A 228329-nucleotide genomic window follows, 5' to 3' on the forward strand; every position below is an offset into this window, starting at 1 on the left:
GATTCCCAGCATCCCATATGGTCCCCCGAGCATCACCAGGAGCAATTCCTGAGTGCATGAGCCAGGAGTAACCCCAGTGCATCGCCGGGTGTGACCCAAAAAACAAACAAAAAAAAGAATAAATGAGGACAGATTAGGCACATTAGAAGGGATCTCATGTTCAGATACCAAAAGTTTGGGAAGCAAGGTACAACTTTGTATTTATACTTGAATGATTTCATGGAAGTCTATTTGAATCTCTTCACAACAATTTGAGAAAGCCTGGTCTAAAGTTCAGATTATATTTTCAATAGTATGATTAATAAGATATGATTTGAAAACTACAGGAGCTGGACAGTATAGCAGGAAGGGCCGTAGTGCCTTGCATGTAGCATACCTGGGTTCAGTCACCAGCAGCATATATGGTTCCCCCATGCCTGCCAGGAATGATCCCTGAGAGCAGAGCCAGGAGGAAGGCCTGAGCACTGCTGCTGTGGCAAAAACAAAACAAACAAAAAACAAAACAACAACAAAAAACCCAACCCCAAAAATATAATGGTATTAGTCTGAGGTGAAATTAAATAAATGACAGCCGAATAATGTAAAAGAAATGGGAAAGTGTTAACATGTAGAATGTTATTTTCAGTATTTTTGTTGATATTTGGGAGGGAATCTCCCAAACAGTGCTCAGAGGGCCACTCCCAGTAATACCCGGCTATCTGAAGGATGCACCGGTGCTAGCCGCCTTCCTGCACCTCATAATAGGAGGATCGTATGGTGCTGGGGATCAAACCTGGGGCCACGCAGAAGTAAGGCGATTGTTCCTGAGCCCTGAACTTTCCTAAGGCCACCTGCAATCCTGTCATCTCTGCTGTGGACCCCCCTGTGCTGCAAGTGACTCCTGTTGTGCCATAGCCAGGTGTGTGGGAACACTGACTTTATGATGCTTGTTTAGCTCTGCACCAGAAAAGACGCACAAGTGCCATGATCAGGGGTGAGATGCCCTGCAAGCATGCATGTGAGCACTATAATTAAAGGAGTCTGAACCCTGCTGAGCACCACAGCAGGTGCGGTGATGTGGGTTCTCTGATGAGCACAACAACCATATCAGAAGGAGGGGAAGTAGGGGAAAGGTAATTGCCTAAAATATAAATACGGTGGGCAATTTAATATTTTAATACTTTAATTCTACTTTGCACACCTCTGGCCTAAAAGCTTAATATAAGATTGTTTAGAAGGGCAATCTTAATTAGGCCAACATTTTTCTGTAAGATTTTTAACTCTGGGTGGGCCAGAGAGATGGTATAGTGGGTAAGGCACTTGAACCAGGATTTCCTGGAATGCCAATATGGTCCCCTAAGCATGTTGAGAAATGATCCCTGAGTGCAGAGTCAGGAGTAATCCCTGAGCACTGCTGGGTGCACCCCTCCCCCGCCCCCCCCCAAAAGACACATTTAACTCTAGGACCAGGGATGTAAATGGGCATTCAAGAAAACTGCCTTGCATTTGTGAAACCCTGGGTTTGATTCCTTCACAACGGGAAAAGACATAACACCTAGTAATGTAGAAAGTCATCTCAAAAAAATCTTACTAAGACAATGCAGTGTGGTGGAACACTGAACACAGAAACAAGATCAATGGTTTCTTTTTCATTCATCTATATATTTTTTTCCCACGTTTTAACCAAGGTTATGTTTTTGACTAGTGCTTTAAATCTTACTGCCTCTCCAGAAATAGGAATGTTCTCATTTTTCTCTTTTATATTTGATTGTTTAGGAGAGAGTTCACTACCTATTTCTATTTCAATTTCTGTTGAGGTGGTTCTGAAATGAATATAGGGATGTTCACTTTAATGAGCATTTACAGTTACGTGCTACTTCTGCAGAGAACAATCCAAGGAGGGAAAAACAACACATTCTATTTTTGCTAAGAAGGTCTTGGGTGTGACCTTCTTAGCAAAAATAGAATCCCCAGGTGTGACCCCAAGAGGGTCACACCCGGTGATGCACAGGGGTTACTCCTGACTCTGCACTGAGGAATTACTCCTGGCGGTGCTTGGGGGACCATATAGGATGCTGGGAATCGAACCCAGGTTGGCTGTGTGCAAGGCAAATGCCCTACCTACTATGCTATTGCTCCAGCCCCCTAAACACATTCTTAAGTACAGAATGATTAAATCAAAGGAAGCTCTAAGTCCAAATGTAGTTAGATTTCTGTGTGAATAGCCTCATTTTTCCTACATACTAAGAACAAAAGCTTAATGGAGAACTACTGTACAGTCAGAAAATACAACATAACCTTTTTTATTTGTTGAAAGTCAAATACGAATCAATGAAGTGATTTGCCCCCGTACATTCACTGATTGCGGCTCTTGCCATCTTGTGGCATCCAGGCTCCGGGCTGGAAGGTTTTTCCAGTGCTGGAGGGAGCTGCTGACGGCTCTTCCTTGCCAAAGAATGGAGCAGAGGCATGTCCTTTAATCTCAGTTTCCACCGGTGGGCCCAAAAGATTCCCGTCGCTCTCTTGACTGAGGAGTTTTTCTTTTGCATAAAATTCTTTGCTTTTGATTCCAATTTCTTCTCTGTATTTTTTATTCCTTAATATTTCCTGCATGATATACAAATGGAAGAAATTATTAAATTTTCAGTTCAAGAATACCCAAAATGCAGAAAATAAAACAGCCCACAAAGAACGTGTTGTACATGATCCTTGCATTTAAATAATATACGTGCAGCCTGGCAAGCTACCGAGAGTACTTCGCCCGCATGGCAAAGCCTGGCAAGCTACCCATGATGTATTTGATATGCTAAACACAGTAAAGTCTCACAACGGAGACTTTACTGGGTCTGCTTGAGAAAATCGGTGAACAACGGGAGGACAGTGACAGTGACGTGCAGGACGTATTTGAAAAGCTACATTCTAGTTATTGGAATTAAACAGCTATCTTTGTTATATCCAGTAAGTGAAACCAACTACTTAGTATGAAATAGTGCACAAGAGAATAACAGCCATTCTGTCAAGAGTTTCTAAGTTTAACAGCTATTATCTGCTTTGGAACGACTCAACAATTACACTTTCACTGGGGATGAAGCAGAGGTGAGATGGTCTCAGGACAATCCTATCCATTTTCTTTGTAGAGACTCAAGTATCTAAGATCAGCCATCCCGGGCCAACACTACATCCTGGCTGTCCTGCTTTCTCCCCTAAAGTTCACAATGGTGGTGAAGGGAAGACAAAAGAGGAATTGGGGTTCCACATGCCTTAGGAACCAGTTCCAGGGGGACACTTGACCATTGGATGTGCTCGCTCATATCAGTGCAAGCCAGTTGTACAATGCAGTCTGGCCCTCAGGTTTGTTGTGCTGCTAAGCTCTATACCCTGGACTACAAAGAATCCGTTGCTCGGTTTCATTGAATACAAGACTTTCAAATCAAAGAAGCATCACTGTTCAATGCATCACCAAAAAAAAAAAAAAGAAAAGGCAATTAGACTCACATAATCTGATTCCACAGAAGTTAGAATTTTAAAGATGTGCATTTTTAGATGAAAAATCGTTTTAGTGTCTGTATTACCTTTCTCGTCTATCTTAATGATAATTGGGTGACTTTAAAAAATGGAAGTAGCGTTGCATTTTTAATATCACATTAAATTTCAGGTGTGCATCGCTGAAAATGTAATATGTGTACATACATTAAGTTCACCTCAGAAAGTATAATTCTCTCTTTTTTTTGGCCATTCCCAACAGAGTTCAGGGCTAACATGGCTCTGCTGAGGATACCATAAGCTACCAGGGATTGAATTGAGAATTCTTGTATGCACAGTATGAGCTCTGGCTGGTTATCTCTCCAGCACACAATTCTGTTCTCAGGGAAAAAAAAAATTAATGTTCTTTTGCTTATTATTTTTTCCTCAACAAATTTATAATATAAAAATGTATGTCAATGTAAATACTATATGACTATTGAAAAAAGTTCATTTAAGTGATTTACAAATTTTCAGTATTGAAAAATGACACTTAAAAGCAATATCTAAAAATTCAAATGCATAATGTAGCTTTTCTATTTCAAAAGTGTATTTCAAGTAATAATAGTTCTTTAATCTGTGAAAACTGGTACTTAAAATCATATTTAAATAATTGTACTTGAAGGGAGAAATGGGTTTAAATAGCCAAAGTAATTAGGTTTAACTGGTGTAAATGAGGATGAGATTAAGCCAAACTTTGCCTTACATTACCCTGTACAATTCTCAGGTGAGATGTCCATGTTCACAGAGGAATCTCAGAATGATGTTGGAAATAATGGAAATAGATAGAAATCCTTTCTTCATGTTCCACATTTCTCAAGAACCTCCATGAACTGCTGGGTCTTCAGGAAAGTTCTCTTCAGCTGAATAAAGGGTTGTGTAGACTTTATATCAGTACCATCACAAGCTAGCAAAAGCTACTAGGAATTGGTTTGTAGCTTTGGATAAGAGAACCAGTCACATACTCTGAGCTGCCTAGACTGACTTTGCTTCAGTCCAACTCTGCAACCTTACAGCTGGTATAAGCCCACACTGTCTGCATTAAAGAAAATGAAGGCCAGAGAGCTATTCTTTTTAACTACCTGGACATTGTTCCTCTTTAACAAGAGAAAATTGCCAAGCCAGATTCTTCTTTATATCAACTATTTATGCAAATACAAAGCCAACTTGAATGCTAATAATTTTAACATACTAAGTGGGATTAAAGATTTCAGAGTTGAAAAACACAAAAACTATCAAAAGAACTCCCTTTAAGATACACACACACACACACACACACACACACACACACACACACACACACACACACAAACCACACGAGCGCGCGTGCACTCATGCACACACAGCCTAATTGTTACCAGACCCCTGTTAACAGCTTCTAGGAAAATTAAACAGAACATAAATCATTTATGAAAGGAAATCTTGTTTTGTAAATATTTAGGATAGATAAAATGAAAGTAGATAGGTGGGGAAAAATAGGAATTTGTAGACTTAAATCAGTTTTGGAAAGTATTTTATAGCAGAAATATTCAACAATTAAAAAATACACGTTGTATATTATTTTATCGGTAACATTGTGCCACAATTTAACACCTCTTATTGCTGTTTTCAATATTTTGTTTAAAGAAATTTTAAAAGCACTGTGTGGGCCTGAGAGTACAGTGGGTGAGGTATTTGCCTTGTACACGGCTGACCCAGCACCCCACATGGTCCCCAGACCCATCCAGGAGTGATTCCTGAGCACAGAGCTAGGAGTAAGTCTTCAGCACTACTGGATGTGCCCCCCCAAACCAACAAAACAAAACACCGATGACCATCCATATAAATAGTTCTTTGACTCAACACAGTTTCCATTCTTCCATTCCAAATCCGCCTCTACTAGTTCTGACACAAAGGAGCTTTTTTTTTCAAAAAAATAAAAGTCTGTTTTCTACAAATATCTAGACCTCAATACTAACGCATATGCTGCCAGGTCTTCTGAATGTTCCTTGATAGTGGTGAGTTCAAGGCTCTGTGGCAAGAGCACCCGCATACAACCCCAGCTTTGCCATTTACCAGCTATGTGACCCTGTCAATGCTGCCTAATCTCCTGCGTCTCAGTTTCCTTATGCTTCAAGGTGACACAATACAGTTTTCTTCAGTAGCTGTTGTAAAAACTGCGAAAGAACTGTTGGTAGCCAAACACAGCAGAAGATTAGCAGGTGGATTATAGTAGTATTGGTTATTACATTATAGTCTATTACATCATAGTATAGTATTGTTTATTACATAAAAAAACAAACATACCATGGAGTAGTATTGTTTATTACATTATAGTATAATATAGTATTGTTTATTATGTTAAAAAAACCAAAACAGGGGCTGGAGCAATAGCACAGCGGGTAGGGCGTTTGCCTTGCACACGGTCGACCTGAGTTCGATTCCCAGCATCGCATATGGTCCCCTGAGCGCCGCCAGGAGTAACTCCTGAGCGCAGAGCCAGGAGGAACCCCTGTGCATTGCCAGGTGTGACCCCAAAAGAAAAAACAAAAACAAAAAAACAAACCAAGCATACCATGGAGCTGGAGAATAATACAAGTGGGTAGGGTGCTTGCCCTCCATGCAGCTGACCTGGTTTGATCCCCACCACCCCACATGGCTCCCCAAACCCCACCAGCCGTGGGTGTGGCCTAAGCACTGCTGGGTGTGGCTCCAGACCAAAACAAAATAACACACCAAACTTAGGGCCCCCACCTCTTTCTCATCTTGGTAGAACTAAAGTCTCAAGTGATTATACTTTTGTTTCAGTCCTTAAAATTTTGACTAATTTGGGGTCAGAGAGAGAGTGTAGTGGGTAAGACAACTGCCTTGAATGCAGCTGACCAGGTTCGATTCCTGGCCTGCCACAGGCTCCCTTGAGCACCACCTCTAGAGTGCAGAGCCAGCTGAGCATTGTCAGGTGTGGCCCAAACACCAAAAAAAAAAAAAAAAAATTTTTTTTTAAAAACTAATGTGTGACATACAGTTAGGGAATGTTTGTTGGACATGTTTTGTAAATAGCAGAATCCCAGTGTTAATTATTTTTCTTGTAGAAAAACTGACAAAATGATTAAGTTTGATGTTGTGAAAAAAAAATATGCGGTATTTTCAGTATTTTCAGTGTGTAACAGCTTCCAACCAAAGCAGCAACTTTTCTCCCTGGATTGAGAACAGGGGTGTTTGACATAATGTACCGCAATGAGAACAAGCAGAGTAACTGATGCCAGACCAGTATTCCTGCCCTAATTGATTATAAAATAGGACAAAAAGTTTTGGTTACTAAACAAAATGCAGAGCAGTACACTAATTCCCTGAGACAGGAGAGAAATGAAACAAGCCCCCAACTTTTTGTCTGCAGGCATTTTTGGCTGCTTTGGAGTGGGGGGAGTGGGGGGGTTCCCAAGCAGAGGCTGGCTATCTTATTGAGCAAAGGAGAGACAGGTTAGGAGGTGGAGGAAAATGGAGTTTGCATATCAGAATACATGGAGAAAGTTGTGGACACGTGCACTGGGACCACAGATGAGTGTGAACTGAATATTCAGCTGCATGTGAGTAGGATGAGACTTTGCAAGGCCAGGAAGAACAATTTGTGGCTAAAAAAAGAATTACTGTGGGGCTGTAAACTAAACAACTCTAGGACCTTGCCGAGTCATTCAAGTTCTGAACAGCTGGGACATCCAGTGTAAAAACTTCAGAGTAAGAATGAACTAACATGAATGAAGAACTAACTCTAGATCTGCACTGTCCACTATGGGAGCCACAAGCCACGTAATACTCACATTTGAGTTAAGACCCTAAAATTCATTTTCTCAAAAAAAAATTGCACTAGATACCAGATGTGACTAATGACTATCATACTGTAAAGTGCAGATATAGAACATTTCTATTAAACTCCTGTAGGACAATACAGCTCTAGATCCACCTAAAAACACTTAAGTAGCATGTCTCCAAAAACTTGGATCGATTATTATGCAAGTTAATGAAGTTAATGTAGTCTTTTGGGTCCATACCCAGCAGTGCTCAGGGAACCATATGTGGTGTTGGGGATTGAACTGGACTGTCTTTTCAGCCCAGAAACTACATAGTTAAAAGGAGAAAACAAAACCCAGCCTATAAACATTGCAATATTATTTCAATATTCATCATTTTACCAAGAAAGTGACTGTGACCTAAAGCCAAGCAACAGAAACTGACCCAAATATGGCAGAAAGATAAATTCATAGAGTTTATTCTAGCTACCACAAATAAAAGCCTTAAAGAAAAAAAAAGAACATAAAGAGAAAAGAAATACTTTTTTTTTTTAAATTTAATCACCGTGTGGTTGCTACCCTCAATGCTTGGAGGCTGGGGCAGCAAGATGGAGCACAGAGAGACTAGCATGGGGTACAAGAGGGGACAGGAATGAGAGGCAGTGTGAGACCGGAATGGGGCGCTTAGTGAGACTGGAACAGGCACATGGGGAGAATGGAATTAACGGCAACTGATCACCAACCAGCCCAGCGACGACGCTGTTCCCTCCTTCATGTGTCTGTTGGTGGTGGCTGCGGGCCAAGGTGGGGAAGAAGCACACGGTCACTGAATGCACATGGTGGGACAGAGACCCACCACCTTTACCTTTACTTATTTATTTTTTGATTACACAAACATATAGGTGCAGATGTCATTTCTACAGTGCTTTTTTGCACCCTTGGGGTATATTCCCAGAAGTGATAATGCTGAGTCATATGGAAGCTCAATTTCTAGTTTCTGAAGGAACGCCCATATTGTTTTTGAAAAAAGGCTGGACCAGCCGGCATTCCCATCAACAATGAAAGAGAGTCCCTTTCTTCCCACATCTGTGCCAGCACTGGTTGTTCTTGTTCTTTTTGATGTATGCCAGTCTCTGTGGAGAGAAATGATATCTCAGTGTTGTTTTGATTTGCATCTCCCTGATGATTAGTGATGTAGAGCACTTTCTAATGTGACTTTTGGCTACATGTATTCTTTTTTGAGGAAGCTTCTGTTCATGTCTTCTCCCCATTTTTTGATGGGGTTGGAGGTTTTTTTCTTGTACAATTCTACTAGTATCTTGTATATCCTGGATATTAGCCCCTTAATCAGATGGGTAGCACTGTCTGTAGCACTGTCCTCCCGTTATTCGAGCGGGCCCAGTAACGTCTCCATTGTGAGACTTGTTGTTATTGTGTTTGGCATATAGAATATGCCAAGGGGAGCTTGCCAGGCTTTGCTGCGAGGGCAAGATATTCTCAGTAGCTTGCCGGGCTCTCCGAGAGGGGTGGAGCAATTGAACCCGGCTCTGGGTAAATATTCTTTCCCATTCCGTGGGCTCTCTCTGTATTTTGGCCACTGTTTCTTTTGAGCTGCAGAAGCTTCTTAGTTTAATGTTTGTTTATTTGTTTAAGTTTGTTTCCACTTGCTTGGTCAGTGGTGTTTCATTCTTAAAGATGGTTTTTGGTCTCAATGTCATGGAAGGTTCTGCCTACATTTTCCTCCTGTGGATTCAGGTCTGACACTGAGGTTTTTAATCCACTTTGATCTAACTTTTGTATCTGGCATTAGACAGAGGTGAGAATTCATTTTTTGGCAGGTAGTTGTCCAGTTTTCCCAGCACCACTTGTTGAAGAGGCTTTCTTTGTTCCACTTCACATTTCTTGCTCCTTTATCAAAGGTTAAGTGATCATATAATTAAAACTAATACTATGCGGTTTTAATTACTATTGCTTTGTAGTACAGTTTGAAGATGGGGCTGGTGATGCCATCCATCTTCTTTTCCCCAAGGATTGGTTTAGCTATTCCTGTGGGATTATTGTTCCATATGAATTTCAGTAGTGTTTTGTCTACTTCTTTGAAGAATGTCATGGGTATCCTGATAGGGACTACATTCAATCTGTCAGTGCTTTGGGGAGTACTGCCATTTTAATAATGCTAATCTTCCCTATCCATGAGCAGGGCATGTGTCTCTATTTCCTAGTGTCCTCTCTTATTTCTTAAAGTAGTGTTTTGTAATTTTCTTAGTATAGGTTCTTCACCTCTTTAGTTAAGCTGATTCACGATACTTGAATTTCTGAGGCACTATTTGAACAGGATTTTTTTTCTAATATTTTTTTCTTCTCTTTCATTATTTGTATATTGGAAAGCCAAGGACTTTTGGGTGTTGATTTTGTAGTTTGCCACTTTACTATACAAACCTATTGTTTCTAGGAGCTTTTTTGTAGAGACTTTAGGATTTTCTAAGTATAGTATCATATTATCCGCAAGTTGTGATAGCTTGATCTCTTCCTTTTCTATTTGTATGCCCTTGATATCTTTTCCTTGCCTAACTGCTATGGGAAGATCTTACAGTACTATATTGAATAGGAGTGGTGAGAGTGGGCATCCTTGTCTTGTCCCTGATCTTAGAGGGAAGGGTTTTAGTTTCTCTCCATTGAGAATGATGCTTGCTGTGGGCTTGCGGTAGATGGCTTTGACTATGTTGAGCAATGTTCCTTCAATGACTATTTTGCTAAGAGTTTTCATCATAAACGGGTGCTGAATCTTGTCAAATGCTTTCTCTGTGTCTATTGATATGATCATATGGAAGAAACACATTATTAAGAATCAAATAGAACTACCAGAGGTGAAAAAGATTTGAAATAGAAAATGTAATAAATATACTTAATTGCAGGTTACATTTTTGCCGGAAAAAAAAATCAGTAAGTCTGTAACCAAACTGAAGTGAAAAAAAAAACTTAAAAACTGATCCAGAGACTCAGGAATCATGGAACAATATCAAGCAGTCAACAGTCAACATAGATGGAATATCAACATAGATGGTATTGGACCAAAACGTAGATGGGATTGGAGCCAAAGAATGAGAAGAGAAGAGGAGGAAGAGAAATAATAAGTAAAAAAAAGTTTTGTATTTTTTATTTATTGCCATTTTTGAGATTGAACTCAGTGTCTCACGCATGCAAGTACTCTAACCATGATGCCACATCCTCTAGCCCTTAAAAAAAATATTTTAGGGCCTGAGTTAGTGGGCTTAGTGGGCTGAAATAAATGCTTTGCATGCAGGAGGCCTGGATTTGTCCCTAGTACTGAATGCTTTGCTGACACCACTGGTAGTGGCTCTTGAAAACGGAACCAGGGTAGCTTCTGAGCACTACCATGTATGGTCCCCAGACTAACTCTGTGTGTGTGTGTGTGTGTGTGTGTGCGTGCATGTATTTAAATCAGTATGCTTTAATTTGTGTCATGTGTATATAAATTAAAATGATACAGGTTCTCAAGATATAATTTATGTTTTTATTCCCCTCATCTTATTTGTCTCCTTAGAATCTCAATATAGTCAACTAGAAATTCTATATTCTAAATTCTATATCCTCTCTCTCTCTATGTATACACACAGAGAGACAAGCTATATACACACATATCTGTATATATGTATTTATATACATGATACAGTAGTATGACATGTTAGAGATAAAATTCCATATGACAGACTTCAAAATTATTTGATAAATGAAATGGAATAGAGCTAATGGCCAGCTTGATAGTCCATTAAATTCCTGCCCTAGTTTAACTATATATAACAATAAACTAATTTTATTTTAATATTTGAAATTAGAAAGTATGGATATACTGTATGTCAATCAAAGGAAAATAAAACATTTTGAAGAAATAGAGATTTAGGAAAAAGATTACAAGGAGTGAGAATCTGGCAAGTTCCAGTTCCCCAAACCAAACATTTGGTTACTATAAGATAACCTTATCCAGAAAGGAGCCTCCCAAAATATGCCACACACCCCCTCCCACTCCACAATCAACATAATTATAGTGGGAATTGGTGTACAACTGTTTCAAAATGTTCTAAGCTGAATATTCTTTTTTTCTCAGTGTCAATTTTGTAACATGCCAAGAAACAATTCAGGCCTAGCAAGTGTGATAGCAATGCTGCAGCTTGAAAATATTGCCAAACTGTTTAATTAAACTCCATTTTCTAGTTCTACAAGTTGGACTGCCAGGATGAAATAATAAGTTATTAGATCACCCTTTTTCAATCCATGAGAGAGAGAGAGAGAGAGAGAGAGAGAGAGAGAGAGAGAGAGAGAGAGAGACACACACACAGAGAGAGAGAGAGAGAGAGAGCAGAGGAGAGAGAGGGGAAGGAGAGGAGAGGTGCATAGGTCATCTGAAGGTGCTCTGTGTTCTGGGCGAAGGCGGCGCTTGCCAGTTTAGTGATCAAAAATGCATTTAATCTGGCCTGGACGGGAGTGGAAACAAAAGGGTAAATAAATGACACGGCTTAGGTCAGTGTGATAGCACTGGGTTGCTAAGAAATCTATTAGAATAAAACAACCACTGAGCAGCTTCTGCTTCGGCAGCAGAAGCTGCTCCTGCTATGTGCTCTTGCCAATCACTAGACTGCCTGTGCCAGATCCGTGTCACATTTAATTTATTCACATTCAAATCTATTGCAAACATCCTTTGATCAATTACAATAACGAAAACGTACCCTGAGTTTTGTTGTTTTGACATGTATTCTTGAACTTTTCTCCACATTTGGAAAGGAAAAAACCCAACAAAACCTTTCTAACTGCAAAAGTTGATGTCAGCTTGAGAATAGCTCAGTGGTAGACAATCTGCTCTGAAAGCGCAAGGATCTGGGTTGGATCCCCTGTGCCCAAAACAAAAGATTGATCTTAATGGTCCTGGTTAACTGAGGGGAGAACTGTAAGATCTGTTTAGATTCTTTGCTGGCTAAGGATTTCTGGCATTGAGTATTTTTTCCCTTTTCTTTAAACTTTAGCCAAATTAATCACTTAATCTCAAAATGCCACAAAAAAGAATAATTCATGGGCCAGAGCGGTAATACAGCGGGTAAGGCATTTGCCCTGCATGACCCTGGTTAGATCCCCGGCATCCCATACGGTCCACAGAGCACTGCCATGAGTGATTTTTGAGTGCAGAGCCAGGAGTAACCCCTGAGCATCACTGGGGTGACCCCCAAAACAAAAACAAACAAACAAAAACTAATCAGAGATCTCAAAGTCATTAATTTTATTTGTATTGTGGGGGGCAGTTTCTTTGATTAATGAACTTCTAGGGGCAGAAGAGGGAGTACAGGCGGTAATGAGCTGGCCTTGCATGCGGTCAAATCAGGCTTGATCCCCACCACCACATGCGGTTACCCAGGAGTGATCACTGAGCACTAAAGCTTAAGGACTAAGCCTTGAACAAGTGTGGCCTACAAAACAAAACAAAACAAAACAACAAGCAAAAAAGAGCTTGTATAGGAGACCTACAAAATAAAAAGAAAAAATTATTTAATGGAAAAGAAATCCAAGACGTGCTCTTCAAGTCCATGTTCTCCCTTGAATATGCATCTCATTTGCTTGTCTCAGTGATTTTTTGCTGGCCTACTTGCACTTTGGAGAAGCCTCTGTTCTCTCTCAAACATGTACTTCTTTCCCTTCACATTTTTTAAAAATACATTTCAGTAAAACTACCTTGCTTCACACACACACACACACACACACACACACACACACACACACACGATAGAAAGAAAGAAAGAAAGAAAGAAAGAAAGAAAGAAAGAAAGAAAAGAAAAAGGAAGCTAATAGTTAAATATCAAAAAAATCATTGTGGGGGCCAGAGAGACAGTACAATGGGTAGGGTGCTTTGGCTTCCATGTGGATGAACCATATTCGATCCCTGGTACCTCATATGTTGTCTAAGCCAGGATTAATCCCTGAGCACAGAGCCAGGAGTCAAACCTGGACACTGCTGGTGTGACTCCCAAACAAAATGTAGCAGTCACTTTATTCTGGTCCTGTTTAACTCACCTGCCCTGGTAGGAAGGAAATAAGCCCTGGGATCAGGAGAGAATGGCTGAGACAGCTCTAGAGGAAATAGGCTCCATCTATGATTGATCACTAACATTCACTCAACTGCTACATGCCAGCTGCTAGAGAGTTCTTCGATCCTAGGTTGAGAAGGGAAGAGTGGAGTGGGCAAAAAGAGGAGGAGAAAGAATTAAGATGCTGCTTCAGTCTGCCTGGGCAATGTTCTGGCTGGAGACTGCCCTTCCACAACCCAGAGGCAAGCAAACCGTCCCTCAATGTAAGAACGGGACTGATCTCCTTCGAAGATCTTTTCATTCATTTATGCTTTTTTACCCTTTCATTAGATATAAACACACTGATTATATTTTAAGATCCTAGGGATAGAGAGAACGAAAAATATCTCCTTTCTTGGGCATCAGAAGTCCATGGGACAGGTAAGCGAGGAAGCTTGCTGTCACACAGATTTAGCCAGAAGTCAAGGCAGGAAAGAGGTGGCCAGTGATGTGGCCAACTAATGGGTGTGGTTCTTTCCTGCTTTCTCACTCACTTGTTCACGGATCCATTCTTTATTATTAACCCCCATGTGCTAGGGATGCAGAGTGAAACAATACCATTGTTATCCGCTCCACAGGGAACTCACAATCTAAGGAAGAGATACGTAAAAAAATTAAATTCAACACAAAAAGGTTCTATCTTACTGTTAATCAATGAGTGCTATGCAACTGTAGAAGGAAACACTAGTGATGCTATTCTGATCCATAGGATGGGGACGGGTGAGGCGTAAGAAATGACTTCCTAGATGCCATGCCAAGTCTTAACAGTAGGAATCAGGGATCACTCCTGGTGGGTGGTGCTCAAGGGATCATAGCAGATATCAGGGATTGAACCCAGCTCAGCCACATGCAAGGCAAACAGCTGTCTGGCTATATTATCTCCCCCCACCGAATCCCCTACTGAATTTTAGGGTCAGTGTTAGAACATTTAGATTTTATACTGAAAATCATGGTGCAATAATTTGGATTTTGAAGCAAGAACAGAATTTCTGTATTAAAAAAGTAGGATGAAGTCAAATTTAAACTATAGAAAAGCAACAAAAAACTTTTAGTATAGTAAATCCTACATATTATACGGAGCATAAAATAATTATTGTTTGAAGCTTACATTTAATATTTTATTTTGGTTTTTGAGTCATACCCAGGGTTGTTCAGTGGCAACCCCTGCTAGTGTTTGGGGGACCGTCTGTGGTGCCAGGGATTAAACTGAAGTCAGCTGCATACAGGGTAAGTGCTTTGCCTCATGTACTATTTCTTTGGTCTCTGAAGCTTAAATTTAATTGGGTGCGCTGTGTTTTTATCTGTGAACTCCAACAACCGTGGTATGAAATGTACATGTTTAAAAATATGACTCTGGCGAGTGTGGAAGTAAACTGGAAGAGGCAAGACTGGAAAGAAATCTATTTAAGATAGTAAAGCAGAAATGCAAGTGAAAAGTCATCAGTGTAGGATCCATGACAATGGTATTGAGATGGACAGGAAAAGCAGATTAAGATAGTCAAAAGGAGCAATGTGTTGGTTACCAAGAATGTGGAGCTGAAAGAGACTGAGGAAACCCCCCAAGCTTCTGTTGAGAGATGACAGTAAGTGCCATGAACTTACATAAAAAAATGCAGGGGAAATTTTCTCTCTCAGACATCCTAAATCTGAGATTCTGGAAACTATTGAAATACTATGCTTTAAACTGCTAGTTTTTTTTTTTAAATGGACAAAGCTTTTAACATTAGACTGACTTAATTCTAAACCCTCTTCCCTCTTCCTTTTTGACTCTTGCCAAATTAATTTTTTTCTAGATGTCTTATAAGTGCTGAAGAATCTCAATTTTACGTATTTTCTGGTCTGACCACTCCACCAACTTCAGAATCACAGATCCAGGTATGTAATCAAAGTATCCACTTGATATCGAGTGGACATTTTAAATATCACTGAGGCTCAGAGGACATTCTTCGGGTAAATCAACTTCCCATGACCCCCTTAGCTCCTAAATTTACTCAGTACCAAATTCTAACTGTTGAGTCACCAAATAGACTTTAAGTTGTGCCATTCTCCCAATCTCCTTTGCCAACAATATTCCTCCTTCCTTGGATTGATTCTCTATGATCTAATGTTTAAACCACTGACCTCTCATGCCACTCCCCACTAACAGCCTGTTTACTTAGAACCAAATCCAAATCTGTCCAGGGCAGATGTGGAAACACCTACATGAGCAACTTCCCTTTCAGAAAAGAACTGACTTGCTTCCCAACTGCAGGGAATGTGGTGACCAGCAGCAAGCCACTGCGTGGTCATATCATAGCTTATTAATAGATATCAGCACTGTCTCCAGCTGGTCACTCTGCCGTATTTACTACTTATCCTACAGATTATCCTATGGGTAATGCCAATTGCCCTTTGTATCTAAACAACTTTGAGTAGATTTTTAGAAAGTCAGTAAGTGCATACATGTTTTGCTCACTGTAAAGGAGTGACTGACTAGTGGGTCTGGCGTGTGGCTTAGAGTACAGCACTTGCATGCGTGAAACCCTAATTTCAATCCCTTGAGTCAAAATAATGTAATAAAGAAGTGGGTTTTTTTTCTTGGTGGGGGACGGAGTCTCGCCCACACAGTGCTCAGGGAGTCCAGGGGAGCTATTCTTGGTGATATTTAGTCTAGTGCTGTGTTGGATGTGTTTCAAAGCCTGGGTGTTGCAGCTCCTTCAGCATCTCCCAAGCCCTGCGCGTGGCCCTGTCTTCTTCCTTCCTTGCCCCAGATTCAAAGGCCAGAACAACGCCTTCCACGTAATAGGCATAGAATATATGCCTATATTTGCTGAGCGAACGGACAAAGTTCTGTCCGTACACTCATTCCTAAGTAAGCAGATTAACTTTTTTTATTTTGTAATACAAAAGAAAAGTTTAGATTTGTGTTATAAATTCAGAGCAAAACTTAAATAACTAGTTATCAAAAATAAATTAGAAGGTTGCAGTAACAAATATATTCTTTTTGCTTGTTTTTGGGGCCACACTTGTTCAGGGCTTATTTCTCATGCTGTGCTCAGGAATCATTCCTGGGTGAGCTGGGGGAGACATTATGGGATGCCAGGGATTGAACCCAAGTCAGCAGCATGCAAGGGAAATGCGCTACTTACTGTACTCACTCTCTGGCTCCCTGAGAAACATATTCTAATTCTAAGCAACTTAACATTTTTTCTTCAAAATGTAAAGAAAGTCTTAACCAAGAATGTGAGAAAAGATAGACACTATTTAACTCCTGGGAACACAAACCAGTTATTGAAAATAATTATGGTAATGATGAGTTAGCTCTTTTGAAATTATATATATATATGTGTATATATATAGTTATATATATAGTTATATATAGATAGTTATATATATATATAGTTAAATCTCCATTTTTCTTTGTGTGCCTTTCCCCTGTCAACCAGTTAAGTATTTGGCTTAAAATATACAAACACTGAAATACAAAGTTCCTAATTTAGGAAGAATAATTTAATAAAGGAGAATAATTTAATAATAAGCAAATTATTTTGCACCCCAAACATCATTTTCAGATAAACTGCTACTGTGGTGGTTACAGTTCCATCCTAGTACACATAAAACAATTTGCCCACAGTGTGGCACTTTTGCAAGACAAAAAAACTTGCTCACAGTGTGACAAAAATCATAATCCATCATCCATAGCATCTCTGACTGAAACATGAAAACAGACTGTTGTCATCTCAGGGGGCGGCTGCTGCTGTCTTTTCTTTTCTCTCCCTCTCAAAATGACAAGAGTACTCTGGGAAGGCAGATGGGTAGGTAGAGTGCCCTCACTTAGTGCCGAGAACTCAGGACTTCACTCCTGTCACGCCAAAGGCAGTCCAAGTGCTTCCCTTCCTCTTCGGGGATTGGAGATGTAAGAGGCAGGAACAGGAAGGCTTGGGAAAAGTGGCAGGGACAGGGAGGTGACTCCACTGCCAAGGAGAAACTCTGGAGTCACATGAACGTGTGTGGGCACAGCAGCTGTACGTAGAGCCCATTTTGGGCAACAGGAGGAGCAGCGAGAGACAGGCACGGGCTGCCTGCAGCAATTACATTGGGAGGGGAGTGGAGTTCCCCCAGGAGCAGCCGCTGATGAAACCAACCGTAATGACACGGTGGGAAAGACAAAAGTTAAAAGTTCAAGGAGAAAAGTCACATCTCTTCTCAGAAAAAAAAAAAAGCCGAGAATATTAATTAGGGAGGGCACCAGGGGGCAGGCATTAAAATGAATTCAGTGGGGAATCAGTAAAAAAGATCAGGTGTCAGGTGTCCTCTAGGGTTGGTGCCAGGAGCAAGAGGGGTTCAGGGGCGTTCTTTCGGTGATGGAAACCAGAAAATGAAGATATAAGGTGGGGTAAAAATTGTCATGCCAGTGGGGGCTGGCAGAGGTTCAGCAATGTGGTCACTGAAGAATGACATGGGCAGAGAAACAATAAAGGGCCTCTTCCACGGCACTTACCAACGGAACTTAGGTCGCCTTTTCCCTCTTTAATCCGTACACTCATTTGCTATTACTGAGCACCTACTCTGAGCCGCACTGTTCCAGACACTTGAATTAGGACAAGACGCAAAACATAGTTCCTGCTCTTGTTAGGCAGGAGAAAGACCAGGACAAACTAACAAACAGCACAGAGGTGGACTGTCTGCTCCCACTGCATCCTTCCCATCATCAGCCTGCAAGGTTGGGTTGAGTAAGAAACTGGAAAGCTGAAAAAGTGTGGGAGGTTTTCCAAAAGACTTAGATCTTACAGATTCCCCCTCCCCCCAATAAATGAAAACCACTTATCTTTTTATCTCTGCAAAAGAAATATTATCTTGAAATGAACATGTTTAAACAGCACAAAAGTCCACAAGAAAAAACTGTAAATCTCTAAATATTTCATATCAAGGGTCGAAATGTCTAAGTATTTAGGTTTTTTCAAATGACACATACATTTATAATAGTACACATATACTAAGATTGCTTTTCACTTTATATTTTCCAGACATCTTTTGGGTCAATATATAGACGAGTATTATTTTTAGTGACTGCACAGTAGCTAGAATTGAAATGCATTGCACAGAGTTAAAAATGTATTCACCCAATCCCCTACAGACAAGTATTTAGGATGCTTCATATTTTACAATGCTACAAATAACATTCTTGTATAAAATTTTTTACACATTTGCCAAGCCATTTCTTAGTGTATCTTCTCAGAACTGAAACAACTACATCAAAAGGTTCCCATATATTTGAAAAAGTGCTCTCTAAAGAATCACCATCAACTCATACCTGAACCTATGGTATGGCAAACAGGAATACCTGTTTTCCTACAACTTGTGCGCGCGCGCGCGCACACACACACACACACACACACACACGCACGCACACCCCTTTATCTGTCCTGTATTTTAAGGCTTTCTCCTCAGTCTTTTGTTTGTCCTTGAACTTTCCGGTTTTCTTTTTAATAATATAAAAGGGTAGAAAGGGAAGAAAGTCCCTTTTCTCGTTTTGGGCCACCCCCAGCAATGCTCTCAGGTCATTCCAGGTACTCAGGGGGGACTACGTGGTTCCAACCTGGGGCTGTAACATGCGATCGAGTCATTTCCACGTCTCGAGCCCCCAAACAGAGATTTCTCAAGCTGCCAAATTGACCCACCTTTCCTGTGTCTCTACTTCGGAGTCGTGCCATTCACTCTGCATTGCAGGTTCCTTTTTATCCTTCTGTTCTCAGCCAATATTGCCTCCACAGAGGAGTTTTCCTGGAGGTCCCACTTAAAGAAGTGCTCCTATTAGGCTTTCTCAGAATCTTTGCTTTTGCCTTCAGTTCTTTTCCGGCTTGCAGTGGTCCCTGTCTGTTACGTGTGTATCATTCATTCCCAGACCTTAGGCACCGCAGGAACAAGCGTTCCTGCAGTAGTTCCCACCACACCTCCAACATTCAGCTTAGAAGAAACACCCTAAATTCTTTGGTGATCAAAGTTTTATTTTCTTCCTTCCTGGAGTCTACTGCTAGTTTTTCCTTGAACAATGTTTCTTCTAAGAGATCAACTGAATAATGAGCTGAAATAACCTTCATGGAAAAGTAAATTAGAAGGACAGAATGTAAATCTCTGTCTAAAAGAAATGCATCAAGGTCAGGCATATCAGGACTAAGCAGAGTCAGTGAACATTGGGCTGGACTAAGTGAATAACGTGAAATGGCCAGAGTCGGGTAACTTCTAGATGTTTTTAAGGACATTCTTCAGGTTACAGAATTTAAATGTACCTTTCAATACCCAAAGCTGCATCCAGATTTTACATCTCAAGATTTTTGATTGTTTAAAAATTGACATTCGTTCACTTTTGAAAATCTGACATTTGAAAATTCTTTAAAACTAGATAAATAAAGGCAACTGATGATGCTGAAAGACTCCATAAGTTAGGAACTTTCTAGACACCCTTCTCTGTGATAGCAATTACTTAAGTCATTCAAGGAAAGTGGTGTTTGTTTCAGGTACTTAGGCATAAGTTCAACAAAAGTGAGGGTGATTCCTTGAATACTTGAATATCAATTCACAGGGGCAACAACTGAAAGCCTGGAAGGCATGTAAATTTAAAAAGCTCACCTCAAGATCCTTCCTCATTTCCTTTTTTATTTTGGGAATGAAACTTAGATGGATTTTTAGGATAACTCATAAGGACACCTTTTTAGACCCAGACTTGTTTTATTTTATGCCCCATGATTTACAACACTGTTAATGATAGGGTTTCATGCCTACAACTTTCTAAACCCACACCCAGCACCTCTGTCTGCCTCAGGGTCCCACTTCCCCTCCCTGGGAAGCTCAATTGTGAGACCAGGTCTCAGATTCTTGTGACAGGAATTAGAAAAGCTATTATCTGGACATTTTCCTAAGAATACCAAGAGCTTTAAAATTCAAAAGTCCAATTTACATATGGAAGTTAAACAAAAGCTAAGTTCTGTTTTCAGTGTAGACTAGTAGTATTTACATTCTACTATTGTTACTTACTTGTAAAGATTTGTAAATTGAGAGACATTTCCTCCTGGAATCCCTTGCAATGTATTAACCTTCACAGAAAATCACAATACACTTATTTCATGCAAATATTTTCCCAATACTAAATGAGTTTTGTTAACAAGTATCACTCTAGTGTGATAATATACCATGGCTTTTTATAATTACTGCATTTAAATTACTATGCAATGTAATTTCTTGGCATATAAATATCCATCTGGTAATGAAAATTTGGAAATAGTTCAAAAGAAGACATTGTTATTGAGGTTATTTTCAACAAACACATGAATTAGATGTTTTTATGATAAACTGTCATGTAATTTAGTGACCACAAATAATGCAATTAGCCTAATTTTGTGGGGGAGACAATTAATGAACATTTATGCCTATCAGTCTTGCTGAAATATATCTTTCCCCCGCCTTAATAAGACTGTCAGAACAGATAATTATAGAACTAGTTTCTAGCTATCAGAGCTAGAAATAGTTTTTTTAAAGACAAGATCAGTCACAAAAACTTAATTTTACTCTAACATTTCAAATGTGTAATTAGACATCTAACTTTATTACTGGTATCCAGGAATTCACGTATAAATAAAAAACAGCTTTTTAAGCCAAATGTTTTTATATCTGAATACAAATAAAAACACATGATTTTTAAATATGGGATTATATTAAGCAAATATCTATATTTGTGCAGTTATTTTAAGTACAGAAGTACTTCAAACCTTCCCTCTGAATAGATCTTTCCTTTAGCACTACTATATCATAATTTTCTCAGGGTAATCATATTTCTAAGCTAATGATATGATAAGATACAGAAAACGTAGGTACACTTAGTGGTGCTTTTATAAGTAGGTTGTTTATAATTATTATCATTAAACTTTAATGTAATCTAAGATTACTGAAGTACTATAGGTTTTTACTTTGTGATTACCATGCAACATCTTAATGTTGAATGTTCTAAGAAGCAATATCTTATACTTATTAATGTGATTTAAGCTGTAACAATTTAACTGTATACATAAGCTCTACAGAAGAGCTGGACACTTCGTAATATCACATTTTACATTTTATACCATATATTCATTTAGCATATTATTATACTTATGTATTTTTTAAATACATATTTCAGGGCCAGTGTTAAGGTGCTTACCTTGCATGAACTGACTCCGGTTCGATCCCTGGGCATCCCATATGGGCCCCAGATCCCCACCAGGAGTGATTACTGAACACAGATCCAGTAGTGATCCCTGAACACAGCTGTGCTTGGTCCCCCAACCAAAATTTAAATATATACTTTTTCTCCTCTCATTCATTCTCTTTTGTTCCTGTTATTGTTGTGATTTTCTTTTTGGGGGGGCCTTGGAGGGTGACACTTTACTCCAAGCTCTGCTCTGCACTCAAGGATCACTCCTGGTTGTGCCCAGGGGACCACATATGGTGCTGGGGGTTGAACTAGAGCTGGCGACATGCAAAGCTGGTGAGTAATCTTCCTCTCTCTAGGGTTAATCTAACCATCTAACACTAGAGATCACTAGGGTTTGTTGTGATGACTTTGGGGGTCACACACCTGGTGTGAAGTGTGTGTTTAAAGCTGCTTGTTAGGGTCTGGACTCAAGCTGTGATGCTTGCCCATTTGCTATCTAGACACTGCATTTCTTTAGATGTAGTGCTTGCTTATATTCTGGTTGTAAGACTTGCCAGGGGCTGTTGCTGTACTCATACGTGTACTCACTGGTGAAACACTCTAGGCTGTAGTGTTTGCATTTCTTTAATTTCAGTGTCACACAGACCCGGCTAAGCACTGGAGACTGCACACACTGCTGTGATACTGCAGGACTGGATAGCAGAGCCGTTAGGTTTGCATTTGGAATAAGTGGGAGGCACTGGTGACTGAGACTCTGGCCTCATGCTCGCAAGCCACTGGAGCAATCCTCAGGACTCAAAAGTATTAACGATTAATTATAGAGACCTGAGGACTAACTCCAGTATGTAAACTAAAAGACAAGAGTATTATTAACTATAGTCTTTTAACTTCCATGCTAGTATTGTGATTTCCATTCACCATTATTAGTCTGAATTCAACTCTATATTTAAGCAGTGATTTTTATATTTCATACTACCAATTAATGTCCTTTTTATCTCAGCATCAAGAGCTCCATTTAACATTTGAGTGTGTGTGTGTGTGTGTGTGTGTGTGTGTGTGTGTGTGTGAGGAAAATCAGGAATGATAAATCTAATTGGCTTTCTAATGTACCTCTCAATTTAAAAAAAAAATTTGCTTCTTGGGGGCTGGAGCAATAGCACAGCGGGTAGGGCATTTGCCTTGCACTTAGCTGACCTGAGTTCGATTCCCATCATCCCATGATTCCCCAAGCACTGCCAGGAGTAACTCCTGAGTGCACAAGCCAGGAGTAACCCCAGTGTATCACCGGGTGTGACCCAAAAAACCCCCCACTTTTTTTTTGCTTTTTTTTTGCTTCTTGGGGTGTACATCTGGTGGTGCTTAGGCTTACTCCTGACTCTGTGATCATGAATCATTCTTGGGGGTGCTCAGGAGCCTGTATGTGATGGTGTGGGGGATGGGTACAGGGGCATGCAAAGTAAGTGTCCTACTTTGTATACTGTCTGGCCCCTCCTTTTGCATTTTAAAGAACAAGTACACTGGCTATAGTCTTCCTGGTCAGCATTTTATCATTCAGCATTCTGATTATATTGTGCCAAACCTTTCCGGCTTACAAAGTTTCATGCTGAAAAATCTACTGATAGTTTTCCTTGTACATTACAAGTTGTTTTTCTCTTGCTATTTTTAAGACTATCTCCTTGTCTTTGGTCTCTTTAGATTCATTTTCTGTGAAACCCTCTGAGCTTCCTGATTTTGAGTCTGTCTCTTTCCCCAGATCAGGGCATTATTTCTTTGGATAAACATTCTGCTCCTTTTTCTCTTCTCCTTCTGGGACTTCATTGTGTACACATTGGCTGGATGGTGATTCATTAAACCCTTATGTTATTCTCACTCTTTTTCTTTATGCTCTCTGATTACAAAGACTGAATTACCCTGTCTTTGAGTCCACTGATACTCTCCTCTGTTTGATCTGGTCTGTTATTAAACAAGGTTTTTTCTTCTTTTTCTTTTTTTTTTCAGTTCAGTTACTGTGTTCTACACTTCTGTGGTTTATTCAGCATTTCTTAGGATTTTATTTAAGCTTAAGGATTTATTATCTAAATCCTTGATAGGATCTTTACCAAGCTTAGGATTTTATTTAAGCTTAGTTTATTTACTCCTGGCTCTGGGCTCTGAGATCATTCCTGGTGGTGCTCTGGGGACCAAATGGGGTGCTAGGGTTTGAATTCAGTTCAGTCATATGGAAGGCAAGTGCCCTGCCTGCTGAACTATCCCTACAGTCACTTTGTCAGCATTTTCTGTTTTGTGGTTGTAAGTTTTTTCTACTGGCCCCAGTGAATATTATTATGACTCATTTTGAGTACTTATTCAAGAAACTAAATTTTAAATTCATTTAGGTAGATAAATTTTCATTATATCTTTCTGGTGATTTATCTTGTTCTATGATTTGGAACATATTCCAGTTCTTCCATTTCTCTTAACTCTCCACATTTTTTAATGGGACCATACTTGAGCAGCAGTACAAACAGGGTCACGTAGAAACAGTTATAAAATTATGGGTCCTGCACAGAAACAACCAGTTGAGCTATCTCTTTGTTCCCCAATGAAGGTTTTTTTTTAAAAAAATAACTTTCTGCTTATTCCTCTATGGAATGCCTAGGTACATAGCAGGATTGGGGTAGAGATTAGAGAAGGAGGAGAATGTTCCTAGCCCAATAAAAACTGATTTTTTTGTTTGATATAGTTTGTTAGTATATTCTTTATTCATCCATTGTTGGGCATTTAGATTATCTCTATATCCTGGCTATTGTAAAGCACTGCTATGAACATAAAAATGTCTATATCCTTCTGAACTAGTGTTTTTTATTTTTGGACCACATCCAGCATATTCATGGCTTATTCATGGCACTGCATAAAGGGGTCACTCTGACAGGGCTCAGGGAACCAAATAAGGTGCCAGGGATTGAACCTGGATAAGTTATATGCAAGGCAAGCATGTTACCCACTGCAGTATCTAGTGTGTCTCTGGCCCCTAAAATAATGTTTTTATAACTTTAGGTAGAAACCTGGGACTGGGATTGCAGCATCAGATAGTGAATCTATTCCGGGCATCCTGAGAAAACTCTTCCACATCAAGTTTCAAAGAGGATGAACCAGCCAAAACTTGATGTGAATATTCATGTAGCCTCCTAAGTGTAGAACCATACATCGATTTTCTGGAGACAAATACTTCATGTGAAACTGATATTCAGTGTCTCTGGGATAAGAATGGGGGTATCAGGAATAGAATGACATGATGCACTCGTAAGTGTGTCCTCTATTGCCATCTGATCTTTTACAATAAGCTTACCTTCCATTTGGGGGGTTGGGTCCAATAACTTAAAATTTTAGCAAAGCAAAATAGATTTTATTAAAAGAAATTTACTTAGAGTAGTATGAGAAGAGAAAAAAAGAGCAATATGTGTTCAAGAGAGAACACAGGCTATCCAAGTGGAAAATGCCTAATAACTAATCTTAAGGATATCCAATCTCTACTTCTGTAATTAAACCTTCTGCTCTATCTTATAAATTATACACTGTATTCTGTTTAATATTACTCTATAAAACCATCTACTAAATACAGAAGTATTAAATTTGTGTTAAATTCTATTTAAATATTGAGGCAAAATTATTGATGTGGGTCTTGAATCTAATGGGTTTGAAGAAGTTATATTTTTTAAATAAGAAAAAATGGTATCAAATTTGGCTTTTACAAAAAGATTGAGTTTAAAACCAGTACTTCCTCATACATGCCCAGCCACCTATTATTTTCTTTCCAGAGCTATTTCTGCTTTCTTTTAGAGATATAATTTCCAGTTTTCTTTGCTTTGATGAAACATGAGGAACTATACCTAGATTTAAACATGTGAAGCTCGTAGCTAAAGACTAGCCGGTTCTCTAAATAAAAACACTTTGTCCATCAAATATAAGGTATAACAAGAGACTTAAAAATAGTTTTCAGTGATGAAAACTATGAAGTATCAGGGTATTCAGGAGCATAAATGGTAATAATCATAGTTCAAAGTATATGTCAACAAAAATCTACCTACAACTTTCTGAAACTTGACCAGATACTTAGGACTTAATTCACTGATGAAAAACAGTAGGCTCAAAAATTCTAATATGAAAGTGAATATAGGAAAAACAAAAAGTTCTATGATGATGGAAATTTAATCTGTGATGCTGTGTGCAATGGACAGTCACTAGCCTTATGGAGCTACTGAACATTATAAATATGGTAATGTAACTGAGAAACTAGATTTTAATTTAACCTTAATTAATTCAAGCTTTTTCAGTTGTTAATGGCTATTGTATTGGAATAGGAAATCTATCTAGACTAGGCCTAGGTTATTTAGATCAAAGAAAGAGAATATTAATAATTATTAAGAGAAATTGAAAATGAAAGATTTGTAAGTTATTACATTATTGCTGTCCTCCTGTTGTTCATCGATTTGCTCAAGCAGGCCCAGTAACATCTCCATTGTAAGACTTGTTGTTACTGTGTTTGGCATATCGAATACGTCACGGATAGCTTGCCAGGCTTTGCTGTGCATGCAAGATACTCTTGGTAGCCTGCCAGGCTCTCCGAGAAGGGTGGAAGAATCAAACTCAGGTTGGCCAGGTTGGCCACATGCAAGGCAAATGCCCTACCTGCTGTGCTATTGCTCATGAAGTAATCAAGTAGACTTTGGGAACCATCATAAAGAAGTACATCTACACAATGGAATGCTATGCAGCTTTTAGGAAAAATTAGGTAATGACGTTTGCTTATAATTGGTGGACATGGAGAGGATCACGCTGAGTAGTCGCATCTGAGTGAAATGAGTCAGAAGGAAAGGACAGACATAGAAAGATTACATTCATTTGTGGGATATATATTAAAAAGAACCAACATAGTGTGAAATAATATTCAGGGACAGTAGAAACAAGGGCCAGGAGGATTGATCTACAGTTTGAAGTCTGCCACAAGTGCTGGAGGAGAAGGCAGTTGGGATAGAGAAGGGACCACTATGACAATGATGGTTGGAAATGATCACTCTGGATAAGAGCTGTGTGCTGAAAGTGGGTAAAGGACCAGATATGATGACCTCTCAGTACCTATAATGCAAACCATAATGCCCAAAAGGAGAAAAGGAGGGAGAGAGACAGAAAGAGAAAAAGTGCCCGCTATAGAGGGAAGCTAGAGGTGGGGGTGGTGGTGGGAGTGATACTGGAGACACTGGGAAATGTACACTGGTGGAGGGATGGGTGATAGAACATTGTATGGCTGAAACCTGATCATGAACAGCTTTGCAACTGCGTATCTCATGGTGATTCAATTAAAAAAAAATAAAGATATCCAAAATAAAAATTCTTTCACAATCTGACGTGTGAAATTTGATCTTAGAAATTAAAGCATTATCCACTTGAAGATTTGGGTACAGAAAGATAAGTATATAAGAGTATGATGTAAGAAAGTGCAGAAGTTAATTTTTATAGCCATTTTTAATTATCTGATAAATAGAATGCAGCTGCATTTTATAAACATTTGTTGAACTGTAATAATTTTTGTGGTGGTAATAAGGGATATTCATTCCTCTAAAGTTACAAGTAGAGTAATCTCAAGATTGTAGGTTTGTAGGTAAATTAATAATGCATGAGACAGGCATTAAAAAGTCAAGGCACAGTGCCAACGTGCAAGGTGGGTATTATGAGACTGTCCTCATCATGTCCTCTGGCACATATCAGAGTAGTTACGAAGAGGAGACCATTGTGTTGTCATTCATAATTTCCTTTCTAAAAGTTATCATTTTTTTCTGATTATGGGGAAATATTTTATTTATGTAGCAATTTTGAAAAATATGTAAAATCTTTTAAAGAAAATAAACTCATCATTCAAATAACATAATTTTTTAAATTTATAAGCCTTTTAGTCTTTCTTTCTATAAATACAGACTTCTTTTCAAAAGGAAGATTTCAGATCATATGGCAAATTTCCTTATTTTTAAACATAATTTTTGTACAATGTTTTATAAAGGCAATGCATATGACATTAACTGGGAGGCAGGATAAGCCAACTGACTAATTAGAATCACATTTACATCTTCATTGCTAATTGATGATAACTTGTTTGAACTAAGATCTCCAGAGGTTAATTAACCAGCAGCATTTATCAGTAAAAGATGATATACTCAGATTTTATAAATATGTGCAAATTTGTAAGTCTTTCATTTCTTAATAAGCAAACATTGTCAGGAACCTTGGGCTTGTTTGTGATATAGAGTATCTAAACCACTAAACCAAACACCACTGAATGCTTGGGACACAAACTACAATGATTGCACTGCAATGTTTTCCTATTGTTCATTGATTTGCACAAGCAGGCACCAGTAATGTCTCCATTGTGAGACTTGCTGTTGCTGTTTTTGCCATTTCAAATATGCCAGCTTGCCAGACTCTGCCATGTAGGTAGGATACTCTCTCGGTAGCTTGCGGGGCTCTCTGGGAGGGATGGTGAAATCGAACCCTGGTGGCCGTGTGCAAGGCAAACGCCCTACCTGCTGTGCTATTGCTCCAGCCCTACAATAATTAGTTAAAAATTTATTTTCAGGAGCAAGAGCAGTAATAGAGCAGATAGGGCATTTTGGCTTGCATGCAACAAACCCAGATTCGATCCTTTGCACGCCATGAGCACAAAGCCAGGAGTAAGCCCTGAACACAGCTGGGTGTGACCCCAAAACAAGCAAAAAAAAATGGTAAGAAATCACTTCATTGATGGAGGGAGAGGATCATGGGGTAGTGGACAGGTGATAGGAACATGTAAAACCATAATGTAAATAACTGTAGATCATGGAGTCTAAATGACTTTTTAAAAATTAAGTTTTACCCACATTGATAGTATTATTAAAGACACAGACTCTTACCTAAGAAATAGCTTCCAATGTTCAAAATTGTAAAATATGCTAACAACTAGGATATTGCAAAAGACTGATTCAAATGATCACATTCCAAATGCTAGTGTCTAAACAACGAATCATATTCTTGCAAGTAAAATTTTTGCACTAGATCATACTTTCCAGAAATCTGAATACTCAAAATTCCAGAGCAATTAAAGCCTATTGAACTTTAAAACAATAAATAAAACTAAAAACTGATGATCAAAATAGAAAAACAAATCACCTTCAATGGTTAGTCTTGTCACTTTGACTAGACTACTTAATGAAATACCAATTTAGGCATTGCCATAGTTTAAGGTTCTCCTTTATTCCTAACTAAAGGATATGTGTTTCATAATTTGAGTGAGCTTCAATCATAGATTGTAGTCTTAACAGCAAAACTAAGAGTTCCTTGAAGAAACTGCCTCAAGATTGCAGGATCAAGTATTAGCCAAAATTTTTCAGTTCGTGAGCCTTAGGAACTTCTGACTTGCCATTTCCCATAAATATGTAAGTTGCACTGCACTGTCGCACTGAGCTCCCGTTGGTCATCGATTTGCTCGAGCAGGCCCAGTAACGTCTCCATTGTGAGACTTGTTGTTACTGTGTTTGGCATATTGCATACGTCATGGGTAGCTTGTCAGGCTTTGCCGTGAGGGTGAGATTACCACCCTGAACGCGCCCGATCTCGTCAGCCAAATGAACATGTAAAAAATCAAAAGTAGGGGACCACAGAAATCATACAGTGGACAAGGCATTAGCCTGCAGATGACTGATCCAGGTCCAATCCTTGACACCCACATGGTCCTCCAAATTATTTTAGAAATGATTCTTGAGCACATAGCAAGGAACAAATCAGGAGCACTGATGGTCCAAAAACCGAAGCAAAAACTGGGTTTCTCTGCCAGTTCCTTCATGCGTGAGGCTTGTCCGTCTTAAGCATGGCTGTGGCTGGAACCGAAGGTCTTTGGCTGCGGGGGCTCTGCTCCGGGTGGGGAGGGAAACTCAACCCACTCTCCCCCAAGAGGCCCCCGTGAGGACAGCCAGAGAGGCAGGCAGGAGACTCTGCCCATTGTGACAGTAACAATTGTAACAATAGAGACGTTACTGGGCCCACTGGAGCAAATGTGTAAGTTGATTCTTTTAAATAAGTAAACGTCTTAATCATATTTATACCTATCCCTTGTTCATTCATCATTCCTTTCTCTGCCCTCCTCCAAATCAATCTGGGGAATCTTTTATATTGCCAAAGAGTTCGATGTGACTTACACACCTACCCACATGTGTAATGCACATATATACAATATAACTCTTGAAAGAGTCAAAGCAGAGGGAAAAGAAAAATAGCGGATAACTAAATCTACCCTTGAAAGCAGAGCCAGGAATGCTGGGTGCTGCCCCCACCGCCCACCTCCCCACCAAAAAAACAACAACAAAAAAGTTACTGTGCTTAAAGATTACATTTTCCTGTGAACGTTCCTATGAACAGGGGAAAAACAAATACCAAAATAAATTATCATTTTCCCCCCTAAATATGAAGAAACATTTATTTTTTGAGAGAGAAAGCTTCTCTGGCAAAGGCTTCTCTAAAGAATTTGTTTTTCATGGGACTGGAACAATACGGTAAGGTGCCTGCCTTGCCCACAGCCAATTCAAACTTTATCCCTGCATCCCATATGGTTCCCTGAGTACCAGTATGAGTAATTCCTGCGCACAGGGCCAGGAGTAAGCCCTGAGCATCACTGGGTCTGACCCCCCTAAAAACTGTTTTTCAAGAATCCTTAAGAGGTAAAAAACAAATTATTTGACATTCTCAACATTAGGTTTCAAGTGGATGTAGCAGTGATAGATTCTAGTCCTTTTAACTTATGATTCAAAAGCCTAGAAAACAAAAGCTAAAACTTCGTGATGGGGGAGCTGCATTTCTGATGTTCTCACTTCATACTTCATGTGAGTCCCTGAATCTCCATTGTTCACTGCTGGTCACTGGCCACACTAACAACTTGAAATATGGCTTGAGATGTTGTGAAAGTAAAGTATTGGGCATTAAAGATTAGTATTAACATATTTAAAATACTTTAATAATTTTTATTTTGCTGATGAATGATTTTTATATTGATGATAAATGATAATATGCTGACATATCAAATATGTCATTTAAATTAATTTTACCTATTCCTGTTGGATAACACAGGGTTGTCCTTGCTTCTCCCGCAGGGAGCTTAGGCTTATTGAGCCACTCCCACAACAGTGCCCCTGAAGCATACCCAATTCCATCAAGCACTAATAATCCTATATTGCTTTTCTCTTTCCTTTATATCATTTGCATGGTTTAGCAATGTCCTTTTTGTATAGGCACAGGAAGACAGTTGATGTTTTACACTTTTGTAACATGGGAGTTAATTGACTCCAAATAATATTTGCTCCTGTGAATCTATTATATTTAAACCTCAGTTTAAACCTCGACTTAAACCTCAGTTGCCCTTAAGTTCCTAGCACTCCAAGAGCAGGGTCCCGATGAAGGGACTGGATGGACCCAGGGCAAGCTCTAACCTACCCTGGCATTGAAAGGAGATGAGCTAAACATAAGTATAATAAATAAAGATCACGGTCATGGAACAAACTTTGTCATGACCCAAAAAGAAGTAATTGAATAAGGACCTGCTGGGGTTAGGGAAAACTAACCTGGTCTAAGGACTGTGGTCTGGAATATATAGCGAGATGTCCCAGGAAGAGCCACCCTTCAAGCTTAATATATCTCTTACTGTGTTCATACAAGATTACTAGAAATATTATAAGAAGGACATTTACTATGATAGTTTAAATGAATTACTAGCTGAGGAAAAGAGAAAGCAGTACACCCTGTATAGAATCCCGCCCTTGAGCAGATCTCCTAGTAATCTGGAGTGCTGAACCCTGAGATGAGATTTTGTCCTTGATTTAATCTTCTGAATTTACATCTGTTTGTTGTTGTGATAATGTTCAACCCCACCTTTGAGTATCCCTATCCTTCATGATTTCTATATAACTATGAGGTAAGGGGTAAGAGGGGACTAAAAAGTCGATGACTAGGAGGAGGATGAGAACTGAGACTTTGGGGCTTTGAGGACTTGAAGGAGGACTAGATGATGACAACGACTGGAAGTAGAGGACTATGAAACTATGACTATGACTACACTGAAAGGGGAGAGACTGGACTACATGGGGGAGAAGATATAAATGGACTACCGACCAGCTTGGGGCCCAGTTCCTGTTTCTTCGTTTCCCTGGTTCGATGCAGCTGTGGACCAGCCTGGAGAGTCACCGAATGCCCGAGACCCATGTGCCCATGCTTTTCCTCTTAGAAATTCACATGTTCCTACTTTCTTTAATGTGGTTCTTAGAAAATTTAACATTTAAATTTGGGGGTTTTGGGGATACCACAACCAGCTGTGCTCATTGATCATTCCTGGCAGTGCTTGGGGAACAAGATGTTGAGCTGGGAGTTCAAACCAGGAATCAGGTACATGCAAGATAAGCACCTTACCCCTATAGAATCTCTTCAGCCCTTAGAAAAATTTAAATTACACATGTTGCTAACATCATCTATCTGTTGGCCAGGACTGCCTTTGAGAGTCTTTCCCAACACGTTTCAAAGCAGGAAGACATGACACACTGAAGATGAAGAGCACTCACACTGTAGGCTTGACTTTAATGTTTGTCCCACTCACAAGTTGGACAGTTTAATCCCAGAAGACCCTCAGACATAATTTCTCTTGGCCAAACTTTAGAAACAATGAAGAATTTTGATAATCTAAGGTATCCTTCTGCAGATGGTCAGTAGCGTTCTGGATAGAGAGGATGTCTGCCTCTAATCTCTCCAGGACTCTACCAGAAAATTTAGTTGTTGATTTTTGAGGTGGTGCTGAGGGTGTGTTCTATTGCTGAGTTATGTCCCAGTCTCCTAGAGTGAAGCTGAAAAAGTACAATCAGCACTCTTTCTGGAAAAAAAGTCACTGAACAACTGTATGAGTTAAAGTACAGGTGTACTTGTAGGCCAAGTTGAGTTAGTCTAAAAGGCAAATTAACCTCAGGTTATTTTTCAAATATCTGTGCAAGTTTTGAAAGACATCCCATGATTTCATTTCAATGAAATGATTTTGGTCACAGAATTTTTAAGTACATTTGTTTTCCTCTAATTCCTCTTCTTTCATCATAATTACTCTTCTGTTTGATTGGCTTTGGGGCCACACCTGGTAATGCTCAGAGCTTACTCCTGGTTCTGTGCTCAGGCATCACACCTAGTGGTGGACAGGGTCATGATGGGACCCTGGGTGATCTGATGGAAGGCAAGCGCCTTGAAGCACCTCTGATCTCTGCTTCTCCAGCCCTGTCATATTTTGGAAGAAAGTGTTCTGTGCCAGCAGGACTAATACATACTCATGGCACAAAATTAGCTGCTCGAGTCAATTTAATAAAGTGGTATTAAACCATTTAACTCTGTCTGGCTAAAGACAGCAATTTTTTGTTTTGATAAAGCTAATATTGAGCAAGTGATCCCAGGAAGGAGAAGCAAAATACCAAGAACAGGGAAACAGGAAAAGAAAGCCAAAATAAAAATATGTCGTGGAAGGCCAAAACCAAAGTATGCTCAGGGCACTTGGCTTTCTGAGGAATTATGCTTAGTGTCTGAATTGTGTGCCTGAACTTTGCTTGACGGGCAGAAAGGGAGCATTTATCCATTAGTGCAAAAGTTATCTGGAATGTAACCCACTCACATTTCCAGTTTGGTGCTCCATAAGCATCCCATGCCCTGTGTCAAAGCAGAGGCCGAAGAAACTTAATGGAGCGGCAGCAAAGTTACCCCTATGCTGGAACTACTGCAACAGGCTGAAGTGAAAAATAAGATGAATGCAAAAGGCATCAATAAAAGGTTCTCATATGTTTTCTGGTATTTCTATTCCATAGTTTTTCTACTTCATTAAAAATAAAAGAAATACTTATAAGCCACAAAATTGATTTCACAACTCCCTAATGCATCACATAAATTAAAAAATTCTGCCCTAAATGACACAACCACTTACTCATGTTTTAGAATACTGGTAAAGAAATGCACCAGACTGATAACAAAATGTGATATTTGAGAAAGACATTAAGTATATTTGAACAGATAAAATACAATAAACACCTGTATTTCAGAAAAATCCCACACAAATGCTTAATTTACTATTACCATAGCAACACCATGTTTATCAAATGAATATAGTGCTTTATCAGTTATAATAAAAATTTGAGAATAATTTCTGACGTGTCTAAATACATAAAATCAGAAGCAATCAACCATGATTTCGGCATCCAAGGGGTTATATATCACCAAATCAACACAATTTTCCTAAATATTATTATTCCCTTTAAATAAATCAAATTACAGCTAATAAAGGTAACTAGGATCAATCTGCTATCTCAAACTTAGATTGTGAAGAAAAATTTTTAGTTCTCAATCTCTGGAAGAGGAAAGTAATGAGACATTGTTTTGGTAAGATAACTGCAAAAAAATATGGATGGGCCCCTCCTGCCCCCTAATCCTCCTTCCCCTCATAACCTCATTTTAACTCCCTTAACCCTTTTTTCACTCTGGAAGTAAGCCCATTTTCATTTTTAAGACTTAAATCGGATGTTTCCTGGTGACTGATGATATGACTCAGGAGGTTAAGTATTCAGAACTAATTCTGTGCACTTTTTAATATGCACCTAGGAAGTTATGATGAATCTCAGAAGAACTTGAGAAGTGTACCTAAAAATACTGAGTAATAGCAGTTTATTTATATACAACTTAAAAGAAAAACAAACCTTTTATATTCTGCTCCTTAAAAGTCAGATAAAGGTCAAAATACTGGGGGAAGTGTGCTAAGAATAAAATAAGCACAAATTCAGACTTCAGCTTCATAAAGGAAATTTTAAGAAAGCAACATTTTCACACCTAAAAACTAAAATTTGTGATAATACTTTTTAGCAGGACCTTCCAAAAGTCACACTGTCACACTGTTCTCACGTTGTTCATTGATTTGCTCACGTGGGCCCAGTAAAGTCTCCATTGTAAGACTTGTTGTTACTGTGTTTGGCATATTTTTGCTGTGCAGGCGAGATACTCTCGGTAGCTTGCTGGGCTCTCCGAGAGGGGAGGAGGAATTGAACCTGGCTCGGCCACAGCGGCTGCGCACAAGGCAAACACCTTACCGCTGTGCTATCGCTCCAGCCCACTTTCTGAAAATACGGAAGATTTTACCACATGCACTAACACTTTTTTAAAACAATGAATAAGCACCAATCGTCAGAGATACAGAATAGCTTATTGGTTAAGAGACAAAAAAGTTCAAAGGCTGGGGGGAGACGGCTCAAAGGTAGGGAGCCTGGGGTTGATCCCCAGCACCACAAGGTCTCCTGAGTACCACTGGAAATGACCCTTAAGCACTGAGCTTGGCACAATCCCTGTGCAGCTCCAGTGAGGGGGCGGGGTGGGGAAGAGGGAGAGAGGGGGACAGAGAAAGAAAAAAGAGGTGTACAAAATACTCAAATGATTCTTTTACAAAGCTTGAGGCCAATTCCAAAGAAAGCACATGGAAAATAGCTCTTCATGAATCCATATATTATGACAGTTAACTAAAAGCACCAAACTGCAAAATAATAAATACACCAGAACTACAATATATATCAAAGCAGACATGGACGGGGGCCAGAGAGATAGGAAAGGGGGTAAGGCGCTTACTTTGCATGTGGCTGCCTCGGGTTTAATCCCTGGTACCCCATATGGTTCCTGGAGCTCTGCCAGGACTGATCCCTGAGCACAGAGCCAGGAATAAACCCTGAGCACCATCCAGTGTGGCCCTCTCCACCCCCAAAAACTGTATGCATGGATAAGTCAATTTGTTAAAATTGAGAGTTAGTGGACATCATGTGGTAACATTGTAAGGAGATTGTACACTCTAGTAAACTAATGTTACATCAATAATTATGTGTGTAATGTTCAATATGGGCTCACTAACTGTGTGAATATGTTCTAAAAATTAAGTGTATTGAAAATTGAAAAACTGATCTGTATAGTCAGTTACAGAATTTAGGACAATGCATTAAATCTAGTTGTTAAGACTGGTTATAACAATTTTCAAGTAAAACAAAAGGAAATCATGGAAGGTCATCAAAGACCAAATCAGAGAGAAATAAAAGTGCTGGACAATCACACCGGCAGGTACAAATTACAGAGCACCAGGCACTTTGGAATGGCAGGATTCAGCTGCTTTGTCGTGTTAACTGCAAAAACAACAGGGGTCTGGACAAGCCCTATGTGGTCTTTGCACTGTGAATGGTGGTACTCCCATTCCATTACAGCGCCTTTGGGAAGGCAGAAAAGCCAGGAGCTTAGTAGAGAATGGGATGTTGATCAATCTTGATATGTTCTTTTTAGTCTTGGAAATGAAACATCCTAGAATGACAGTAGAACTAAAAAAAACAATGTTATTGTGCGAACTTGTTCCTGTACAAATTTGTAATAAGATGCAATTTCTTTTTTTTAATATATATTTTTTACATTTATTTTTGCGCCATTCCCAGTGGTGCTCAAGGGTTCCTCCTGGCTCTATACTCAGGAGTTACTCTGGGACCAAACAGGATGCCGGAGATCAAACTCTGGCTGGCCACATGGCAAGGCAAGCACCCTACCCTCTGTACTGTCTCCAGCCCCAATATGACACAATTTTTGAAGGGAAGATTTAAATGCTTTTCTCTTGCAACCTTAAAAGAAAAATAAGACCAACTCAGTTACATCGGAGGGGAAAAAAACCCTAAAAACAGAATAAAAACAATCTAAACATAATTTTACATTTATGAATTACAAGTTCATAAGTGCAGAAGAAGTCTATAAGAAATTTAGATTAGCTATTAAGCATATATCAGAGTTAAATCATCTTAACATAAATAATACAGTTGTAATCAGTATTAAAAAAGAATTCTAGGAGCCAGGGGGATAGCTTAAATGGCTGAAACACATGCTTGAGCCCCTGGGCTGGATTCCCAGTAACTCTCTGCTTACTTCTCTCCCTGACCCCAACACCACGTGACGGTAGGCCCGGTGGCTCTGGAGCACCACCAGGATGGTCCCGGGGGCTCCAGCAACACTGGGTGCAGCAGCAATACATTATTGGAACCCAGCACTGAACTACCTGGCAGTTGGGCCAAGGATAGGTGGAAGTGGCCCTGGGCCTCTAATATTGCCTTGGACTCCCCCACTAATCACTGTCACTGTCACTGTCCCTGTCCTCCCCATTGTTCATTGATTTGCTCGAGCAGGCCCAGAAACGTCTCCATCGTGAGACTTGTTGTTATTGTGTTTGGCATATCGAATACATCACGGGTAGCTTGCCAGGCTTTACCATGCGGGCGAGATACTCTTGTTAGCTTGCCAGGTTCTCAGAGGGGTGGAAGAATCAAACTCGGGTCGGCCAAGTCGGCCACATGCAAGGCAAACATACTACCCGCTGTGATATCGTTCCAGCACCCCCCAATACAATAAAAACATAATAATTAAAAGAATTTGCAAAAACTTAAGTCACACTGATTGTTTCTTATGCTCATTGCTATAATTTCTTGTCTTTGTTATTTTACAATTTCATATATTTCATTTTCAGTTTATCCTGAAACAATTACTAAGAATTAATATCTTACTTCTTCCAGGGAACCAAATTCTTGAAATATATTGAAAGGTTTCATTATGTTCCTTCTTCATAAAATACTGTGCATATAAGTAAATATAGATCACAATATAATATATATCCATTGCCCACCAGTTCCTTTAGGATATACAACACCATGAGCAGGACCAAAGCCCTTCTGTGGCCTGTTTCCCCATTCCCCTTCCCCAAAGGTGATAACTATCCTATACTTCATCCATTCTTTCAATATTTTATTAAATATACATATCTCCATAAACAAAATTATTATTTTTCTAATTTTTATACTCATAACCTTAGACTTTCACAAATTGTGTGTACCATCTTGCATATTCAAGTTGACACTTAAATAATGACAAAGGATATATATTTCCCAGTTTATTGTGCATTAGATGCATACTTTAAACATGTTTTTGTCAAAGCCTTGGAGCTGCAGTTTAGCTTATTCAATTTGCAGAAAATGTAACCATATAACTTAATTGGCCAAGCCAGTCCTCATTGTCAAACCCAATCAGCTAAATCTAACTTATTCTCTGTCAGAAAAAGTCTGACTTAATTTTTAAATTCAAATAAATGTGTTATTATGCATCCCCATGACAACTTTCTCAGTTGTGAATTTTAATTTCTAGACAGACAAATGGAGAGCTTACTAGGTAGACAAGGAAACTAAAAGGCACGAAACCTTGCCATGCATTTGTCTCCAGGATGAAATCATGGATTGCCCCTTTCAATCATTTTTGTTGAAGCTGTTCTGCTTGGTTCTCAAGGGACTATTCCCCTCAGGAGAAAATCTTTCTCCAAAAGACTCTTTGTTTTGTGCCCTGGAGATTTTTAAACCCCAAGGCAATGAGCCACTGTAAGACTTAGTATGGACATGGTATGAGCATTGTTTTATTTTAAGTGGGAAACAGAGGACTATGGGAAATGTCAGAAAAGAAAACAAAGGTCATGAGCTCTCATTTTTAGGAAAGACTACGTATAGAAAGAGAGGATATGGAAATTGTTCCCTAAAGTTATCCACATGTATATTTTCCAAAGGAAGGAATACAGGTATCCCTATTTGAAAACCACTTGTGATAAAAATTGTTTTGATTAAGATAGGGTTAGCCGCTCACTTTGTAAAGTATCATTGCGCACAGATGCAGTCGCCCATTATTCTGCCTATAGCCACTGTCTCATTATAATGGCAGAATTAAAAAGCTGACACAGAGATAAGTTCACAACATGAAAACACTATCTGGTGTTTTGAACAAACTGTTTGCTACTCTTTATACTACTGGTTATGGTTTTGGTGTTTGTGTTTGTTTTGCGGTCATACCCGGTGGTGCTCAGGGCTTACTCCTGGTTCTATGTTCAGTGATCAGTCCTGGAGGGGCTCTGGGGACCATATGTGGTACCAGGGATTGAACCCAAGTCAGCCATGTGTAAGCAAAGTCCAGTACTACTGCGCCAGTCTGGTTTTTGTTTTTCCTATTGAAACTATAATACACAAAATTCAAAGGGCTACAATGTACCCTTTTGAAAAATATTTTCCATTTCCAGACATAAATAAGCAACTACTTTAATATAAAAAAGAATATAGGGCACAACTAACATTCTCTTAGCTGATATTTATGGTTCTAGACCAAACTAGAAGCCACAAAAGATTTGACTCCTGGGACTGGAGAGGTAGTAGAGAGGGTAGGGTGCTTGGCTTGCATGTGGTTTAACAGGGTTTGATCCCTGGCATCCTAAACACCACCAGTAGTGATTCCTGAGTAGAGAGCCAGGAGTAACACCTGAGAATCACTGGGTATGGTCCCCAAACATACAAAAAGATTGATTCCTGAGAAAGGGTTGGTAGAAGATAATTCCATGAGACTCAGCATGTCTAAATACGTGTTTATTCCAGACTTAAACTAAAAAGTTTTTAAAATTAAAGAATTTTTAAACCTAAAGATAAATTTAAACGTAAGTTTCATTTAAAATCTATTTTAATTTAAAATTATTTAACTTTTTTGTGTATATATGTATATTTTACATTTGGGGGGCCACATGCTACTGTGCTGATGAATCACTCCTGATGGGCCTCAGGAAACCATACTAACCTATGTGGTGTTGGGATCAAACCAGGATTGGCTGTGCTCAAAGCAAGAGTCATACAATTGGTATTTTTTCCGGTCCAGATACCAGTTATTTTAAGTGTTTTAATAGTTAATTTTATCCAATCACCCTTTCATAGTTGGGTCTATTTGCTCAGGTAGTTAGTTAGTATTTCTTAATCAGGTTGAAAGAGAAGCTTGTTCACTCAGTTTTCACTCTAACTGAACTAAAATCTTAGGTCCCTGGATTAGAATCCCAGAGAAGTATCTCTACATATCCTGCCTGATACAGGAAAGCCTGTTGTCCTTGTTTTGAGATTTTATAGGGGAAAAAAAAACCTGGAGATCTTATTTTCAGTATATATTCATCCATTTAATCTTTACTTTCAGAGTAGAACCTTTTTTTCCTCTAGAAATCAGTACTGCAAAGAATAAGTTTTTACTTTCCCATAAATTAACTTCCAATTTTATAGCACTTCTCTGATAGTTTCCTATTAAAAAAAAACCTTAACAGCATTGTTTTATCACCATGACATAAGCATAGACATGACATTACTTTTCTTTTTTTTCCTTTTTGGGTCACACCCGGCAACACTCCTGCCTCTGCACTCAGGAATTACTCCTGGCAGTGCTCGGGTGACCATTTGGAATGCTGGGAATTGAACCCTGCCCACTGTGCTATCGCTCCAGCCCCAACATTACTATTTACTGCATCATGGTTTGTGTTCAAACTTCACCAATTGCCCTAATATTGTCTTTTATAACTAAGCTTTCCCCTATCCCAAGATTACTTCTAACATTTAGTAGTCATTTGCTTTATTGTTTGTGAGACTGCTATGACAGGTTTGATGTTTCATGAAATATGTCCTAATTTAGGTTTTCTAGTTGTTTCCTCTTGATTAGAGATGGCAAGAACATTACATTAATAATTTTTCATTTTTGGTGCATCATTAATGAAAGTACATATAATGGCAACTCTTATCAATTTGGTTTAACTTTGTCCACAAGGGCAAGAGAGGATTGGCAGTGGTCAGCAGAGCTAGTACAGGGCTTAAGGTGCTTGCCTTGTCCTTCAGTACTGCATATGGCCCCACTGCGCACTGTCAGTAGTGAGACCTCAGTGTAGCTGGATGTGGTGAGAAGGAGGAGGAGAAGGTGAAGGGGGAGGAAGAGGAGGAGGAGAAAGGTACCTTTCCTCTTCAGAAAGATATCCTGTTCTGGAGTTGGAGTGATAGCACAGTGGGTAGGGCATTTGCCTTGCATGTGGCAAAAGAAAAAAAAATATCCTATGCACCGACAAAACTGGATGCTTTTAATATCCACTGGTGATTTCTCAAATCAATCAGACTATTAGAGTTGGAGATAGTGATTTTTCAGTTCTATTATTTCTTCTATATTTATTCATTAGTATCTAATTGCTTATTAAACAGACTTTCAACCAGTTTTAAAATTTGTTAATTATGAATTAATTAATGGGTCTCCCAAGAAATATTCAGGTTCCCAGAAACCTTCAAGAGATACTCAGCCAAAGAGTCAATCAGTCTCAACTCTTTCAGAGTTTCTGAGCACTCACAATTACTTGTTGTTTGTTTGATTTGATATTGGGGCAAAACTCAGTGATGCTCTGGGCTTACTCCTGGTTCTGCGCTCAGGCACAGGAGACCATACAGAATGCCAGGCAATGAGCCGGACCAGCAAGTGCCGTACCCATTGTACTATCATGCTGGCCCCTGAGCATTCTGCATTTTTATGGATTAAACTGGGCTGCAAGTGAGTCTTTTCCTTTGCCAGGAGTTGAAATTTCCTTTCGGTTTTGCTCAATCTGTTAACACTTGTTCAGGTCTTTCAAGTTTCTAAAATAAGTCATTATTTTTAACTTCAATTTTCTTTGACCTTGTATATATATGGTCTTTAAAATAAATCCCTTCACTGCCATTTCCACCAGTCTAGAACAAAGAAAATAAACTCACTATTTGATTTGAAAGTCCATTGTCTTTCACTATAATTTATTATGAATGGAATTATATTGAATGAACTATTCTACAATTTGCCGTTTTTGCTCAAAATCATGTTTTTTAAGGCTTAACCATATTGGTACATGCAGTTTTAATCCATTCATTTAAATAAATAATGTTATAATCAAGTATTTTCTCAATTATTTCTTCTATCTTTTCAAAAATAATATTGTGAGGTTTGGGGTAGGGGGTCCATTTTTCCATAAGAACACTCCATCACTGTAATTTAAGTCAATAAGAAAGTAAGATTTTATATGCAAAATGTCAATTTTAAGCCATTTCAATCCCATAAATTATAAAATGAATTTAGTAATACTAGGCATAGAGAATTCAATAAATGTCAGTTACTTGGAGAACAGTGAAATTGGCTTGAGGAATTCAGAAGTAAGAGTCTTTTCTGAATCTTTCTCTGAAAGTTAAACTGCAAGATCAACACATTACATGTCAGAGCAGAGACATGAAAAGAGTAGAACAGAAGAATAGCTGCAGGGCCAGCAACACTTGACCATAAAATAACTATTGTAACAGGGAAAGGAATAATGTGTCAATCAGAATGAGGAAGCAAAAGAAAAAAAGGAGAACCATAGAGACAAATGCCAGCAATCCATAAAATCACTGTCCAGGGGCAGGAAAAGTATGAACCATCACATGGCAACTTCTTCTATTCTAAGTCATAAAGCTATTCTGAGGCTGGAAGAGCCACTGGGAATTGTGGGCCATCTTACTGAAATATTTTCATTCCTATAGGTCAGACTATTCTCTATGAAATGGATACAAAAGGATGGTATTAGGCCTAATACAATTAAACATTTATTTTACTTAACCTCCTTTATCCTAATGCCATAGTTTAGTAAATGATGTTTTTTCCCTTGTGCTGATATGATCTCATCATGTAAATTAATATACTGGAATTCTGGCCGATAATTTTTAAGAATCAAGTTTTCACCATTTTAGTGACTGTGATAATCTTCAGAGTAAAATCACCTAGCATGTGGACAAAAATGAGTCTCTTGATAGAGCCAAAGAGATAGTTACAAGGGGTAAGGCACTAGCCTTTCATGTCGCTGATGCAGGTTAGATGCTGGCATCCCATATGGTACCCGAGCACTGTCAGGAGTAATTCCTGAGTGCAGAACAAGGAGTAACCCCTGAGCATCACTGGGTGTGACCCCAAAACAAACAGACAAAAACGATTCTCTGGAGCTTCCAGTCCAGAACATGGATAAATCAACAAGGTACTATGGAATGTGGTTCTATAGAGCTGCACAGCTCTTCCTTAGACTACGTCTTTAACACCATTCTCCACTGGTTCTAAAATGTCACTTCATCTTTCAGAGAGCACACGTGAAGTAGGTAATGCTAGGGCACACTCAATCCCTGAACACTCTCCACCGAGTCCCACAAACAGGGTGCCCTGCCCAGGACACACTGTGGGCTAGGAGGTGGTAAACTCACGCAGTCCACAAAAACAGTACCCCCAGTCGCACAACTAAGAATGAGGGGCCTCCTTTCCCAGTGCCTGCAGGTCCTTCCCCAGAGGAAAAGAATAAAAATAAACTAGGTGAGCTTTAGTGTTACAGCCTTTCCCACTTCTGTAAACCTACCACATATTCCTTTATTGTCAATATTCACTTCTTCAATCAGAAACTTTATTCTGAAAGGAGAAGTAATATTTCAAGCAGTTTGTATAGGTGACTTCTAATGAAAGAGTCAGAACTAGGCAACATTAATTTTGTGCAACATTAATTCAACTTGTCCTGTAGAGATAAACAGGTGCTATGCTGTAATAGCATCCTGCAGTAAAATGTGAATTTCTATTTAAAAAAAAACAGTATAGGCAATGGCTTAACTTGGAAATATGTTCAATTTTACAGGGTTATTTTAGAATTGGTTACTGGAAATTGAAAGTCACGTCACAGAAGCCATATATATGCATGGCATTGAGATTTTCAAGTGTGTCAATAAAAGCCTATCTATATAATGATGAATCACATGCTGTGTATCCGGGCATTATGATATACAAATGAATCAGACACAATCCCTGAGCCATTCAGATCACCACGTGGACAGAAAGATGAACAAATAAAACAAATCATCCTAATGCAGAAATTGAAAGGTTACACAGCTATGCAGGGCAATGTGGTTGCACCAGGAAAAGAGTGATTAACTCTGCAACTGAAGAAGCTGCAGAAGGAACCAGGAAGGCAGCTGGGCAGCATAGTTGCCTGGGTCAAGCTTTGGCACCAGGGAATAAAAAAAGTTCAAGAGCGTGGGGAGATACTTCAAAGCCAGGAGCACATGCCTGGCATAAATGGGGCACGAATGAAGCTCAATGGGCTTGATTCCCAGAACCACATGTCCCCCAGACACCACTGAGGGTAGCCCCTGGTGGCCTCAGCATCTCTGGGCCCAACCAGCACCACCAGGCCCAATCTTTGAACAGTTCAATCTCCCACAGCCAGGGGCCTGACTATTGCAGGGGACAGTGGTCCCCCAACTCCCTGAAAAGACGGAGGAGAGTGCAAATAGAACAGGAGCTAGGGTCAGAGGCACTGTCATGATGGGTGTGATGCACGCAACACTCCATGCTGAAAGCATAAATATTAATACTATTGCAAACCATGGGAACTCTTTTTCTTAAGTTTAAGGAAAAGAAGTTGAGGAAAGCATAAAAGAAGTGTAAAAATTCTTTGTCAGCTGATGGGAGAGGAAGAACTTGAGAAAGAGCAAGTTTCCTTGAAGAGTACTGTGAGAATAACAAGTACAAGGAGGCCAACTGAGAAAAGTGAGTCTGGCAAATCAGGAGGTTTTTGTGGCTCGCCAAAGAATAAGACCTTCTTCTGCCTGGAACTTCCCAGTATATCTGAACGTGGTGACCAGAGAGGAAGTGTTGAGTCATGGGGTGGATGTGTGTTTGATTTTATTGGCTCAACAACTTTCACACCAACCAGCATGACTAAAGATATGGTTGTTCAGCTATGATTACTGTCAATCTTAGAAATTTGGGCTATTTTCATGGGGGTGTGGTGGTATCTCACCATGATGCCCTGATGACTAGTAATGTTGAATATCTTTTCAGATGTTCAGTGGTTATTCTTAAGTTTTTACCTAATTTTAATAAGCTTTGTGTTTCTTTTTTTAAGTCACTGGGTTGAGGTGCCGCTTATTTGGAGTTACAACTTAAGTTCTTTGTCAGATACATGTACTGTGATTACTTTCTCCCACTTCGTTACTTCATTGTTATTTTGTGTGGATGAGGAAAAGTTTTAAATTTAAAGTTCAATTCATCAATATTTGTTTTTTAAGAAAGTGTTTTCTGTCTCCTCTTCCTCTCAAGTTGTATATATATTTCATTTTGGCTTTCCCTCAAAGTACTATAATTTCAGTTATTTTATATTTAGTCTGTGATTAATCTTTAATGAATTATTTTTGTATGATGTCAGAAGGAATGAAGGATTTTTTTTTCTATATTGGAACATTGTTATCCTTATCCTAACATCATTTGTTGAAAAGACTTTCTACTTCTCTTTGTGTCATTGCTTTGATCTTAAAAAAACAAAACAAAACAAAATAAACAGTTGTAGTGTTTATTTGTGTCTATAGTTTATGCTATCTATCCATGAACTCTAATCTTTTTCATAAATTTATCTATCTGGTCTTATGCCAGTACAATAGTTTTAGAAAAAATTTTAAAATTCTCTAATGTTTCTCTCTCTCTTTTTTTATGATAGCTTGCAGATATTTGAGATCCTCTTCATTCCATATCCATTACAGAATCAGTATGTCAATTTCTACCAAAACATTTGATCTCCCCCTAGTTTGGGGGCCATACCTGGTGGTACTCATGTTTACTCCATGCTTAGTATTTTAGGTTTGCTCCCAGCAGTGCTTAGGAGAACATGTGATACAGAAACAGAATCTGGACCTCCTGCATGCGAAGCACTCACTCTACCTCCATGAACCAATGGGAATATTTCTGAATTCTGGGACACAACTGACTTTTTTTATTAATTCCAATTTTCACTGATGTTAGAAAGGCCTGTAAAGAGTAGGGCAATAGTGGAAACAACATAAAACGCTAGAAACAGGCTTAGAGATGGTTCATTCAGGTGGTGCACAGAGGATTAGAACTGGAGGAATGGCTCCAGGAGAGACAGCTATGTCAAGCGATGATCACTGAGTCTTCCCTGAAGCGACCCGCCTCTCAGATGTTGAAGCCTGTTTATATTATCATCAGTGTTTGTTGCAGTGAAGAAATAGAGAAAGAAAAGAGAAAGGTAGTTCTGTATAGTAGAAAAAAGGGAATATTTGTAGATAGCACACAAGGCAGTATACTTATAGACTTGCAAGTATTCCTTTAGTAAAATGCATTTACTTTGCACAATAATTTTAGAACACTTTGTCAATCATTTTAAAATAAAATTATAAAATGAACAATTAAAAAAGCATTTGCGGGGGGGGGGAGGGTTGGTTTGAGCTACAGCTGGTGGTACTCAGGGCTTAATCCTGGCTGTGTTCAGTGGTCACTATTGTAGGTGCTTGGAAGACCCTATGCAGTGCCAGGAATTGAACTGGAGTTGGCCACAGGGAAGGCACACACCTTAAGCCCTGTACCATCTCTCAAGATGCTAAAATAATTATGTTTTAAAGCATATATACCATAAGAATTAATGTGCTTTACATTCTTCAGGCTATCTGAGCTATTTTTAAAAGTTTTAAATAAAATTCAACTACTAATTCTGAGTGCTAGATATTTACAAATGTAATTTTATATTTTAAAGTTCTTTTAGATATTTGATAGCTAAGTAATAAAACTTAGGGCAAAATAAAACATGAAAACAAAACAATAATTAAACCATATAATTTCTTTTTATTTCTAATATCTGAATTTTAAATAAAGATTGTTTCTCAGTTGAAATTTTATATTCATATTTCCATTACATAATGGAGTACAGTTAAAAGAGGTATTTGCTTAACTCAACATTTGGCTCAAATCACAATTGATCTAAATAGTTTTTCTGTTCTTTGTCTCAGAATGGGTTATGTTTTTCTAATTCTGCTTTTGTCAAATAATTTTGAATTGCATACTTTAAATATTTTAACCTCATGGAGGAGGAATTGTTTGGGATGGGAGATGTGTACTGAAAGTAGATAAAGGACCAAATGTGATAACCTCTCAGTATCTGTATTGCAAGCCATAATTCCTCAAAATAGAGAGAGAGAGTATGGGGGAAATTGTCTGCCATGGAGGTAGAGGGAGGGTTGGAAATGGGGGGGGTTACTAGGGACATTGGTGCTGGAGAACATGCACTGGTAGAGGGATGGGTGTTTGATCATTGTAAGACTGAAACTCAAGCTTTGTAACTGTATCTCATGGTGATTTTATATATATATATATATATATACACACACACACACACACACACACACATATATATATATATCTTTGTCCAAAAACTGGCAGGTTACCGAATGTAGCCTGCCCACACGGCAGAGTCTGGCAAACTCCCCGTGGCGTACCCAGTATGCCAAATACCAGTAACAATGATGGGTCTCATTCTCCTAAAGAGCCGTGAATATAATCTCAGGGCTAGGATGAAGGAGACGTTACTGGGGCCTGCTCGAGGCAATCGACGAATAACAGGATGATTTGTGATTTGTGATATATATCTTTAAGTAAAAAAATGCAATAAATTATAAAATTAAAACATTAAAAAGAAATTTTAACCTGGATCTCTGAATTCTGGGCTGGAGCGATAGCACAGTGGGTAGGGCATTTGCCTCGCAAGCGGCCAATATGGCCGAACTTAGTTCGATTCCTCCGTCCCCCCTCCGAGAGCCCAGCAAGCTACCTAGAGTATCTTGCCCGCATGGCAAAGCCTGGCAAGCTACCCATGACGTATTTGATATGCCAAACACAGCAACAATTGTCACAATGGAGACGTTACTGGACCCGCTCTAGCAAATTGATGAACAACAGGAAGACAGTGACAGTGACTCTGAATTCTATTTTAACTCTGTGAAAAATATTGTTTATTTTTACACAAAACTTGCTATAAAACTCTCACCATTCTTGCTTCCTATTTATCTAATTACCAAAGTATTAGGTAGAGTACTTATCTTGCCTGTGACTGATCTGGATTCAATCCCTCGCACCTTATATGGTCCCATTAGTCCTGCCAGGATTGATTCCTGAGCATAGAGTTAGGAATAAGCCCTGAGCACAGCCAGGTATGGTCCCCAAACAAAACAAAATATTATCTTAGTAAATTAGAAATAAAATTAAGGGTGAAATCATAGAGTATGATTTGCACAGGTCCAAGAGATCTGTGTTTCCACACTCTTCTGCCAAGGCATTTGTATGAGAACAGAGATATCTCAGAATCAGGGAGAAATATCCTGATGAAGGCACTCTAAATCAAGCATTCTAAAATGTGTTTCTATTTTGTTTACAATTTTAAAATTGCATAGATTCTGCTGTACATATAATTTGTGCATTTATTTTATTATTAAAATGCTTTAAGCTATTTTATATGGATAAAAATGAAGACTTTATAAAGACGTGTCATGTTGACTCACTTTATGAAGATGTGTCATGTTTACTCACATGTATCCCTGTGAGTATAAAATCCTAATTGAGAAACACAGCATTTAAAAACATGCTATTTAAATATTTACCTTGTAAACACATGCTATTTGAGCATTTACCATGTGTATCTTACCTCAAGAGTAGGTGGACTCTTTCTGGTACCTCGAATCCAAGCTAGAGAGAAAAAATAATATTTAAATGTAAGTTCTGTAAATTGCTTAGTTTTTTTTAATTCATTCACACATAAAAAAAATATTTATCGAGCATTTGTTATATATTTATTGTTTTAGGTAGTGAAGATGTAACAAGAACCAAACATGAATTCCCTCATTTCCTATAACATAAATACTCAGTAATGAAGGGAGTACAGGAACTAAACACATAAACATATAATGTTAGGTAGGGATTTGCATTATTAAAAAATACAGCGGGGAAGGGAGGACAGAGAGGAGACTATTTCATATCTAAAATTGTTCAAATTCAATTTAGTTTATTTAGTGGCATAGAGGACAAATCACAATTCAGTAAGCTTCAAGGCAATACCAAAATCTTATTATCCCGAAAATTTGAATTATTTATTGTTCAATTTATAAAGGAAGAGACCCAGAAAAGTTCCCATTTATAGAGATGTCTCTTCTGATCTGCTCTAGCAAGAAGCCTGTCTCCTATGCTGGCATCATCGGGCCTTAGCACCAACACCTGTGACAACAGAGAAAGCTGCAGAACAGAAAAAGCCCAGGCCTATTAAGGTCCACTGGGCACGGGACTCTGTGCTAGGTGCTGACTTATAACAACAGGAAGCAAGTTCGGTGACTGCCTCTAAAGAAGTACATCAAAATCACCCGGAAGATATACAGTACTGAACTCTGGAAAGTAGAACTACATTTTCTAGGGTTATTAGCTGTATCACCTGGGTCAAGTTATTTAATTTTCTAACCATTCGATTTCCCCTCTGTAAAGCAGCTATTATGAAATTACCCACATTTTAGAGTTGTTGTAAAAGTTGCATGAAATTACATCTCTCTATATGCTACATCCAATGCATTTATAAATTCTTAACTCAGAGTCTGAATACAGTAAGCATGAAAGTCTGTTACTAATATTATTTAATATTTTGTTTTTACTTTTTTAAAAATTCTATTTTATTCTGGGCTCTGTGGTTCACACATTATTATTAGTAGGGTTTCCTATATGAAATATCTCATCACCGCACCCTCCACCAGAGTGTCAGCTTCCCTCCACCACTGTCCCCGTGTCCCTCTCCCAGGCCCCTGCGGTAAGCTTCCTACTGAAGGCAACTTCTCAGTTTCTATTGCCTTTAGGCATGTGTTATCCCCCTACAATTATTTTTCTTTCTTCGTGAAACAAGATAGTTTTTTCGGAAAGAAATTTACTTAGAAAAATGTGAAGGGAAAAAGAGGAACATGAATTCAAGAGAGAGCATGTGCACAAGTAACCATTAATTATAATTCAGTAAGCTTCAAGGCAATACCAAAATTGAACCACAGAATCTCAATAAAAAATGAGAAATATATTAAAAATAAAGTAAAAAAGGAGAGAGAACAGAATCCTAAAAGAGCACTCCACAATGATTCTCTATATCCCACATATAAGGGAGATTATTCTGTATTGGTACCACATGGTTTCCCCACCTCCCTCCAGCACCAAGTAGAAATAGCCCTTAAGGACTTTTTCATCACTTAGCTTATTCTTCATTACAAAATCATAAAATATTCAAAACTGGGGGGAGCAGCTGTGGTAGAGTACATACTTCACATAGGTTAGGCCCTGAGTTCTATCCCCCGTACTTAGTACGAAGGTGGATTCAAAATTGTGACATAACCTTATTTTATAGAAAAAAAGCCTCTCAAATTTATTATTATTTTTAATTTTATTATCTTATTAATTATATTATCTTATTATCTCATTCCTACTTTGGACAAACTGGCAGGCTACCGAATGTAGCCTGTCCACACGGCAGAGTCTGGAAACTCCCCGTGGCGTACCCAATATTGCCAAATACCAGTAACAATGATGGGTCTCATTCTCTTAACTCTGAAAGAGCCTTGAATGTCCTCAGGGCTTGGACGATATGTCTTGAACGAGACGTTACTGGGGCCTGCTCGAGGCAATCGATGAATAATAAATAATAATTTTATAAAGTAGTTCACAATATTTGGTTACATTTAATATTCAAACACCAACCCTACCACCATTATACCTTCCCACCACCATATTTTGGGTGTTTCCATCCTGAACCCCAATCCTTGCCCCAAAGCAAAACTGAAATAATACAATATTTCCCTCTAAAAGGTTGGTTGTCTCCTATTCTGAATACCATCAAATATAGTGCAGTACTCTTTTTTTTTTTTTTTCTTTTTGGGTCACACCTGGCGATGCACAGAGGTTACTCCTGGCTCTGCACTCAGGAATTACTCCTGGCGGTGCTCAGGGGACCATATGGGACGCTGGGAATTGAACCCGGGTTGGCCGCCTGCAAGGCAAACACCCTACCTGCTGCGCCATCTCTCCAGCCCCTAGTACAGTACTCTTGGACCATGGATAGGGTGTGTCCTATGAAGTGTCACGCAGCTGCAAATGCAGCCGTGCAGTCCAGGGAAAGGTTCAGTCATGGGTGAGGCTTGGCCCGAGCAAGGCAGTGGTTGGGTTCTGGAGGTTTTCAGCTGCTGGGGCTGGATCCCTTGGGGTGGGTAGGGGTCTCACCTGTCCCCCTCTGGGGCACCCCAAGTGAAACAGCCTGGCGTGGGGTCTGGCGGCATGGTTATGGTGAGCATGTTATATTGCTCCCTTCCAGGACAGAAGGATATGTGATCTGGATGGTGGCCGATGACGAGATTATCTGGACCAGCCAGGGATGGCTTATGGATGCGACTGCTGAGTCACTGGAGATGGGTGGGTGATGGGGTGGTGGGGAGGGGACAGATATGGAAAGAGGATCTCTGTTTCCAGTCCCATCAAACCCAGAGTTCTCAGTCATAAAATCCCGTATATCTGGGTTTTCTAGGGGTTCATTGATGATCTCCCAAATTTAAAGATTAAATAATAGTGGGGTTTAAGTTCAGATTCCACTGTCTCTAAAAATTGCTCTAAAAATTGCTAAACAGTCACTCAAATATTCCTAAGCAAAAAAAAAAAAAAAGCAAGGAAGACGGTTCTAGGTATAGTAAGGGTTTCAATGCTATCAACGTATCAAAAAAAGAACTGGTGACCCACTTTACAGATGGGGAAAGAAGGTTCAGAAAAACAAGCAGCTTGCCTAAGTTTACATACTTAGCAAGTAACAGGAATCAAATTGGTAGAACTGGCTCTAGAGAATGAGCTCTGTCAGTTCACCAGCCACCCTCGCTTCCCCCAGCAGCACCAGCCCAACAGTGTGTCCGCACAAAAAGTCCAGCACTGAATAACAGTAGTGGAGAAGGAAAGATTCATCTGTGGGTTGGGGTTACTTACCCTGCTCTTCTCTGACTTGCACCAATCCCATCTGGAATTTTCCTAATATACCTACTCACATCACTGTCTTCTGTACTCCCATGTTTTACTCTCCTCCCACCCCCCCACCCCCCATCATTCTTTTCTGCATTCTCTTTCCTGTCCGTTTCCACCCCTATTTGATCTATTCTAACCACAGGTTTTATATTCCTTGCTAGGCTCTAAGGTTGTCCAGGGCAGGATGCACACCTGGGAGATTTATTTTCTACCATCTTAAATGCCTCACAAGTGAAGGTACTTAATATAGCAGTTGAATGAGTACTTCCACGATGAAATACTTCCACTATAAAAAGTATTTGTTGTAATGGGATTTCGACCTCTTTTAGAAAACATAGCTTAACAATAACAAGATTCCTCTGTGCAACCACAAAAATAAGGGGCCTGTGGAATTTTTCAATTGCTTCTTTATGATCAACATGTCACGTAACTGTATTTATAGGTATTTTACCTATGGGTGGGGGAGATTTCTTATAAAATTCAAGGGGCCAAAGAGATAGTACAGTGGGTAGATACTTGTCTTGCACATGGTCAACCTGGGTTTGATTCTCTTACCATTGCACATATCCCACAAGCACTGCTGGGAGTTATCCCTTAGCACAGGAGTAAACACTGAGTACTTCCAGCTGTGTCCCCAACCCCAAATTCAAAATGAATAACTAAACATAACTCAAGATGAGCCATTAACCTCCAAAGGGTTTTAAACAGTAAATCTTCAGTTTTAAATTGGATTAGAAAGTCAATTGAGAAAAAACAACTGCTAGGTCAGGGGTTAGCAAACTATAGCCTGCAAGACAAATTCATTTTACTATTTGTTTTTATACTTATAAGTGGCTAGGGGAAACATTAAAAGAAGAACAGTATTTTATGACATATCAAAATCAAATTTTGGTGTCCATGCACAATTTTATTAGAGTATAGCCACACTTCACGATCACAATCATCCTGTTGTTCGTCGATTGCCTCGAGCAGGCAGGCCCCAGTAACGTCTTCCTCGTCCTAGCCCTGAGATTTTAAAGTGCCATTTTCAAGGCTCTTTCAGGGTTAGGAGAATGAGACCCATCATTGTTACTGGTATTTGGCATATTGTGTACGCCATGGGGAGTTTGCCAGACTCTCTCATGTGGGCAGGTTACATTCAGGAGCCTGCCGGGTTGTCCAAAGTAAGAATGAGATAATAAGATGTCATGTGGCCGGATTTGCGGCCACGTGCTTCCAGGAGCTGGGTTTTATAGTTTCTGGGCCTTGGCTGTTGATGGGATTACATGGCCGGGGGGGGGGGGGGGGGTGGTGGTGGTGGTGGAGGAGGGGGGAGGAGGTCAGTTGGTGGGTGTGACCCCTGCCTACTGGAAGATGGAGGATCTGGATGGAGGATGCTCAGCCCCGATCCAAGCAGGCTTGGAGATCTCAGCCCCGGGACCCGCATGCTTTTGTTCCTCTGCTGGTACCTTCACGAAAGTGGAGAGTGGTCTCAGCATGGTTGAAACAAACAGCCACACTTATTTGTTTCTATATTATTATTGGCTGTTTTTATAATAAACAGAAGAGCTGAGTTTTTAAAACCAAGACTGTACTGCCCATAAAACCTAAAACATGGTGGGGTGGGGGCAGAGCGATAGTATAGCAGCTAGGGTGCATGCCTTGCACATGGGTTTGATTCCTGGCATCCCATTTGGTACCCTAAGTGCAGAGCCAGGAGTAACCACTGAGCACCACCAATTGTGTAGACCCAAAACACAACCAAACCAAACTGCTTAACATCTTTCTCTGTAATGAAACAGTTAGTTAATCCATGTGCTAGAGCTACTATTAGCTATAATTTCTTTTGCAACATCTGTGTATCTTAACTCAAAATCAATTTTAATATTAATTAAAATAAAAAACATTACTATCTATTAAATTAGTTTTTGTTTCTGTTTTTAGGCCACACCTGGCTATGCTCTGTACTTACTCCTGGCTTTGTGCTCGGAAGGCAATAGTCACAGTGCTATGCAGTTTCAGGATCAAACCAGGGACAGCTGCATTCAAGGCAACTGCCTTACTTGCTGTACTGTCTCTCCAGTCCAACTATAACACCCTTTATTAAGACTGTCATGTACTCTCGAGTCCATGAACTTATACACAAGATCATGCTGAAAATCATGCACAGTGCATACTATCTGCATGAGAAGAACAGCTCAAAACAATGTGTCTTACTGATGAATCTAAAAACATTTCAGGATTTTTTTAAGGCAGGGGAAGAAAGAAAAACATTTTAATAGAACCCATTTAACCATTTTAATTTTAAAATTAAACACCGTCACTGTCCTCCTGTTGTTCATCGATTTGCTCAAGCGGGCCCAGTAACGTCTCCATTTTGAGACTTGTTACTGTGTTTGGCACATCGAATATGTAAGGGGTAGCTTGCCAGGCTTTGCTGTGCGGGCGAGATACTCTAAGTAGCTTGCCGGGCTCTCCAAGAGGGGCAGAGGAATCGAACCCGGCTCGGCCAGGCTGGCTGTATGCAAGGCAGACCCCCTACCACTGCTCTGTCGCTCCAGCCCCAATTTTAAAATTATTTTCATTTATTTGCTTTGTCTGAGAAACACCTGCATGTGTTCAGTGATTATCCCAGGCTTTGTGTTCAGGGATCATATATGGTGCCAGGGCATTGAACCAGAATCAGCCACATCCAAGGCAAGCACTTAAACGCATGTACTATCTCTTTAGCACCCCCCGCCCCAATATTTTATTCCTAATGTAGACTATTAGTTTGGGGAAACTTTGATATTTTCTAAAAATAAATTAGTAAAAATTCTTTCTAGGGTAACAGAGCCAGTACAGGGATTAAGGTGCTCTCTTGCAAACCACCTGCCCCAGTTTAATCCCAGCACCAAATCCTTGTGCACACATAGAAGTGACCCCTAAGCACTGAGCCAGGAGGAAGCCTTTAGTAATGCTGGGGAGGACCTGAATCCCCTATTGGCCACCCCCTCATTCATCCTGCCATATAAGAAAGGAACATGATTCAAGGAACATACTAAACATTACCTCCAGGGTTCCTAAAAGCGCTGACACCACCCACTGCGGGTGGGTGAGGCGGAGTGCTGGAATATACCAGGGAGGCAGCAGGAGCCTTTGGTGCAATTAGGGGTCCCTTTTTGTTGTTCGTTTCAAGAAAGGTACCAGGAGGGTTCTGAGTGATTTTTTTTGTTTGTTTGCTTTTCCATTGGAGGAGCAGGACAAACAAGTTTGGAGGTCTCTGATCCAAAATCTAATCCAGACTATTCACCCTAGAATTCTCTCTCTCTCTCTCTCTCTCTCTCTCTCTCTCTCTCTCTCGATAATGTAGGAGTACTGCTATTTGTTCAGTCATTGATTAAGCTGATTGAATTGGGCATGAACTGAAACAAAGTTGTATATTTATAACTCTTATAACTCTAGTTATTTATAATAACTAGATACTTAAAATATCTTCCTTGGATGATAGTTGGTGCCCACTCATTGTTTTGTAGCCAAAAAGGGCTACTGCTGAAAATTTTCAATATGATCACTTATTTATATAATCATATCTAACTTCCTAATCACAACATACAACAAAGGATTGTTCTAGTGATGACTGGCAGGGATTAGGGGGAGGAAGAAACAGAAATAATAAATAAGAAACAGAAATGTAATATCAAATAATTTCATTTCTTTTTTTTAGCCTCAGAATTATCTGGAACTGAACATTTATCCAATTTTAAATTATGCAGTGATTTTTGTCACTGCTAATTATATCTGTATGGTGGATTCTGTATCAGTCTTCATTATGTAACTATTGTTAGAAAAGAATTTAGCAAGATAATGGGACAGTTTATACCTTAAGATTCTCGTGTTCTTTCACCAATGCCCATTTGGATTCTCATCAGTATGCATGAGATTTTCATTGAACTTTAATACTCTCATTGGAAAATAACACACTATGAGTGTAAAAGTGAGCTTGCAAATTAAAGTACCCATTAACCATTCAAAATGAAGCAGGCAAAAAAAATTTTTTTTGTGTGTGTAAAACGTAAGTTCTTCAAATCTCCACAGGCACAAGAAAACAGTTAATATACTTTTAGGAGCATAGTTCACAAAGGTTAAACATCACCAGATGCTGGCAATCATTCAGAATCAAATCAATAGCAAACATCCAGATGATATTATAGTAGAAATGTGGTTTGTTTACTCTAAATAAAAGATACTGCAATGAAGTTTCATCTTGTAAAAACTGATGTTTGGGGCTATGGTGCTGCCAGCAGGTCAACCTGTACCTGTGGGGTGAGTGTTATCAGTAGCCTGATGGTGCCTTCAGGCTTCCTGATACCCAAAAATTGCCACTGTGCTTATGGCCAGACCCTAACAACTTGGGACCAAGCTTACCAAGAAATTAAATGACCAAAAGTTAGGTATGTGGGAGCCACACCCACAAACCACCTCCGGCTCAGCTATACAAGCTCATTTATTGACCTTTTTTCAGAGACCCATAAATAAATCTCAAAAGAGATAAAAAGCCCCAGAAAAGCTCAAACCCATGCCTGGCTGAACAGACCAGGGTAAAATGGAGGGGGCTGGGTTGGCCTGTGCTCACCCAAGAAGAGCCCCCCGGCAGCCACTTGCTTCCACAGTCCAAAATTGCTGCCACGCCCTCCGCCTGAACCCACCATCTCAGGATGGGCCTCACCAAGATATAACCTGCTGAAAATTTTGTAATGTGGATCTTAGTACACCAAGAGCCCCAACCCAGAGACACAGCAGCAAGTCCTGGAAGACACCATAGTGCCAGCGATCTCTCTGGGTCCCTTCCCGAACCAATTTCACCAGGGCACCCCAGATGGAGCAGGTGTGCTCTCCCCACCTATTCCAGATGGAATCCCGGTGACCAAGAGCTTCCACAAGTAAGGTCCAGGTATGCGGATTCCAGGACTAAACCTCTAGGCCGCATGGCAACAGAGGACCCGGGCTGCCCTTTCCTGGGTCTATGCCCACCAAGCAGACTGGCTGTCATGCCCACAATTTGCCTCAGGTGCCATTTAGCACGACAACAGTCCTGGCCCAGAGACTCCCAATTGAATCCCAAAATCGATTAGTGCCATACAGAGATGTCTCTGGAACCCAACCATTTACAATCTAGAAATTTACATTTATAGGTGCAGCTGTGCTAGCTCTCGTGATATTCAAAATGAGCAATGGAAAATACATTATCTAGCGTCTTCCCCTGATATGTAGGCTTGAATGGTGGTGGGAAATTTTGAGCAAAACATAATGCCCCAAATTAAAGAGAGAGTACTGGGGAAATTGTCTGCCGTAGAGGCAGGGTGAGGACTGGGATGTGGGTGGTGGAGAATGTGCACTGGTAAAAGGATGGGTGTTCCAGCATTGTATGGCTGAATCTCAAACATGAAAGCTTTGTAACTCTATTACATGGTGATACAATTAAAAAAAAAGTAAAAACCAAAATAACAAAAACTGATGTTTACTACTTCTATTATAAAGAACTATAAAAATAAGAAAGCAACTTTTTAAACTGTGAAAGTTCTGAAAATGAGCTATTAAATGTGTCACTTCCTGATTATTGACCCTGAAGTGTATCATAAGGATAATATCTAACTGGCTCATTTACATTACATACTTTGTGATGCTCTTGGTTATTACTGCTTTCCTCTTAATCAACTCTATTGAGAAATAATTTACACATAGTACAGAGAAACTATTTTGACTGTAATCCATGAGCTCTGAAAAATGTACACAACACTGTAACTTCCACCACCACTAGATATTAAGATATTTTCATCCCCCTTAAAAGTTCCCTGGTGTCTGATATAAACACCCACCCACAGATCCTGATGAGAGACATTTTCTCATTATAGTTTCACCTTATCTACAATTTCATACAAAAGGAAACTTGTAGTTCGTTGCAGCAAGCTTATTTTACTTAATGTAAAATTCTTTTATGTTGGTGGTTGTTTGCTTTTAGGTCACATCCAGCGATGCTTGGGGGGGGAGGGGGTGCTCCTGGCTCTACACTGAGGAATTACTCCTGGTGGTGCTCCAGAGACCATAGGGGGTGCCAGATTTTAAACCCAGGTCAGCTGTGTGCAAGGCAAATTGTACTATCCACTGTACTATCCTTCGAGCACCATCAATATAAAATCCTCAAGGGTCATCCAAGTTACTTTGCACACAGAACGGGCCTCACAATCCCTCCCCACAGGTGCTCATGACTTCATATGTTCTCTTGTCTTTAGATGAGTAAAACAGGACCCATGAGTACTTCTAACTATGATAACAAAAAAGGTGACAGGACATATGTGCCATCATATAAAACCATAGCATCTGCCTTCCTGGAATCTCTGTCTCTTCCTGACTATCAGGAAAAGGAATCGCCACAAGGAGGGATGTACACGGAAAGAAACAGCTGGTGACTTTGAAAAGCTTCAGAAGACCTCCAGTCAAAATGGAAGAACAAACTGAAATTTTCAGTCCTACTACTACAAGGACCCAATGCTGACAAAAAACATGCATCTAGGAGAGCAGATCGATCCACACTCAGATGAGATGCAGCCCTGGTTACAGCCTTTTACATGGTGAACAGCCAAACTAAGGCTGGACTCTTAACAGTTGGAACTGAGGGTCCGGGGTGGAGTGATGAATGTTACTTGTTTAGCTGCTAAAACCTGGTTATGTGGATATGTAGCATAAAAGACAAATATGTAGAAGTAAACATTTTATAACTTGTGTGGAAAATGACAATATGTTTACTCACTTTTATTAGATAATTGGGTGGTTTAAATCTGGGCACTAGTAGTGTCTTTATGTTTCTGTTTAAATACCCAGCAGAATTTCAAGGTCATATGGTAAGTGTATGTTAATCACTTAATCACTTAACTTCCCGTTAGTCGTCGATTTGCTCGAGCGAGCGCCAGTAACATCTCCATTTGACCCTGTCGCGTGCTAGTGTAGCCCAATGGCATCTGTTGGCTCTGGGAACATGAAGAGCCTCAAACCGATCATTCATGATCTTGATGAAGAAGTCTGACCATCCAGTAGGTGGGCGGCCACGCGGTCTTTTGACATCCCGTGGAATCCAATCAGTAACAGCTCTAGTCCAGCGGTCGTCTTTAAATCTCATTACGTGACCAGCCCATCTGATTTTCGACACCTTGGCAAATGAGACAGCGTCCCTGATTCTTGATCAACGGATGTCGGAACTCCGGATTCTTTCTCTCATTTGAGTGAAACGTGATATTCCAAGCATAGCTCTTTCTATTCTTCTTTGGGAGACCTGAATAGCGTTCTCATCTTGTTTGCGTAGGGCCCAGGTCTCTGAGGCATATGTTAATGCAGGAAGAACAGTGGAATCAAAGAGATGTGCCCGGAGCCGGAGGTTCTTCGTCCTCTTAGCTATTTCTTCGACGTTCTTGAAGGCGTTCCAAGCCGCTTTCTTCCTCCTGTGAAGCTCGGGTGCCAGGTCATTTGTCATGTTGACTTCTCGACCTAGGTACACATAGCTGTTGCATTCGGAGATGGTCGTTCCGTTGAGAGCGAATGGGGCATCAGGAACGAGGCTGTTTCTCATAAACATTGTCTTCGTAAGATTCAGCTGTAGTCCTACCTTTCCACACTCACGGTCAAAGTCGGCCAGCATTTGTGCCGCTTGGCTGATGTTTGGTGTTATTAAAACAATGTCATCAGCAAAGCGGAGGTGGTGTAGTTGCCGACCATCTATCTTCACTCCCATTCCTTCCCATTCCAGTCGTCGCATGATGTTCTCGAGGGTGGCACTGAAGAGTTTCGGTGAAATGGTATCACCCTGCCGAACCCCTCTCTTGACATCAACGATCACTTCTTTGTAGAATGGTGAGATCCTGGTAGTGAATCCGCAATACAGCTCACGGAGGATCTTCATGTATTGGGCTTGAATGCCCTGATTGGCTAGGGCTTCAATGACTACAACTGGTCTACAACCAGTAACTACAACTGGTCTCATTGAATCCCTAGCCAAGTGTATGTTAAAATTAATTATCTGAGACACAATTTCCTGAAGTAGCTATACCAAAATTAAACCTCAATCAGAAATTTACCGAGGATTCAGGTACTTTATATCCAATTAATACTTATAATGGTGAGCCTTTTATTTATTTATTTATTGCTTTTTGGGTCACACCCGGCAATGCATAGGGGTTACTCCTGGGTCCGAACTCAGGAATTACTCGTGGCGGTGCTCAGGGGACCATATGGGATGCTGGGAATTGAATCCGGGTCAGCCGTATGCAAAGCAAATGCCCTACCCGCTATGCTATCACTCCAGCCCCTGGTGAGGGTTTTAAATTCTAAACAGTATCACTGTACCTTATATTTCATTGTGGTTTTAATTTGTATCTCTTAAAGATTTCTGATTTTATTTAAATATTTTGCCCATGGCTAAAATTATATTATGATGTTGGAAAGATAGTACAATGGATTAAGTGACTGCTTTGTACATAGACAACTGGGATTTGATCTCCCAGTTGGGATATGGGATATGGTCTCCCAAGCCCCAGGACTAAGCCTTGAACACCGTCAGTTGTGCCAAAATCTCCACAAAACTCTGATATATAGTGTCAGGATTTCTGGGAATTGTGGAAGAAATGGTGGCCCCCACTAAAATACAACCAGGAATCAAATATGCCTTATAGATAAAACCTCAAGAGCTCACAGGCTGAGTTGCCTGAGAGATACATTAATCCGTATATAGAGAGGTAGATGGTCATGATATAGAACTAGAGTGTGGGCTTGAGTGGGGTGGGGGTCAGATTGATGGGAGATTTCTGTGCTGTGCTGTGGTGTGCATCCTTCACTATTACTGCTAGCTGACGTGAGCCACTGGGGATGGGACATAATACTCCGTAAGATCAGTTACCTGCCAGACAGGGCAGAGAGGCTGTACTTCTGGCAGAAACTGAGCTGTTGGGCAGAAAAAAAGAAAAAGACAAAGAATGGATTGCCAGAGTTTTAGACTAGTGACAGCTGCAAACAGTGCATGGGAATACATAAGCGGAAATATGAAATATAGACTTTGGGCACAAGTAGGAGTTGGAGTGATAGCAGAGGAGGTGGGGCCGCATTGCCTCTCCAGCTCTCCTCTGGGCCTTCCCCCTACACTCCCAGTGGCAAACTCTAACTGATTACTTCTTTTGATCTTCTCATCCTCATTGCCCTTCCCCTCCCTACAATGGCCATTAAAAAGAAAGGGTAAGTCCAGCATTAAAGTCACAGGTTCACTTGCAGAAAAACAGAGAAGTTAACCCAGATGTATAAGCAGGAAAATTTTACAGGCAACAATTGTAAAAATAGTATGGAATTTCTAAAAACAAAAAAAAGAGTCAAGGTTTTAGAGACAAACTTAGAGAAAGAGCTGGAGAACAAATAATGGGGAAGGGCATTCCAAATGAAACCCAATGAAGAAAGAGAATCTTAACACAGACAAGTCAGCCCAATATGGCGAAAAAGTTACAAAGGAACAAGGTGTTCTTGAAAGAGATTTTTTTAAAGATTCTAAATAAATCCAGGTATATAAACCACACTGAATGAAATTCAATGCAAATGAAAACTACAAGTGGACTCGATCTCATATAAGAAAGAATATCAGAAATTGAAAATAAAATCACAGTCAATGATCTAAATGTAAATGGAAAAGAAGCATTATTTAAAGAAAATACAGCAGACTCCAGCAGAGTGGTAAATATTACATTAATGTGAATTTTAGAAGGCAAAGGAATAATGGAAGAAAAGACCATTATAAAAAATATAAAACCTGTGAGCCTTGGGAATGTGGCTTAGTAGCAGAGCACCTGCCTTGAACACGCAGCTGTGAGTTTGAACCTGGCACTATCCCATGCTGCCACGTGCAATCAGAGGCACTGCTGAGTACAACCTCTGGTACATTAACAAGTGTGATCCCTGGCACTAACGAGCGAGTGCCACAACCAGTAACAGTGTAGAATTACTAGATTTAGATTTTACCTCTACCTTGGTTCCACCTAAAAATTTTTGAAAGCATGTCCCAAAAAGATTGAAACACTTCCAAGTAATTTAACTTTGACTGTCTCCTAACACAGAGTTGAGGCGATAAGACAAGAGTTATGGTGATTGGCTTGCATGTGACTGAGCCTGCTTCTAACTCCCGCACTGCATGTGGTCTCCTGAGCACCAGAAGTAACTCCTAAGCACAGGGACAGGAGTAGTGCCTGAGAACTGCTGGGTGTGGCCCAAAATAAACAAAATGTATATAGGTATATGAAATATGCAGTACAAGTAGGCAAAATTAATAATATTTGACATCCATTCAGAAATTGCCAAAGAGGTAGGGAAATAGAAAAGGGGAAAAAAAATCAACCTAAACCAACCTAAAATAGACACAGATGTCTAAGAATATTAAAACCGTTCTTGGTCCTAATCAACATGGCCAAGCACGTCTCTCTCCTTAACATCTGACATCCATCACCTGATTATTCTACTTTTCAAACTGCTCTGATTTTCATCTGCATTATCTCTAAACACTAACACAGTTTAAGACTCAGTCTTTAACCTTTCCATTTTATTTCTTATTTGTGCTTTTGAGGCCATACCTGGTAGTGTTCAGGCGATAGGGGGACCACATGTGGCACCAGGGATCAAATACCGGCCTTCCACATGCAGAGAATGTGCTCTGGACTATGAGCTATCTCCTGGGCCTTAAATTTCTCATTTTCTTTTTATTATTATTCTTTTGTTTCAGATTTGGGGCCACAGCCAGTGATATTTAGGGGCTACTCCTGGCTCCTGCCCTCATGAATTACTCATGACAGTGCTCAGGGGACCATATGGGACGCCAGGGATTAAACTGGGATTGTCCACATACTTTACTATCTATGGCTCCAGCCCCTAAATTTCTCATTTTCTATTTACACTTACTCCATCTGTGATCTCATCCAGTCTTCTTGCTTAAAAAAAAAAAATAGCATTTGTTTGCTGGCAATTGCCCAGTTGATTTTATCTATGCTCACACATTCTTTATTTTTAGCTTACATTCAATTTACTTAATAATTTACTGGCTGGAGCGATAGCACAGCGGAAGGGCGTTTGCCTTGCTTGCAGCCAACATGGCCGACCCGAGTTCAATTCCTCCGCCCCTCTCGGAGAGCCCGGCAAGCTACCGAGAGTATCTTACCCGCTCGGCAGAGCCTGGCAAGCTCCCCATGATGTATTCGATATGCCAAACACAGTAACAACAAAGTCTCCAATGGAGACGTTACGGGCCCGCTCGAGCAAATCGATGATCAACGGGAGGGCCTTTACTTTTACCTTTACTTTCAATTTACTATCCCTACTTGGATGTCTAATGGGACCTCAAACTTAACATTTGTTCAAACTGATCTTATTTTTCCTCTCAAATTTGCATCTCTAGTCTTGCCGCTCTCCTCAACAGCAAGTCCACGTTTAAATGTGGGACCCCAAAGCTTAAGGGTCATTAATAACTTCTCTATCCTTCTTACATTCCACATAGTTTTAATTTGGGAGTGTGTGGGGGGCGGCACTTGTCTCACACTACCTGAATCTGTCAGCAAATTCTATCCACTCTACTTTTATTCTGTGGTGCTGGGACTGACACATGCTAGACCAAGTAGTCTGCTCCTGGGCTACAACGCAAGGGCCCCAGCCCCTCTACTTTCACAAGTAGAATAAAAGTAAAAGCACAAGTACCGGTGCTTCTAAAGATCCGGAGCACAAGTACTTTGTTCCATTTCCATTGTCACTTTGCCAAGTCCCCATAAGTCCCTCACCTGAATTGCTATAAATAAAAAAGTTGTTTATCTCCATGTTTCTCAAGAGCCCAAGTCCTCCCTCCAGCACATCTATAATGGAACAGCCAGACTGTGTGTGATCCTGTTAAAGCCATGTTCTGCGAAACATGATTCATGTCACAAAATTTTGCAACGGCTTCTTCTCTCCCTCCAAGTCCAAGCTAAAGCTCTTTCAATGGAAGACATGACCCAAGAGATGGGGTATCTTGTAACTTTCTTACTCTCCTCTCCCCTTATCTTCCCTCAGGTGTAGCTGCAGTAATATAGGCTTCCTGCTGCTCCTTCACCCCTGAGCATGCGCCTGTGTCTGGGACTTGCATCTGCTCTTCCACTCCAGTGACCTGCACGGCCATCTCCTTCTGCCTTTGTTCAAGTCATCTTCTCAGCAAGGCCTTTTCTAAACATTATCCACGTAGGCAAGACCCTTCCCAGCATTCTTTCCTGCACCCCCCCCCCCCGTGGCTATAAGCATCTGATATAGTTATTTATCTTGTTTATTATCTTTCTCCCATCTATGCTTCCGCTCCACGATTTAAGCTCCATGAATGCAGAGGCCCTTAGTAGAGGTTTACTTATAAGTGAATGAAAAGGGCATAGTCCTTAATACATATAGTTTGTAAAGGACATACAGTTGGTAAATATTTACATTCTGTTACTGATAATTGACAAATATGATGTTCATTTGGAACTAAAATATTTTAGATTCATGAAGTTTTAGCATCATTTACTTGACAAGTTTTCCTTCTTTGCTTTTTTGTATATAATGTTTCATGTGTCTTTATTTAAATTTTAATTTACCTTTTATAGTATAGAGCTCTTATTTTTTACATTTAATTGATATATAACACTATAAAAATAATTTCAGTTTCAGGGTACGGTTGACATATTTGTTTTAAGGGTATGCCCCATGGAATACTTATGTTGAATTACTAGATCAGGAAAGAGCCATAAAACGCATTAGAACTTCATTCTAATTCTCTGAAAGTCTCAAAGGCTGAAAAATGAGTCATTACCTATTTGTTTATTTATAACAACTTATTTCTATAAACATTTTAATTCTATATTATCATTGAAAAATGATAAAATAGCTCATTACAAAAAGGCACAGACGTTATATGAGAATTGCAAATGCAGCTTATAAGACTGAGAAGCCTGTTAAAGTACAAAAGCTCAATTACTCCTCCTAGAAGTTATCCATTTTTAGTCTCTATTTCTTCAAAAAGTCTCTTGACTACCCATTTTTACATTCTTGCCGCATAGTTCTAGCATTTTCATAGCTAACACGAAGGAATGTAAAGTATTTTCAGGGAAATATTTACACCCACATACCAGTGTAAACCTAACGTAATGCAACAGCTACCATATGTAAGGAGTCTACTATTTCCACCAAAAGGCAAAAGGTCTACTGATTATAATATGTAGCTTTATCATCCTGGAAATTTATTTAACCTTTCTCAACCTTATATTCCCTATCAGTCTGTTGGATACGATTACATTCCTACCTCATAGGATTTCTTTGGTGACTAAGTACTATAATGACTAAAAAGCAATAACATATCAGACATACACATAAACATTTGACGAATAATACTGGTATATTAGATAAAGTTTCTCTGATTTCGAATAAGCCTGACTCAAGCTAGATTTCACAAACTCAATGTGTATTTGTTGAGAAAATTACAATGTGTGAGGCACAGGGTTGGTAAGATATAGGGTAAATTTGGTCCAGAGTGATAATACAGTGGGTAGGGTGACTTGCCTTGTAACATGGCTGACCTGGGTTTAATTCCTGGCATTGTACATGGTCCTCTGAATACTGCCAGGAGTAACCCTTGAGTGTGGCCCCACTGCTTAAATAAATAAATAAGGTAAATTTGTAAGAAGAAACTGAAAGGCAGACTTGCACATAACTTCATTCAGAAAGAAGGGGAATCGTGAAATAGAAAGAGGTTAGCAACAGGAATATGGGTCTCTGTCTTCCATGTACCTCTGATGCACACTGATTTCATTTTATTTCTTCAAAGATTATCTTTGGTTGTAATAAAGTTAATACAGTAAATTGAAGATGGCCACCCACATCACATTACTTCTCTGGCCATACCCCATAATTTCTCTTTGACCTTTTTTTTTTTTTAACTTTAATTCTACAATCTTTAAAATTGGGACCAAGGGTCCATCCTAAACAGAGGGTTCCTGTAAGTTTCACAAATAAGGTATCTCCAGCAAGTATTATCCACAATTTATAAAAGAGGAAGCTAAAATCGAGAAGTATAAATTACTTTCTCACGAGTTACTTTCCTAAGCTTCGTGGGTAGTGAGTACCAGAAGTAGGACTCAAACACTGAGCATGAACTGAAAATGAGCCTTCTTCAGTTTTGCATCTTAGGAGTTTCACTCACCTTCTCTACTCCAGGTCTGCTAGTGCTTAACAGTACCAGCTGAGATAAATTCACAATGCATGCACGCTAAACTAGGAGGTCTTCATAACCTCCGCCATCCACCCCTCCCACATACCAACACTTGAGCGACCATCATTTACAGTACTGTTAATGTCAGAGTTTTGTGCACATAATGATCCAAAACCATACCCAAAACCTAAGTGCCTGCTTCCCACCACCAAGGCACTAAGAACCCCACTTTTCTTGCCCTCCGTTAAGGTAAGCTCAATTTGGTATAACAACTTTTCAGTTTAGCTGCCTTTGGCCATTTGTTGCTCTATGACTTTCTTTTCATACCCCATGTAACAAGAAAGATCATTTTGTGTCTGTGCCTCTCTTTCTGACTGACTTAATTCAGCATGATACAATTTTCAAAGAAATTCAATGCTTTAAAAAAGATTCATGGATTCAGACTCTAATTTTTTTTACCAAACACCCCCCCCCCCCCACTCCAAAAGTACAATTTTATATGCCCTGGGCCCTGGTTGATTTCCTACAGTTAAGCCTTTTGGTTTCCAGAAGATACAACCGAAAGCAGAAACTTACCTTCCCACTCTGTTGGGATATTTCCCACTTCATAGTCTACTTCATTTTTATTTGCTGCTTCAATAATTCTTTTCGCTCTAATTGTTTGTCCTATAAGACAAAAGTAGTGACTGTATTTTTAAATGAACCCATGATGAAGTAGCTACTACATATCATATTTTCTCTTTGATATGGCACTTCCTCATATTGGAAAAGAATTAAAAGGAAAAGAAATAAATTCCATTTAGAGTCAGATGTTCCACAAAGCAATTTCTAAACTACTGCAAAAAAAAATTTAATTTATTTTCATAGTATGAAAAATTAAGATCAAACAATTAATCTGTGGATCATTAGTAACCTACACTAAATGAATAGAAATTAAATTAATTACTAAATTAAAAGCCCCCGATATTAAAATAAGCAACAGAATACTCTACTTCTTCAATCTCTGCAAGTATATATATTAGAGGTGTCAATGGCTGTTACTATTGCCCAAGGGAATAAACATTCAAGGTCACCAGAGATAATGAATCACAAGACACTAAGCTGCTCTGTTCCCATAGTACCTTGGCAAATCCAAGGAAAACAAATCATAGGTTGGATTCTGGCACTTCTATCTTTCAAGGGAACCTAAATAAAGAGGGAAAATAAGGGTATGGTGCTTTAGATACGAGACCAACCCTAAAACAGGAAGGCAGAATGTAAACATCTGGAAGCAGAGAAAGTAAAGAAAATGGCAGACAAGTGTCAAGGAAGAGATGAGAATGCCTGTTGGCTTAATAAAGCAGTTAATGCATATTTTAAGTTCATAGAAAAGACAGACTATATGGTATTGTCTTCTTCTTTTACAAGCCCTGATTATATTCTTCAAAGAAACTTTGAAAAACAGTCCTTCAAAACATGTTCAATTGTCATTGAAACTTTGGGTCTGGGGAAATCAGGTAAGGAATCCATTTCCCAATAATTAACAAGTGTTTCTCCTTACTCCAGGGAATGCAAGTTGAAACAAAGAACATATTACTGGTGAGGAATGGGTGGGGGATTAGCAGTGCCCAGCAACGCAAGAATCTGGATCTTAGAAAATTCTACTTTCTCGACCTGCTCCTGCGCCAACCTGACCTTATGTTGAACAGATGAAATGACATAATTAAAGACATTGATCTTGTTGCTAGCAAATCTCTCTTCCACACAATAGGAAATTCGATTAACTAAATAGCCCCTCAATTTCAGAGAAGCCAATACCTGGAAGTGACTGTACAAGAGAAAGGAAGCCACAAAATCGCAGCCTGAAAAGAGACAGTGCTTTTATTATCCTTAGTAAATGAAAGGCTGGGATTTCATAAACACGCCACTGTGGATAATAATTGAAATATAAAATCGTGGAATCTCTGTATCTCATTTTGTACTCATATAATTATTTTGAGATATTCTCAACACAAAAGTTCCCCAAGTTTTATAAAGAGGAGTTACCTTTTGTTTACCTTTTCAGTAAAATTACAGTAGGGGACAGGATTAGTAATCAAGTCCCTAGGTTACAGAGACAAGGTTCAGGATAAAAGGAGCCAACTCCAAGCCCAACCTCCTGCCCCCAATTCAAATGCTAACAAATAAGTTTTTGGAAGCATGTTTATATTCCAACAGACTATAAGAGTACATCAATAAAGTTAGTACATAGGCCCTAGCTATAGGCGGCTGCCTTGTACCTAGGCAAGGGTAACACTGCTGGGCGAACAGAAGGCCAAAGCTGGTTGACATTCTGGGCTTGGTTCATGCCCGCACTGTTGTTAAGTATACCAGGATGACAACATAGTTGGGGGAAAAAATTAGCGCGAAGGTAGAGGATAGAAAAATCTATCATTCCCAGTAGTACTACTAAATGCATATAAACAACAGATGGATTAATAGGTGTTTGACACAAAACATTTTATTTCTTCCTTTAGTCTGAAACACCTCACTTAAGGTTTCTCAAAAATTTTAAATATAAAAAAATCAGGGACCAGAGAGATAGTACAGAGGTTAAGAAACTTGTCTTACACACACGACCATCCTGTTATTCCTCGATTGCCTCGAGCAGGCCCCAGTAACGTCTCCTTCATCCTAGCCCTGAGATTATATTCAAGGCTCTTTAGGAGAATGAGACCCATCATTGTTACTGGTATTTGGCATATTGGGTATGCCACGGGGAGTTTGCCAGACTCTGCCGTGTGGGCAGGCTACATTCGGTAGCCTACCAGTTTGTCCAAAGTAGGAATGAGATAGTAGGAATGTCTTACACACAGTCAACTGCAATTTGATATTCAGCACTGCCAGGAGTGACCCCCCTGCACAGAGCCAGGAGTTAGCCTTGAGCACAATTGGGTGTAGCCTAAACTTACCCTTCAAATGAAAGAAAAATCATACATACTGTGTATATATGAGAAGACAAAAAATAAATCATTAACTGCTAGATAATCCCTTAAAAATTTTGTTTACTAAAAGATCACATACAAAATGTTAAAAAAAATTGCACACATGTATAAAAAGACATTAACTTGTTGAATAATTTTTCTGTAATCAGACAAGGCCCCTGCCACATATAAATAGTTTTAAGACTATTCCATTTGCGGGGGTGGGGGTGTGGGGGGTTATAAATCCTAATTGTATAGTTTTTAAGAACTGGAAATAAATTTATGCCTCCAACTGAGTAAGAAATTATGCACAAACTATATACTTAACCATACTAATATGTATTCCTATAATAGTTGTAAAGCAATCCTACTCAATATAATAAAAATTTTACATCTTTGGTAAATAGAATAAATTTGAGGGTGTTTGGGGGTTTGGGCCACACCTGTTGGTGTTCGAAGTTTACTCCTGGATCTGCACTCAGGGATCACTTCTGGTGGATAAAGGACGATATGGGGTATTGGGTATTGAACCAGGTTGGCCACATGTAAGGCAAAGTGCTCTACCCACTGTACTACCTCTCTGGTACCCAAATATAGTAAATTTAAGTACCAGATCATGTGTCAAATTATTATAGTCAAATTTACATTTAAAAATTAACAAAAGTTCTAGGGGCTGGAGTGATAGCACAGCAGGTAAGGCATTTGCCTTGCACGCGGCCGACCGGGGTTTGATTCCCAGCATCCCAGATGGTCCGAGCACCCTCAGGAGTAATTCCTGAGTGCAGAGCCAGGAATATCCCCTGTGCATTGCTGGGTGTGACCCAAAAAATAAAAACAGAGGCTGAAGCGACAGCATAGCGGGTAGGACATTTGCCTTGCACACGACCAACCCAGGTTCGATTCCCAGCATCCCATATGGTCCCCTGAGCACCGCCAGGAGTAATTCCTGAGTGCAGAGTCAGGAGTAACCTCTCTGCATTGCTATGTGTGAACCCCCCCCAAAAAGTAAAAACAAAAAAATTAACAAAAGTTCTTAATTTAATATATTTTGTTGCCAATATAACAAAAAGCAACTGACAGTGGGATAGCCAATAACTAAACATAACAAAAAGTAATTGACAGTGGTATAGTCAATAACTATAAACATTGCTTTATTCAATATTAAACAATGTTCAATTTAATTAAGTCATAAGGAATGCTTGAGGAACCAGAGAGATAGTAGAAGGGTGTACCTGACAGTTCCCAGCACCACATGTGTTCCCCTGAGCACCACCAGAAGTGATCCTCGAACACAGAATCAGGAGTAAATCTTAAGAGTGGCCAGGTGGGGCTGGAGTGATAGCACAGCAGGTAGGGTGTTTGCCTTGCAAGCGGCCAACCCGGGTTTGATTCCCAGAATCCCATATGGTCCCCTGAGCACTGCCAGGAGTGATTCCTGAGTGCGAGTCAGGAGTAAACCCTGAGCATCGCCAGGTGTGACCCAAAAAAGAGCAAAAAAAAAAAAGAAAAAAAAGAAAAAAGAAAACAATGAGATCCCTAGAGGGTGGGTAGATTGCAGCTTAGTCAAAAGATGGATTTCATTTATTTTCTTAAACTTTTAAGATAGAATATAAGAAACCTGGTGGGTTGGCCGTTTGCCTTGCAAGCAGCCATGTTGGCGGCTGACCCGAGTTCGATTCCTCCTCCCCTCTCAGAGAGCCCGGCAAGCTACCGAGAGTATTCGATATGCCAGACACAGTAACAACAAAGTCTCCAATGGAGACGTTACTGGGCCCGCTCGAGCAAATCGATGAACAATGGGAGGACGGTGACCGTGACCATGACATAAAATATTTTTATTCATACATAAAGTATATCTTTAAATTTTAACAGGGGACGCCAGTGAGACGGTATGGCGAGCGGGCAAGGTGCTTGTCTTGCATGCTGCTGACCTGAGTTCAGTATCTGACACACATGATTCTCAACCACCACCAGGAGTGATTCCTGGAATAAGCCCTGAGCTAGATGTGGCCAAATCCACTGTCAATCCCCAAAACATGTAAGAAGTTGTTTTTGTACCACCTGAAACCATCCTGCAGATAGTACCTGATTCAGCAGTTTATTAATAAAGGGATAGGAAACAACATACCTCATAAGAAATTCTTATTTATGTGGAATGATTAATGAACATAAAAATCTCGCTTTGGTTGTGTTCAGTCTACACTTTACAAAATTCGGTGCTATGTATGATAATATTAAGTGAAGTCTGAAGGAGAGCAAGGGTCCTGGAATTTCCAGAGGGAAAGAATTAAAATGCAGCACATACAGATGCAGAGAATTTTAACTTGAGTGGCTGATTTAATTTAAACTTGACTATTCTGTGAGCCATTATTAGATCTTTTTATAAACAAGGAAACAAGAGTAGGAGAATTTTAGACATTCATTTATTTGCGAGGAAGCAGGACCTGAAACAGACCCTAGATACTGATGCACTAAGCTATAATGCCAAACTTTGAGACAGCTATAAATGTTACATCTATAAACATACTATGCTGTTAGTAAAATACCAGGGTGAAATAAAAGCAAAATTAACTGCCATTTCCCAGAAGACTGAAAGTCAACCTTTTCTTCCAAAAAGTAAAATCACCGCCTTTCATTACAATGTATTTAGAATATCAAAACACATTTTAAAGTTATTTAATATAACAATCCTAATGATCAATTTTCAATAAACATTTGAATAGAATTAGAAAAATACAGAAAAATGGTGTTAGTTAGTTAGTAGGATGTTTGCCTGGCATGCAGCTAACCTGGGTTCGATGCCTGGCACCTCATATAGTCTCCTGAGTCCATTAGGAGTGATTTAAGAGCATAGAGCCTGGAATCATCCCTGAGCACTCCTGCGTGTGGCCCAAAGAATTAAACCAAAATTTCACTGTCACTGTCACTGTCTTCCAGTTGTTCACTGATTTTCTCGAGTGGGCACCAGTAACATCTCCATTGTGAGACTTGTTACTGTTTTTGGCATATTGAATACGCCACAGGGAACTTGCCAGGCTTTGCCATGGGTAGCTTGTTGGGCTCTCCAAGAGGGGCGAAGGAATCGAACCCAGATCGGCTACGTGCAAAGCAAACGCCCTACCCACTATGCTATCGCTCTGGCCCAACAAAAATTTAAAACAGAAAAAAAAATACAGAAAAGTGAAAGAAAACATAAATAACCTACAACCTCTCCACCTTAATAAAAAGTCATATAAACAACTCAGTCTTCAGACATAGACTAGGACAACTCCTATAAAAGTAAATTTAACAGTTTTTCTTCAGTTCTATTTTATATAGCACTGTAGCACTGTCCTCCCATTGTTCATCGATTTGCTCAAGTGGGCACCAGTAATGTCTCCATCGTGAGACTTGTTACTGTTTTTGACATATCGAATATGCCACGGGTTGCTTGCCAGGCTCTGTTGTGGGGGGCAGGATATTCTCGGTAACTTGCCCGGATCTCTGAGAGGGATGGAAGAATCGAACCCGGTTGGCCGCGTGCAAGGCAAACCTTGCTTGCTATCGCTCCAGCCCTGTTTTATATACAGAGAGAAAATAACAGCGGTAGAGGGATGCACATCAGTATAGAATACCTGTCTTGCATACACAAGGCCAGGAGTTTGACTCCCAGGACTATCTCTGATGTCCAAGGATGATTTCTGTAAGTTGTCAGCCCAGATTGTGATAATGTGACCCTCAGTACTGGAACCAAGCGAGTGGTCCTTGGCACATGATTATCAAGTGTGTGCGCACAACCATGATATGTGCAACCCTTGGCACACTGCAACTACAACAAACGGATGGGAAAACTTTATTTTTAATTAAAAAGAATGTACAGGACCTAGGAGGTAGCTCAAAGGAATGGAGAGCATATTTTGCACGTGGGAGCCCCAAATTTGAACCATAGCACTACATGGTCCTCCAAGTACTGTGGGAGTAGCCCAAAGCACAGTTGGATGTGTCCCCCAAACTAAATACAATACAATTTTTAAAAAGGCAATAAAGCAAGTCTAGAAAATACCAACAAGAAAATGTACAACTACTAAAAAATAGGTATTGGGTGATCAAGTCAAATGGGTTTTATAGATTAATGCAGATCAGAAGAGGGAGACGCAGGGCGGACTGATCTATTTTATGTCCTATTCACGAAAGGAGTTCTCTCTCGAAAGAAACAAAAATCCGTAGCAGGGAAAAAAATCTGCCAGTCATTCCCACCCCACTTTTTTTTTTTTTTAAATTTCTGTTCTAGGAGAAAATTCTTCACCATCTTTTGGGCCACTGTTTCATTTTTTAATGAATTAGTAAACATTGTAAGTAATTATAAGTGACTTTATCCTCGGATGTAGCTATGCAGTCTAGCATTTTATACACACACACACACACACACACACACACACACGGGTAAGAAGTTAGTGTAGTGATTAGATTTTGGGCATCACATAGTCCCCCAAGCATCGCAAAAAGTAGGCAAAATATATCATAAGGAAAATGATATATACCAGATGATCTCATTAATGTAGTATATGAAGAAACAAGCAAAGGAGCATACAATGTGTAAAAGCAAGTCCTTCAGTTGGTGACAGAAACTGAGGATAACCGAGGAAAGAACTGGGGCAGGAGGATGGAGAGATATTGGCACCTTGGTGGGGGACAGAGTACAGTAACATCTATATCTCCAAAACATAAACATTTATTCTCTTGTTATTTCAATAAAAATGGATAAATTCAGATATAAATTAAGAGTATTAAATTAAAAAATCTTAAAATAAAAAAGGTCATTTCTACATTACTTCGTCTCATGTAAGTTACTTGGATACAACATCTGCTTCTTCAGAACTACTGTTTAGGTGCCAATCGTATATTATTTCTTATTTTCAAAACAACCATTTACTGAAGGGAAGAAAGGCATAAACAGCTTCTCCAAACATACACAGCTAATTAAAAAGAGTATAAGCCAGCATTTAAACCTAAGCATTTTTTATTATCTACTATAAGCATTTTCTAGTGATGATTTAAAATTAGCATCTACAATGTTTGCTTATTATATTATTACAGATATCCAATTTAAAACAAGCACTTGATTAATAAATACCATAAGCTATTATCTTCTAATGGTGATCAAATTAAGGCCTTCCTGCTTCTATAATCTGACATATTCTACGTATATTTATATAATCATGGAAGAGTATCTCAGCAGGACTCAGTAGGTAATACTTTTTTTTTAAAGCAATTAAACAGGCCTTATAGATAATTTTTCAGAGTGCCAACTGCTTCAATGGGTTACCGAAAATCTTACTCGCATCCCCAGGTTTCCCATAAGGAATCTCAGCTTCTTCTATCTCAGGAAATCAAAATTATGTCAAAATGTTTGGTTATTCTGAGATGCCTTTTACAATATGGCTTAGTTTTTCAGGACCAAAAATGGAAAGGTCTTAAACTGTATCCAGAACGACAGCAGAAAAATTCCAAGGGAACTATTTCCTGTATTAGTGTAAACGTTTTGTGGCAAGTTTACAGCACACCAATTCTTTTGTTTAAACCTGACTGTATTACTTTTTTAAAAAGTCATAAATAACATTTGTAAAATTAAAACCTGGAAGTACACATGAAGGATATTATAATTTAAGGAAAAAGAATAAGCAAGTTTGTGTCTGTGCTTCTCACAAGGACAATAGACTCTTATTTACTGTTTTCTGTTTAGTTCCATAATTATATGTAAACAAAAATTAAAGCTCTAAAAATATGTTCTTCAACCAGCATATAAATAGACTAGACTATTAAACAAATATAATAGTTACAATAAAAAATTAGGTTTTCTGAGAGCCCAGCAAGCTACTGGGAATATCTCGCCCTCACGGCAAAGCCTGGTAAGCTCCTCATGACGTAGTCGATATGCCAAAAACAGTAACAAGTCGTCTCATAATTTGTTGCGAGACGTTACTGGTGCCCCCACTCAAGCAAACTGATGAACAACGGGAGAACAGTGGACAGTGGATTTCCAAACAAGATGTAGTATAAACATTTTGCTTAATTTACTTCTTTTACTATAAATAAAATATTAAAGATAGTTATGGGTTTTTTTTTTGTTTTTTTTGCTTTTTGGGTCACACCTGGCGATGCACAGGGGTTACTCCTGGTTCATGCACTCAGGAATTACTCCTGACAGTGCTCGGGGGACCATGTGGGATGCTGGGAATCGAACCTGGGTCGGCCGCGTGCAAGGCAAATGTCCTACCCGTTGTGCTATCTCTCCAGCCCAGTTATGTTTTTAAAATAAAGAAAAAAATACTTGTACAGTATACATGAGAAAAATAATTGATTTTCCAAACCGCCAGGAATTTCCCATCCTCTGTAAAAATACAGCTGCAATCACTCTTGCTAGTCCTCCTCCCTCTCCCTGCAGCCAGAAGGAGGTAACTATTAAAAAGAAAATTTCAAATGATGGATTCATGTCTCCAGCCCATTCAACTCTAAAGAAGTGAAATAAAAGCAGCGTTTTCAGGTTTTGATTGATTCATAGGAAATCAGTTTTTGAAAGAACTTTATTTATCTAATACATTCTACAATTCCTTACGGAGCTACATTATCTCTGAAGTATAGTGTATGTTTATAATTGTGAACTTAACTTTACAAAATTAATGCGAGAAACTAACATTAGGCGATTCTACCATGACTATATCAGAATCGTGACAAATGAGTTAATACATATTAAATACATATAAAAAGGGAAGTATTAAAGGTTTTCCTTTATTTATGTCACATGGGAATTCTAGGTTTCAAAGACTATTCTACAATAAGGGGAAATTTATGACTTACTGAATAAAAAATCTTCAATTTATAGTTTCTAAAACAACCAAATTCCAATCTGGTATTCCCCTAGCACAAAAAAAATAATATTTTTTCCAATCAAATTTAACACATACTATACATTATGAATCAATATAATTAGCTATTTGAATTTTACTTTGAGGGTCTATGATGAACACTGTCGATAGAATGATAAGAAGAGAACTGGAATGAATTAATAAGAAACATTGGCAAATATTACAAGAACTTAGAGAATTATTATGTAACTTGTAGAAGTTGGGCCAGGCCCAAACCTTATTTTCAGATTTAAAATGTCGAAGATATAGCAGGGTTTTTGATGGATTTCTAGACTCAAATAGCTTCATTAAAACCAACCGGTTCTAAGCCACTTAGAAAGATTACAAAAGAATCAAAGACTACACTGTTGGCTACGAATGAACTAACACACAATTTTAAATATGAATAATTTAAAGAAAATAGAGTAAATTTAGTGGTGAACTAGTTGTCCCTCTGCCCCATCCCCAATATCTGGTGCTCTTAGGGGTTGCTCCTGAGTAGGCTCAGGGGACCAGGTTGGAGATGAAACTTGGGCCTCCCACAGGTAAAAGCATATGGTTGGCCTATCAGCCTGTGTCTCCTGCCACTGTCCTGCTGTTCATAGTTTTGCTCGAGTGGGCCCAGTAACGTCTCCATTGTGAGACTTGTTACTGTGTTTGGCATACCCAATACCTCACGGGGAGCTCGCCAGGCTCTGCTGTGCGGGCAAGATATTCTTGGTTGTTTCCCGGGATACTCTTGATTGCTTGCCCAGCTCTCCAAGAGGGCCGGACAAATTGAACCCCGGAGGCCAGTAGGCCGCATGCAATGCCCTACCTGCTGTGCTATCACTCCAGCCCTATCCCCCAAATGCAGCCTCTTGCAAATGGCACCTCAAGAAATCCCCTGAAGAACACTGTCAAACACTGTCCTCCCGTTGTTCATCGATTTGCTCGAGTGGGCCCAGTAACATCTCCATTGTGAGACTTCTTGTTACTGTGTTTGGCATATTGAATACTCTCGGTAGCTTGCCAGGCTTGCTCATTATTTTTTAAGTTTTTAATTTTTATTTATCTTTTGGTTTTTGGGTCACACCCGTCAATGCACAGGAATTACTCCTAGCTCTGCACTCAGGAATTACTCCTGGCGGTGCTCGGGGAACCATATGGGATGCTGGGAATCGAACCCAGGTTGGTCGCATGCAAGGCAAACGCCCTACTTGCTATGCGAACTCACTCTTTAAAAAGGAAGAAAATAGAACTTAAGACCACTTGAAGACCAAAGGGTGTCTGGGTTCAAAATGTGGTTGAAAGACATCCAAGTTCAAAAGCTTCCCTGAGATCAGGTTGATGGCATACTGGGGTGTTTCAAGTACCCCACGCTGCTAAACGTCAGCTGAGAAATAAGCACTTGCTTTTTATTCTTGGATTGAAAGGAGAAATTCTCATCTTCCAGGAGTCCAGCGGAGGGGAAACTGAGGAAGAGGAAGGGTTCTAGCCCTCTCGGGCGGATGGCACCTTCTCAAACCAAAAGGAACTCCACCCAGCTCTGAAAGCCCATTGCCTAAGGCTCGGGGAACTGTACCCCAGATTCCGCCTGGCAGCGCGCGGGGGTCTGCGCCCTGGCACTGCGGGCACAGGACAGATTCTTCCAAGGCTTGGAAAACGCTTCTCTAGTCCTGCCAGGGGGTTCCCACACCCCGCGGAGAAGCCACGTCCCATGGGTCTGAGTGGCCTCAACCCCTCTTCCCGGCACATGCATGCAGACCCAGAGGCGAGCTGGCAGCTCTGTCCCCTAAGAGAATCGCAGCCGCGAAGGTTCAAGGTGCCGTGGAGTTCGCGGTGGCTTCTGAACAGGCTGGTACCCTTGATAGTGAGCGCGGGTGTGCACACTGATGCATGCGCTTGGGGGTCTGGAAAGCGGCTGCCCCCCGCCCATGATCCACCTTCACCCACATGCACCCTGTGGACAAGCCATCAGTTCCCTGTTCCATAGGCGTTTCCAGCCTCAGGCAGTGCCAGGGCTAAAAAGGAAACATCAGGTTGTCACCCACCTTTAGGGTTAGGGTTGAGCTAGGGTTGGCAACCCTAGGGTTGGGGGTGGGGGTTAGGTGAGGGTCTCCTGCCACAAATTGAAAATATTTATTTAGGACTAGAGGGGTTGACTGAAGTGGCTGGAGCATGTGCTTTGCATGGGGAAATCACTGGTTTAATCGCCGGTAGTGCATGATCCCCATGCACCACTGGGTGTGATCCCTAAATATCACAGCAAAAGTGGCCCAAGCCCTGCCGGGTATTGCTCCAAAACCTAAAAAATAAATTTAAAAAGTACTTATTCATCCGTAAATTGCTGACACTTGAATTGGTCTTAGTTTTGTTAACCATCAGACCCAACCTAAAGGTAAAGGCCCTCCCGTTGTTCATCGAGTTGCTCGAGCGGGCCCAGTAAGGTCTCCATTGGAGACTTTGTTGTTACTGTGTCTGGCATATCGAATACGTCACGGGGAGCTTGCCAGGCTCTGCCGTGCAGGCGAGATACTCTCGGTAGCTTGCCGGGCTCTCCGAGAGGGCGGAGGAATCGAACTCGGGTCGGCCATGTTGGCTGCGTGCAAGGCAAACGCCCTATCGCTGTGCTATAGCTCTAGCCCAACCTATTAATTGAAATTTATTCTGCCAGTGGCTTCATAAACTGCATAAATCTTTTGACATGTGATAGTCATCAGTTTAACAGAAACTACTAGTATTTGCAAATGAAATGTCTAAGTACAGAAATTGGGCTCACTTGGTAACAGGTTAAAAGGCCAGTAACTTTCATGCTCTTTTCTTCACAAATATCTTCAACAGTGGTTGACTTCATTGCGGTGAAACAGAGTTTCTCTGGCTGAGTGAGGAATCCAGAGTACTATTATTTAATTATCTACTTTTTCTCCCTTCCTTTTCCATGGAGCCCATTTCTTCCACTTAGGGCTTCCCCTGTGGGGGAAAAAATATCACTGATTTTCTTCCTCTCAAAAGTACTTCACCTTATGGGGCTGGAGCAATGGCACAGCGGGTAGGGCGTTTGCCTTGCACGCGGCCAACCCGGGTTCGATTCCCAGCATCCCATATGGTCCCCTGAGCACCGCCAGGGGTAATTCCTGAGCGCAGAGCCAGGAGGAACCCCTGTGCATTGCCGGGTGTGACCCAAAAAGCAAAAAAAGCAAAAAAAAAAAAGTACTTTACCTTAAGATATGAAGTGCATCCATGAACACGTATAAGTTCACTATACAAAAACAAGACTGTGTGAATAGCAAAAGGACCATCAAGTATTTTGCTTTTTCCCTTACCCTAGTTTTCATGTCAATCAAACAATCTATCACAAACTCTGAGCCATCAACTGTAAGACAATGTAGGACTTTTCCTGCAGGACCATACCCAAGAGGTTACCTAGTTTAGAATGAAAGCTGGAACCTGCCTTAAGACCTGCTCCCAGGACTCAGACAGGAAGAGTTCTGTGAGAAATCTTTCTCTCACTTTATAATATAACGAAGAGCCCCGAGGGAGAAACAAAGAAGGCTGAAGAGGAAAAGGGAAAAGCAACTCTTCCGTTTTGAGGCCATCCTGGAAGCAGGCCTTCATCGGATGTTTTCCATACTTCTGTCCTCCAGACCTAAAGACACAGGTGGAGGAAAGGAGAGTGACGTAGTCTGAGCAAAGAAAGGCCAGAAAGACAATTTCATCGTGAGCAACTCTGCTACAGCATCCCAAGATTTCTACTATCAACTGATGTATGACTGGATGACATGAATTTCATTCCTACTCCAATTGTAACCAGAAGGTAATTAGGAGCATGAAGGGAATGGTTGGTCCCATTTCACCTGTCAAAGCAGCAATAAAGACCATTCTCTTGTGGTTCTTATCTACTTATTCCTCATTGACCATTCTTATTGTTCAAAAAGAGAAGGACTATAGTCACAAAAAGCAAAGATCTGTATAGTAGTATTAGTTCTCGATGGATATCTCCAATCACACAGTGATGGAAAGTAGAGGCTGCCGCCACTGAAGGTGTCCTGTAATGTCTGCCATGATAGCTATCTACTAAAGAATCAAATATCGAACTTAAAATGCATTCACTCCCAGAGGCTAGAGATAGCTCAGGCTCTGCATGTAGGAGTCCCAGGATTAATCCACAGAAACTGTGGTCCCCTGATCACTGCTGGGAGAACCCTAAGCAAAGAGCTGGGAAGACCCCCAAAACTAAACACATCCAAAAAATAGAAACTACTTACTTTTAGCAATAAAAGATAAAAATTAACATTTTGCTACTTCTTACAAGCATCTGTGGACCATAAGTCTAATTTAGCAATATGTAATCTAATTTAGCAATATGTAAATAATTGGTCATATAGTTATTAATTGGTGTTGTCAACCCATTAAGATGATGAGTAGAATCATATTTAATGAGTATACTTATGTGTATAGTACCTATTAGACATTAAAATTTCTATTTTATTTATTTATTTTGCTTTTTGGGGTCACACCTGGTGATGCGCAGGGGTTACTCCTGGTTCTGCACTCAGGAATCACCCCTGGCGGTGCTCAGGGGACCATATGGGATGCTGGGAATCGAACTCGGGTCGGCCGCATACAAGGCAAACGCCCTACCCGCTGTGCTATTGCTCCAGCCCCCTCTATTTTGTTTAATTCTTCCCCCCTTTTAGTTGCGTGCAAGGCAAACGCCCTACCGCTGTGCTATTGCGCCAGGGCTGGAGCGACAGCACAGCAGGTAGGGCGTTCGACTTACAAGCGGCCAACATGGCCGACCCGAGTTCGATTCCTCCGCCCCTCTCGGAGAGCCCGGCAAGCTACCGAGAGTATTCGATATGCCAAACACAGTAACAACAAAGTCTCCAATGGAGACGTTACTGGGCCCGCTCGAGCAAATCGATGATCAACGGGAGGGCCTTTACTTTTACTTTTTTACTTACAACAGCTTCATTTTTATTACTAAAGCTCAAATGAAAATGTAATGGACGTGGATGCTTTAAATTGTATCTAATTACTCACATGTTAATTTAAGAATATGTAACTAATATGGTCCCTCCTATGCTACAGATATGTTATGTTAGCATTATTAACATAAAATCAGGTTTATGTTGCATTCTCCCAGCTTTTATTTTCGGCCTCTAATAATCCAGTTTAAAACCACATCGAATATACTCCCACATCCTTTCTTAGCTTTGTAGTTGAGTAACGGGACTATCATGTGCCAATAACACCATCTACTGGATAGCAGAGGGACTGATATATTCCGAGTGTACCTGTTTCTTTTCCCTTTGGAAAGACAAATGTATGATTTGGGTCTTTCTCTTATTCTAGTTTTTACTATTAAACCTAGTTGGAAAAAAATCCCATCCAAGATAAGTCCACAATTATACTCTTCCACAACAATTCAAACTTTTACAGAGAATACATATTAAGGGGCCTGAGTGATAGCACAGTAGGTAGGGAGTTTGCTTGGACATGGCCAACCATGGTTCCATCTTTGGCATCCCAAAAGATCCCCCAAGCACCACCAGGAGTAATTCCTGAGTACAGAGTCAGGAGTAACCCCTGAGTATCACTGGGTGTGATAGAAAGAAAGAAAGAAAGAAAGAAAGAAAGAAAGAATTTATTTCATATTTATGTGACCACCCCTGTCCTTTCTTTAGTGAACTATTCACTAGCCCATGCTTTGTTCTGGATTTGGGTAAAGGCAAAAATGTAAATTAAGTTTAGACACAGTATTATATCCTTTTAGTCACAAAAACTGTCTAAGGGATAAGCACATGATTGCAGCTCAATCAATGCTTTCTCAGAACTTTACTGAGGATTCCAGAAAAGGTTATTAACTTCTATTCCCTGAACTATAAAGACCATATGGACCAGAACTTCTGGAGACACTAGTCCATTTTGTGGTGGAACCCTATTTTGAATGAAACCAAATTGTAGGAAGGCACTATCATATAATAATATTGGGCACTTGGACCTAGCTTAATGCTTGCTATTACTCTGTCTAAAATACTGTAGAGTAAGTTAAGCTGTAATAACAAACAGTATAATAATTAGGAAGTTTGGACAGTAACAAGAATATTTCCTATGGAACAATCCCAACAGATGTTAGGTTATGTGGTTCTTTCTACAGAATCATTTCCTATAGAGTCATCTTCAACACATGACTGCCAAAGTTTTCCCATTACTGCCAGTTCCTTCAGCCAGAAGAAAACAGCACTGGGAAATACATATGGATGGAGATTTCCACTGGCCAGACCAGGAAGTAATTCAGATAACTTCCATTCACAGTGGAGAAAACTCAGTCATGTAGCTCATTTCAAAGGATTTCAAAGGAGTCTCATTGTTTAGGAAGGAAAATGTGGATCTTTTTGGAAAGCTTGTGGTTTCTATAGTCCTGGATATAGTCAAATCAAAGAAACTGAATACCATATGATGGCATACTAGCCCCTCGAAAAACTGTTATAATCGAAACTAAAATCTGATGAAACATCGTAAGCCATACTTCAGGGCTACTATAAGACGTCCTCCAACAAAGACTCCAAGAATTAAATTTATCAAGGGATGTTGCCAAAGATACTTTTTCATTACATTGTACAATGTTTACTTGTAAAAACAGTATTGAAAGTTATATCAGATAAAACTGTCTGTCTGTAGCACTGTCCTTGCATTGTTCATCGATTTGCTGGAGCGGGCACCAGTAACGTCTCCATTGTGAGACTTGTTGTTACTGTATTTGGCATATTGAATACGTCACGGGTAACTTCCCAGGCTTTGCCGTTTGGGCAGAATAGTCTTGGTAGCTTGCCAGGCTCTCCAAGAGGGGCGGAAGAATCAAACTTGGGTCGGCCGCGCGCAAGCAAATGCTATGCTATTGCTCCAGCCATATCAAATATAGTAAAGAAAATAGAAAAACAACTATTATTATCTTACCAGGACAAAGACAGATTAATGACCACTAATCTATTCTTGTACCAGTCACCTCTGGTCTGAGAACAGTTATATTCTTCACAATGTTTAAAGTACATACATAGAAAGGGGGTATGGTGCCGCCAGCAGGTCAATCTGTACCTGTGAGGCGAGAGCATCAGCAGCCTGATGGCGCCTTCAGACTTTCAGATACCCCCAAATTGCTGCTGTGCCTTTGGCCAGACCCCAAAAACTTGGGGCAAAGTTTACCAAGAAAATAAACGGCCAAAAGTTAGGTATGTGGGAAACACACCCACAAACCACCTCCAGCTCAGCTATATAATTGGAGGCATGGCCTCTCTGGTTCTTTATCGAACTGTTTGACCACCATGATCTCAGAGACTCAGAAACAAATCTCGAAACCCAACAGCTTTTGGCAGAAATGTGACCAGTCCCTGAAGTAAGTTACAGGCGCTGGGCCACCCCAGGTGGGAATAGGTTTTGTGCCTTGGCCTGTTCCCCCTGGTGGCCCTGTGGCCACTATCCTCCAGAGGAAACTGGACATTCAAGTTTGGGGCCGCAGTGAGACGTGGGGCCTCACAGAATGGGTGTGGAGCCGGCCCTTTCCTCCCCACCTCAATGAGACCCCGAGTCGCCGCCAACAAATGACCTCTCTGGCTCCTGATCAAGCCGTTTAATGGCCATGATCTCAGAGACTCAGAAACAAATCTGGAAACCCAGAGGCTCTTGGCAGAAATGCGTCCAGTCCCTGCAGTAGGTTACCGGCACTGGGCCACTCCAGGTGGGAATAGGTTTCGTGCCCGGGCCGGTTCCCCCTGGTGGCCCAGTGGCCGCCATCCTCATGTGGCCACTAGACAGACAGTCAGGTTTGGGCTCGCAGTGACAAGACATGCAGGGCCTCACGGGATGGGGGTGGAGCCGGCCCTTTTCTCCCTGTCCCAACAAGATCCCAAGTCGTCGCCCATGAACAGCCTCTCTGGCTCCTGATCAAGCTGCTTAACGACCATAATCCCAGAAACTCAGAAACAAATCTGGAAACCCAGAAGCTCTTGGCAGAAATGCATCCGGACCCCACAGTAGGTTACTGTTGCCAGGCCACCTCAGGGAGGAAAGGGTGCTATCCCTCCACCTGCTCCCCCCTGGCAGCTTGGTGGCCTCTGCCAGAGGCCATTGGACAGTCAAGTTTGGGCCCACAGTGACGAGACATGTGGGCCCTCATGGGATGGGGGAGGAGCCAGCCCTTGCCTCCTTGTCGCAACAAGACCCCGAGTTGCTGCCCACTAACGGCCTTTCTGGCTCCTGATCAAGCTGCTTAATGGCCATGATCCAAGAGACTCAGGAACAAATCTCAGAACCCAGCAGGTTTTGGCAGAAATCCCTCCAGATTTAATTGTTAAAATTTCGGAATTTCAAAATCGTGTGGCCACTACTGCAGCCAAGCGACATCATATGTTATTCATAACCAGCAATAGAAAACAAATTGTCCAATGATGCCTTTTCAGCAGATCTGAATGTTGGGGTAAAATCCCAAATAATAATGGTGGGTCTGGTGTCAAAATATTGAATGTAATCAAAGAGAGAGAGAGAGTAATGTGGAAATCATCTGCCCCACTGGTAGGGGGAGGGTGTGGGATGGGGGTATACTGGGGTTTTTGGGGGTGGAGAATGGGCACTGGTGAAGGTACGGGTGTTTCATCGTATGACCGAGACTTAGACCCGAAGGCTTTGTAACTGCTCTCATGGTGATTCAATAAATAAAAGTATAAAAAATGAAAAAAAAAGTAAGGTGGAGTTCATGCACAATTCAATCAGCTAATCAGTGGCTGAATAAATAGCAGTACTCCTACATAAAAAAAAAATACATACATAGATGGGCTGGAGCAATGGCATAGCGGGTAGGGTTTCTGCGTTGCATGCGGCTGACCTTGGTTCAATTTCTCCGTCCCTCTCCAGTAGCTTACCCAGCAAGTTACCGAGAGTATCCTGCCCACACGGCAGAGCCTAGAAAGCTCCACGTGGCATATTTGACATGTCAAAAACAGTAACAACAAGTCTCACAATGGAGACGTTACCGGTGCCCGCTCGAGCAAATCGATGAACAATGGGAGGACAGTGCCACAGTGCAGTGCTACCTAGTCTCCAAATGTGAGTGCATTACCCATTACATTTTATTTCTCTTCGGATTTGATTTAAAGTTGGTGTTCAGGCCCAGGGACAGTCCCACGATAAAACATGCGCTTTGCAGGCAGGAGATCACAAGCTCATTCTCTAGCATTTCCCCACATGCTGACCTATACTGGCGGTGATTCTGGAGAAACTGCAAATGGGATCCTTGACACCACGACCATATATGCAAAATCCAGGGCACCAACAACCAAGTGTGTGTGAGCACCGTAAGTGTGTGACTTTCCACGCAATCCTGCACTGTTGCAGTGTCCTCCCGTTGTTCATCTATTTGCTCGAGCGGGCATCAGTAACATCTCACAACAAATTGTGAAACTTGTTGTTACTGTTTTTGGCATATTGGATATGTCATGGGGAGCTTGCCAGGCTTTGCCTTGCGGGCAAGATACTCTTGGTAGCTTGCCGGGCTCTCGGAGAGGGGCAGAGGAATCAGACCTGGGTTGGCCGCATGCAAGGTAAACACCCTACCTGCTGTGCTATTGCTCCAGCCCGATGCAATCCTAGCCCATCATAAAAATAACAACAAAGTGAAGGGAAGAGAAGGGAAAGAATGAAACTCCATGGACTAGAGGGATGGTAGAGGGGTTGCCGCTTGCTTTGCATGTGACAGACCCTGGTTTAAGTTCCTAGCACCACACTCATGCCCCCTGAACACTGCCAGGAGTCACTCCTGAGCACGGAGTCAGAAATAACCCCTGATCACTATCAAGTATGGCCCGAATCACCACCCATGGAGTAATATACTAACAAAAATATATATTTCTCTATCCCCATGCCTATTAGGATAGCAACTATAAGGAGGGAAAGCCCAGAAAATAACAAGTATGACAAAGCTGTGAATAAACTAAAATCCTGATAGGTCTCCTTCCAGCAGTGCTCAGGACTTACTCCTGGCTCCGCACGTAGGCATCACTCCTGCAGGGCTCAAGAGACCATAGGAGAAGCCGGGGGAATGAATCTGGATCAGCTGGATGCAAGGCAAGCACCTACTCACTGTACTATAGCTCCAGCTCAACACCATTTTAAAGAAGATGTTATATGAATAAACTGACTCAATAATATAGAGGCTGTAACCTATAGGAATATACCTGATCTTTAAAACTGCCAAAGTTAAAATGGTGTGTGTATGTGTGTGTGTGTGTGTGTGTGCGTGTGTGTGTGTGTGTAAATGTGTGTGTGTTATATAAAACAATGAATGCAAAACCTGGATACAAGTTCAAAATACTTAATTTCGAACCTTAATATGTATGGTGGTGGGGGAGAGAGGTGGAGTGGCTATGTAGGGCTTAAATCTCTTTCCCCAGATGTCGTTGACCCCAGTTTGATTCCTGGGACCTCATAGTCCCCTGAACATCGCCAATAGCAAGGGGAAAAGGAGAAAAAGGAGGAGCGGGAGACAAGACCTTTGGCTCCCAGATAGATAAGATTAGTATTATATGGACTGTTTTGGTCTGCACTTTGTGTTAAAGAATGAAAGTGATTTGATTGGGAATGTTCTCTAAGCACTCCTCCCTCAAATAATCTGTCCTGATTTATTTTCTGGGAGGACTCCGAAGTGTTGCTGGGAGGGTGTGTGTGTGTGAGGGGGGAGGGGGGAGGGCTAGTCCAAGTGATTCTCATCCTACAAGGTCATTGTGTATGGCGCAAGGATTGCAGTGTTGGGCCTGGAGGTTCCCAACCTGTGCTATTTCCCTGGACCCCGTTTTAATTTTGATTGACCTGGCTCACCACCTTAGTGCTGTTGTGGTCAAAAGGACGTACTTTGCACTTTCTAATTGAAGGCAAAAGGATGATCACAAAGATAAAAGAATGACGATTTTCCCACAATAATGTCCTCAAAACAAAACAATAAAATAATCTGAAAAACACACAGTAAGAGTTTCTACTCAGGGGAGTATCTAGATCAATTTTGCTGAGACATAAATAAAGTAATTAGCCCAGGTATAATGGCATAAAAGAGTCTGGGAGTTCACTTTGACAAGCACTAACCTCTCAATGCAAATTATTAAATATTTCCTTTGCTTCTAACCTCACACAAATTTGCTTATTCAACAAGAACCTTAATTTTATAACACTAATACTTTATTCTGCATATAAAAACAAAAGCTGTCCTTGCCTCTGAAGTAATTGAAGGTGTTACTGAAGGTGAACCTGGCTGAAGAGCATGCACATTTTAAAAACTAAGTCTCATTTTCTAAAAGTTTCAGTAAGCACTAAGCCTAGGGTAGAAAAATAATTTGATGACTGAATTATTTGGCAAAAATTATAAAATAAGTGAAAAATTTACTCATCTAATTTTCTTTATTTAAAACAGATAAACCGCCACACATATATCCTCGTGGAAAGCTATCCAAGTACAATTTGAAAACTCTTCAAATTGTACAGGAAATGAATTTTTGAACTCAATCCTGATATGGTAGGGTAGAAGGATGGAGTGCCAAGTGAATGAGTCAATTTAACTGTGTCATTTTAAGTCTCACTGCCAAAAAGGAATCCAGCCAAAATAGGTAATGGGATGACTGGCGTGGGATATAGCAGTAGATAAAAGCAGCCAGACAATGCTTTCTCCTGGGCCCCCTCACCAACATCCGGAGGGATAGCAGGACGGCAGGGGTCTCATCCACATGCACATGGCAAAGCCTAGGAGACAAAATACCACCGGGTAACAGTCCCGGAGAAGGCCACCAGTAATAGGTTACAGATAAGCAAGCCCTAGCAAAGGAACACAAGTGATAGGGTTCCAGCTGCAGATTCTAGAACAGGAACATATGCACTGGAGAGAGAAGGGTGCAGGCACAAGACCAGCCATTGTACACTAGAGGTGAAAAGACAGAGAAGGACAGGACTTACATCACCGGACACTGTACCAGGCACCAAGGGAGAAGGTGACTGACATAAACAGGTAAAAGAAGTCTGAACATTGGGGAGAGGCATGGATTCATCACTTCAACTGTACAATAAACTCTTAGCTTCTTAAACATCAGAGTTGAACTCACAACCTTGTAAGCATTTTGTCTTACTGACCCTCCTTCTGGACCCCAAGAAGACATACTTAAAGACTTAGATTGGATAAAGTAATAGACAAAGAATGAAAAAAAAGGCATCATAATAAAATTTTATGACACTAGAAAATGTAAAATAAGCACTGAGAAGCAAGTCCAAGGTATCCAAAACTGTTATAAGAGCATAAGAAAGTTCTAATCGAAGACAAAAGATTTTTTAAATTCCAAACAGAGATCTTGAGTAGGAAGAATACAATAAACGAATTCAATATGATATATAAAGTATAGCATGTAGACTCAATCTCACAAAATAATGTCAAAAATTAAGGAAATAGAAACAATTAAAAAATATAATCATGCCAGCTGGGCATTCTAGGGGAAAGGGGAGCTCAGACAGAGAAGGGAGCACCAAATAAAGGGTGTTTGGAGGATCCTCCCAGGAGGGGAGATGCATGTCGAAAGTAGACTATGGACTGAACATGTTTGCCACTCAATGCATCTTTTGCAGACCACAACACCCAAAAGAAGAGAGAGAACACAAGGGATTGCCCTGCCACAGAGGCAGGGTGGAATGGGGGGGTAGGGGTGGGAGGGATATTATCCATGGTGGTGGAAAATGGGCACTGGTGGAGGGATGGGTATTTGATCATTGTATAATCAAAACTCAAGCACAAAAAACTGTAAATCTACAACTGTACCTCATGGTGTTTCACTAATAAAAAAAAATACAATCATGAGGTAACACCCATCTACACCAATAGCAGATCGAGGGAAAAATACAAATACCAGAAATATAACACTGTTAGTAGAGTAAACATTAGGATAGTGTAATTCCAGATAGTGAAAGCCAGAAAAGGAAATAGAGACCATATTAAAAGAAATAGTAACTTCTCAAAGAACTTATTATAAATGTATAAGAAGCCAAGAGAATATCTAAAGATTTTATTTCGAAGTAACATGCACTAATATGTATCCCTACTAAATGGTTACAAGTCAATTACCCCCTCTCTCCCCCCCCAAAAAAGATTTTCTTTGGTAAAGGAAATTTCTAAAGAAAAAGAAAGAAAATTAAAAAATAATAGGCTGGTCTTTCAGGCTTTCATCAAGTGCTTAGCAGTCAGAAGAGAGTGAAAAGATGTGTTCATACAACCAGAAGATGAAGACTACCAGTTATGAATACTTCACCCTGCAGAGCTATCATCTAAATATGATGGAAAAATAAGGACTTTGTCAGACAAATGAAAGCTAATAAAGTTTGCCACCACCAGACATCATCTACATACATATGTTAAAAGGAGTCCTAAGGGGCTGGAGTGATACCACAGCGGGTAGGGCGTTTGCCTTGCAAGCGGCTGACCTGGGTTCAACTCCCAGCATCCCACATGGTCCTCTGAGCACCGTCAGGAGCAATTCCTGAGTGCAGAGCCAGGAGTAACCCCTGACCATCGCCAGGTGTGACCCAAAAAGCAAAAATAAAATAAAATAAAATGAGTTCTAAATGAAAAGAAGAAATCTAAGACTACAACATTCTGAACAAGGGAATCAATAGTAATATGTTAACCAAAACAACAGTGATATGTAACAACAACAAAAGAAAAGGAAAGAAAAAGAACAGTATAGTCAAATGATGATAAGTTGATACCAGCAAAAAAGATATTTTATAGATGCAGAAAGTATGAAACAAACCTCACAGTAACCAGAAGACAATGATCTGAAATGTAGAAATTCAGGAGGAAAAATGGAAGAATATAATCACGAGGGGACACCATCTACCCCAATAAAGGAGGGGGAAAAATCAAAACTATAAAATGATCAGAAAACTAAAGACAGAATCTTAGCAAATAAACCCCGTACATTAGTCATCATCCTAAATGTGAACGGTAAAAACTCACCAGTTGAGTCACAGAGTGGCTGAACAGATTTTTTAAAGCAAGATCTACAGATATTCTGCATACAAGAGTCTCTATCAGATAAAAAGAAAAATAATAGCTCAGAGTGAAAGCCTGAAGCAATATGTCCCAAGGTAACAGTGCAAAGAAAAAGGTAGAAACTACTATTTCTATAACTGATAAAGTAAAAATTTTAATTTTAAAAGATAAAGAAACATGCATTATATATTGATCAAGGGATCCAGTCACTAAAAATGTTATGAAAAGTAAGTGCACCCAACATAAGAATACCCAACTACACAAAACAATTAACAAACTTCAAGGGATATAATTAAAGAATTACAATAATTGCAGAGTATCTCAACACATCATGCACAGAAATGGACAGATCATTCAGACAAAAAGATAATAAAGGGGACCAAGTATGTGATTAAATGGTAACAGTACCTTAAAAAAAATGAACACAGAACAACTGCATGATATGAAGCAATCAATGACATGGCCTTGTCTATATAGAAACTTCCAGCCCAGAATGAAGCTGATACACATTCTTCTAATTTCTTGGGAACTATGAAATATTCTCAAGAATAGATAGATCACAGATCACATGTTGGGAAATTTGAAGACTGAAATCATAAAAGCATTGTTTTATCTCATTGGCATGAAACAAGAAATAAACCACAAAAACAGGAAAAACAAAAACCCCAAACATGTGAAAACCATACAACATGCTCCTGAATAACTCTTGGATGAACAAAAAAGATCAAAGGAGAGATAAAAAATTAACTGAAGAAAAGTAAAAGCAAAGAGACACCTTATCAAAACCTATGGAATACAGCAAAACTAATAGTGAAAGGATATTTCTCACTATGTAGGCCCAGGTAAACAAACAAGAAAAGTCTCAAACTGACTTTAGACCCAAAAGAATGAGAAAGAAGAGGGAAAAAACAAAACACAGAACCAAAAGTCGGCAGAAAGAAGTAAACAAGAAAAATCAGAGTAGAAAAATCAGGGCGATGGGGCTGGTGGCTGACCTGGGTTCGATTCCAAGCATCCCATATGGTCCCCCAAGCACTGCCAGGAGTAATTCCTGAGTTCAGAGCCAGGAGTAACCCCTGTGCATTGCTGGATGTGATCCAAAAAGAAAAAAAAAGAAGAGAAAAATCAGGGCGATAGCCTGGGGGTCATGGGCACATGCTTTGCATGTGCAGTATCCCAATTCCATCCCTGGTACTACAGGTCTCTCTTGCAGCAGCACTGAGTGTGATTCTGGTGGCCCCAGTGGTCTACAGGGATGATCATGGTGGTTCCCAGCACTGCAGGGATTCAACAGCACTGCATTCTTGGGCCCTAACATTGTACTGGCATAGCCTGGCTGATGGAGTATTATTGTGAGTAATCCCATAATGCTGAGCGTTATTTAGGAAGTCCCCCTCCAAAAAACAAAGAAACATAAATAAGTAAATAAATAAATAAATACCAAAAAGGTACTCAAAATCGCTGAAAATAAGAGTGGATCTTTCAAAGAACCTATAAAATTGACAAGTCCCGTGGTAGACTTATCAAGGAAATTTTACTCTTATAAATGAATAAAGAGGCAAGCAATAGTCATACTACAGAAATGCAAAGGAACACTAAGAAACTACTATGAACGTGTATATGCAATCATACTGGATAACCTAGAAGAAAAATATCAAAAACAAAAACAGAGACAAAAACACCACTGTTTGGTAGAGTGCCCATCCAGGCAGTACTCTGTTCAGCAGTTCTGGTGAATTCACAAAAAACTAATATTTTTCTTGCTCAAACACATCTAAAAAATTTAAAAGCCCAGGGAAACACTCCACAAAACAATCTATGAAGCCAATAAAAATTATTCTAATTTCCAAACCAGGAAAAGACAGCACATAAAAAGGAAAACAACAGATCAATATCTGTAAATACAGCTGCAAAAATTCTGAACAAAATTTTGGTAAACTGAATCCAGTTTCACATTAACAGAATCATTTATCATGACCAGGTGAGATTTATCCCAGGGGTGCAACGATATTCAAATGCAAATCAATGTAATGAACCACATCAATAAAAAGTAAAATAAAAATCACGATCATTTTAAAATATGCTAAAAAAGCTTTTGACAAGATTTAACAGCCATCTATGACTGAATTAAGCAATAAATTATAGGGGCTGGAGCGATAGCACAGCGGGTAGGGCGTTTGCCTTGCACACAGCCAACATGGCTGACACAGGTTCGATTCCCAGCATCCCATATGGTCCCCTGAGCACCGCCAGGAGCAATTCCTGAGTGCATGAGCCAGGAGTAACCCCTGGGCATCGCCGGGTGTGACCCAAAAAGCAAAAAAAAACAAAAAAAACAAAAAAAACACAAAGCAATAAATTATAAAAGAAACATTTCAACACAATAAAACACATATATGACAGACTCACAGCTGTAACATACTCTATGATGAAATACTAATAGCTTTCCCCCAAAGTCGATTTGGTTTAGATAAGGAAGTCTAGTCTCATCATTACTTTTTCACAAAATATTGGAAGTCCAAGCAAAGGCAATTCGATAAGAAAAATAAATTAATGAAATCTAAATTGGAAAAGAAGTAAAACTATCCCCTACTTGTGGCTGGCATGATGATCACTGTATCACTGTCATCCCGCTGTTAATCGATTTACTCGAGTGGGCACCAGTAACTTCTCTATTCATCCCAGCCCTGAGATTTTAGTAGCCTCTCCTTACTCACCTTTCCCAATGCTGCTACACTGGAGGCTCGTTCAGGGTCAGGGGAATGAGAACTGTTACTGTTTTTGGCATATCAAATATGCCACAGAGAGCTTGCCAGGCTCTGCCGTGCAGAAGGAATACTCTCGGTAGCTTGCTAACTTCTCTGAGAGGCACATATATATATTTCCCTCTATGATTTGTTGCCTACTGTGTGAACGCCATCAAATATGGTGTCATAATTATGGAAAATGGGTAGGGAGCGTCTTATGATGTGTCCTGAGGAATATGTTCACTCATGTGAGGATTGGACTCAGCATGTGAAAAGTGGCCTGGAGCATGGCGGAAGTTGGGTAGTGGAGGTTGGCTGCTGGGGCTGGGTCCATTGGGGTAGGGAGGGCTCTCACCTGTCCCACTCTGGGGTGCCCCAAGTGAAAATAGCCTGGCACGGAGTCTGGCATGATTATGTATGTAGAAAATCTAAAGATGATACATATGTTAGAAATGAAAAATTTAGTAGGCAAGATACAATATCAATACATATAAGCCCATTGCATTTCTATCCAGAGTTGGAGTTGGAAAAGAAAGAAATTAAGAAAAATATCCTTTGGGGGCCTGAACCACAGTACAGCAGGCAGGGTGTTTGCATTGCATGCTACCAATATGGGCTCAATCACCACCATCCAATATGGTACCCTGAGCCTATCAGGAGTAATTCTAGAGGAGCCAGGAGTAACACCTGAGCACTGTTACATGTGGAACAAAAACCAAAAACTGAAAAAAAAAAATGAAAGAAAAAAATCCTGTTTATTGGACGGGGTGGTATGGTGAATGATGGAATGGAGGTGGGAGAATGACCTGGGAACACACACACACACACACACACACACACACACACGCACCATATAGTTGCCTAGTCTGTCTCAGACACCCATAGTATTTTCACAATGTGATGGGCCCATGATCTGTCACACGATGACTCTTAATCCCAGGATTTGATTTAAATACACACACATGCTGCCTGACATGCACCAGTGTCAGTAAGCAGTAATCATCAGCACCAAAACACCACTCCAGAGCATCCCATCACAGTCTTAGCACTATAGCTTCCCTTCTTCTCACACAGAGTCTCCCCAGGTCACTCGTCTGAAAAAGAAAAGAAAAAAAAAAGAGAAAAAAATCCCAGTTGCAATTAAAAAAAATGATAAAATATGGGGGTATAGTGCCGCGAGCAGGTCAATCTGTACCTGTGAGGTGAGTGCATCAGCAGCCTGGTGGCACCGTCAGGCTTTCAGATACCCCAAAATTGCTGCTGTGCCTTTGGCCAGACCCCAAAAACTTGGGGCAAAGTTTACCAAGAAAGTAAACGGCCAAAAGTTAGGTGTGTGGGAGACACACCCACAAATCACCTCCGGCTCAGCTATATAACTGGAGGCATGGCCTCTCTGGTTCCTGATCGAACTGCTTAACAACCATGATCCCAGAGGCTCAGAAACAAACCTTGGAACCCAAAAGCTTTTGGCAGAAATGCGTCCTGTTCCTGCAGTAGGTTACTGGGGCTGGGCCACTCCAGGTGGGAATAAGTTTCGTGCTTTGGCCTGTTTCCCCTGGTGGCCTGGTGACCGCCATCCTCCAGAGGCCACTGGACAGTCAGGTTTGGGCCTGCAGTGACGAGACACACAGGGCCTCACCAGATGAGGGTGGAACCGGCCCTTTCGCCCCATCCCAGGGAGACCTTGAGTCGCCGCCTACAAACGGCCTCAGCTCATGATCAAGCTGATTAATGGCCATGATCCCAGAGATTCAGAAACAAATCTTGAAACCCAGTGGCTTATGGCAGAAATGCATCTGGACCGCATATATGGCCATGGCTCCAGAGGCAAAAGGACTTAATCCAGAGTCCAGCAGCTTGTGGCAGAAAAGTAAATGGACCATGCGTTAAACTACAGCGCCATGCCTCCCTGGGAGGGAAAGGGTGTTGCTCCCTTCTGCCTTTCTCCCCACTGGCAGCAAGGTGGTCGCCTCCTCAGAGGTTATTGGAAAGCCAGGTATGAGCCAGCGGTGATGGGGCAACTGTAGTCTCATGGGAAGTGGGACGTTACTGCCTCATCCTTCACGCCCTACCAAGGTCACGAGTTGCCCCCCACAAGTGGCTCTCCTGCATGGCCATGGCTCCAGAGGCAAAAGGACTTAGTCCAGAGCCTAGCAGCTTGCGGCAGAAAAGTGAATGGACCATGCGTTAAACTATGGCGCCATGCCTCCCCAGGAGGGAAAGGGTGTTGCTCCTTTCTGCCTTTCTCTCCCCGGGCAGCAAGGTGGCCACCACTTCAGAGCTTATAGGAAAACCAGGTATGAGCTGGCGGTGACAGGGTAACTGCAGTCTCATGGGAAGGGGGGCGTTTCCGGCTCATCCTTCACGCCCTACTGAGGTCCTGAGTTACCCCCCACAAGTGGCTCTCCGGCACAGCCATAACACCAGACACACAGAAACCAATCTAGTAATTATCTGGCTCTTTGCGGAAATCCAAAATTGTGGCTGCGTGACATTATATGATTCTCATAAGCAGCTATAGAAAACAAAGTATTTCACAATGCCTTTTCAGCAATTCTGATTGTTGGGGGGGGGGGGGGGAATTCTAAACAATAATGGTGCATCTTTTGTCAAAATGATGAATGTAATCAATGTAGAGAAGAGTTAAGTAGAAATCATCTGCCTCACAGACATTGGGTGGGGTGGTAGGGGGGTATTTTGGGGTTCTTGGTGGTGAAAAGTGAGTACTGGTGAAGGGAAAGGTGTTTGATCATTGTATGACCGAGACAAACCTGAAAGCTTAGTAACTTTTCCCACAGTGATTCAATAAATAAATACCAAAGAGGAAAAATAAATAAATAAATAAAACTATGAAAAAAAAAAGCAAAACTATGAAAAAAAAAAGCAAGGTGGAGTTCATGCCCAATTCAATCAGCTAATCAGTGGCTGAATAAACAGCAGTACTCCTACATTAAAAAAAATGATAAAATAATTGGGGTAAATGTAACAGAGAGGTAAAAGACCAGAACATTGAAAATTAAGGAGCCATGGTTGAACATTGGTGAGATTACTATATAAAAGAGTTATATATTAAATATATTTTATCAAGTCTCATGGTAATAGGCAGGTTTCTTTGTGGGACAATAACCCTTCAGAAAAAAAGTAGAAAAATCTTATGGAATAAAACTACTGGTTATTTTTTTTTAATGTTTTATAAGATGGGCTGGAGCGATAGCAAAGCAGTAGGGTGCTTGCCTTGTGTGCAACCAGGCTGGCCGAGCCAGGTTCGATTCCTTCACCCCTCTCGGAGAGCCCAGCAAGCTACTGAGAGTATCTCACCCGCGCGGCAAAGCCTGGCAAGCTACCCACGAAGTATTCAATATCCCAAAGACAGTAATGACAAGTTTCAAACAAATGGAGATGTTACTGGGCCCGCTCGAGCAAATCACTGAACAACGGGATGACAGTGACAGACAGTTTTATATGAAAAAGATCAATTTAGAACCGAAACTCCCTAATCCCAGATTACCAGATTTGATGACTGATCACTCAAGAGAGACTTATTTCAAAAGCTAAAACTAGTAACTAGAATTAGTCACACCAATCTGGTACACTTTGCTTATATTTCATCCAATGTTTTTTTATTTATTATTTTTTCATTCACATCTAGCAGTGCTCAGGGCTTACTCTTGGCTCTGTGCTCAGGGATCATTCCTGCAAGCCATAGGGGTACCATGTGTGGTGATGAGATTGAACCTAGTTGCCACATGCAAAGCAAAGTGCAGTATCTGCTACTCTGTCACTCTGGCCCTGGTGTTTTATTTTTTAAATTAAGATTTACTATTAGTGATGGTTTCTCACACCTAAGATTCCAACACCATACTCATTAACAGTGTATCCAGCTCCCTTCCCCCAAGGAACACTATGCTCTTCCCTTCCAAACCCCGCCCTCACTAACTCAGTTGTGTGGATCAGTTTTTTCACTGTGTTTCCCAAGATCTTTTTAGAAAATGCATGAAAATAGTAGAGAGTAACTGGAAGGGAAGTATAATAAGGATGGTATGAAATTTAGAAACCATATGTTCTGTTACAAAGCTGAAAGCAGCACACATTTACTAATTAGAAGACTCTAGGAGAAAGTTAGAGCCACACCGTGATCCTGAAAAAGAGAATATGGACTATGGAATCTCCTGCCCGTGAATTATTGGCCTTTTCTGGCTGAATATGACAGACTTTTGCCCTTCAGGGCTTCACGGTTCAGCAAATAGGACAGAAATACATAATAAGCAGTAAAATACTGAATGCCTTGACTTCCTGGGTTATAATAACGAAGAACTATAAACTGAGCAATCTATAACAATAATTTATGCTCACACAGTTCTGGTTGTTTGTTCGCTTTGGGTGTCACACCTAGAAAAGCTCAGGATTTTCTCCTGGCTCTGTGCTCAGGGATCAGTCCTGGCAGGCTCGGGGAGACCTTTTAGCATGGAGCGGATCAAACCCGGCTCAGCCTTGTGCAAGTCAAGCACCCTGTGAACCATACCATTGCTCCAGCCCCAATTCTCACATAGTTCTGTGGGCTAGAAATCTGAAATCACGGAATAGGCAGGACCACGGTTCCTCTAAAGATTCCAAGGAGAAGCCCTCTTTCCTGTTTTAGAGATAATGGAATTCTGTGGTGATTCCTGGGTTACAGTAATACAAAGCATGCCTCCGCTTCCATTTTCACAAGGCTTCTCCCCTTGTGTATCTCTTTGCATGTTCTCTCCTCCTAGGAAGATTTCACCCTGTATTTAGGGTGCGTTGAAATACAGTAAGACACCATTTTAACTGATGACGATATACAAAGTTCCCATTTCCAAGTAAGGTCACATCCTAAGATTTTGGGTATGTTCTCTATCGGACATTTTATGAAGCATACGAAATGGATAACAGTTTCAAAAAGAACTGGGAACTATTCATGAATACAGTGAGATGACACCTTTGTGGTGAGGGTGGGGACATCAAAGTGGACCTAAGAGTTCCATTTACCAGGCCAACAATTCTCAACCAATCCAGTCAACAAGTCAGTGGCATTCCCTGAGTGGGGCTCTGTGATTGCTCTGTGATACCAGGAACACCTGGTGGTACCCAGAGAACTTTGAAGGGACCCTTTAATCCACAGATCACATATTGAAGTAAAAAGCTTAGAAGTAAATAAAACTTGCTAGACATTTTAAAACACAAGTTGCAGTTTTCTTGTGTTATGGTTAAGGACTGAGGCAGAGCCTGGCAATGTGCTACCCATGGCACGTTCAATATGCGAAAAACAGTAACAATAATGGTCTCATTCCACTGACCCTGAAAGAGCTTCCAATATAAGATGAGTAAGGAGAGGCTGCTAAAATCTCAGGGCTGGGATGAATGGAGATGTTACTGGCGCCCACTCGAGGAAATCGATGAACAACAAATTGACAGTGATACAGTGACACAGTGATGGTTAAGGCCTGAGAAAGAAGAAAATTTAGCAACTTCTTAAAATTCTTATTCAAGTAAGAGCTGAACAAATCTTTATTTCAACAATGCATCTAAAATGATTTCACAGAATATACTCAAATTCTGAGTTATTTCACCTTGAGTCATATATCAATGACTCTTAAAATTTAACCCATGAACTATTAGAAATTACAAAACAAAATATTTATGATTGTTTTATTCATTCCTACTTATCAGAATTAAGGGAAAGCTTGGTTGTATTTTGGGTGAGACATAAATGAACTGTTACTAACTGCCGTGTAACTCCAACAACGGCCAGGATCCAGAGATTATCACACTCAGCTCCTGGGAGAGAACAAGGCAGAGTCTCCTACCCTATGCCTGACTGTCTCCACCAGGGCCCAACAGCTGAAGACCACCGGGGCCCAGCCACGGCCATGCTGGGAGCACTCTCCACACACTTGGATGAGCCTCACGCATAAAAGAACTGGCAGAGGAACCCAGGTGTGTGGGACCCGGGGCTGAGATCTCCAAGCCTGCACGGTTTGGGACTGGACCTGTCAGTAACTAGACAGTTACACCCACCAACTGCCGTGTAACTCCAACAACGGCCAGGATCCAGAGATTATTACACTCAGCTCCCGGAAGCTTATCATCTTATCTCATTCCTAATTTGGTCAAACTGGCAGGCTACCAAATGTAACCTGCCCACACGGCAGAGTCAGGCAAACTCCCCGTGGTATGCCCAATATGCCAAATACCAGTAACAATGATGGGTCTCATTCTCCTAACCCTGAAAAAGCCTTGAATATGGCACTTTTAAAAAAAATCTCAGGGCTAGGACGAAGAAGACGTTACTGGCACCTGCTCGAGGCAATCGACGAACAACAGGGTGGTTGTGATCGTGATCAATGAAATACTTTTTGGCTTTAATTAAATGCAATTATTCATATTTTCCAGAATGAATAGAAATACCGTCATATTAAACTACAAGACCAACTATCTCATCAGCTGAGGAACTCAAAGACACCAGAAATTCCTCAATCAATCCACACACTGGTGATCAGGACCAGGATGTAGCAGGGATCGAACCTGGGGTCCTGCATGTAAAGCATAAAGTCCAGCCCTTTGAGCCATCTTCCTGGCCAAGTATACATTATATCTTTACTTAATCAGTTTGTCAAATTGTATCTGGTAGGAAATGATAAATTATTCACTAGTATTATTTTTTTTGGTGTGTGCTGATTTTAGGAGGTAGACATATGTGAGCTTGGGAACTTAAAGAGAGATTCAGGGACTAAGAAGATAGCATAGGGGTTAGGGTGCATGCCTTGGATGGGCCAACTCAGTTCCATCGCCAGCATCTCAGATACAGCTGAGCATCATCAGATATAGCTCTAGAGCCTCTCTGGGTACCACCAGGTGTTCCTGGTATCACAGAGCAATCACAGAGCCCCACTCAGGGAATGCCACTGACTTGTTGACTGGATTGGTTGAGAATTGTTGGCCTGGTAAAAGGAACTCTTTAGGTCCACTTTGATGTCCCCACCCTCACCACAAAGGTGTCATCTCACTGTATTCATGAATAGCTCCCAGTTCTTTCTGAAACTGTTATCCATTTCGTATGCTTCATAAAATGTCCGATAGAGAACATACCTTATTCAAAAGATAGATTTTTTAAAATTAAATTCTATAATATGCTTTGCTCTAAGTATGGTCTCGTCCAATATCTTTTTTTTCTTTAAAAAAACCCCACTAGTTTAAATAATGCAAGTACAAATGCCACTTCTTTAAATAAATAGCTAATGGGTACTCAGCATTATGGCATGTGGTAGCTTTGTCCCCAAGGTTTTTTTTGGCCTGTCAGCTGTGAGAAACAGTTTTCTACCAATTACTGTCACAATATGAATAAATTCAAAACTGAAAATATAAGCACTGAATATTTTCAGTAAATTTATCCCAAAAATACGTTAAAATAGAAATTTGGCACATAAACTAAGAATTTAGCATGTAATAAGAAAGAAGATTCACATTGTACTTTTTCTTCTATAAATAAAAACACAATATAAGATTTAAAAAAGAAAAAAACATTCATTCATAGAAGAGAAATGAGCAAATGACAACAAGCATATGAAATGAAAAGAAAAAGTTACAGCTGCAAAGAGCATCAATTAAGCACTATGAGGCTCAAAGTGATGTTATAGTGTTGCTGTGTTTTCTTTTTTGAAAGATTCACTTTACATGAGTGAACAATTACTTTGATAACAAATTTTTAAAGATTTATATACTGTTTATCTTCTTTCTCATAACAATTTTAGTGTGCTTCTTTTGGAAAAAAAAACACTGGAAGAGAAACTAGCTGCTAGCATGATTTTACTTTGAAAGATGATAAGAAACATGCCATAAAAGATAGCAATTTCTTACATTATCATTTTTGATGAAGCTTCAAATAAAAAGACATGCTGGGCTCTTACTCTAAACTGGTTCTTTAGCAAACTCCTTTCTTTGGAGGGGAGTATAATAATAAAAATTCTAGCCATACATATTTGACCAAAAATATAGTTTGATATGACTCTGAATATATGGTTGTCTGATTTATTAGTCTGGTTTCATCAGAACACTGCTAGGATAGCTATCAGTTTTAGACAACACAGTAATGCATCATTATTATTTTAACGACACATTCTTTTAGATTCATTTTCAGAACAGGTATTATGTTACCCTTTGTGTACTGTTAGTATCTCAAAAATATTTTTTATACATTTTCTTTTTTATGCACACTACTTTTTAAATTGAGAACTAATTTAGGTGTAACATTATTTTCAGGAGTTGAGTGACAATGGTATGTAATGCAAAATTATCAAATATATCTAGTTAGTATCTATTTTATACTTTTTTTGAGGCATTATGATTTACAATACTGTTAATAACAGAGTTTGGGGCATATAATGTTTCATTACCACACTCACCAACAGAGTGTTAGTGTCCCTTGAACAATGTCTCAAGGTCTCCTCCAGGTCACTACTTACCCCCTTAGCAAACTCAGTTCTGGAGGTCAACTCTCAGGGTATGCTACCACTGGCCAATTATTTCCTAATTACACTTTTTTATTTCTCACATATGAGAGACACCATTCTGTAACTGTCCCTCTCCTTCTGACTTCACTCAACGTGATACCCACTACTTCCATGCACATAATTGAATTGCTGAGTTAATCTTTTCTTATAACTAAACAGTATCCCACACAGTTGAACATGTATTTGTTTTTAAAAATTCTTTTTTTAATGGGAGAATTGTAGAAAAAGCAAGATGTTTCAGAGTTACTAATATGCTAAAAACATTATATAGAGAGAGACATATACACACATATATACATATATGTATATAGATACAGTCCCCACATTAATTTATTATAGATACTATTTCTAAACATAATTCTATTGTTGCATAAATTTCCCCCTTGAACAAGATTGTATTCTAAGCAAGTTAAATGTATAATTCTGTCTTCCTTCTCCACTATAAAAACTTTGTCAGCTGTTCATAAAAGCAAAGTGTAAGTTCTGCTTGCTTCACAATGCCTGCCCTAACAATTCAAAAGCATAAAATCTCTTCTTTTTCTGAGTAACACCATTTACACTTCCTCTAATGCTCCATGTGGCATTCAACTGCTGCGTGAACACAAATCTTGTGGAGACCTGCCTTTGAATTCAGTTATCGTTTGTGGTTTCTCCTCCCTTTCTGGAGAACAAGGTCCTTGAAGGATAAGGCATACCTTAGGTGTATGTCTATAGGATCTACGGCTTTACAATGAGTAGGTCTTCACAAATGTTTACAGAACAGATTTTAAATAAAGAACCTAATTATCATGTGCCACTCCAGGTCCCTCCACTTCTCTGCACGCTGCTCCAGAAAACTAACCGATATGGATTATCTCAACAGTCATTCCAGTGCCCTCTGGCTCTCCCTGGGATTCAGATCATAGGGAATACCAACAGAAGACCAGAGGGAAGAAGAAGAATCAAGTTAAAGTTTATTTTGCTGGTTCACTTCCTCTGAGGTCAAATGGGCTGGTTCTCTCCCCTAGCCCATAATCACAACTACTCAACTCTCAGGTTTTCCTCCCTTTTCATGCTTGAAAATAAATAGTCTACTGCTTACTGCTGATCCACCAGTATTGCTCTTGTAGTTTCCTACATCCTGTGGTTTCCTTCCCAGATCCTGCTCACACCTTTACAACTCCTCTTTTTACCTAATTTGAATGTGCCATCTGTTTCTTTCCTTAATCCTAACTAGTACAGATGGTAGATACAAATTGTCTGTTTTTAAAAATACTTATTAGACTCATAATACATAGGCAATGAATTTTGGAGAGTCTGCAACTAACTACAAGTTCCAGTCTACAATGAATCTTGCTTATAAGACACCCAAGGAAAGAAACCCCCCTTATTCATCTTTGTACCCACCCCTGTACCCAGAAAAGTTCCATGCGGAGCGTTTGCAATAAAAATTCATCAACCCAAATTTAATGTCTGTGACTGGAATAATCAGTGCTTACAAAATAGAGATGAGCTCATCCATATTTTTGGCCCCTCTTGTTAAATAGGGGGCGATGATTTGGTACAGACCAGTGGAATATGGAGAGAAATCTCCTTCAAGCCTAGCCCTTGAAACCATCCCGAGTCTTTAAGTTCTCTTCTTCCTTTATGAACCTTGAAGATTTTTTCAAGTGAAAATAAAATTAGTTTCCTTATAAATAATATTTGTCTTACGATGCTAAACCTTGGGGGCTGGAGCAATAGCACAGCAGGTAGGGCGTTTGCCTTGCACACAGCCGACCCGGGTTCGATTCCCAGCATCCCATATGGTTCCCCTGAGTACCGCCATGGGTGATTCTTGAGTGCAGAACCAGGAGTAACCCCTGTGCATTACCAGGTGTGACCCAAAAAGCAAAAAAAAAAAAAAAAAAAAAAATGCTAAACCGTATCATTTATTTACTAATACATAGTTCATATATCCCGTACTTAAAATATTTTTTTCATTTAAAATAATATTTTTAATTTCTAATATGTTATAACTTTCCTACAATTAATTTTTTTCTATTTAAGGATATATTAAGACTAATCATATGCTCTTAAAAATCAGAGATTCGGGGTTGGGGCAATGGCACAGCAGTTAGGGCGTTTGCCTTGCATGTGGCTGACCCAGGTTCGATTCCCAGCATCCCAGATAGTCTCCGAGCACTACCAGGAGTAATTCCTGAGTGCATGAGCCAGGAATAACCCCTCTGCATTGCTGGGTGTGACCCCCCAAAAAATCAGAGTTTCTTAAACTTTTTTTTAATTGTATTTCTTTTTTTAATTTTTAAAATTTTATGAAGTGGTTCACAATATTTGATTACAGTTAATATTCAAACACCAACTCCACCACCATTTCACCTTCCCACCACTATATTTCAGATGTTTCCTCCAGAATCCCAACCCCTGCCTGAAAGCAGAACCCAAAATAATACATTTTGTATTGTTTGTTATGAAAAACCATGAAGATGCTACAAAAAAGTTTTCTTACAGAAAAGAGTGTGAAGATTGTTGTGTTTTACCCAGGGGCCATTAAGGTGCTTGTATCTGTGTAATATATATATGTATATATATATATAATATAATACTATATGGGCTGGAGTGATAGCACAGCGGGTAGGGCGTTCGCCTTACACGCGGCCAACATGGCCGACCCGAGTTCGATTCCTCCGCCCCTCTCGGAGAGCCCGGCAAGCTACCGAGAGTATTCGATATGCCAGACACAGTAACAACAAAGTCTCCAATGGAGACGTTACTGGGCCCGCTCGAGCAAATCGACGATCAACGGGAGGGCCTTTACCTTTACCTATAATACTATATATATATTTCTGTGGGTGTGGTCTACTTTCCATCTTGCCTGTCTCAGGAATGAGAATGACTAAGGTCACAGTAGGTGACACTGGCTGTGCTGTAGCTTCTCCATGGGACTGATCACAATGCTGAACCTCTGCCTGGCCTCTGCCCATGGGCAACTGGGCTTCTCTGCCATTGGTTGCTGACTGTTCTTCAAGCCTCAGCTCTGTAATCACTTGCCCGGAATTCAGCTGGGAGCCACATATTTTTCTCGCTATCTCTAGAAAGAACTTTGATGCTTTCTCCTATGTAAGATGAGCTAGTAAGAAATCATACTTTGAAAGGAGCTGCACACATGGAGTTTTTAGTAAGAAATCATACTTTGAGAGGAGCTGCACACATGGAGTTTTGTTGGTTGGTTATTCTCTTAAACTTTATACACTTGCAAACCCTTCGTCAAGAAATGTTTTGTTTGTTCTTTTTGTTTTCGAGCCTCACCTGGTGGTGCTCAGGACTTATTCCTGGTTCCATACTCAGGAATTCCTCCTGGTGATGCTTGGGGGATCATAGGGGATGCTGAGGAACAGATCAAACAAAGGTCAGTCACATGCAAAACAAATACCCTACCCACTGTAGTACTGTTCCAGCTCCTCATTTAAGACATTTTTTGCAATCATATATGTATATAGATATGTATATATGTATATGTAATTGACATGTATATGTAGAGAGAGATAAGAAATCATGAAGAAAGTTATTTTAAATCAGATTTTTTAAAAGTTACATAACTCTTTATAGCGTTGTGAACCAAAGTATAGGAAGATATTCTCTAGAGTCTGTAACATGGGGTTACATAATGCAGACATGTAACAAGCACTTGCCTTGTATGCAGCTGACCCCAGTTTAATTCCTGATGCTACATATAGTCCCTGGGCACTGCCAGGAATGTTCCCTGAGCATAGAACCGGAATTAAGACCTAAGCATTGCCATACGTGGTCCCAAAACAAAGAAGGCGGGCTCTAGATTATACAATGACTAAAAATATACTCCTATGTTTTAATAATTTGAGTAAATGTAACTGACTTTGTGTTCCTTCAAATAGTTTGAACATAATATTTTGTTGAAGTTTGGTTTTTAGACAATACACATCAGATCTATCTCTCTGCTATCACATTTCTTACACTCACACTTAGTTCTGTGTACTTGCCTTTCTAAAATTCTACTTAAGTCATTCCCTTTAGGCAATTTTCCATCTTCTCTTCATTAGGATCATTAACAGAAGTTGACAGCAATTGTTTAAGAACGCTCTGCTCTTCTTACATAAGCACCTATTTTTTTCCTGTAAGTTTCTCAAGTCTCTTCTACTGAATAAGTACGCATCTAAACTCCCCAAATCCTACTTTCCTTAATGTCATAAACACTACAATCCTATACTAATTTTCTCAAACTTTTGCTGTACTGATTAATTTTCTCCTTGATGATCAAAATCAGGCCACAGATAGTAAATGTGTCACTCTCCTTTTGAGGTCACAAATGAGAACATTAGCTACATATTTATCACATGAAATAACTGTAAGCTTGCCTACTACTTAAAGGGGGGAAGGAAAGAGGGAGAGAGAGAGAGAGAGAGAGAGAGAGAGAGAGAGAGAGAGAGAGAGAGAGAGAGACGGGGGGGAATACCTATTATAAAAATCATAGAAGCAGGCTTGGGAGGGGGGAGGTGTGGCAGGAGGGATAAGGATGTGGATGGGAGTTGGAATACTGTATGACATGAAAGCTTTGTAACTGTATCTCACAGTAATTCAATTTTTAAAAAAGGGTAGAGAGAACAAGGGGAAAGAATCATGGTAAATTCTTGTGTTGGGGGTGTGGGGAGGAAAGGAATGCTGACCATACTAGGCGTGCTTGGAGATTACTCTGGCTCTATGCTGGGGAAGGGGATGAAGTTCAGGATACCATGCAGTGCTGAGGATCAAACTAAGGTCTGCCAGCATGCCAGGCAAGAACCTTGACCCCAATTCTGTCTCTTAGGCCAAAATGTTTCTCCTTTCAGTACAGAAGAGCTCACTAGTAAGCTAGAAAATCAGAAGTTATCCTCAAACATTTTCATACCAAAGAAGAGAGGGAACGTTTATTTATCTATTCATTCATTTATTTATTTTGGTTCTGTTGCCATACTTGATAGTGCTCAGGGATTACTCCTGGCTCTGCACTCAGTGATGGTGGGGCTCAGGGGACCTAAGGTGCTGGAGATCAAACCTGGGTGACTGCAAGGCACCCTACCTGTGTGTGGTACTATCTCTCCATTCCCAAATGGGACATTTAATAAAGTAAGGAAGAATGAGAACACAAAAGAAAATGGCTTGTTTTGGAGACACAACCGAAAAGCATTCAAATGCTCATGAATCACTCCTGGTTGTCTCGGGGGTCCACATGGGACACCAGAGATCGGACCAGGGTTTGCCACATGCAATATGCTGGCACCCTACTTGCTATACTATCACAATGGTCTCAGAAAATAATTGTGAAACTATGTAGTTATAATACATATCTTATGAGCTTAGATTTATCAGAATTAGTAAAATAGGTTGAAACGTTTCACATTTTTACTTCACATTTTTAAATACTAAGAAATAAAATGAGTAAAGGAAAAATACTGGAAACAGTGATTTTACACATAAAAAGTGAAAGAAGCTGGAATATGGGGGGGAGAAATGAGTCCACAATAAATAGCAAGAGATTCAATAAAAGATCTAAGAGCTCAAATTTATTACAGACAAGAGAGCTTGGAAGAATTTTATTCAAGATCTGATTCACCCCATGAATCTTTAACAAACAGTAGAGAGGATCCACATACTATGTGATTAAAGCAAGCAATGACAAGAGGGCCAGAGAGATAATATAGAGGATAAGGCACTGGAACACAGCTAATCTGGGTTCAAACCCAGGCACTCCATAATGTCTCTGGGATCTTGCCAGGAGTGATCTGAGTAGAGAGCCAGGAGGAAGCCCAAAGCACAGCTGGGTGTGGCCCCCAAATTTTTTAAAAACCAGAAAGATGGAGAGAAGGCAGGACCAAGATGGTGAAACATAGAGAACCTGTCTTTACCTGTTCCTGTAATCACAAAATATCTACACCAAAATCTGGTTTGATCTACATGGAAACTGATCTGAAACATGAGTAAACAGAGGTTCCACAACAGGAATAAAAAAAGCATAGCCTCCAGGAAAATTGGAGGCACTGAGACGTTCCTCACGGTGAAAGAAACCATACTGCAGGGAAACTAATTGCAATCGAAAGACATTTCTAAAGTAATTTATGCTGCCGAGTTTGGGATAGCAGGGTCTGTCCAATACCCAGAATCCCAGTCCTACAAGTTAGCAAAATGGAGCCTTTGAGGGGCACAGTAAAATGAGTTCAGAAAACTTGAAGGGAAAACAGAGATTAAAATCTACTTACAAGTCTGTAACTGGATTTACTTCATCCTGGGATTCAAAACAGTAACACTAATATGAAGTGACCAGTGCATAGAAGGAGAAATCCCAGATCCTGAACTCTACAGCGCTGGAATGAAGGTAAAAATGCTACATGAAGCAAGAAATATGAAATGGAGCAAGGAAAATATCTTCAACAAGTGGTGCAGGGAAAACTGGGCAGCTATAAACAAACAAGCAAACAAACAAAAACCCCAATTCAGACCTCTTTCTAAGGCCACACACAAAAGTCAGATCAAAATGGATTAAAGACTGCAATACCAGACCTGAACGCATAAGATACATGGATGAAAATGTGGGCAGAACCTTCCATGACATCAAAGCTAAAGGCATCTTCAAAGATGAAACATCACTAACCAAGCAAGTGGAAACAAACATGAACAAACGGGACTACATTAAGCTAAGAAGCTTCTGCAACTCAAAAGAAACAAGATACAAAGACAGCCCACAGGTTGGGAAAAATTATTTACTCGGTACCCATCTGATAAGAGGTTAATATCCAAGCACTGGCAGAACTTAGAAGCAAAAAACATCCAACCTCATCACAAAATGGGAGAAGAAATGAACAGAAACTTCCTCAAGGAAGAAACACAAATAGCCAAAAGACACATAAAAAATGCTTTATATCCGCTAATCATCAGGGAAATGGAAATGGAAACAATGAGATAACATCCCACACCACAGAGACAGGCACACACCAAAATGAACAAGAGCAACCAGCGCTGGTGTGGAAGCAGGGAGAAAGAAACTCTTTCATTGTTGGTGGGAACGCTGAAGGGTCCAGCCTTTTGGGAAAATATGGGTATTCCTCAGACTGCTAAAAAATTGAGCTTCCATCAAGACTCGGTAATATCACTTCTGGGAATATACTCTGGGGGTTCAAAAACACACAGCCGAAATGCCATCTGCACCTTTATGTTTACTGCAGCATAGAATTTGGAAACAACCAGAGTGCCCAAGAACATATGACTGGTTGAAGAAACTATAGTACTTCTACACAATGGAATACCAGCCAGCTGTTAGGAAAAGAGATGTCATGAAATTTGTTTATAAATGAATGGACACAGAAAGTATCATGCTGAGTGAAATGAGTCAGAAGAAGAGGAACAGATATAGAATGATGGTACTCATTTGTGGGATATTGTATAATAAATATATATAATGTATATAAGTCTCATATATATGTGACTACTACCTAAAACAGTAGAAGCAAGGGCCAGGAGGACTGGTCCACAGTTGAAAGTCTGCTGCATCAAGTGCTGCGGGAGAAGGCAGTCGGGATAGAGAAGGAACCACTATGACAATGATAGCTGGAAATGAACACTCTGGATAAGAACTGCATGCCGAAAGAAGGTAAAAGACCAGACAAGATAACCTCTCAAATCCTGTAATGCAAACCATAATGCCTAAAAGCATAATGCCGAGAGAGAGAGAGAGAGAGAGAGAGAGAGAGAGAGAGAGAGAGAGAGAGAGAGTTCCTGCCATAGAGGCAAGCTGGAGGCAGGGGACAGGGGAGGTGGTGAGATACTGGGGTCACTGGTGGTGGTGGGATATGTATAAAGCGGGGGGCCAGTTGCCGGTAGGTATCACTGTGGTGAATGATAGCAAGTTTGTTGATCCACAGTGCAGCAGGGGCCTTCTGAATCCCATTTTCCTTGTTGTTTGATCCAGGAGACAAGAGCAACATCCACCTAACTAACTAGAGGTTGAGAGACAGTTATCAGAGGTGCTCGTGCTGGGAAGATAAACAAAAGTGGTCCCTCCTAACCTCACCTGATTGCTTGCAAGAAAACCACATTCCTACAGTTATGGAGCAACTGATGGACCTCCCAAATCTCAGCCAGCTATTAAAGGGACTTAAGCATCCAGTATGCTCGCTGACCACAAAGACCCAATCAGTCAGACTTTCTGACAGTCCTGGAGTGACACTCGGTCAGCAGCTAGGCCTGTGTCTCCACTCTCCTTCCAAACCTGCCTGGGGAACTAGTTTCCCAGCTCCCACACAGGAATGCAGAGTCTCAGTGATTGCCAGGAACTTAAGACCATGGACCCAAGTTGCACACGTAATGTTGATACCATACATGCTGCCCTAAACTGTGCAACCTTGTCCCCATTTACACCGAGACCCAGGCCCCCTCAACTTTGACTCTGCAGGCACTTGTGATGGTCAATCCCCATCTGCTGACCAGTCCCCACTTGACTGTACCACAGTGAACACCAGGCATTTTTGACCACAGCTCTGCAGCTGTGCTGGCAGGCACTCAGCTCTGTAAATAATTGGTTGTCGCCAGGCCTACTCAACCTCAGAGTCACAGTCACTGCCAATCACTCATTACCAGAAAACCCTGGCTCTGTCCCAGGCCCTAGTGGCACAGCAGTCATAATGAGAAAAATTCACACTAATGGACCAAGACAAATTCCTGGGGAGGATTTCTACCACACAAGAGATCTATAAACAAATTGAAGAATTCACAGCAAAGCAACAGTCATTACTGATACTTACTGAAATGTTATCAGTGGAGGAAAACATCAACAAGGACAGAGACCATTCCAAGCATCAACCACAGAACTAAAGAATATAGTATCAACACAGAAAAACATAACACAGAGGCCCAAAAGTTGAATGAAAAAAATCTAAAAGTTGAATCAGTGCGCTTGAATAAATGTTGGAACCATCCAAAAAGTTTGGAATAAAGAAAAACTATTTTAAAAACTAAAGATCGCCCTAGAGACTTATGGAAAAACATTAAGAAGGAGAAAATTTGCAGGGTTCCAAAATAAAATTAAAGTAGGAAATATATTATCTGAAGGAAGAATCATCTAGATATCCCCCAAAGTGAAGAAGGAGACACAAGACACTTAGATCCAGCAAAACAAAAAGTTCCAAACAAAGTGAAGACAAACTGACCCACACTGGACGCAATATAATTAAATCAGCAAATGTGAAAGTTAAAAAGAATTTTTAAAGCACAAAAAGAATATCAGAGGGTCACAAGTAAGGAAGCCAAAGATTATCAGATTTTTCAACAGAAACTCCACAAATCAGAAGAAATTGGCATGATATAGTCACATACCACTAGGAATGAATCCTGTGCATAGAGCCAGGAGTAACCTCTGAACAATGCAAGTGTGTTCCCCTTCCCTGCAAAAAAAAAAAAAAAAGAAGAAGAAAAAAAGAAAAAGAAAGAGACCGAGAGAGGAGAAAGGAGAGAGGAGGAAGGATGGATGGAAGGAAGGAAGGAAGGAAGGAAGGAAGGAAGGAAGGAAGGAAGGATTAAATCTTGTCTTTTGTGACAATATAAATGAACTGGATGAGGGTCATGCAAAGAGAAAAAATATCAGAGGGAGAAAGACAAATACCAAGTGATTTCATTCATTTGTAGAACGTAAATTAAAAAGGGAAAGTACAAAACCAAATGGGCAGAAAGGCAATCCACTATGACGTTATTGGAAAGGGAAGAGAGAAGATTTAAAAGGATGAAGGGGGCCCAATGGGCAGTAGTAGAGAAAAACTGGTACTTTTTGATAAAATCATATAAATGAAATAAGAACAAATGAGAAAACTAGAACAGAAAAGCAAAACAAAATTAGCTTCTCTGAATAATAAAACTAAAGATGAATATGAAAAGTAGATGAGGTTCCCTACTTTGTCAGTCCCACTCTGCTTATAGTCTCAAAACCAGAAGTCTTTTGGATTAACCAACCAATATGTTCTCCCTTAAAAGGCATACAATTTAAGAAATGTATTGTTGTCATTACAAAAATAAACTGCAAAAATCCTCACGCCCAACAACAAAAATATGACATACCGTCTAATCTCTTCACATGTGTGAAGGCTGAATAGGAAGGTCTACCAATTAAAGGTAGGTCTCCATGACTATTCAAAAATGTGAATGTGACAGAAAATGTGAATTCTATCACATTTTCTCTTTCCTCTGGGGTCCAGCTGCTAATGCAGACCACTTCTTCGGTCACTCAGACTCATGCTGGGTGACCATACCCCTCAGTATGCATTAAGAATAAAGAATAAAGAATACACAGTAAGCATAATCTTGTAGAATCACTGATTGTGAAAACTCGGTTGGGCTAGCTGATAGCAAAGGGGCATTTAAAATGAAAAATCTGGTTGAAACTAGGCATGCACTTTGTTTACACTTTAAGTCTTAAAATAGGCGCACACTTTATCTGTTACTGTAACAAACAGCTTGGCAAATGACAAACAGCTTTGCACCTTCCTGACCTCTGCTCACTGGTGCACATTATAAACCATGGTGAGGACAGTTATCCAGGAAAGTGTCAACAATAGCACTTCAAATTTTTCAAGAAAATAGGTCTAGAATATGTATGTGATTTATTTCAGAGCCAAAAAATAAGTATATGGTTTCAGGCCACAATGTGATAATTTAAGAACTGTGTCCCGATCATAGTAATGTACAATACTAGAAAAACACTTACATAAATCCCAAAGGAAAGTCGTGTTTTTCTCTTTTTAACGAGTATGTTTGACCTTTGAGGCAACATCTTTTAAATGTAGCAAAGGCTCAATTTTGTATATTGATACAGAGAAATTAATAAACACAGAACACAGCATAGCTGGGCCATTAAAAATGCCTTGCATATCTGATTTGGAAGGTAAATATTTAAGTGCCATGTTTATACGTTGCTAGTGTATTGTGGGTCAGAGCGGGCAAAGGTATATACTTAAAGGTGGATTAAAGGGACTGGAGAGGGGATAGAGGGTAGAGCACTTGCCTTGTAAGCAGCTGACCCAGGTTCAATCCTGCACCCGATATGGTTCCCCACGATTTACTGGAAGTAATTCCTGTGTGCAGAGCCAGGAAGAGACCTGAGCACAACCAGGTGTTCCCCCTCTAAAAAAATAATGCTTTTTAATTAAAAAAAAAAAGGAATGGAAGCAACTCAGAAGTTCATCACTATATTAATCAAGTGTTAAATAATCTTTAGTTTACCCATATGATAAAATATAAGCAAATATATATGCAAATACAACCAATTTAGCAGTCTCTACCTTCTGACCTAAGCGATGATGTGATTTAATGTTGACGTGTCAGGGAAAGAAAAATAAATACGACTTCCAAAAAAAAGTCTGATTTGTGAGTAACTGCAACAGGGAAAAGCCGGGGAGCATGGAAACAAATTCGAAGCTATTACTATTCAGTGTGACTTAAGGCCTGGGATTGAGTGGGAAACAACCATGTATACAGCACAGCAAGATAGGGGAAAAATTCATGTCTATGCAAAATGGAAAATAAATAGGATGTCATGTCACTGTACATCTTCCATTATACGTTGTAGAGTAATATATAGTACATTATATAAGGTAGTTGGGAAATATGTAGAATTTCCATGGATTTCTTTGCAAATGGTATATCCTCAGATATACTTTTAGAATTTCTTATCCAGTCATCACATTTCAATCCTATCATACTGTAGTCCCCTACTTTGCTTTGTAGCTTCTTTCCAATATTTCCACATAAATTTATGTTACACACTCATTTAGATATTGTTTATCTCTCCCACTAAAATGCAAACACATGAAGTGGAAAGAGCAGTTTTTTGTTGTTGGTATTTTTTAACACTGTGTCCCAGCACTTGAAATTGTCTCCCCCACACAGATACCGTCCGATACATATTTGTTATCAGTCAATAACAATTTGAATAAAGGAAAGATGAATTACATCTAATATACAAAAACCAAGTATACACATGGGCAGGGAAAAGAATATAAAACAGCACACTGATCCTACTTATAAATGATCCTATTTATTATTTTTTTTTAATGGAATCACTGTGAGATACAGTTACAAAGCTTTCACGTTTGAGTTTCGGTCATACAATGATCGAACATCCATCCCTCCATCAGTGCACATTTCCCACCATCAATGTCCCCAGTATCCCCCTCTTCCCAATCCTCCCACTGCCTCTATGGCAGACAATTTCCCCCATACTCTCTCTCTACTTTTGGGCATTATGGTTTGCAATATAGATACTGAGAGGCTATAATGTTTGGTCCTTTATCTACTTTCAGCACACAGTGATCCTATTTATTGGGTGACAGATTTGACAGCAACTTTAAACAAAGAAAAGCATGAGTTTTAATAAGCAGTAAGTTAAATGTTAAAACTCACATATTAGGACTGTTATAAACAGTAAAAGGTAAAGGCCCTCCCGTTGATCGTCGATTTGCTCGAGCGGGCCCAGTAACGTCTCCGTTGGAGACTTTGTTGTTACTGTGTCTGGCATATCGAATACTCTCGGTAGCTTGCCGGGCTCTCCGAGAGGGGCGGAGGAATCGAACTCGGGTCGGCCATGTTGGCCGCTTGTAAGGCGAACGCCCTACCCGCTGTGCTATCGCTCCAGCCCTTATAACAGTAAATTCTCAAAATGGGTATGCAGAAAAAAATGAATGAAAGGCTATTTTGACTTTATGAGCAAAATATACATGTCTGAAAATGCCATGAAGAAAAAACATAAATGCTGGATCTCAAAATAGTTTGTTTTGGTTTGAAAACTAATGCATGCAAATGAAAACAGATTAAAATAGAATATTCTGATATTAATACAGAGAAAATAAAACATAGCAAATGATGTTCAAAGAAGCATTCATAGACTCCTAGCAGAATAAGAACACTCCTACCATTTAACCGGAAGGTGCTTATTTAACACCCAAAGTAAATTCTGAAACTGAGAAAACTTTCAGAGGTTAAAATGTGTATTTTACACACAAGTAAATGCCATCAATGTATACTGCTTTTCTCAAGTTAGAACAGTTTACAGTGTGGCTATCTTATGTGCTCTTAAATTAATTATATACAAGAAAACTAAGGGAGCGATCTCTAGTCTTCAAACTCTCTATAAAACATAGCATATTAAAAAAAATAAAGATCAATGATTTATATGTGTCTGTGTGATATGCTCCCTTCTTATGTTTAAGCAACATAACTTTAAATAATTTTTTTCTCAGTAAAGGTACTAGTTTTACAAATAGTTGGATGATGATTTTCAAGTAAAGCCAATTGGGGCATCCCACTATAAGCACACATTGTCTACAAAGACAAAGAACGCTGCAAAAACAATGAACACAATCTTTAAGTCCTCTGTCTCACCTAGGATTCATGATTATTTTTAAGCCCCTAAAAGACAATCATTAAACTAAAGAAAGCATTTTTGTTGATTTTTCTTAAAACACACACACACTTAAAATGAAAAATAATTTCCCTGAAAAGGCAGTTGTTTGCTGTGATTGTTACTTGGCTGATAATTATACACAAATATTTCTTATTATTTAAAATAATGAGTTGATTTTCTCAAAAAGTGAATTGTAGTCTACTTATAAGACCATGAAATAATTTTTCTTTCCATAGAAGAAACAAGGTTGTGTTGTTTTCCTATAAAACTCATCTCCTATCTTCACAGGCTTTTATGAAAATAACGTATATAATAATATCTCCTAGAACTTCAGGAACTACCTTAGTTTTCCTATTTAAATACATCATCTTTTAGATACATAGTATATTTTGCACATATGACTGAACACATATTTAGATATCAAATGTAGACACATTTAGTTAAAATCAATTAAACTGAGAAGTCCTTCCCTTCTGGCTGTCTCTATTTTTCTTTAATCCTGGTCAGTGTAAACCCTTATTACCAGTAATTTGCCACTATAAGGCTGAAGAAAAATGCTGGCCTCATGATTTTTGTCATTTCTCCCCTCTCCTCTTCCCTGCAGGCTGCTACTGTTGATGGCCTTTATGGAAATATAAATTCAATCAGCAGCTGCAAATTTCATGAGACGTCCATCTTCATGCTGAATTTCTAACTGAGTGTCAAAACAATCTGTGGATTTCTCCCTGATGAAACACACATTGAATTGTAAATTTCTGCAATTTCCTCATGTTTGAATTTCAGCTGCAGCAAAATAGTGCTAGCCCAGAGACTCTGTCTATCAGACTGAAACAAATAATTTTCTTATCCTTTCATACATCTAAGAGTTAATTTTTTTAAGTCACGACATAAAATACTTCCTCCCAAAATAGACTATATGATTCTTTAAAAATGTGTATATAAGTACTAGAAAATTAGGATATAAATTGATATATTTCATGTTTTTAAACTTGTCCCTCTAAAGACTTACTTATTTCCTTTTTTCTTCCTTTGCTTCCTCTTTCCTTCCTCCTCCTCCTTTTCTTCCTCCTTTCCTTCCCCATCCTTCCTTGATTCTTTCCTCCCTCCCTTCCCGCCTTCCTATCTTTAACTCTAAAATAAACCCTAAATAAAACAATCTAATTAAAATCACTTATAATGCATTCAAATTATTTTCATTTAGAAAAGATTTCCTGAATACTTATTCTTTACAGTCATATTTTTAAAGTGTTTGAACCACTGATGAAAATGTCAAAATCTCAAGAGATGATTTTTAAAATTATAAATTTAATAAACAGTATTAAACATTAGACAATTCATTTAACTAGGTAGATCAAGATGGTGTGTAACGTCTTTCTTCCTACTATAAATATATAAAAATTATAATGGAATACTTAAAAATATATTACTGGAGCCAGAGCAATAGTACAGCAGATAGGGTATTTGCATTTGCCTTGCATGCAGCAGACCTGGGATCTATTCCTGGCACTCCACTTGCTCCCTCAAGCCCTCCAAGAATAATCTGGAGTGCAATTCCAGAAGTAAGCCCTGAGTACCACCAGTTATTGCCCCCAAATGCAAAAAAAAAAATCACCAAATAAATAAAATAAAAATTTCTTTTGTGTTGAAACATGTCAACATCAGAGTCTTATGTTCGTATGAAATAAGAAAGTAACAGTCAGACCCAGCTTTTGGTCCTATGGGCTAAAGGCTTGGAAGTACAGTTGTTAAATCCCTTGTCTGATGGGCATTTGTGTGGTGTTCATAGCACCAAAGAGCAGTGCTACTCAGGAAAAGGTCTCTAGAAAAACGCTACCCCATACTCTGGAAGAGAAACAAAGAAACCAGTCATGAGTTTAAGACCTTGCTGAAGGTGGGGACAAAGGGATACAGAAATCACCAATAAAACTCCAGAAAACTCCAGAGGAGAATCACATGTATGTGAGATATTTAAACTTACACAACTGCATAGGCAAATATTATAAATTTTAAAATCATATAAAATCTGATTGGACTTTTAAAATACAAAATATAAGTGTAAATAGACCCATAGAGCTAGTTACCTATTACAAAGACTTCCATAGAAGAAATAATCCTTACTAAAGAGAAGGTTATAATTTAAAAATTACAATGTGAAGAAGTTATAATAAAGGGGAAATTTTTAGTTTATGAAATAAAAAATTAGTTTAAAAAACTACAAATACAGTTATCAGAAAGTGGCTAAAACAATGACACTATAGCACTGTCTTCCGGTTGTTCACTGATTTGCTCGAACGGCCAGTAATGCATCCATTGTGAGACTTGTTATTGTGTTTGGCATATTGAATACATCACGGGTAGCTTGCCAGGCTTTGCTGTGCAGGCGAGATACTCTTGGTAGCTTGTCAGGCTCTCCGAGAGGGGCAGGGGGAACCAAACCCGGTAGGCAAACACCCTACCTGCTGTGCTATTGCTAAGACAATAAAAAAAAGTTTTAAATGACTGCAATTTTTAATTAAAAAGCCCTTAGGGTGAAAATTAGCCATATAAGAGCTCTAAACTAGAAAAAGGAGAAGGTCAATAATAATTGAAAAAAAAAAACTCAGGGAGTAAAAAGATAGATGACACATATTTTACAAGATATTCTAGAAGGAAATGACAGAAGGGGAAACTCAATATTTGAAAAGACAATAGCTTGGGGCTGGAACAATAGCACAGCGGGTAGGGCGTTTGCCTTGCACGCAGCCAACATGGCCGACCCGGGTTCGATTCCCAGCATCCCATATGGTCCCCTGAGCCCCACCAGGAGCAATTCCTGAGTGCATGAGCCAGGAGTAACCCCTAAGCATCACTGGGTGTGACCCAAAAAGCAAAAAACAAACAAAAAAAAACAACAAAAAAAGAAAAGACAATAGCTTATAGTTTTCCAAATGAATCATATAAACACTTCCCACATCCAGGAAGTTTTGCCAAAATAAGGACTAAAATTTTATGCCCATAATAACAATTCAGAACTTAAAAGACAAAGAAGAACTTTATTTATTTATTTTTATGGAATCAACGTGAGATACCGCTACAAAGCTTTCATGATTGAATTTCAGTCATAAAATGATAAAACACTCATCCCTCCACCAGTATACATTTTCTACCACCAATGTCCCCAGTATCCCTCCCGCAAGCTCCCCCCAACCCCACTCCCTGCCTCTCTGGCAGACAGTTTTCTTCTTACTCTCTCTTTACTTTTGGGCATTATGGTTTGCATAAAGCTCCGTAGAGGCCATCATGTTTGATCCTTTATCTATTTTAGGCACACATCTACCATCCCAAGCAACCCCTCCAAACATCACTGACTTGTTGATCCCTTCTCTAACCCAGATGCCTCAAAGAAGGACTTTAACAATAACGGGGATGGGGTGGGGAGAAGTTAGCAAAGAAAAGGCAACCACATTGGAAGTAAATCTCTCATAAGCACAACAAATACAATAAAGGAGAAATACCTACAAAGAGCTGAGGAAAAAGAGAAATACCAAAGCACTGAGATATCCAAGAATTCTATACCCAGCTAAACCATCATTCACATTTGAAAAGCAAAATGAAGACATTTTAAGACAAGTTAAAACTGAGAACTCACTTCCTACTGATTCTCAAGAAATCCATGCATAAGAAAACTGAACATAGCAAGCAGAATGAAATACAAGTATAAAATATACAAAACACATTGGTAAACTTATCGGTAAAGCTAAATTAGCAGTCTTAACAAAACTGAAAAATATGAAAGATGCAATGGTTAATTTTATGTATCTGCCTCACTGGACCACAGAGTCAGATGTGATCAAATACCAAAATAAACATTTCTGTGAAGATGTTTTTGGATGAGATTGACACTTAAATCATCTATTTTGAGCAAAACAGAATACCATCCATAACACAGGTAGGGATATCTAATTAGTTGAAGTCTGTAATAGAAAATAAATGACTTCATCCTAGCAAGAAGGATTTCAGCCAACAGACTATTCCTGGAATAAATTGTAATTCTTTCCTGGGTCTTCAGTTTTCTAGCATCTCTCCAGATTTTAGACTTAGGAGGCCTCTACAAGTTTGTGAACCAATATCTTTTAAAAAATCTTTCCCTCCTGTTGTTTCTGCAGAACCCTGATTAATAGAGGAAATTTTATTTTAAAATTATTATTATTTTGACTTTTGGACTATACCCAGCCCCAAAGAGATCATACCTGGTGGGGTTTGGGAGACCATCCTGGGTACTGAGGATCAAACACAGGTTGACCAAGTGCAAATTAAGCACCCAATTCACTGTACCATCTATCCAACTTCTACTAAGCTATTTTTTAATGGAAATTAAAGTGCTAGAGAATACAATGAAAATACTAAACAAGATAATACTTTTGAACTTTTAGTATTTTTTTTCCTCTTTTAGGTAGTTCATTGGAAATATTTATTTCAGGTGTTGTTAGGTTAACCATACATGTCAGCTACCAAATACCAACACTTAGGAAGGAAAACGTTATCACATGGAAATAGAGATATAAATAAAAACTACAGAATACAAATATTAACCAGAATAAAATGAGATTATAAGTATTACTAAAGATGGAAAGCAAAAAATTTTGAAAGAGCCATTAATAACAAAAAGGAAACTAACTGGAATGTAGCACTGTAGCACTGTGTCCCACTGTTCATGGATTTTGCTCGAGTGGGCACCAGTAACGTCTCCATTGTGAGACTTGTTGTTACTGTGTTTTGCATATCGAATACGTCATGGGTAGCTTGCCAGGCTTTGCTGTGTCGGCGGAATACTCTAGGTAGCTTGCCAGGCTCTCCGTGAGGGGCGCAGGAATCGAACCCGGGTCAGCCATGTGCAAGGAAAATGCCCTACCTGCTGTGCTATCACTCCAGCCCAACTGGAATGTAAACACTCCTATATACATGTAGTCAAAAACTGATAGAGGGGATATGGTGCTGCCAGCAGGTCAATCTGTACCTGTGAGGTGAGTGCATCAGCAGCCTGAGGGCAACATCAGACTTTCAGATACTCCAAAATTGCTGCTGTGCCTTTGGTCAGACCCCAAAAAATTGGGGCAAAGTTTACCAAGAAAGTAAAAGGTCAAAAGTTAGGTATGTGGGAGACACACCCACAAACCATGTCCGGCTCAGCATGACCTCTCTGGTTCCTGATGGAACTGCTAAATGGCCATGATCCCAGACTCTCAGAAACGAATCTCAGAACCCAAAGGCTTTTGTCAGAAATGCGTACTGTTTCTGCAGTAGGTTACTGGCGCCGGGCCATTCCAGGTGGGAATAGGTTTTGTGCCTTGGCCTGTTCCCCCTGGCGGCCTGGTGACCGCCATCCTCCAGAGACCTCTGGACAGTCAGGTTTGGGCCTGCAGTGAGGAGACACACGGGGCCTCACCAGATGGAGGTGGAGCCGACTCTTTCTCCCCATCCCAATGAGACTCCGAGTCGCCGCCTACAAACAACCTCTCTGACTCCTGATCAAGCTGATTAATAGCCATGATCCCGGAGACTCAGAAACAAATCTTGAAACCCAGCGGCTTTTGGCAGAAATGCATCTGGATTGCATACACGGTGGCCCCCGGCTCAGAGATTATTGGAAAGCCAGGAATGAGCCGGCGATGACGGGGCAACTGCAGTCTCATGGGAAGGGGGGGGGGGCGGTACCGGCTCGTCCTTCACGGCCTACCGAGGTCACGAGTTACCCCCCACGAGCAGCTCTCCGGCATGGCCATAACACCAGACACACAGAAACCAGTCTCTTAATTATCTGGCTCTTTGCAGATATCCATAATTGTGGCCACGTGACATTATATGATTCTCATAACCAGCTATAGAAAACAAAATATTTCACAATGACTTTTCAGCAATTCTGATTGTTTGGGGGGAAATTCTAAACAATAATGGTGCATCTCTTGTCGAAATAATGAATGTAATCAACGTAGAGAAGAGTTAAGTGGAAATCATCTGCCTCATAGGCATTTGGAGGGGTGGGAGGGGGGCGGTATACTGGGGTTCTTGGTGAAAAATGAGTACTGGTGAACGGAAAGGTGTTTGATCATTGTATGACCGAGACTTAAACCTGAAAGCTCAGTAACTTTTCCCACAGTGATTTAATAAATAAATATAAAAAGAAAAAATAAATAAATAAAAAATTAAGGTGGAGTTCATGCCCAATTCAATCAGCTAATCAGTGGCTGGATAAATAGCAGTACTCCTACCAAAAAAAACTGATAGAATTGTAACTAGAAATGTACTAACACTGAGCAAAATTAAGAAACCTTAATATAGCTCTTGTAATCTATTAAAGAAATAAAGTCAGTTAAGATTTTTATGGTATGCACTCCTGGGAATATATCCCAGAGAAGCAAAAATGTATAGTCGAAGTGACATCTGCACTTGTTTGTTCATTGCAGCACTCTTTAAAATAGCCAGAATCTGGAAGAAACCTGAATGCCCATGAACAGATGACTGGTTAAAGAAACTTTGGTACGTCTACACAATGGAGTACTATGTAGCGATTAGAAAAGATGAAGTCATGAAATTTACATACAAGTGGTACAATATGGAAAGTATCATGCTAAGCGAAATGAGTCAGAAAGAGAGGGATAGACATAGAAAGATTGCATTCATCTGGGGGATATAAAGTAACAAAGTATGAGATTAATACCCAAGAATAGCTGAGATCAGCACCAGGAGGATTACTCCATAACTTAGAGGCCAGCCGGGTATCCTAGAGGAAAGGGCTGTTCAGATAGAGAAGGGAGCACCAAATAAAGGGTGTTGGGAGGATCCTCCCAAGATGGGAGAAGCATGCTGAAAGTAGACTATAGACCAAACATGATTGCCACTCAATGCCTCTTTTGCAAACCACAACACCCAAAAGGAGAGAGAGACTAGAGGGGAATGCCCTGCCACAGAGGCAAGGTGGGATGGAGGGGATAGGGGGTGGGAGGGATACTGGGATCCGTGGGGTTGGAAAATGGGCACTGGTGGAGGAATGTGTACTCAATATTGTATAACTGAAACCCAAGCACAAAAATTTGTAAGTCTACAACTGTACCTCATGGTGTCTCACTAATAAAAAAAAAAGATTTGTATGGTATAGGGGCCAGAGTGATAGTACAATGAGGAGGTGTATGCCTTGCACACAGCTCACAGGAGCGAAGCACTGGCACTACAATGCTCCCAGAAGCCTGCTGGAGAAATTCCTAACCGCAGAGTCAGGACTAACCCCTGAGCACTGCCAGGTGTGACCCAAAACCAAAACTGTCACTGTCACTGTCCTCCCGCTGTTCATCGATTTTCTTGAGCGGGCCCAGTAACATCTCCATTGTGAGACTTTGTTGTTACTGTGTTTGGCATATCGAATATGTCATGGGTTTGGTAACTGAACAAATATGATCATACATATTGGCTAGACTACATATCAACAACTAGAGAACTCTGTATCAACCACTAGATTACGCTCAAACACATTGGAATATTAGAATTAACCAGCTCCTAGACTAACCACAAAGACTATGACAGATAGAATGCCACCTACCCCTCAAAGATAACCCTGTGTTAATCCCTGTGCTCTCTTATCAGGCAGAAATGACTTCCTAGATGTCATTAAATTAAGGGCCTTGGCATGAGGTAGATTATCCCGGTTTAACTGGCAGATGATGGAGATGACTGCTGGACTAGAGCCATAATGAATGGATTCCATGGGAATCAAAAGATCACGTGAACGCCCACCTACGAGATAGTCAGACTTCTTCCTCAAGACTCTGTATGATCGGTTTGAGGCTCTTCGTGTTCCTAGAATGAGCAGATGCCATTGGGCTACACTAGCACGTGGGAGGGACGAATGGAGACATTACTGGCGCCTGCTCAAGCAACTTGATGAGTAACGGGATGTCAAGTGATCAACTGAACTGGCAGATTCAACTAATAACAAAAGTGATATATGGATGTGGGATGATCGGAGCAAAATAAGACAAAAACAGAAGCAGTGCTTTGACAACTGAGTGAGATATGAAGAGGGAGGAAAGGGCCACAAGTCAAGAAATGCAAATGATCTCAACAAAGTAGAAAACAACAGAAAGAGATGCTACCCCAGAGGTTCCAGAAGGAACATCTTTAGCCCTCAGAGACAGATTTGGATGTCCTACCTTAAGAGGTACAAATAAGTGTTTTTTTTTTGTTTTGTTTTAAGTTAGTAAACTTGTTGTAAGTTGTTATAGCAGCAATAGGAAAGAACAGCTTGAAATGAGAAATCAGTAATAAAATAAGCACCAAATCAAGTTTCCTAATGCATTTGGGAAATTCAAAATTCTTAAAAAGCAATTCACTGGTTAAGTAACTCACACAAAAAAAATAAGATAGTCAAAACTTTATCAGAAAACCACTGAGGATATGTTTAAATTATTGTTTATCATTAGCATACATTATATATTAAGTTTTATTAATAACTAATTATATTAATAACTGATAATTACATAATATAAAAATTATTATTCATTATAAAACAATAAAATATGTAAAATTAATCATCTAAAATTCAATTTAATGCATGGTAAAAATAACACTATCTCAGTGTGGTGTTGTGAGGTCAAAAAATAATATGTGAAATAATAATACATGAAGTAAATAACATTTAATCAAATAAAAGAAATTAATAATAATAAGAAACCATAAAATTGAAAGCTGGGTCTTTGAAAGGAATTAAAAATTTCTTATTAGTTGATCAAGTTTTATATATTAAAATCTATATTATATGAAAAGGAATAAGAAACTATTATATTCTAATAAACTTGAAAACGAGTTCCCTTCCAGACAGGCCTGGCAGCCTCCACACCCAAACTCCACCACTTCAGTGGGCTCAGCTTCACAGCTCCTGAAGCGTGTGGCCACATACAGCTCCGCAAAATTTCACATCACTCATAGCACAGCAGGAGCACAGCAAACCTGATGGGGAAGACCACAGAATTCTACCAAGCTTAACAAGCAAAAGCAGCAACACAGAAGCCTTGACCGGAACCAACCAACTTAGTAATTCCTCAGATACTGATTTTAGTGACACTGTGACACTGTGAGGATGTTTAATGATCTCAAACAATGGCACAAGTAGTCAGGAAACCCAGCAAAGCACAAAAAGTTATCAGTGCTGAAATGAGGAAACTATAAGCAGAAATGAAAAGTATGGTAAGTGATATTTAAAAACAACAACAACAACAACAAAACAACAACAACAAAATCACTTAACAGAACCTCCAAACAGAGCATTAACAAAGCTAAACAAAGGATCAAGGAGCTCCAAGACGAAATGAAGAAAACTGCTAGAATACAACAGAAGGTAGGAAATAGTCTGAGAAGAAATAAACAGCATACTATTAACTAAGGAATGATTTCAAGAGGAACAACAGAAGAATCACCAGAATCCCTGAAGAACAGGAAGGCAAATTTGGTGAAGAAACAACAGTTAAAGAAATGATCAATAAGAATTTCTCAGAAGTGAAATATGAGACTGACATCCAAAGGGCCCAAAGAGTTCCAGAGAAAGTAGAGTCAGCTAGGAAAGCTCCAAGACACGTGTACTCAAAATGACAAAATTCAAAGAATTTTGAATTTTGATGGAATACTGAAAGCAACAAGATAAAAAAATGGAATACTGAAAGCAACAAGATAAAAAAAATTACAAACTTACATACAAAGGAAAGCCTCTAAGATATACAGCAGATTTATCAAATGGAGACTCTATGAGACAGAAGAATATAAAAGGATAAAGTATAAAAACTCAATGAAATGAACACCTTACCCAGAATACTCCATCCAGTTCGATTTTTATCATTCAGATTTGAGGGAACAATAGAGAGGTCCATGGACAGGCAACAGCTTAGGGAATTCATAGCTTTTAAACCAATCTTTAAATATATATATATATATATATATATATATATATATAGACACATATAGAGAGAGATACAGATACAGGTAAATTTGTTTTGGGGTCACACCCAGGACTGGCTCTGCACTATGGAATCAGTCCTGGATGTACACCGGGGACCATATGAGATGTCAAGTTCAAACCAAGTTCTGTTGCATGCAGGGCAAGTGTCTTACTTGCTGTACTATAGCTCTGGCCCTCTTGAAACCAGTTTTATAAGAAGACTTAAAGGAGTTTCTTAAAAGTATAGGCTGAATCAGCACACAGCACTGAATATGGCACTTTCCCATGGTGTTCATGGTTTATTGGATTAATCTAATAATCTTTTATTAGACTGAAGAAAGATATATTTACTCCTAGCTAGCTAGGGGATTTTATATATTTTCAATAATGAGGAAACTATGTCATTTACATTAAATATTCTATGTCTTATCAGTTTGTTTTACATCCACAGAGATTTTTACCGCAATCTTTTACTTATTAATTGCAGGCACATAAGCAGCATTTACAATATTTTTCTAACATAAAACCAATATTCCCTTTCTTAGGAAGAACACTTTATACTTTTATAGACCTATTCAGGTGTTTCTCCTTTCAGCTTTCTTAATTCTCTTCACTCTTAATAAATTTTACGTTTGTAGGTTTTACCTCTTTTATGTAAACTCCAAACTATATTAGCAGATAATTTTTTTGGAGGAGTACTGTTATTTATTCAACCACTGATCAGCTGATTGAATTGGGCATGAACTCCACCTTAATTTTTTAAATTTATTTATTTTCTTTTTATATTTATTTATTTTCTTTTTATATTTATTTATTGAATCACTGTGGAAAAAGTCACTAAGCTTTCAGGTTTAGGTCTCGGTCATACAATAATCAAACACCTTTCCCTTCACCAGTACTCATTTGTCATCACCAAGAACCCCAGTATACCCCCCCTCCCAATCCTCCAAATTAGCAGATAATTTTTTAAAGTTTTTTAAAACTTCCCTTCATTAACAAAGAAGACATAATTGTTATCACTATTAGACCCAAGTACACAATAAAATTTAATGCAATATATTTTAGAGGCCAGAGTTGAAAACTTATTTATGTAAATGAAAATAGGCATATTGTATTAAACGATTTGAATTTCTTTATTTACATATGTTAAAATCATAAAGCAATCAATCATCACAAATTGACTTTTATTGACTTGTTTTCTGATAATTCCATTTGTCATTCCTTTAAGTTTTGTTGGAGCAAGCAACTGAAGTAAATTTGTTATGTGCCTGCTAAGACTGGGGGAGGTGGGAGGGTCATACTCTTGATGGGATTGGTGTTGAAACCTCGTAGGTCTGAAATAGTTGCATTAAGGAAAACTTTGTAAATCACAATATTTTAATAAAAATTTTTAAAAAATGAAAATGATTAAACTACCAAAATATGAAATTATTAAAAAAGGACCAAAGGAGGATTGGAAAAAGTGATAATAGCCTACAACATGGGCTGGAGCGATAGCACAGCGGTAGGGCATTTGCCTTGCGTGCATCCCACGTGGCTGGCCCGAGTTTGATTCCTCCTCCCCTCTCGGAGAGCCCGGCAAGCTACCGAGAGGATCTCGCCCACACAGCAGAGCCTGGCAAGCTCCCCGTGACGTATTCGATATGCCAGACACAGTAACAACAAGTTTCATGATGGAGTCGTTACTGGGCCTGCTCGAGAAAACTGATGAACAATGGGAGGACAGTGACAGTGACAGCCTACAATATTAAATAAGTTGAACTTGTAGTAAAAATCATTCACTCTTGTGCTACATTCCAGAGTCACAGGTTAAGGAATATGAGCTATGAGCAAATTTTAGTGAACTTTGAATCTTCTTATAAACAGAAGAACTAGATTCTTCCCATTACATGAATGAATTGGAAGTAGAATTTTCATCTGAAACCCTTGCTGTGAAAATAGCTCAGCTGATATTTTTATATTATCCAATATTTGAGACCTTGAGGGTCTAACTAAAATGTATTGAATACCTGACTCATAGTAATTCACATAATAAATCCATATTGTTTATTATCTTTAAAAAACAACAGCCAAGGGGGCTGGAGTGATAGCACAGTGGGTAGGGCGTTTGCCTTGCACACAGCCGACCTGGGTTTGATTCCCAGCAACCCATATGGTTCCCTGAGCACCAATAGGAGTAATTCCTGAGTGCAAAGCCAGGAGTGACCCCTGTACATCACCGGGTGTGACCCAAAAAGAAAAAAAAAAAGCAACAGCCCAAATCCAACAGGTTACTTTCTGTGATTACATAAGAATAGGTAAACCCTGTTCCAAGTACAATCTATTCTACAGGGCACTGGGAAGATAGTACAGAGGTAAGGCATTTGCCTTGCATATGAATAATCCCAGCTTCACCCCTCCCCCAAAATGGTCCCCCAAGCAACTCCAGGAGTGACTCTGAACAGAGTCAGTATTAAGAGTTCAGGTAGGTCTGGTCCATCAGCTCACCCCCAAACAAAACAGAGATAGTACTTCTTAATCTTCTACTTGTGAAGAAGGAAAGAGCTCATAGCTTAGTATAAACTGGGTGCACCTTCATAATTAACCTTTCAGGGACAGGAAAAGTACATAAAATCAAGAAGGATGTGAAAACAGAGGACGGTTGAAAAGGGAAGAAGAAAAAAATGAGGAAGATAGAGTAGCACCTATTATTTATATAGAATCTGATCTGTGGCAGAATTCTTTTAAATGTTAACATATTTACTGACTTAACTCCAAGACAACACCATGATTACAGATAACATTATTATGCCTATTATGCAGAAAAAGAAAGAAATTGCATAAATCTGATTTTTATTTATGAATAAGAAACTCATTGAGCTCAGAAGCAGCACTAAAACAAAAACAAAAGCCCTATGAATAAAAGGTAACATTTTAATCAAGCATTTCTTTTACATTAAATATTATCTAATGTAATTTCCTTATTTTACAGGTGAGGAAATGAAGGCATTTTTAAGAGAATGAGAACTATACAAGTAAGGTAACAGAAGCCCAAATGACGGAATAAGGGCAAGAGGTCAAGTCAAAGGATTTCAAATCTTTAAAAAGGTGTTATATTGTTTACAATAGCCAGAATCTGGAAAAAACCCTGAGTGCCTGAGAACAGATGACTGGTTAAAGAGATTCTGGTACATCTACACAATAGAGTACTATGTAGCTGTTAGAAAAGATGAAGTCATGAAATTTACATACAAGTGGTACTACATGGAAAGTATCATGCTAAGCAAATGAGCCAAAAAGAGAGGGACAGACATAGAAAAATTGCATTCATCTGGGGAACATAAAGTAAGAAAATAGGAGATTAACACCCAAGAATAGCCGAGATAAGTACCAGGAGGTTTACTCCATGGCTTGGAGGCCAGCTGCACATGTTGGGGGAAAAGGCAGCTCAGATAGAGAAGGGAGCACCAAGTAAAGGATATTGGGAGGATCTTCCCAGGATGAAAGATGCATGCTGAAAGTCGACTATAGACCGAACATGATTGCCACTCAATGCCTCTTTTGCAAACTACAGCACTCAAAAGTATTTGCTCGATTTGCTCGAGCGGGCCCAGTAACGTCTCCATTGGAGACTTTGTTGTTACTGTGTCTGGCATATCGAATACTCTCGGTAGCTTGCCGGGCTCTCCGAGAGGGGCGGAGGAATCGAACTCGGGTCGGCCATGTTGGCCGCTTGTAAGGCAAACGCCCTACCCGCTGTGCTATCGCTCCAGCCTCAAAAGTATAGAGAGAATAAAAGGGAATGCCCTGCCACAGAGGCAGGGTGGGATGGGGGGGCTAGGGGGTGGGAGGGATCCTGGGATCCGTGGGGTTGGAAAATGGGCACTGGTGGAGGAATGTGCACTCAATCATTGTATAACCGAAACCCAAGCACAAAAATTTGTAAGTCTACAACTGTACCTCATAGTGTTTCACTAATAAAAATTCTAAAAAATAAAATAAAAAGGTGTTAGAAAATATGACATGCAACCATTACCCAAACCTGTAAGAAAAGATTTCTGCAGCGTGGTTTCTGAGGCCATCCACATAGCTACGGGTTCAAATTCTCTGGGATCGATACACACTTTTGCTGTCAATGTTTTGCTTTCCATTTTGGGGTCATACCTGAGGCGCTCGGCACTTAATGCTGGCTCTGTGCTCAGAGATCACTCATGGGAGAGCTCGGGCAACCTCATGGAGCGCCTGGAATTCGGTCAGTTGTGTGTAACACAAGTGCCCTACACGCTGTACAACTGCTCTGGTCCCTTTAAAAAAGAAAACTTTTTTTTAAAGCTTTATGTTCATTGGTCATTAGAGTAAGCTTCTTGATAAAGATATTATTAACAACAAAAATTAAAAAAACTCAGGGATAATTTCATAACAAAGTACGTCCAAAGTCAGCTACATGCCAAACAAATAAACGCAGACCTCTTTCTAATGCCAGGCACAGAAGCCAGATCAAAATGGATTAAAGACCTCAATATCAGACCTGAATCCATAAGGTACATGGAGGAAAATGTAGCCGAACCCTCCATGACACTGAAGTTCAAAGAATCTTCAATGATGAAACACCACTGAACAAGCAAGTGGAAACAAACATAAACAAAGAGGACTATACTAAACTAAGAAGCTTCTTCACTTCAAAAAAATGGTGACCAAATATAAAGACAGCCCACAGATTGGGAAAAATTATTTACCCAATACCCATCTGAAGAGGCGTTAAATATCAAAGATACATATGGCACTGGTAGAACTTTACCAGAAAAAAAACTCAATCTCATCAAAAATGGGAAGAAGAAATGAACAGAAACTTCCTCAAAGAACAAATTACAAACAGCCAAAGACACATTTTCTTATGTTCTACATACTAATCACCATTGATATGTAAATCAAAACAACAGTGAGACATCATCTCACATCACACAGACTGGCACACATCAAAAATGACAAGAACCATCAGTTGTGTATGTGCTGAAGTGGATGCAGAGAGAAAGGGACTCATTCATTGCTGGTGGGAATGCCGACTGGTTAAGCCTTTTGGAAAACAATATGGACATTCCTCAAAAAACTAGAAATAGAACCTCAATATGATCAGCAACATCACTTCTGGGAATATACTCTGGAGGCCCAAAAACAGCAGAAACACCATGTTCATTGAAGCACTATTCACGATAGCCAGTATCTGGAAGCAACGTGAGTGCCCAAGCAAAGACATCTAATCAAAAAACTAATGGAATACTATGCAGCCATCAACAAAATTGAAGTAATAAAATTCCCTTATAATTGCATGGATATGGGGAATATCATGCTGAGTGAAATGAGTCAAAAGGAGAGAGACAGACATAGAATGACTGCGCTCATCTATGGGTGAGTTATGAAAAAAAAAAAGCTTAATGTGAGACTAGTAATACTAATGGACATTAGAAACACGGGCCAAGAGGACTAGTCCAGAGATGGAAGCTTGCCACAAGTGGAAGAGCAGGGGGAGCAGTTAGGATAGAGAAGAGACCACTACAACAATGATAGTTAAAAACCATCAGTTTGAACAAGAATGAGTGCTAAAAAAAATAGGCAAAAAGATATCCATGATAACCTCTCAGTACATATATTGCAAACCACAATGCCAAAAGAGGGAGAGAGGGAGAGAGGGAGAGAGGGGGAGAGAGAGAGAGAGAGAGAGAGAGAGAGAGAGAGAGAGAGAGAGAGAGAGAGAGAGAATAAAAGTGCCTGCCATAAAGGAAGGCTAGGGTCTAGGGTGGGGGGACAGGTGGGGAGGGTAGTAGGAGGGAAACTGGGGACATGTATATTGGTGAAGAAATAAGTATTGGAACATTCTATGACTGAAACACAATCATAAACAACTTTGTAACTGTGTATCTCATAGTGATTCACTACAAAATTTAAAAAAAGCCAAACAAATAATCTACTTGACTACATCTTGTTTTTGTTTTTGTTTTGCTTTTTGGGTCACACCGGCGATGCACAGGGGTTACTCCTGGCTCTGCACTCAGGAATTACCCCTGGCGGTGCTCAGGGGACCATATGGGATGCTGGGAATCGATCCCGGGTCTGCCGCGTGCAAGGCAAACACCCTACCTGCTGTGCTATTGCTTCAGCCCCAACTTGACCACATCTTAATTCAAAGTTTCTACAAAGATTTTTGTTGATCTTGGGCAGTGGTGATCAGGCCTTAGTCCTGGCTCTGAATTCAGGGGTCACTCCTGGAGTGATTCAGGAGACCATATGAAGTGCTGGGGATCAAGCCCAAATTGGCCACCTGCAAGAGCAAGTCCCCTCCTCTCTGTACTTCTCTCCATCTCTTCTACAAATATTTTCAATTTAGATTACAAATTTATATAAAGGTCTCCCATGTTTTAAGTCTTTAGGGTGAGATTAATACAGAGTCAATATAAAATTACTATGAATGTATAATGTTTCAAAATAATTTTATTAAAAATTATCAATCCTCATGGAATCTACTATTTATTGAAGGTTGTCTTGTGTCTAACCATACTTATAGAGGAGGAATAAAAGAGGAAAACTTAACATAGACAAGATACTTATAATGGAACGAATACTGAGTTCCTAAACTGGAAAAAAGGAGAGAGGTAAGTACTTTCTTTGGGATAGTCCTGATTCCTACCGAGAACAGCCAGACAGTGAGGAGGGCTGAATATCACAGACAGATATAATATGTAAGATAGATTACCCAGGTACGAGCAGCTTGCCATCCTTGAACAGAAAAGGAACGTGGGCACATCTCTATTCTGTGGCCAACCACATCTCAACTTGGGATGTGACCTCAGTTGGCTCCCCTCTGGAGATGTCTCTTGAATGGATGTCTCTCTTTCTCTCTCCTCCCCCTCCTCCTCCTCTTTTTCTCTCTCCCCTGATATTCACTAAATAAAACTATTTTACTTTTAAAAAATTAAGTAAAAGAAAAAAAGTTAGCTTATAGATAAAAGCCAGCACCACCCCACCTTTCCAATAAAGCACTGGTCCCCAACACTCAAACTCCCTTATTAGTATCTAGATCCATAAAGTGGGTACAAAATGGCAAAGCACCATTAGTTTGGGATCCTTTGACTTTGGAGAAAAAACTGTGCCAGAGACTCCTACCATGATATCAGAAGAAACTATGGTAACTGCTCGAGCATTTATATCCATCTCAAGAAATATACCACTTCAAGACAGAATATATTAGTGTGGCAGAATGCAAAATGAGTCAAAAAAGAACAAAGCTTCAAATTTCCTTCTGACAGTTAAGCCACAGTTCTCCTACCACACAGTGACTTGCTACCAGTTTTCATGCTACTTGTATGCCACCTACCAAAAATGTTATTGCCGTAATGTCAATATGCATACAACCCCAGCAATCAATAGGGCTTGGTAAAAATTAGTTCCATTTCCCAATATATAGAGTTACATAATTTCAGCCTTTTGAGACTCCTACTTACTGAGCATCCCACTCCTTACTGCAGCTGCCTTTTGTCTTTTCAACTTTTCTAGAAAAGAGCTCCTCAATAAATCTCAAAGGTAAATTATTTTACACCTCTATGAATCACTTAAAAATTACTGCCAGGGGAGAAAAAAACTGTTAACAATGTATCTACTATAATATACTATAATCCTTAATTATTACTGTTGTTTAGACTCTCCCTTCAGATTTTAAACTATCCTTTAAATAGAATCTTAAACTTTCACAGCATGGGTAGCTACTCTGACATAGAATTTTCTGTGCAGTAATATGGAGAGTACCTTGAGCACTGAATTAGGCTCAGAAATGTTTTTAAATCATATTTAGTGACTGTTTCTTAAATATAGAAATTAACAACCTAAATATTACTTTAGTAGCATTATAATTAAAATAGCACATCAGCAAGAATATTGGTTGCCAACCAATATATTTAGGTTTTCAACTAAAAGGTTTAGTTCTACAATAGTATAAAATAGACTATAGAGATGCTTGCTAATGATGTAACACATAAATTATACAACATCATAGAAATTTCTCACTATATTTTCTAATTTTTAGCTATTTTCTCTAGCTGCTGCTTTGAATGCTTGTTTTATTACCCTTATTAATGTCTTACTCTACAAAAGGAAGAAATAAACTCGAAAGTGATCAAAACCAAAAGATTTATTGACTGGGCCCAAGTCAATGCGCTAACAATGACCCACAAAATGCATGCTGGGTAAGCACGCTCAGTGTCACGATCCACAACAATGGATTTAAAAATGAACTTTTTTTCAAGAATCTTTAAACATTCAAACCGATGTCTAATATAAACTAAAAAAGAACTAGTTAGAAATAAATCTGTTAGCTTTAATATAATCCATGTACATAAAGTACAGTACAGAACATCAATCAATAGCATCAACAAAAACAAAGCTTAAAATACCTTATTATAAGAAAGTTGAAAAAGTATTATAGAGTGCAAATTTCATAAATTTTCTTTTTATGTATTGTTGAATGAAAGACATTAAACAAAATTAAAATCCAAAAAAAAAAGCTATTATTCTTCTGAATATTAGGTATCTGAAAAAAAAAACCTCTTAAGTTTCAGGGCTTTCCAATGAACAAAATTACACTAAGATTAAAAAAAACACACACACGGTTGTTTCCTAGGGATAACTAAGCACAACAATCTTTCCTGAAATTTTCAGTAGTTCTCAACTTGTCTGTTTAAATTTTTGCAACATTAACAGCCAATTTTTGTTTATGTGGGCTTTATCATTTCACAAATACAAAAATGTTTTCTTACAAGGTAGCCAATTTACTGGGGAGGGAGGTTTGTAACTGAAATAACCTTGTCATACTATCTAAGTGACTGCAATCGGGAGAGAGTTCAGGAAAGATACAAATTGAGTTTAGAAAAATTATGGTTAAATTTTTCAAAACACTTAATTGAAAATGTCAAAGTAAATGAGGTTATAGGTGAAATTTTTATGTAAGGAATTAATGTGACTCAGCTTGACTAATTTCTTTATTATGTCCAATTTTTTGGTATGTTTTATATTTTTCTGAAAGCTAACATGTTCATTCTCCTTTGAAGAAATTTAAAATCCAATTAAATAAAAGTAGCAAATTAGAATTGTTTGAAATGTAATTTAAATGATTTATCAAACTAGATAAAAAAGATGCAAATGTATTCTACAATTTAGGTCTATTCAACACGTAATGCTAATGTATTATTATTCATGTCTACACTCAATAGTAAACTCCTGGTATTAAGCAGAATTTTGAAATTTATAAATAGTCTAAATTATACAATAATAGAAAAAACAAAGTATTAAATAAAAGTTCTGAGAATAAATTTTACTGGGAGCACACACATGCATATTAACTTAATTTTAGCTAATCAGCTAGAATTAGTTAAGCAAATGATTTAGAATAGAAACATGTCTACAGTATCTGTCTATGGAAGAACAGAACAAAATTTGTTTAATTTTAGATTTGTAGAACATATTGATGTTGAGAGGTTTCTAAGATATCCAGACAGCAATATTGAGTAGACTTTTGAATACAGTGATCTGAAGCTCAAGAAAGAAATCTAGGTAGAAAACTAGTTTCAAAGTCATCAATTTGTATAGCAACTCTTGCCACTGGAGTGGTAAGCTGACAGTAAGAGCTGGTAGATAGAGGAACAGTATCAGAAGCTCAAAAGAGAACTGTTCAGTGGCAAAATGAGAACCACAAAGGAACAGTATGATCAAAGCTTCAGCCAAGTTAGAGTGTAAAGTACCCACTGCATTTGGAAAGTGAATACCAGCATTGATCTCATCAAGAGCAACTTCAGTAGATAAATAAAGCTAAAGTGAAATCACTGGGATATGTCAGAAGGTTGAGACCAGAGGCATATATCCCTTATTTACTTTTTAAAATGGAATACCTATGTAATGTACCAGACATTGAGTTAGAAGTTATTGAGAACCTAGACACTGTGGGGATATCCTGATGAGACAACTGCCTTTATACATTTACAATCTTCTAGGGAAGAACAAATTATGACTATTTCAGGACACGTGTACCTTGCACGTGGCTGACCCGGCTGACCAGGGTTTGATTCCTCCACCCCTCTCCGAGACCCCGGCAAGCTACCGAGAGTATCTTGCCTGCAGAGCAGAGCCTGGCAAGCTACCCACGATGTATTCGATATGCCAAACACAGTAACAACAAGTCTCACAATGGAGGCGTTACTGGGCCCGCTCGAGCAAATCGATGAACAATGGGAGGACAGTGCCACAGTGCTATATAAACGAGAAAATGTCAGTTCAAAGAATTGTTAGGAGATTGCAGGAACAATTTATAACCTACAGAATGGCGGGGGAAATAATGGAAAATAACTATAAGAATTATCCCAGAGAAGACTTAATGGTAGCTGTCACCATCACGGGCTGCTTTAATTAGCACTGGCTATCTCACTGCCACTAATTAATGAGATGGCATCTCTACCAAAATACGTTACTGCTGTCTACCTCCAAACCTTCTATATAGCTAAAAACCACTGCAAGCAGAAGTTTGTTGCTGCCACTATTTATCTGTATAACTAATTCATGAATTCAAATGTACAGAATTATCCAAACACAATAAGAGGCTCATATGAAAAGTTGCCATACCAGAGATCACAGATATATACTAGATAAAGTAAATGAAATTAATTTAAATAAGATGGAAGCTTATTTTCTTTTAACATAAGGGAAAAATGGCAACCAAGAGTCCCAGGCTGCTATAATAGCCAACTAGTTGTAAAAATTTGAGGTCCCTTCTATTTCTTGTTCCGTTGTCCATACGGCCATCTTCTGGCCCAGCATGGCTACTCATTGGCCAGTAGCATATCCATATTTCCATCAGAAAAAAACAGAAGGGGGATATCACAAAGAAGATTGTTTTTTCTTTAATGATACTTTAGATAAATCATATTCCATTCGTATTTCATTATCCAAGACTGAATCCTAAGACCAAACCCAGCTGTAAGAGAAAAGAAAGAATGTAAACAGCTGCTGTGGAGCAATATACTCTGTCACTGTCACTGTCCTCCCGTTGTTCATCAATTTGCTCGAGCGGGCCCAGTAATGTCTCCATTGTGACAATTGTTACTGTGTTTGGCATATTGAATATGTCACCGGGTGGGCGCGATACTCTCGGTAGCTTGCCGGGCTCCCCGAGAGGGGCAGAGGAATTGAACTCGGGTCTGCCATATTGGCTGCTTGCAAGGCAAACACCCTACCCGCTGTGCTATCGCTCCAGCCCAGCAATATACTCAGTTTAAAAAACAGTCATTGTTACTATGGCTGGAGAGATAGCACAGCGGGTAGGGCGTTTGTCTTGCACATGGCCGACCAGGGTTTGATTCCTCTGCTCTTCTCGGAGAATCTGGCAGCTACTGAGAGTATTCTGCCTGCACGGCAGAGCCTGGCAAGCTCCCCATGGCGTATTCGATATGCCAAAAACAGTAACAACAAGTCTCACAATGGAGATGTTATTGGTGCTCGCTTGAGCAAATTGATGAACACCAGGACAGTGCTACAGTGCTACTAAGGATGAGTGTATAATATGAGGCAAATAGCAGCCTCAACTCCAAAAGGTCCACAATGAAAAGCAACCACCACCAATTAAACATGAATGAATGAACCATGAAAAGTGTAGAGAGAATTACAAAAAACTACTATATCTCATAACACAACCTATATAACTGCTGAACAAATAGCATAGGTTTCTACCCTGATCTGGAAAGTAACAAAGGTGTCTTTGAGGAATAAATGAATAGTAAAGCATGAGTATTAGTTGGATGAAAAAGTAAGAAGTTGAAAAGAAAGAAGAAGGGGGAGGAAGATAGCAAGGAACACATGTATTAAGGCATAGTCTGAGACAGGGAAAAAATTTTAAGGATCTCTCATATTATGAAGAGAACAAGAGGTAGAGTGCAGCTTTACACACCCACGTACGAATGTATATGTATACGTATGTTTTCAATTCATTTATGTAAGTACCAAAGAATACCAGGGAGGTTGGGAGTAAAGGGGAGGTCCAAAAAGAGGAATGTCATGGAGAGGAGGCCTATATCCTCAGGGTCTGCGGATGGTCTTGGATGGTCTTATCAGGCCTTTGTTTTCTGTATCCACAAGGTGGGTCATTCCTAGAATTCTTCTTCCATGAAACTTTGTTTCATTGCAAAGGGCCTTTTCCCTATCTACCTGCCTACATCATGTTCAATGCTGTTTTCTACACAAATATTAATATGACTTATTTCACTCTGGAATGAAAAGGATCACTGTTAACATCCTGATTCCGTCACTAGCTAAGTCAATTTGCCAAGATGTGTCTGAAATGTTTGGTGAAAGTGATGATCATGATGAAAATAATACTACTACTGACCACCATTTGTAGATCATTTACTGCATTTCAAACACTTTGCATGCTTATTTACTACTTAGAGTGCTTCAAAATAGATGAAATCATCCTCATTTAATCAATAGTGTAACTGAGGCTTGGTTAATTTAATCAAGTTTTCTAAAATCTTGAGAGGTTGTTTAGAATATCAAAAGAAATAAGTTGCAAACAAAATATTCTGAAGGCTACAAATCATTATAAAAATTTTAGTTTTTATTAAATAACAGTGTATATAAATACCTTTGCTATCTGTATACTTATGCCTATTCATCCTTTTCAGACTGCCTGTAGACCCAGTTATCGAGATCTGAGAACATCAATTCCTTAGGAATTAATTGCTTAAGAATTTTGTTTGTGTGTTTTGTTTTTGGGCAACAACCAGAGATACCCAGAGCTTACTCCTGGCTCTGTTCTCAGAGATCATATGTTGGCATTGCTTGATGCTGGAGATTGAACCTGGGCCAGCTGCATACAGGACAAGATAGTCCTTTGACCCCTATACCAGCTTTAGCACAACAATTAAATATTTTTACTGCACTGTTTGAAACGGGAGACTGTCGTATTAACTAGCATTTTTCTAAAGTTATGATGAATCAAATATTAGATCAAAATGACCACTGAATTTAAGTAAATGAAAGTTCAAGTTTCTACTGGTAATACACATCTGTAAGACATTCTCTAGACACATCTCCAGGAACGCTCGATGCTGTGTTAAATATAGTTTCATAATGAAAAGAATAAATGCACCAGTCTTATTGACATGAAGGATATTTTACAGGAATGCCTAGAATGAGGCTGACCCCTAGAGGCCTAATTGAACAATTTTGAGTTCAGTGCTAAGGCTAACCCACTTTTATCTTAGTTTTAACTTCTTTTCTACGTGCCCTTGTTCTAAAACAGCTCTTTGCATGTGTTGCTCCAAGGCAGGTGATAACTGATCACTAGACTTTCTATATCCTCCCAAAGGCATAACGGTATTTACCTGTAAAAGTTTCAGTCAGTAGGCTACATTGCTAGTAGAGAAGGCCCTATCACCATTGAGATTATTAGCCAGTGTCAATTCGTATCCTCAGTTTTTTTTTACTGCACTGTCTGAACTGCACTGTTTTTCACGTCAAATGGTGAATTCAAGCTCTACTTCCATTGTATACATCAGAATTTTTAAAAAATAAAACAAAATAAATTTAGAATAAAAACCAAACTTATAGGGCTGGAGTGATAGCTGAGCAGGTTGAGTGCAAGCTTTGCATGAGGGAAACCTGAGTTTATCAGGAGGGATTTGGTACATCACGGTTTCCCGAGCACCACCGAGGAGCAACCCCTGAACAGAGAGCCTGGAGTAGCCTCTGAGCACTGCTGGGTGTGGCCCCTAAACCCAAAAGTAACAACAAAAAACTCTAACCAATGAGTCTCTTTTTTATTTATTTTTTTATTAGTGAAACACCACGAGCTACAGTTATAGACTTACAACTTTTTGTACTTGGGTTTCAGTTATACAATGATCGAGTACCCATCCCTCCACCAGCACCCATCTTTCACCACTACAGGTCCCAGCATCCCTCCCACCCCCCATCCCACCCTGCCTCTATGGCAGGGCATTCCCTTTTGTTCTCTCTCCAATGAGTCTCTCTCTCTTTTTTTTTTTTTTTGCTTTTTGGCGATGCACAGGGGTTACTCCTGGCTCTGCACTCAGGAGTTACTCCTGGCGGTGCTCAGGGGACCATATGGGATGCTGGGAATTGAACCTGGGTCGGCCGCGTGCAAGGCAAACGCCCTACCCGCTGTGCTATCTCTCCAGCCCCTCCAATGAGTCTCTTTTGATCTGGCCTTCAGACTGTTGATGTTATTTCATAGCTCTCTGCTTCTGTGCTCAGCAGAGTCTAGCTATAAGCTTTCTTTCTATTATAAGAATACAAAATCATTTCTGCCTATGAATCCTCTTGATCATTCCGTCAAAAGCATTATCTAAGTGTGCCTAGCCCCATATTGTCACATATCCCAGATTATTTCTTCATAGCACTTCACATTATCTGACAGCTTATTATTTATATTTGTTTGTCATCTGTCTACATTTTCTAAAAGTAGAATACCATTGATACCTCACATCTGTTAGAAGCATTATTTTCAAAAAACGACAGAAACAACTGTTGATGTTGTTTTATTTCTGTGTGTAGTGAAAACATGTGGAGAAAAGGAAACCCTTTCCCACTGTTGATAGGAAAGCGAATTGGTATAGTCACCATGGGCAACATGATGAAAGTTCCTCAAAAATAGAATCACGGGCTGGAGCCATAGCACAGCAGGTAGGGCGTTTGCCTTGCACGCAGCCAACATGGCCGACCCGGGTTCGATCCCCAGCATCCCATATGGTCCCCCGAGCACTGCCAGGAGTAATTCCTGAGTGCATGAGCCAGGAGTAACCCCTGAGCACCACCGGGTATGACCCAAAAAAGAAAAAAAAAATAGAATCACTACATAACCCAGCAATTTCACATCTGGGTATATATTCAAAGGAAATGAAACCAGTATTTCCAAGAGCTAATCTGTATTCCGACATTCATTAACGCATTAGAGTAGCCAAAACATGGAAATGATCTAAGTGTACAACACAGTGAATGGATAAAGAAGATATGGTGAGGAATGTTACTCAAACATGAGAATGAAGAAAATCCTGCCATTGTGACACTACAGCTGGATCTTAAAGGATTATGCTAAATGAAATAATTAAGAGACATAAAATACTATATAATTTTACTCTATGTGGAATCTTAAAATTCGTAGAAATAGTGCTAAACAGAGGTCAGGTGGGATTAAAGGAGGAGATGCTGAGAATTTTCAGTTATAAGACAAACACTTTATGGGACCCTAAAGACTAAGTTATAAATCTGAATACAGCTAAAAGAGATTTTAAAATATTTTCGCACACACGTAATTACATAAGGTAATGGAGGTATTAATTAATAACCATTTTACAATACAACTGTGCATCAAATCATCAAGTATTACACCTTAGCTTAGACAAAGTTATATGTCAATTAAAAACCAAAATTGGGATGGGGGAGGAATTAGGCTGTCATGCTTACTGAAGTATTAAGCAATTAGAATAATACCTGACATATAACATCCAGTAAGTATTTGTGAGAGCAACAAAGAATCACTGAGTAGCTGAGCGGCTGTTCAAATTTAGGTCTGCTTGGCTGCTCATCCCTAGTGTTTGTCAACTATGTAAGGACTGAATCTGACTTAATTTCATATCCCATACGTACACCGTGGGATGTACAATATGCCATCAACACATACCTACTGAGAACATTTTAGATTTTATACCTTAAGTTCTTAATAATAAAATAACAAAATTAATAACATAACAAAAATAGTATGTGAATCCTTCTTACCCCTACTAAGTAACTGATTTTTCCATAAGACTGAGCTCAGGCAGGGACCTGACCCAACACTTTTGCTTGTCCTCTTCTTTTGATTCATTCCTTTTTGCTTTCCTTTTCTTTCCTTCTGCTTCTCTTCTTCCTCCTTTCCACTTCTTTCCTCCCTTCATTTCTTTTCTTTTGTATGTAATTAAGAAAAGTGATTTAAAATGCACTTTCCCCTGAACAGTAAAAGAAAATTCCACAAAAACTAAAAGATAACTAATTAAACAAGAGATGCTATTTGCACATGATATAGCCAAAAAGTACACACACACACACACACACACACACACACACACACACACCCCAAAAATGGGCAGATGTTATAAATAGACTCCACACACATACAGACATACAAATGGGCATGTGAAAAAATGATAATAATTGCATGATTAGGTAAATGTAAATCCATGAACTATCACCTTACACCTACAAAAATGTCTGTTAAATAAAGGACCAAAAATAGCAACTGTTAAAGAAGATGTAGAGAGAAGGGAACACATGTACACTGTTGGTGAGAATGCAAATTGCTGCATCAACTATGGACAATAGTATGGGATTACTCAAATAGAAATTTCATATAATACAGTTATCCTTGGGCTGGAGCGATAGCACAGCGGGTAGGGCATTTGCCTTGCACGTGGCCGGCCGGGCTGACCCAGGTTCGATTCCTCCGCCCCTCTTGGAGAGCCCGGCAAGCTACCAAAATATTTCGCCCACATGACAAAGCCTGGCAAGCTCCCCGTGACGTATTCGATATGCCAAACACAGTAACAAGTCTCACAATGGAGACGTTACTGGGCACGCTCAAACAAAACAGACGAACAACGGGAGGACAGTGCTACAGAGCTACACTTACCCTTCTTCTGGGTATTTACCTGTAAAATATCAAAACACTATTTTGAAGAAAGCTATGCACCCCCATGTTTACTAAGCATTATTAACAAAGGCAGGAACTGAAAAAACCCAAGTGTTAAGGTTAGGTTGCTAAATCATGGGTTAACCTAATGTATAAAGATGTCATATTTATACATAAAGAATACCAAGTTGTTATAAAGAAAGGTGGGTTCCTAAAGTCATTTTCAATAACATAGATGAATCTAAAGGTAATTAGACCACGTAAAATAAGCCAGACAGAGAAAGACACTGTAAGATTTTACTCCTATATTATATATGGAAAAACAGATGAACTAAATAAGATAAGCTTTTCACAAGAGCATACATATGCATAGTTTATATAGTGATAGTAATACTTGGCCAACTGAACTAGAGTTGAGTAAGCCCAGCAATGAAGGAATTGAACTTGGAAGCCTCCTAAGCCCTTTGAGTAATCATCCCAGCCCCCTAAATAAGCACTTTAAAAAGATAAACATGTAGGGGCAGTAATGTGGCTGAGTGACAGAGCACAAATCTCACATGCCTGAAGCCCTGGGTTCAATATCATGTAACCATGGTATTACAATAAAGTGTTATCCTTTCATTCATGTGAACATAGCTTCAAGTACTACTGGTAAAGTAGGCTTTTCTCAGTATGTTCACAGTAGGCCTCTTTCTGATGAAATTCTTTTTGGTATAAAGAACTAAATTCAATGAGGCTCTGTAGTCTTGGGAGGAACTGTCAGCATCACCTAAAATAATACCTTGAACTAGAGATATCTCCAGAAGTACACTTTTTATATATAAAAAAAACCCTATGTTAAAATATGGTATACATGCAGAGATAGGGTTTTGTCACGTGAAGCCAATCCTCCTCATCAGCCAATCTCTACCTCACCCCTCAGCCCCATCCCTGGTATCTCGGCTCATCCACGTGAGACTGGCACTCCTTTATTCCTGGCTGAATTCACACTTACATGATTATTGTAACTTCCCCATGCACATTATTAAATTGATTTCTTCCCATTGCCAACCTGTCTGACATTGTTTTGGTTACTGGTCCAGCCCTAAAAGAACCCAGAGAAGCAGGGGGCTTTCTCCAGGACTCCAAAATCATCTAGCTGCAGTTTTCCAAGAAAAATATGCACAAGAGTGAACTATGACAAATTAATCACAATGAAGTAGAGACACCAAAGATAGAACAGATTGGAAAATTTCTCAGATCATCAGGTCCAAAAGATGTAAATGCTTCAAGTCACCCACATGAAGTACACAAAAGTACATATTTTTAAATTACTATAGCAAAAAAAAATTTTCCTAATATCTGGAATGAGATAATAAGATGTCATAAAAGATGTCCTGATAAGATGTCGCCAAATACCAGTAACAATGTGCTCAGTACCAGTAACAAGGATGGGTCTCATTCTCCTAAAGAGCCTTGAATATAATCTCAGGGCTAGGACGAAAGAGACGTTACTGGGGCCTGCTCGAGGCAATCGACGAATAACAGGATGATGAAATGAAATGAAAAAAATATCTGGAATCTCGCAGGCCTAATGTTTAATACTGTTAAGAATACTCTTTTGATATGGTCACTAGAACTGTAATGAGGATGCTGATTCCAACAAAAATTTAAAAATAGGGGCTGGAGGGACAGTAAAGCAAGTATGGTACTTGCCTTGCACACAACTGACCCAGGTTTGATCCCCAATGTCCCAAATGGTTCCCCGAGCACTGCCATGAGTCATTCTTAAGTGCAGAGTCAAGAGAAAGCCCTGAGCACCTCTGAGTGTGGACCCTAAACCCAAAATAAATAAATAAATAAATAAAATTTCTTAGAAAATAAAACCAATGTCATAAAAAGATCACATAATGGTACATACATGTATTCCAATGAATCATGTAATCACAGTTTTTAAATACTTTATATATTGAATAATGTACAATTGGTTATCCGATATATCAAAAATTATGCCTTAGAAATATAAATTTCGTCGAAAGTAGACTATGGACTGAACATGTTTGCCATTCAATGCCTCTTTTGCAGACCACAACACCCAAAAGGAGAGAGAGAACACAGGGGATTGCCCTGCCACAGAGACGGGGGGGATGGGGGGGATGGGGGTGGGAGGGATATTATCCATGGTGGTGGAAAATGGGCACTGGTGGAGGGATGGGTATCTGATCATTGTATAATTGAAACCAAAGCACAAAAAATTGTAAATCTACAACTGTAAAAAAAAAATAAAATAAAATAAAGGGAAAAAAAAAGAAATATAAATTTCAATTTAAAAATATTATCCTCTACAATGAATAGATGAATATATTATTAAATTATAGTACTCTAACTTATTCATTGGTTTCATGTTTGCCAGAGGAAGGTGAAAGGATACTGGTGAGCATGAGAAAAGAGAAAAGCCAAAAATAAAGACATACCAAAAAAATAAAATAAAATAAAATAAAGACACAAGAACACTGTGAGCACTGTCATACAGGATAAGTAACTGAACTAACAGCCCAATGTACCTCCTAGGGTCTGAAAGCATAAACACTTCACAGCTAGAAAAGTGAGACGAATTAATATAAAGTAAACCATTTTATAACTTCTTCCTGGTTATGCTTTAGAGATATATCCCTCAATTTGGAGAAGAGGTCCTTGTTTAATTCAGTTCACCTAAATACTATACCTGAATTATAAATAGAAATCGTCTTCTTAAGGGTTAATTTATAGTGGAGTATTAGTAACAGAAAGAAATATTCCTGCCTTTCATCAACAAAACTTTTTGCAATGTATTGTTAGTTCTCAAAGAGTTAAAAACTTTCAAGACAGTACATTCCAAAGGCCTCCTCAGCCAGTTTTCTAAAGTACAAAATGATCGATAAAAATCAGCCTGTAAATGTGACTTCCAAACATCAAGTGGAAAGAGTCTGCATTCAATAGAATGCCAAATAGAACTGGCAGACATTTACTCTTATAGAAAGAGAATGCTATGTTTGCATTGTTCTGTTAATAGCATGCTAACAAGTATGTTTCCTGTAGGGTCACTAATGGACAGAAAAAAATAAATAATGAAACGGTGAAAAGTGGACAGTCATTCATGCACTATTGGGCTATGGTTACTATAGAAGGAAGAAAGCGTAAGTTCTATAATTGTAGGCAACTATAAAATATATATATATACATATATATATACACGCTCTCTTGTTAAAGCTCAAGAGGATCTAAGAGGAAATAAAAGAGAAAAAAGTCAGACAGATTATGCTGTCAATTTTAGTTGTCATAATGTGCTTCAGAGATAAAACATTCTTCTGAATGGCAACTGAACAGATGGAAATTTTCATTTTTGGTTAACTGGATGGAAGAATTGGACCAGTACCTAAAATGACATTGAAATGAAGCTCAAACCCCCTCCCACAAGAAGGAAACAGATGCATCACTCCAGATACAAAATAAATTATTGAACAGTGCATATATTATATTGGCATCATTGTATCCAACTGTACATCTGCACAATGTTTTAGTCTCCTGGTGAGAGAACAGACATTTCTGAAAGTGAAAATAGGCAACTATTGAAGAGAATCAGATAAGTATACCATTTGGGTAAGAAAAGCCAAACAACACTTCACTGAATTTGAAGTTACTCATGCTGAGAGGGGGGAAAAAAAGAACCATAAATTATACTGATTCAAATAACCTTGAACTTTTACACTGATTTAAATGCAGTAGATTTTGAAATATAAAACCACATTTCCAAAAAGTTTATAATCTTAAGTCAGTCTGAATAAAAAATATGATTGCCTGAGATTCCAAAGGAGTTAGGATTTGAAGTCCACCCTCTTTGCATGATATGACAAAGAAGTGAATGATATATTAAACTAAAACTACCTTATGTAAACTGTTATCAGAGAATTCAGAGTTGGTCACATAAACGAGGTTTATTTGACAGCTTTAAGTTAATAATTGATTCTATTTGTTGTAAACCAAAGAAATAGGGTTGACCACAAACTCCTATTCATTCTTTTATTCCTTTCTGACAATATCGTCCAGATTGGTACTTTCAGAGCTTCCTAGTCAGCTCCTAATTTCTGAAGCTAATCCAAGATCCGTATCATCCTCTTACACCATCCTACACTTTCATCTCAGGCTTCACAGCCACTCTCTCCATCTTTTCCCCAACCCATTAATCTTTAATCCTGCTGCAAAGGAAATAAAAGGATATTAACTTTTAGGACAGGTGAAGCAAAGGGGGGTTATTATTTTGCTGTATTTCTAAGAGATCATCTTCTTTGCATTGGGCTAACAACACTCTCATACCAGGGTGGAAAAAAGTTGGATCAAGGTACGTGAGTGATGTTAAGATGCCACAGGAAATATGCTGGTGTTAGTACCTAAAAGGTAAAGAAGAAATGTCACCACAAAAAGGTCTTACATTAAGCAACAGAAATTCTGACATGTTAGGCATTAAGTCATTCATCAAAAATGTAGTAAGATTTTACTAGGTATCCAAAGTGATTAAACACATGGCTTCCAATCAAACTATATTTAGTAAGGATTTTCAAAGAGCACCTGAATTGTATCTCACTGGATAGCAATAACAGTGCAGGTAAGAAAAATATGTTCAGTTCAACTCAACAAAATATTAATGGAGAAGCAGATAGCAAGGGCACAATGAATCACAAATCTATAGTGGTGCACAATCTTCATATTGGCATTCCCTTTAGAAACAAAGTTGCAGGGGGGAGTCATTCTTTGCATTCTCCCAATCATTTTTAAACACAGGCAAATGTGAAACAGAGCTCATTAAAGATATAGGAAGACAAATATAACCCAAAAAGTAAAAATATAAGGAGGCTGGGCCCATCTGGACTTATTAGACAGAGAAAAGCCTTGAGGGGAATAGCTGGGAATGTAGGGTAGAAGAAAAAGTTAGAAGGTAATTGGGAAAAGGGGAGCAAAGTTGGCTCCCTCCCCAGGGTGTTTCTGCCAAGGAAGGAGAACAAGAATAGAACCTTCAGGAATAGTATCGTGTGGTGGCTAGAAGCCCGAAGAGAATCTGTGCCCCCCCCAAAAAAATGGTATAATACGGTAATGATTCACAGAAGGATAAGATAAAGAAGTGGACCAGAAATCATATTTTGTTCCTCTGATTCGTTCCAATGCTCTCCCTCTTTTATTTGAATATAAACTAATATGTGGTTTCCAGTCACTCTCTGTAAGCTATATCTCACATATTCATGTTACTGTAAATTTCCCTTAAGACAACCTATAACCAAAAAACGTTCACAGAACAATTCATGTGTTCAGATCTTTCATATCCAGTGGTCACTTGAACTTGTACACTAGTCTGAATGTGGGAGATTCTGAAATACAGAATTTGAAATACAAATCTTGACTTTCAAAAACTTGTATAACTTTAAATTAGACTGAATAAAAAATGTAATTACCTAAGGCTCTAAGAACTTAGGGTTTAATACTCAGCTCCTCTTGCACCATGAAACAGAGAAGTGAGAGACATATTAAACCACAGCTACATTTCCCAGCTTACGTTTTGAGTACAGGATTCACAGAACAGTTAACTAGGAGACCTATTAGGTCACAGGAGTAATGGAGGCTGTTTATAGACCATCTACCAAGAAGTCAGGTGAAACTTACCAACCCACGAGAGAGAAAACTAGGTAGCAAGGAGTCCTAAGTTTTCTAAATGACATAAGACAAGAGAGCAAGAAAGAGCTAAACTGAAGGACATATTCCTTTCCAGTTACATCCATCTTTATTCCCATTACATTGTCATTAGGGATACATTCTTGAAACTTGCATTTTGATGTCTGCATGTTGTCTTATCAAACATGCTATCAACACAGCTATATTTAAAGTATGAGAAATAGGCTCATTCATAGAGAACTTCTAAATATGGATATTATAGTTTAAAAACTATTAAAATATACCTTTGCAAAAACAGTACACAGAAAAACTCTGCAAGTCTAATGAGAAACCAGATTTACCTCACCAAGTGAAAAACCTCAGAAGGGGGCCAGGGAGCTAGTAATGCAAGGAATAAGGCCTGACCTGACCTGGGTTCAATCTCCGGCAGCATATGGCTTACTAAGTAGGTCAGCTGTGGCCCTGTGAGGCCCCATCCCCACAGTGTCCAAGCAGCACTATTTGGGCCGCCATAGCACTGAGCCACCAGTGCAAATGACTGAGTATTGCTGGAGTGGCTCCCAGTTCCCTCAGCATAGCTTGGAAGGAAAAAATAATGACTAACAACCAAAACAACAACAACAACGACGACGACGACAAACAAACCCTCAACTGTTGCATAAAAAGGTTGATGTACTATTAAGGAAACTTTATGTGGCAAATGAGTATTAAACCTACATAACTTCTCAGTTTTATAAAGTGCTTAGAGGGGTTGGAGAGATAGTAGAGCAGGTAGGATGCTTGTCAGGAGTAACCACCATGGAAAGACCCACCATTTTACTTTTAAGAAGGAGGTAGGTAACCTCTATGTTGCCAAAGATGCCATTACAATTAGATGCTACTTGAAATTTACTCATGAGATATCAGAAGTCTGCTTCTTTCTACATGAGCAAGAGAAAGAGTAAACTTAAGAGCAGTAGAATTAATCATCTGGCTGAGAGCTACCAGGCCTTGTATCAGGCAATGTGTGAAAACTACCTTACATGTCCCAGACTGTAACAATACAATCAATAACAATGCATCAGCAGCCTGAGGCTTTCAGATACCCCAAAATTGCTGCTGTGCCTTTGGCCAGACCCCAAAAACTTGGGGCAAAGTTTACCAAGAAAGTAAACGGCCAAAAGTTAGGTATGTGGGAGACACACCCACAAACCACCTCTGGCTCAGCTATATAATTGGAGGCATGGCCGCTCTGGTTCCTGATCAAACTGCTTAATGGCCATGATCCCAGAGACTCAGAAATGAATCTCGGAACCCAAAGGCTTTTGGCAGAAATGCACCCTGTTCCTGCCATATGGTCCCCCGAGCACCACCAGGGGTAATTCCTGAGTACAGAGCCAGGAGTAACCCCTGAGCATCGCCGGGTGTGACCCAAAAGAAAGAGACAGAGAGAGAGAGAGAGAGAGAGAATCTTTTCTAACATACAGGAGATTGCATCTGTCAAACAGAAAAGGAATTTTCAGGGATACACTATGTGGACTATGGAAAAAACAAAAAACTGTGCAGTCTAGTTTGAACAACCTATTCCGTTTTCCAATTATCTACCCATTTAATGTCTTCTGATTCTGTCTATCCAAAATAAGACTTCCAACTCATCAAGCCTAAGAAGTACATGGTAAAGAGATCTCCTTTCCCATTTAGCTTCTAAAACAACTCTCACAGACAAGAAATAAAGTGGAGTAACATTAAGGCCTTTCTTTTATTCTGGTGTATGTGGATGGTAATATTCTGTAAAATTTTTTAGATTTTATTTAGTCATGGATTACAAAGTTATTCAAGATTGGGTTTCAGGCATCAATCCCTTCACCAGTGTACACTTCCCTCCACCAATGTTCACCATTTCCCATCCAATCAACAGGAGCCTGCCTCTATGCCAGACACTAAAATATATCTATCTATCTATCTATCTATCTATCTATCTATATATCTAAAACTTTAGGCACTGTTGTTTACTGTACTATTACTGATAGGGTTTCAAGCATAATACTTTCAGTACCCCCTCCTCATGTTGGACCATTTCTTTTAACCACTGCCTTTGAGCTTTTGTTACTCCACTATTATGTTTCTTTATATTCTGCATATGAGAGAGCTCACTCTGTGTCAGTCTTTCTCCCTCTGCCTAACTGCATTCAGCATGATACTCTCCAGATCTGTCTAGTTAGCAGAAAAATGCAAGATTGTACCTTTTCTCGTAGCCAAGTAATGCTCCGTTGTAAATATGCACCATAGTTTCTTTATCCAGTCTTCTTATCACTAAAACAATGACTTGGGGTTTTCACATATATTACTCATAATTTTAAGTAAAAACATATCATATAACAAAAACACTTCCTAATGACATACCAAAAAGAAAAAGTAGTGACTGAATATTTTATTCATTCATATCTATTGGTTTCCCAAGGAACACATTTAAAACGCTAACAATTACCTTCTATTTGGCAAAATGAAGGCTTCAGATGGGTTGGGTTTACTTATTCATTCAATCAAATTTATTGTTGCAAAAAAACCATTCCTGAATGTCTGCTTTTTGACTATTTAAGTAGTAACTACAAAACTTCATTCTGTTGGCTCCAAACCTTGTCCTAACTTACTTTAGACTTCTAGAACTTAAAGGTTCAACTATTATATATCTCTTTCCCCATAAGAAAATGTATAGGTGGGTGCTATTTCTTGGCTCAGAGTCAAATTAAGTACTTAGTTGCCAAAATTCAGCAGGACACTTGGCAGGTAGCCAGAGGAGAAGCCTTTCTCTAAGTTGTGAATACCTCATTATAAAACTGCTATTTTTGAGATTTGAGTCCTTTCTTGGCTAAGCATGTAATTAAAAATAAAAGGGAGAGGCAATCTAGGCACATTGAAGGTAAGAATGAATGAGAAGATGCTGAAAAGATTTTATTTGCTAATGATATTAACATATAAAATGGCCATTAAAACAATTCAAATATAAAACCTGTAACTATAAAATGTTAGCTTCGGGGGCTGGAGCAACAGATAGGATAGGGTTTTGCCTTGCAAAGATGACCCGGGTTCAAGCCCTGGCACCCCATATGGTTCCCCAAGCACCTCCAGGAATAATTCCTGAGCACAGAGCCAGGAGTAACCCTAAGCATCACTGGGTATAGCCCAAACACCAAAAAAAAAAAAAAAAACCCAAAAAACAAACAAAAAAAACCAAAAATGTTTGCTTCATTTAATTTATAATTAAGCTCAACTATTGTGCCACAGTGTTATTAACCCCTAATTTCATAGCAATAGGTTATCAAGATTTATCTTTCAGTGTATGAAAAAAAAGTCATTCAAGAAGAAAGCTAAGTTGTTTATTTATTTGTCCTACGATGCTGGGTTTCAAGCCAGCAGTCACTCACACGCAAGGAAATGCTCCAATGTTAAGCAACATCTCTTGTCTCAATTAAGTATTTTAATGTTAATATCAAGTCTTTCATCATATCAGCTTTGAAATTAATAATTACAAAAGTGATTAAAACGTGACAGAGACGGTCACTGCTTTCCTTTCTTAGAGCTTCACCAACTGCTTTTACAGAATTTCCAGTGTCGGCGTCATTTTCCTCATTTGAACTACAGTTCCTACATCTTCACCACCATCGAAGTGCCCAAGACCCCACTCCCTACTGTCACGTCACTTCTGGCCCACCTTTGCATTCGCCCCATTCTGTCCCTCCATTCCTTGGTAATTGCAGTTCTGTAATTTAAAGTCAAGGAATTTTTTCACCATTGGAGACTATTTTTTTGTTTTGCTCTATATACCACAGGTGTGTGAGATTACACAGTATTTGTCCTTCTCCCTCTGGCTTATTTCACATTACATAATGATGAATAATTTTTTTTGGGGGGGTCACACCCAGCGATGCACAGGGGTTATTCCTGGCTCATGCACTCAGGAATTACTCCTGGCAGTGCTCAGGGGACCTGTGGGATGCTGGGACTCGAACCTGGGTCGGCCGCTTGCGAGGCAAACACCCTGCCCACTGTCCTTTTTTAAGATGAATGAAAGTGAGAGAAGCTAATCCTAGTTGTGATGTGCTCTATACATTTCTCCTCATATTGTACCACCTGCCTCTGAGGACCATATATGGACAGAATAATATATTTTATTCCTTTATGTAAAAAAAAGAGGCATTGCTAGGAACATTCACTAGATGTAGGTTCATTTCACATGAAGAAAGGAAAGGATCAAAATTAACATGGTAAAGAAAAACAGGGTCAGAGAGATAATATAAATATTAAGGTGTGAATCATGCATAGAGCAGACCCTGTTCTATTTCTGGTGCCACAAGGTCTCCAAAGCATTGCTGGGTGCAACTTTGGAGGCCCCCAAAAACACTGATGGAAGGATGGGCCAGGTAATTCTTGGTACCACAGCACCACATTATTAGCAAAGAATCATCAGGAGAACCTCCCACCCCCGCTCCTGAGCACCTCCTAGGAGGGCCTACCCTCTTCTCTACCCCCCAAAAAGAAAAAGAAAAACAAGGGAGCTGGGAATGTGATTCAGTAGTAAGGTGCGTATGCAGAAACTCTGGGTTTGATCCCCAGCACTGAAAAAAATAATAATAAATAAAATTTTAGAAGCAAAAGAACAAGGAAATATTTTAGGTATAAACCATCTCCCGGGTTTTTATATTCTCCAAGTGATCTTTTTCTTTATTCTGCTGCAGCTTAAAACAGAAAAGCAAAAGTAAAAAAGGTAAGTGAGGTAAGGAAAGCCAAAGTCTACCCCTGCAAAGTATCTTTTCCTCAATTAACAAACGCTAATGAAATATCTACTTTATTTCAGGTGCAACATGACCAGCATAATTAAGATCATAATAGACATGTTAGGTCAGAAGATTCTTTTAAAAAAGTCAAAAGGTATGAATGAACCTGAAATTAAAAATAGAGTTACATAAAAGCTTTGACCTTATAGTTTAAAAAGCACCTATATTGCCAGGAGTAACTCCTAAGTGCAGAGCCAGGAGGAACCCCTGAGCATCGCCAGGTGTGACCCAAGAAAAGAAAAAAAGAAAGAAAAAAGCATCTATATTCTAATCTTAGGTTCCCACAATTTATTACAGAATTAATAGAGAAACGAAATACTTTTTCATTTTATTCTTTTCTTAAAATTCACAATTGGTCATGTATCCTTGAAAAGTTCTTTAAGAGTGGTTTTTCCTCTCTGTAAAATTACTCGCTCCCCTCCAGAGATTATCTGAGGGACAAATGGCGAAACAGATATCTTCAGGCAAAGCTCCCTGCTATAGTACAACCAGAAACCAACTACATATCACAGAAAAAGAAAGGAAGGAAGGAAGGAAGGAAGGAAGGAAGGAAGGAAGGAAGAAAGAAAGAAAGAAAGAAGGAAGGAAGCCTATGTGGAATGTCAGACTCCAACAGAGAAGTAACTATCAGGATAATAAGAATTCCAAAAGATAAAAAATTAAGAAAAAAGCAGAGATCATATTTAAAGAATAGCTCTGATTTTCCCAGGCTAAGGAAAGAACCACGGATGTCCAGTAAGCTAAAGAATGCCCAAACTTCTGATTCAAAATTATATACACACACAAAAAAATTATATACACAAAGACACATCATTATTAAATTATCTAAGTCAATGATATATAAAAATATTGAAGGGTTCTAGGGAATAGAAAAAAGTACCATACCTCTATCAGTCATTTCCTCAGAAGAAAACCTACAGGCTAGAAGGAAGCAGAAAGGCATATCATATTAATAAAAGATCAGAAGCTGCCAGTCAAAAATACTTTAGCCTGAAAAGTCAGTCAAATATGATGGATAAACAAAGCCTTTTTCAAAAAAACAAAAGCCATCAGACCTGCTCTACAGAAATGCTGAAGTTTCTTCTGCATGAAAAGAAACAAAAAAACGCAAACCCTTGAGCAAGGAGATAAATTGTAATACAGTAGCAGAAACATAAACAACAGTGACACAAGACAACAAGAGATAAAAGGGGGAAAAGGAAAGTACAGAATTCATAAAGTCAAATGACAATGAGTCAAAATCAGACACAAACACGTTTTTTTAATGTTGTAAGATTAATATAACACTCAATCTGCAAGATAACCACAAAACAAAAGTCTGCAACAGAGATATCTAAAAGAATAAATAAGACATAAAATGTCTTTTCACATGAAAAGACAGAAAAAAAGCATGCATAATATGATCAAATCCCTAAAGATAGCAGTATGTTAAGTCCCATATACCCATAATGACCCTAAATTTTAATGGTCTAAACTTACCAATCAAAAGACAGAGTGTCTAAATGATTAAAAGACAAGAATCCATCTATACTATGAACAGAAGAGTCTTCTATCAAGTATAAGGACAAACAGGCCCCGAGTGAAAGGCTGGAGCAAGGTAACCCAAGCCAATAATTCAGAGAGAAGGGCAGAAAACGCTCTTTTTATATCTGATAAAATAGAGTTTGAACCAAAAAGGTAATACGAGAAAATGATGGATATTATTTACTGATCAAGGAATCAATACAGCAAAAGAGATAAAAGTAATCATTAGTATATAGATGTACCTAACATGTGTGCACTGAAATACATAAATAAATTAACAGATGTTGAGACAGTGAAGACAGCCCAGTAATTGCAGGGAATCTTCCAGCAAAGGGCATATCATCCAAACAAACTAATAAATAATCGCATTAAATGGAGTAACTGGAGACTATTTTTTTAGGGGTTTTTTTTTTCACTTTTTTATTTTTCAGTTTTTGGGTCACACTCAACATTTTCCTGGGGTAATTCCTGGCTCTGCACTATGGAATTCCTTCTTGTAGTGCTTATAGGACCATAAGGGATTCCATGGATTGAACTCATGTTGAACGTCTACAAGGCAAACGCCCTACCCACTGTACTACCACTCGAGCTCTGAAGAGACTATTTAATACAGAAACATCCGTCCCCAAAGAAATGATCACAAATTTTTCTTATTTGCATATTCTGGAGGACAGATTATATATTGTGGCACTAAAGTCTTGATAAATATGTGAAGGCTGAAATCATATCAAGCATAATTTGTAATCACAACAGTATGACACTAAAAAATCAACAACAAAAATAAAACGGGAAACACCCTAAACTAGACTTCAACAACTAAAACACCTCAAACAACTTAAACATCTTATACTACTAAAGATACTTCTGAATATCTATTAACCTACAGAGAAATTCTACTGAGTGAACTATGAACTATACCATACATCGCTATCGGAATTGTTCCAGAAACACTATGCCATGTAATCTCAAAAGGGTTCAAATAGCCACAAAAACTTGTAGGACACCTAGGGCACTCTTGAAGGGGGCAGGTCACCGCCTGCCCAAACAAAGTCCAGCAGTCGCTTGCTTACACATCCCAAAGCCATGGCTTGGGTCAGATTCCATCGCCTCAGGACTACTAAACCGGTCAGAGAACTTAACCCAGCAGAAAACTCAGGTGTTTGGATCCCGGAGGCTGAAAGCTCTGTGCCTTCTTGGAGTCAGGATGGGTTACCTCCCCCTACTTCCCTGTATTTCTGGAAGCCCCAGCAGTCATGCCCACAAACCACCTCTACCGCCATGTAAATTCAGCAGTACAATATTAAGTCCAGCTGGACTGACCAGTTAAATATTCTGGATTTTCTAGAGCGATGTCTGCAAACTCTACAACACTGATAACCCAGTAGTTGCTACCACGTTGAAGTAATGTAATGTAGAAAACAACCAATGTTAACTAGGAAAAAACATTAACACTGAAGCTTGACTTGTAACAACAACTTCGTAATCCCTCGGATAAGGACTTACGATCTGCATGGTGAGATACAACAAATTTTCACTACTTTTATTCTAAAGAAGCATCTGCTGATTGCTGTTAGCCATTTATGGGTACCAAGCAATATAAAATAAATTATGGTGGGCCTACTGTGGGGATCAGGCTTGAGGGATACTTGGGAAGATGGAGACAAGAATGGAGGGAAAGTGACAGTGGTGGTAGGATCGGTGTTGGAATATTGAGTACCTGTAACAAATCACCACGAACAGCTTTGTAAACCATAGTGTTTAAATAAAGTATAAAGTGTGTGTGTGGGGGGGAATGTGGGGCTGGAGGGAGGTGTGGAGAGGAAAATTACGTATAACAATAGTACTTGATTCACTTTTCATTCCATTAAGTAGAATTCCCTCTACTGATGCTGTTATAATGACCAGGGGTACACATAGCTGGTTGTGATGCTCACAAAATTAACTGTGGTGTTTAGCAACAGGGTGCTTGCACACTTGGCTGCAGTGCTCACTGGTGTTACTTTGCTTTGGCTTCAATGCTCACTCATGTGCTTGCCAGGACTTCCACTCTTCTCAGTCGTGGTGCTCATGCACATTCTGGTTGCAGTGCTCGCCAAGTATCACAGTGATGCTCACATATGTGCTCAGCAAGGTCAACACACTCCTGGCCCAGGTGCTTGCCAGGAGTACTCTTCAGTTTTGATGCTTGCGGGTACCAGGCTGTGGTGGGGCTGGAAGTTGTCTGCAGTGCTAAGAATTGCAAATACCTCCTCTCTCTCTCTCTCTCTCTCTCTCCCCTCTCTCTCTTTTCCCTCCCTCCCTCTCTCTCTCTCACCATCCCAATATCAACCCCACCCCCAATCAACCTTACTACCATCAACCACAGATAGCTCTTTTCTGGAACACTCCATTCCTGTAAGTGGTCCCTTTGAGTGCCTTCTGATATCGTGTGAGTAGTAAACGAACCAAAAGATATCATTTTTTTTTTAAATGGTTTTCGGAAAAAAGACCTAGAACTCAATCAATGTATATCTTCTGTTCATTTGTTTATTTTATTTTTATTTTTTTGAGACACACCTGGCAATGCTTGGGCGCTCCGTGGTTTAATTCTTGGGGATTACTCTCAGAGGTACTTGGGGGACGCTGGGATCCTGGTGATCAAACCTGATCAGCCACATACAAAGCATGCACTCCAGCCTTCTGAGCTATCTCCTTGGCTCTGGACCAATGTTTAATTTAATTTAAACTGCATGTTCAATAATAGTTATGCATAAACAGTTATGCATTTTAAAATAAAAAATATATACTTTATAAACTATAAAGTGGGTGCAACTTTTCACTTCGACCACAAGATGGAGACACCACTACCTAAAAGGCAATAAAGATAAAAGGAAATAATCACGGGAGTACTAAAATTACAAAACCAATTTGTTTGCAGTGCTAGAGATTTAACTTATACACTTACACACGCAACAAATGTGCTTTATTATTGGACTACATAGCTGGTTAACCCTACAAAATTAATTTAAAAATCACATACTTTTCTAAATCATTCTTTAAAAATGGAACTTTACTCTAACAATCAGATAGCAAAGATGGTTATCAATTCTGATATTTCTCCACACAGATCCACTCAATTGTTAACTCAATCTTTTAATACGTAACATAATTAGAATGTTTTCAAATAACAAAAAAAATTACCGAATTAAATATTATAAACCTTGAAATGCAAGGATATGTAAAAAAAGCAATAGGTTAGTCTAATTTACAATGATTCCACACAATAATAAGGAGTACCTCACAAAATAACCTTGCTAAGCCAATACTAACTTTAAAAAAAATACAAAGAATAAAACTGATAAGTACAATGAAAAGTATAAAATTCTCAGTGCTTAGTAATACAAATTGACATTCGATTAGTATTAGTATTAGCCCTCCTTGCCCCAAGGGACCCTGCCCTGGCAGCCGGCCTCCATTACCCAACTATCACCACGCTCCAGGCTGCTTTCCAGACACTCAGGCCGAAACTCACGCATGAAAGAAGCCCTATGGAACCCAGATAATGCAGAACTTCGTGACCTTGGACTCTGGACTCATGAGACCCTGGAACAGAGATCCTCTGCCTGCTTCCCCCCAGTCTCCGTGACTCAGGGATCACACCTATAAGCCTCACCCTGCCAGCACCAGATCATCTCCTCATTGACCACCCTCCAGAACTCAGGATGCTCCTCCCAGACATGAGTATAAAATGAGGCTCCCAGAACCATGCCACTGGATTCTGCGCCAGGCTGTGGGGTGGGTGAGAGCCCTCCCCACTCCAAGGGACCCAGTCCTGACAGCCAACCTCCACTACCCACCCAACCACCGCCATGCTCCAGGCTGCTTTCCAAACCGCACAGCTGCAAACATTGTAAGATACTTCCTACCCATTTTCCACTATTACTATACCATATCTGATGGAGTTCAGCCATTAGGCAACAAATCCTAGAGAAAAAATATATAAATATATGCCTCTCAGAGAGCCAGGCAAGCTACCGAGAGTATCCCGCCCACACGGGCAGAGCCTGGCAAGCTCCCCGTGGCATATTCAATATGCCAAATACAGTAATGACAAAAGGTTTCATTCCCCTGACCCTGAAAGAGCCTCCAATCATTGGGAAAAGATGAGTAAAAGAGGCTGGTAAAAATCTCAGGGCTGGGAGGAATAGAGATGTTACTGGTGCCCGCTCGAGTAATTCAATGATCAATGGGATTACAGTGATACAGTGACACTAATAAATTTTTATTGCTGTCATAGAAAATAATTTTATAAAATCGTCAATTCAAAAGTGAACAAGTAGTTCTCTTACAAAAAATATTATCAGCCTCACTCAGAAACAAATATGACATATTAGTCTTTCATCACTAGCTTTCATTTCAGTCCCAAAAGTCCGAAATTTCCCTTCCTCGGAAGTATGGGACTTTTCGGACTGAAATGTTGTCAGTGACAACAATATTGTCACTGTCACTGTCACTGTCCTCCTGTTGTTCACCAATTTGCTAGAGCGGGCGCAGTAACGTTCCTTAATTTCAAAGCTTAATGGAACTACTGACAAGTATGATTGTGAATATATTTCATTCTTTTTCTCTCTTGGGTGGAAAAACATGACATCCAAGAAAATATGGCAGGTAGATGAAATCCTACCGCCATGAGATGCAAATGCAAAGAAAAACTGTAAGGAAAACATCAATATTTTCACTTTGCCAAAATACAATTAACTTTTCAATATATGCAAGCATGTGCACACAAACTAAGGGAATGAAATAAGCAAAGAAATAATCACAAAAGAAAGTGACTTAAACATGGGAATTTAAAATGAACATGCTTACTTGTAAGACAATGTTAATAAAAATTTAAAAATTAAATGATCAGGGATGTAGTTCAATGATAGAGCACATATCCTATGTATGAAGGCCTAGGTTTGATTCTCAGCATCAAAAACAACAACAAAAAATGAAGATAATAAATTATAAATTCAATATTCAGATCATCCTGATGGAAATGCCTACTACTGTCAATTATATTAAACTTCTAGGTCTTTCTAAAAGAGAAGCATATTTTAACTAAAATCATGCAGCATTTTAAGATATTCATTCAATTTGATGATGCCCACAGTGACTTTGCATTATGTGATCTCTGCCAAATCAAGACAGTATATTTACTCATTTGTAATATTATATATACAATTCAAATGTTTTTAATATTCTAAATTTAATTTTATTTTTATAAAGTTGTTCACAACAATTTAAAATTTTTATTAATTCTTCAAAATACCATTGCCACATACACTGTTATACATTATTGACTAGAAATAATCTCTAATCCATTTAAAAATGCCTGTCCTAAGAGTGAGTAGTCTATAAAAAGACACTGTGTTTATTAGGAAGAAAAACACTAATTCAATTATTTTAGAGAAAGGATTCGTTCATCAAATCAGCTCCAAGAAAACTAATAAGATGGCAGTCTTTATTTTTTAGAACAATGTTGCCACCTACTGGAAATATCTGAAATGTCTTCATCATTTCTCAAATATTAGCACAGGTATTCAAAAGCACTACATCGAGATCTTCCAATTACCTGCTGAAACAAGATCACCTTACTTAATAATTCTGACTGTTTGAATTTTCTAATGGCTCTTAATAGAATATTTCACTCTACTATCATCAAGACTGCTAAACACTAAATCCCATTTTAAAGTCATCTGGGCATTCTTTTGAACACTTTTACATAATGTTCATATCCCACGTTTTTTTCTCAAGAAAGATCTAGCATGAAATTTGTGATGATTATGCCATAAAATATAATAGCTACATCTCAATTCAACGCCAATTAATTACAAGACTTTAGTATATTTAAATATGAAATATGAATGGTTTGGGTAAAATCGTCAAAAATAATTCAGCTCTATAATTATACATAATAATAGATGATATAGGTTTTGATTTCTTAGATGGCATTGTCTAAGCGGTATAAAAGAAGACTGAGTAATCTAACAGAAGCTTGATGCGAACAAAGAACTTATATTCAGAACACTAAACCACGTGAATAGTTACAGAAAAGGTGGTCGTCTAATGAGAGTTTTTTAGTGTCTGAAAAATAAAATTAAGGTCAGGTATGTGGCTTAGCAATAGCATACACGCCTTGCATGTGTGAGGACAGGGGTGGGCAGGAGAGGAAGAGAAAAAGGAGGAGGCGGACGAGGAGGAGGAGAGATGATAAACTGTTAAAGATTGCCACCAGCTTTACGGTTTTGTAAAAGTAATTCCTCATTTTCTAAAGTTTTAAATATTTCTTTGCTTTCATTTTTTATAATTCTGGGTCCATAATACCACAATTCATCCAATGGCTATTCACTGAACACCTAATTCTACGCCCAGGCAAATATACATGAAAATCACTTAAATCTTTTTTTTTTAATTAATTAATTAATTTATTTTTTTACAGTTGTAGATTTACAATTTTTTTTGTGCTTGGGCTTCAATTATACAATGATCAGATACCCATCCCTCCACCAGTGCCCGTTTTTCACCACCATGGATAATATCCCTCCCACCCCCATCCCCCCATCCCCCCCTGCCTCTGTGGCAGGGCAATCCCCTGTGTTCTCTCTCTCCGTTTGGGTGTTGTGGTCTGCAAAAGAGGCATTGAGTGGCAAACATGTTCAGTCCATAGTCTACTTTCGACATGCATCTCCCCTCCTGGGAGGATCCTCTAAACATCCTTTATTTGGTGCTCCCTTCTCTATCTGAGCTGCCCTTTCCTCTAGAATGCCTGACTGGCCACTAAGCTATGGAGTAATCCTCCTGGTGCTGATCTCAGCTATTCTTGGGTATTAATCTCATATTTTGTTACTTTATATCCCCCAGATGAATGCAATCTTTCTATGTCTATCCCTCTCTTTCTGACTCATTTCGCTTAGCATGATACTTTCCATATTGTACCACTTGTATGTAAATTTCATGACTTCATCTTTTCTAACAGCTACATAGTACTCCATTGTGTAGATGTACCAAAGTTTCTTTAACCAGTCATCTGTTCGTGGGCATTCAGGTTTCTTCCAGTTTCTGGCTATTGTAAAGAGTGCTGCAATGGAAAATCACTTAAATCTTAACAAATGAAATAATTATCTCATATCTGTCCCTATATACAAGGCAATAAAAACAAGAAAAAAATCAGTACTAGACTCTTGGTACTTATCATTAATGTAGGCTTTACTAAAAAGACAGGAGGCTATACTAAACTGAGAATAAGATGAGGGGAAAACAGGTTTCTACTAGTATCAGTGGTTGCATAACACATGAGATGTGGTAACTGTAGTTTAAACTAGCTAGAGACATATAGCTAGAGACACCAGAGGCAAAGCTCTATGGTGAGAGCACATGCCTTTTGCATGTAAGAGGCCTAGGTTCAATTACCAGCACCACATGTTTCCCTGGGCATACAGTCAAAATAAGCTGGAACCAGGTGTGGTCCAAAACTGCACTACCGGAACAAGAAGGTAAATGAACAACCAGCAATTTCGTGATATTAAGGAACTGCAGATGTGTGTATTTGGCAAGGATGTTAGTGTTATGAGTATAGTTTAAGAGTATAGTCTTATAAGAGATATATGATGAAATATTTATAGACAAATTCAGATGATGCTTGGTATTTGCTTTAAAGCCAGATGAGTGGGCACAGCGAAAATAAAATTTAACCATGACTGAATAACTGTCGGAAGTTTAGTTTTATCATTCTATTTTGAAATATTTTGTAATTCAATAGTTTAAAACGAATAAAGGGATAAAACTGAAATGACTGTTGTGTTAAAAACAGAAGGTAAAATCCAACTACTATGTTTTCCTCCTTCACCAGGTAACATAGACAGTGAGGCTGTGTGCTTTTAACCTGAGCCACCTTCTGTTCCTCGCCCTACGTCACCCTTCTCTCATATTAAGTAACTTTTGACTATAAGCAAATTTCAATTTTAGATTTACAAACCTCAATTCTATTTTATGTATTTTTTGGTCTGGGGCTAACATTGAGCGATGATCAGGGCTTAGTCCTGACTCTGAGCTCAGGGAGCACTCCTGGCGAGGCTGGAGGGGGACCATATAGGCTGCTGGGAGCTGCATTTTCAGAGACAAAATTTTGCTTGGTTGGTTTTTTGGACCATACTAGCAATGCTCAAGGAACTGTATGGGATGCCGGGTATGGAACCCAGGTTGGCCATGCGCAAGGCAAGCACTCTACCCGCTGTACCATCACTCTTACCCCTAAGACAAACATTTTCAACTAAAAAGCATAAACTCAGGACATGTTATTATAAATAATGTGATTGGTTCATTGAAATCCAAATATATGTGAATACACTCATAAATCTAGAATATAGAAACTATAATTTGAGAGTAGAAGCTTTCATTAAATGCTAGCATAATTTTTTCTTTGCCCATAATTTTATACAAATGAACAAGTAATGTTTCATTAAAAACAGAGGACAAAATTTAAAAATTAGCAATAATTTTCTAATTAAATGCTGAAAGTAAACAGGGGATTTATTTCATAATGATTAAAAAGTTAATAGTTTGAAAATGGGAGGTAATGACCTAGAAATACATGATTAATTACGTTCTCCTAAATCCAACTAAGCCTACAATTTTAGTGATCACCTCTATAAAGGTGGTTTCCAGGCCCATCTTTTTTTAAAATCTGTATTTAACTGGTGACATTTTTCAGAACTGCAGATTTAAGTATACATTACCTGATTAAACAGCTTCACCATCTATAGACAAGAAATTCTATTTACTTTTCACTAACCCAATCCTAAAATCTGCTCCTCTATTTACATCCATCACTATCAGCCTCTACTTATACAAATAGTCCATAGTAATCCATCTCTCCCCAGATTTAAGATAATAAAATTGAGTTTGACCTCTTTTCTTCTCTTTTCCCTCCCACCAGGCTACGTCACTATCAAGTCTCCAAATTTGGCTGAGTCAACACCTTCTTTCCATATTCATCACTTCAGCACAATAAACATGCCTTCTAGTACCACAACAAATGTAGCAACAGCCCTGTTTAATAGTATTTAGTTTCCTCCATCTTCCTCTAGTTAATCTTCCACAGGACCTACAAAGTCATTTTTCTGCCAGCAGTCAAGTCACACAAACTCTCCTCTGTTGGAAGCATTCCATGGCTACCTATCACCTACAGAACAAAGAACAAACATCAAAACTACAGCATTCAAGGCCTTTTGTCATCTCACCTTGTCTATCGCCTCATTAAAATAGCTTTCATAAGCCTACCTATGTGGAATTAACTTCTAATCTCTTTGGTATTTCCTACCCATTCTTAGCCATGATCAGAAATAGTCCACTACTCTAAAAATTCATTTCTAACATAGCTCTAATAACCTTGAAGATGCCTCTAATAATTCAGACAACTAAATACTGGGCTGGAGATGCAGCTCAGGGTTACAGCACATGCTTCCCATAGATGAGGGCCTGGGTATGACTGTCATACCCACCCATGCACACACAACCAACCTAAACATCTACTTTCTCATCTGTTCTGAATTAAAAGGCTATACCAATAAACTTCATCCTTTCTACTTAACACTCTACTCAATACTTGAAGCTCCTCAAATCTTCTCTTCCTAAGACATACTTTCTCTAGATTCACAGCTAGAAACCACAGGTATTTCTAGAAAATGATCATCATCCTAACTACTCTTACCTAAGTGCTCTAGATTATCAACCGTTGCTCCTGAAGTGTCATAAGCAGACCCAATACCGAACTCCAGTGCTTTTATAAGTTGTGCAAAATATTCACCTTCTCACCCAAATTTGGATGTTCACAATGCCTATTACTAACTTAACGATTCTAAATAGTCCTTCAGTTATTTAATGGGTATATTTATTGAGTGCAGATGTTTAACATTTGCAGAGGAGGAGAAGGTTAAGATAGTAAAATAGGGATCAAACAGGGACTCAAGATGATGATCAAGGATAGAAACACATGCTAGGTGTTTGAAGACTGGTACACAGGTTCGGGTTCAGAAGGCTCTATGGTCACAAGTCCAATCCTCAGTATCCCACATGCACTGAGTACAATCCAGGAAGCTCTGCCTTATGAGATGGGCATTTCTGGCCACACTACATCCCAGGTGTACGAAGGCACCACAAAAAGGGCTATAACCCAATCCCAACCCCCACCTCCCACTACTTGTTAGCACAGCAACTTAAAAGATGTGAGAGCACCACTATCCGGAATTATGACCTCTGCCAAACACATATGTGAGCACGGCAGTGATCCCCAGTGAGCACAGCAGCCAAAACTTGAGGTTAACAGAAGGGCGAACCCAACTGGCCTGTGTGTGCAAACTCTGTAAGTAACGTCCATCCTGGTGAGCACCAGAGCCATGTATGCAAGTCTGGAACCTGATGTGTGACCTCTCTGGTGAGTATGTGCGAGCCACACGGTCTGGCGTGTGTAAAATCTCTGATTATTGGAATGCCACCACCATTAACAACAATGTCACATATCCCCAGTGCAGCAAAAATAAAAACGAAGTGAAGCGGAAAGGGGAATTAAAATAAAACGATAACTTATCTCAGAAGACCTTATCAAACTGAGATAAATGTAATCAATTAGAGACAAACTCAGCTAGAGAGAGAAGACAGGTATAATAACAGAAATTTTGGTTAGGTGTTCCGGGGGTCACACCTGGCAGTATGGGAGGGGCAAAAGGCTACTCTCAATAGTGCAGGGAATTGGGGCTCGCAGTGATCCAGGGCCTCTGCACATTTAAGGGGTTACACTCTGACCCACATCCCAACCCCAACAAGGAATTTTGACATAGTTCATTAAAGGATTCATTCCCCATCATCAATCAAACCTTCAATGAAAACATGTCAAGTAATAATACTTTATGACAAATGTAAACTATCTACTATATTGATAACTTTTAATCTACATATGCCCACTTTTAAAGAAAAATTAAAATTTCAACAATCAATTCTAAACTGAAATTTAAACTGACTGGACAATACTCAAGAGACTTATTTTAAGTTATACAACATCTTTTCTCTCATTAAATTATATTTTATGTAGTATATAAAGTAGTTTTTTGATGACAATCACCACACTGTTAATGGAATTAATGGAAAAAGCAATTTCCTCTTAAAAGTTCTTTAACCCTCTTTCCACTGAGTTAATGCTCAACAATTTATGCAACTGAAAGAAAATTTAAAGACATGAATAAAGACCAAATTTTCAGATCAGGGTATAGCAAAGTTAGATAATTCATTCTGACAAAAATCTGCTTTATTTGAAACAAATTAAAGATACTCCCCCTGATTTACAGAGGAAGCCTTAGACTACAGGTAACAATATTTACAGTGTGCACATGTCTGTGCCACCTGCCTTTAAAAACAGAGACACTGAGATGATAGCAGCATACAATTATTCTCCTACATCATCAATAAAACTGTTCTCACAGTCTAGAGTACATCAACTTAAAAAGTCAAACAGATTTAAGGTATAAACTGGCACGAGCACTTTGGAAAATGTAGTATTATAGTTAATTTAAAAATAAGAATTCTTTCGCTCACAAACTACGCTATTTCTGAGTAGACATTTGGTTTAATCTAAACCTTTCTTAACAATATTGTATTTTCATGGGAATAAACAATGAAAACTGGTAATTTCATTTGGTTTGGTTTTGATTTCTGGTCCTCACCCAGCGGCACCCTGGAGCTACTAATGACTGTGCTCAGGTGGTGATGAGAGACCTTATACAGTGCGGAGGACAGAATGGGGGTTGGCACAATGCAAGACAAACATCCTAACACCTGTTTTCTCTCTCCAGCCCCTTATAATCTTTTTTTAAAGTGCAGAAGTTTTAAGTAGGTACATTACCAAAGATCTATGGGTAGCATATAAGCCCATCAGAAAGATTCTCAGCATCCTGAATCACAGGAAAATGAAAAAAATGTTTAAATGATGATCTGTCACTATCAAATATATACAATAGCTACAATAAAAACAAAAAATTGTCAGTACCAAATGCTGCTGAGAATATAAAACTACAACTTTCATGCATTTCTGGCAAGAGTGCAAAATGATACAATCAATCTGTAAAATAGTTTGGTTGTTTCTTGTAAAGATGCATATACATTTGCCCTATGAGCGGGCGATGCCACTAGAAGTGGGATATATTCAAGAGAAATAAAAAATTCTGCTCACACAAAATGTACGGGAATGTTTGAGATTTTTCTTATAATCACCGAAAGCTGGAAACAACTGAAAGTATTTCATATGATTAATGGATAAAGTGTGGTAGAACCATACCATGGAATACTCCATAGCAGTAAGAAGTAACTAATGACACATGGATAAATCTTAACTGTTATACAAATGAAATAAAGTAAGCTCGAAAGAGTGTATCTGATTGGGCTTCCACTGCTGACAGAGATCACAACTGATCTCGGAGAGACACCAGCAGCTGAATGATCTCAGGTGTGCCCCACTGAAACTGGGCCAAGATCTCTCGACCCTAGGCAAGATGCCCCCAGTAGGGAGCAGACAAGTCCCCACCTTGCGGAAGGTCCAGGGTTCCACCCACCCACATCCTGCTACAGCTACTGTCAGAGTAAAGGTCCCGCTTCACGACTTTGAGAGATGCTGGTGGGTGATTATCCCAGCTCCAAAACTCCCGACGGGTGCTGCTACATATGAGGCCGCACAGAGCCAAACTTCAGAGCTGATAGCACAGTAAAAGCACAGAAAATCAGATGGGAAAATTGAGTAGAAACCCATTAAGCTTAATGAATGAAAACAATAACACAGAAGGCTCGACTAGCACAGTAAATCTTCAATCGTGACTTTAGCAACACCATTACAAGATATACGTTATAACAAGGAATGTACAACATTGGAGGCTGGGTGGGAGACTGGGGAAACTTGATGGGACTGGTTTTGGAATACTGAATACCTAAAACAACTGTATTGTGAACAACTTTGTAAAGCACGGTGTTTAAATAAAGTTTCATTCAACGCAAAAAAAGAGAGACTACATTCCGCATAATTGCATTGATACAATAAACTGGAAGGGTAAAACTATAGGAACACAACACAGATCAGTAATTGCTAAAGGCTGGGTATAAAAAAGAATGAACTACTAATAGATAAGGGATTAATAGAGAGATAAGGAATAGATAGATAAGGAATAGATAAGGAATTCATTTGTCAAAAATCATAAAACTGCATCATAAAGGGTGAATATTATATATGTAAATTATACTACAATTTTAAAAAATCAGCCATTTTGTCTATTTTATAGGTTACTGACGATGACTTATGGAAAAGAAACCTTTTTTTTTTTTTTTTGTCTTTGGGCCGATTTGCTCGAGCGGGCCCAGTAACGTCTCCATTGGAGACTTTGGTGTTACTGTGTCCGGCATATCGAATACTCTCGATTCGCTCCAGCACAGCGGGTAGGGCGTCTGCCTTGCACGCAGCCAACATGGCCGACCCGAGTTCGATTCCTCCGCCCCTCTCGGAGAGCCCGGCATGCTACCGAGAGTATTCGATATGCCAGACACAGTAACAACAAAGTCTCCAATGGAGACGTTACTGGGCCCGCTCGAGCAAATCGACGATCAACGGGAGGGCCTTTTACCTTGACCTTGTCTTTGGGTCACAGCTGTCTGTGCTCCTGGCTTTGCACTTAAGAATCATTCCTAACAGGCTAGGGGAACCACATGGGATATCAGGGATCGAATCTGGATCAGCCATGTGCAAGCGAGTGCTGGTATTATCATTCCAGCCCCAGGAAAAGAAACTTCTTTCCATCATGCATGCAATCTGTCAATTCATCACCCTCCTCATTTTTTGTGGACTTTTATTCTTTAAGGCATATTCTCTGTCTTGACAGAGATCATAAATGTATACAGAAAACAAGTTATAGTAAATTACTGAAAGGAGATAGGGAAAACAACTTTGAGTGATCAATCATAAAATAAAGTTCATATCAGCTAAGGAGAAAGGAAGGAATGTAGGAAGGGAGGTAGGAATTCCCTTTTGCCAAAAGTTGTGAGAAACCAATGGTACACAATTTTGGAAAAACCATGGTGCTTCCCAACACCGTTATTTTTATCTCTAATTTTTAAATGAAAAGTCTATGAACTGTGAAGTACAATTATTTGTCCCTAATCCCTCCGCTACTGAGATTCTGACCCGAAAACCTGAGATCTTTTTGGGGAGAGGGGCCAGAGCACTGGGTCCACCCCAAGCGGTTCTTGGGCAACCAGATCCGGATTCAATTCTGGGGCCAGAGGATGCGGTGCCTGCCTTGTGGAGCTGGGGACTGGGACCATAATTGCTGGAGGGCCTCTGTGGCTACATTAAAGATGCTGGAGGAGGGCGGTGGATGGGGGATGCGGGTGGATGGTTTGCTGCCTGCGGTTGAACCCGAGTCCCTTTTGTAATCTGTCCGAACCAGCCTCAAATCTTTTGACAGCTTGGAGACACGAGGTCACGGCGTTTCAAAGGCTAACACCCCTAAATATCACTTCTTTGCAGATATCCAAAATGCTAGCATCTCAGTGGTTCGAGTTCGCTTCTAAAACTACGTGCAACCAAATGGAGGGTGTCTGGAGGATCCTCCCAGGAGGGGAGATGCATGTTGAAAGTAGACTATGGACTGAACACGATTGCCACTCAATGCCTCTTTTGCAGACCACAACACCCAAAAGGAGAGAGAGGACAAAAGGAAATGCCCTGCCACAGTGGCAGGGTGGGATGGGGGAGATGGGGGGTGGGAGGGATACTGGGATCCGTGGTGGTGGGAAATGGGCACTGGTGGAGGGATGGGTATTTGATCATGGTATGACCGAAACCCAAGCACAAAAATTTGTAAATCTACAACTGTACCTCCTGGTGTTTCACTAATAAAAAATAAATTTAAAAAAATAACAAAAATAAAAACTGCGTGCAAACTAGAATCAGGACTCATGGGGAAAGGAACTTGGAACTCCAGGGCGATCTAAGACCCCCAACCCCCACCTACCCCTGCCAGTGTGCAGGGACCCACACCCCGCAGCTGTGAGTGTGATTCGGAAGGAGCGGTCTCAGGGAGCCAAGGAAGAAGGTGGGCGACAGGAAAGCCGGGGCGCTTGAGCTGCTTGAGCTTCCATGACTCCAGCAGGACCAACGGGTCGCCAAGGAGAGGAAAGGCCACTTGCCGGCCTCTCTCCGAGGCCTGCGCCCTTGGAAGACCTCGAGGTCCCTGAGACCTCAGGGTCCGGCCCCAGGAAGAGAACAGGGTGCAGGGGGCTCGGCCCCAGGAAGAAAACTGGGTGCAGGGGGCTCGGCCCCGGGAGGACAGCGGGGTGCGCCAGGCGCAGGGACTGGGGCCCACTGCTTCAAGCAACTCCCCGCGACAGCCGCCCGGGTGGAAGGTGCAATCGGCCACACGCAGCGGGACTGGTCTGCTCGAGTGACAGCGCAAGTGTCGCACGTGGCGTCAGCGTCCAAGACTCTCCCGTGCACGCGCTGCCCTCGCTCGCTCTCTCACCTCTCCAGTTCTTGTACGACGGGACGTAGTAGTATTTGTTCCCCAGGTGGTCTGTGCCCACTTGCTCCCTCACCTCCTTTGACAGCGTCCTCCACAAGACGCGGAACAAATCCCGAGACCAGCCCATGCTGCCAGCCCCGCGCACCGAGCGGGCGGCCGCCAAACTCGCAGCCGCCGGCCACCCGCCGCCGCCCCGCCCCCTGCGCGGAGGACTTCCGGCATCGCATCGCGGCCTCCTAGGAACGGCGCTGGCTATTGGTCGGGTGGCGCCAGGACCGGGCCAATGGGAGGCGCTGTTGTTTTAGCCCCGCCTCCGAGGTCTGTCATGGCGGCGCCCAGCGGACGAGCCGGCGCGGAGGAAAGGAATGCTAGGGTTCTTGGTGGCGCGACAAGCGGGTTTGGACGACCCGCTTCGCCTGCGGAGGGCGGAGTCCACCCGGAGGTAAAGCCCACCTTCCCTTCCCGTCCCCTCGGTGCTCCCGTAAAATCCGGGGCGAATGGCCGCGTTAGCCCCCGTGGCTCCGCGTGCAAACTGGGGGGCCTTTTCCGTGATTGCAGGCAGGTGGGCGCTCGCGCGGTCCACGCACGGGGTGGGCACTGTGAACTTCAGTGGCACTTTGCTCTTTCTTTCTCGAATTGGTGGGGCAGGACTGAACCAGAGAGTTGGGGAGCGGGGTGGGTGGGTGGTGAGGTTTCGATTGGAGATCAAACGAGACAGGTAGGGGGAGACCCACGGAGGGGGAGGAGGCTCGCGTGCTCGGCCCAAAGGAATCGGGATGCTGGAGGCTGAACTTGGACTTGCACTTCACTCGCTCGGCGGCTGCACCGGAGAGGAGAGCGGGAGTGGGGGCACGAGTGAGGGAGTTTGCAGTTCCCCAGCTGAGGTTGATGGAAGCCTGCGTACACCCGGACGCTTGCAACTGGGATGCGGAGGGTGGAAAAAAATGTTTTTTTTGGACTTTCTTAAGAAATTGAATCAAGTAGCCAAGGAAATTGATTGGAAGGGAGGAGTCACCGATGGCTCGCGGTATGTTGTGCCTTGTATGGCAGGGTGAATAATGGTTCCTTTTCTTTTCCTTTTTTTTTTTTTTTGTTTTTGTTTTTTGCTTTTTGGGTCACAACTGGCAATGCACAGGGGTTATTCCTGGCTCATGCACTCAGGAATCACTCCTGGCGGTGCTCAGGGGACCATATGGGATGCTGGGAATCGAACCCGGGTCGGCCGCGTGCAAGGCAAACGCCCTCCCCGCTGTGCCACCGCTCCAGTCCCTCCTTTTCTTTTCAGATATAACTTGGGAACAAGTTATATTTTAACTTTGCCCACATCGCTTACCAAAAAAACTTGTGAGGCTTTTACTTGAAGATTGAAGGAGACCCAGATGCAGAGATGTTCATTATTCCGGAAAAATTTATATATCTTGACTGCAAATGTTAAGAAGACAGGCGATTTCAGTGATAAAAACCCGCGAGACATCAACACAGGGTTAGCAGATGAGGCTGCAAATTAACTGAGGAGTAGCCATCAGGCAACTGCTGAAGCTGGATGCCTGGAGAAGACTGTGTGGCGTGGTCAAACGTGTTAGTTTGCTGCCCCCAAACTCCTGTCTCTGCTTTCTTTTCCACCCCATTTCTCTGCTCTCTGTTTATCATTCAACTTATTACAAATGAAATTGTATTATCTGCATACTTTCTTACTAGTATATGTCTTCCTAACCTTAATGGGAAGAAGCATTGTACTCCTAGTACCCAGAAAAGAGATGGACTCAATTTATATGGTTTTGGTGTGAGCGTTTATTTTTTCATTACCACGTTTTGATTAATTTGAAACATGATTTGGATTCACTTCTACTGCTGTCCTCTATCCCCACTCCTAGTTAAGTGCAGAGTTGACAGTAATTTTAGGTCAGTCTTCCACTTTTATAAAAGGGAACAGATATATCCAGAGGTTTTATTCCAGTGATTGCAAGGACTCAAGCAAATATATATACCAAAATTTGATGATACAGGACCAAAAGATATATCAGTGAGCCAAGAGCATGTTTTGTATGCAGGAAACCCAGGTTTGTGTTGCCCCCAAGAACAAAAAAAAAAAAAATTTTCAAACAAAATTTTATAATATGGGTTTCTTCTACCACCATGTGTAAGGGATGTGGGCAAGTTTACCGATGTGGGCAAAGTTTTGCCTATTGTTTTACCTGTAATTTTATTGAAAATAATTGTGCTTTTGGTTAAGAAAACATTATTCTCTTTTCTCTAATATGTTCAGCAGTCTTAACCACATCAGTCATAAGATTAAAGATGTGAAAAAATGGATATCTTAGTCCTCTAATTTCAAAAACTTCTTGTTCTAAGGATGCAAGTATAGTTTTTTTTTTATCAAAGTTTCATCTCTTGATGTCAAGAGAGGGGTGCGGCAGGGTGATACCATTTCACCGAAACTCTTCAGTGCCACCCTCGAGAACATCATGCGACGACTGGAATGGGAAGGAATGGGAGTGAAGATAGATGGTCGGCAACTACATCACCTCCGCTTTGCTGATGACATTGTTTTAATAACACCAAACATCAGCCAAGCGGCACAAATGCTGGCCGACTTTGACCGTGAGTGTGGAAAGGTAGGACTACAGCTGAATCTTACGAAGACAATGTTTATGAGAAACAGCCTCGTTCCTGATGCCCCATTCGCTCTCAACGGAACGACCATCTCCGAATGCAACAGCTATGTGTACCTAGGTCGAGAAGTCAACATGACAAATGACCTGGCACCTGAGCTGTGCAGGAGGAAGAGAGCGGCTTGGAACGCCTTCAAGAACGTCGAAGAAATAGCTAAGAGGACGAAGAACCTCCGGCTCCGGGCACATCTCTTTGATTCCACTGTTCTTCCTGCATTAACATATGCCTCAGAGACCTGGGCCCTACACAAACAAGATGAGAACGCCATTCAGGTCTCCCAAAGAAGAATAGAAAGAGCTATGCTTGGAATATCACGTTTCACTCAAATGAGAGAACGAATCCGGAGTTCTGACATCCGTCGACGATCAAGGATCAGGGACGCTGTTTCGTTTGCCAAGGTGTCGAAAATCAGATGGGCTGGTCACGTAATGAGATTTAAAGACGACCGTTGGACTAGAGCTGTTACTGATTGGATTCCACGGGATGTCAAGAGACCGCGTGGCCGCCCACCTACCAGATGGTCAGACTTCTTTGTCAAGATCATGAACGATCGGTTTGAGGCCCTCCATGTTCCCGGAGCGAAGAGATGCCATTGGGCTACACTAGCACGCGACAGGGACAAATGGAGATGTTACTGGCGCCCGCTCGAGCAAATCGACGACTAACGGGAAGTTAAGTGATTTAAGTGAAGTGATTCATCTCCCAAACTTCTGACATCATTAAGACACTTTCCTGGCATGCTGTTGCAGCCGCAGCCTTGGTTCAAATCCCAGCACTGCATATGCTCTCTCATGAACCACCAGTATGACCCAAAAAAAAACAAACCAAAAAGTTATGGTCTACGTATAAAGGCCAGGGTTCAATATATGGTTATGGGGGGCTGGAGGGAGAATGAAAACCATCTAACTAAATTGCCAGATTAATGATTACTTTATCTATAAATCGCTTTTAATCCAGTGGCTGCAAAGCTATAGCACTCCAATGATATCACACACATTTCTCCCACCAGTTGCTTTGCTTGCCTATCAAAAGTCTTCATTTGTCCCTAATCCTGTTAACACTAATTTATTCTGATTATGTCATCTGAATGCAAGTTAATGAAATATGGATACCAAAAGAGAGTTGCTGTTCTTACAAAACTTGATGAACTGCTTTTGGGTTTTGGATCTCTTTGGTTTTCATTTAGGGGCCTTGACCATTAATAGTTGGGTGTTCCTCCTGGCATTGTTCAGGAGACCATGTGCCTGGGATCAAACCCGGGGCTCCTGTGCTGAAAGCATGTAGCTATTCCAGCCCTTTGAGCATCTTCCCAGCATTACACACACACACACACACACACACACACACCCTCTGTTTGCAGTGGTAGTGTGACAGGGGTTAATCCCAGGACCTTACACATGTGAAATATTCACTCTACTACTGAGCCATATCCCAGACCTTCAATAAACTACTTTGAAATAGTTACAGCAAAAAAAAAAAAAAAGGAGAAATGAGGGAAAGGGAAATTGCAGTGGATCTCTGATCTTAAACTTTTTTTTGGTCAAACACTAAAAAACTCATCTACCCATTATAAATGTATAGGAAAATGGAAAATGGACCGGAGGTGACACAATTACCAAAACCTTTGCCTTACAAGCGGGAATTTGATCCTCACTGTTGCATGATCCTGGCAGCTTCGGTATTTGTGCTTGGCAGCTCTTGGGATCTCCCCCACACAAGGAATTTCTAGCTGTACCACAACCAGGTACATGCAAGTGTCTCAACTAAAAGAATGTGACTCCAGTTCGCACTAGAGCCAAAAGTATGGGTGAGCACTGTGTCCAGGAATACAACTCCCAAAGAGCACCACGGCCAAGTTTATGACCAGAAGAACACCACAGCTAAATGTAGAAGCACAACCAAGCATGAATATTACATAGGACATTGCAGCAATATCGGCAGGAGAAGGGCAGGAATTAAGCAAAGGAAGATAGTAATGCTCATATTTATTTCATACACTCTGATGTAAAACAATGAGAGCAAAGTTATTTCTTTGTAAAAGAAAACTTGGTATCAAATACGCATCAAGTACTTCTCAGTGTATTATTTACAAGTTGAGCATCTTTTCTACACCTTGACTAATTATATATAATGCTTTATAAATTTGGTTCAGATTCCAACATTTATCTTTTAGATTTTCAGTGTCAAGTAACATATCTGAGAAATCCTCTAATGTTCAGTTATTTACTAACATCCTTTCTTCTGGGACATCTTTAGCCTTTTTATCACAACACTTCTCATGTATATCAATTAGTTCTCCTTCGTTGCCTTTTTCTGCTTTAGAGTTTCTCAAAGGCAGTGCTGACAGCATTCCCAGAGTTAGCTGTTTCTTTATAATTCTGTTTACATTCAATTTGACTTTCAGCATATGAATTTGTATTTCTCAGGTGCCTTCAGTTTTACTATCTAATTCCCTTCTCAGTTATCCATTTATGGAAAATTTCTTGTGGATTTATCTTGGGGACACTGAGGAAACAAAATTACACACTTTGCAGACTGTGAGCTGAATATCAAGTGCACGGTAACCAATCACCTGGAAGCTTTGAAAGAAGACATGTAAATGGGTCACTAACTATGATGTGCATGATATTTTCATAGTGATTTATGGACTGAAGAACTTTGTGCTTTATGCTATTACACAGTAACTGAAATTTAAACCATGTTGTCAAAGTTCTTAGATGACTTAATCAGTAGTTACTGAAAGTCATGTACAAGACTGTCAAAAGTAGGACTGCTTATATATTTAAGTTAAAATGTTTAAGGTGGTACCTCTTTTTTATAGATAACCCTTAATAGGTAATGTTTTGTGTAGCCAAACAGCTCACAGCCATTTTTTATTCAACTATGCCTGCTTTAACTTGCACCTGGTTCTTTTTTGTCAATGTTAAGAACAAAGGCATCGACACTGTTAAAGGCATCAACAGTGTTAAGAACAAAGGCATCAATTCTATGTTTACAGTTCACTCCCCCACTTATTTTTAATAATTTTATTAAGATTTAATTGACATACATAGAAAAACTGCCCATTAGAATGATAATTTGATGAGTTTTGACTGGTGCACTTTTATTTCTATTTTTTGTTTCTATTTTGGTCCACACCTATTGGTGCTCAGCGCTTAGTCCTGGCTCTGTGCTCAAGGATGACACTTGGTGGACTCAATGGACCAGATGGGCTACCTGAAATAGAACCCAGGTAGGCCATGTACAAGACAAGAGCCTACCCACTGTACTATTGTTCCAGTCCATAAATACACGTACAAAAATATCACTATAACCAAGATAACTATATGGAACCCTCAAAAAATCATCATGACTTGACTCTCTACACTACTACTTCAGGAAACCACTTAACCTGCTTTCTGTCAATATTGATTAATCAGGATATTTTGAAATTTTATATAAATGAAGTTATGACTTATTTCACCTAGCTGCTAATTGTTTTGAAATTCCTCCATTTTATCAATCACTTTTTTTGTTTAGTTTTGTTTTGTTTGTTTTTGTTCACTCCTAAATGAACATTGAGCTCTATTCAGTTTGGAGTTATCCCATTTATGTACGTAGCGGCTTTATATGGAATAGCAAGAGGGAATCCAGCCCTGGTCACATATGTTTTAAGAATAATTTGTTGTATTTTTCTAGATATATGTCATTTCTGTTTGTGTTTTTTTTTAAATTTCTAATATCCCCAAACTTTTCTTAATTGTAGCTTAGGTAACATGGTTACTGTCACTGTCACAGTCCTCCTGTTGTTCATCAATTTCCTCAAGCGGGCCCAGTAACGTCTCCATTGTGACACTTGTTACTGTGTTTGGCATATCACATATGTCATGGGTAGCTTGCCAGGCTTTGCCCTGTGGGTGAGATACTCTCAGTAGCTTGCCGGGCTTTCTGAGAGGAGTGGAGGAATTGAACCTGGGTCGGTCAGGTCAGCTGCGTGCAAGGCAAACGTCATACCCGCTATGCTATCACCCCAACCCAACATGATTACAATAACATTAATTTTCATGGTTTTAATATATAAAGTTACTATACTTTCATCACCACCCAGGTGCCCAAGACCATTCACCAACTGATGTACAATCTTTTTGATGAATTGTTGGATTCTGTTTGCTAGTATTTTGTTGAGGATCTTTCCATCTGTGTTCATCAAGGATATTGGCCTGTAGTTCTATTTTCTGATGGTGTTTCTTTTTGGCTTTTAGTATCGGGGTGATGTTTGCTTCGTAGAAACTGTTGGGGAGTATTTCTGTTTCTTCAGTTTCCTGGAAAATCCTGAAGAGGGTAGGTCCTCTTTAAAGTTTTGAAAGAATTCACTAGTGAATCCATCTGGCCCTGGACTTTTGTATTTGGGAAGACTTTTGATTACCATTTCAGTTTCCTTGATAGTGATGAGTCTGTTCAGGTATTCCAGATCATCTTGATTCAACTTTGGGAGGTCATAGGAGTCCAGGAATTTATCTCTTTTAGGTTCTCTTGTTTCCTGGCATAAAGATTCTCAAGGTAATCTCCGATGATCCTTTGAATTTCTGTGGTGTCTATTGTGTTGTCCCCTCTTTCATTTCTGATTCAGTTTATTAGCGTGTTCTCTCTCTCTCTTTCTCTCTCTCTCTCGCTCGCTGTCTTACTTTGTGAGTCTTGCTCACAAAGATTATCACTCTTGTTTATTTTTATTTATTTATTTATTTATTTACTTTTTTTGGGTCACACCTGGCGATGCACAGGGGTTACTCCTGACTCGTGCACTCAGGAATTTCTCCTGGCGGTGCTCAGGGGACCATATGGGATGCTGGGAATCGAACCTGGCTCGGCTGCGTGCAAGGCAAACACACTCCACTGTGCTATTGCTCCAGCCCCCTCTTGTTAATTTTTTTAAGAAGCCAGCTCTTAGTTTCATTAATCTTTTGAATTCCAGTTCATTAACTTCTGCTCCAAGTTTTATTATTTCCTTTCTCCTGCCTGCTTTGTACTCCTTTTGTTGGTCATTTTCCAGCTTAAGCTGTGCAGTAAAGTTACTTATGTGGACCCTTTCTTCCTTTCTGATGAATACTTGAGTGGCTGTGAACTTTCCTCTTAAAACCACCTTTGCTGTATGCCGCAAGTTCTGTTAGGTAATGTCCTCATTCTCACTTGTTTATATTTGTTTGAGTTGTTTCTCCATTACTGTCTATGACTAGCCTCTACTTTCAGTGCATCCTGGTCTGAGAAAATAGTTGACATGGTTTCTATGCTCTTGACTTTATGGTAGTATGTTTTGTGTCCTAACATGTCGTCTATCTTGGGTATGTGTGTGTGTGTGTGAGTGTGTGTATGTACACCATACACACACACACACCATACACACACACAAAACCCTTGTCTTTCATTTCTTCCTTCAAATATTCCTTACTGAACTCTGATCTAGTTCTTCTATCAAGTGATGACAAGTGGTGATAGAGTGGTGTTGGAGGTTCCAACTTCTGTTGTATTGCTATCAGTTTCTTCAAGTCTGTTGGCATGTTGTTTTAAGTATTTTGTTTGCCCCTCATTAGGTGCATATGCATTTAGGAGTGTGAGTTCTTCTTTGTGTGCAGATCGCTTAATCATGAAGAAATGACCTTTGCTGTCTCTTATAACCTTTTTCCCTCTGAAGTCTATGTTGTCTGATACTATGACCACCCCGGCCATTTTGAAGGAATTGTTTACTTGAAGAATTGTCTTTTTTTTTTCTTTTTGGGTCACACCTGGCGATGCTCAGGGGTTACTCCTGGCTCGACACTCAGGAATTACCCCTGGTGGTGCTCAGGGGACCATATGGGATGCTGGGAATCGAACCCGGGTCAGCTACATGCAAGGCAAACATCCTACTCGCTGTGCTATTGCTCCAGCCCCAAGAATTGTCTTCAAGAATTGTCTCCTAACCTTTGACTTTAAGTCTTTGCTTGCTCTGATTATTCAAATGTGTTTTTTGCAGGCAACAGAAAAAAATTGGGTTCAGTTTTCTAATCCATCCTGCCACTCTATGTCTCTTATAAATTGCTGCATTTAACCTATTTTCACTGGAGATTATGGTCATGAAGTTCTGTGACATCTTTTTTCAGGAATTTGGCATGTTTGTGGGACACATTTTGTCTTTGTTACTAAAAAGTAACTTTTTAGTTCTTATAGAGATGGTTTAGAGTCTGTGAAGTTCCTGAGTTATTGTTTCTCTGTGAAGTTGTGTATTGTTCCTTCAAATCCAAATGAGAGTCTATCAGGGTAAAGTATTCTTGGTAACACGTTCTTTTCATTGAGTTTTTCTCTATATCTTGCCGCTGTCTTTCGTCCCAAAGGGTTTCTTTTGATAAATCTACTGTAACTCTTAAGGACACTCCTTTGTATGTAATTTCCTTTTTTGACCTTACTGCTTTCAGTGTTCTTTCTCTTTCTGTGTTTTTTGTCATTCTGATTAGGATGCGAAGTATTTTTATTTGGATTTCTTTTAGCTGGTACTTACTCTTCAGCCCTACTGAAACTAGGTGCATCCACTCTTCAGCTCTCGAAGCTTCTCAGCAAAGATATCTTTGACTGGATTCAAAGACATTTGGGTTGAATTCCTGGTCTTCTGGGACCTTGGTTATCCTTACGAATCATCTTGAATTTATTCCTTGTCAGCTGTTCGTTTATTTTGAGACATTTTCCCATCTGCTGTTGCCTGGATGTTTCTGCACCTCATCTTGGAGCTTAGTGATTCTGTTCGCAATAGCTCTTACTCTGCGGTTGCAGCCTTCCAGTGAATTTTTCATTTCATCTACCAAGTTTCTCAGTTCTATCATTTGTTTGTAGTTTCCTCATTTTTGCTTAAATATGCTGTTGTGTTTTGTTGGCAGTTCATTCCATTGTTTCTTTGTGCTCCGTATACATCCTGTTCAACAATTCCTTTCTAAATTCCTTATCCAAGAATTATAGAGCTTATTATTAGTTGAGTCTTCCAGGCTTGCGTCTTCACTCACTAAGCATGGTAGGGTTCTACATTGCTTTCCCAAATCTACCTCTTCTTTATGCGCCCTCTGCTTGGTAGTCTTTGATTTGTGTTCAAAGAGCAAGAGTTTATCATCATTTGATAGTACCTGTTTTCTTTTTTCTCTGGATACCGCAGATAAGTGAGATCATGTGGTATTGTTCTTTGACTTCACTTAAAATGATTCCCTCTAGTTCCACTCAAATTTGCTGCAAATGGCAAGATTTTGTCTCTTCTCCAAGTTTTCTTCTTAATGCCATTTCTACCTGTATGAAGAAACCTGCTTTAGCAAAGAATTTGTTCTTGTAGGGAAGGTCTGATCGTTCCTGGTTTCTGCAAAAGTATTCATAGTAATTCAGATCATTTCATTATAGATAATTTTTCATTTCTCCTGGTTACTTTTCAGTCCCAGCAACATGATGGTGATTGACTTAAGCATGGATTTTTTAAATTTTTGTGTTGGGGGACGCCTTCAGTTGTGCACAGGGTTTACTCCTGGCTCTGCTCAGGGATCAATCCTAGTATTACTTGGGCACCATATGCAGTGCCTGGGATCAAGCCAGGATATTACCCTGTATATCTCTGCGGCCCCCTGAACATCCTCATTTTACATTTTCATCTCATAGGAACCACTTCTGGGATTTAAAATATATAATATGTGTATATGTAAAAAATTTTAAGATAAAATCTTAAGCCACTACATATATTATTTAGTTGGACTATATATATATGCGTACTTTCTATATACTATATAGGCATAATATAAATTTATAATCCAACCCAGGTTGGAGGAGAGTGAGAAGCTTAAGATTTTGTCCACCAGGTGTCCTCAGTTAACTTAAAATTTCTAGCATTAACTTCCTGAAAATTTTAGTCTTGAGTATCTTTGTGTATAAGTGTGTGTGTGTGTGTGTGTGTGTAAAGCAAGATAATTTTTATTAAATGAAACTTACTTAGAAGCCTTCTTAGAGGAGAAAAAATACATGTTTGAGAATACAGGTTTCTTCAGGGTGACACAAAAAAAAACATTGTGAAAAACAACTAGACGTGTGGAAGGGAGAACATGGGCTTAAGAACAAGCCTCTCTAAATATTCTAAAGCAAATAAAATGCACCTTTAAATAATTTTAAATAATGCTTCAGGAGAAAGCATTTAAATGTAATTATTGTTACATTTAAATATAATATAATTGGGCCTGGAGTAGTAGCACAGTGGGTAGGGCATTTGTCTGGGATGCAGCCAACACAGGTTTGGTTCCCAGAATCCCACATGGTCCCCCGAGCACCGTCAGGCGTAATTCCTGAGTGCATGAGCCAGGAGTAACCCCTGTGCAACGCCAGGTGTGACCCAAAAAGCAAATTATATATGTATATAATAATTATTTATTTTCCTTTTGGGCCATACCTTCTATTGTTTATCCTGGCTGTACAATCAGGGATCTCCTATTGGGGCTTAGGGGACCTTACGGGCAATGAGGGATCCAACCCAGGTTGGACTCATGCAAGGTAAGTATCCTAACCACTGGACTGTCTCTCTGGCCCACTGTTGATATATTAGATTTTCTGTAGAATCTCTAAAAATCTTTGGATATGTGGTAGAAAGAAGGTTAATCATAACTTGCAATTTCAGCTCTGTATAAAATATGGATTTGTAAATATCAAATTACCTTATTTATTTTTATCTTTACTTTTCTCCCCTTTATTTTTAAAATTTCTTAAAGGGTTTTGGGCCTGGAGTTAAACAAAGACCGAGATGTTGAAAGGATCCATAGCAGCGGAGTCAACACCCTTGACATTGAGCCTGTTGAGGGGAGATAGTAAGTTTATGATGTTTGTAAAACCACCATTTTTCTTTCTGCCTGACATGCAGTAAAATCTTGATTTTGGATTAGTTATATAAGTGTCTAAAAGTAGAATTAAATTGTACCATGTTTAATCTGGTCTTATTCCATAGACTTCAAAAAAAGCTATAGTCATTGTTAAATTAATAGGTACTGAAATTCTTTTCATTGTAGATAACTTTTAAAATGCTTTAAAGATTAGTCGCTAGTCTGTAACCCAGCGTGTAGCCAAATACAGCAACCAAAAGTGTACTTTGGAGAATTGGTTTGAAGCAAATCAGATTTATATTCTACTTCCTTCTGACTTTATTACCATTTATCAGCTTGTGACCTTTCTAGCTCTTAGTTACCTTGGCTATAAATGTGAACAGTGATAGCTAACTGATAAGTTTGTTATGAATGTTAATTGAGATAATGTGCATACCATGATTGTCATAGAACCTGCTATATCATGAATAATAACCTTCACTGCTATTAACAAAAAGCAGTCCCATTACTTTTACCCCTTTCCTCAATTCTCCACTCAAAGGTGAATACTTTGAAAAATCTAAACATGCTCTCCCCTTAGAACTCATTTTGACCTAGAACTCATTTTTTTTTTCTTTTTGGGTCACACCCAGCAATGCTCAGAGGTTACTCCTGGCTCTGCACTCAGGAATGACTCCTGGTGGGGCTCGGGGGACCATATGGGATGCTGGGAATCGAACCTGGGTCGGCCGTGTTGGCTGCGTGCAAGGCAAACGCCCTACCCGCTGTGCTATCGCTCCAGCCCCTAGAACTCATTTTGACCTCATGTTACTCGTAAGAGAAAGTTCAAAACCTTCACATGGTTTTATAATGAAAACAAGTATAAAGCAATTTTATTTTATTTTTCCTTTTTTTTTATTAGTGAAACACCATGAGGTACAGTTGTAGACTTACAAATTTTTGTGCTTGGGTTTCAGTTATACAATGATCAAATACCCATCCCTCCACCAGTGCCCATCCTCCACCCCCACCAATCCCAGTATCCCGCCCACCCCCCCATCTCCCCATCCCATCCTGCCTCTGTGGCAGGACACTCCCTTTTGTTCTATCTCTCCTTTTGGGTGCTGTGGTTTGCAAAAGAGGCATTGGGTGGAAATCATGTTTGGTCTATAGTCTACTTTCAGCATGCATCTCTCATCCTGGGCGAATCTTCCCACCTTTATTTGGTGCTCCCTTCTCTATCTGAGCTGCCTTTACCCCTAGCATGTGCGGCTGGCCTCGAAGCCATGGAGTGAACCTCCTGGCATTTATCACAGCTATTCTTGGGTGCTAGTCTCTTATTTTGTTGCTTTATGTTACCCAGATGAATGCAGTCTTTCTATGTCTGTCCCTCTCTTTCTGGCTCATTTCGCTTAGCATGCAAGGCAAATGCCCTACCGCTGTGCTATCGCTCCAGCCCAAAGCAATTTTGTACTTTTTCTTGTGAGGTTATGTTTAGCATTTGCCCAGAATTTTCATATTATAATGAGATTATTTTTTTCCCTTAGTATTTACATTAAAATGAGTCAGGAAAGATTTAAAGAATTTCTTTTTTTGTTTGTTTGTTTGGTCTTTGTTTTTGGGCTACACCCTTCAGTGCTCAGGGATTCTCTTGGCTCTGTGCTCAGGGATCATTCTTGGAGGACTCAGGGGGCCATAAGTCGTGCTAGGGATCAAACCCAGGTCAGCTGCTTGCAAGGCAAGCCCTGCCCTCTTATCTCTCACTTCAGATTTCCACTTTTTATTTCCTGCTTTTCATCTTCTAGTAAATGGTCTCATTTGCTAGTATAAGAAAAATAGGTGGTGATAAAATTCTCATTTCAGCACTTAAAAATAACTAGTGATAATTCTTTTTCTTTTCTGACCTTTTCTAATCCTTTATATAATAGTCCTAGTCAGCATAGCCATGGAGCCTTTATTTATAAAATAATACAGACATGAAGGGTATTAGTTCAGTAATAGAGCATTTACCTTGCATGTGTGAGACTGAATTCCCAGCACTGCAAGAGGACACTAATAAAATTAAGTAATACAGACATGAGCAACAAGGGAGAGCTTTATTTCTTTTGGTCTTCGTTTCTCATGGAAAAATTACTTAATATTCCAATTAACCACTTATATTGTCGTTAGTTTTATAAAATATGTGTCTCTAGTGCACTGTCAGTTAGGAGGTCAATTGGAAATATGAGAAATTAGAAATTATACATGTATGAAGTATTTATTGATAATTATAGGCTGAAGCTTCTTTAATGAGAATACAGAGAAAAGTTAAGATTCACTATAGTGGCTTTCTTTCCTCATGATTGCATGGTGGAAAATTTGCAACTGTTCCATTCTTAGCTAAGATTTGTATTTTGCACCAAACATTTATAGCAGCAAAAAGAAATGAAAAGCAAAATGTATGTGTAATGGAAAATTAAGTATTGATTTTATTTTGTTCACACACGAGTTTCTCAAAATATTTAATATTTATCACTGTGAGGTCTGTGGTAATAACACTGAAAGCCAGAGTCTAGACTACAGAAATCTAATAAAGAAGGATTTATTGCCGAAATAGGGGCTTATTTTAAAAACTCTATCGGGGACTAAGAGAGATGGTTCAGAGGGTGCATCCTGTTTGTTAGGCAGCCCTCAGTTCCATCCCCTGATATTTTGTAGTCCCCCAGCACCACTGGGTGTGGCCCTCCAAAAAAATTTTCTGTACAAGTACACAAATTACACTTTTATATCACTCTGAAGTATGCAGTAGAGGTGCCGGTTCACCAGTCTAAGGTTGAAGAATGCCAGTCTTGTTCTTCAAGGAATTCACAACAGGACCTGCAGGATGAAAGCTGTTAGGGTCTATAATCTCTTCAGCTAATCAGCTCAGGGCCCACTGCAGGGCAGTAGGGCAAGGAGTGACTGCTTGGGACAGAATCGATTCTACCTATATGTTCAAATAATAGGCAAAGGAAGTGTCTAAATACCACAGAAACAAGATGCCCCAGAAAAAGTTTGAGGGACTAGAGCTAGAGTCCAATGATAGGATGCTTGCTTGCATACTGTACCCGGGTTTGATCTCCAGCGCTGTGTATGTTCCCCCAAACCCTCCAGGAGTGACCTATGAGAGCAGAGCGAGGAGTAAACCTTGAGCATCATCATGTGTGGGTGTCCTTCCCCACCAAACAAGAAAAACATTGAGAACACGAGAAAAAAAATAGGAAATCCTGCTAATAGTAAACTGCCACATTCTGAACACGTTTAAAATATTCTAAACCAAAGACTGGCGAGAGTTCAATGAGCATTTGCATGTTTTGTATGCAGGAGACCTGGGATCAATCCACAGCATTGCATGGCCCCTCAAGCATGACCAGGAATAATCCCAGAGTCCCGAACACCCACCAAAAAGTATAGAACAAATCTTTTCTTCTTAAAGTTTTGGATTTGTTTGTTTGATTGTTTTGCCACACTGGATGGTACTCAGGGCTTCCTTCTAGCTCAGTGCTCAGCGATCATTCCTGGAAGGGATTGGGGGACCATATGGCATTCTGGGGATTGAACCCAGCTCTGACACATGCAAGGCAAGAGCCCTACCTGCTGTACTGTCACTCTAGTCCACTCCTATTCAAAGTTTTTTTTTTTTCCCTCCCGTTGATCGTCGATTTGCTCGAGCGGGCCCAGTAACGTCTCCATTGGAGACTTTGTTGTTACTGTGTCTGGCATATCGAATACTCTCGGTAGCTTGCCGGGCTCTCCGAGAGGGATGGAGGAATCGAACTCGGGTCGGCCGTGTTGGCCGCTTGTAAGGCAAACGCCCTACCGCTGTGCTATCGCTCCAGCCCATTCAAAGTTTTAAGAAAATGATTTTTGTTTCGTTTGGGGACCACACCAAGCAAGCACACCAAGTGCTCAGAGACTGCTCCTAGCAGTGCTCAATTCACCCTGTGGTGCCAAGGATTAAACATGGGCCATCTGCATAGAAAGCATGAGATCCAGATTATTGAGCAATAATATTAGCCAATAGCAACATTTCATATTGGTATATAAAGTTGAATCTCTCTCTTCCTACTATATTCTTAGGTATGGGAAGGAATAATAACTTTGTTCACAGCTGTAATAACAGATAAAGCTGTAATAGTATGTTTACTCACAACTGAAAGAATTGAATTATCATTGAGGTGGTATCTGACATTTATGGATCCCCTGTTCTTTAGTAGGCAGTATAAAGGCTATTTTACACATAACGTTTATCTTTTCTTCAGCTTTGGTCTAGTGAAGCTCTCCCTCTTTTCATAAATTTGAAAAGCTTAAAAAGATGAAGCAGTTTTCCCAGACTCAGATAGCTAACATGAGTCCTAGTTGGTCTGATTCCATTTTCTTTTAGCATAGTAACAGTTATGACATTTACTTTCATATGTAATTCCATCATGTTTCTATAGCCTTTTTGTAATCGTGAAAGTAAATTATAAATATATTCATTTAGAAAAATTTTGAAGTCCATATTAGTAGACTTACTTCGTATGTGAGGGCATAGTTGGTTTTTTTGCAGATTCATAATTTTCAGTGTCAGAGGTAATTGGATGAATTAAAATAACTAATGAGAATTTTTTTATTCAGTATGTTATCAGGTGGTTCGGATGGTGTGATTGTACTTTATGATCTTGAGAATTCCAGCAGACAGCCGTATTACACATGTAAAGCAGTGTGTTCCGTTGGCAGGTATGTATTAATACTGTCACTTAGGGCTAGTACAGTGGATTGGGCACACAGCCAACCTGGGTTCAATTCCCAGCACCACATATGATCACCTGAGCCTACCAGGAATGATTCCTGAGTGCAGAGCCAGGAGTAAGCCATGAGCACTGCCAAGTGTGCCCCCCCCCAAAAAAAAAGTAACTCACGGATATATTAACAGTTTAATATGCTCTTGCATCAGTTGTAAAACATGAACGTAACAGTCATATGAATATCTCCAGCAAGTTGTTTCAGTGATGTGTTTTCATGACCAATTTTTGAGAAATAACTCAAATTCAGGTACAGCTGTTTCTTAACATGTGATTTCCCCAAAACAACTTTGGTACCTATTTTCAAAATGACTTTATTTTAAAAGTTTTTTTTCGAGTTCTTTTTTGTTCAACACTTACCTATTGGTGTTGAACAAAAAGAAGGATCTTATTGTCTGTCATATCCATCATGAGCCTTTCAACAAAAGATTAAAAACACGAATTAGATTTTTCAAATAACATTAGTAGACACTGACAGAACAGAAAGATTAAAGGTTAGATGCAAGACATGTCTTGATATTTGCTCATGAAGCAGAATCTCCTGTTTGGACACACACACACACACACACACACACACACACACCATTTTCTCCCCCCCATTTAATTCTCATATCCCCTCCCCAACATACATATATCTTAACCACTTTTCCTATACTTACCAGCCTATTCTATTGCAAAAATCACCATCCAAACAAATTCCCTCCCCCCTCAAGGGTGATAATCTTGAATCTGGTTTGTTACATCCAACTTCAGTTCAAGATTATTTCCATTGAGTTTCTACTAATTTATACACTTAGGTACTGTGATTCACAGTAGTGTTAATGTTCCAGGAATACACTGTGGCTACAGTACACCGATGGCCAGAGTACCAGCATCTCTCTGCCACTGTCCCTAGGTCCACTGTAATAGCACACACACACTTAGCAAACTCAGTTCAGAAGGTAAACTCTCGGGATTCATTACATTCTTTTATCACAGAGTGAGGTTTCATGCTCAGACGGTATGCCATGGATTGCCATGTGACTCTCACCAATTCTGAGGATGGTTGCGCTGATGAAATATTTGGGAAAAGTAAATCCTAAAGCAGAGTAAGCATCTCTCTTTATAAGGAAAAATTCCTATCTCTTCCTTGTGAAGTTCGGGGTATCTGACTCATCCCTCCAGACTATAGTACAGAAACAGAAGTTTCCCAGTTTTAAGTCTCCATAACCTGTTTTAAGTCTCTACAGGAAAGTGCGGCCTCCATATTGAACTATAGAAGCCTGGAACTTGAGATATCTGGATATTCTTGATCCTTCCCTGGATAGCTAGGAGATAGCCACATGATATAGACTTAGTCATCTACCTGAAACTGATAACTTGTTATTATATTAGTTTTGAAAGTCATGTAAGTCATTCATTTCTGTTTCATAGAAGCCATCCTGATGTTCACAAGTACAGTGTGGAGACTGTGCAGTGGTACCCTCATGACACTGGCATGTTCACGTCAAGCTCATTTGATAAGACTCTGAAAGTGTGGGACACAAATACTTTACAAGTGAGTACATCGAGACCGTTCCAAATTGCCCCATAGGGTGAAGGATAACAAAATCCTTTGACATATTAGAGTGATATTTTGCCAAATTGTCATTTATGTTAGATGTGAAAACAGAATAGTGGTAAAGGAGATTTAGATTGCTTAAGTTCTTTTCCTCATTAAGTTGCCTATAGGTTTGTGGTATTGAGTAAGTATATGATGCTCTCTTATTGTCTTCCTCACAAATGGAGGTAATGATTATGCCTTATAGAATGGTTGTAAATGAATTGATCAATGTAAAGTACCTGGAATAATTCTTCAGCATATTATAAATCACCCCAAACCACTGGCTATTTTTTTTATGTAGGAGTACTGCTATTTATTCAGCCACTGATTAGCTGATTGAATTGGACATGAACTTCACCTTATTTTTTTTCTTTTCATTTTTTATTATCTTATTATGACATCTCATTATGACATCTTATTATCTCATTCCTACTTTGGACAAACTGGCAGGCTACCAAATGTAATCTGCCCACACGGCAGAGTCTGGCAAACTCCCCGTGGCATACCCAATATGACAAATACCAGTAACAAAGATGGGTCTCATTCTCCTAAAGAGCCTTGAATATAGCACTTTCTTAAAAATCTCAGGACTAGGATGAAGGAGACGTTACTGGGGCCTGCTCGAGGCAATCGACGAATAACAGGATGGTTGTGATTCGTGATTCTTTTATAATTTTATTTATTGAATCACCATGAGAGCAGTTACAAAGCTCTCAGGTTTAAGTCTCGGTCATACAATGAAACACCTGACCTTCACCAGTGCCCATTCTCCACCACCAAAAACCCCAGTATACCCCCATCTCACACCCTCCCCCTACCAGTGAGGCAGATGATTTCCACATTACTCTCTCTACTTTGATTACATTCAATATTTTGACACCAGAACCACCATTATTATTTGGGATTTTACCTCAACACTCAGATCTGCTGAAAAGGCAACAGTAGACAATTTGTTTTCTATTGATGGTTAGGAATAACATATGATGTCACATGGCTGCAGTAGTGGCCGTGCGATTTTGAAATTCCAAAATTTCAACAATCTGGAGGGATTTCTGCCAAAACCTGCTGGGTTCCGAGATTCGTTCCTGAGTCTCTGGGATCATGGCCGTTAAGCAGCTTTGATCAGGAGTCAGAAACACCATTTGTGGGTGGCGAGTCGGGGTCTCGTTGGGGTGGGGAGGAAAGGGCTGATTCCACCCCCATCCTGTGAGGCCCCACATGTCTCATCACTGAGGGCCCAAATCTGCCTGTCCAGTGGCCTCTGGAGGATGGCGGCCACCAAGCCGCCTAGGGGGAGCAGGAGGAGGGACAGCACCCTTTTCCCCTGGGTGGCCCGGCGACAGTAACCTACTGTGAGTCCGGATGCATTTCTGCCAAAAGCCCCTTGGTTTTGAGATTTGTTTCTGAGTCTCTGGGATCATGGCCGTTAAGCAGCTTGATCAGGAGATATTTATTATCTTTATTATTTGAAAACTTCTCTGATAATAGTGTCCTATTGGGGTGGGGGGGATGAGAAATGAAGTTATATCCTGTTGATCTAAAAATTTAAAGAATAGGTTACTGATATTTTCATTTGAAACAGGAGATAAATAATTATCTTGTAATATTAAATTTCTAGTGCTAATCCTTCCCTTGAGCTCTTGCTCGACATTTATGTATATGTCTACAAAACCTCTCATTTAAACATAGTGTCATATTTTTAAAAAGCCACGTGTTCAAAACTGAACATAATTGCTCCTCACACTGTCGTTAAATCTTAGCAATTAGTCTTTCAGACTTTTGACTTTCTCTTTTCTATCTTCCCATCATTATATGTATGGGCCATTAGTAAGAACTCCTATTTTTCTGTATTGCTTTTCTTCTCACATTTTCCATGGTGAATTCTACCTTGAGTTAATCTTGTAAACTAGTTTTATCTATGTACCCAACCCCACTAATGATGCTTTTTGGCATTCTGAGTTCTCCATAATCTCATTCTCTTCCTCACCCTTGCTTCTACTTCTTTTCAATTTAAATGATTTGCTCCCTTTAAATTGATCTTTTGCCTTTGATCACACCTGGACTGTGTTGTTTTTCTTATTTCAAATTACTTTTCCCTTCTCTTATTTCTCATAACTATAAGTCTGTATCCTTTGACCAACAAAAATTTCCACAGTCTCCCTAGCCAACAGACATGGACAACCATGTGTGTTTCTTGACTCCTGACAACTTTCTTGGCCCACCATAAGAATGAGTCACATGGGAGAAATTATCCATAATGAACTCAGATTTAAAAACTAAATATGAATAAGTAGATTTATCACTGGTGTACTAGTCCTTTTTAGAAATGTGCTTGTACTTTTGTATTAGAACTTTAATACCCAGATTAGCCCAGTAACTTTGAAAGATCTCTTTTAATTACAAGAGATTACTTACCTTTATTTTATTTTTGTTTTTGTTTTTGTTTTTTGTTTCAGGATCACACTGGCACTACTCAGGACTGACTCCTGGCTCTGCACCCAGGAATCACTCCTAATGGGCTCAGAGGACCATGTGGGATGTCAGGAATTTAACCTGCATCAGCTGCAGCTCCATGCAAGGCAAGCACGCTACCTGCCGTGCCATCACTCGGGCCCCAAGATTATTTACCTTTTGTTTGAAATTAGATAGTCCTTTATAGCAAATAATTTAATGATTATAATTTAAATTTCTCTTAAACCTAAGTGTTTGTTATTAATCAGTTGTATATATTCTGTTATTTATATACAGTGAATACAGCTGTGAAAAGGTCATATAAATTTTTTTTTTTTGCATTATTATGACAAAAACCTGGAGTCTAAGTGATGCTACAAGGGTTAAAGCGCTTGTCTTGCATGTGGCTATCCTGGGTTCAATCCCTGGTACCACATATTGGCCTCTTTGAATAATGCTAGAGTGATTCCTGAACACAGAGCCAGGAGTAAACCCTGAGAACCACGTAATGTGGCCCTGCAACTGAAAAAAAAAATTCTGCAGTGGGTTACTTGAATTCAAAACTTTGAGTGTTCTCTCAGCTTCGTGGATATCTGCAGTTAGCTCTTTTATTTGGTTGGAATTTTATAGGATATTATTTTTAAAATATGGTTATTGTGCTGTTCCTGTCTTCACCTTCTGGCATTCCTTTAACCCTTGATACCCTTTTTGGCAGTAAGTATTCTTTCCCTTAGATTTTCTTTTTTTCTGAGTCTCCTTTCTCTTCCCTGGTGTCATTGCTCTGAACACTGCTTCAGTTTCTGATATTCTTTCATCTGTGTGATTTTCTTTATGTTTTCCACGTGAGATTAGATTTTCTTCAGTGTGCTCTTTCTACCCAGCGTGTGTCTGACGTTTTCTAATCCCTTCACACAATCTGATGAAGTGCTCCTTGTCCTCTTGTCCTTCTGTAACTCTTTTTTGATGCTTTGGAGCTGCTTCTCTGTGTTTAGTTGATATTCTCAAGAGTCATTATGTTTTATTGTTGTGTATAAGATACTTTCTTATCTCTGGCAATTCTGGTTTTGATTTCGTCTTTCTTTTTTTTTTTTTCTTAGAGTGGTTTTTGCCTACAGAATTTTGTTACTCATCAAAAGCTCCTCTTTCTCTCCTGCAGATGGAGCTGTGGTGTTAGTATTGGAATTCTTTGTTTCTGAGCGTGACTGGGAAGGGGAAGGGCCTTGAAGATAAAACAGAAAACCTGAAACCTATGGATCATGCTGTCATTCGTGGGGAATGGGAAAGAAGCCGCCCAAAGGAAAGCACCACATTGCTCTTCCACAGAGTGGGCTCTGCGGCCACTTTAGTCCCCTGTGTCTGCAAACAGTCTCCACCTCTGTGCCATTTCTGTGTTCTGCGTTTTTCCCGGTGCAGAGTAGAAGGTACCCTGCTGATCAGCTATAGCTAACCTAGATCATCAGAGCTAATGCCAATCTTGTTTGTCCAAGAGCTAAATTGCCAGCAGCACAATCTATATAGAGGATTGAAAACTGGGCTGACATTTCTGTTGCCTTGACCCTCCTGGTCAGGCCTGCCCACAGTAATGGTGCCTGGAGGCCACTGTACTTTCTGTCGGTGTCCTCGGTCTCCTCTCCAGGCCATTGCTCCCTTCTGGTCCCACTGATGCTGTGATCATGTGCCCTTGCATAGGTAAATGCATGGTTTCTCAAGCAGACAAGGCTGTGAGTGGGTGAGGCTTTTTCTAGACTGTGTAGTTAATTTATGACTGTACTTTAACAGGGGGCTTTGTTTGCCAGCATCTGGTCTGCCATTTTTCCAGAAATCCCTGGAGGTCATACAGACTAGTTCTATTTTTAATTTTTTGAGAAATTTCCAAACTGCCTTCTGTGGTGGCTCTACCAGTTTACATTCTCAGTCGCAGTTCTAGAGTTCTCTTCCCGCCCCAGCCACACTGATGTTCACTTCTTCTGTTTGATGAGATCCGTTTTGACAGTTAGGAGGAGACACCTAATTATCATTTTGATTTGGATTTTCCGGAATGACATTGAACTTATTTTTATGAACCTCTCAAAACTTACCTCTGCTTTAAGAACTGTGTACAATATTATAAAGTTTTTTGTCATTTTAGCAATATTCGTAGCACCATCATCATTTTCAGTAGCTTCAGCTTCAGATCTCAGGAATTCTCTCTCTGTGCTCAGCTATAAGAAGCAACTGTGCATCTGTTCATTAGTTTCACCATGCAGTTACATAGTACAGTCACATCTTTAGGCTCAGCTTCTAATTCTAGTTCTCTTATTATTTCCACCATCCACTTCCAACTTCAGTTACTTCCTCAACTGAAATCGTGAACTACTCAGTCATCCAAGGCGGGGTGGAAGAAAACAGCTTCTTCCAAACTTCTGTTAATGTTTATCTTTTGACCTTTTCCCGTACATCTCAAATGTCCTTAATGGGCTAGAAAATCTTTCTCAGGTGATTTTTAATTTACTTTGCCTAGATCCCCTAGCGAAATTGTTGTCTGTGGCAGCAATAGCCTCACAAAATGTATTTTCAAGTAACACTTGAAAGTGAAATTACTCCTCAATCCGTGAGTTGCAGAATAGATGTTATGTTAAAAGGCCTGAAAACAATATTAATTTCCTGAACATTTTCATCAGAGCTCTTGGATAACTAAGCGCATTGTCAGTGAGCAGTAATATTTTGAAAGGAATCTTTGCTAAACAGTAGGCCTCAACAGTAGGCTTGAAATGCTCAGTGAAGCATGTTTTAAACAGATGTGCTGTCATTGTTGTTTCTTTTGTAGAATACAAATAGAGTAGATTTATCTTTATTATTAAGGGCCCTAGAATTTTTGGAATGTTAAACAGGGACTGGCTTCCAACTTGAAGTCACATGCTGCTATCGTCTCTAACTAGAGAACCCCATCCTTTGAAAGGCTGAAGACAGGCACTGATTTTGCTCTGTAGCTGTGAGTTGTAGATGATATCTTCTGATGTGTATTTCACCTATATTGAAAATCTGTTTAGTGTAGCCACCTTGAACCTCAGTTGTCTTGGTCAGATTGCTAAAGGAATAAATAGGCGGTAAGAAATTTAAGACAAGGACTGGAGAGATAGTACACATGTTAGAGTGTTTGCCTAGCATTGCCTAGTGGCCATGATACTGATTTAAGTCCAACTCCCCCAAGCACTGCCAAGTCTGGCCCCTGAGTGCAAAGCCAGAAGTGACCCTGAGTATAGAGCCAGGTATGGTCCCGAAAAAGAGAGAAGGAAAGCAATTAGAAACGGTTTTAAAGAAAAAAAAATTGAACTTAAGGAAGAAAAAAAGATTAATTAGTAGAATTTGGGGAGGGTGATTTTTTTTTTTTAAACTTGGGAAAGGGAATGCTGTTAAAATGAAAGATCTTCACAATTATTTAGTGCAGGTGAGAATAAGCCATTAGGGATCTAGTAGATAAAATTGATAGAGTAAGATTTCAGTTACTACTAAGTGGCATCTGACCACTAGTGGAATCAATTTTATGAGAATGAGTTTTCATTTTTCATGATATAAGAGTTAAGAAAAGGCTTAAGTGGAAATAGATGTCTTGGTAAGTTTGTTGATAAGACGTTGTAAGCTATTGTGACCAAGTGCCTGTGAAAAATCAAAAATTAGACAAAGAGTCCTGACCTCTGGTACAGGTCAGTATGAATATAGGTGAGAGGCAGACATGGTTCTGATGTTGAGGACTTGGCAAGTGCGAGGGTTTGACAAAAGCATAGACTATACTGACACTTGAAATACTGAACTTTGAAATTCAAGCTAAAAGGATAAAGAAGTAAAACTAGGAGGAACTTAAAATGAATCCTAGGATTTATTTGGATATCTTGGAAGTAATTGGACAAAAAACTGGGAGTGGTATAAGGTTGTGATCATACATATAGCTAAAATGTGTGATTTCTGTGAAGGAGCAGCTCAAGCTGATGAGAGCCCTGAGTGTAGTAACTAGGGTTGCATGAATCTGAGAGGCAGAGTGTTGATGAGATCATCTGTATGAATGGTGATTCCCTGGGGTGGGGTAAAGGAGGATGGTGACCCAGGTATTTGTATTTTATGTCTGTGCTTATTAATTACGATATGTACTTTTGACACATAAAGGAAAACAGTGGTATGAGTAATGTAAGATTTTAAGTTATCAGGTATTTGAGATTTTATATTCCTATATTTAAGTGAAATGAATTAACAGTCAAAATTTGCTAGCCATGTAAAAATACGTAAATAGAAACTTGTTGCGTTTGTGATTATAATTGGAACTTAAATTTGTAAAATATCTTTTGATTATCAGACTGCAGATATATTTAATTTTGAAGAAACTGTTTATAGTCATCATATGTCTCCAGTCGCCACCAAGCATTGTTTGGTAGCAGGTTGGTACATGTATCCTTTTGTCTTTAAACATATTAAAATGGTTCATCATTCTAAATCTGGTTAATTCTGATACTGAACTTTTAACCCACTGAAAATAACAGTTTTTAAAATAAATATATTGTTTATGTTCAGCTTAAGAGATATTGAGAAAACTAGACCCTGTGCTAAGAATCGGATATTAAGAAAGCACCTTTTGATGCATTAAAGAAACAGCTGGGTTGTGGATGTGGCTTAGTAGTAAAATCCATGCTTTGTACATTTAGGGCCCCAGATTTGATCCCTAGTACTATTTTTTAAAAAAAGTGTTTCTTTTAAAACTACCAAATCTGCAAATATTTTCCATGAACAAAGCTTGGTCACTATTCCAGCTTAATGTGATGAAACAAAGAAATTTGTCCTTTTCTCCCAGGTTGTGTGACTAATTGAACATCAATTTGTATAAAAGCCCCAGCTTTTAATTTTTTTTTCCTGTATGCAGAAGAAATTAAAATTGTTTTGTAAGCATTGGGTCCCTGTGATTTTTCTTTTTCCTATATTGGATCTCATTTTTTAAAAAATTAAGAAAAAAATAGTCAAATGATCTGAAAAGATACAGAATTTTATATGCATTGTAGCAATGCAAATTTCCTGATTTTGATGTAGGCAGGTAGATAGGACAGGGCCCCATGGCAGTGGAGTTCCATGGGAGGTAATAAAACCAGTTGCCCCAAGACTGCAAAAAGAACCCACCTTGCAGACCAGGAACTAAGGCCTGATAAGACTTCTTCTGGCACCAACAGACCCAGAGGAGGCTGGACAGCTCACCAGAGAAGCTTCAGCAGGAACGAAGGAAAGGAATTTCGAAGACCTTCAACCATTCCCGACATTACCCCCTTGGCAACCATCCTAGCAAGGGGCTCTTATCTAGCTAGAAGTTCCACATAGGACAGCTTGGAGAAACCCTATAAAAGTCACCTTGAACAAAGGAAGTGGGCAAACATTAAGCTGCCCGAGCCCCAGTGCTGTTGTAGCCAAGCACATGCAGTGCCTGAGCACATGTGGTGCCCTCATCTCCCCTCTTGAGATGTGTACTGGGGCTCTCTCTGTCGCTGGAAATGCCCGTGTCCTCTCTTAAGTGTGGTACTCTCTCCCAATTATATGTGTGTATGTGTGTGTACATGTGCATGTATGTATGTTTTAAAAGCTGCAAACTCCAGTTAAATTTCTTGCCTATAAGTAATAAAAAAACTATGTAAAATGTTTTTAGACATATTTTTATCTCTGTAGGGAGAAAGTGAAAATGTCATCATATGGTAGCTTCTTAATTTCTTTTGATAGTAATTGTAATAATGCTTATCCAAAATACTTATTTTTTGTTTTTTAACAGTTGGTACCCGAGGACCCAAAGTACAACTTTGTGACTTAAAGTCTGGATCCTGTTCGCACATTCTACAGGGTATTTTTTTTTTTAATTTGGGACAACAACTACTTTGAGTAAATGTTCAATAAAAAGAAAGATTACTAACAATGTATTCTTTGTAAGTGACATGACTGATGTATTTTGTGCTTGCTGTTAAATCAACAGGGAAATAAAGATCCTTCTGTGCATTATTCTTATAAAACTGAACTATTGAGGAAATGTTTATGTGAACAGTAGACATAGGGGAAGGTCAAAGGAAATGAAAGTTCCAATTCAAAACCTTGCATGTTGTTTTTAAAATAATCTAGCCATGTACCTCTGACACTTGATGTGGAAAATACTTATAAAACTTAAGTGTGTACATTGTCTCATGCGTGCTGTATTAATATTGTTCTGACTGAATAAACATCCTTAATATCTAGGTAATTTTTCCCCCCAGAAAAAAAAATTAAGATACTGAAGTAACACTATTGTTTAAGATAATTTAAATTATTTTTGTTACTATTTTGGAAATATATCAGAGAATCTAATTTAAATGGTGAAAAAATGGAATGTAGAGCCAAATAGATAGTTCAGGTGATAGAGCACAGGCCAAGCATATGTGAGGCCCTGAATCTGATCCCTAACATCCTGTCCTTCTGCTAGCATCACTGGTTGTGTCCCTGGTGGTCGCTAAGCACCTGAGGACTGCTGGTTCAAGCACAAAACTTTCAAACATTGGATTGAGCATTGCTGAGAAGGGTCCTGCTCCCCTCCAACCCCTGCCTCCAGCACCACTGGGGGCCCCTATTTTAGAATATTAAAATGTAATAGAGAAATATACATCGGCTAGGGGTGCAGCTGTCAGCCCAGCAATGTCACAGTGTGCTCGTGTCTGGCAGTACTCACAGGCCAAAAGGGCCACACCAGAAATACACAGTGCTCAGAGACCGTCAGGGACAAAATGATTAGTTCATCACTGTAAAAAGGGATTTCAGAACAGCATGTGTCATGAACACTTGATGAGGGGGACATTTATTTTCCATTTTGATGAAATTCTGTTCATCTGAGCTAAGTAGATACAAATACCTGATTCGAATAGTCCTATGAATGCATTACCCTTGCTTTCTAAAAAAAAAAAAAAAGTTTTATACAAATCATCATAAGACACAGTTACAAAGTTGTTCATGATTTTGGATTTCAGTCATACAGTGTTCCAGCACCCTCCCCTTCACGAGTGTACATTTCCCCCCACCAATGTCCCCAATTTCCCTCCTGCCCGCACCTCTAGCCTACCCCTATGGCTATGCAAATCCCTTTATATGGTGATGAAATCATCATTTTGTTCTAGAATTTTTGGAAAATTTAAGAGATTTTTATTTTTTAGACTGTCTTGCAGATTGTAGTGGTTTTTATGGTGAAGGTAAATGAGCTTGAACTGTAACCTTTTTGGGTAGTTTCTTTATTATACTACAGCTGTATTTAAAGAGAAAAGCTCTCTTTTTCTAACTGTTCTTACAAAAGCAACCAGACCTTTTAAAATAAAATACCATGTATGAAAAATGCCCCATAGGCTTCACAATATTTAAACATAGATTGTTATGTAAAAAGGTTTTATAGCTTGTTTTTAATAGTCTTCAGTTTTTTTAGAATCACAGTAAATTAATTTGCAGTTTGTTTTGGTGTTTCAGATACTTTGTGAGACTTTTTACACTATTATGTTTGCAGGTCACAGGCAAGAAATACTGGCGGTTTCCTGGTCACCACGTTATGAATACATCTTGGCTACTGCAAGGTAAAGATCAATAATTTGGTTCAAAGTTAACATTGATAAGCCAGCATTTCGGAGAGTTGCTTACAAATAAAATAATTGACTCCTGAGCCTGGTGGACACAGCCCCTCTCCTCCATGCTGCAGGCCCAAAGCAGCGTTCCACCACCGGGCCCTCACACTCAGCTACTGGGCCCATGTAATCTAGCAGTGCTCAGTGATTCCCAGGCCTCCTAGGGAGCAATGCTAGGGAGACCTCCCCCAAAAGTAATAATTAATATGTGTATTTTAATTTGCACCACCAAAACTTGTCTTTCATTTTTGGGGCTACACCTGCCAACGATCAAGGATTATTCCTGGCTCTGCACTCAGGAATCATTCCTGGCAGTGCTTGTTTTGGTGTTACAATGGACAGTGCTCAGGGATTCTCCTGCTAGTGATAGTGGATGGGGGAGAGGGGCATGTAGAATGTAGGTCAGTGGTATAACACATGCTTCATATACAGGAATGGGGGTCCATCCCCAGCACAAAAATAAAGAGGGAAGCTAGCTTTTGCCGACTATTCTAATTAGCTAAGTATGATGATGATCTATGAAAAAAATCAGGACTCTTGGAACTCAGAGACAAACTCTAAGAATATACCATGTATATTTTTAATGATTTATGAATGAGAAATTGGCTTACAAAATGTTTTATAGGGGCTAGAGCGATAGTACAGTGGGTAGGGCATTTGCCTGCACCGACCAACCCAGATTCAATTCCCAGCATCCCATATGGGCCCCCTGAGCACTGCCAGGAGTAATTCCTGAGTGCAGAGCCAGGAGTAACCCCTGTTCATCTCCGGGTGTGACCCAAAAAGGAAAATAAAAATGTTTTATAATGTGCTTTCTATTTAAAAGTTTTTGACACTGGAGAAGAACTGTTCCTTGGAACATGTGACAAAAGAGTCGTCGGTGTCGGTATCCTTGTTAACACGAGCTTAGCCATGAGCATTGATTCATTCGAATGCCTAACAACCCGAATAGGACGATTACACATGAATAGATGTGGCTCACTGCCGGCAGTTTCTATCTTTGTTGTCTGTGCACCAACATCCAATTATGGTGAAAGAGAAATTGAGAAATTCTACGTGGAGCTTGAGAAGTTCTATAAAGAAGATCACACCTTCTACAAGATCATTGTCGGTGATTTTAATGCCAAGATAGGACCAAGAAGATCAGACAATGAACTCCACATCGGGACCCTTGGCCTAGAATGGAACGAACAGGGTGACAGACTGTCTGAGTTCATCATGTCAACCAAGACCTTCCATGGTAACTCACAGTTCCAAAAGACTGAGTCTAAACGTTGGACATGGGAGTCTCCCAGTGGACGGTTTCGCAATGAAATAGACCACATCATATTCAATCGGCGGTTTTGCCTAACCGATGTTGCTGTTGTCCCAAAATTCCAAACGGGATCAGACCACCGTCTCCTTCGTGCAAAATTCTACCTCACAGAATGAGGAGAAAAGAATGCAAAGTTTAAGAAGAGAACTCCCAGAACGACCACCAACTGGGAGCTCTTTGGCTCTGTTGCGGCAACATGGGAAGATGCCGTCATTGACAACATTGATGAGGAATACGATTGAATGATTCAGCACCTCTATGATTGTGTGAAGAATGCCAAGAGAGAGACATAACCACAAAAAACGCCTTTCTTCAAACACTCTTGAACTTACTCACCAATGTGGTTTGGCACATGCCTCAGGCAACCACAAGCAAACGTCCGCAAAACAATGCAGAGAAGTCATCAAGGATGACCTCAAAGACAGGAGAACAGCGGTGCTGGTAGATGCGGCAGAAGCCAGGAAAAGCATTCGTAATGCCCGCCTGCCCTTCACCAACTACAAGACCAAGATGACTGCCCTCCGACATCCTGATGGATCTATCACATCTTCCAGGAGGGCAATGGAGAAGATTATTCATGACTTCTACTCAGATCTCTTTAATAGCCACATCCACTTGCCCACATACCACATTCTGCACGATGGATATATCGTTCCCAATGTTCTCCCTTCCGAAATTCAACGCCATCTCATCGGTAAAGAAACAAAGAGCACCTGGCCCAGACAAGATCAGACCTGAACACCTGAAGAACTTACCATCAGTACTCATCAATACACTGGTTCGGCTCTTCACACGCTACCTGTCTGAATGCAAGATTCCATCCCAATGGAAAACCAGCAAGACTGTACTACTATACAAGAAGGGAGACATCCACGACATTGGCAACTATCGCCCAATCTGCCTATTGTCTGTCATCTACAAACTGTTCACTTGAGTAATCCTGAATAGGATTAGCAGAACACTAGATGAAGGACAACCATGTGAACAAGCCGGGTTCCGAAAAGGATTCAGTACCATTGACCATATCCACACGATTACTAAGCTCATTGAGATTTCTCAGGAGTTCAAGATGCCGCTCTGTCTAACGTTCATTGATTTAAAGAAGGCCTTTGATTCTGTTGAGATGGAAGCGGTCATAGAAGCTCTAGCCAATCAGAGCATACAAACTCAATACATCAGGATCCTCCATGAGCTCTATTATGGATTCACTACCAGGATCTCACCATTCTACAAAGTAATTATCCATGTCAAGAGAGGGGTTCGGCAGGGTGATACCATTTCACCAAAACTCTTCAGTGCCACCCTCGAGAACATCATGCGACGACTGGAATGGGAAGAAATGGGAGTGAAGATAGATGGTCGGCAACTATACCACCTCTGCTTTGCTGATGACATCGTTCTAATAACAGCAAACATCAGCCAAGTGGCACAAATGCTGACCGACTTCAACCGTGTGTGTCGAAAGGTCGGACTAAAGCTGAATCTTACGAAGACAATGTTATGAGAAACAGCCTCGTTCCTGACACTCCATTCGCTCTCAACAGAACCACCATCTCCGAATGCAAGTTATATATACCTAGGTCGAGAAATCAACATGATGAATGACCTGGCACCTGAGTTGCGCAGGAGGAAGAGAGCGGCTTGGAATGCCTTCAAGAGCGTTGAAGAAATAACTAAGAGGACAAAGAACCTCCAGCTATAAGCACATCTCTTCGATTCCACTGTTCTTCCTGCATTATCATATGCCTCAGAGACCTGGGCCCTACAAAAACAGGCTGAGAACGCTATTCGGGTCTCTCAAAGAGAAATCGAAAGAGCTATGCTTGGAATATCACGCTTCACTCAAATGAGAAATAGAATCTGGAGTTCTAACCTCCGTCAACGCTCAAGAATCAGGGATGCTGTCTCATTTGCCAACGCATCAAAAATGAGATGGACTGGACACGTAATGAGGTTTACAGACAACCGCTGGACTAGAGCCATTACTGACTGGATTCCACGGGACATCAGAAGATTGCGTGGACGCCCACCTACAAGATGGTCAGACTTTTTCGTCAAGACCCTGAATGATCGGTTTGAGGCTCTGCATGCTCCTAGAATGAACAGATGCCATTGGGCTACGCTAGCACGCAACCGGGATGGATGGAGACGTTACTGGCACCCGCTCGAGTAAATCGATGAATAACGGGGGATCAAGTGATCAAGTGATTTAAAATTATCTGGATAGGGCCAGAGAGATAGTACAAGTGGGTAAAAAGACGCTTGCTTTGCACCTGCCCAACCTGTTTGATTCCTGACACTCCATATGATCCCCCACGTTGCAGCAGGAGTGATCTCTGAGTCTGGAGAAAGGAGTAAGCCCTGAGCAGTGCTGGGTATGGCCCCCTCCAAATAATAATAATAATAAAATCTGTATAAGTAAAATGAGCTATAATATTCTTGAGGCCTTTGTGAGGATATGGTAATGTTAGTTGAATTGATATATATTTTTTCTTTAGGAATTACTGAAACTGATATGTTGTCATTATTTTGTATTTTTTGTTTCACTTACTAAAATAAAAATTAATGTCTAATGTGTAAAAGATATTATAGTTCTTATATGCCCAGAAGGTTTATTTGCTTACAGGAAACTAAAATGAAACTATATTGTCCTCCTTTATCCATCTTACTCTCTGTTGTTTATATATATAAATGTTTATTCACATTCATATATATGTATATTGAAGAATATCAATATGCCTAAGTAGATAGTTAAAGTGAAATTTTGAATGTGGCACTTTTTAGAATCTCAGGGCTAGGAGGAAGGAGACTGTTACTGGTGCCTGCTCGAGGCAATTGACGAACAACAGGATGGTCGTGATCGTGATTGTGATTGTGGCCCTAATTAGTACAGGACGTACTCCATTGGTCTTAGTTCGGTCCCTGGCATAACGTCTCCTGAGCATTGCTCGGAGTAAACCTTGAGCATCCCCAGGTGTGCTCATCTCAAACACACATACACAGAAAATTGTTAACTTAAAACAGCATAATTTTGTCCTTATGATCTAAAAGTTTCCTATCTACCACCCTAAGTTTAATCTTTTTGTTACTGTTAATATTGAATATTTGTTGAAAAACCATGTATACAATAATCCAAATGTACAAGTATATTTGCACTGATACACAAAGGCCACTATGTCTGAAAATACTAAGAAGGGAATTTGAGCTACAGTCACTGTCTTAACTGTGTCACTAGAATGATTTTTTTTTTTCAGTGCAGACAGTAGAGTCAAATTATGGGACGTGAGGAGAGCATCAGGGTGCTTGATTACACTTGATCAGCATAACGGGAAAAAGTCACAAGCTGCTGAATCAGGTAATGAAAAATGCATTTATATAGAAATATGTCAATAGCATATTTTATATGAAATATTTTGAAACATTGACAGATTATAATTTTTTTAATTTTTAAGGCATTTGCTATGTAATTTCTAAATTTACATGAACTAGTGGTTCCCTTTTCTTAGGATTCAACTAAGTATTGTTTCATCTGTCTCTAATTTTTCTTTTCTGTTTGTTTTGTTGTATTGGGCCACACCTGGCAATGCTTGGAGGTTACTCCTGACTCTACACTCAGGAGTTACCCCTGGCAGTGCTCAGGGGACCATATGAGATCAAACTCAGGTCAGGTTCATGCAAGGTAAGCACCCTACCCATTGTACTTTTGCACTAGCCCTTGCCCCGTGAATTTTCAAATGCAGAAACTTTTCTGTATTGACTTATTACTGGGTTTTGTTTGTTTACTTGTTTATTCTCCATCCATAGACTAACAGAAATTCAGTGCCATTTAGGAAGTTACAATAAGTTGTAGGAGGAGCACTATTTTGTGGTTACATTGCAGTAAAATCTGCCAGTCATGTTATGAGTCACCTACAACCCAAGGGACAAAGTTCCTTATTTATTTATTGCAATATAATTTAATTGCTGTATTGATTAAAATCTTGATTCAGAAGTAATGCTGGACCAGAAATGTCTTAGGATTAACAATATAAAACTATGACTATTTTAGTAATATGTAAAATTAAATAGTTGAAGAATTATGCTTTCTTAAACTTGTTTAGTTTGAGTTGTAAAAATCTTGATTGAGACTAGAACAATTACTCTTTCCGCACTAAGTTTTTTTTTTAAGAAAATCTGGACATACTAGTATTTTTTTATATTCCATGGAATGACTTTCAGATTGAGAGTGAAAATAGTATGTAAGTTTGAAAGGCATTTAAAATATTAGTGTTAAGTTGTATATTTAACTCTCTGAAGCACAAATGGAATTGTTAGGATTTTTCCCTTCTGGTTTTTCTGAAATTTTTTATTATAAAAAAATTTTTATATTTTAACACTGTAGCACTATCCTCCCATTGTTCATCAATTTGCTTGAGCGGGCACCAGTAACGTCTCACAACAAATTGTGAGACTTGTTGTTACTGTTTTTGGCATATCTAATACATCACGGGGAGCTTGCCAGGCCTTGCCATGCGAGCAAGATACTCTCAGTAGCTTAGGAATTGATAAATGTTAAATAGAATCAACTTGTGCATTATTTTTTTTAATGTAGGAGTACTGCTATTTATTAGGTGATTGAATTGTGCATGCACTCCACCTTACTTTTTTTTTCATTTTTTTAATAATTTTATTTATTGAATCACCGTGAGAGCAGTTACAAAGCTTTCGGGTCTAAGTCTCAGTTCATACAATGAAACACCCGTACCTTCACCAGTGCCCATTCTCCACCCCCAACAACCCCAGTATACCCCCATCCCACACCCTCCCCCTACCTGTGGGGCAGATGATTTCCACATTACTCTCTCTTTACTTTGATCACATTAAATATTTTGACACCAGACCCACCATTATTATTTGAGATTTTACCCCAACACTCAGATCTGCTGAAAAGGCAACAGTAGACAATTTGTTTTCTGCTGCTGGTTATGAATAACATATGATGTCACGTGGCTGCAGTAGTGGCCGCGTGATTTTGAAATTCCGAAATTTTAAACACTTAAATCTGGAGGGATTTCTGCCAAAACCTGCTTGGTTCCAAGTTTTGTTCCTGAGTTTCTGGGATCATGGCCATTAAGCAGCTTGATTAGGAGCCAGAAAGGCCATTCGTGAGCGATGACTTGGGGTCTCATTGGAACGGGGAGGACAGGACCGGCTCCACCCCCATCCCATGAGGCCCAACAAGTTTCGTCACTGTGGGCCCAAGTCTGATTGTCCAATAGCCTCTGGAGGATTACAGCCACCAAGTCGCCAAGAGGGAGCAGGCAGAGAGACAACACCCTTTCCTCCCTGGAGTGGCCCGGCGACAGTAACGCACTGTGGAGTCCGGATGCATTTCTGCCAAAAGCCACTGGGTTTCGAGATTTGTTTCTGAGTCTCTGGGATCATGGCCGTTAAGCAGCTTGATCAGAAGCCAGAGAGGCCATTCAGGAGGGATGACTTAGGGTCTTGTTGGGGTGGGGAGGACAGGACTGTCTCCACCCCCACCCCGTGAGGCCCTGCGTCACTGCAGGCCCAAACCTGACTGTCCAGTGGCCTCTGGAGGATGGCAGCCTAACAGGCCAAGGCACGAAACCTATTCCCACCTGGGTTGGCCCAGTGCCGGTAACCTACTGCAGGGACCGAAGACATTTCTGTCATGGGTTTCAAGATTTGTTTCTGAGTCTCTGGGATCATGGCCACTAAGCAGTTCAATCAGGAACCAGAGAGGCCATGCCTCCAATTACATAGCTGAGCTGGAGGTGGTTTGTGGGTGTGTTTCCCACATACCTAACTTTTGACTGTTTACTTTCTTGGTAAACTTTGCCCCAAGTTTTTGGGGTTTGGCCAAAGGCACAGCAGCAATTTTGGGGTATCTGGAAGTCTGAAGGTGCCATCAGGCTGCTGATGCACTGGCCTCACAGGTAGAGATTGGCCTGCTGGAGGCACCATACCCCCTTCAACTTGTGCATTTTAAGTAACTAAGGGACTTGTCTTTTATATGTATAAACACTTTTATTCAGTATTAAATCGGTGCAGAACACAAGAACAGATAAAAAATAAACTATCTTTCATTGTAGCAAACACTGCTCATAATGGGAAAGTTAATGGCTTATGTTTTACAAGTGATGGGCTTCACCTCCTCACTGTGGGCACAGATAATCGAATGAGGCTTTGGAACAGTTCCAGTGGAGAAAACACACTTGTAAGTGATTTTAATTACACTTCCAGTCTTTTGGATATAAAATATAGAAATGAATTTGTGATGTGCTCATGATGTTCTTCTATAGATCTAATTGTAGTTCTTGCTTCTGAATTACAGTTTTTACAATATATTACTTATGAACTGAATCCAAAATGAACTGGATAAGCTCTGTAATGGAATGCATGCTTCACATGTGGGCCTGGTTTCTGTCCTTGGCACCGCCATAATGATAATAGTAATGATAACCAAAATGTATGTTCTAGTACTTTATTCGCTAGAATCAACGTGTAACATGTGAGACATAAAATAGGTTGTTTGCCTGAGTTTCTGAGAAACTAGAAAGCAAGAATTTGACACTACATCTATGTTCCCAAAGTGGGTGATACCACCCTGCCCCACCAGAACACTGGGGCAATCCAGTGTCAGTGATAGCCTTGGTGCATTTGGGGCATGCGTGCTTTCTGTTTGTTTGCCTCAACAAGACAGATTTACGGGAGCTGCTGAATGAGCTTTGTTTGAAAAGGGGTAGTAAACCAAATAAGTTTAGGGACTTCTGCTCTCTATTGCACTCTTTACATAATACTGCTATACCCAAACCTCTGGTATCATTTATTAATATCTTAAGGTAGGTATTAATGTTAATATCGTTTTACTTTCATCTTCCCTTGTACTCAATAATTATCTTTCAGATGCTCTAGTTACCACTTTCATTATTAAATGCTAATTTTCCTATAATGTCAAAATTGTTTATACTAGGTAACTTCAGAATTGCCTAATCCCATCGTTTCTCTTTTTTTTTTTATTATTTATTCATTTTGCAGTACGAAGGTAATCACTCATTTTCTTTATGAAATTATTCACCAGATCTCGGGCTAGAAGGTTAGACGTTGTAAATTATAGTGTTTAATGATCATCATTACTGTGTGCAAATGTTCCTAATCATAGCTTATCTTTTCTCACTTATTTAATAAATATTTATTGAGAAGTTCTTACAGCTAGGTAGTATTGACTCATTAGGAGACTAAACTTAAGTTTATGGAGCTTACATTCCAGGAAGGGGAGGCAGACATCCAACTGTCACTCAGTAAATGAATAAGTAGCTAACATAAGTTAGTTGCAGTAAGCAGTGTGAAGTAAAGAAAAGCCAGGAAAGGAACATGGAAAATCTTGGGAAGTTAGAGTTCATTTTTACATAGGGCAGTCAGTATAAGCCTCACTTACAAGAAGACATTTTGAGAAAAGGAACTGACTTAAAAGACGGAGCACTTGCCTGGCATGTACAGGCCCCAGGTTCGACTCCTGGCGCTGCAGGGTTCCCTAGTACGACTGTGTATTGCTCTAGTGACCCCTGCACTGTTGGGAGCACCCCCACTTCCCAGAGAGGATATTTGACATGAATGAAATCCAAAAGTACAACTTTTGATATCTAGCAAGGAAGGTATTCAAGGTAGAGGAAGTGGGTAAGTACAAAAACCCTGAAATGGAAGCATGTTTAGGATCCCGAGAGATATGTAAGAAGTGGTTTCATTTAAGTAAGCTAGGGAGATGTAATAGGAAATGAACAGAAGGGACAGAGCATCGGAATGTGAGCAGTTTGGAGAGGTTAGGCCTTTCCTTGAGTTGGGAGGCCAGTCAGGATTTGAGTGGAGAAGTGACAAGGGAACTTTGTGTGGCAAGTATGTCGAAGGCAAATGAAATGAGAATAAATGGTAATAAGTAGTACATAATTTATATGACACAGCTCCACTCATCTCTTTTTTGAAGGCGATACTCATACCCTGTGGATTTTTTGCTAATAAGTTCACATCTAGACTAGCGTGTTTAGAAGGAAAAAGAAACTTTTTTTTAATGGATATGATCATAGTAGCATACCTTGCAAGCATGACTAGAATAGCACAGAAACTCACCTACAAATGACTCTTAAAAGAATTTGGGACATTTTGTCCCAGAAAAAGACATGGAAAACATGCTGTCTTCAAATACTTAAGAAAACCAGTTTCAGGGGTTGAAGAGATGGTCCAGTGGGCATGGTGCGTGCTTTGCACCCAGCAGCCTAACCATAGATGTGTGCAGAGCATATTGGGATCTAACACACTGGGCATGTAAATTAATTAATACTGTTAACTTTTAATTAATACACATAGGGATCTAATATACTGGGTTAGATCCCCAGTATCCTGTATGAATTCCTGAGCATTGCCAGGTGTGCCCCCACCTCTCACAGAAAAGAAAACTGCTTCCAATTCTGCCTTTGTAATTTGGGGACATGAAAGGTAACATCTTGAAGGACTATGAAATTAGACTTAGTATCTCTATCCTGTGATTCAGGAGTATTAACTACCTAAAATATAATTATACAGGTAAAAGGCGAGTGTGTAAAGAGTAGACTTATACTTTTAAATAATAGGCATAGGGGCTGGAGCGATAGTACGGCATGGGTAGGGCATCTGCCTTGCATGTGGCCAACCTGGGTCAATCCCTGGCATCCCATATGGTCCCTTGAGCACCGCCAGAAGTAACTCCTGAGTGCAGAGCCAGGAATAACCCCTGAGCATTTCCGGGTGTGACCCAAAAAGAAAGAAATTAAATAAGTAGATAAATAAATAATAGACATACCATAATTTGTGCAAGGGGTTAAACCCAGGGCCTCATACTTGGGAATCACGTGATTTATTCTGAGGTGCATCCCTAGCCCAAAGTGAAAATTATTCTTACTCTGTGTTATTACTCTATTAATAATTTAGTCATTTATTTGAGAAAATAGGTGCATGTGTCCAGTATATTTAACTATACATAAATTATGTGCAGATAACATAATAAAATTATGATAAAACTATATGGTTTATCAAAGCCTAGTTCCTTAATTTTTTAGGTAACCTGCATCACTATCCTCCCATTCATCGATTTACTCAAGTGGGCCCAGCAATGTCTCCATCATGGGACTTGTTGTTACTGTGTTTGGCATATTGAATACGTCACAGGTAGCTTGCCAGGCTTTGCCGTGCGGACGAGATACTCTTGGTGGCTTGCCGGGCTCTCTGAGAGGGGCAGAGGAATCGAACTTGGGTCAGCCGTGTTGGCTGCGTGCAAGGCAAACACCCTACCCGCTGTGCTATAACTCCAGCCCGCTGTGCTAAATCTAAATTATTTTCTGATAGTCATCTTGCAAGCTCCATGGGTCCCTACAGAATGACACTCTGGGATCTATAATCTTTGAACCGGGCTTCCTCAACTTTTCCTACTCACAACCCCTTTTCACTCAACCCCTTTTCTGCCATCACTGTGATCCTTCTTCTACCCCCTCATCAATATGTAGTTAATTTTGAATTAATACTGTTGTAGAAATTTTGGGGCTGGAGCGATAGCACAGCGGTAGGGCGTTTGCCTTGCACACAGCCAACATGGCCGACCCGAGTTCGATTCCTCCGCCCCTCTCGGAGAGCCCGGCAAGCTACCGAGAGTATCTCGCCCGCACGGCGGAGCCTGGCAAGCTCCCCGTGACGTATTCCATATGCCAGACACAGTAACAGCAAACTCTCCAATGGAGACGTTACTGGGCCCACTTGAGCAAATCGATGAACAACGGGAGGACAGTGACAGTGACAGTAGAAATTTTTATGACCCTCATGTTCAGTTTCCTGACTCCATATTGACCCAAAGTTTAAGAAGATCTACTGGTTAGGTCTTAGACTACAATACAAGTACCTGCAGGGAAAATTTAGAGACAGCTTCTGCACAAAAAAAAAAGAAAGAAAAGAAAAGAAAAATTTTCAAAGTTCTGATGTTCACTATTATAGTTAGACAAATTGTCCAGTCACCAAAGTATGAATTAAGGTGCCAACCTTAATTCTCTGTCAACCCAACTGTTACCAGCAAGAAACCCTGTGAGTTCTTCACTTCTCCACTCTTTCATCTCCTTCTTTGCCAAGGGTTCTAACGTCCTTCCTAAGCCCATCTCCCAGTGGAAGTCATCCAGTGTTTTCCTAAATGCTTACTGAATGCTGTTGCTAGTTGTACCCAAAACCTTGTTTTGTTTTGTTTGGGGTCCGCACCTGGTGATGCTCAAGGCTTACTCCTCTCTCTGTGCTCAGAGATCATTGTAAGCATTTGGGGAACCAGGTAGAATACCAGGAACCAAATCCAGGTCTGCCACATCCAAGGCAGTTACCCTACTCACTGTACTATTGTTATGGCCCACACAAGGTCTTCTTAAACTAATCTAGCACACCAGATTTCTCTTGCCATTCTCTTCTTTTCATTGTCTGTCCTTAGCCATGCTGAACTACTTACCCATCATTAAATAGAAAGAGCTTACTCACCCTTCAGTCTGCTCCATAGTCTGCTGACTTCGCTTTAGAACCTCTCTTCTTAAAATTGTGCATTGCCTATATGTACCATTGAGTTGATACATTGGGAGTTGCAAGTGGAAAATATTAAAATTTGATTACTGTTCCCTTTTCTAGCTGTTCTCAACTTTCAAAGCTCATATAAGGCACAAATGCCCTTTGACTTCTTTAATCTAGCTTAGATATTTTGAGGGTGTCCACTGCTCACCTGTATTATAATGAACCACTTCATAGAGTAAAAAAAAAAAACATGATTTGCAGTAATGTGGCACAGAGCTTTCTGATTAATTTGTTCTAGACCAAGTTTCTGATTCAGTCATGTACTAGACAAAAGACCTTGATGGAATTAAGTTTCTCCCCAGCCCTGTATAATAATGGTACCATTTCTATAGTATAATTTTGCATAGTATATGAACTAATAGATGTAATAATTGTAATAATTTGTAATATTTTATAATATTTTGTAATGTTTTGTAATTTTGTAATATAATTTGCCATCATTATATTCTAAGTCTATGAAATCTTTCCTTCTCCTAAAACCAAAATCTTAAAATAAAAATAAAAAGTCTTTTCAAAGACTGTATATACCACCTTTAAGATATAGCCAGAAGAGGGGCTGGAGTGATAGCACAGCGGGTAGGGCGTTTGCCTTGTACAGGGCCGACCCGGGTACAATTCCCAGCTTCCCATATGGTCCCCTGAGCACAGCCCCCTGAGCACAGCCCTGAGCACAGTCCCCTGAGCACAATTCCCAGCTTCCCATATGGTCCCCTGAGCACAGCCAGGAGGAATTCCTGAGTGCAGAGCCAGGAGTAACCCCAGAGCACTGCCAGGTGTGACCCAAAAAGCTTTAAAAAAAAAAGAAAGAAACCCATTCATCTGCAATGCTTTCATAATTTATAACATGATATTTATACCACTTTTTATAGTGATCATTTTATATTCATGAAATTGGGGGGAAAGGTCATAGGCAATCACCTATTTCAGTTTATGACATATAATTAGAGTTTAGTTCTTAGGCTAAATGACTTAAAATGATATTTCAGTGTTGCTGCAATTTGCATTCTTTCTGTCCTGGTCAGAATGCTAACATTAGCTTTTTTGGTTTGCTTACTATATGTATATTTTCTTAAGAAAATTTATGCCATTGGTTTCAGTGTCTAGTCAGATATTTCTGTTAGATTTAGTTCAGTAGAGTCCTGTTAATAGTATTGTACAGTATTTAGAGTGTTTTTTCTGCATTTGTGTTGTCTTTCAAATTTAAGAAATGAATAACTTTTTAATTTTACATCCTACAGGTGAACTATGGAAAAGTTTGTAATGAGAGTCGAAAAGGATTGAAATTTACTGTCTCCTGTGGCTGCAGTTCAGAATTTGTTTTTGTACCATACGGTAGCACCATTGCTGTTTATACAATTTACTCAGGAGAACAGATAACTATGCTTAAGGGACATTATAAAAACGTTGACTGCTGTGTGTTTCAATCTAATTTCCAGGTAAGAATGATACTTAAAGGAATTAAAAATCTACTCCTAGCTAGGATGCTAGATTAGTCATATATATAAAAGAGTAATTGTGGTTTCATTCTGATGACTTAAACTTATAATCCACACTTAAGCACCAGACTTTTTTTTTTTAAAGAAGATAATGTTGCATAGATATTTAGATGCTATGTATGTGGGAATCAGAAAAATACTGTAATTCAGCTTGAATAAGTTTTTTTGTAGATAGGCACCATTTGCAGGTTTTAAATCAGTGGCAGATTAAACTAATTCTTGCAGATTCGTTTGTGTCTGCTCTCAAAATAATTCGTGTATCTCGATTCATTTTTGTGTGAATCTGTCAAAAATTTATTTGTTATTTTTAAGTCAGTGGCTACTCAAACCTGCTTTTGAGTTGATGGCAAATGATATTTTTTGACTGTATAAGGTTTTTTTCTTCTTTTTCCTTTTTCCATTGTTGTTGTTGTTGTTGTTGTATTTTGGGTCACACTCTGCTGTGCTTAGGGCTTACTCCTGGCTCTGCACTCAGGAGTTACTCCTGGCAGTGCTCAGGCAACCATATGGAATGCTGGGGCTCAAACCCAGGTCAGCTGGGTATAAGACAAGCACATTCCCCGCTGTGCTATCTCCAGCCCCAAGACTTTTTTTTTTTTTTTGGTTTAATGTCCTGACCTCTCTTTTTCATCTTACCATTAAAGCAGATTGGATTGGATTCCATGTGATCCTTTAAAAGAGTCTCTAATGTAGCAAAACTCTTGGTATTTTTCATTATTATAGATTAGAAAATTGAGACTCTTTTCCCCTGAAAATACTTACCCCCTGGTAGTATTTCTATATTACTAGAATGCAAATTAAGATTTATTAAAGTGAAGTGGTCTTTATCATCTTTTAAGACAAAACCAAAAAAAGGGGCATAAGCCCATTTCTTTACAGAATAATAGAAATGATTAATATAATTTAGCTAACCCAAAATTGGTATACTTTATTTCAGATTGGTACCGGCTTTGAATTGATCCATAGTCAGATCTTTGCTTTCTGTGTTACAGGAACTTTATAGTGGTAGCAGAGATTGCAATATTCTTGCTTGGGTTTCATCTTTATATGAGCCAGTACCTGACAGTGATGAGGTAAGTAAAATATCTCGTATGTATTATTTCTAAATCATAAAAATCTTTATTCATTTACCTTATGTAGAAGAATACCTTATACCATTAAAGAATGTGTTAGTTTAATTGTAAAAGGAAATAGATATTGCCCGTTATAGACCATTGAAAAATTCAGAAAAATATCTAAAGAGCAAAAATTTCTAAAATTGAATTAATGTCTGTGAATACTTTATTGTTAATTGCAGGTTAATTGTCACATCATTTTTGCTTTTTTCCTCTATTTTTTTAAATTTATTTATTTATTGAATTACTGTGGGAAAAGTTACAAAGCTTTCAGGTTTTTTTTTTTTTTTCCCCCTTTATTTTATTTTATTTTTTTTAAAGTTGTAGATTTACAATTTTTTGTGCTTTGGTTTCAATTATACAATGATCAGATACCCATCCCTCCACCAGTGCCCATTTTCCACCACCATGGATAATATCCCTCCCACCCCCATCCCCCCATCCCCCCGTCTCTGTGGCAGGGCAATCCCCTGTGTTCTCTCTCTCCTTTTGGGTGTTGTGGTCTGCAAAAGAGGCATTGAGTGGCAAACTTGTTCAGTCCATAGTCTACTTTCGACATGCATCTCCCCTCCTGGGAGGATCCTCCAAACATCCTTTATTTGGTGCTCCCTTCTCTATCTGAACTGCCCTTTCCTCTAGGATACCCGGCTGGCCTCTAAGTTATGGAGTAATCCTCCTGGTGCTGATCTCAGCTATTCTTGGGTATTAATCTCATACTTTGTTACTTTATATCCCCCAGATGAATGCAATCTTTCTATGTCTATCCCTCTCTTTCTGACTCATTTCGCTTAGCATGATACTTTCCATATTGTACCACTTGTATGTAAAGTTCATGACTTCATCTTTTCTAACAGCTACATAGTACTCCATTGTGTAGATGTACCAAAGTTTCTTTAACCAGTCATCTGTTCTTGGGCATTCAGGTTTCTTCCAGTTTCTGGCTATTGTAAAGAGTGCTGCAATGAACAAACAAGTGCAGATGTCACTTCGACTATACATTTTTGCCTCTCTGGGATATATTCCCAAGAGTGGTATTGCTGGGTCAAATGGGAGCTCAATTTCTAATTTTTTGAGAATCGTCCATACTGTTTTCCAGAAGGGCTGAACCAGTGGACATTCCCACCAACAGTGAAGGAGTGTCCCTTTCTCGCCACATCCACGCCAGCATCGGTTGCTTTTGTTCTTTTGAATTTGGGCCAGTCTCTGAGGTGTGAGATGGTATCTCATTGTGGTTTTGATCTGCATCTCCCTGATGATTAATGATGTAGAGCATTTTCTCATGTGCTTTTTTGCCATTCGGATTTCTTCTTTGAGAAAGTTTCTGTTCATTTCATTGCCCCATTTTTGGATGGGGTTGGATGTTTTCTTCTTGTGGAGTTTAACCAGTATTTTGTATATCCTGGATATCAACCCCTTGTCAGATGTGTATTCGGTGAATATCCTTTCCCATTCTGTAGACTGTCTTTGTATTTTGGTCACTGTTTCTTTGGAGGTGCAGAAGCTTCTTAGTTTAAGATAGTCCCATTTATCTATCTCTGTTTTCACTTGCTCGGCCAGTGGCGTGGCATCTTTGAAGATACCATTAGCTTCAATGTCATGGAGGGTTTTGCCAACTTTATCTTCAATGTACCTTATGGTTTCTGGTCTGATGTTGAGGTCTTTAATCCATTTTGATCTTACTTTTGTACATGGTGTTAGGCAGAGTTCTGAGCCTATTTTTTTGCATGTAGCCATCCAGTGATGCCAACACAATTTATTAAAGAGGCTTTCCTTACTCCACTTCACATTACTTGCACAGCTTTCAGTTTTAAGTCTCGGTCATGCAAATATCAAACACATTTCCCTATACCAATGCTTATTTTTCACCACGAAAAACCCCAATAAACCCTCCCCCTCCCAACCTTCCCAATGCATGTGAGGCAGATGAATTCTAATTAACACTCTATCTACTTTGACTAGATTCATTGTTTCAACAAAAGATGTACCATTATTATTTAGAGTTTACACCCCCAAATCAGACATGCTGAAAAGGAATTGTGAAATAATTTGTTTTCTACAGCTGGTCACAAGAATCAGACCACATCGCACGGCCGCTATTGTGGCCGTGATTTTGGATTTCTGGTATTTTACTTACTAACCCTGGAAGTATTTCTGCAGAGAGTCAGATAGTTATGAGATTGGTTTCTGTGCTCTGGAGCCATGGCCGCGCCGGAGAGCCGCTCGTGGGGGGTAACTCGTGACCTCGGTAGGGCGTGAAGGACGAGCCGGGAATGCCCCCCTTCCCATGAGGTTTCAGTCACCCCATCACGACCGGCTCATACCTGGCTTTCCACAAAGCTCCCAAGCGGCTGCCATCTTTCTTTCCAGAGGGAAAAAGCTTCCTCTGTTTTTTTTAAGAGTTATTATACTACTCAGATTTACAACTTGCCAAACCTACTTTTCTCACTTTTATTGCATACTTAGCCTCTTTTTCCATTAGTAACTATTTGTAAGTAACTATTTATAAGTATTCTTAATAATTATTATTCTTAATTATTCTTAATAATTTACAATTCACAATTTACTTAAATATTTGGCAGGGGGGTATGTTTTTGGCTTGGGACAATGCCCAGCTGTGTTCAGGATTTCCTCCTGCCTCTGCACTCAGGGATCACTCCTGTCCATGTTAAGGAGACCCTATAAGGCGGTGGGTATCAAATCCAGGTTTGAATCCCACCACCATATGTGTTCTCCCAGGCACCACTAGGGGTCACTTTTGAACACAGACCCAGGAAGAGCCCTTGAGCACTGTCTGCTATGCCTCAGTCTCCCCCTCCCCTCCAGTAATCTAATTACCATTCATCTTATATCTTTGCTAATCATATTTTGAGCTGAAAATAATTATTTCCTTTTCTGTTCTCTTTTTTAGACTACAAGCAAATCACAATTAAATCCTGCGTTTGAAGATGCCTGGAGCAGCAGTGATGAGGAAGGATGACTATCAATCGTAGTGCTTGGTGTCTCTATTGGTGGGATAGTTCTCAGATAGAACTACTTGGGGACTTCTGTAAAAACCTAATTCCAGTGATGGCGGAATTACCTTGATTTGGGGTGTTTTTTCCTCCCTTGATTTAAAATGAAGTTAGAATATGCCTGAAGTCCTACAACAGTTTACCATGTAGTTTAAACAAAATACACCCCCTAGAGCCCAGCCCCCTTTGCCACCACATGAGGAGACACGTCACGGTGCTCTGCCCTCCGTGGTGGCCCTGCAGCCTCCTCCCCAGTCTGGGCCTGGGTGCTGCAGACTGAGGATCAGCAAGTAGAGAGCCTTAGACTTGACTTTCTCCTCCTGGCTGTGTCATCAGCTGCTCAGTTTCGTCTCCTCATCATTCATGCTCCTTCCCATTGAGGAGGATAGTATCAGAAAATAATAGTTCAAGAGGTGTCGTCAGAATTCTTTTACTCTTATTCATGGATTCCGTTTTAAACTGATTTTACTTATCCACCATCTAGATTTTTGTTAAATATTTTGGGACTCTGCTTATCTTGTTCTGTGGGTCTTCAGTCGTATGTGGGGCTCGGCCGGAGCTGCCACGCGGGTCCGGAAAGCGTCCTGGAGTGTGGCAACGGCTGTGGTTGGTGGGAGCAAGCAGAGAAGCTCTGTCCCTGGGTCCGCCGAGCCTGGAGTCCAAGGTCTCAGAGATTTCCACTTTTCTTGTTCTGTGGGTCTTCAGTCGTGTGTGAGTCTCGGCCAGAGCTGCCACGCGGGTCCGGAAAGCGTCCTGGAGTGTGGCGACGGCTGTGGTGGTGGGAGCAGCAGAGAAGCTCTGTCCCTGGGTCCGCCGAGCCTGGAGTCCAAGGTCTCAGATTTCCACTTATCTTGTTCTGTGGGTCTTCAGTCGTGTGTGAGTCTCGGCCGGAGCTGCCACGCGGGTCCGGAAAGCGTCCTGGAGTGTGGCGATGGCTGGGTAGTGGAAGTAGTGTCACTTAAGTGATTAAGTAATTTGGGGACTCATCAGAAAAACTGCATCACAAGAAGTCTAACTTGAGCCCAACTTAGCAGTTCTTGGGAGTCATTGCCGCTGGTGCTCGGGGGACTAGCTGGTAACAGGACTTGAACCCTGGCCTCCTGCATTCATAGAATCACTCCTCTGATTGGACTATCTGTCTAGCAAGTGGGATATTTTTTTGTTTTTCTTTTTTTCATTTGGGGACCATTCCCAGCCATGCTCAAGGGCCATTCCCAATTCTGTGCTTGGGGGACCCTATGGTGCTACATGTAGAGCATGAACTTGTCCTGTTACGTGCTCTCTCAGCCTCAGTGTTTCAGTGCTTCACATGGCAACTTGTCTTCATGCTTCGACTCTCTGATGATCTTGATAATATATAACTAAATCCTTCTTAGATCATCAAAGCACAAAATAGCCTGGCAAAAAAATCTGGCATAATTACAAATGTTGTTAGAAAATTTTTCTTATTACCTCCTTTTCCTTTTGTCATAATTGTGCCCCCCTGCCTATCATGAATTAAATTATTCATAATTATCATGATTATCATGAATTATCATTATTACCTTGAATTCCCTTTCTTCCTGATTTTGATCAGTGGGACACTTGCAAAAGAAGATTTTGTGAAAGTTTTTAAGTATTGGGTCTTATATTTATTTCTCAGATATTTCTCGCTAAATATTTTTAAGTGTTTATATTATTGTTGATTTTCTTAAGTCTTAATCTCTAAGTTCCAGATTTTTCTTTCCTTGGTAAAAAATACTTTTTAAATTGGGGGTTTTTTTTTTAACTTTTAGAAAAAAGTCTTCTTTCTACTTATATCAGCATTCATGCTCGTTGTAAATAATTTAAGCAACATAAATCTTATCGAAGAATGTAATGGTCCTATAGAATCGGACCACATTCACATTTTGGTGGCCGTTCTTCATTTTGCCACCTTTGACATGGAATTTTATATACTGGGGGGTTAAACATACTGTTGTATACTTAACTTATAGAAACTCTGTCGCCTGTATAAGCACCTTTCTCCCTCTCTCAAATTCCTGTTTCAATCCAGATTTTTTAACCAAGTATGTGTTCTTTCATATTACAATCCTTTGTGGATTTCTATAGACAGATGGCAAAGACATTTTACTTTGTAAAATAAAAGTTCTGCCTTGACTTTCTTCATTTATAGTTTATAGAAATTCCTTTATTATTTGGCTTAACTTTGTTAACGACTGTTCCTTATTTTCTGTATTTTTCATTTAGTGTCTTTGGGTAGGCCTGTCCTGATAACACCGCCTCTCTGAGGACTATATAAGTTCCTGGGTACATATTTTTGGTAAAAATATCTATTCACAGTCCACAATCCCAACTGTCACTTTTATCAAATTCTCAAACACCAAGTCAATATTCTTTTCCTAAATTAGCCCAGGCCTGAGTAGCAGACTGCTAGGCACCACTCCTATAACAAAGGGTCTCTATAGGGGCCACTCCTATTCTCAGAGGTCCTATAAGAGCCCAGTGCTACACCAGAGCCCACCAAAGTGATTCAGACTATCCAGTTCTTACATGTACTCTGCCTCTCCTAGTGTTTTCCTAGAAAACCCCAATAAAGATTTTGAGCAAAGCCCCATCCGTTCCAAAGCTTCCCCCTGACTGGCCCTGGTTCTACTAGGTAACTACCAAAGTAGGACCTTTTAAATGTATCACAAGTTCTGTTTCCCTGACCAGGAATGGACATGGTTTCTTGGCAAGCAGTAGTGGCATAGATGTACTGTTTCAGGGGAAATTATTAGATTCATTGCTATAAATCTAGGCATAAAGGGATACATTCCTTGTAGGTGATAGGACCTAGGCACACTCTGGTTTGATGTACCTTGCCTCCAGGTTTTGTGGATCCATTCCATTCCTGGTCTGAGTTACCTTGCCATACCATGCCCAATAAAAACTCAGGTGCAAATCTTAACACGACACAGTGAACAGATTTGTTTGTTACCAAATGAAGACAATATGTCCTCAAACTGCCTTTGGCTTCCTAAGTAACATCAACATACAAAGGCTCTATTTTAGTTTAGCCCACATCCTGGGCAGTGGGTACTGTTTTGTGTTTGTATTAATTAGGGCATCCCATGATTTATCAACCTAAAGGAGGATTTCAACATTTCTTACCACACTATTGAAAGCCTAGGGCACAATATGGAACACCGGAGTACTTGGAAAGAAATGGCTGCATTTCTGAAATGTACCTCCACAGGCAGTGAGGAGTGAATAGTCCTCCTAGTCTAGTCTGCTGTCTAGACAGCACTGAGAAGCTCTGGAGCCCCTCAGGCCAGTTCAACAAAAGTACCTAGTGCCCTGGTTGCTTTCCACTCCTGGGTGCACTCTATCGAACTTCCCTTTCCTTCCCTGAGCTTGACTGAGTCACACTTGATACGGTGCCTCTGAGTACAGTGAAAAGATACCAGTGAACACTTGCTCATGTGTGCAAGACCATTCATGGGGTCAGTGTAGGCCTCGGGGCATCATAGCTCCCCACAAACACTGTTTGAGTCATGAGACTCTCAGCTGTTGTCTGCTTCCTACTCTTACAAGTGATTCATTCCCAACTCAGTAGGATATAAGAGGTTCCCGTCCCAATCAGAGACTAGTGGCTCGGTGTTAAAGGGAAAAAAGGGCCTCTGGTTCCTGGCTCCCCAATCCTCTACCCCCCACAAAGCAAACCTTGATGAGTGATACCAGTGATTTTTATAATAGTGCAGAACATCTAAACTGCGTGTATGGGCTCTTAAGGATTGCTACTGTTTGTCAGCATACAGAGAGTTTTTGCTCAAAACAAAACTTTTTTTTTTCCCACTAAAAAACATTTTTTTTTCCAGACTTACACATTTTTGTGCTTGGGTTTCAATTATACAATGATCAAACATCCATCCCTCCATCAGTGTGCGTTTCCCACCACCACGGATCCCAGTATCCCTCCGACCCCCCCCAGCCCCCATCCCACCCTGCCTCTGTGGCGGGGTATTTCCTTTTGTTCTCTCTCTCCTTTTGGGTGCTGTGGTTTGCCAGAGAGGCATTGAGTAGCAGTCATGTTTGGTCGATAGTCTACTTTCAGCATGCTTCTCCCATCCTGGGAGGATCCTCCCAACACCCTGTAAAACAAAACTTTTGAAGGTTGAAGCAGATGCCACTGTCACTTCCTACGTGTGTTCCTAGTCCCCGAAGACTATGGGGCTGCTGCCCACAGCAGAGGCTACTCTTAAGATCACCGGGAGCGTATCAGGTTAATAGCAATAGGATAAGGGGAGAAAAGTTTAGAGGTCCAGAGACATGAGGCATTCTAAAAGATTTTGTTATTTTAAAGGGGAATGAGTGTCATTGATTATACTGTGAACAGGGCTTCTGCCAGGAAGATCCTACCCAGAAACATCTGGAAACTACCCTTTGAGGTAGCCACAAGCCCAGGGGGGGGAAAGGACCTCTGTAATTTACATAGTAAGTGAATGCTATTCTGGGAAACAGTGCTCATTTTTGATTACTTGCTGGTTTTAAACTAAAAAACACATTCCTAAAAAATACTGGGAAAGAAAAGGTAACAAAATAATATATGGCAGCTGGAGCCATGGATAGGGCACTTGACTTGCACACTGACCCAGATTCTGTACCCCCTATCCTGTATGGTTCCACTGAGTCTGCAAGGAGTGATCCTTGAGTGCAGAGACAGGAGTAAGCTCTGAGCACTGCCATATGTGGCCCCAAACCAAAACCAAAACGAAACAAAAAAATTCTACAAGTATTTTTTGTATGATAAAAGTATATGAGTATACCTTAGGGGTGAATTAATACAGATTAATATGGCCCACATACCCAGTATACACATTATATAATGCACACTTCATACATATGAGAGTCTGAATTCTCCCTCCCAAAAAACTAATCACTGATACTAGTCACTCAGAATTGATGACGTTTTGCTCTTGTCGATGTGACTAATGTATTCTGTGAGTGTCAGTTTCTACAGTCACTCAAGCTGCACTTCTGCACCTCTGCCTTAGAGGAACAAACTTCACCGTTTGCAGGCTGCAGCCATCAAACATAATCTTTGCAGACCAGATCTCTGCGAGGAGGGTTGAAGATGTCTGCTTAAGGGCCGGTAGGCCCTTTTTAGGTGAGATTAGAAACCACTGGCAGTGTGGACTTCCAACAAAGTCAACTATGAGAATTCCAGAAACAGATTTCCAGACAAGAGGGCAGAACTGAGTTGAACCCTCAGACATCTTCCTTGCTGATCATGCCTTTAGTGTGAGGGTGCCGCTATATGCCCAGGTTAGCATTGAATCCAGGAAGCCATTCAGAGGGAGAAAGTGTCACAGGCTATCATTTGGATGTTCAATTAGTCGTGCCTGAGGAAAAGGTCTTGATCTTGGGCCTAAAAAGATAGGCATGAGAAAAGCACTTGGGACCTGGGAGTGTGTCGATGGTATTTGGAACCTGGAGATGCACTTGTCTCCTTGTATCAGAAAAAGCAGTATGGTTTTACCAGTGCTGCTGGAGTCGTCAGAGAAAATTCACTCCAGGTTCTCAGTCCTACCACGTCTGCTCAATACTGCTTCAGTCCACACTGCCAGTGTCTTGAAAGATACAAACCTCATTATGTTGAACTAAGTGAACTTCCTTGAATTGGTCAACCAAGTCATCTGCTTTAGAGCAGAAGGAGTATTAACTCTTGGACCATATTTTTTTAACTTAGAAATAAAAGCCTGGAATTGTTCAGATTACCTGCGGAAAGATTATATAGAGAAGATAAATCCAAAATAAATAAATCGTTTATTTTGTTTGGGGGCCACCCCAAGCACTGCTCAGAAACCATATTTGGTGCCTGGATCAACCAGGGTCAGCATCCTTCAAGGCAAGCACCTCACCCCTTAAACCACATTTATAGGTCAGGACAGAGGTAGAATCTACTGAGGAACCTGAGAATGAATGGCCAGGAAAGTTGGAGAGCATTTCTAGTGTGGTACCCTAGAAATCAAATCAAAACTGCAATTCAAGACAGTAATAGTCGTCAAATGACATTAATAGGTTAAGTAAGATGACAATTAAATGGTTGAAGGCCAGAAAGATAGTATAGCAGTTAAAATGCTTGCTCAAAGTTAAAATCAGGTTGGGGGCCAGAGAAATGGTACAGGAGGTAGGATGCCTTGCATGTGGCTAGCCTGAGTTCCATCCTGAGCACCCCATGCTATACCAGGAGTGATCTGAGTACTGAGTACTGTTGGGCATTGCTCTTCTCCCCAAAATGTGTGGTTGGACACTTGTGTGCATGAAACCCTATTTTTAATAGCACTGTAAATCACTCTCTTAACTAAAAACAGTGGTTTGTTTGGTTTTTTTTTTTATTGGGTCACACCCAGCAATGCACAGGGGTAACTCCTGGCTCTGCACGCAGGCATTACTCCTCGTGGTGCTCGAGGGACCATCTGGGATGCCAGGTATCAGGGATCGAACCCAGGTGAGCCACATGCAAGGCAAATGTGCTACCCACGGTGCTACCACTCTGGTCCCTAACAGCAATTTTTGAAGTGTGGTTGTGGGCTGGAGAGATAGTCACTGGCTACGGTGATTGACTTGCATGCAGATGACCCATGTTTGGGCATCAGTACATCAGTACCACATATAGTCCACTGTGCATTGTCAGAAGTGATTCCTGAACACCAAGACAGGAGAAAACATTGGGTGCGTTCCAACTCTCTTACCAAAATAAAAGAAGAAGAAGAAAATTATATAGTATAAGGTAACAAGTGCTCTGGAGAGAAACAACACAACACAATGTGAGGAGTCATTGTTTAAGCAGTGTGTCCAGAAGAGTTCTAAACAAAGAGAAGCCATGTAGATACCTGGGAGAAGGAAAAAACACTGACACTGGAGGCCAGAGCATGGCTGCCTCATTCACAAACAGTCAAGAAGCCATGCGATTAGAGTAAATGAAGGAGAGTGTTAGGAGAGAGGGTCAGAGAACTAATGCCTGAAAGATGGTGGCCCCTTCAAACAAAAGGCATATTTAGCCAAAGAGTAAAACACACCTCACTGTTTCAGGGAGCAGACTGTGCAGGCATTTGACTTCCCATCTCCATGCCTGCGAGGCCCCTCTAGGAATGAAAAAACAGGGCAAGATGAGAGGAGGACCCCACAACCAAGTCAAAGTATGTAATCCTAATCATTTAGGAGAAAATGGAGTCTTTCTCCTCTGGGTTAAGATCTGCCTACAGTTCTTGTGGGTATACTATTCCCTTAATACTTTCTTTTCACCTTTCAAGATAAATCAAACCATGGCAACTTTGGAAAAGAATGACACAAGATCACTCTGGTCACTGTTTTCTAACAGACTGTAAAGGATGGAGCTAGCTAGGAGGCGATAGCAGTAATCAAGATGAGTTTAGAAGAAAACTGACAGTACTCTCCTGTTATATCAGCAGATCAGGCTACCTGGTAACAAACGAACTACCCAATTTCTGAGACTTAATGCAATATACATCTGACCTAGTTAATATAAAATCCCTCCAAAGGGTAGCCTGAGAGCACAATCCCTCCTCTACTGTGCTCCACCACAGTTCGTATCAGGTTTCACGAGGCAGGAGAAGGCCCCCAAAGCATTTCATTTTTATAATCATGAAGGAGCTGGGTCTGGAAATGTCAAGTGCTTCTGCTCAAATTCCACTGGCCAGAACTCTTATAGACCACAGCAAACCTGCAGAGAAAACTGGGACATACCTGCTGTGTCCAAGAGGGTGAGGAAGTGTACTCAGCAAACTGCTGCCCAGTTTTCTGCAAAGAGTATAACACTGTAGCACTGTCCTCTGCTGTTCATCAGTTTTGCTCTTGCGGGCATCAGTAACGTCTCCACTGTGAAACTTGTTGCTACTGTTTTTGGCATATTAAATACTCCATGGTTGCTTGCCAGGCTCTGCTGTGCAGGCAGAATACTCTCGGTAGCTTGCCAGGCTCTCTGAGAGGGACAGAGGAATTGAACCCGGGTCGGCCGCGTGCAGGGCCAATGCCCTACCCGCTGTGCTGTCGCTCCAGTCTGCAAGAGTATGAATGGGCTTATTTTCCCTTCTATTGAGGGCTGTCACCAAACATTCCAAAAATATAGCAATACCCTTTCTTCAATGCATCATGAGCTAATTCCTTTGCAGATTATAAATTATGAAAAGCTGGCTATTTGCGTTCCCACTTTCCTGCCATTACTGGCTGATTTCACTTACTTGCCATGATGCTTTACTTCTTAACTGGTATTATTCTTCAGCCTACTTAGAGGAGTTGTTGCAGCAAACAGGAATGACAAACTTTGCTGTTGGAGACTACAAATCAGGCCTCTGCCCCTCCCTTTCCTAGAACAGTTCATCTGCCAAACTGCTTTCTCATTTAGAAATCAATGGGGAACTCATTTTACAAGCATGAAAAGGGATATGTAAACTAAACAAAACAAAAAAACAGATGAAAGGGTTTAGACTGCATTTATCCTCTCTCTCTTCTCTCTTCTCTCTCTCCTCTCTCTTCTCTCTTCTCTTCTCTCTCCTCTCTCTCTCTCTCTCTCTCTCTCTCTCTCTCTCTCTCTCTCTCTCTCTCTCTCTCCCTCCCTCTCTGTCTCGGGGGTCACACCTGGTAGTGTTAGGGGAGAGGGCAGACCTGTTCCCAGCGTGGTGCTCAGGGAACCATGGGTGCCAGGGATGGAAGCAGGGGCTGGAGTGCATAGCTATCTCTCTGGTCCTGTTTTCTTCACTTGGGATTTGTTATAGTACATATCTGCCCATCTCCATGGAGTCTGATTTTCACAGCTGTATTGCAGATGATCAGAAAACAATTGTTAAAACCCTAGGGGAGACTGCTTTGAGAATACACCTTAAGCTACTTTTTTCAAAAATCTATTTCAGTAAGAGCTTAAAATGTGGATTTCAAGAGCTGGAAAGATAGTACAGGAATAAGGAATCTTGCATGCGACTGACCCTGGTTCAATCCCTGGCACTGCATATGGTCCCCAAGCACTACTAAACCAGTGTGGCCCAGCACCTTCCAAATGTATCTTTCAAGGGCAGACAAGTCAATTGTTTTGTTTTTGTATGAAACCCAGATTCTCTGGACATATTACTTATAAATTATAACCCCAGAGATTATTTCTCCACACTTTTCATCACTCTTCTGTAAAACTCCTCACCCCAAAAACTCCTAACACTTCTTCTCATATATTATTTAGAATCTAATTGGAAATATAAATATATACATTTATATAAATTATAATGTATAAACCTAATGTCTGTATGGTAGACTTATTATGGAATATCCTGTTAGTAATAAAAGTATCACTAATATCTTCTCTTATCTCAAAATGATGTTTTGTCTAAAAATCAAGTGTTTATTCAAGGGAGTAATCATCCTGAATAGGCAATAAATTATGTCATTTCTTTAGTGGCTAGCATATCTAAAGAAAAAATATACATATATATATATATATATATATATAATATTCCAAAAGCCAAAAACAAAATTAAATTAACCAAAATTTTCACCATTGATATTTTATTAGTAACCAAGGCATGGCTGAACCACTATTGGAGAGCCCTCCAAAATGTTTTTTAACATTTGTCTTCAACATTGAACACTTCAGCGCTTATGAGAAAAACACTGAGTATGTAAGAGAAAGTTCTGGGAAACACTGCATAGGTATTAGTTCCTCCAAGAACCCCCAGAACTTCCACTTGCTGGATTGTTATGTAAGCCTATGGACATTGATTAATTGCCATTATGTAAACTTAGACTGATAAAAGTAAAAGTAAAGTAAAGGCCCTCCCGTTGATCTTCGATTTGCTCAAGCGGGCCTAGTAACGTCTCCATTGGAGACTTTGTTGTTACTGTGTTTGGCATATCGAATACATCACGGGGAGCTTGCCAGTCTCTGCCGTGCGGGCGAGATACTCTGGGTAGCTTGCCGGGCTCTCCGAGAGGGGCGGAGGAATCGAACTCGGGTCGGCCACGTTGGCTGCGTGCAAGGCAAACGCCCTACCGCTGTGCTATCGCTCCAGCCCAAACTTAGACTGATATATAGTTTAAATACAGTATAGCTAACAGAATCCCCAAAACCATAACAGTTACAGTTTTAAATTATTATATTTTTGCTTTCTTGTTTGTTGATTACTTGTTTCAGTTAAATTAAAATGCAGCTTTTCTTGATAATATGTAACTTAGTGATTTAATAAGATACAAATTATGATAGTAATCCTATTTAGAGCCATAAAGAAAATACAGGGGTTTAGGCACTTGCCTTGAATGTGGCTGAATCAGGTTCAGTTCCTCTGGCACAACATATGGTCCCTGAGTGCTGCCAGGGGTTACTTCTGAGCACAGAGCTAGGAGTAACTCCTGAGCACTGCTGGGCATGCACCAAAAAAACACCCAAAAGAAAAGCGTTTTAGCCTAAAAGGAAAGGGAAAGGCAGAGACAGAGGAAGAGAGAGAAGAGAGATGAGAGGAAAGAAGAGAGGAAAGGATAGGAGAAAAGGAGAGGGGAGGGAAATGGAGAAAAGGGGAGAGGAAGGGACAGGAGATGGGGGGAAGGGAGGGGAGGGGAAGGGAGGGGAGGGAAGAGAAGAGAGATGGGAAGAGAAGACAAGAATGTCATAGAGGCAGGCTGGGGTAGGGGTGGCTGGAGGGAAACTAGGAACATTGGTGGTAGGAAATATGCATCAGTGAAGGAATGGGTGTTGGAATATTGTATGACTGAAATTCAATCATGAACAACTTTATAACTACGTCTCACAGTGGTTCAATTAAAAAGAAAAGATAAGGAAAGTACTTTATTCTGGAATGTACTACACAAGAATTTAAATTAATTATCTTTTAGATTTGGCCCTCACAGGACTTTGTGATATTAAGATAAACTAATTGAATAAACTAAGCTGCTGCATGTAACTTTCCCTAATCTAGTTGGTACTGAAAGCAGTTTTATAACATTTGAAATCAGATTAACCAAAGTTAATCTCATAATCACAGTATGACAATTCTTCACAATTGAAAGCTGTTTTTATTAACATTTTCAAATGACTGATGGAGTTTATAGAAAAGTAATTATAATGCTGGTTACTCTGATAAATTGAGGAATGTTCTTTTTCCATTTCTCACTTATATCCTCCTGTCTTGCAGATTCAAATTTTGCATACATCTTAGACTTATGAACAGAGAACTGCCCCCCCCCCCAAAAAAATATCTGAAATTCATAGTTTGCCTTTTCAGTGACAAAAAGAGACGAAGTACCCAGCCTTGGAGGGTGTGGAGATACTGAGGAAAAGAAAGTGTGGGAAATTTTGAGTCATTTTTATCAATGTTCTATCAATGTTTTATCAATGCAATCAGCTTTATCCTCTGATGATGTCAAAGACATTGTCTGAATCTATATGAAATACATATGAACAACCTCCTGTTTTGGCTTTTGGGCCACGCATGGTGGTCCTCAGGTCTTACTTCTGGTTCTGTGCTCAGGGATCACTCCTGGAGGGCTTGGTGGACAATAATGGGATGCCAGAGAAACTAAAAGAGGTTGGCTGCATGCAAGGCAAATATCTTACCTGCTAGATATTGCTACAACATGCAAGGAAACACACTACCTACTATCACTCCAGCCCCTGGACAACATCTCGATGTTTTTGAAGGGCAAAATGTTATAAATACTCCCAACAAATTTTCTAAATCCCTTAATATCATCTGTACTTATTTAGCTCTCACAAAACCTCAAAGATTTATAAATCAGGTAAGAAGGCAATCATATCAGAAGAGGTTACTTTCTTTGAGGCATTTCTCAAAATATAGCTCTCTTCATAAATATAGCAGACTAATACAGTGTGTTAAAACACAGGTGCCGCAGCCACTATCTAGACTTACTCTATCAGCGAAGGCTGGAGAAAAGCTCAATGGACTGGGCCCAGCTTTGCATGCAGGACACCTGGGTCCTACCACAATAGGCAATAACTGAGCCTGCTGTGCCCCCAAACCCAAACTTAAACAAGTAAAACGGAAAACAGAACAATTACGAAACAAAATGAATAACATCCTATAGCTAGAAAATCTACTTTGCAACCTAAAGCAAAGAAATTTAACTGAGTGCAGCTGAGGTCAACCAAACTGCGACCAGACTACTGACTTATGGGGATGAGAATAAGTTTTGCTATAAGCTACTTGTTTGGTTTAAAGGTGTTGTAGCCTTATCATGGAAATAGCTGACTAGCACACTTGGTTTCCAGAGTACATCAGTCTTCTGATTTGCTTTTTCCTCTTTCCCCACTTCTTTCTCTTGTGGTGATTGGGATGGTGCCTGATCACACATGCCTAGCTGTGGTGCTCACACAAGGTTGGGGTGTGGGGTTTGCATCCTCAGCCAGTGGCTGTGCTTCTTTAAATTTGGGGTGCTTCTATTCACCATAGCCAGAATCTGGAAACAACCTGAGTGCCCAAGAACAGACAAATGGATAAAGAAACCATGGCACAGGTACACAACATAATACTATGAAGCTGTTAGGAAAATGAAGTCATGAAATTTGTTTATAAATGAATGGCATGGAGAGTATCATGCTGAGTGAAATGAGTCAGAAGGAGACTGACAGATATAAAATGACTGCATTCATTGTGGTATATAAAAATAATATATAGTAGAAGACTAATATCCATGGCCAGGGACAACTGGGGCTAGGAGGACTGGTCAGTGGTGGGAACTAACCACAAGTATGTGTGGGGCTGAGGGTAGGTAAGATAGAGAAGAGACCAGGATGACAATCATAGCTGGGAATGTTCACTCTGGAGAAGATCTGAGGGTTAAAAGTTGGTAAAGGGATATTTCTGCCTTTCAGTATCAATACTGCAAACCACAATGCCCAAAAGGAGAGAGAGAGAGAAGAAGAAAAGAAGAAAAGCACCTGCCAAAGAGGCAGGCAGTGGGTAGAGGGTGGGGAGTGACAGGAGGGAACTTAGGGACACTGGTTCTGAGTAATGTACACTGGTGGAGGGATGGTTGTTGGAATACCGTATGACTGAAATCCAATCATGAACAGCTTTGTAAGGATCTGTCTCACAGTGATTCAATAAGGAAGTTCATAGATTTGCTCAAGCAGGCCCAGTAACATCTCCATTGTGACAATTGTTACTGTGTTTGGCATATCGAACACGTCACGGGTAGCTTGCCAGGCTCTGCCATGCGGGCGAGATACTCTCAGTAGCTTGCCGGGCTCTCCGAGAGGGGCGGAGGAATCGAACTCGGATCGGCCATGTTGGCTGCATGCAAGGCAAACGCCCTACCCTCTGTGCTATCACTCCAGCCCCAATAAGAAAGTAAAAACTAAAAATAAATAAAGTTGAGCTACTTGCACACATTCAGGTAGTGCTCACCCGGAGTTGTCTTCATGCACAAACACATACTCCCCATGGGTCACACTGCCTGACTGGGGTCCTCGCACTTTCTCAGGTGTGGTGCTTGATGGAGGCTGTGCCCCTTTTGTGTTGGGATGCTTGCACACACCTGGTGATGGTATGACAAGGATTTGTTTGTGATGCATGGGATCAAATACTAGCATAGCCAGCCTGAGGCAGTAGAGATGGGTTTGGCTGCACGTGGTGGCACAGAAGACTAAGCTGATGGTGGACCACTTACTCGGTAGGTTATTGCCAAACTGTGGGTGCAAGCCCGTATGTGACCATGTATTTTCTGATAAAAAAATTTCCTTAAAATAAATTCATTTATGACTAACAGTAAATGTTTGATTTGTATATCTATTTGATATACAAATAGATATAGCTATATAGCCTGGCAAGCTTCCCGTGGTGTATTCGATATGCCAAAACCAGTAACTACAACAGGTCTCACTCCCCTGATCCTAAAAGAGTCTCCAATCGGTAGGAATGACAAGTAAGGAGAGTTGCTAAAATCTCAGGGCTGGGACAAATAGAGACGTTAGTGGCACCCACTCGTGTAAATGGACGAACAATGGGATGACAGTGATACAATGATACAGTGATGATTTTGATATATCTATGTCCCAGGTTATGTAAAAATTTCTCAGGCAAAAATCGATGCTGAGTGGAAAAACCATTGAACTCTCTCCTCCCAGCCCCCCATGCTCCTGATTTTATCCCAACTTAGATGGGGCAGTCTACGGTTCCTTCTGGGTTTCCTGACCACTGGAATTCCCACTGGGCTCTATAAAACCTCGAGCCTCACTCCTGGTATTCTTAGCCATTCTCAAACCTTTAAACATTATTGGGGGGCTGGAGCAATATCACAGCAGGTAGGGCGTTTGCCTTGCACACGGCCGAACTGGGTTCGATTCTCAGCATCCT

General features: G+C 39.8%; 2 protein-coding genes across 3 annotated transcripts; one reads left to right on the top strand and one right to left on the bottom strand.

Annotated features, from left to right (window-relative positions):
- Positions 1-2266: 2266 nt before the first annotated feature.
- NDUFAF2 (NADH:ubiquinone oxidoreductase complex assembly factor 2) lies at positions 2267-168649 on the bottom strand. Its single transcript, XM_056112066.1, has 4 exons — positions 168470-168649; positions 66205-66294; positions 48019-48059; positions 2267-2586 (listed from the first exon to the last, which is right to left on the bottom strand). The coding sequence occupies exons 1-4, from the start codon at positions 168594-168596 to the stop codon at positions 2335-2337; spliced, it is 510 nt and encodes a 169-aa protein (XP_055968041.1). The 5' UTR covers positions 168597-168649; the 3' UTR covers positions 2267-2334.
- A 133-nt stretch (positions 168650-168782) lies between these two features.
- ERCC8 (ERCC excision repair 8, CSA ubiquitin ligase complex subunit) lies at positions 168783-214508 on the top strand. 2 transcript variants are annotated; one of them, XM_056112064.1, is made up of 12 exons: positions 168783-168911; positions 179878-179973; positions 184600-184701; positions 186180-186303; positions 193127-193208; positions 194576-194644; positions 196316-196382; positions 201000-201100; positions 203841-203965; positions 209610-209807; positions 210860-210940; positions 213891-214508. In XM_056112064.1, the coding sequence occupies exons 1-12, from the start codon at positions 168835-168837 to the stop codon at positions 213957-213959; spliced, it is 1191 nt and encodes a 396-aa protein (XP_055968039.1). In that variant the 5' UTR covers positions 168783-168834; the 3' UTR covers positions 213960-214508. The 2 variants fall into 2 exon arrangements, with proteins under 2 accessions (XP_055968039.1, XP_055968040.1); XM_056112065.1 differs by lacking the exons at positions 168783-168911; positions 184600-184701 and having other exon boundaries at positions 179876-179973.
- Positions 214509-228329: the final 13821 nt, after the last annotated feature.

Source organism: Sorex fumeus, unplaced genomic scaffold, assembly GCF_029834395.1.
Source record: "Sorex fumeus unplaced genomic scaffold, SorFum_2.1 ptg000015l, whole genome shotgun sequence".
Classification (NCBI taxonomy): domain Eukaryota; kingdom Metazoa; phylum Chordata; class Mammalia; order Eulipotyphla; family Soricidae; genus Sorex; species Sorex fumeus.

Excerpts from the sequence above, each read along its gene's own strand:
- NDUFAF2 (XM_056112066.1), bottom strand. The coding sequence starts at position 168,596 with ATGGGCTGGTCTCGGGATTTGTTCCGCGTCTTGTGGAGGACGCTGTCA. Across the intron at positions 48,060-66,204 it reads TATCCCAACAGAGTGGGAAG|CTTGGATTCGAGGTACCAGA; the intron begins GTAAGTTTCTGC and ends TTTTCTCTCTAG. Across the intron at positions 2,587-48,018 it reads AGAGTCCACCTACTCTTGAG|GAAATATTAAGGAATAAAAA; the intron begins GTAAGATACACA and ends TATATCATGCAG.
- ERCC8 (XM_056112064.1), top strand. The coding sequence starts at position 168,835 with ATGCTAGGGTTCTTGGTGGCGCGACAAGCGGGTTTGGACGACCCGCTT. Across the intron at positions 168,912-179,877 it reads AGGGCGGAGTCCACCCGGAG|GGTTTTGGGCCTGGAGTTAA; the intron begins GTAAAGCCCACC and ends AATTTCTTAAAG. Across the intron at positions 186,304-193,126 it reads GGGACACAAATACTTTACAA|ACTGCAGATATATTTAATTT; the intron begins GTGAGTACATCG and ends TTTGATTATCAG.